At 41.4% G+C, this 280667-nt stretch overlaps 2 protein-coding genes across 3 annotated transcripts; one reads left to right on the top strand and one right to left on the bottom strand.

Annotated features, from left to right (window-relative positions):
* Window positions 1–10225: 10225 nt before the first annotated feature.
* On the bottom strand, window positions 10226–22424 carry MFSD9 (major facilitator superfamily domain containing 9). The gene is made up of 6 exons (XM_047781331.1): window positions 22224–22424; window positions 20414–20501; window positions 18977–19020; window positions 14195–14324; window positions 12876–13085; window positions 10226–11681 (listed from the first exon to the last, which is right to left on the bottom strand). Exons 1-6 carry the CDS (start codon window positions 22386–22388, stop codon window positions 10900–10902), a joined length of 1419 nt encoding a protein of 472 aa, XP_047637287.1. The 5' UTR covers window positions 22389–22424; the 3' UTR covers window positions 10226–10899.
* An 18193-nt stretch (window positions 22425–40617) lies between these two features.
* On the top strand, window positions 40618–227444 carry TMEM182 (transmembrane protein 182). Of its 2 annotated transcripts, none has more exons than XM_047781326.1 (5): window positions 40618–40961; window positions 41200–41299; window positions 42981–43079; window positions 74466–74603; window positions 94678–97149. In XM_047781326.1, the coding sequence occupies exons 1-5, from the start codon at window positions 40830–40832 to the stop codon at window positions 94896–94898; spliced, it is 690 nt and encodes a 229-aa protein (XP_047637282.1). In that variant the 5' UTR covers window positions 40618–40829; the 3' UTR covers window positions 94899–97149. The 2 variants fall into 2 exon arrangements, with proteins under 2 accessions (XP_047637282.1, XP_047637283.1); XM_047781327.1 differs by lacking the exon at window positions 94678–97149 and adding an exon at window positions 227254–227444 and having other exon boundaries at window positions 40682–40961.
* The last annotated feature ends 53223 nt before the right edge of the window (window positions 227445–280667 follow it).

Here is a 280667-nt window from a genome sequence, read left to right as displayed (position 1 = left end):
TTAGAATTTTTATTATAAGACTATGATTCATCAAGAGAGGTGATGTTTATTTTTGAGAATTTGAAAAGTTGCAGTTTATGAAATCTGAAAAGGAAAATTAAAATTGTTTCCTTATTTTTTTCATATTAATAAATATTATAAGGAGCCTAATTTTCTGGAACCGAAGGTGAAAACATGAAAATGTTTATTATGATACGTCTTGTTAAGCATGTAGACCAAATTCAGATTTCACTAATGAAAAGTCAGATAAAAATTTGGAAGACATGTAAATTTCTAAAGTGGAGCACTTATGTCATTGTATCTTTATTATCAGTTTAAAATTTTTCCTTATTTGTGGAATGATAAAATCGATGAAAAATAAATTTGACTTTATTTAGCTTTTTCTCTGTGCTTTCTTCTTTTTAATGAAATTATTAACTTCTAGACACTACAGGAGAGGGTATGGCATTCAAACCCTTTAAATATCATAACGATCTAAATTTCTGTAGTACAGAAACATCCCTGTACTTGGAAATGATTTCCTGTTTCAAACAAAACTTGATCCAACCAGACTTCCAATGTAACCATGGAATTTTGAAAGGTCTTTGGTGTTTGTTGAAACAAATTTGATTTGGACTATTTACAAATGAAGGTCAGGGCTTATTATTATTATTATTATTTATTTTATTTATTTTTTGGCTGTAGCTGCAGGATGCTGAAGTTTTGGGGCCAGGGCTTGAACCTGCACCACAGCAATGACCTGAGCCACAGCAGTGACAATTCTGGATTGTTAACCTGCTGGGTCACCAGGGAACTCCCAGGGCTTATTTCTTTATCTGTGATGCTAAGATCAACTGCTGTGAGCAGTTGTATCAGTTAGCAAACAACTAGACATGGGCCTCAAAGTCTGACACTTTTTAGTAACGTGTATTTGCTGTATATGCTCTCAAAGATCCGGGGTGAAATTCTCTTCAGCTTTTGCTAAGCTTTGTGTGTGTGTGGGGGGGGGATGTACTGTTTTACTTGGGGCAGGGGCATGTTTGTTTATATGAAGATGAGAAGCAGAGTTATGTATTACATGTCCCAGCATTTTTGCATGTGTTGCTTTGCCCAAATCATGTTTATGTTAAAACTGGCATGTTATAAACAAATATGAGGAGTTCCCTGTGGTGCAGCAGAAACGAATCCGACTAGGAACCATGAGGTTGCAGGTTCAATCCCTGGCCTTGCTCAGTGGGTTAAGGATCCGGCGTTGCCCTGAGCTGTGGTGTAGGTCGCAGATTCGGCTCGGATCTGGCATTGCTGTGGCTGTGACCAGCATCTGTAGCTCTGATAAGACCCCTAGCCTGGGAATCTCCATATGCTGCTCCATGGGTGCAGCCCTAAAAAGACAAAAACAAACAAACAGGTATGAGAACTGTAATGTTTTATTAGTTCCGAGTTCATACTCGACTTTACTCTTTCACGGGTGATTAAAGGGTTGCTTTGTGCAGTGGTAGCTGTGACATTATCTGCTGAGGCCTGAACACTGAATACTGATTTTCTTCATCAACTTGAAAAGGATGGTTCATGACTCAGAACTGTCTGATGATCTGGGGTTTTCTGGTTCATTTTTGTTTGTTTTCTTTTTCTTTTCTTTTTTTTTTTTTATTTCCACTTTTAGAGCAAAACATGTAGCTTGCTGGTACTTTGTATCCCATATTTTAACCAGGCCCTTTATTCAACCCCCTGTAAGGCAAGCGAGAGCCCAGGGTGGTAACGGCTGCCTGGCAGTGACCATCACTCTCATCCATGAAAGGCAACACCTCCCTATGGAATTCTTCCCAAGGCCATTTGCTCCCCAAGTCAGCAGACCTGTGGCCAGACACCCATATGGTTAATGAGTTGTTGGGCATCTTCTGTGTCTGCTGGCACATCATTTTCTGATACCTTTTATATTTCTAATTTTCTACAATTTTTTTCGAGTAAAATCCCCTTTCCTAACTCAAAGAATAGTCAATAAATTGCAGGTCAATTCTGTACCTGTCCGGTCAGGAAATGAATTTGTCTGTGTGTAGAGTTAACACATCTACTGGAAAAGGATGATCACATTTCAACCAGCAGGACTTAGCAGTTCTTTTGGGTGACTTAGGACCTTTCAATCTGTCATGGAGTTTCCATGGGGACCCTCCTATTGTGGGGTGCAGAAAATCCCTCCACAAAATGCCCCATGGACAAAATGCCCCACCTCCTGGTGGTGATTTCTCTGATTTTCATTTATCTAACAAAGTACCTTCAATTATATATTCAAACGTTTTGCTCCTTTTTTTTTTTTTCCAGTTCATTGGGTCCTGTTGAGTCTTAAGTATAAGAACTAACTAAATTATAATTTAAATGAGTTTCTTTCTGCCTTTCCAGTTATAGTAACTCTGTTTGCCAAACAGAAGTTTTAGACATGTACATGGACAAAGGAGCATTTTCCTAGTTTCTGCGAAATGTCGTACAGAAGTTTAAATATTAAATTACATGGAGACGTTTAACTAACCACTACAGAGAAAAATAATACATCACATGAAACCAGGAAATGCCAATTTTTATATTTATACATCAAAACTATTCTGATTTGTACCAAATGGTGTCATGGTTGCTGGAATTTGTGAAAGATGATTTTAAGAGTAATGAATTAGTTTCAGATACCTATAATATGTCAACTAGGCTAACATTGTTCCTTCACTAGAGAACCCTGTTAGAAGAATAAAGATTATAATTGTCCATTAATTTTCTATGTGTAAACAGACTGTCACCAAGGGCTCAAAGATAACATCTGCTCTGAAATATTCACTGCTGCTTCACAAGCCAACCTGAGAATAAGCTTTAGGTTAATACCGACCATTCTCTTATCCAGTGATTTTTTTTTTTCTTTTTAGGGCTGCACCTGTGGCATATGCAAGTTCCCTGGCTAGGGGTTGAATCAGAGTTGCAGCTGGGGCCTATACCACAGCTGGCAGCAACATGGGATCCTCAGCCCACTGAGCAAGGCCAGGGATTGAACCTGCATCTTCACAGACACTATGTCGGATTCTTAACCCGCTGACTCACAGCGGGATCTCCCCACTCAGTGATTTTTAAAGGTTATGCAGGGTTATGTCAACCCACCAAATTTTGGGTTTTCATTATCACATAGTTTTGGGCACCCAATCAAAACCACTGATTATATTTGCTACCTTAATTACTACCTCTTACCGTCAGTGAGAGGTTATTATCTCTTACCTTTAGCTAGGAAGTCATTATGAAGAGCAGTCACAAGTTGGCATATTTCAGTGTGTCATTCATTCCGAAGAGATGGCTCAGTGAAGGTGATTTGAAGGTGATAGGAGAAAATGCTCAGCTTGTCAGTGACATCACCACCGCCTGGCACTGTCGTAAGCTGGACTTCAGGACACCCAGGCCTGTGCTTCAGCCTGAGCAGAGAGCCTGCCCCCAGCAATGTGCACACGGACCCTCAGGCGCCAGGCCCCACGGTCAGCAGCTGGACTTTATTACATTAGGTACACTTTGGATATTTTACGTGATGTCACTAAGCAAACTCAGTCTCATTTGCAAACTCAGGAGGGGTTTAGGATGTGAAGCAATCACAGGAAGAAGTAGTTCTCATTCTGGATGATAACCTGAAGCCCAGCCATCGAGATGGGACAGAGATTCTTTAAGAAGCCTGAAAGCCAAGCCTGCCCCATCCCACACAGTGAATTGTAGCTATTAATAGCTGTACTGTTTTCCTCCAGTGTGCTTTGGAAAAAGAATTTTTATTTATCAGAATGTTGTATCGTTTAAGTCAAGAGTGATCAAAATACAATTCTTTGTTCTAACTAGATCCTTCCGGTTCACTTTTATGCTGTAGGTTAGTAATAATTAACACTATTTAACACTCTTTAATGTTTATAATTATCTTTTCCCCTTGAGGAACAATGCAAACCAAGAGTATCCATTTTCAAAATAAGAATCAGCACCATTTCTTACGATGTATCGAAACCAGAAAACAATAGAAATTTTGGTTTTCTTATTGTTTTCACAGAGCATTACCTGTAAAATGGTTTAGATGATGTTTGAGAAAAACATCTAAAGTTTGTGCACCTGATTAATCAGGAATGAATTCTACTCTGATGACATGTTATCTTGAAATGATCTTCTCACCAGAAGTATAAAATAAATTTCAGATTATGTATGTATTTGGTATTATATGGTTTAAAAGCTGAAGGCTTAGTGTTTTTACTATTAAAGGTGTGTTTTAGCATATGAAAGGCTGAAATTTTCAAGCACTGATTCAGGAATGGATTAAGAACACATACACACACACACACACACACACAATGAATACTACTCAGCCATAAAAAATGAAATAATGCCATCTGCAGCAACATGGATGCAACTAGACATTCTCGTACTAAGTGAAGTAAGTCAGAAAATGAAGGACAAACACTATATGATATCACTTATATGTGGAATCTAAAATATGGCACAAATGAACTTATTTACAGAACAGAAAGGACTCATAGACCTAGAGAACAGACTTGTGGTTGTCAAGGGGGAGGGGGAAGGAGCAGGATGGATTGGGGATTTGAGGTTGGTAAACACAAACTATTACATTTAGAATTGATAAGCAATGAGGTCCTATTGTACAGCATAGGGAGCTAAATTTCCTGGGATAGGCAATAATGAAAGACAATATAAGAAAAAAATATATATATATGACTGGCTGACTATGCTGTACTGCAGAAATTAGCACAACACTGTAAATCAACTATACTTTTATAAAAAAAAAAGTAAAAAGCAAATAATTTGAGAGGCAAGTGTCAGCAGAAAGGAGTGGTGCTTTAATAATAAAAAAAAGACAGCAACCTGAGGAGAAGGTGGACTTGTGCCCTTAGACCAACTCTGAAGCTTCTGCTGAGCCACGACAGTTTTTAAACAGAAAGAAGGGGGAAGAATCTCAATGAATCATTGAGACAAGAGGTTGGGTCCTGCATCCCTCTCTGTGGCAGACAGACTGGCCGCCTCTCTCTTCAGAGGTGGTCTTACCTGCATGATTTGCCTGCAGGATTGCTAAGGGGGCTGCTGGGTGTAGAGAGCTAGTCCTTTCTTTTTAACTGCTTGAGTCTTAATTCCTTACTTCTCTTTATCTAGGTAAAGGATCAACAGGTTAGACAAGGCATGGTGTCCATCTAGGAGAGGATAAGTCAGCAGTTAGGTTAAATCATTTAGTGACTTCATTCCTATAATTAAGTCATTATTGTTATTATTATTATTGGTCTTTTTTAGGGCTGCATCTGGGGTGTATGGAGGTTCCCAGGCTAGGGGTTGAATCGGAGATTTAGCTGCTGGCCTACACTTCAGCCACAGCAATGCTGGATCCTCAACCCATTGAGCGAGGCCAGGGATCGAACCCACAACTTCATGGTTACTAAGTGGATTCATTTGCGCTAAGTCACAACGGGAGCTCCCCATCTTCTGTAGCTTCCCATGCTGACATAGGACTCTGTTTTCTCAGAGTGGAAGAGTGACATGGTTTGTAGCATTTCTTTGCTGATAATTTTAGCAGCCTGCTTATGGGTAGAATAAGGTACAATTATTTTGGTGCCCACACAGGTATAGGTTATTACGCATAATAATGTTAATCCCATTCTTTTGAGACCAGTCCTTGGGAATTGTGCTGGCCATAGATTCCATACTGCTCAGGACAGAGCAGCTTATGTCATGGCTACAGGCTGGTCATCATGCAGGTAGATTTTTCCCTCTGGTGGCAGTTGTAGTATTTATAAAACAACTCAGGAACGTGCATCAGATGCTAAATCTATGACTCTGTCATCCTAAGGGCTGAGGGTAGGGGGTTGCAAGGGTTCTGCTCAGGCCCAAGGACACAACAACGGCTTGGGAAAATTATAATTTATTAGAATAAACAACATCTTATTACATTTTTAAAGGAATTCTATTATTTTATTTTATTTTATTTGTCTTTTTGCCATTTCTAGGGCCACTCCCGCGGCATATGGAGGTTGCCAGGCTAGGAGTCGAATCAGAGCTGTAGCCACCAGCCTATGCCAGAGCCACAGCAACGCGGGATCCGAGCCGCCTCTGTGACCTACACCACAGCTCACGGCAACGCCGGATCCTTAACCCACTGAGCAAGGGCAGGGACCGAACCCACAACCTCATGGTTCCTAGTCAGATTCGTTAACCACTGCGCCACGACGGGAACTCCCAGGAATTCTATTATTAAAAAACCACTACCACATAACTGGCAAGTTCTTCAGAAATAAATATTTTTTTCAACCTATCACCCTGTTCCACGAAGAGCTGCATTATACATCATCCTAGCTAGATCTGTGCAAATCTTTTCTTTTTTTGTGTCTTTTTGCCATTTCTTGGGCTGCTCCCGCGGCATATGGAGGTTCCCAGGATAGGGGTCCAGTTGGAGCTGTAGCTGCCGGCCTACGCCAGAGCCACAGCAATGCGGGATCCGAGCCGCGTCCGCAACCTACACCAGAGCTCATGGCAACGCCGGATCCTTAACCCAGTGAGCAAGGCCAGGGATAGAACCCGCAACCTCATGGTTTCTAGTCGGATTCATTAACCACTAAGCCACGAAGGGAATTTCTCTTATTTCTTTTTGACAGTTGGTTCCTAGGGGCACAGGGCAGGGAGAGAGTCATATACCAGCTTTTACTGTGCATCATTTTTTGTTGTCATTGTTTTTTTTTTTTTTTTTCTTCTTTTTTCTTTTTAGGGCTGTACCTGCAACATATAGAAGTTCCTGGGAGAGGGGTCAAATCAGAGCTGCAGCTGCCGGCCTACACCACAGCCACAACAACACAGGACCCTTAACACACTGAGCAGGGCCAGGGATCGAAACGAAGTCCTCATGGATATTAGTCGGGTTCATTACCACTGAGCCATAACAGGAACTCCCACCACGCATTTTAAATAAAACACTCTTCTCTCACTACAGTTGCCCAAATACCTCAAAATTTCCCTGAAGTGGGCTGCCTCTCATCCCCAACAGATTTCTAAATATCTTATAGAAATGTCCTCAGGGAAAGATGCCTTTTTAATGTTCTAAATGTTCCACAAAGGGCCCTTAAATGCCCACAGGTGTTCCTGGCCAGGTAATAGCCCGGGCACTGTGCTGGACACTCAGACCAGCCCCTTTAAGCTGACTGAGCTCTGCCAGACCAGACACCAGGGCCTCCCTGACGCCTTTGAGATTTCCCTGACCTGCTCCCTCCAGTCCCACCACCACCTCTTCCTCTGTTCCTCTGGATTACTGCCCCCAAGTCCACACTGCTCCTTTCCTGGCCACCAGTTCATCCTTTTGTTGCAGCCAGAGGGTCTTTCTAAAACGTGAAGGTCCTTGGAGCACTCTCCAGCATGGATGATTAGGGCTCCTTGTCGTCCGTTGGTACCCAAGGTCACCCCTGAGCATGGCAGGTGAGCCCTTCATGATCTAACCCCATGATGCTCCACTCTGGACACGCACTGGGCACCTGGGGCTGCTGAGGTCTAGGGGAGGCTCTGGGCATCAGGTGACTAATGTATAGCCGGGCAGAGACGCACAGGTTCTTGATCCTTCATCTTGCTCCAGGCATAACTTTCTCCAGATCCCAGGCCTGGCGCCTTGTAGGTGTCACTGCCACGTGGGGACTACCCTACTCCTTTGCTGCTCTTTGCTCCACCCTCTGGACACGAGCAGAGGTGCACCTTCCAATCGGAAGAGGCCAAGGCTTTCTGAGACTGGAGAACCCCAAGCTTGGGCTGCTTCACAGCACTTACTGGCTGTGGCTGGCAGGACAGTGGAAAGAGGGCCATTTCCTTTATAAACTTTTCAGGCCAAGTTCAATGCCTCTAAGGAAGATTCCATATAACAGTAAGTTGAACCAGATGTAACTTCAGATATTTTTGACTTACAAAAATAGCAATTTCATGTGGCTCAACCTAACACTTTGGAAAAGATTACAGAAGTTCCTACTCAAGAGAATTTAAAAAAACAAAAACATCACCAACTCTGGGCAGATTTAATTTCCCTGAGGTCATAGTCCATCAACTATACCAATACTGTCCATCAGACTAGTAGTTTTCCAAGTTTAGTGTGCAAACAAAGCAGCAGGGTGTCTTGTGAAGGTACTTCTGCTGGGGTGGGTGAGCCTCTGCCTGTCTGAGGAGCTCCAGATGTGACATTGCTGGGCCCTGGCCCACACTCTGAGTAGCAATGTAGTAGACTATTTTAAGAGAAACTATAAGAAAATATTTATCCAAAAAAAATCACCTGAGCAAAATACTAAAATCAATAGTGGAAAATAAGAAAAATGTGTCTCTCCTCTCTTAGATCAGCCTTTAAGGTTCTCAGTATTTCCAGGTGTCTGGTTCATTATAAAGCCTCATTAAGTTTACAAGCTTTTATCTAACTTCAAATATAAAGTGCTAGGATTTAAAAAATAAAAATGTTGGAGTTCCTGTCAGTGGAAATGAACCTGACATGTATCCATAAGGACATGAGTTTGATCCCTGGTCTGGGTCTGTGGTTTAAAGGATCCGGCATTCCTATGAGCTGTGGTGTAGGTTGCAGATGCGGCTCGGATCTGGCATTGCTGTGGCTGTGGTGTAGGCTAGCAGCTGTATCTCCGATTCAATCCCTGGCCTGGGAATTTCCATATGGTGCGAGTGTGGCCCTAAAAAAAAGCAATAAAAATAAAAAGTCCATATTTATTTTTTCTTTTCCTTTTTCAGCTGCACCCACGGCATGTGGATGTTCTTGGACCAGGGAATGAATCTGAGCCACAGCTGCGGCCTACACCACAGCTGCAGAAACGCCAGGCTGGGGATCAAAGGACACCACCATAGAGATAGGCTGGATCATCCACCCACTTTCGCCACAGCAGGAACTTCTAAAAAGACCTCTACTTAAGAATTTCTAAGGAATCTGTCTCATTTTTTAGAGTAAAGAAAAGACAATCTTTGGAAACATTCCTCTGAAATCCTCCCTCAGTGCACAAACCCTCAATTACATCTGGTCCCTTTGAGTCTAACGTCCATGACAATGCTCTAAGCTCCCTGACAACGAGGCCGTTTTATATCATATTTTGGTTTCCTCAAAAGCTCTTAATACTTGTATAATGGTTCATCATTATGACACTTAATGAGATGTTAATTATTTTTCTTGTAGCTAGATGGGAAAAAAAAAAGGACAATTTTCAAACGTCTACTTAATGCTTGGTCAGGAATAATTGAGTTTACCTGACACACAAATTCTAAAACTGTGGAAAGATTTTTTTTTTCCTGCTCTATGTGTGTTAAGTATTAAGGTTATAATAAGTGGGTGTATTAAAGTATCATTTGCAGTTATACAGAGGTTGACAAAGGAAATACTATCCTAGTGAACTAATTAAGGGGGCTGGAAGGAAGCTGAGTTTCGGCGGGTCTGTGAAGGAAGAGAGGGACCCCCTAAACCATTTTTACCAATAACTGATGTCACCCAAAGTGCCCATGACTTGTGGAGCCTCCTTTGTATCCATGCTAACCCTCCCTAGAGCCCCTGGGCACTGCTTTTGGAACAGCAGGGCAGCCTAGACCTGGGGAAAGACCCGAAACCTTCCCTGTAGGTCCACACAGCTCTTCAGTCCCCAGAAGTGATGTTAAGATGAAAGAAAGGAGATGACTTTCAACATGAGACTCTGTGGAACTGGATGGGGCCTCTGACCCCAGACTCTCTGGTGCTGAATAAGATGCCCACCTGAACAGCCTTGGCTTCTCTGTGGGGTTCTCACCACCTGACAGAGGAAGCCCAGCCGAGCACTGCTTCTGGAAGCAGAAGTGCCAGGGAGATGTGGTCACTGCTGGGCTGGGCCCTTGGCAGGGTGGAGGGCAGGGGGCACTCTGGGGCAAGAGGCACAGGGAAGAGGCCCTGAAGCCCAGCTCTTCTGGTGTAGAGTGTAACTGCTGAGAGCTGGGGCAAGCCTAACAGTGATCACACAATTTTAACAGACAGTCCAAACTGATTAGATACTAATAAAAATAACTGGAGTTCCCAATTGTGGTGCAGTGGAAATGAACCCAACTAGTATCAATGAGGATGAAGTTTCAATCCCTGGCCTGCTGCTGTGGCTGTGGTGTAGGCCAGCAGCTGTAGCTCTAATTTGACCCCTAGCTTGGGAACTTCCATATGCCCCAAGTGCAGCCCTAAAAAAAAATTAAAAATGAAAAAATAAAAACCACGAAGTCTCTGGCTTTTACTTTAATCAAAACTGGGAGGTCTCAGGATGATCCTTTTTCTACTGCCATGAGAAGCTCATTAAAAACACCAGGTTTCTACACCTCACCAAGGCTCACAGGCTCTGTCTCCCAGGATGAGGCCAGGCATCTGGGTTCTCACCAGCTCCCTGGACAGAACCTCGTTATGACTTGAGAAAGTGACAGGCTGGTTTTAATAAAGCATCTTCTTTAATCTCAGGGATTTGGACAGCAGAAGAGGTTCCTTTCAGCAGTGGAACTGAACCTGACACCTATGCCCAGCTGAACAGGGTGTTATTCACGGGTGACCCTGTTTTTACTCAGCAGGGTCATCCCTGCAGTCACCTCCTTCTTTGCATAAACGTTCTGTTAGCCTCCCCATCACCTCTCTGTCTTGCCCTGGGCAGCTTTTTGTCCCCTTGAAAATGCTAACCTCGCTGGGCCAGGAGAAGAGAGTCTTAGGAAAACACTGCACACCTCCCCCTCCGGCAAAGCCCAGCTCGCATCTCCTGTGTACTGTGGATTCTGCTCCTCCCACAGGCCTGATGGACGCCCGGCAGAGCACCGCCTGTTGCAAAGAACTTTCTTTCTGACCCTTTCCACAGCACTTGTGCTGCCGTTCACAGACCGCTGGTCTCGCCCCTTTGTCCTATCCAGATCCAGCTACTCTCTTTTTAACTTAGCGCCCCTGTCGTCACCACCAGACTGAGGTCCATGTAGTGACATGATGACAACAGCCACTAAGGCTAACGCAGCACCCAGACCAGGGGGGCCGCAGGGGCTGAGCTCCTGGGCCACCCCGGACAGAAGGGGGGCGATGATGCGACCCACGGCCGTCACAGACTGCCCCAAGCCCAGGAGGGTGCCGCCAGCCCGCGCACCGCCACCGACGGTCAGCTGGAGGTCGGTGAGGCATGTTCTGCCGATGGAGGTGGAGAAGGCCAGGAGCAAGGAGCAGGCGACAGCCACGCCCACGCTGCGCGCGGTGGAGAAGAGCAGCAGCAGCGCAGACGTGAGCGCGCTGGAGTGCAGCAGGACCCGCTGCGAGGAGTGACTGTACAAGCGCAGGAGCGGCCCCAGGGCACAGCCCGACAGGGCCCCCAGGGCGCTGCTGCAGCTGATGAGGTAGCCTGCTGTCCTGGGCCTCACCCCGAAGCGCTCCTCCAGGGCCAGGACGTAGTTGCTGTGGTAAAGCATGACTGCCACGGCCATCAGCAAGCGCATCAGATACACGTCCCACAGGCCGGGGCGCGTCAGGCTCTTCAGGCCCCGCAGCGTGGCCAGGACCTCTCCCCAGGGCTGCCCGGCTGTCCTGTCACCCGCTGTAGTCCCTGCTGGTACGGCAGAGTCTGACTTTCCCCAAAGTGCTTGATTCTTTCCCTGTCCCAGGCCATCGTTCAGCGCATTGAGCTGTACTTCGGTCCACGGAAACAGCCAAACGAGACCTGTTAAAACCGCAGTAGATCCATGAATGCAGGCGAAGGCACAGAATTCATGCGTTGCCCCTAGGAGTAAGGGGCTGTGTGTGTCTGGTTACCACTCTGTATTTCTGTGTTAGTTCATTTACTGGTCTGCAATTTTTTTTGTGTGTGTGTGCTATTTAGAGCTGCACCGGAAGCATATGGAAGTTCCCAGGTTTAGGGGTCTAATTGGGCCACAGTGGCCGGCCTACACCATAGCCAGAGCAACTCCGGATACAAGTGCATCTGCGACCTACACCACAGTTCACTGCAACGCCAGATTCTTAATCCATTGAGCAAGGCCAGGGATCAAACCTGCATCCTCATGGATACTAGTTGGTTTCGTTGACTGCTGAACCACAAAGGGAATTCCCTGATCTGTAATTTTGATCCTGTTTTTAACCATTCCCACAGCTACTTAAACTCCATTTTGATGTGAGAATTCAGAAGAAAATAATCTCTACCTACAAAATAGTCACTCTTTTGCCTAGCTCAGGGGCCTATGTTGGCTTCCATATCCTGTTACTTCACATCTAAGTTTTCATGCGTTACCTGCAAACCTCTCCCCATGGCACCTTTTAGTTCTCTGTCCACCATTGTCATCATCCTTCATCCCTCCAAACATGGAAGACATGCTCTCCAAATGCTAAATCTTGACCTAAACACTGGGATATATTGACAAACAAGATCTATAAAATCCCTGCCCTCAAGGAATTTCAATCTAAAAGGGGGTATGGACAGGTAAACAGGGAACAAGATGACAGGATGAGGGTGGGGGGCGGGCACAGAATGGGGGGGTTGCAGTTTTACAGTAACCACCTGCAGGGAGGGGAGGCACCTGCCCCATCTGCCCCCACCTCAGAGCTTCCCTGAGCTGAAGCCCTTGTGGCTGGAGCAGGTGGAGGGAAGAGGGTGGGGGGGAAGAAGAGGGTAGAGGCAGTGAGAGACACTCACACTCACACACACACACACACACACACACACACACACGCAGTCACATGAGATTTGGTGCCACGAGAGCTGCTGCAGAATCTGCATCAGCAGATAAAGGGATATGTCATCTGTGAATGACAGGTCTGCCCAGTTCAGAGAACCACGCTGTGAGGAGAGACAGCAGGTTGGTGGGTTGGGGTGAACACACCAACCAAACCATCTTGCAATGATTCAGTGTCAACTTACCCGCATTGAGGACGAAGACAGAAGAGCAGATGAAGGCTGTTAGATAAAATCCACCGTCCAGTTCTGTCAGATACCCTCCAACCACAGGGCCCAGGATGAAGCCCACACTAGATGCCGTGTTGAACTGGCCGAGCACCAGTGGCCGCTCCTTCTCGGTGACCAGATCAGAGAGCAGGGCCCTTGAGATGGAGAGTGTGTGCTTAAAAATACCTGCAAAAGGATGAGAAACAGGTCTGTATGTTTTCTGGATCAAAAGCATCCCTGATGGAGTTCTGACCTCTGACCCCCACCAGGCCGGGAATCCTATGCTTCATCTGCATCCCTGATGGAGTTCTGACCTCCGACCACCCCCCCCACCCCAGGCCTGGGATCCTGTGCTTCATGTGCATCCCTGATGGAGTTCTGACCTATGACCGCCCCCACCCCCCCCCCCCCGCCAAGGCCCAAGAACCCGTGCTTCATGTGCATCCCTGATAGCATTCTGAGCTCTGACCCTCCAAGGCCTGCAGGTCCCACAGTGACTGGATTCTTGGTCCGAGCCCATAATCCTCATTGGTTACCAACATCTGAACCAAGCCCCCTGACCCCTCAGCTTGGTTGAGAAAGGTGAGAAAAAAAAAAAAAAAATCACTGAAACCCCAGGGCTCTGATCACCAAGAAAGAAAACACAGGAATAAAGAACTGCAGTAACTACCTGCGCATTCGCTCAGGTGTTTCAAAGAATGGATGGGATATTTCAATGAATAGACCGGGTAAAAGCCATTTCAATAACGGCTGATACATTCAAGACCAGTCTGGAAACAGAAAACTCACCCATGAGCCACTATATTATAATCCTTGCCCCAGTAGCAGGTGGATTTACAGAAGGCTGCAGGACAGCTACCCAGGATTATTGCAATGTGAAGTCAAGAAGTCCAATTTCAAAAGGGCAAGTTTGCTGAGGGAAAGCATGGGAACCACATTGCTGGCCAAAGACAGCTAAGGAATTCTTCCTGACTAAGGAATTCTTCTGGAGGCAGAGAGAGGTAGACAGGAAGGAGGCAGGTCCTGCTGCTGTGGGCAGGTGTTCAGACAGGTGTGGAGGGCTCCAGGCTCTATCACACACAAGGTCTGTGGCCCTGGACAAGTCAGCAAAGGCTGACAGATGCTAAGTGCCCCATCACAGTGGCTGCTGGTGCTACAGTTGTAATTGCTGTTGTCATTCTATCTTTTTATATAAGGTTTAATCAAAGCGCTGCTGCCAAGCAGGGACAGGCTCTCTCAAAACCTACACTTTGATGGATTTTGAATGAAAACGTAGGCATAGGGCAAGAACTCACCCACAGGGACCCTAGCGAGGGCAAAGAGGAACACGTTGGTTGATGTTCCAAGAATGAGATAACCCAGGGCGCTGCACAGAAGGCACACCAGCAAGGAAGGCCGTCTTCCCACGATGTCACTCCAGCAGCCCTGGGGAAGCAAGGGGCACAGGAAACCTCTGACTCCCTGGAAAGGAGCCACTGCAGACATGCACAGTGGAAAACCTCTAGAAATTGAATTGGGTGCTCAATCCTATTCTGTCATCTGTCAGAGAAGTTATGTTCTCTGGTCTTTCACATGTTGGGTGGGAAAACACAATGGAATATCTCATCCAAAAAAAAGATAAAAAAGCCTAAGATACAAATGAAAGCATCTGTGATGACCTGCTGTGGAGCTGTAAGAGTTCGTATATCTTGGATGTCAACCCCTTGTCAGATATATGAGTTGCAAATATTTTCTTTCACTCCACAGATTGTTCATCTTGTTGATGGTTCCCCTTGCTGTGCAGAAGCTTTTCCGTTTGATGTCATCCCACTTGTTTATTCTATATTCTGCTGCTTGTTCTTTAGGCATCACATCTGAAATAACACAGCCTAGATTCATGGTTTCCGAAAGGTTTTATGGTTTTAGGTCTCAAAGTCTGCCAGTTTGAGTTCCTGCATCCAGAAGCCTGAGCCCTGCCAGGCGTGGGCTCCCTCCTGAACCATCCTTGGTGCAGGTAAGCAGGTTTGGAAAGACCCTGAGGCAGCCCAGGGGGAAGCTGCCCAGTAGGAACGATGCCCTTGATGGTGACCAGCTGAGCCCTGCACACACATCTGTGAGTGTGAACATGAGGCCAGAGAGGAGGGCAGAGCCCGAAGGGAGCAGAAGGTGAAGAGGAAGAGCGGACAGGGAGGCGGGGTGGGGTGGGGGGTGGGGGTGGGGCTGCATGGAGCCCTCAGGGTCCCGGATTCCCCAGGAGACAAAGGGCAGCTAAGTGAGCAGAGCCCAGAGCTGCCCCCATAGTTCACTCTTAAGCACCAGCTGTCCTGGGTGAGGCCTCTGGGACAGACCCTTAGAGGGTGGGGGAGGCTGGTGGAAATTGCATTTTCCTCCTCACCCTTCGTTCCTCTGCTCTGAACATTCCTCCACTGCACCCTGAGCAGCTGTTGGGCTCGGGGTGGCCATGCCAGGGCTCCAGGAGCCCCTCAGACATTGGACGGTGGAGGGAGGTCAGCCCCGTTCCCTTCTGTGCCTCAGAAGCGCTCTTTTCTGAGCAGAGGGACAGAAGCCTGACAAGCCCAGTCCACCTGCATCAACTCCAGACTGACTTGTTTTATGTCCTGAGGTCCTGGGCGAGGTTCTCTCTTTCAAAAAAACATCATCGCCTGAAAACAAAAAAAAATGCTAAAACACCATGACAGTGCGGAGCACTGTTGGAGCAAGTCAAGAACAGGGTGTCCAGAGCCCTGCGACCCACCCTCCAGGTGACCCCTGGCTCCTGCACCTGGCTGTGAAGCGGCAGTACAGCATCCTCACTGATGTTCAGGGCCTGGTTCCCACCCTCTCCCACCAACATGTCACCTGAGCCCACCTCTCTTCCTGGACAAAAGCCAACTATGCCTGTTTGTCCCCTTTCCCCATCGTTATTGATGGGCATATCTTTTTCTTTACTTTTCTTTCTTTTTTTTTTTTTTTTTTTTTTTTTGCTTTTTAGGGCCACACCTGCAACAAATGGAAGTTCCCAGGCTAGGGGTTAGGCATGTCTTTTTTAAAGGACCCCAAAGATCTCTTTCCATAAGGGTATAAACTGTAATAAAATTCCTTTATAAGACACTTGAGAGTATATCCTCCAAAATACTACCATCTTTCTAAAAATGACATCAATCCATTTCCTCAATTTTCATTTTTATGGATTTGAGGAATTCTCCACACCCTTTCGACCTGGGTGAGAGATCTCTGGCCTGTGTGTCCACAGGTCACGATGTAATGTGGTGGCCATGCCCTGGGCGCTGGGCCAGGCTGTCTGGGTTCAGCTTCGAACTCTCATCACTCCACATGCACATGTGCGGTGAATATAATCACACACAGAGGCATAGCCCTGTGCTCTGCTTCTCCACCATAAGATAGAAGCAATCATAATACCTGCCTCAGAGATTCCTCTCCCCCCACTGCCAATACTCTATGTACATTCTATATGCTCTGCGTAACATGAGTCATTAGCAACCCATAACCCATAGCACGGGGAACTCCACCCACTATTCTGCAATAACGTGTATGGGAAAAGCATCTGAAAGAGAATGAATGTGTGTACACGTATAACTGGATCACTTTGCTGTACAGCAGAAATTATCACAACATTGTAAATCAACTATACTCCAATTAAACTTTAAAAAAGAAATACGAAAACCAAAAACAACAAAACAACAAAAACCAAACCCTGATAACCACCAGTCTGGTGTTGAAGACTAGTTTAAGACTAGTTATTATGTGGATTAAATGTAACAAAGAGCTTAGAACAGGGCCTGGCACATAATAACTACTTAATAAATGCTAGTTATTTTTACTAAAAGTCTGATTTGGTAAATCTTTTCTTCACAAAGATTTGTTTTTAAAATTAAAATGTTTTCCCCAATCTTTTAATTAAAATGCGTTTATAAAAGTAGTGGTTGTGGAGTTTCCCTTGTGGCTCAGTGGAAATGAACCTGACTAATATCCATGAGTATGTGGGTTTGATCCCTGGCTTCGCTCAGTGGGTTAAGGATTTAGCATTGCTATGAGCTGTGGTATAGGCACAGATGTGGCTCAGATCCCTGAGTTTCTGTGGCTATGGCGTAGGCCAGCAGGTGCAGCTCTGATTTGACCCCTAGCCTGAGAACTTCCATATGCTGCAGGTGTGGCCGTAAAAAGAAAATAAAAATAAAAACAAAAGTAGTGGTTAAAAAGGACATTTCACGTAGGGATTTCTCTATCTAAAGGGTTTCTAAGGAAGGTTCTCATTCAATTACAGCTATAAGATATATAAAATGTGCTTTGTGAACACAAACATAAGAAAGCACAGGATTAATGTGAAAAAGAGCAATGGGCCATAGCTGGCAATACAAATTCCTCACATGCTGCTATATCCAGGTGCTCTTTTAAGTGCTGCTGATAAACATAAATCAAGCCTGGTCTTAAGTCTCAGGGGGGTCAGAGTCCAGCAGGAGAAAGGCACTTGAAAAATGAAAATACACTGTGACTTAGGTGATTTAATGTATATACAAACCCCACATATTTCGGGAGTGAGTGTCCAAATATGACAGAAAAGATGCTTTTACTAAGATGATCCCCAAAATCTTCTCTCAAAAGAAAAAACATGAACTATGACGTGTTGCCCTACAAGCACGGGCACTAGTTTCTTATACAATCTGATTCTCATTATCTATTTACTTCTTTAGATGATTACGGCAAAGACAGATGACGTATGGGAAAATTATTAATACGTACTTAGAGTTTAGATATGGAGATTAGGTGACTTGGTCCAATTATTTACACTAAGTCTTAATTTCCTCCTGCATAAAAGGGAGACACAGCTACTTTCTTGGGTCATTTAGCAACTAAATGAGAATGAGACTGTTCTTGTTGTGTCAATTTAAAATATGAGACAATTCAAAATAGATAAATCAGGGAGTAGCTCTTAGTTACCTAAGAATTTGTGATGGAATCTGATCAAATTTCTCTTCTGTTTTAAAATGTGTTTCACACGTGAACCACTCTTGGGAAACACAGAGCTAAATATGCATGGTGTTCACTCACTATGAGCCCAAGGTCACAACTCTACACCAAGGTCAGGGCAGATCGATCTGTGACTACACTGACTGTTCTGTTTGAACTGTCTGAACCTCTGGATGCCGAGATCTTGGGACCAGAGGGGCCACAGCGGAGCATACACCAGAAAGAGAAGGAAGGGGTGCACCCAGGAAGGACGCTGAACTTCCAACCACTGCGTGGTCAGAAGTGAGTATGACACTCCGGCCCCTGGGTCTTGCCAGTCCTTGTGGTCCACATACAACCCACCACTCTAGTGGCTCCTCTGTTCGCAAGCTTAAGTTTTATAATTAACAAGCCGTGTAGTTCGAAAGGCACCACTTCAAATAGAACTCCAGGATATGAATGGAGTCAATCATTGTCACTTCATTCAAACAGAAAGAATTGGTAATGACTTTTGTGTACCTTCTTTTCTCCTAGTAAAAGCTGGCAGGGACTCACAGGAAGAACAAGGTACAATTTAAAAAGTGAGGCATTCCCACTGTGGCTCAGTGGTTAATGAATCTGACCAAGAATCATGAGGTTACAGGGTTCCATCCTTGGCCTCGCTCAGTGGGTTAAGGATCTGGCATTGCCGTGAGTTGTGGTGTAGGTTGCAGATGTGGCTCAGATCTAGCGTTGCTGTGGCTGTGGTGTAGGCTGGCGGCTACAGCTCTGATTAGACCCCTAGCCTGGGAACCTCCATATGCCACAGGTGCAGCCCTAGAAAAGACAAAAAGGCAAACAAAAATAAAATAAATAAAAAGGGAGCTCTCACTCTGCCTCAGCGAGGTCCTTTGAGAGCCAGCCCTCCAACCCCTCCAGCCCTCCAACCCCTGTCTCTCCTGAGATGTCAACGAGGGGAATAGATGACTTGGGGCTTCTTCTTGCTCTAGTGACACTACATGTCCGCACCATCTGCACATTTCCTTTCAGGCGAACCGCAAGGCCTGATTTCACTACAGCAGTGATGGGCAGCCCTCGGAGGCATATGGCTTATGCCTCCCAGAGGTGCTGCCAGATGGAAGAGAACTTACCACCAATGTGCTGGAAAAGAGCTGTAAAATGCCATAGGAGGAGCCTGTAAAAAACATAAGTAACATAACTCATGAAAATCAGCTAGACCTATCACAGAAGTGGATTAAACTAACAGAAAAACATCAGGGAAAAAAAATAAGGAAGGACCTTTTTCCTTTCTTTTTTGGGGGGGTTGGGGGGGGTGCCCACACTTGCAACATATGGAAGTTCCCAGGCTAGGTGTCGAATTCGAGCTGTAGCTGCCAGTCTACACCACAGCCACAGCAACTCAGGAATCTGAGCGGAGTCTGCGACCTACACCACAGCTCACGGCAACGTTGGGTCCTTAACCCACAGATCGAGGCCAGGGATGGAACCCGCATCCTCATGGATACTAGTTGGATTTGTTTCCAATGTGCCACAGTAGGAACTCCCCAAAAGGACCATTTTTTAAAAAGGAAATTGCCCCATAATATTTTTTTTCAGATGGAAGAGTAAAGTAATAGATTTTTAATCAAAGGCCTTCAAAATAAAATCAAGAGAGAGCAGAAGAGAGACTAAAGGCACAGGTCACCCTTAGGGGCCTTGAGAAAGTCCCTTTCACCCTGCATGAGGCATGTGTACTCCCAGGAATAGAAATCTGAATCCCCCTACTAAGTTATAAAATGTTAACACCATCTCATGTCTCTAACACTTCAGTTTTATAAAGTATCTATCTTCTAAGAACTGACAAATGTTTACAGAGTGCTTTTAACTTCATCATAATTCCTTCTCTTCACGGAACCCTCCCTGCTGCTCAGTGGGCCAGAATAACTCTTAGTACACTGTTCCAGGGAAATACAAATCATGGCCTGGGACTTACCAAACACATCTGCAGCACATCTGCTCATCCAGTGTGTGAATGACCAAGGGCTGTGAGTTTGAACAATTGCTCATTAAGGGGCAGAGGCCTAAGCCCTGCTCTTGCCTGCCTCTTTGGTAAATCAATGGCTTTTGATGGAGATTTCACACTGCGCAGGAAGAGAAGCCCTCTGAGATGTGTTGATAGGGATGCAGAAAGCCAGAAGCCAAGTGGTCAAGGCTCATCTGGTCCTGTTCCTCATACTCTGATTTCTATATATTAAATCTCTCTGGTCTCACATTAGGTCACCATGCTTAGCCCCTAACACGCATGGCCAGCTCCGTGGAGAGGCTCACTAAGGACCTGTAATGTCACTGGAGGTTGGGGACACAAGGATGATATTATTCCTGGAAACCTCTAAATACAGGCAGTCTAGTAAAAGATGAAATACATTTGCTCCAGGGGCCTATCCTGAAATATTCTGAAAATCCATTTTATCCCCATTTTCAGTTTACCTTTGGGTATCATTTAGCTAAAAGAGGCGTTTGTTTTCAGGTTCTCAGTTCTGGGGTTTTAAAATTCAGTGCTCTACAAACATGCAGAATCAATCACTCACCTACTATCCCAGCCACGGTTGGACTTGCTCCCAGAGACTTGACGTGAAGGCTTAGTAAAGGGACGACCATGCTGACACCCAACAAATCCTAAACAACAAAGTGCTGATTAACTCAAACTGGAAACTGAGGCCTGGGTGTTTTTAAAGTAGGGATCCTAATGATAAATGGATTTAGAAAACAAAACCAATCTCTAAAATTTTGATGATGAGTTCCCTGGTGGCTCAGTGGGTTAAGGATCTGGTGTTGTCACTGCAGTGGCACGAGCCACCGTTCTAGTGCAGGTTCCATTCCCGGCCCAGGAGTTTTTAAATGACGCGGGTGCACTCAAAAACAAATAATAAATTAAAAATAAATAAATAAGATTTGTGGAAACAAGAACTCACTATTATATTCTATGGTAAGCCATACTCATCACGTTAAAGTGATCAAGGGATCCAAATACAAAGTGTAATAGCAGTGGCCACTTATAAATGCCTGGATCACCCTGACCTAGAATTCATTTTAACTTTAGCTTCTCTGTCATTGCAAGGAAGATGTGCTATAGACATTTCACAAATTAAAAAAAAAAAGGGGGGGGAGGTAATTAAATGGGAAAGGACACAAGGATAATGCATCTTTCTTAGCAAGGCATCACTTGTTCAAAAATATGAAATTCCTCCTGGAGTCAGGAAGGCAACCCATGTACCCTCTACAGTCTTACAAGCTCAGACCTAAACCAAAAGTCTCAGTAAAGCAGGAAGGAGGGAGGAGGCTGGTGGCCCATCTTCTGGCCTTAGAAGGCAGGCTTCTCCCCTTGACACTTAACCTGATCAGCTCCTTTTGGCCTCAAGATAAACTAATAGGCCCAACAAAGCTGAAACCCTACTGGGTCCTTGTCTCAAGTCTATCCTAAGGTGGATTAGGTCAACTGGACCAGGCCTCTATTTGGGATGAGAAAAGGGAAGAGGCAGATGTAGGGTTCCTGCAGATAATGGCACAGAAACCACCAGAACAACTACAGGTTCCTTCCCGAAGGCAGGGACTGTGTATTACAGCGACTGGAGCTCCACAGCCTTTACCCTATAATGGATTTCAGAAATTCCATAAATAAACGGAGGGATGGCCTCGACTGGATGGCTTGTCCTACCATACACTTAGTTTTCTAATCTTTCCATTCTAGTCGGGAAATTAATAATTGTCCTTATTAAACCAGGACACACACAAGTCCTAACAAAACCAAAACTGCGTTGTGCACGAATTAACAGTTTGTCGAAAGGCAGATGTGTGTCATTCACTGCGATTTGCATTTTTAAACATGCCAGTCTACCAGGAACCCTAAGGAAAATGCCTAATTCTGTCCAAGTGGGGTCAGCAACCGACCTAGCCTGGTAAAAGGAGCCTCTGTGTTCCTAGGGCACCCGCAGCCTCTGCACAGCTGGGCTTCCCCAGGCTTGCCGGTGAATCCCTGCTCTCCAAGCCATGCGATGCACCTGCTACAGCATCAAACACCAGGGCTCACCCCTCGTGCGAGGCTCAGCCACCGAGTCACATCTGCGGCAGGTGCTGCACCGTCTTAAACCGCGAGCTGGGGATGGGGAGGAGGAGAGAGTCGCGAACTGGGCTCAGTGCCCACGCGAGGGGCAAGCCTCCCTTCGGCCAGGTGCAGAATGAAGGGGTTTACGAAGCAGAAAGCATCACCAGGCAGATCGCAGATTCCCAGCCCTGGCTGAGCCTTACGAACACCCAGGGAGCTGCAAAGAAAAGCACCCTTCATCGGGTTCCAGGTCAGGATGGAGCCAGCACTTCGCGCCCAGCCCTGCACGTACTCACCAGGAAGCCCACCAGGTAGAGACACAGCAGGAAGCGGCGGGCTCGGACGGGACCGAGGCCAGGATCCCCCACCTGAGTCCCTGTCCCAGGATCCTGCCATGGCCTCTGTCTCGCTGAGACCAGACCCCGATCTGGGGCCATGCCCCGGCTGTCCCTGCTTTCCATGCGCACGCGCACAGGGAACTGAGCACAGGGGACCCGCCCGACGCGCGCCGGCCCCGCCTCCGGCGGAAGCGAGCGGTTGCGCCTGCGCAAAACCGGGCGCTGAGGGCGGCTGTGTCGGGGATATGGTTCCGTCTCCGCTGTCAGCCTGTGACCGCGGGTTCGCGCCCAGGGCGGGGAGGGAGACGTGTGTGACCGACGCTGTCAGTTTTGTGATGGTGATGGTGACGTTCTGCGTTTCCAGGGGGTAAAGAACCCGCTGTCGTTGCCATTGGAGAGCTGGAGGGAATTGTGATAAGCTTCACCGCTGAAGTGGTAGGGGGTGGGCCGAGGTGCTCCCTGGCTTCAGCTGGAAGACACGCAGACTGAGGGCCCTAGACGGCTGCGACTGACCAGGAGAATTCTTTGGGCCCTTTGCTTGTTCGAAACACAGGAGGAAGTAGTGTAGACGAGCCTCCTGGAGCTGTGAGGATTCTGTAGATGCTACCTGAGCACTTTCCTTGGGGCTGCGACGTGAGCTCAATTCTAGAACACTCCTTGCCCATCTTGGCACCTTTGAACTGCCTGGTCTTGATGGCTTTTGATCCCAAGAAGTGGAACTTCTGCCAGTGAGCCCAACAAAGTTTCTCTTGAATTAGGACATGAGACTATCACCTGCACCTTTGGGCTTCCCTGTGCCCCCGAAACCATCAGGAAGCAAAAGGGGTCCCTCTCCTGGCTGGCCTGACTGACGGATCCTGATTAGTGAGGAGAAACTGGGCGGTGGTTGTACATTGGGGTGAGGAAGGACTCTGTGTGGAAGATTCCAGAAACAGAGAGACAAAAGAAGATAGGACTATGGAAAACTAGTTCCTGAATGATTCTTCATGAAATCATGAAGATTTTCATCCTCACATGAGGTAAAGAACCTTGACCAGCTGATGTTTAGGCTGAGGGCAGGTGAAGGAAGAAGTAGGTTCCCCCCCCAACCCAAAAAAGAAAAAAAATTAACTTCTGGCATCAGTCTCTTATTATTCCTATAATAGCTATTTCCAGCATTAAGTTAATTAAGGGATATGTAGTTTCAAGCTTCATTTAAAGACTTATGAAGTTTATATGTTAATTCTCATGCCTTCATCAATTTGCATTAGGTCATTAACATTACTGTTTCTGAAATTTCTAGAAAAGTTTTCTTTTTGGTAAAGAACCTTAGCCTTAAGAAGAGAGAGAGAGAGCAAAAGAAGGAAGCCTTAGTGACCAGCTATGACCTTGGACCCAGTTACTAGAAGTTAGGACTAGAAACTCTGCATGTTTTTCTTTTGTTACACCTGTGGGTATTTGCGTATGCTAACTGTTTTCTTCTGTCATCTTCCAAGTCTAAATACAGGTAATTGGAGCTTAACTCTGCAATTTAGTCTTTGGGTAACAGAAAATTTAGTAAGATATTGTATACGAGTCATCTCTACAGCCAAAGTTAGTGCAACGACTGTTGAGACTTTTTCCATTTGTTAGGTGGAAAAATGGAATTGTTTTATGGAAATTGAAATGTGACTAGAAAGATGCACAGCCAAAGAATGAAAACCGAGTAGCCAAAGAATGGTCTGTGTCAGTTAACAGTTTATTGCTGTCAGCTCCAAATACACACCATATTGCCCTACTGTGTGATCCTGGAGCTGAACCCTTTTAACACATCTCTTTTGCTAGTTGGCATGATGTTAAACTGTCTGTAGACGGTGATGAGAGACACTGCATGAGGAAGTGTCCTCCAGTCTAGTGTGTGTTGCTCTCTTTTGCTTCTCTGATGTGTGGCAGCCATAAGAGTGTGAGACATCTAATGGTTCTTAACCCTCAGCAAGTTTCTTTGGAACCCATTCAGGTGACTAGTTCCACTGGGCATCCCATCTGGCTTCCAGGTGAACCTCCCAAGGGCTTTAGTGAGTAATTTCCCAGCCATTTGCTCAGGCACCTCATTGGTGGCTTCCCAGTGAATTTCATCCGTGTCTTGGATGAATGGGATAGGCAAGAAGCATGTATAAAGATATCCATATTTTCTAGGAAGATATAAAGCTGTTTTTATCCATAAACTACATGGTCATGTATGTAGAAAATACTAAAGAATTTACAAAAAAATCTAAAACTAATTAAGTTCAGTGGGACTGCAGAATACAAGATCAATATACAAATTATAATTTACTTAACATATATTACAATAAACAATTAGACATTGGAGTTTAAAACTCATTTTGCTAACTTAAAGATGAAATAGGGCTACATTTGACCAACAAATGTGCAAAGAGGCAATCCTCTTTGGATCTATTAATGTTTCTTGAGGGTATGTCAAGACGGAGCCTCTAACCATTCTTTTATTTGTGCCATTTTCTCTAGGGCTGATTACACAAGCGGTAACTTTGAAAGATGTAACATATCCTCACTGGTTTACTTATAGCTTAAAAAAGTGATAGATATTGCAAGCTCAGTGTTCCTCACTTGACAGGAAAAACCACTATAGGTACTGAATCCATGTAGGGCAACAGCATCACTCCAATGGGGTGTGGAGGCAAGAGAAACAGATGCAAACATGCTGATATTTGTGCCGCTTCTTATGTTATGAGTAATAAAGCCTTTAGTTTCTGACACAGGCCTCTCATGTCCTCTGCTGGCATCTATGAAACTGTGGTAAGCTAACTTAATTTTTAAATGTGGTAAGATCAAATTAAAGCCTCAATAAAGACCTGACCATCGAAACTTACGGTGTTGCTGAGAGATTTGAAAATACCTAAATAAATAGAGAGAGAGACGTACTATGATCATGAACTGGAAGACAGTATGTTATTGAGATAAGCATTCTCATTTAGGGTATACCGCATTGAGATACAACTACTCATTATTTGAATGGCTACAGATGAAAAGAATATACCAAGAATTGGTGGGATATGGAACAGTGATTCTAGTGGGATTGTATAATGCCACTGTCCCTTTGAAAAGATGTTGGAAATTTCTTAGAAAGTTAAACAGTTAAACATACACCTACCATATGACCAGCGGTTATACTCTGAGATATTTACCCAAGAGATATGAGAGCATACGTGCAGACAAGGTTTTGTACAAAAATATTCATATAAGCTTTGTTTTCAGTAGCCCTAAACTGGAGACAGTCTATCAACAGGTGAATTGGAAAACAAATAGTTTTCTACTACTTAGCGATGAAAATAAAGGACTGTAAGAATTCGTATAATTCTACGTGGGTGAATCTCCAAATAATTGTGTTGTCTGAGGAAGCCAGATGAAGAGGAATAAATATTGTATCATTCCACTGGTATAAAGATTTTAGAGAACTCTGATTTCAGTTGCAATATGGAGAGAGCTTCGAAGTTGCAACTCTCCCACTTAAAATAAGGAAAAAAGACAGAAAATTGAAAACCAGTAACTTTTCACAGATCCATCAGATGATGGACGTCGCAGGGCAACCTGTCACTTGGAAATCTGGAAAGAGTAATACAGGAAATTACAGTCAAATCTGCTTAATGGCCATAGAATTTCCTGGAACCAGTAACCAGTAGGAACACTTCCATGGTAATTTGATAATTTCTAGAGGCTGAGTGTGGACTAGCATGAGATTTAAACATTTTGGGGGAGTATTAGGCACACCTCTACTTTCATAGTAATTACCACCAGAAACCATCAGATTCTTATGGTCAATATTCAGGTAAAGTCTCCAAATGTTTCCAGCAGGGAGAGGAGAAAAATAAGGCTTTCAAAATACATCCAGGGGAAATTAGCTATTTTGAAATACACTCAGGATATTCTCCATAAAAGAGGTCTGTCCTCCAGGGAAACTTCTTTACCAGAGTCTTAATGTGACCTGGGAAAAGGATAATTAGATCACTTCAGAATCCTGTAACATTTTTGTCTTGCACAACAGGAGTGGGAAAACACCAACAAGTGCTTCTGGAAGTCACAATCCAAGGACTCAAACCCATAAAACACTGAAATTTAATCATAAGGTTATAAAAATTTTCCCTTTCCCCGTTCTTTATAAAAATATTAACAGGGCTCTTATAATACAGTAAATTATAGCTGAGAAGATGTAAGACAGACCCTATTTAGGAATGAGTTTCTAGGAAAGTCCAAAACAGCAGGGAGGGAAAGAAGGGGGAACAAGAGGAAACTGGGACCTCTGGCACTGACAGCTATGAAAATATTAAAGGCAGTTAAAGACAGTACAGCTCCAACCACACTAATGTAAATCCTCACTCTAAAAGCCCAAGCACCTGATACATACGTGTAAATACATGTCTGGTTTTCAGAAAAAAATTATAATCTTTTTTTATAAGAAAAACAGTTTAAGAGATAAAATAGGCGTCAGAATCAGACTCAGATATGACACATCTTGGAATGATCAAATAAGGAATTCAAACTATGATTAATATGTTAAGAGCTCTAATGGAAAGTAGACAACATGTAAGAACAGAGTAATGCAAGCAGAAATGATATATCTGAGAAAGAATCAAAAAGAAAAGATAGAAATCAAGATCGCTGTAATAGAAATGAAGATTGCCTCAGATAAGCTCATCAGTGTATTGGATTCAGCCAAGGAAAAAATCATTGAGATTGAAGATAAGTCAATAGAAAAATCCCAAACTGAAAAGGAAAGAAAAAATAATGAAAAAAAATCATAATATTGAAGAACCATGGGATAATTTTAATAGGTATAAGCTATGCATAATTGGAATACCAGAAGGAGAAGGAAGGGAGAACAATTATTTGAAGTAAAAATGGCCTCAGATTTTCCAAAATTAATGGCAGACACCATACCCACAGGTATAGGAAGCTCGGAGAACAATAAGTAGCATAACCACAATTCCTAGATGAGACGTTATAGTCAAAATGCAGAAAGTAAAAGAACAATCAGCATTCAACTGTATCTAACTGACAATTTTGAAATACTTCATCTATCATCGGCAGAGTGCCCATTCCTGTCAAGATTACATTAATCACATACTGGGTCATAAAACAGACATTAACAAATTTTAATAAAATGAAACAATATAAAGTATTTTCTCAGAGTTCCCGTTGTGGTGCAGCAGAAACAAATCTGACAAGGAACCATGAGGTTGTGGGTTCTATCTCTGGCCTCGCTCAATGGGTTAAGGATCTGGAGTTGCTGTGACTGTGGCATAGGCCAGCAGCTGTAACTCTGAATAGACCCTTAGCCTGGGAACCTGCATATGCCATGGGCACGGCCCTAAAAAGAAAAAAAGTAAAAAAGTATTCTCTCAGACCCCAATGGAATTACACTAAAATTTGGAAACAGAAGGTAGCTAGAATACTCAGAAATACCTGGAGATTAATAACACAGTTCTAAAGAGTCAAAGATGAACTCACCAGATAAATTTTAAAATATTATCAACTGAATGAAAATACAACTTATCAAAATTCTCAGATGCAACAGATGTGGCTCTTGGAAGTTTATAGCATTGAATGCATGTATCAGAGATAAGAAGGATCTAAATCAATAATCTATGCTTCCATTTCAGGAAACTTGAGAACAATTTTATTTATTTATTTTTTGTTTGAAACAAGTTTCTGATCTATATCACACTCTTTCTTCCTGAAGAACTTCCTTTAACATTTTTTTATCATGTTTGCTGGCAATGAATTGCCCCTGTTTTTACTGTGTGACTAGGCTAGTGTATAGAATTCTGGAATGATATGTGTGTTTTTTCTTCATTCAATTCTTAAATGATTTTACCCTGTTGTCTTCATCCTTGTATATTATCTAATGATAAGTCTGCTGTATTCTGCAGGAAATTTGTCTTTTTTTCCCCTCTGGTTGCCCCTAATATTTTAACTTTTTTTTTTTTGATATTCAACAGTTTGAATATGATAGGCCTACTTTTTTTTTTCTATTTTGGTATTAATCCAGGTTTATATTTTCTGAGTTTTTTTTTAACCTGTTATTTGTTGTGTCTCTAATATTTCTTCAAATATTTCTTTTGCCCCATTTTCTGTCTTGTACTTCTGGAACTTCAGTGATACAACAGTTATGATCTAATGCTGTTACCCGTTAGATCTTGAATGATGTGTTAGGTTTATTTTTTTTCTTTCACTTTTTTTTTCTCTTTGCATTTAAGTTTGGATACTTTCTACTGATCTGTCTTCAGGCTTACTGATTCTTTCCTTGCCTATGTCTATTCTGCTGATGTAATTGTCAATGAGAATCTCCATCTCTGTTGTTGTGGTTTGATATCTAAAATTTGCATTTGATTTTTTTCTTATAGATTACATCTCTCTGCTGAAGATGCCTATCACGTCTTAAAAGTTGTCTACCTTTTCCAATGTAATCTTAGATGTATATATCATAATTAATTCTGTTGTTTGTTACTTTCAACATCTGTGTCATATCTGGGGTTTGGCTGTGATGATTGCTTTGTCTCTTCAAACTGTGTTTTTTTTTAAACATTATTGAGATATATTTCACATGCTACACAATTGACTTATTTAGCATGTACAATTCAGTAGCTTTAAAAATATTCACAGAGTTGTGCAACCATCACCAAAAATAAATTTTAGAGTATTTTAATCACTCCAGAAAGAAAACCTGCACATCCTAGGCATTTCTTTCCAAACCCCTAGCCCTCCTCTGCTTTAGTCAACTACTGATGTACTATCAACCTCTATATATTTGTTTATTCTGGGTATTTCAGAACACATGGAATTATACAATATGTGTTCCTCTGTAACTGGCTTTTTTCTCTAGCATAAAGCATTCTGTGGTTTACTCATATTGCAGCATGGATGCCAAATAACCTTCATTATGTGGGTATGCCGCTTATTATTTATTCCTTCATCAGTTGATGGACATTTGGGTTGTTTCCAGTTTGGGGATATTATGATTAATGCCACTATGAACATTTGTGTACAAGTTGTTGTGTAAATATGCTTTCATTTCTCTCAAAGTGGTGCTTCTGGGTTATATGGTAACTCTGCGTTTAAACATTGAAGTTAGAAAACATCCAACTGTTTTCTAAAGTGGCTCTACTATTTTATATTCCTGCTGGCAATGTAGGAGGGCTCTGATTTCTACACATCGTCATCAATGCTTATTATCTAACGAGTGTGTGGGTAGGATATTTCCCAAAGACTAATGATACTGAGCATCTTTTCATGTACTTAGGGGTCATTTGTATATCTTCTTTGGAGAAATGTCTATTTAAATACTTTGCCCATTTCTAAACTGATTATTTTTTTATTATTGAGTTGTAAGAGTTCTTTATATATTCTAGATACAAGTCCTTTATCAGAGATATAATTTGCAAATATTTCTCCCATTCTGAAACTTATCCTTTCACTTTCTTGATAGTATCCATTAATGAGCAAAAGTTAATTTTGGTATTGATCAGTTTATCTAAATTTTTATTGCTTGTGCTTCTGCTGTGATATCTAAGAACTCATTACCTAATTCATGATCATGGATAGTTTTACCCATGTTTTCTTCTAAGAGTTTTATAGTTTCAGCTCTTACATTTAGGCCTGTGATCTATTATAAATTATTATTATTTTTGTATATTTTGTGAGATATGGAGGGAGTGGGCTATGGCTAAAATGTCAAGGACTCTTGCTGTACATATCAAAATTTAAGTATATTTTTTAAATTAATAATTCTTCATTTGCTATTTGTCTCTAGGACAATTTCCTTAGACTTAAAATGGTCAGTTTTTGTTGTTGTTTGTTTGTTTGTTTGTTTGGGGATGCACTCACAGCATAGGGAGTTTCCCAAGCTAGGGGTCAAATCGGAGCTGTAGCCACTGGCCTACACTACAGTCACGACACCACCAGATCAGAGGCAGTAGGTGTGTGACCTACACCACAGCTCACGGCAATGCCAGATCCTTAACCCACTGTGTGAGGCCAGGGATTTAACCTGCATCCTCATGGAAGCTAGTTAGATTTGTTTCTGTTGAGCCATGATGGGAACTCCCGAATGTTCAGATATTTAAAATAGGTTTCACAAGTTATACTTGTTTCACTGGGGAATGGATCCATGGAACCATCCAGGCTACCGTTCTGGAAGTAGAACTCAAACTGGTTTTTCTTGCTTTTCACATGTCCTGTCATATTTTGTTGAAGGCTCGGCATGTTTTATAGGAAGGTGGATAGTGAGATCATACTATTACATATATGTACACACACTCTCCTGCTGCTGGTCCTTCAGTGGGAGGATGTCTGGTCAGGAGTGGTCTGAAATTGGAGGTTGTCGTTGCCATTGCTATCCTCGGTGCCCCATAGGCTTGATGTTGCTCTAGTGCAGTGTTTCTCAGCTGAGGGTGATTTTGCCTCCTGGGGTATGTGTGACACTGCCTGGGGTGTATGTGACACTGCCTGGGATGTTTTTGGATTTGGGGTCCTACTACCAGCATCTAGTGAGTAGAGACTAGAGATGCTGCTGAATATCCGACAACTCACGGGGCAGCACCCCGCCCTCCGCGACAGAATTATCCATTACCTAATGTCCATAGTGCTGAAGCTAGGAAGCACTGCTCTAACACTGCCTTATGTTTAAGGTGTGAGCTAGCTTGCTAGAGCATTTTTCATTGTATCTGCTCCCAACTTTGCTTTGGGTCTTCCCTCTGCACTGTACCTCAGAGACACTCTTTCTCTTGCAGTTCTTGGTATTTTCCACTGTTATTTGCACTTGACCCCTGTGAGCATGTTGGTGGTTGGCCCCGGGGGCATGTTCTCTGAGAGCTATGTCTCAACCAGGCACTGTCCTAGATAGGCACTGTGAGTCTGTGAACCCGAGTCTTTGGGATGCGGCCTTAACAAGTGCTTGCACCATCCCACCACTTTCAGCTGTTGTGCCGGGCCTGGCATTATTCCAGCTCTTCTCTTAGGGACAGAGCTGCTCTTTTTTTTTTTTTTTTTTAGACTTTATTATTTAGAACATTTAGGTTCATAGAAATATTGAGCATAAAGTACAGAGAGTTCTCATATATCCTCTGCCTCCACACACACAGCCTCCCTGATTATCAGCATCCTGCCACACAGTGGAATAGTCAGTTATCTTACACTGATCCGTCATGTCATTATCCCCCAAATCCATAGTTAGCTCTAGGGTTCACTTCTGGTATTTCACATTCTGTGAGTTTGGACAAATGTGTAATGGCATGTATCCATCATTATGGATTCATCCAGAGTAGTTTCACTGCTCTAAAAATTCTGTGTGTTCTGTCCATATTCCTGTTTCCCCCTCAGGGAAGGAAGTTCCTCCTTCCTTCCTTCCTTTCTTCATCCCTTTCTTTGTGGTTTTATTAACTTGTCTTGCTCAGTTACAAAGGATTTCCATCAGTGCCCTAAGGTGGCGGTTTTGTGGCCCTTCCCTGTGCAGTGCAGACGAAGGCATTTGTTTCATAGGGGAGATGGGTGCGGAGTTTGGCAGTGGCTGCTTTTCTGCTCCCCCAGCCAATACCAAGATGGAAAACCATTCTCCCCAGTCTTCTCTGTAAGCCCCTGGTATGGTTTGTGGAGAAAAAGTAACTTGATGCCAATCTCCTTTTACTGGTAACGGCAATCTCTGCTAACCATACTTGGCCCATATTGATTCATTAGAATTTTTAGCTGAATATTCTTAGGAATTTATATACCGGCCATTTCGCATTTTCCACTGTTAAGTTAGCAAATGCTTGGGTCCTTTTTCTTCCTACAACACAGTTGTTTTTCTTCAGAAAGATGGTTGATTGTTTACCTGAAACCTCAATTCTCCCATGGAATCAAGAAATGTCATAAATTTGGAGTTTGTGTAACCTTTTACTTGCCGAAGAGGTGACAGACAAAGTGCTTTCTCCAGCTCTCTCAACTCCAAGATGAAAATGGAAGCCCTATTACTTTGTTCACATTGTCATACTGCTTTGACAACTGAAGCTGAACTGAGATCTGCCTAGAGCATCTAACTCCTGACTTTGTTTCCATGTTCTGGGGTGACACGTTAGGGCCCCACCCTGTGCCCTTGTTTCATCTTAATTACCTCCTAATGCTCCGAACTCCAAATACAGTCACATATGGATTTGGGCAGCACACAAATCAGACCATAGGAAGAAGCTCTGCCGTGGACAGATTTCTTGTTGATGAAATGGGGGAAACCACAGCAGAGGCTATTGCAGTGACTTACTCTGGAGGTTAAATGAGTTAATAAGCCCAAAGCACTTAGAAAGGTGCTCAGGAAAGTGGGTACTCTGTAAGTGCTAGGTGTTGTAATTTTGTTGCTGTTGTCATTTTTGTTACTTAACTTTTTTGCTTTGAGTACCCTGATGGGTTCTAATTTTCAAGTGATTCTAATTTTCGCATCACCACATGTGTGATGAAGTTAATCGGAATTTAAGGGACTTGGCTGAGCAGTGCGTGAAGAGAAGGTACAGCACCTGCTGTAATCCGGATTCTTCTGACTGTATTTTTCACACCAACACTACACCAGCTATTTTCCCTCCACAGAGACCTGGGGACACTAAGGTCACACAGATGTGTCTCCCCACCCCCATTTTCTCATGAATTGATTGTCTTTTCTTGGGTGGAGGGGCACCTGAACTGGCTCACAGACTCTGGGCTCATTGGAGCCTTTTACAAGTCCCTCCTCGGAAAAGTCATTGGGATGGAGATTAAAAAGCCCATCTTCATCTTTACAGATAAAGGAGCCAGTGGCAAAGGTATTGGAGGGGAACAACATATCCCAAGCATAAGGGTAAATAAAAATATCTTTTTCTAAATTAAGTCATGCACACCAGATTCATGCAATGTGCTTGCATGAAAAGGGGAACCTTTTCATTCACAAGGCTTCTGGTATATGGAGTATAATGTGTACACTCAGAAAAAAATACAACAGAGGGATGAGTAAATTACATCTAAATTACAGTCATTAATTGTGTATTTATTTATATAATAGGTACAGTCCTATAAATTACTTAATTTTCATTTCTGCTCTCATGTATCAAAAAATTTCCCAGGAGTTCCCATCTGGCTCAGTGGAGATTAATCTGATTAGTATCCATGAGGACACAGGTTTGATCCCTGGCCTCTCTCATTGTGTTAAGGACCCAGCGTTGCTGTGGCTGTGGTGTAGGCTGGCAGCTGCAACTCCAATTCAACTCCTAGCCTGGGAACCTACACATGCCGCTGGTGTGGACCTAAAAAAAAAAAAAAAAAAAAAAAAGGAAGAAAAAATAATTTCCCCTTTAGTCCCCAGTTTTGATTCTGAAATGTTTTATTGTGTGTTGACTGCAATTGAAGGTAGGATTTAAAAAAATAAGTTCAAAGTTTTTTTGCCCCTTTCAAGAGTTAATGAACTTACATGTACCAAAATAGTTCTGTATGGAATTGAACTTGGAACAGGCATTGGACTGCTTTTCAAAGTGAAGGATATTTTTGTAATATAACTCCCTTTCTGTGAGTCACTTGTATAAGTAGGTCTCAGTTGAATTGGGTGTAAACTGCCTACATTAATGAGGTGAATGAGCCAGTGGACCCTGATACGGTTGTGTTCAATGTAAGCTGTTCATCAGGACCTTGGTACTTTGATGGCATCATTGTAGTTGAGGCTTTTCAGCATGAGCTCCTGTGAAAATTGCAAATGCTTATGCCTACAATATTTGTGTGATATAAAGATCCCAACAAAGGACCATAGCTTACCATGGGATGCAGATTTTACCTATGACCAGCAGATGGCAGTGTTCAACCCAATTTAATTCAGCTCAGTAAGATTGCTATTTGGTAAGCTAAGTATTTACTGAGCACCTATGTAAAGCATTATACTAGATGTTAGGGATGTAGCAGTAAACAGAAACAGAAACTCTTAGAACTCATCCCCTTAGAGTTTATTTGTTGTTCCTGTACTATGTGTGAGATGAGAAGGCCTGTGAATAATCTCTTGAAATCTCACAGATTGTGGTCCTGTTGGCATATTGTTAGATGGGGGAGGTAGCAGGGAGAATGATAAACAAGAACCTAGACCCATAATACACAATGGAGATTAAAAAGGTTGTTAGAGTCACAAAGACATATAGTAATGGTTCATGGGCAGTAAAAATGTGTTTCAATAATGATCATAGGGAAACAGTTGATTGTAGGATCATCGCTTGGACTATTATCTTGCATCTAGGACTATAGGACCACAATCCCTTATTTGTAACGGGCCAGGTGTATTCAGAACTCAGAATTTTGGGAGTTTTGGAAAAGTAGAAATATGCATATATTGCATATTACCTAACTCCCCTAGTGGAACCTGGTGGGCCTTGTCCTCAAATACATGCACGCATGTGCAGTCAGCTGTGTGAGAATTAACACTAGAGTTCATATGGATCCTCGTGCCAGTCAGGTTTGCTTTGCCAGAAGCTTTTCAGAGATTCTGAGTATTGGAATCGCAGATAAGTATTATAGATTTATAATATACTCTTATAAGACAAAAAAGAATCTACCCTAAAATCTCCACACCCAAAAAATTCAAGTTTTCTGAAAGTTTGATTTCTATATTCGTTTACCCAGCTATTCAGCACTTTTGTGTGCCCAGTATTGCCGTTTTTGTATTTTTTTTAAATCTAAAGTAAACCAGAATTCATTTTGTTTTGAGAATGAGTGGATAGTTTCATTAGATATTTTGAGATAATTAAGCCTATTGCAGTATCAGGACTGGGAATTATGACCTCTTGCAAAAAAAATGATATGTTCCTTATCACTCACAAGTTAAATATGACCAGGGATTTCTGCTAAGTTTCAGTATATTTACCAAGAGAAAACACCGTTAACTAAAAAAAAAAAAAAAAAAAAAAAAAAAAAAAAAAAAAAAAAATCAGCCAAAATAGGCAAAGCCTTCCATTGTTTATGGTCATCTAGGCTTTTGTTGTCAAGTTTTATTGAGGGAGAAATTTGCCACACTACCTTGGAATGCTAATGATCTTTGTATCCTCCAGATTTCAAAAGATTGAATTTTTTTTTTAGTTTGAAAATTTAAATTAAAAACATTTTTACCACAATTTCTCTCAATGCTAAGGCACACTAAAAGGGGTACTATTTCCAGAAAGTCAGGATGATCACCAAATGAAATTATGACGGAAATAACCAGGATGAGGGGGAAGAAGTCAGGGGTGATCAGAAAATTCAAGAATCTTTCAGGACAGAAAAATAGAATCAAACCAGATACATTGTGCCTTCTAATAACTGATTTCACAAAATGTCTGTGTTTGTTTGCTTTATCGTGGAATCTTTATTGTTGTTCTCAAAAGTATTTGAAACTGCTTCCATAAACATGGAAAATAATAGGTTAAAAAGTGTGTGAGCAAGAAAGTCAGGGGCACACAGAAAAGAAACTAAGGAAACTAAGTTTGGGAGGGAAGCAGGAAGCTGGGACATCACCTTTTTTACAATTGCCTCCAAGCCTTCTATGTACAAAATGAAGAGAGAAATACCTTCAGGGCCATGAGAATATACATTCACTGAGGTCACAAAGCATGTTTTATTCATTGTCGCAGTTCTAGGACACAGCACTCTGTCTTAGAACAGGCAAGTGATATGTATTTGGTAAATGAAATAAGAAGTGTAGTGTCTCTAAGATTAAAAATAACAGTCTTGCTTTGTGGAAACAGCATTTTTTAGCATCCAGAAATTTCCTCCTGATCTTCATAATGGGACACCGTAGGTGTAGGGACCCATATCCCCAGGAACGCGAAGGATAATGGGGCAAATTTTCCATAGGACTTTCGTTTGTCCATTCATTTTTAAATTAATGTATTCATTGAACAGAATTTCTTGACCCATTTTTGCAAGACACAGGAATTCACAACTGTCTAGAAGAGCTGGAGTGTAATTAAATAAATATGAGAACGTGGTCTAGGTTGTCTAACACAGTCTCCTGGGAGAGCGCTGATGGCACCGCAACACCCAGAAGAACATACCCCTCACAGTAGGTAACGGTGAATGTTTGCCAAATAGGTTAACCAAGAGGTCGTTAGATGGGTGGAAGAGAAGGGCCTCCTAATTGGAGAGAAGCAGAACAGACCAAGATCTGGGGAGCTCACTGGGAGGGAGGATGGTGTGTTCGGGTGTGAAGAGGGCTGGGGACACTTGGTGTCCCAGCCAGTCTGTTGAAATAAAGCTGAGTCAGAAGATGCTCATGAATATTCATTACTATTATTCACTTCTTTCTGACCATTAAGGTCTTCCACAGGTTTGAACCTGAGACACCACTAATGCTTGTGTCCTTGCAGATTCATTTTAACAGTCATGCTAACACAAAATAGATTCGGTATTCACAAAGGAATGAACACAGACAGCAGTAATGGACTTATTCTGTAGACTTAGTGGGAGTTGATGTTGGTGCTTCAGTATGTCTGTCTCCCCTTATTTCTTGGTCTTTCGCTAGAAAAGAGTCTGGAGAGGGAGAAGATCCAATGTCTGAATTTGTAAAGGGATCACAAGAACACAGCAGCTGGTTAACTATCGCCCAGAGTAGAGACAGTGTTTCAAGCTGCTGAGAGAACTTGGGGAAGAGATACTGGATGACTATTGGGAATATTTTAGGGATCATGGAAAGTTAAGTGTCTCCAATGATAGGGAAGTGTGGGTCTGATTTTCTAAGGAAGCAAGATATTTTTTAACCCCTAGATGGTAATTTCTGTTTCATTTCTCAGAGTCTACTAAGGCTTTTTAAAAAAGATGGTTCGTGAGCATCTGCAGAGGAAGCAAAGACTTGCTAAGATCCTTTTCTCCAAGTTTCACCAAGAACAGGTCAGATCAGGGCGCTTCTGGGATGGATTGCCACTTGGATTGCTCAGGAGGCCATGTATTTGCATCATGGCCAAGAATCCTAATACAAATGGATTTTTATTTTAGTGCCTCTTGTGTGTCAAGCACTATGATAATCATCGGGGATAATTGAGCTAAAAGAGATCAGTTCTATGATGACAGAAGTAGTTGGTGGTGTTTTTCTCAAATCGATGCCCATGAGTGAATGGTTGGAAGCATTTAGATTGGTTACATTAATAGCTGCTTTGATAAATGTACATTTCTATAGTGATGCTTATACATTTTTGGATAAACCAAAAATGGTGAAAAAAAAACATTATTAGTTGATGGACCTTGTCCAGAAAGACGTGTGCATGTGTGTGCGCGTGTGTGCACGTGCAAGACTAAGACCAAAATGGGTCTGAGTTGTAGCAATAACAAAATCCTACACTCTTTTCTACTTATTTTAAAAATCTAGTTGTTTCTCAATGTGTGTTAAAGATTTAGTATTAATGCATAGATTCCTACTATATGTAATTAAGATGTAAATTAAAATAAATAAAACCTTCCTAAAAAGATTTTTCAGTTCCCGTCATGGCTCAGTGGAAACAAATCTGACTAGCATCCATAAGGATGCAGGTTCAATCCCTGGCCTTGCTCAGTGGGCTAAGGATCCGGCGTTGCCATGAGCTGTGGTGTAGGTTGCAGACGTGGCTCTGATCTGGCATTGCTATGGCTGTGCTGTAGGCCAGCAGCTACAGTACCGATTGATTCGACCTCTGTCTAGCCTGGGAACCTCCTTATGGTGCGAGTGTGGCCCCAAAAAGGCAAAAAAAAAAAAAAGATTTCTCTTCTCCAAACAACAGCTTTGTCACCTACGATAAAACTGCACAACCACACCCACAGTGATCTTGGAAGGGGGTTTGTGGATAAGCAGGAGAATGTGTCTGGAGTGGCCAGATGCTCATTATTACAACCTCTATGCACCCATTCTAATGAATCCTACTAGCGCACGAGCTTCTTGAGGTCAGAGCCCATGTATCTGATAAACGGCCTGGACCCTCAGAAGTCGTTAATAAGTCCTTCTTGAAGATGGATTCCCCCCCCAAAAAACCCTTAATTTGATCTTATGTAAATTATTCCAAATAATCATCCCAAAGGTGGACTTGTTTGGAAGTCCACCTAAAAGATGTTTTATAGCATCTTTATTAGTTTCCTATTGCTGCTGTAACAATGTAACAAATTAACACAAAGCTAGTGGCTTAAAACAATACAAATTCACTATCCTGCTGTTCCAGAGGTCAGAAATCCCCAAGCCAAGGTGTTGGTAGAGCTGCATTCCCACCTCACGGCTCCTGGCTATTTTCTTTCATCTTCCATTCTCTAGAAGCTGCCTACATTCCTTGGCTTGTGGCTTCTTTCCTTCATCTTTAAACTGGCAACTCTCTGAACCTTTTTCTGTAGTCACAGTTCTTTCTCTGACTACTGTCACAAAAGATTCTCTACTTTTCTTTGAAGGATCTAATCACACAATCTAATCTGTATAATCCAGGCAATTACTATGTAAGTGAACAAATTCACAGAGTATGTGGTGAAGTTTAGGATTAGGGTGTGGACATCTCTGGGGGCCCATTATTCTGCTTATCACAGCATCCAAATAAGAAAGGTGGTGGCATTAACTTCGTTAGACTATACCCAGAATATTTTACTATTCCTCACTTTGATCAAGTATTTAAAAATTGTAGAACTGCAAGGGGATTTGGAGTTGTTTAAAGGAATGGGATGTTTAGCTCAGAAAAATTAAGACCTATATTAAGGGGTGGAGTGGAGGTTGCAGTTTGAGGAGGCACAAGATGATTGCTTCTTCAAAATATCAGAAGGTTCCATTGTATGATAGAAAGTTTAAGTGTGCTGTACGATCTCAGAGAACAGAATATCACTAGTACAGGAACTTTTAGGAAAGCAACTAGGGGCAGAAATTAAGGCAGACCTGTGGCTAATGCTGATATCCTTAATGCCACAGGCAGAAAATGGCATAGCTTGTTGATATGTGGTGTCTTTTTTTTTTTTTTTTGGTCTTTTTTTTTTGCCATTTCCTGGGCCGCTCCAGCGGCATATGGAGGTTCCCAGGCTATGGGTCGAATTGGAGCTGTAGCTACCAGCCTACGCCAGAGCCACAGCAACGCGGGATCTGCCACGTCTGTGACCTACACCACAGCTCAGGGCAACGCTGGACCATTAACCCACTGAGCAAGGGCAGGGATCGAACCCGCAACCTCATGGTTCCTAGTTGGATTCGTTAACCACTGGGCCACGATGGGAACTCCCCGATATGTGGTGTCTTATCAAGGAGATTTGAGCATTAGATGAGAAATCGGCTCAGATGTTCTCATTTAACCCTCACAGTTATTGATTTTGTGACTTAGAATTCCCTTCATGACCCTTGGGCACCTCTGATTGCATGTAGCTGGAGCTGGCCAAGGCCCTACATCCTTACTAAGGAAGGAGCCATCTTCTTGCCGTCACTAAATTTTGTGTCTAGGGATCCATCCCATGTCAAACAAAAGTGGTGAAAGAAGCTGGTAGGGTTCAGATGCTCTTCAGAAGATGCAGTGACCCACGCTATACTAAGAATATTAAAAAAATATAGCCATGGGAATAGTGCATGTTTTTAAATATTACACAAGTACTTAAAATTATTCTTTGGGATATTTAGACATGGAGAGAAAACAAAGAAATGAGCTATAGAAATGAAGCATGAAAAAAGTGTAGATTCACTGCTATTCAGACCCACATTGTGAGGAAGTTAAATATTTTAAATGAAGGAAACAAAAGAAAAGTAGACCATATTATTTCACCCTAATCCAGAAAATAATATATTTATGAGACTTTTTTCCCCACAAGTCCACCTTTGGAATGATTATTTGGAATAACTTGTACAAGATACGGGAGCTGCTATATAAAGTTCTGTTTTTATGACAATAGTTTATGCTACATAAAGGTACTTTTTCTACTTTAAATAGTTTCTGTTACCATATTTTGATCTGTTAAATACACTTATGAATATCTACGTTATAAACCTGAACTATACTCACTGTTTCGTTAGATCCTTTGACCCACTAATTGTTTTATATCCCCAAAATATCTAAAAGGAATTAAGAAATTAATTATGACCTCAATTGTATTCAGGAAAGGTCTTTGTGGTTCTCTGTCTTCAAAGAGAGTCTTAAGTGTGTTTGGGGTTGAAATGGTCTTTCTGGATGAAGAGGAACTTATTTAGACACTTAAGACTTTGGGCCAATACTGTCAGTGACTTCATACCATTCCGTTTTCTTTCCACTTCTATGGATTACCCAGCAGCAGGAATGATCATTCCGGCCAGTTCCCAGTACTCCCCTCCACAGTCAGGGGAAGGTCAGCTAATTTTGGATCCCCCTGGGAGAGAGACAGCTCCTCAATCAGTATCCTAAAATAGCCAGCCATTCTCAGCTGCTGGGCTGGAGGCCCTCCAGGAGAGAGCAGAGGGAGCTCAGATCCCCCAGCAGGTGCGAGTGAGAAGCCACCGAAACTTGAGCTAGGAGAGGCTGCTCAAGAAGATTCTGCCTACTCCGAAATCTTTATGCTTTTTTGTTGAGGAGCTAGGTGTCTGCTGTTTTTTTGTTTCCTTAATTGATTTCAAGGGAAACTCGTGAATTGAAAATGAGACTAAATATCGCCATCTTCTTTGGGGCTCTCTTTGGTGCTTTGGGGGTTTTACTCTTTTTGGTGTCTTTTGGATCAGATTATTGGCTTCTTGTGACTGAAGTGGGGAAGTGCTCAGGTGAACAGAATGTGCGTTTCTTTTTCAAAATATTGCCGTACTTGCTAGTGATGAGGACAGCCTTATGTATCCTCTTGAAATCCAAAAATAGTAGTGGAATGTCTATTTCTTCATGGAAGAGATATGTAGAAAGCTGTGGATCATTATTACTTGGGAAAAATGCAATGCTTTAAAATCTTCCTGGATGGAATTAACTTAGATTATGTTCCTTGTGTTGATGGCAAGTTGCTTCATTTGTGTTCTGTGCAGATAGAAAATGTCACTTTCCACCATGAAGGATTCTTCTGGAGATGTTGGTTTAATGGAATTGTAGAAGAGAATGATTCCAATATCTGGCAGTTCTGGTACAGTAAGTGCATTTCAGCTTTATTTCCCTGTTTGGCTTTAAAATAAAAATGACAAAAATAAAATAAAATAAAAAAATAAAAATGAATAGCTTGAATAGTTTCTTATTTGGTGCATGTCACTTACAAAGTAGGATTAGATTCTTTCAGAACCTCAATAGGATCTCTTCCAAAGATTCATGAAATGATTCCTTTTCAGGAGGTAGAGATGGCTATAGGAATAAATATTTTATTTTCTGACATAAAATAGGAGTCTGAATATTTTTGGCAAAATTGAATAACCTGCCGTTTATTTGCTCATGTTTAAAATACACCAACCTTAAACAAAACAGATATTATCTGTATTTTATCAAGGGTCAATTATTGCTGTATTGCAAATAGAAGTTTTAATTTTTTTTGTCCACAAACCCTTGAAATCCCAAATTCAAAAATCCAGAATTAGAAGATGTATTATTTTATGTGAATAGCTTCAAAGTAAAAAAAAAAAAAAATTTATAGTGAAACAATTATCAGCAGTGGCAGATGAAAGCTTGCTCTCTTTGGGCTTAAATCAAGTTTGTGGGCAGGAAATAAATGCTTTGCTTTTGATGTTTCCATTCTCTCATAGAAACTTTAAGTTTCTTTTTTGAAGTAGAATAGCTCCTTAAAAATATGATGCATTCTTTCAACTGTATTTCCTATATTGTGTTAGTCTTTGAAAATCAATTCATTGAAAATAGCTAGGCTTTATCTAATTGCATCCAACAATGAAAGGACTGTTTATTATCTTCATGCTTATTGTGGGTTGAAATTGTTAGTCTTGCTATCAAAGTACTCCTGTGATAAATCAAAATATGGTATTTATACAATAGTTAAGATTATGGAATATATCATAAAAATATGAGATCGCAGAAGACAAGCCAACGGTAAATGGGCATATGTAAGAGGAACATAGTAATGATGAAATGGCATTTTGAGAGAACTATTTCATAGACTATCTGATTGTCATTTGGGAGGTGAGAATAAGCATGCCACCTGCCAATGAAAATTAATTTAGACTTTGGTAAAGTAGAGTAAGTCAAATTCTGAAAGAGGGAGATTTTTGCCAAGACGTAGAAAAGGAAAGAATATTTTATTCCTTAAGGGGTATATAATGCAATCTTCAAGTTTTCAAAAAACATTAAAGTTCTTTTTCGTGCTTTCTTCAAATGCTAAAAAATGTACTCAAATTATTAACTTGTATGTGCTATCATCTGCATCTTTTCCCTAAAATACAATATAGAAAAACATTTTATATAAATGAGAGTCAATCAAGCTTAAATCTAAGTTTATTAGACCTTTAAACAATTATTTTTGGAACACCTGCCATGTGCTAGGCATTATATTAGGAACTGAAAGATGTGGTTGTGAAAAATAAATGAAATCTGGTGCTTTCAATTTTACAGTGATTTTAAGGGCATTCTCTCTACTGAATTAGGTCATGAGCTACATGTTTTAGATGAATCCACTTTAGGTCTCCTGTGCTTTTCCATATAAGGTTTTTAAGGAAATCATCCTCCCTTACCCAGTAATTCTCTGAATTTATTGATATAACCAGTAGTTTTATTATGCTTGTGTACCCCCAGGTCCAGTATTTCTCATCTATTAGGAACAAGTCTTCACTCAGCTTCTTGATAACCAATACGTTTGCTTTGCTTTCCTTCCTAGCCAATCAGCCACCATCCAAGAACTGCACCCACGCTTACCTGTCACCATATCCCTTCATGAGAGGTGAGCACAACGCCACCTCCTACGACTCTGCAGTGAGTAAGTACCTCTGTCCTCAGATGCCTTTGATGGGGCCCTGTCTTTCTGGAAGTTGCTGCCAGGACAGTTAAACAAGGCATTAAACATCTATCATTTCAACAAGTTTTTGATACCAATATGCTATATTTAAAATAATAAGTCACTTTTAATTTTTTTAAATTTTATTTTTTGCTTTTTAGGGCCTCACCCATGGCATATGGAGGTTCCCAGGCTAGGGGTTGAATCAGAGCTGTAGCTGCTGGCCTACAACCAGAGCCACAGCAACAGGGGATCTGAGCCGTGTCTGTGATCTACACCACAGCTCACGGCAATGCTGGACCCTTAACCCACTGAGCGAGGCCAGGGATTGAACCCTTATCCTCTTGGGCACTCCCAAGATGTTCCTTTTAAAACACCATTTATAATTCTAATAAAGTACGTTGCCTTTAAAGTAAAACATTGCAACTTGATGGGTATTTATAAAGATAAAATTTTAAAAGTGTGTTTTCTGATATGAAAATAGTGGTGTTCATCAGAAAGAATTGCTCCCAAAGGGTTTAGTTGATATAAAGCTAGTCTTACAATGGAAAATATTATAATACACACCCTAATTTTAAAATATTTTTTGCAACTATTGCACGTAAGAATATAATTATGCTACTGTACTTCTGCAGAACCACTGACCTTCATTTTGTGTGATACACCACAGAGGAGAGAGAGTCAGGTATCCCTCACTAGAGTCATGATTACCTTGCTTCTTTCATGTTTTCATTCTATTATTCTATAGAAAGTACAAAAACTTAGTTTCTGTAGAAAGTACACAATATATAATACACAAATCTAATGTATAGAAAATGCATAAGTGCAATATGTCAACTATATTCCCAGCTGGCTTCATAAGGTTTTTATAAATAGTGTTTATCCTAACCCTAGAAAATAAGAGTTAGTATAGCATTTACCAATGTCATGAATAGAATCCCCAAATACCCGTTTTTCAGAGAATGCCTGATATACTGAATGTTCTTAATAAATGTGTATTATTCAAGATCATTCTCCAGAGAATCAGTAATCAGTAAGAGTTTGTGTGTGTGTGCGCGCGCATGCATGCAGAGAGTGGGAGACTGAGCGTGACTGGGGGAGAGGAGAGGTTCTAAGGAACTGGCTCTTCCTGTTGTGGAGGCTGGCGAGTCTGGAATCTGTGGGGCAAGCCTGCAGATGGAAACTTGCATAAGAGACGAGGTTGCAGTCCTGACCCTGAAGGCTGGAAACTCCGGGTCTAGGGTGCAGTCTTGGGGAGAGTTCCTTCTTCAGGAAACCTGTCTTTGCTCTTAACCCTTTACTTCGTCTTTATTCCCCTCTCCACTATGGAGGGTAATTGACTGTATAGTCTGCTGATTGTAAGTGCTAATCTCATCTAAAAAATGTCTTTTCATCTAGACCATGGTTTGATCAAACGACTGGGCACCATAGTCTAACCAGGCTGACAACTGAAATTAATCACAGAACTTAGTGAATTTGTACATCATTCATCCATTTTTTCGTCTTTCTTTAAAATATATATTTCCAGACATTATCAGGTTGTTTCGAGTTTGTCAAAGGATGCAGCATCTGCTTTTATCACATCATTAACATGATCTTTTGTGGAGCAGGTGTGGAGTCTGGATAGATGAAGAGGTGAGCTGACCTGCAGCTCTCCTTGTCCACCAAGCACCTTGCTTGTGTTCAGAGGGACTGTGGCTTTTGGCCTCAAAAATGTGTGCAGTGCAGATGCTCTTTGCCTTCAGAAAAATCGTGTGAGGCATCTCATTCACGTTTCCCAGACCCTCTTCCATCATGTGTGACGTGGCCCCCTGATAGAGGAGAGACAGCATAGGAGGAGTGGGATAAACCATTTATATTACAGAAAGTTACCAAAAGTTATATCACAAAATGTTGTGAAAACGGTGCCCCTTCCTGGTCATTCTTTCCAGAGCATTCGGTATTGTTGTAGTTGGTATTCATATGTTGATGCCCTGTGATCAGATGTATACCATAGGTGCCATATATTTAAAAATGACCCTACAGGGCTGAAAGGTTTGCACCTCAAGGAGAACCTGAAAAACAAGGTAACATTATCTGTACCTAATAATTATGATGGAGATAAATAGTAAATTCATGTCAGAAAAATTACACTGCAATTACATTTAGGATTATTATGTGGCATTACATATAATTACTGTGTCATTTTCTGGATCTAGTGACAAAACCGTATTCTATTTTTTAAAATTGTCAAACTCCCCTGTGGCACATATATTGTAATACACTTATTTACTCCCAGCAACTTTATCAAAGACTTTCAGTAAAAATGACTGACATGGGAAGAGGTATGTCCTACAACAGAAATAGTGTATGCAAGTGTCCCTTATTTTCACACTATGGTACAGTGATGTCTGACATATTTGAGTGATTATTTTATTGGTCTCTTTATTTAGTAAAAGGACATAGATTTCGTTAAAAAATATTCCACCTGATGGAAAGTGTGTGTTTCCTAGTTAATGAGGCCACGTAGACTTCACTAGACTCGGAGCTTTGGTTTCATAGCTTCATGATTATCAGATGCTATACATGTGCCAACTTATCTTGGGTCAATTCAAAATGTTGTTTGTAAAATTGGATGTATTGTGGCCTGGGAAATTATTGGTAAAATGGCTTTGTATTCTCCTGAGTTTTTACAGTTAGTCAATATTGAAATCACTGAAAATGATGCAGTGGTGAGTGATTTTTCTGGAAACAATATTTTGGAATTATTGGACTTTACTGATGAAATTATTCTTTTTCATGATAAGGAGACTGAGACTCAGAGAAACCATGTGGTCCTGTCTTCAAACAGCTGATCCCTGGCAGAAGAAATGCAAATGCAGGTCTCCGGGTTTTGTTTATTAATAATCATGTAAACTACAGTGAACAAAAAGGCTGATTTTAGTTCTTACTATTAAATCTTTTTAAGTACAGGTCTTTTAGTTGGATCTCAATGAAAGGGTGAATTAAGCTTTTGTTGGCGTTTTCTGCCTTTCTATCTGATCCTGACTGGTGTATACAGTCTGGTTTAATTCCTTGTTCCCTTTATTTTTGTTTTAATCTCAAAACACATATTCTCAAATCCATTTATGCTCAAATCTGATTATTTGGATGGTTGCCCAGGTCTGGAGACAGTGATCTAATTCTCAGCATTGTTTTCTGAGGTAGGATCGTGTACTTTGAAGTCCATTAAACAGGTTCATTACTTTTGATATCTGTCAGCATTTATATTTTCTGGTTTGTTTCATGCTTAAATTCCATCACAGTTCATTAATTTCATAAGTTTGGTGATAATGTACTGAACATAGATTAATTTTCAAGGTAACTCAGCCCTCAAGTGAATCGGTCATTTCTTTCTGCCGCCTCCATAGTTTTGACCACACCCGTCAGAGAGCTCCTTGAACTTAACTGTGATTGTGTGTTTATTCAGTCTCTTCATTATTTATTTATTTACTTACTTATTGCTTTTTAGGGCTGCACCCGAGGCATATGGAATTTCCCAGGCTAGGGGTCGAATTGAAGCCACAGCTGCCAGCCTACACCACGGCCACAGCAACACAAGATCCAAGCTGTGTCTGTGACCTACACCACAGCTCATGGCAACGCTGGACCCTTAACCCACTGAGCAAGACCAGGGATCAAACCCGCAACCTCATGGATCCTAGTCATATTCATTAACCGATGAGCCACGAAGGGAACTCTAGTTTCTTCATTATTTATTGCAACTCCCACAGGCACAGAATATAATTTCATATTTATATCACCAGGATTTCAATATTTGTATGGAATGGCAATGCAAAAATTACAGTTTGTGTTTTCATCCATAAATTATTTTAACTTTATTTTTTCCAAGTGGAAAATTTTCAGAACTAAATTTCACAGTTGGCTTTCTTCTGAAGCAGAATACATAGATGCTGAGTTGAAATAAACATACATACACAGGCCTGTGAGTTTCTTCAAGTTCCTCAGAATCAGTATTTTTCCTCTTGACTCAGGGCCCTTGTATGTGCCATCCTACCTCCCCAAATGCTGGAGCCCTCTTCCCTGACCCCTCCTCCCTGCATTTCCTTAACAAAGCAGGTTTATTCAGGAGCTAGTTTAAACTTCAGTTTCCTAAGGAAGCCCTTCTTGCTGGCCCCATACCCCACTAATGCTTGGAGGAGACCAGGTTCTTCTTTATAACACCCATGAACTGTGAGCTAGTACAACTAGGAACACTTGGTAGGGAGGACAGAAATATGAGAATCAGGAGGTGGGGGCATGTTTTGTAGTGGATTTAGTTTGGACTTAGACATTACATTTGGGTTGCTGGTGGAGTACCAGTTTGAAATAATTCAGCAAGTAGCCTCGATGTGTAGAACTGACAATTAAATCCAAACACGTTAATTAGCACAATGGGAAATTGCGGAGATGGTTTTTGATATTGGATATAATCTTTAAGAAAAAATGTCATAGGGAAAAAGGTGGTAAAACGTCAGTTATACTTAAGAGAAGGAAAGAAGCAAGGAGCGTCCAGTTAGGAGAGAGAGAAGCATTGAGGAGCAAGCCAACAGGCAGGCTGATGTGTTGTCAGAGGAGCTGGGGTAGAGTCTTGAGAGAGGCACGGTGGTTGGTCCTCGATGCCGTGCAGAGTGAATGAGAATGAGAAGGGAACAAAGAGCAGCTGGATAATACCCTGATGATGCCAAAGTTCTGGGGGTCCCTGGTAGCTCCCTTCCCACCAAGGGCCATAAAGAGGCCCTTAACGGCAGCTCTTCTGTGATATAAACCCACAGGCCCTGCTGGGTTGGTCTGAGACTTCCAGACCTTCTGCTCTGTGTCCCACTTCTGCCCATGACCTATCTCCTTGGGTCGAACCTGAGGGCCCTGCCCCTTTTGGTGGCAATGCCTTTCCTCTCCAGGGAGGGAGTCATTCCATTTTCCTGACATTCTGTCACCTGATCCTCCTAAAAGCCAAGTCCTACCCCAGGTTTCCTCTTCCTCTTTGCCTGAGAGAGCTCAGAAAGCAGCCTCCTCCTAAAGGGGCTGATGGGAATGAAACCTCCCTCCAGGTGTCTGGCTCTTGGCGAGGGTCCTATGGGCGTTACGAGCTGGGCTTCAGCCAGAGTCTGCATTCACTCTCTGGGGCCAGGACTTCCTACCTCTGCTCTCCCCCCAAATTCACTGCACTCATTTGTGAAAGGAAGAGAAGTGTAGTATCAACCTCATACAGTTGTTAAAATGAAGACAGAATAATACAAATGCTTAGCATAGTGGTTGCCATGTAGCCGGTATTCAATAAATGTCAGTTATTCTTAGGATGCTATGCCAATTTAGAACACTAAAAATAAGTCATGCCTAAGGCACGTCAGTTCATCCTAGATTCTCCCTAGTAGAATGCTTCTTGCTCTCTGAGTGTGTGTGGGGGTGTGTGTGTATGGGGGGCGGTGTGTGGGTATGTGTGTGGGTGTGGATGTATGGCCATATAAGCATTTGGCAGTTTCTGGCAAAGAGTAAGGGCTTCATAAATAATGCTCATTATCATGATCTGCATCATCTTAGTACATGATAGTTAATATTACCATCCACACTGGCCAAGATTTGCTACTATTTATACGATAATATTGATTACAATGTGCTCAACAGGAGTTTCCTTCATGGCTCAGTGGTTAACTAACCCGACTAGGATCCCTGAGGATGTGGGTTCGATCCCCAGCCTTGCTCAATAGGTCAGGGATCTGGCGTTGCCATGAGCTATGGTGTAGATCTCAGATGTGGCTCAGATCCTGTTTTGCTGTGGCTGTGGTGAAGGCCGGCAGCTATAGCTTTGATTCGACCCCTAGCCTGGGAATTTCCATATGCCGAGAGTACAGTCCTAAAAAGCAGAAAAATAACATTAAAAAAATTACTCAACAAATACTGTGTGCCATTCACTGTTCTAGGTTCTGGGGAATAGCAGTGAACAAACTAGATGGAAACCCCTGCCCTGGGGGGTGCCAATCTAGTGAGGGGGACAGACACAGCAACATAAATAAGCCAGTTTTATAGTAGGTTGGAAGGTGACTAGTGTCCAGTGAAACAGAAGACATAGGAAGCGGCTGGAGACTAAGGGGCCTGGGGTGGTGAAGGTTGGGGAGAGATGAGCTCTATTACATGACCAGGAAGCATGCCTTGGAAAAAGTGGCCTGGAGGGGAGAATTGTAGGAAGTGAGGGCATGGACTTGGTGATATCCAGAGGAAGAGTGTTCTAGATAGTGTGGGGACCAGAGATTGCATACTCTGAGATGAGGGAGGGCAAATGGAGGAGGAGTTAGACCTGATTTATAGTATAGGGAATCTGCAGATGCTGCATTATTAACAGATGTACACACTGGGAAGGAATTAGGGAGCCCAGTTGGGAGGTTTGCTATGTTCCAGATACCAGGATATCCAGATACCAGGATATTAGAAGGTGAAAATGGGCTTGATTCTAGTATAGTCCTATAAAGTTATTTAACAATCAGCAAGGAAATCTATCAAATGGATACCACCTGTAAACAAACCAAAGCAGACTAAACCAAAGTGAGACAAAAAAGTGAATGACCAGGCTGCTACATAACTTAAGACATCAGACCTGAATTTCATTTTTTTCCTTTTTTAATCTTTTTAAATTATTTTATTTTATATTTTATTTTATTTTTTATTTTATTTTAATCTTTTTAGGGCTGCATCCATGGCATATGGAAGTTCCCAGGCTGTGAGTCCAGTTGGAGCTGTAGCTACTGGCCTACGCCACAGCAACGTGGGATCCGAGCCACATCTGCAACCACAGCTCACGGCAGTGCTAGATCCTTAACCCACTGAGCAAGGCCAGGGATAGAACCCGCAGCCTCATGGATACCAGTTGGGTTTGCTACCACTGAGCCATGACAGGAACTTCCCCTATTTTAATCTTTAAAAACTATTATAAAAAATTTTAGGTCTTCATGGAAATGAATAAAAGAGTAAAATAAACCCATGCATCGCTATTCCCCAGCTTCAATCATTATCAACATATTTTCTAACTGAAGTATTATTATTACTATGAGTTTTGCAAGTTCATCATATACTCTAGAGGAGTGCTTTATTTGAAATGTGTTTTCCAAATATTTTCTAATCTTCCACTTATCTTTTCATCACCTTAACAAGGTCTTTCACAGAGTAGAAGGTGTGAATTTTGATGAAGTTCCCTTATGGAGTTTTCTTTTATGGATTGTAGTTTTGGTGTCATACAGCTTCTGAAGACTTTCTCCTGTTTTCTTCCAAAAGTTTTGTAGTTTTATGTTTTACATTTAAATCTATGATCTATTTTGAGTTAACTTTTCTTAATGGGATGTAAGGGTTGTTATTTTTGCAAACGTATGTTCCATTGTCCCAACACTATTTGTTAAAAAAGCCTGTCTTCCTTCATTGAATTGCTTTTTCATCTATGTGAAAATATAGTTGGTTGTACTTGTGTGGAACTGTTTCTAGATCATGAATTCTGTTCTGTTGACCTGTGTGTCTGTCCCTCTGCCAGAGTCATTCCATCTTGATGGCTTTACCTATTTGTCTTAAAAGTGGGTTGAATGACTCCACTCCCATTAGGTCCTCCTTTTTCAAAATTATTTTAGCTAGTCTAGATCCTTTGCCATTCAGTATAAATTATAGGATAGTCATGTCTGTATTTATTTAAAAAATCTTTCTTGGGTGATAGAATTACCTGTATATCGATTTGAGGAGATTTAATATCTCTATTATGTTGAGTCTTCCAATCTGTGAACACAAGATATCTCTTCATTTATGTAGGTTTTTAATTTCTTTGAGTAGCATTTTGTAGTTTTCAGCCTACAAGTTCTGAATGTGTTTTGTTAGTTTTATCTCTAGGTATTTCCTTTTTGAGTAATTATAGCTGCTATTGTATTTTTAATTGTGGTGTTCATGTATTTATTGATAGTATAGATATGATTGTTTTTTTTGTAATTGACTTTTATTTTATTTATTATTATTATTTTTAATAATGTTTTTTATTTTTTCCATTATAGCTGATTTACAGTGTTCTGCCGATTTTCTACCACACAGCAAGGTGACCCAGTCACACATACATGTATACATTCTTTTTTCTCACATTATCATACTCCATCGCAAGTGAGCAGACATAGCCCCAGTGCTGTACAGCAGGATCTCATTGCTTATCAATTCCAGAGGCAATAGTTTGCATCTATTAACCCCAAATTCCCAGTCCCTCTCGCTCCCTCCACCTCCCTCTTGGAAACCCCAAGTCTATTCTCTATGTCCATGATTTTCTTTTCTGTGGAAAGTTTCATTTGTGCCATATACTAGATTCCAGATATAAGTGATATCATATGGCATTTGTCTTTCTCATTCTGATTTACTTCACTTAGTATGAGAGTCTCTAGTTCCATCCATGTTGCTGCAAATGGCATTATTTTGTTCTTTTTTATGGCTGAGTAGTATTCCATTGTATATATATACACCACATCTTCTTAATCCAATCATATGTCAATGATTGATTTTTAATATTTAACCTTGTATCTTGAAACCTTGCTGGAATCACTTAGTAGTTCTAGGAGGTTTCTTTGTGGATTGCTTGGGATTTCTTCAGAGGCAGTAATACCATTGGCAAAAAAGAACAATTTTATTTCTTATTTGCTCATTTATATGCTTTTTATTTCCTTTTATTGCCTTATTTCATTAGCTATAAAAACCCGTATCTTGTTGGATAGCAGCAGTGAGGCAGACATCCTTGCCTTGTTCCCAGTCTTAAGGAGAAACCATTCAATCTTTCCTCTTAAGTATGGTGTTAGCAGTAGATTTTTGCAGGTATTCTTTTTTTTTTAATTTATTTATTTTTTTAATTTTCCCACTGTACAGCAAGGGGGTCAGGTTATCCTTACATGTATACATTACAATTACATTTTTCCCACAGCCTTTCTCCTGTTGCAACATGAGTATCTAGACAAAGTTCTCAATGCTATTCAGCAGGATCTCCTTGTAAATCTATTCTAAGTTGTGTCTGATAAGCCCAAGCTCCCCATCCCTCCCACTCCCTCCCCCTCCCATCAGGCAGCCACAAGTCTCTTCTCCAAGTCCATGATTTTCTTTTCTAAGGAGATGTTCATTTGTGCTGGATATTAGATTCCAGTTATAAGTGATATCATATGGTATTTGTCTTTGTCTTTCTGGCTCATTTCACTCAGGATGAGAGTCTCTAGTTCCATCCATGTTGCTGCAAATGGCATTATGTCATTCTTTTTTTATGGCTGAGTAGTATTCCATTGTGTATATATACCACCTCTTCCGAATCCAATCATCTGTTGATGGACATTTGGGCTGTTTCCATGTCTTGGCTATTGTGAATAGTGCTGCAATGAACATGCGGGTGCACGTGTCTCTTTTCAGTAGAGTTTTGTCCGGATAGATGCCCAAGAGTGGGATTGTGGGGTCATATGGAAGGTCTATGTATAGATTTCTAAGGTATCTCCAAACTGTTCTCCAGGGTGGCTGTACCAGTTTACATTCCCACCAACAGTGCAGGAGGGTTCCCTTTTCTCCACAGCCCCTCCAGCACTTGTTATTTGTGGACTTATTAATGATGGCCATTCTGACTGGTGTGAGGTGATATCTCATGGTAGTTTGGATTTGCATTTCTCTTATAACCAGCGATGTTGAGCATTTTTTCATGTGTTTGCTGGCCATCTGTATATCTTCTTTGGAGAAATGTCTATTCAGGTCTTTTGCCCATTTTTCCATTGATTGATTGGCTTTTTTGCTGCTGGGTTGTATAAGTTGTTTATATATTCTAGAGATTAAGCCCTTGTCGGTTGCATCATTTGAAACTATTTTCTCCCATTCTGAAAGTTGTCTTTTTGGTTTCTTTTTGGTTTCCTTTGCTGTGCAAAAGCTTTTCAGTTGGATGAGGTCCCATGGGTTTATTTTTGCTCTAATTTCTATTGCTTTGGGAGACTGACCTGAGAAAACATTCATGATGTTGATGTCAGAGAGTGTTTTGCCTATGTTTTCTTCTAGGAGTTTGATGGTGTCCTGTCGTATATTTAAGTCTTTCAGCCATTTTGAGTGTATTTTTGTGCATGGTGTGAGGGTGTGTTCTAGTTTCATTGCTTTGCATGCAGCTGTCCAGGTTTCCCAGCAATGCTTGCTGAATAGACTTTCTTTTTCCCATTTGATGTTCTTGCCTCCCTTGTCAAAGATTAATTGACCATAGGTGTCAGGGTTTATTTCCGGGTTCTCTATTCTGTTCCATTGGTCTGTCTGTCTGTTTTGATACCAGTACCACACTGTGTTGATGACTGTGGCTTTGTAATATTTCTTGAGGTCTGGGAGAGTTATGCCTCCTGCTTGGTTTTTGTTTCTCAGGATTGCTTTGGCAATTTTGGGTCTTTTGTGGTTCCATGTAAATGTTTGGATTTTTTGTTCTACTTCTGTGAAAACTGTCATGGGTAATTTGATAGGGATTGCATTGAATCTGTAGATTGCTTTGGGTAGTATGGCCATTTTTACAATATTGATTTTCCCAATCCAGGAACATGGAATATCTTTCCATTTCTTTACATCTTCTTTGATTTCTTTGATTAAAGTTTTATAGTTCTCGGCATATAGGTCCTTTACCTCCTTGGTCAGGTGTATTCCGATGTATTTGATTTTGTGAGGTGCAATTTTAAAAGGTATCATATTTTTGTATTCCTTTTCTAATAGTTCATTGCTGGTATACAGAAATGCAACTAACTTCTGAATGTTAATCTTATATCCTGCTACTTTGCTGAATTTATGAATCAGTTCAAGTAGTTTTGGGGTTGAGTCCTTAGGGTTTTCTATGTATAATATCATGTCATCTTTTGCAGGTATTCTTAATTAAATTGAGTATGTTCCCCTCTATTTCAAGTTTTCAGGAAGTTTTTGTCATGAGTGGATGTTGGATTTTGTTAGTGTTTTTTATGCATTAATTGCTATGATCATGAGATTATTCTTATTTAGCATATTAATATCATTATTATATTTATTGATTTTCAACTCTTGAACCATCCCTTTATCCATGGAATAAACCCCACTTGGTCATGGTGTATAAGTTTTTCATATATTTCTAAATTCTATTTGTTAATTTTGTTGTATTAAGGATTTTTGCATCTGTATTCATGACAAATAGTGGTCTGCGGTTTGTCTTTTTTATGTTAGTTCTGGCTAGGTTTATTATCAGGGTAATATTGGTTTTCTAAAGAAAATTGGGAAGTGTCCTCTCTTCCTCTGTTTTCAGCAAGAGATTGTGGAGAATTGGTAGTAATTTTTTTTTATTTGTAATGTTGGTTGAATTCACCAATAAAGCCATCTAGAGCAGGAAATTTAATTTTCAAAGAATTTAAAATTATGTATACAGTTTTCTCCATGGTTGTAGGACTATTCAAGTTATATATTTATTATAAAGTGAGTTGTGATAGTTTGTGGTATTTACTGATTTTATGTGTGTGTGTCTGTGGTGGGATACCTCATGTTGGTCTTTTTTGTTTGTTTTTGTCTTTTTAGGGCCATACCTGTGGCATATGGCGGTTCCCAGGCTAGGGTTTGAATTGCAGAAGTAGCTGCCGGCCTACACCACAGCAACGTGGGATCTGAGCTGCGTCTGTGACACCCACCACAACTCCTGGCAATGTCAGAGCCTTAACCCACTGATCAAGGTCAGGGATCAAACTGCATCCTCATTGATGCTAGTCAGGTTCGTTAACCACTGAGCCACGATGGAAACTCCTTGGTCTTATTTTTTCTTTGTAAATATTGTTAGAGTCTTATTATTTTATTGAACTTTTCAAAGATCGCATTTTTTTCATATGTCCTTTTAGTTTTCTGTTTTCACTTTCATCAATTTCTGCTATTATCTCCATTATGTCCTTTCTGCTTGCTTTATGTTTGTTTTACTCTTCTTTTTGTAGTTTCTTGAGGTGAAAGATTAGATTATTGATTTTTTAAAATATTTTCTAATGTAAGCATTTACTAATATAGATTTTGCTTTCAGGACTCCTTTCACTTCTTCCTACATTTTGGATATATTTTGTTTTCATTTTCATTCAATTCATTGTGTGTGTGTTTTTTTGTTTGGTTTTTTTTTGGGGGGGGGGGCTTTTTAGTGCTGCACCCATGGCATATGGAGGTTCCCAGACTAAGGGTCAAATCACAGCTGTAGCTGCCAGTCTGTGCCACAGCCACAGCAATTCCAGATCCAAGCCTGTCTATGACCTACACCACAGCTCATGCCAACGCCAGATCCTTAACTCACTGAGCAAAACTAGAGATCAAACCTATGTCCTCATGGGTACTAGTCAGATTTGTTTCTGCTGAGCCATGATGGGAACTCCAGCTCACTGTGTTTTTTTAATTTTCTTTGAGATTTCTTATTTGATTCATGGGTTATTTAGAGGGTTTTTGTTTGTTTGTTTGTTTCTAAGAGTTTGGAGATTTTCTTTTAATCTTTCTGCCACTGATTTTTAGTTTGATTCTATTGTGATAAGAAATCATACTTTGTATGACTTAAATACTTTGAAATTTGATAAGGTTTGTTTTGTGGCCCAGGGCATGATTTCTTTTGCTAAATTTTCCAAGTCACTTGAAAAGAATGTGTATACTTCTGTTGTTGAATGGAATGTTTTATGAGATGTCAGTTAGAAGCTCTTGGCTGATGGCGTTGTTGAGTTCTTCACTATACAGGCTGATTTTCTGCCTGATTGTTCTATTAATTATTGAGAGCATGTATAGAAGTCTCCAACTATAATTATAGATTTATCTATTTCTCTTTTCAGTTCGTCAGTTTTGCATCACATGTTTTGCAGCTCTCTTGTCAGATGTATCCACATTTAGTATTGCTATGCCTTCTTTTCAGAGTGATACTTGTATTAATATGTATTATTGCCAGTAACTTGCTTTATCATAAAATAAAGTTTATTTGATATTAGTACAACCACTCCTAACTTGGATTGATGTTTAATGGGCTACCTTTTTTTTTTTCAAGTCTGTAGAGCTATCTCTTTCTCCCCCTTTTACTTAAAGACTTTTTTTTTTTTAAGTTTTATGTTCATAGAAAAAAATGGGAGGAAGGTAGAGAGAGTTCTTATATAGCTCCTGCCCTCATACATGAAGGCCTTCTTCATTATCAATATCTGGTTTTGGGCCATTTTGATAGATGTAGAGTGGTATCTCATTGTTGCTTTATTTGCATTTCCCTCATGACATTTAAAGTGGAACATCTTTTTCTATGCTTATTTGCATTTTCCTTTGGGGGGAGCATGAATGTAAGCATATTTAATTTCAAGTTCCACTTCTTGATATTGCTGATATAGAGGAAATCAGTTGACTTTTGTATCTTAACCTTGTATCCTGCAACTTTGCTGTAATCATTCATTAGTTCCAGGAGGTTTTTGTTTGTTTGTTTGTTTAGTATTCTTTCAGATTTTCTTCAGAGAAGAGCATGTCATCTACAAAGATAGTTTTATTTCTTCTTTCTCAATATATATAACTTTTATTTCCTTTTCTTATCATATTGCATATTTAGGATTTCCTATATTTGAAAAGGAGTGGTGAGAGGGGACATCCTTGTCTTGTTTCTGATGTTAGTGGGAAAGCTTCAAGTTTCTCACCATTAAGATATTAGCTATAGGGTTTTTATAAATATGCATTATCAACTTGAGGAATTTCCCTTTTATTCCTAGTTTACTGAGAGTTTTATCAAGTAAATATGTTGGATTTTGTCAGATGTTTTTTTTCTGCATCTGCTGATATGATCATGTGATTTTTCTCTTTTAGCCTGTTGATAATGATGGATTACATTGACTGATTTTTGGATGTTGAAGCAGCCTTGGGATAAATTCAACTTGATTATGGTGTATAATTATTTTTATGCATTGTTATATTCAATTAGCCAATATTTTGTTGATTATTTCTGTATCTGTGTTCATGAGAGTTTTTTGTTTGTTTGTTTGTTTTTAGGGCCACACGTGTGGCATATAGAAGCTCCTAGGCTAGCAGTTAAATCAGAGCTATGGGTGCTGGTCTACACCATAGCCATAGCAACAGGGGATCCAAGCCATGTCTGCAACCTATATCACAGCTCATGGCAATGCTGGCTGGATCCTTAAACCACTAAGCAAGGCCAGGGGTCAAACCTACATCCTCATGGTCACTAGTCAGATTCATTTCCACTGAGCCATGATGGGAACTCCCTCATGAGAGATATTGATTATAGTTTATAATTTCCTTGCAATATCTGATTTGGGTATTAGGATGACACTGGCCTCATAGAATGAGTTAGAAAGCATGACCTCTGCTTCTTTCCTCTGGGATATTGTAGAGAGATGGTATAACTTCTTCCATAAGTATTTTGTAGGGATTAACAGTAAACCCATCTGGGCCTGGTGCCTTCTGATTAGAAAGTTTATTGATTACTGATTCAGTTTCTTTAAAATACATATTTTTGTTCAGATTCCCTGTTCTTGTTTTAGTTTTGTCAGATTGTGTCTTTCAAGTAGTTGGTCCACTTCAACTGCTTTATTAAATTTGTGGGCATAGAGTTGTTCATAGTATCCCTTTATTATCTCTTTAATGTCCACAGGCTCTGTAGTGATGTTACCTTTTTCATTTTTGATATTAGCAGTTTGTCCTCTCTTTTTCTTAGGTAGCATGGCTAGAGACATTCATTTTGCTGATCTTTTCAAATAAGCTTTTTTTTTTTTTTTTTTTGGTCTTATGTTTTGATTTCTGTTTTCAAATTGTAGATTTCTGCACTAATTTATATCATTTCTCTGCTCTTGCTTATTTTGGATGTAATTTGATCTGCTTTTTAATTTGATCTAAGTAGAAACTTAGATTATTGATTTTAGAGCTTTTTCTCTTCTGTTATAGGAATTCAAAACTAAACTTCCCTCTAAAGCATATCTGCATCCTACACATTTTGATAAATTTTGTTTTAATTTTCATTTAATTAAAACTATTTTTGGAGTTCCCATCATGGCTCAGTGGTAATGAACCCAACTAGTATCCAGGAGAACATGGGTTTGATCCCTGGCCTTGTGCAGTGGATTAAGGATCTGGCGTTGCTGTGAGCTGTGGTGTAGGTTGTAGTTACAGGTCTGACCCATTGTTGCTATGACTGTACCATAGGCTGGCAGCTGCAGCTCTGATTTAACCCCTAGCCTGGGAACTTCCATATATCTCAGTTACAGCCCTAAAAAGACCAAAAAACCCACTATTTTTAAATTTTTCTCTTTGATCCATGTATTATTTAGAAAGTGTGTTTTGTAATCTCCACATGTATTAGGATTTTTCTGTTATTTGTTTATAACCTCTCTGTTATTTATTTAATTCCATTGTGGCCTGACCTCTATTCTTTTAAATCTGTTGAGATGTATTTTATGGCCCAGAATGTGGTCTGTTTTAATGAATGTTTCATATGAGCTTGAAAAGAATGCATATTCTGCTGTTGTTGGGTGAGTAACTATAGGTATTTATTACAATTGTCTCTGGGGATCTGCTGGGGATTGGTTCTAGGATCTGCCAGGTATACCAAAATCCATGAATGCTCAAGTACCATAGGCAGCCCTCTCTACCTGTGCAATACATATCTGAAGATTTAGCCAGCTGTGGACTGCATAATTAATACATGATCTGAGCTTAATTGAACTGTGTATTTATTGGAAAAATTCTAAGTATCAGTGGACCCATGCAGTTCAAACCCACATTATTCCAGGATCAACTGTATATCCAATTCATTAATAGTGTTGTTGAGTCCAGCTCTATCCTTACTGATAGAGTTTTCTGCCTGATGGATCTGTCCATTCTGATAGAGGGGTGTTCAGTCTCCTGCTGCTATAGTGGATTCATCCTTTTCTCTTACCAGTCCTATCAGTTTTTGCCTCACATACTTTGATATTCTATTGTTAGATAAATATGCATTTATGCTCTTTAAGTAGTGTATTTATACTGTTTTTATACTTAATGCCATTATTGATCTGTAAGGCCTTAACTCTGCCATTTTAATTTATGTTTTATATTTGTTGTCTGTTTTTCCTTTCTGTTTTCCTTATCCTACCTTTCTATAGATTACTTGAATTTTTAAAAATTCCATTCCATTTGACTTATTTACAGTGTTTTAGAGTATATATCTACTCTCTCTACACCATTCCACTGTCCAAACCATCCACTAAGTGTTTTTTTTTTTTGGGGGGGGCTTCTATATTTTTTATTTCTAAATTTTCCTTTTGGTTTTTCTTTATATCTTTTTTTTTTTTTTACCAATAACTTTTGTTTTCAATTTGAATAAAAAAATATGTTCATACTCACTCCCTTGAGATATTTTTATCCTGATTCACTTGAAATCCTTGTTAGATAATTCTAACACCTCTGCTTCATCTTTTGGCATCTATTGAGTGATCTTTTTCATCAAAGTTCAGATTTTTTATTTTCTTTTTTTTTTTTAATCTTTTGTCTTTTTAGGGCCATACCTGCAGCATATGGAGGTTCCCAGGCTAGGGGTCTAATCGGAGCTGTTGCTGCCAGCTTATGCCAGAGCCACAGCAACACCAGATCTGAGCCGCATCTTCCACCTGCACCACAACTCATGGCAATGCCGGATCCTTAACCCACTGAGCAAGGCCAAGGATCGAACCCGCAACCTCTTGGTTCCCAGTAGGATTCTTTTTCCCTGCACCATTATGGGAACTCCATTTTTTTTTTTTTTAACTTGCAGATTTTTCTGATTCTTGGTGTGACTCATTTTAAAAAATTAAAACCAGGAATTTGGATGCATTATGTTATGAGACTCTGGATCATCTGTTTCAGTTGGGTGTTTAGATACTGCTCCTATAGGAGAAGGAGGGCATTTCCTTAATAAAATCAGGTGGGGTGGAATTCCAGGTTCCCCATTTAGTCTATATGACGTAAGAAGGAGCCCTCGTTGGTACTGCTGGGCGGTAGTGAGAGTTCTGGCTTTCCACTATGCTTCAGTCAATACTGTCCTGACCAGGAGGGGTTACAGCTTTAACCATGATTTCCACTGACATGGTGGGTATGCAAGGTGTCCTCGTTGCTACTGGGTGGTGGTGAAAGTCCTAAATCTCCAGTAGGCCTCCTCTGATACTACCCCAGGGGGGCAGGGATGTCCAATTTCCACCTCGTAGGGGTGGAAGTCCTGGCTTCCTACATGGTCTCTATTGTCATTGTGAATGATGGCCTCGTTATCCCTGCAGAGATGAAAGTTCTGCCTCCTTATTCATTTTTCTCTGATACATCCTTTGTGTGTGTGTGTGTGTGTGTGTGTGTGTGTGTGTGTGTGTGTAGTGGGGAAAGGCCACCCACTAGAGCCTATCAAGAGTCAAAAACTAGGCTCCCCTTTCAGTCTTTGCTGATCAGAGTGGGAATGGGGCCAAAATTTTATTCTGTGGTGTTGGACTAGTATAAAGTGGTTATTTTCTAAGTTTCTTGCTTTGCTAGGTAGCCCCTTACCTGGTTCTTTGGATAAACAGTTTTTGTTGGGACTTTCTTTGACTGTGATTGTTGGCATTTCTGGGTTGCTGGCTTTTCCATTCCCACTGACCCCATAGGATGAAGGCTGAACATTCCTGCCTGGTGGTGATAAAAGAAGTATCTCCTCCCTTCCTTCTTTGACACTGTCCAGTGGGGAAGGCAGTTGGGTGTTGTGCCTGCTGTTGTCTATGTCTATTGCCTTTTCCTGGTTATTGGGTCCTCTAGCTCCAAGTACAGGATGAATGAGCAAAACGAAAACCCAGGGAACTCACCATTACATCATTCCTTGGGTTCCAAGTTTCCTTGTTGGTCTTCCTCTTCTTATTTACCTTTCTGAATCTTCTTCTGTTTGTTTCATAGAATCTCCAGGGATTTTAGATGTGATTAAAAGAAGCAATAGGGAAAATTATGCCTGCATCATCTTGGAGATGCAGAAGTTCATGCTATCTAGCTATGTTCTGAATTCAGGAACAGCTGACTGGATTTGCTAATGGTCAGTGAGAGGTGTGAGAGAAAGGGCAGAGTTAATAATGACACATTTTGTCCTCAGCAACTGGAGGGATGAAGTTGTTATTTTTGGAGGTGGAGATGACTTTTAGGAGGAAGCTTTGGTAGTTTCTGGACATAGTAAGTTGAGGACACTTAGTGGAGGCTTTGGGATCACAGAGTCTGGAATTAAAGGTGCAGATTTGGGCAGAAATTGTGCATTTGGGAGTCCTTGAATGGGGATATATTTAAAACCATAGGGCAAGAGAAGACTATCTGGGGAGTGAGTATGGGGGGTTGGAGGGCAGTGCAAGAACAGAGCCCTAGGACGCTCTGTTGTTCAGCCGTCAGGAAGAAGAGAAGGGACCCACCAAGGAGACCCAGGTAGGACAGCAGCTAGGGAAGCAGGAAGAAAACCAGAAGCAGGTGATATTCTGGGAACTAAAGAGAGAAAGTTTTTCTCAGAGAAGGGAGTGATAAGCTTGGCCAGATACTACCCAGATGTAGAGGAAGGCATGGCCTGAGAGCTGACCCTTGAGTTTAGTAGGCTGCCCACAGCAATTGGACGTTGGGTTTTGCAACCTGGATTTCTTTCTTCTTGGGCCCACTTACTGCTGTTTCCCTTTTAACAAATCTTATCTTGTGTAATCTCTTTTTTCTTTTTACTTTTAAGTGATAATATATAAGTGATAAACATAAGTACTGCTTGATAAATTTCAGTGCTGGCATTAGGGATTAAATCTAGTCAATTTATCAATAATCGAAGCTATAAATTACTCAGAAGCCCCATCAAAATTTCTTCAGAGCTATTCATTATATCCTTATTTCTTGTTTCTGTGTGTTGAAACCTACTAATCTGTTGGCAAATATATAAAAAAGAAAAATTTATTTTATAAAAATCATTAATATCACAACAGAATGACATTTTGTTTCTTCCGAAAAGCCCCTATTATGTGCAATCATTTTGGTAGCCCGCCTATTCTGGATAACATAGCTTCCTTAGAGCTTGATGACAGCGCTGTGAGGTCCAATTCGTTGCTGCCATTTCAAAGCCAAGGAAACTGATAGCAGTTAGGTTTTTCAACTCAAAGTTCATGTTCTATAGTGAGCTGCCTCCATTTCCATAATCACCTCCTTGATAACATTGTGCAGGAAATTATGGTTCCTTTTTCTAACAGGCAATAGATACTTTAAAATACAATCTATTTGTTAATTAGGGGAGGACTGTTGAGTTCTATTATATTACTTTTTCATTTTGTCATGACGACTCAATATGAGTTTTTCTATTACTTTTTATTACTCTTTACAAACACATCTGGGGGTAGAGAAAGAAAATTAAAGTGATTTTTAAATATGGTTATTTTAAAATATGATTGATTTTTCTAAAGTGCTTTTTCTACTACTCACATTCATTGCTTCAGGACTGTATGTGGCTATGGCAATTATTCACATCAATAGAGCATTGATTTGGTATTGTTAAGAGAAGCGACACATTTTATGGAAAGCAAAGTGTTAACCTGTTTCCAGAGCAACAGCTGTTTTATACAATAGGAGGGGTATTTGCCCTCACAGCTTTCCGGGTTGAGTAGCTAGAGAGGGAAATCTTCCAAAGATATATCTTATCACTGCAGATAAATAAAACCAAATCCCCACTAGACCATGTTCAGAGTGGCTGTGGGAACGCATGTTTGATCTTTTCAATGATCTGCTTAAAATGGGCAGTTTTAGAGGGCTGGTCTTTTCGAGTGGAGACTTCCAGGTTCAATCTCTGCAGTTCCTTATCAAAGGGAAGTACTGACTGCCTGCTGGTTGGGGCTCTAACCAGAAGTGTTGGCAGACTTCTGAGACTGCTGGCTCTACCTTGTTATCAGGAAACAAACAAAATCTAAGGAGGCTGGATTAGTGACTCACTTCTTAAGAACACAGAGCAAATAGCAGGCAGGTCATTGAAGACGCAAGGCTGCCAGTAGGAATTTTTACCCTATCTCCTCAGACTGCAGAGGCCTAGAAGGAGCCAAGTCAGCCAGAGGCGCCTGTGAGGGGTGTAGGTCCTCAGTGAACGCTGACTTTGAACAGCAAAGACCATGTGTTCTATTTAGGGGCGAAGATGTGACACTCAGTTTGTTGCTGAATAAGCGGAGTGTGAATGTTTGCTCTGTAGTAAACCAAGCATGCTGGACCCACCAGGGAGGCCAGCTCTGTCCCAGCTGTCTGGTCTGTGCCCCGGAGACAGTCACCTCACACCCACCGTGCTAGCACTCCTTGCATGCGTGGTTCACATCCCGAACAATGCAGGTCCAGATTCTGAGCTGGCTAAGTATTTTTCCAAGGCATTTGCTGGCTGGATCAGGCCACTATTTGCCTGCACAATACTCTCATCCCAGCAGACAATGTTTGGTCTCATCTCTATACCTTTACTTTCTTCCTAGAAGCTTTTTAACTTACTTTTTTTCCCCCAAATTATTACAATTCCTTGATAAGGTCTGTTGCCCATTTTATTTTACTCACAATACAGACTAGTGTCTATGAAGTATTGTTAGTTTTTTGTGTGTGTATCTTTATGTCTAAGTATTTTGCCCTTTAAGAAAAAATATCAAAATATAAATTTGTATAATAAAGAAACGGGAGTATATGTTTTACTCTCCTTTTTTCTTTTTCTCGCTGAAAACTTCCCCACCCACAAAACCTTTAGCCAATCGTTTGATTATTCATAGATTGAAGCTTCATGTAGACAAAACACCTATTTTAAAAGTTAAGGAATGATTTTTCCTATTACTTGTATGGAAATTTTTATGTAACGTGGGGCCAGTTGTTCCACTGAGAAGCAACTAAATTCTACAAGGACCATAGAAATCTGCCATCTGCTCTCTCTCTCTCTCTCTCTCTCACCACTTCCCCAACACCAAAGCCTTTCACTCTCTGCTCCTTCGCACTAAGCTACTCGCACACACACCTGCTTTTCTTCTTCTTTTTTTTTTTTTTGTCTTTTTAGGGCCACACTCTCAGTGTTTGGAGATTCCCAGACTAGGGGTCCAATCAGAGCTGTAGCTGCTGGCCTATACCACAGCCACAGCAACTTGGGATCTGAGCCATATCTGCCACCTACACCACACAGCTCATGGCAATGCAGGATCCTTAACCCACTGAGTGAGGTCAGGGATCGAAACTGCGTCCTCGTGGATGCTAGTCAGATTTGTTTCTGCTGAGCCACAATGGGAACTCCGCTTCTTGTTTTTCTGTTCATGCCTTCTGCTCTTTGCCTCCATTTCCTGCCTTACTGGTCTCCCATATAAGAATCGTCAGCTCATCCAAGAAGCCTTCTGCAATACCCCGAGACTGGGTCCAGTACCCTTCCTCTACTTTTGTGTGTAGATACACTAGAGTTTTCCCCTTGTGCTTGGCATAGCTGATAGTCATCTGATTGTGTGTTTCTCTCCTGTTAGACTGCTTGATAGCACGTATTGTACTTTTTCATGGCATATCTCTGGTATGTGCTTATCCAGCCAGTGCCCGATGTAAGGTAGATTTTTCTACCAATGTTTGAGCATGGGTGAATGAGAGTGTACTTCAGTTCAGATGTTAATCTCTCTCTCTCTCTTTTTTTTTTTCTTTGGTTGGTGTTTTATGATAAAAACAGGAACTATCAAGTCATTTTAGTGCTGTGCAATTCTTAAACTAACTTTTCTGATAAAGAAATATAGAAACTACTTTTGAGTCACATGCCTTAGAAAGATTCCTGGATGTGAGGTTGCAATAAAAGACATAAAATTCCTCAGAGAAATGTTTTCTCTAAGGTGTTAGAGACTTGTGGAGGCAAATCATCTGAAAGATATGAAAATGAAAACTCAGGGGGCCTAGAATACTTACAATAGAATACTTAAAACTAACTAAGCAAGGCTTTGCTGTAATTATTTTCAATTGTCTACCAAAAGCTTTGGGTAAACAGGCCCACATTGAATGTTTAAAAAAAAAGTATATGAATAATAAAGAGATCCAAAACTATTCCTTTTATGGCCTGATTAAAGGAGAGCAAGTCTTCTCAGGAAAGGATCTGATGATGTGTGCATATAGAGGCTTTCAAAGGAGAGTGAAAGCCCAATGCAGCAGATCAGCCCGGGAAAGTCTTTGCCTTTTAGCAAAGAATGAAACTGGTGGAGATGTGACAAGACAAAGGAAGGTGACCATTGGGTGGTTAATGGTGGGGAAGTGATTAGGAGAAATATATGCCAGGAACAGATGGAAGATATGGATTATTTTAGTAGGTTTATGGGAAGACCCATCGTGGTGCTGACCTCCTGTCTTCTCTGTGGCCAAAAAAACTCTTTTGGAAGTCCTTGTTTCTCCGAAGTTTCTCTGTAGAGTCAGATGAGGAAAACACCTAGGTTTCTTGCTGCATGCATCGAGTCTCATCTGCTCCCAGCTCAAAATAATCCTTATACCAGACTGGCAGGTGTGGGATGATCTGTCCCCTTCCCCTCCCTGTTGGGAGCCTCGCTTTCGTCTCTACTGTGACCTTGAGAATGCCAGCCCCTCTTCTACCTCCATTCCTGCAATGCCACTCTGCCCGGCACCCAGCAAGCCTCTTCCTGGTCCCGTCCCTCCCCGGTGCTGTTAGGAGGAGCAAACTGGAAATGACTAATGGCAGTGGGTACGCTCTCAAACCTGGAGCGCCCTCAACCCTGTGACCAAACCCATTCTCCTGCTTCAGGGCCTTCCCAAAGTCACAGCCAGCATGGACAGCTAGAGCCCTGCCTCTGCTTCCCAAGGGACTCATTGCCTCTCAGCTACTCCTTCCCCATCAGGCATACCCTAGGGAAGTGAATAAACTCTGTGTCGGGTCTCTCAGTGTTCTTTTTGTCCTGAAAGAATCAATGGACAGAGCAGAGCACGTGACTTGGCTTGGCTCCTCCACGGCTGTGGAGCTCAGACATGGAGCTCTGTGCAGCCTGGCCTTCTGCTCGGCTGCAGGCATCACTGTATTTTTAGACCTGCCCGACATCGCCAAGACAAGCAGTGTATGGAGATGCGGGGCAGGCTTGCTGGCCTGTGTAGCAGAAGCGTCTTGCCTAAAGCTAAGGCAGCATATGCTGGAGGCCCTCATTTGCTGCCGAGGATGGTGGAGGGGGTGGTGTGTTTTGTTTTGGCTTCATTTAGAACGTTTTGTAGCACTTCACACTGTGTGTGCTTGAGGATGTGTCGAAACAGAGGATTAGCTTTCTGAACTAGCTTTGTGAGGTGTCTGAGGCAAGATAGCAAGTTTTAAAAAATGAATAACACTTAAGTTTATCTTTAAACTGCAAATACAATATTTACGTTCTTATATGCACAACAAAATAATTTATCAAAACACTACGAATTTGGAATTGTGATCATTTGGATTGACTTTCCTCTCTATACTGTGTGTGAAAGAGGGTTTGTTGTATCAATTAAAATATTACGAAATCAAGATGAGCTTTGTTAGTATCATCACAGACCAAACTGGGCATAAAATGAAACCCATGAGGACAGCCATCATTCTTGCTGGTTTCTCACTACCTGTATCAAGAGAATTACTAAAGCTGATATCACCTGTCTCTCAACTGCCAAGCCTTAGCCCCTACAAGGGTTGCTGTAGTAACTACCTAACTAGTTGTCCTTGTTCTACACTTTCGCTGCCAGTTTGTTCTCTATCTAGTTATAGGAGTGATGTTCTGATACAAACGTAGCTACAAGGTCTGATCGTTGACCTTCCGAGGATCCCCAGGACAGTCCAGTAAAGCACCAGCTCTGTTGAGTGGGTCACAAAGCCACTTCCTTCCTAGGTTCATCATCAGCTTGGGCAGCAGCTGAAGGGAGCTGCCTTCCCTCCGCCATCCCTCTCCCCCTTCTTCCCCATCCCTTTCCCTCTCCTTCCCATTCCCCTTCCCCCTCCTCCCCATCCTCCTCCTCCTCTCCCAAACACCTTCCTCCTGCCTTCTGCCTACTGAAATCCCAGGCAAACATCAAGACCCAGTTCAACTCTACCCAGTACGGTAGGCCTTCCCTCACTGCCTTTCAGCCCTGAATAGTGACTCGCTGCAGGAGTCATTTGGCTTAGTGATATTCTGTGTACCCCTCCAATAGGGCATTCAGAACACACTTTTAAATTATTTGCTTTTCTCTCACTGGATTGAACTTGCGAGGGCAAGGCTTCTTACTCTAGCAGTGTTTGGGGTCTGGCACCTAGAGAGCTGTTGAAATATGTTTGCTAAATTAAGTGGCTTCTGGTTGTCACCAACATGCCCATTCACCAGACAAGCTTGGCAGGGCTCTGTGTAGAGGTCTCTTGGGAGACATCAGTTTGAGTTATTGGATGGAATGGACTTGGAATGGACTTATTCTAAAATAATCCACAGTTAAAACTTCAAGCTGCTTTTGCCCATCGCCTAAACTAGTAAGGTTTCAATGCATTTTCGTACATTCTTAGTGGAAAAGAAATTCTGTAGGGTTTTATTTTTCTAACCTTTATGACAAATTTGGAAAAGATGCCAATTCTGCCATTGGTTTCCTATCTGTGGTAATCTGAGCACTCACATGTGCGTGTGCACACATGCACATGCACACGTATCGATGTGCATAATTAGTAGTCCACTTTATCTCAGGACTTTCACTCTCCTCTCGTTTTGGGTGATTTGTATGTTTCCTACCTGAGGCATTCTTAATAAATATCTTCCTATACTTCCTATGTGTGTTGCTTGAAATTTGAACTTTGGGGTACACCCTGAAACATGAGATCCTTTGATATCTGTTTGAATCTGAAATTTGAATTTGCAGTGCAGTTAAGATTCTTTATGTTGTCCACTTTTTATGAATGAACTGAGACCTCATGAACATATTTTTACATCCCATATACACTCTTATTTAACAAACCTGACAATCTCTAATGCCTTGATGTCTCTTTTCTCTATTAAAAAACAACAGGATGGTCCTCAAGTGAAAACTAGAAAGTGCTATATATATATATATATAGAAATACTGTTAAAATAGGAAATAATACACTTCCACAAAATATATTGCTATGACAATTCAGTATATTCTGGGCTAATGATTTTCAATCAAGTTCTACTAGAATGAAGTTACTAAGTAAATTGGTAGTGAAAGTCATACTGTAAAAGTAAAAATTTAATCAATTTAGGAAAATAAGCTGAGTACTCCAAGGGGAACAGATTTCCATAAAATCTGTTTTTAGACTAATTACTCATCCTCCTCCTCATTACAACATGTGACCAAGGACCACTTTGTCAGGTGTTTAGATATGTTTAGAATTACATAACTTCATTTCTTTGAAAACAGTAGTTACCCCTGGCCTTTTGCAGATTCAGATAAAGCTTTCCTTTAATTAATCCAAATTGCAGTGATGTAGATTACACGTAAATCTGTTTACATTGTAAATCTTGCTTGATGTTCTAAGGAATTAATAGAAATTCAGTATTGTTTAAGTTAAGCTTTGAATTGTATTTAATGATAGAAATCGATTTTTAGAGACGTTTTCACTTGGCACAGCCCAGAGCTTTCAAAGACAAATCTTTGCAGTTTTTATGGGCCCCTATTAAGAACAAGAAAACAGGAGTTCCCGTCGTGGCGCAGTGGTTAACGAATCCGACTAGGAACCATGAGGTTGCGGGTTTGGTCCCTGCCCTTGCTCAGTGGGTTAACAATCCGGCATTGCTGTGAGCTGTGGTGTAGGTTGCAGACGCGGCTCGGATCCCGCGTTGCTGTGGCTCTGGCGTAGGCTGGTGGCTACAGCTCCGATTCAACCCCTAGCCTGGGAACCTCCATATGCCGCAGGAGCAGCAGAAGAAATAGCAACAACAACAACAATAACAACAACAACAAAAAAGACAAAAAAAAAGAACAAGAAAACAAATTAAGTATTCTCAGAGATACATTCAAAATCTAAGCGTCTTAAACAATATTATAAGAACTAACCAAACAAGAACGTCCTTTAAAATTTTAAAAGTGTCTACCTACTAGAACTAAAAGCTTCTCTGCATCCTAGATCCATGAGATTAATAGATATGTTTTGTCAACTATATTACTGACAAGAGCATTTTATTACAAAGTGTGTAAAAATAACACTAATAGCAACTATATTTGAGTCCTTGGTACACGTATTACTTTTCATGTATGTTCTCTATCTTTCCTATAACCTTACATAAAGGATAGTGTTTTCTCTATTAGAAAACTGGTCTATCAGAGTCACACAGTAAGTGGAGGGGCCCCAGAATCATGTTTGACTCTCAACGCATGTGCTCTTAGTTCATTTTGTGCTGAAAAATCTGATTGTCTTGGTTTCACTTCAGACAGTGAAACAACTACCCAGTTCCAGGAAACGAGCCTTCATTACAACTGAACATTTCAATTCTGGAATCAAAGTGTGCCACATATGCAAACTAGGTAATATAATTAGCTAGGAAACAGGAAGTTCCAAGAAATTTTGAAATAGGCTTGAAGTTGTGTACTTTTTAAACGTTGAAGCACAGGCAGAAAATAAAGCATGTGGTGGCTACAGTAAGGAATTGCACTTGGAAGCCATGTCTGTGTGGTCACAACGTTCAGATGGCCAGGTTTCCCGTCCCTTCAATACACATCTGTTGCTCCTGCCTTTTACCTGGGATTCAGAATGAAAAGTTGGGCTGCTTAGCTGAAGCAAACCAAGGGCGGGAAATGGCAGGTCCGAGGATTTAAGTTCCGGGGAAACTTTATCCCCCATTTCTGTCTGGCTCTCTATTCTCACTCCCCCTCACTTGGTTTTTCTCTTTCTTGCCGTCCCTCTGCTTCTCTCTGTGCAGAGAGCCTCCTCTGCTTTTTCTGCCCTCTATGTGGCCTGAGTCCTAATTCCCACCTCTGATTGTGCACTGTCCAGGTTCTTCTGGATCAGCTACCATTGCTTCCTTGTGGCTTCAGCTCTACCCAACATCCCCTCACTTCCCCAGTGTTCCTGTTCTCAGGGGGTGGCACTGATTAGCTCAGTGAGTCTTTGCCCCACTTCAGAGGCTACCGTGTTCTGGTTCTTTGTGTCAGGTCTCTGACCCCGTTTGTTTGGAATTTGGGTATTTGGGAGGCAGGTGGTGTAAAACATAGCCAGTGCCTTCTTAGTAGATGGGGAGACTTCCCGTGGAAGGCAGCATGAGTGCTCTATGGGACTTTATGGATTGTCAAACACAACTTTTGTACTGTAAACCATAATCTAAAGGGATTTCCTAATGTCAGCGGCACATAAACAGTATGTGAGGCTCTCTGGGGAAAGGAATTCACTTTCCTCTTACTAAATATAGTACCACTTGCTGTGTCGTGTTAATGCAATTTTAACAACAACAGTAAAAGTCACCACAAAATAAATGTCATTCATCGGTCTTTTGTGATGTGCTACACATTTCACATTCATTATTAGTATTTCTTCCAAGAGCTCTAAAGGATGGACACATACTTTCCTATTTTAGAGAAGTGAAGGTTCAGAAATATCCATAGTTTATAGGTTCATAAGTTTAAGTAACTGGATACTCAGATAAGCCTGAATCCAAAACCTACATTTCTTTACTGTATTATACTGAAATTATATATATGTGTGTGTGTGTGTGTGTGTGTCTGTGGTGTATATTTCAACAAGTATATTTTAAATAAATTAAGATAAGAAAAATAATCTACCGTATTTACACAGATATCCTCCTTTTCTGTTTCTCTTTCTTCATTTCTGAAATTTCAAGGAAACTCTGGTGTCATTTCCCTTCAGCCTAAATAAATGTCTTTAGCATTTCTTTGTAGAGCAGGTCTACTGGTGACAGATTCTATGTTTTCCACTTGGGAAATGCCTTTCTTTTACCTTCATCCCTCAAAGATAATTTCGCTAGAGGCAGAATTTTAGGTTGATAGGTCTTTTTCTTGGGAAACTTTAAAAATACTGTTTAACTGCCTTCTGGTCTCAATTGTTTGTTTGTTTCTTTGCTATAATTTTGTTGTGGCATACTCACTGTTGTGTACTTGCAGGGTTCCAAACCTGCAGGTGGAAACTCCCAGACCTCCTCTGCCCTCTGCTCACAGAGGGTGATTCAGTCCCTGTTGTCCCCAACATGCCCTCAGCCCTTGAGCACCCCCTCTTCTGAAGCAAAGGCACCCCCTGTGATCATGAAAGGGAGCAGCCCAATTCATTACCACCAATGCTTTTCCTTTGCTTTGTGGTGATTGTGACTACATGCCCCCAGATCACAATATTTACTCTAACATAGGCAATGGCCTCAATCATTTCCTGATGAGAAACTTACAGTTCTTGAAAATGATGTTCTGGTATCTCTAATATGTCATTCTCACCCCAATAGCCCTGCGTGCATGCTTTCAAAACTTAGTCTATAGTTTTCAGGAATTTTATTATTACATACCTCCTCTTTAGAGTTTGCTGAGTTGTTTGTATCTATAAACTTGTCTTTCACCAAACTTAAGACATTTAAAGGCATTATTTCTATAACTGTCCTTTTCACACGAATAGCTTTGCCTCTGCTTTAGGGACTTTGGTGACACAGATATGAGACCTTTTCATGTTGTCCCACAAGTTCCTGAGACTAATCATGTTTGGTTTTGGTCGCTTTTTCTTTGGCTCTTCAGTTTGGATAACTCCTATTGCTCTTGCTTCACATCCATTTGCTCTTTCCTCTCTCATCCCTGTTCTGCTTTTGAGCTCATCTAATGAGTTTTTACTTCACTTATTGTATTTTTCAATGCTAAGATTTCAATTTAATTTTTTTTTTTTGGTCTTTTTGCCTTTTCTAGGGCCGCACCTGCAGCATATGGAGACTCCTAGGTTAGGGGTGGAATCAGAGCTATAGCCGCTGGCCTATGTCAGGGCCACAGCAATGCAGGATCCAAGCCGTGTCTGCGACCTACACCACAGCTCATGCCAACACTGGATCCTTAACCCACTGAGCAAGGCCAGGGATCGAACCGGCAACCTCATGGTTCCTAGTTGGATTCGTTAACCACTGGGCCACGACGGGAACTCCAATTTAATCATTTTTTAATAGACTATATTTCTCTTCTGAGAATTTCTACCTTTCTATAACTTCAAGACTGTTCAGCTTAGTTCACAGAAGATGGTTCTAAAGCCTACTTTAGAGCTGGTCTGATAATTCACACAGCTGGATCATGTTTGAAGAGACATCTACTGATTGCTTGTTCCTTCGAGAATTGGTCGGATTTTCATGGTTGTTGGTATATCAAGCAATTTTGGATTATATCCTGGACATTTAAAATATTATGTTGTGGAGTTCCTGTCGTGGCGCAGTGGTTAATGAATCCAACTAGGAACCATGGGGTTGCGGGTTCGGTCCCTGCCCTTGCTCAGTGGGTTAACGATCCGGCATTGCTGTGAGCTGTGGTGTAGGTTGCAGATGCGGCTCGGATCCTGCGTTGCTGTAGCTCTGGCATAGGCCTGTGGCTACAGCTCCAATTCAACCCCTAGCCTGGGAACCTCCATATGCCGTGGGAGCAGCCCAAGAAATAGCAAAAAAAGACAAAAAAATAAAAATAAAAATAAAAATAATTATTATGTTCTTAGACTCTGCATACTTTTAAAAATTCCCTGGAGAATACTGATTGTTTGTTTGACGAGGTAACCAGCTGGCATGGTTCTGTCCTTTTCTTCTGTAATAGTAGTTTCAATGTCAGTTCAGTCCTCACAGTCTTTACTGCACCGTTTGGGCCTGCCCTGGGGTATCACCACTTTGACTTGCTCTGGTACTTGGGTGGTTTTTATACTGTATCTTGATTCTCAAAGCCTTCTCAAGATAGTTGTTTGCTATTTGGTCCAGTTTTAGCTGTGATCAGAGGGACCTTTTCCCCTGGACCACATCTTACTAAAGTTTGTACTCCTAGCACTTGCTACAGCACCACCGTGCGATAAGACACTGAAGTAAAAGAGGTGAATGACAATGTAAGATGTGAGGTTCCCCAGTTATCTGTCAAATTCTGGTAGGACAGGGATGGCAAATATTTGGCTCAAAGCCCTTCATTCTTGCTTCCTGCACTCAGAGCATTTCTGTATTTTACTGCTCTGTGCCCTGCAGAGCCTGGATACAACCATAGCATACTTCCTGACACAGCAAGCCTGGCAGCCACTGCCAAATGAATGGTGTTGGCAATGCCTTTGGGTCCTGTCTTCAAGACCGAGTTATTCAGGTGAAAATATGTCTTCTTTTCCCATTTAACTGCAGTGATTCCTCACCTTAATTTTCCATCTTCCCATCTTCCTTACTCTTAAAGATTCCAGTGGACTGACATATTTTTTTTTCTCTTTACCAGGTGGGCTTGTTGAGAAAAATCATTCTTTACTTTTTTATAAAGTTTCTGTATTTTCATAAAAAAATTGAAATTTGATGAATATAATTCACTCTGCTTTCCTTCATTTATACATATAGGAATTTATTTTAGTGTTTTGCCTTTGGGAAATGATGGATTTGTTTAACAGATTGGTAATTATTCCACTCAAAAATGATCACTAGAATTCCTCTTTATTTGATTACTAAATGTCACCAAATCCACAATTTATTTATCACCAGCTGCATCCATTAAACCAGACTTGCTGGCCCTTGCTAAGAGACTGCTATAACTTCTCTATTTTAAATCTTTCTGAGAACGAATATTAGTAGAAAATAGTAAGCCTTAAATATATCTGATTTTAAATCTCAGTCTGTACAACCTTTTTTTTTTTTTTTTGCTTTGCTTACCATTTTTATTACCTGAAGACTATTTTCCAGTAGAATCTCAATCTAAATAGAAGTGTGCGTGTGTGTGTTTGTGTGTGTGTGTGTGTGTATAGGTGTGTGTGTGTATATATATATAGTTGTTGTTAGGAGATTGGGGTGAATATTACTGGCTTCTAAAGGATCAGTGTGGCATAAGCATTAGCTTGGCAAGAAGTAAGAGGCAGTGTTAGCGAATATGAATCCCTTTTTATGTCTTTGTCCATTTGGTGTGAACACTTAAGTGTGACCCATATTGGAAGTTTCTCCAGTAGAGTCTTTCTAGAACTTCAGCTGTTCGCACTGTGAAACAGATAGTCTGGTCAGAAAAATGAGCTCCCAGAGTATATTCAGCCCGTGTGTAGGGTGAATACTGTGCTTGCGTTGATACAGGTTCAGCATCATTGCATCCAAAAGTTGTCTGGTGAGGCTTCTTTTTAAAGATAACTCGGGACCATAGGCTGGGATTCACAGGCAGTGCTAGGGCTGAAATGAACCAAATGAAGAGTAGGGAAACTTAAACAACGACGACGACGGTCTGCTGTGTTCACAATCTAAGTGTGCTTTTCTTTTCTCCTTTTCTCCTGGGGGTCTGCAGTTTACCGTGGCTTCTGGGCGGTTCTGATGCTCCTGGGGGTAGTCGCCGTGGTGACTGCGAGCTTTCTGATCATCTGTGCAGCCCCCTTTGCCAGCCACTTTCTCTACAAAGTCGGGGGAGGCTCCTATATTGCAGCAGGTATGTTCAATATGAAGGGTATGTCTTCCAGCAGCGGTTTTCCTCCATATCTTCATCTTTTCTATTTCTAGTTTTGGGGGTGGGGCTTCTAGTAGTAGTTAATATTCACATACAGTATTTATTGAGTGCTAATAACTATATGTCACACACTTTTCCATGGACTTTCTATTTTTCATTTGCTCATTGTATCTACGTTATGTGAATGAAGACACTAAACAGGAAAGCTCTGCTTTTCACAAGCCTTTTAATCTCTCTTATCCTGTTAATTTTTCACCTGTAAAATGGTGGTTATAACACATTTGTCTGTAATATCTGGATGTAGGTGTAGCTTTTTTGTGTGTGCTTACGAAGACAATCCCTTATGCTATTACAAACCTTCATGATTTGTTTATTATAGGTAAAAAGCACATTTTTCTACATCATTCTGTTTTCTTAATTGTGGTTTATGGGCATTATCTAAACACTCTGATGTGTAAAACCTGCATTTATTTTAGTCAGCTTTCCAACCGGTCTTTCTAATTCCTGCTGAAGTGATCATAGTATAAATAGAAAAATGATTGAATAGGTAAGTCTTGTCAATTTGGGGAGTTTTTCAGTTAATTAGGAAGTAAAAGCCAGAGCACTAACTTGAAAACGTATGCACAGGTTTTTTTTTTTTTTTTTGTAAACCTAAGGATTCTAGGAATTTAGACAAACTTCTGTCTGAGTAAGATCCAACTGCACCTGAGTTTGCTGTATTGTGGCATCAGATGAGAAGGACCAGGTGTCTTGCCTTGGATTGCAGTGACCGAAGGAAGGGGCCAGAGTGGGCGGCTCTATTGTCTCTCTACTCATTGCAGAGCTGGCTCATGACATGGCTCAGCATCATCTAAAATGGTCAGTTAACAAGACAGTTCCTTTAAGCACTATTTCTGCATAATACTTAATTTTTCAGGGGGAATAAAAAGAATAATCCAGTGTAGATCCTCTGCTCAAAGAGCTTAAAAAATTCCCCCACAGAACAGCCAAAACCAAAACCAGAACCAAACCAAAACCCACCATGGGGAGAAGGGTCTTATTTAACCTATTCTGTCTTTCTTTCATCTTTTATTTCAACTCTCTCTTCATTTAGTTTCAAGGGCCTTTAACAAGGACTGGTTTACCTATTTGAACTCATAATCTTTAAAATAACATTGGAATTCCCCATCGTGGCTCAGTGGTTAACAAATCCAACTAGTAACCATGAGGTTTTGGGTTCAATCCCTGGCCTCACTCACTGGGTTAAGGATTTGGCATTGCCATGAGCTGTCGTGTAGGTTGCAGATGCGGCTCGGATCCTGCATTGCTGTGGCCCTGACGTAGGCCAGCGGCTACAGCTCTGATTAGACCCCTAGCCTGGGAACCTCCATATGCCACAGGTGCGGCCCTAGAAAAAGACAAAAAAATAAAAAATAAAATAAAATAACATTAAACCACTGAGATATAATTCACATACCACAACCTACTCACCATGTTAAAGTGTATAATGCAATGTTTTTTTTTGTTTTGTTTCTTACATTTCCAGAGTTGGGCAAAGATCACCACTATCTGATTCCAGAATATTTTTGTCACACCACAAAAAAAACCTCCTCATCTCCTATCTCCCTGCACCCCCCCCCACCCCACTCCTGGCCCTGAGAACCAGTGCTATACCTTCTGTTACTGTGGTTTCACTGTTCTGGACACTTCATATGTGTGGAATTACACAATATGTGACCTTTTTGTCTGGCTTCCTTCTCTTGGATCTCATAATTGATCTCTCTTCTTTACTTCATAATTTCATAAGCCCAAACCCCTCATCTGCCTTCTTCACCAAATACCTTTTCCTCCTCCAAACCACATTTTACTCTCACTTCATTCAAAGGTCTAGATAAGGTGCATGTTTTTCCATGGTTTTCACAGAAGTAATAGCGCTCTACTAAAATGTGTAAATATTTGTTTCTTCTTCTTCTTTGCTTTTTAATCTTCTAAAACTTTGCCAATAAAAAGAATATGTATTAGCTATAATTTAGTGTTAACATTGTGTGCAAAATAATTGTTTTAAATTCAGAAATGCTCTGATCTTGGATTTGATCTTTACTAGAGAAATGTGTGTGTGTAGTGCTTTTGAGAAAATTGTTGGTAATTTTTCCATTTTATTCTTTGGGGAAATAGCATATCTAATGAACTTTTGGCTTCAGTGGATGGGAGAGCTGAGGTCCTCTTGGCTCAGGTCTTTATGCAAAAACCCCTTGTGTTGAGAGGCATCTATGGTGTTCTGGGAGCCCATCCTGAAAGCCACTCAACCAGATGATTATGAGGATACTGCTTTTCAAGTCTGACTTTGAATTTCCTTCATGGCACAATTCTTTATTTTTTGTGTAGGACCATTTATTTCCAAGAACAGAGAGAGAGATCCTGTTGAATGAGATAAAAAAAAAAATTACTGTTTACTTTTATCTGTTTGGACAGAGAAAGCGATGTTCTCAGGAATAATTAAAATTTACTGGCTAGGAGTTCCCGTCACGGCTCTGTGGTTAACGAATCTGACTAGGAACCATGAGGTTGTGGGTTTGATCCCTGGCCTTGCTCAATGGGTTAAGGATCATGTGTTGCTATGGCTGTGGCTGTGGTGTGGCATAGGCCAGCAGCTGCAGCTCCAATTCAACTCCTAGCCTGGGAACCTCCCCTCCATATGCCGCAGGTGCAGCCCTAAAAAGCAAAATAAATAAATAAATAAATAAATAAAAGATTTAACTGGCTAGTAGCAGTTTCCACCATGACAATCTTTTACAGCAGTTGTGGAACCAATAACTCACCCTTCAACCTGAATGCTATTGACAGAATTTTTAAAATCTTCACTTCTCCATTATTAACATCCTGAGATAATGCTAATAGGCAACTAGTCCTTTCAGAGTTGGTGTGGAAACTTACATGCTATTCTATCTTAACACTAAGGAATTATGTGCGAGATGCTAGGGTTTTTGGGTGCCCAACATTTTTCTGGACTACATTTAATATAGAACATTTACTGAGTTAAATTGGATTGAATTTATCATGCTTTCTTTAGTTAGATATTATGTTTTGAAAACAAAGAGCTCTCCTCCCATGGGCCGAGTATTCCAGAATCTCTTCTTTGTAGGCCTTGCCTTGTCCTTCCTGCCTCACCATCTTCTTGTTGCCAACATGCTGTACTCAGCGGGAACAGGTGTGGCCTGGGCCCACAGTTGCTGTGGTTACTTTGTCAGTGCCACAAACAAGATTGGACACTGTCTCTTTATTTGGACAGATGGCCTTAGGACAGGGCAGAACTAGATTCCAAGTGGCCATTGCTGGGTGTGTGCACATAGAAAGACTCTTTGGCATCAGCAAGAAGATTATTTTTGGGCATTCCATTCATGGCCATGGCATGCTGATGTCACAGCTGTCACTGTGAGCAAGGGTGGGGTCCCTGGTCTTCCTCTGGCCCTGTCAGCAGCTCAGAGCAAGGTCTGGAGGCCATATGTTGTCACTTGTTGCACTTAGGCAGACGGTGCCTCAGGCTGGGCCCTGTGTTCCTCAAGGAAGTTCAGCTCTGGACCAAGTACATGGATGTTGGGGACATGGCTCGGATCGTCAGTGTCGGAAAATGAGACACATGAACACGGGGAGATCTCGACAAGGCTCTTTACTTAAGCAGAAGGGCGCAGGTGCTCAAAAAGCACGCTCAAAGAAGAAAAGACCCTCCCTGTTTATCCCTAACGCAGGTGATGTACCTGTCCCCTCTCTATTGGTCAGGTCAGGATGCACATTCTTCTTGGTTAGCTAATTTGAAACAAAGAAGAGGGAAAGAGGAGGGGGTTTGCAGGAAGGCGTTTCAGCCAAAACCAGAGCAAAATGGAGTAACCAAGATTTTCTTTGACAGAAGAGACATTATGTTACTTTCCACACAGCCATTGTCATGTTATGACACCCAAGTCTGTTTCAGTGTGTCTCACTCCATACCTGTGCCTAAACAATTGCTGAAATTTTAAATGTGGATTCCATGAGGACTCAGATACAAAGGGCTGACCTGAGTCTTCTCCTAACCCTGTGATGTTGGATGTGATAGGAAAGGTGCAAGAAGGCATAGGGCATTATAGAGCATTTGAAATATGTGCAGAAAGTTATTGTACGGCTGAATATTCCTACTGCCTTGGCAAAATGACTTTAATACAGGAATGACTATGCATGAGTAAGACCTCTGAATGTACAAGGAAGAATAATGATGGGGTCTGGATGTTCCAGGAAACTGATATTGGCTGATAAGCCATAAAACCTCCAAGTTCGTATTTTACCAGCATATCAGGTTAGGAAGATTTTTCTTCTGTAATTGAAATCACCTTTTCCTGAATGACAAACTGGGATTGCATTTTTTTTTTCTGCAGAGTGTAGAGCTAGACAAAGTCTCCCTTGGGTAGAGGGGCCTGGAAAGCTTCTGAATCTGGTTAAAAGCCTTGTTAGAGTCTCATGTTGGATGAGACAATACGTGCATCTCATATTGTAAATCCGAGGATCATAGAAGCCCACTCCCCAGGCTCAGGGTGTGTTAACTGAAGGAGAGGTCGTCTTTGCAAGGGAATTTAGTCCCTTGGAAGGTGATGGAGGCAAAGCCGTGGTCTGACCCCTGCCCTGTTCTGTGGCCACAGGCTATACTGCTCTCCCAGACAGCTGTTTCACAAGCCGTCGCTGGTCACCAGGGACATAAGCAGAGTGAGTTGGGGTGAGTTGTGTAAACCCTCTGCCACGTGGTCACACAGCCTGAACACATCCTCCTCTGGCTCAGCCCCGCTCTCTGGTCTGGAGGGCAGGGCCTTCTAAGAGCATAGGCATATGAACCCCTAAACATGTAGCTTAGGGAGATAACATTTTTACCTCCAGACAGTAAAACTGACTCAGAATTTTTGTTTGTTTTCTTTAAAAGATCAGTGGAATTTGTAGTAGCTCATGGTAAACCACATCCATTTCTACATAAGATCAATGTGATGGACGCATAATACCAGACTTTTTGCCTTAATCCTAGAAAAAATAGCTCATAGAAGCCCAGGGACATATTTCAGAAGTTCATTTTCCTTCAGCTGAGACTGAACACAGGGCTCACGGGAGGCACCGGAGTCATGCCTGGCTCATCATGTTTTCCTCCAGAGAAAGCAGAATGCATAGTGGTTGGAGTGGAAGAGTATATGGAGGAAACAGAGCAAGAGCAGGAAGGGATTCGGGAAGAATTGCTGACAGCCTAGACGCAAGCATTCTAAACTTATAGGCAACTGAATCTGCCCCTCACACCTGCTGTCTCCATGTCTATACAGTGAAAGATCCAGACTATAAACAACCACGGACCCAGGAGGGGTGAAGGAGGCTTCCATGTGAGGGGAATGGGCCTGGGGTGCCAGTGAGTGCTTGTTAGGCAGGCTTCCCTAAAGCTTGTGTCTTTCACCAAAGTCTAGGACTTTGTTGGAGGTGGGTTATGGGAAGAAAAAGTGATTAATAAAAACTATGTGTGACTGACACATCAGCCAGCCAGAGGTACTTTTATAGTAGAATTAGCATCCTTGATTTTTGTGAAATGCAGAATGGCTGCTTGGATTTCCCTTGGGCTCAGTCTAAAGGCTCAGGTATACTGCTCTGCTTTCCAGGTAGGAACTGAAGAGCTGATCCCTCTTATGTTTCCAAAACTACTTGCTTTATGCACTTGCTTTGTGCCTTCAGGTATCATATTTGGGAGTTTGTCTAGGAAAATTATTTGCTAGATATTGAAACTATTATGATGTGAAATTTTAACATCTTCAATCTGATACTGTTTTATAGATGTCAAATCTAGAATAAGTCAGCCTCGGTTAATATTAAATAGGAAAGAGCTGAGACGAGTTTTTGTTTGTTTGTTTATTTTTCCTTTTGGGGCACATCAACGACATATGGAAGTTCCTAGGCCAGGGATTGAATCAGGGCTGCAGCTGCAACCTATGCTGCAACCGTGGCAACATGGGATCAGGAACCCACTGCACCATAGCAGGAACTCCAAGATAGTTTTTATTTACAAAAACATTTTAAAGTCTTATTACTCTCAGATATTTCTTTGGAAGTTTATTTTTCTCTATATTGTTTATCAGTTGAAATATGTGTAGCAGGCTTTTAGAATCAGACTTGTCCTGACTTGGTTTTGTATGGGAACCGATATGCTAAACACGGACACACCTCAGAGGTATTGTGGGTTTGCTTCCAGACTCGTGATACTGCAGCCTATTAGTGTGCAGTATGATGTCCAAAAAATGTACATCCTTTGATTAAAAAGACTTTATTGCTTAAAAAAATGCTAATCATCATCTGAGCCTTCAGCACATTGTAATCTTTTTGTAATAGTAACATCAAAGATTGCTGATCCTGTATCACCTAATACAGACAATAATAATTAAAAAGGTAAAAGTATTGTGAGGATTACTAAAGTGTGGCACAGAAACCTGAATGAACAAATGCTGTTGGAAGAATGGCACCAGCTGACTTGCTTAGTGCAGGGGTTGCCACAGACCTTCAATATGTTAAAAATGCAGTATCCGAGAAGGGCAGTAAAGCAAAGTGCAGTGAAACCAGCCCTCCTGCCTATGACACTAACGTGAGGAGACAAGTCCCAGAGGGAGATTTCAAAAGGGACTCCCCACCCCGCCCCAGTTCCTGAGTGTCCACCATCTCAGCCAGGTGATGACAGCAGCTGTGGACTGTGATGGAGGGAAGGTGTGAAGGGGAGAGGGGACAGAGCTGTTTCTCTGGAGGGAGCTGTCCCCTGCCCTGCATCTCTGTGGCAGCCCCACCTGTCAGACCATCCCTGCCCAGACAGCCTGGGTTGAGGGGATCCTGCCCAGCGAGCCTAGAGTGTGAGGGACCCCCTCAGTGGTAGCTTTGGAGGAGCTTGTCTGAAAAAAACTGGAACTTCAGAACGAAAAACTTTAACGAAAAACTCCCCATCCTCCTTAAAAATGTATCTGAGCAGTTTTTCTTAGAACAAGAGTAATGGGCTTGACAAATGAATGATTTCACTCACCATGGGGTACCCTTACTCTTCACCCTTGAAAGGGAGTCTTCAGATGTGTGAGGTGACTGGACTCTCCCTAGCCTATAAATAGGACCCCTGGTTTGGAGTTAATTTTGCCATGTGAAAAGGCAGAATGAGTTCCCCTCTGCTTCATCCTCCTTTTCTGGTATACACACATCATAAACACTTTCTGTTTACTAGGTGCTGGAAGAGATTGAATTTTTTGGCAAATATTGTTTCATTCCACACCCTTCCCACAAACTATCACTTTGCTCAAAAATAACTATTAGTGAGTAGGTTCCACATTTTGATACCTTTTTTTCTTCTTTTTACAGCCACATGTGCAGCATTGGGAATTTCCTGGGCTAGGGGCCTAACTGGAGTTGCAGCTGTCAGCCTACACCACAGCCACAACCACACTGATCTGAGCCGCCTCTGTGACCTAAACCTCAGCTCACAGCAACACCAGATTCTTAACCCCCTGAGGGAGGCCATGGGTCGAACCCGCGTCCTCACGGACACTATGTCGGGTTCTTAACCCACGGAGCCACAGTGGGAACTCCAGAGGCCTTTTTTTTTAATACGTGTACTTTCTTATGTAGAAAGAGAAACACATCAGGGATAGATTCACCTGAAGGATCAGATCAACACAGGCTGAGTTTTTCCTAGGAAGAACTTTTACTCCCTGTAGCTAAGGGGCTATTGAGGAGAGGCAGGAGGTTCGCCTGACTGGACAGAAGAAACAGAAAATGTCCTTAGTGTGAATAAGCCCTGGTCTGGATTCACCTGCTGTTCTTTCCTAAGTGTTCCCTGGTGGGGCTGTGAGGTGACGGATGCCACTTGGTGGAGAAGGCCCATAAGACGTAGACAGGCACATTCCAAGCAGTCCTTCCCTCACTGCTCTCATGCAACCTCAGAAGTGCAAGGCCCTGTGGCACGTTGATTCCCTTGTCTCTTGGCCAGTCCTGAAATAGCCCCATCACATGAGAAGCTCTGACACTTTAGAAGATTTCAGAGAATAATATTTCTATCTATTAGCAAGAGCTCATGCCAGAGCTTAATAATAAAAGGAGCCAGCACTTGTTGTGCTAGCCTCTTCCGGGCCTCTCGCTAAGTGCTTTGCCCTGCTCATTCCTCCTGGCTGCTCTCTGTGGTCAGCACTTGTACTATCTCCATGTTACCAGGGACAGACAGAGACACAGAGAAGCCAAAAACTTGCTCAGGGTTACTCAGCTAGTAAAGTTTACATTGCACTGTTTTTGTATTTTTTGTTATTAAAGTATGGTTGATTTACAATGTTGTGCCAATTTCTGCACTACAGCATAGTGATCCAGTTTTAATGTGTGTGTGTGTCTGTATGTATATATAATATGTGTGTGTACACACACACACTCCCTTTTATTGTATTATCATTCATCATGGTCTATCCCAAGAGACCGAATGGATATAGTTCCCTGTGCTGTACAGTAGGACCTCACTGCCCATCTATCTAAATGTAATAGTTTGTATCTACTAACCCCAAACTCCCTGTCCTTCCCACTCTTTCCCCTCCCCCTTGGCAACCACAAGTCTGTTCTCTAGGTCTGTGAGTCTGTTTCTGCTCTGTAGAAAGGTTCATTTGTGCCATGTTTTAGATTCCATATATTAGTGATGTCATTTGGTATTTGTCTGTCTCTTTCTGACTTACTTCACTTAATATGAGAATCTCTGTTTGCATCCATGTTGCTGCAAATGGCATTATTTCATTCTTTTTATATGGCTGAGTCGTATTCCATTGTGTGTATATACCACATCTTCTTAAGCCATTCATCTGTTGATGGACATTTAGGGTTGCTTCCATGTCTTGGCTATTGTGAATAGTGCTGCTATGAACATACAGGTGCATGTATTTTTTTTTTTTTTTACTTATAGTTTTGTCTGGATACACGCCTAGGAGTGGGATGGCTGGATCATATGGTAGTTCTATGTTTAGTTTTCTTAGGAACCTCCATACTGTTTTCCATAGTGGTTGTACCAATATACCTTCTCACCAACAGTGCAGGAGGGCTCCCTTTTCTCTACACCCTCTCCAGCATTCATGTGTAGACTCATTAATGATGGTCATTCTGACCAGTGTGAGGTGGTACCTTATTGTAGTTTTGATCTGCAATTCTTTAATAATTTCAGCTTGTAAAGTTTAAATCTTTTTAGACTAGGGCAGACAGATTCCAAGCCAGTGCTCTTCAACCAGCACATACTTCCTAGAACTCAGTTACCATCAGAAAAACTTTCCTTGACATTAAATGAAACTGCTTTTCAAATTAAACTCCTACTTTCTTGTAGAGTTGATTTAACCTCATGATTATTCTCTATCAGTTATTTTTCAAGAGAATACAGAGTATTGAATGTACAGGGTGTTTAATGCCTAAAATTGTTATGTCAATCTACGAAAGTAATAAATATTTGAAAAATCTGATAGATGATAGACATTATATAGATTTGGTCCATTAAATAAAAACATGAGGCCAGAGAATGAAAGGGAAGAGACAATTCATGCATTTGGAAAATAGTATGATAAAGTGAAGGAATCAAGGAATATTTGGAAATCAGGTAGGTGTGATGAAAATATATAGTCATGAAATTATAATTTATAAGTTATTCAGGCTGTCTCAGAAAATTGGAATCAGTGGAAAATGAGTCTGAGAAAATGAAGACTGGAGATAAACCCAAGAATATTTATGGTTGATCATATGGTTGACCATTATATGTTAGTAGTTTTACATTTTCTGAAATATGGCATGTGAAGAGAAACATAATTTAATTATGAGAGAGCAATGCATGTTAAAGAAGAACAAGCAATTACAAATACATAATTTTAGATTATTTTTAAGGACTTCTAGTTAATGTTCTCAGAAAATGAATTTTTAATCATATATATTGTGTTTTTATTGACCCAACACCTTTCACTGAAAAAATATTGATGCCTGCCATATATAGGTACTATCCTAGATTCTCTTTTTTAACCATTCTTAAAAAATTGAGGTATAGTTAATTTACAGTATTGTGTTAGTTTCAGGTGTACAGCAAAGTGATTCAGTTATACATATATAAATGTACAAATAGATTCTTTTTCAGATAATTTTCCACTATAGGACATTACAAGACAGTGAGTAGAGTTCCCTGTGCTATACAATAGGTCCTTATTTATTTTATGTGCAGTAGTGTGTATACAGAAAAACTAATTTTTTAATGAGTGAAATATGTAATATACATGAGACTACTTTGAAAGTCTATTACAATATCATGACAATCATTACTTTCAGAAAATGTAGAATTGGCAAAATTTCCTTCCCCCATTATGTAATGTTTAGAAAAAATAAGTAGACATTTCAACTCTGGATGGACCTGTGAGCATAAGTTCAGTAGATTCAGCCTGCAGTCATGCTTGTGTTTCCTCCTAAAGGAATGACATGACACAGAGGGCTTCTGAGAAGTTGAGAAGGGCATCAAACATTTTTTTTTCTTTTTTTTTTAGAGCCACACCTGTGGCATATGGAAGTTCCCAGGCTTGAGGTCGAAATCGAAGTTGCAGCTGCCGGCCTACACCACAGCCACAGTGATGTGGAATCCAAGCTGTGTCTACAACCTACACCACAGCTCATTGTAATGATGTATCCTTAACCCACTGATCGAGGCCAGAGATGGAACGTGTGTCCTCTTGGATCCTAGTCGGATTCGTTGCCACTGAGCCACAATGGGGATTCCAAACATTGCTATTTTTAAGATTCCTAATGTATTAAAAGTTAATGTATGTCAAAACTAGTTTGCATTCATTGTGGAGTTTTTAAGTGTTTACATTTGATAAGTCAGTGTTCCATACTTTTAAAATACATACATAAAGGTAGTGACCCTACACATAACTTATTTTTCAGTCATCGTCCAAAGTCTTATATAAATCCTGGGCTTAAATCAGATAATCCTAATAGACCCCACTGTCAACCTTATCATGAGGGGGCACTGTGATTCCATGAGGTTCTCAAGGGAGGCCACTAACTTTTATCTTCTGCTTAAAGCTTAGTGATTCTTCCTAAATATCTGAGAGGCAACAAACACTCTTTCCAAAGGAGTCCCCGAAATAAGTAGTTCAGGGGTGGTAGTCTGGTTCCTAGGTTGGGGACCACTTCCCAGGGGCTCATTTTATAATGAAATTTCATGGCATTCATTTTTATGTCAGATTTTGTATGTTTTGAATAACACGTAGTTAAAGATTTGTTTAAAAAAAACAAAAACAAAAAAAACCCCAGGGAATTAGAGTTCCTGTTGTGGCTCAGTGATAATGAACCTGACAAGTATCCATGAGGATGAGGGTTCGATCTTGGCCTCGTTCAGTGGATTAAAGATCCTGCATTGCTGTGGCTATGCCTCCGATTCAACCCCTAGCCTGGGAGCTTTCATATGATGTGGGTATGGCCCTAAAAAAGACGAATAATAATAATAATAATAATTGGGGAATTGAAAACAACTGGTCACAAAAAAATCCCTGTGCTAAAATCCCTGTGAGCACTAGTGAATGACTGTCAGAAGTTTTGTTGGCAAAATTGAGGTTTGAGGAAGAGAATGTAAGAAAAAACAACTGTATTCTCAGAAGAGCATAGTAGGTCTGCTAGGGTGTAGTAGGTCTGCTAGGGTGGATAGGGGTTAAGACCGAACAGCTGTGCTCCAGGTCACTGCTGTAACATCAGTAAGCCCAGGGCCATTTATTCTCTTTTTGGAATAAGATCATGTTTTGTAAAATTTTTTTTACCAATTTTTTTTCAAAACCATTTGCCTAAGGATATGCTCTCCATCATTTCAATGCTCAATGTTTGAGTTAGAAGATCATATATCAGTGTTTTCATAGGCACTTAATCCATGATAGCCAAAACCTAGAAAGAACCCAAGTGTTCCTCAGTAGCTGAATGGATAACAAATAGTGATAGATTCATACAGTGGGGATCCTGCTTGGCTGTCAGGAGTGAACTGCTCACACGAGCAACAACAGGGACGGATTCTTGCTCTTTATGTTGAGTAAAACCCACCAGAGACAAAAGGCAGCACCCTGTTGGGGTGTCATTTCTATCAGGTTCTCAGAGCAGCCCTATTCTGTGGTGATAGATGCTTGGGTGGGGCAGTGGAGGGGGCCGTGAGCAAGCTCTCTGGAGGGGCAGTGATGGGTATGTTCTATTTTTAATGATGTTTAGATTTATCAAAACTCGTCAAACTGTACACTTCAAATCCATACATTTGGCTCTATTTAACTTACACCTCAATTAAAAGAATGAAAACATGATGAGAAACAACAATAAATGCAGTGCTTTTCACCCATTAGAAAAAAGCCTTCCAACCACTGGAGCTTGATATAATACCTTCAGATATTACTAGTGGCTAATGTAAGAAATGTTTGTATGAAGACGATTTATGTCTCTTTCTCACAAGCCCTTAGTAAGGATGTTGTTGGGTATGCACTTTAATATTCCTATGCAGATCTGCAGAAGGCATTTTTCATATATTTCTCCATGACTTGCTATGCTTCCTTTTAGAATGGTAGTAAATACACAGCTTGTCAAGTTTCCTTGTTTTCTTTCTTCTGAGCATGTCAGATTGAGGCTTACCATTCCATGAATGCTGCTGTCCTTGCATTTGTACCCATGCTCCAGATTTTTTTCTTTTTGTCTGTACTTAGCATGAACTCTTCCCCAGCCTTCCAGGCAGCTCCACCTGGAGAAGTCAGCTAGTCTCCTGCTGCCTCCTTGGAATATTTTACCTAGTTAGGTTATTTTGGAAGGTCTTCAGCCTAAAGTGTCACATCAGCTATCGGAGCGTCAGTTTGAGTTATGCCACAGACTAAACTTTTGATCTCGGTAGACAATTGACTGTTGCCAACTATTTTTGTCTTTTGAAAATAAGCATGATAATACGTTGGTGTTATCAGCCCTAAAATTTTCAAGAAGCTTACTTTCTAGTTCTACGTAGATGCCTTTGTTGAAAACTGCCCCGTCTCTCTAGACTGTCTGTGTCCTCCAAATAGAGAAAAGATTTGACTCTAATTTATTGGGCACTTTAACCTCCTTCATGACACATTTTTTTGACTGTGGAAATCTATGGCATTTTCTGCGTCCATTGAAAGCTAAAATGTGTTGCCACTGAATTTGTGTGGAAGGAAAGAGGCCAGTGCATCATCCTAATTTATGATTCTTCCCGAGGTAACCAATAACTGTCTATGATTCAAGCTGTTCAAGGGCAATTCAGTTACATCGGAGCAGCTAAAGATCAAGTTTAATGTTTCTCAGTATTTCCAAAGGCTTTTGTTTTTTAAGTGCAGGTCTACGTACTTCTAGGCAAAAATGCTGAGATTTGGCATTTGCCTATCTTTTAAAGAAGAAAATTTTCATTTCTGTGGCTAACTTTTCCTTAGGATTTTTTTTTTAAATCTGGCTTTTGTAATACTGTATAAAAGATCTTCGTAGTATGTCTTATTTTCCATTCTTGTATCTGAAATATTGAAGACACACAGTTTTATTTCTCAGTCTGTGATTTGGCATTGGGGAAATCATTTTGTTTTTATTTCCATACTGTGAATGTTTCCATGTTTTTTTGCAATCATTAGCAATTGTGTTCCTAATGGCCATTTGTGACTAATTTTTATGTGAACTTTGTGTTTAAAAATGCTTTCCAAAATGAATCTGTGACATTTGTAAGAGAAGCTATGCAAAATCATAAGCCAAGTTGTTCTTCCTTACACTGCCAATAAAAGAGCTCCAATATGGGAGTTCCCTGGTGGCCTAGGGGTTAGAGACTCAATGCTGTCATTGCTATGGCTCAAGAGACCCAACATATTCCTCCTGAGGCTTAATTATTTGTCTGTGGCTTTGTTGTGATCACAAATCTTCATTGGCTTTAGGGCCATATTTTAACTATGCCTCCAGTGAGCTCCTGTATGAGTTTTTGTTGGACTTCAAAAAATAGGAATTATAAAATTCAATTGGAATAAATTATGCTTTCAAAATATGTGATCTAATTTAAATCAAATTATATCTGAGTATTAGTGATATTTTCTATTCCTGCTAAAATCACTGTGGTGAGTGGGTTTGAAATGTAACTTACTTGTTACTCAAGATGGTTATTATTTATAATTATATTATTATATTATTTTGTCAATGAGGGGCTTAGGATAGCAAGGAATAACAATTACAGTTTTTCCATAGTATTGCCCCAGAAGAGACTCTTCACTAGATAGGTAGATCAAATCAATAATACTGCTACTGTTCATTAATAGTAACAATATCCCAAATGCCAGAGGCCTGGGAGCGTGCACTTGCTGATCAGAGAGGGACACGCGTCGGCGAATGTACAACACGGAGACAGCCTCTTTGTCCCTTCTTTCAGGGTGCTGGACTGCTCAAATTTTTATTGGCATAAGTGGTTGATTATATAGATTATATAGACAGCTTTTTGCTGCAGATTACATCACAGTGTTAAAAGTACATTGGTTAACTATTACATGGTATAGCAGCTATACATCATGTTTTAAGATCTTTGTTTTAACTAAACTTAGTGGGTACAATTTGGGGGCAGTTAGGTACAATACATCATGTTTTAAGATCTCTATCTTAACTAAACTTAGTGAGTACAATTTAAGGGCAATTAGGTACAATACATCGTGTGGAAAGGAGGAGACAGTACAAATCATCCCATGGCCAGCCAGTCTTTACAATTTGAAGAGTTCACAGACACAAGAATTTGGCATTCACAAATCTTGTTTTTAGACTGGTGCTTATCTTTAAAGCATTATGGCAGGGAGACAGTGTAAGAAAATATAAACCAACTTGACTAGATATCACTTAAAAGCTTCGATAACTCATAGCTAGGTGTCTTTTGGTCAAGAATAATATATGCCTAACTTCTATGAACCTCATTAAAATCCTAACTCTAAAGTTTACTGTATAACTAATTAATAGATAAACACTATGTTTTAACTAAGTTGGATTTAAATAGAGGAAAGTCCTTCAGGATGAAATTCTTATTATATTATTATTGTACTTTTGTTAAATCACAAATCACCACAGGAAAATAAGAATTTGGGAAATAAGAATAATAAGTAAATAATCAGGAAAGACTGAGGAAAACTGAATACCAAGTGTATTACAGAAAGGACTAAGTTATCCATGGAACAATCCCCACTCAGCAACACAAAATGGAAATTATTTCCTGGAAAACTTAGTTTTCCACCTATGTCAGCAGGCGAGTCTTATTGTCTTCTGGGGCCTGTCCTTGGAATTGTGCCGTGCAGGCAGGCATCCCCTTGTTTAGGAACCTGCCCTTGGAATTGTACCGTTCAGACAGGCCCCTTTCCTGGTTAGGAGCTTGTCCTCGGAACTGCACCATTCAGGCAGGCCTCTTTTTTTGATTAGGAGACTGCCCTCGAAATTGTACCGTTCAGGCAAGCTCCCTTCCTTGGCTTGTATTTTCTCAGTTCCCTGCACCCATCAAAAGAAAATGTGTCTTTATGGGTGTGTGAATATGCTCCCCTCCCCCGCTCCCCCCTACACTCTCCACTGTAAGTACTTTCCAACACACATAGCCATAGACTTCTGCCACACTTTTTTTGAGTTGTTAATTTTGGTTTTTGTTTTGAAATATTTTCAGGCATAGATAGAAATTGCAAATTCTTTCACCCAGAGACTCCATTCAAATTTTGCTAATTTTCCCCAACATGTCTCTAATAGCAAGTGAATTCAGTCCTGGCACATGCTCTGCATTTAGTTATATCACTTGCGTCTCCATCAAGGGAGAATAAATCATTTTTTGACCTTCGTGACCTTGGCTCTTTTGAAGAGAACTGGCCTGTGATCTTACAGAATGTCCCTGAATCGGTTTGTCTGATGTTTCCTCATAATTGGATTTAGGCTCTTCGTTTTTGGCTGCAGTATCATAGCAGTGATGCTGTGTTCTTCTCCTTGCATCTCATGAGGTGGTGACACCAATTTATCATGTTCTTGGTGATATTAACTTTGATCACGTGAGTAGGGTGGGATTTGCGAGGATCCTTTAATATAAAGTTACCGTTTTTTTTCTTTACAACTAATAATTGTTCTATGGGAAGAGACTTTGAACCTGTGTAAATATTTAGTTCTCATCTAAATTTTATCCTTGAGTTTTTGTACCTATTTGTGTTTCTTGCCTGAATTATTACTTAAATGATTGCCAAATGGTATTTTCTAATTCAGCCATTTCTTCTATGTTCTTCTGTTAGCATTCTGTAATAAAAAGCATTCCTTTCTGCCCACTTATCCACTCACTTATTTGTATCTCTGTGCGCTCATGGATTCCTGTTTTATTCAATGAGATATAGTGGGTCTCTATCATTATTTGTTTTATAATCAAATGTTCTCAGAATTGGATGGGGGAAAGCCCTATTAATCTGGCTTATGAGAAGCCCACATTATTCTTTGAGCACATCATACTTTTTTGATGTAACATGATGTTCCAAACTCATCTTGCTCTTTCTGTCCCAGCCTGTATTCAACTATTTCTTAGAGAGGACCAGGTTCCTGGTATTTATTTATTTATTTATTTACTTATTTATTTTTGTCTTTTGTTGTTGTTGCTATTTCTTGGGCCGCTCCCGCGGCATATGGACGTTCCCAGGCTAGGGGTTGAATCGGAGCTGTAGCCACCGGCCTACGCCAGAGCCACAGCAACGCGGGATCCGAGCCGCGTCTGCAACCTACACCACAGCTCACGGCAACGCCGGATCGTTAACCCACTGAGCAAGGGCAGGGACCGAACCCGCAACTTCATGGTTCCTAGTCGGTTTCGTTAACCACTGCGCCACGACGGGAACTCCAGGTTCCTGGTATTTAGAAGCCAAGATCTTGACACTTGGTGTGCTCCATGCTTCTGGGGTATAGTTGCTCCCAGATGCTCTCAGGGAATAGAACCAGGAAATATATCTAGATATACACACACAAAGGTATATTTTAAAGCCACTCAGAAGTTCGCTTGTGGTTCAGGGGGTTAAAGATCCAGGGTTGTCACTGCAGCGTCCTGGATTTCTGCTGTGCCATGGGCTTGATCCCTGGCCTGGGAACTTCCGCATGCTGCAGGCACAACCAGAAAAAACCCCACACATGCTTTTCACTCACATATCTATCTATCTGTCTCTCCACCTATAAATCTATCTCTCTATCTAAAGCCATAAATTCATACATTCAGTTCTAAATAATCACCATAGAATTCGTTCTAGCTTCCCCCTTTTCAAATTTGTAATACCCTTTTCAGGCAGTGAAGAACTTGATTCCAATCAGCCTCAATACACGTATTTGTGTGTTTGGTCTGGCTATACGTAATAGTCTCTGGAGTCCTCTTTTGGCCATTTACTTCATACAGGCCCCATTATAAATTCTGGCTGCCATATCAGCTAAGCCATTGGCCTTTGATATAAATATTTCACCATGTCTGTTAGGTCATTTTCCTTCTGTCTGTTTCTCTCTCAGTGTTGTTTTGTGCACTGGTGTGTGCACACACACGTGTATGTATGAAATGCTGGCAGTTTAATGAATGGGCGGGGCTGCTAGGGAAGCATCCTTTTATTCCGTGGCTGTAATCAGAAGTTAAGTGGACTACTTCTCCAACTAGTGAACAAGTTAAAGACTTGGAGTGATAGAAATAACTACAACTCATTGCTTTCAGGCTGTAATTGCTCTTCAGGTAACGGCAGTATTTAAGTATAAGTTAATTCTTCCTTATTAGGAATCATCTACATGATGACCTGCAATACTTTTTAAAAATACTCTGAATTTGGGAGTTCCTGTCGTGGCTCAGGAACCCAACTAGTATCCATGAGGACGTGGGTTCAATCCCTGGCCTTGAACAGCAGGTCCTAAGGATCTGGTGTTGCTGTGAACTGCCATGTAGTTCTCAGATGCAGCTTGGATCCTGAGTTGCTGTGGCTGTGGTATAGGCCAGCAGCTGTAGCTCTGATTCCACCCCTAGCCTGGGAATTTCCATATGCCGTGGGGGCAGCCCTAAAAAGCAAAAAATAAAACAAAAACAAAAAATAAGCTCTGAATTCCGTAATGGGTTTTACAAGTTTTGAAAAAAAAAAAAAAGTGTGCAAGACTACTGATGTTCCAGAAATAAGAAATTTTAAATAAAAATACCTGAAAGCATAAGACATTCACGTTATGCGAGGAAAATGAAAAAACGTATCAACAAATAATAAGGAAGATTTGCAATGTGTTTGGATAAAGCAAATGGTATGCAAATCACCAAGCCAAACCTTTGCATTAGCAGAGCACACTCTGTATATTTGCTGGAAAAAAAAAAAAGTATGGAAATGCTCAAAGTTGCTAGACAGCACATGGCCTTGCCATATTGCTGTCAAATCTGAGGTACAGCTCTGAGAGGCATTTGCTCGCCGGCTATGACTTGACTATTTCTCTGTGATGTAGTTGTCCTTCAGTGGTTAAATTGCTCTATTTCGTGCTCCAGTATTTGCATTATAGACCACAGGGTAAAAGACGGTCTTATTCGTGAAGCAGCTACATTGCTTCTTCACAGCTCTGTAGCTTGTGTTCTGATTAGGAGCAAGTTTTAGCTCTGATGCTGTCATACCTGGACATACATATGAGCCCTTCTTTCTTTCTGTGTTCCCTTCTCAAGATTCTTTATGAAATTGATGACCCCAGAGAGAAGGGACATCCTAAATTCCATAGGAGCCCCATTAACTCTGCAAGGGTGACTGATGGCTGGGCTTGTAAAATAACTCTTCCCTGCCCATGTTCCTAGGCCTCTGCTCCAGATCACAGTGAGATGCTTTTCCTTCTGGGCAGAACAGCAGTTAGAATATGGAGATTTTATACCTGATGCTTCAGTCGATTAATTTGAAAAGTGTAATTGATCCTTTACAAGTTTGTATTGAACTTTTGAACAAACCAAAAGTGACCTCAAATATATTTTGATCTGGGGAAAATTTGTATATGGGGACCTGTCACTCACTTGCTAGTGAACCAGCTTAGCAGACTCTGCTGGCTCTGCAGCTCAGTGCCACAGTGTCACCTCCCTCTGCTGGTAAATAACAATCACGTGGAAAAGCGTATACTTAATTGTGTTACCAAATTTTAGCTTCATAAAGCTCTACTGTCACATTGCTTGTGAAAATCAAGAGCCCAACACCACGATATGATTCCTTTTCTACTCTTAAAATTCCAACAGTATTTTTTAAATAGGTGGATTGCAGTTACATTGAAATGGTTGATAAATTGTGATGTTGCTTTCCAGTTAGTGGTTAAGCATTTTCCTTCCCTCCCTCCCTCCCTCTTTCCCTCCTTCCTCCCTTCCTTATTTCCTTCTTTCTTGCTTTCTTTTGTTTAAAAAGGCTCTTGATCTCAAACCTAAAGTTTTATATTCCATAGAATCTCTTTGAAAGGATGGTGTATATTCCCCTACATGGATTCAGTCATTCCATCTTTGTTCTTGTCTGGTACTTACCTTGGCTTCTAGTTTCACTGCCACATTTAATTGCAGCACTGGTTAGCTATGTTAATGATAACATACTAGTCAGAAGGACCTAAGCTGAAAATCAGCTAAGAAAAACTGGCAGTTAGTAGTAACTATATCACAAGTTTATTGTATATTTTGAAAGAAATAATGTATTGCAGTATTTGTCGCAAACCAGACATACAGTAAAGATGGATAAATGTTAGAAAATAAACTCCACCAGGCAGGGATCTTTGACTCTTATGTTTACAAGTCCCCAATCCAGAGCCTGGCATACAGTAAGTACTCAATAAATACATGTCAGCTGTTGCCATTGTTCTTCTGCAGTTAGAGCACAGTGCTTTGACAATTAAAAGACAAATGATGTCCACATAATAAACGACACACAGTAGGTGATTTTTCTAGAATCGTATTTTGAGAGATAGAGCAACCAGACATATGATTGGTCTGATGTAGCATTCTTGGGCAAACATCTTCAGAATGGCTAAAGGTCTTTTGTTTTGTCCTTCTCAGGCATCCTGTTTTCCCTGGTGGTGATGCTGTATGTCATCTGGGTCCAGGCAGTGGCTGACATGGAAAGCTACAAAAACATGAGAATGAAAGACTGCTTGGATTTCACCCCTTCTGTGCTGTATGGCTGGTCTTTTTTTCTGGCCCCAGCGGGGATATTTTTTTCTTTGCTAGCTGGATTACTATTTCTAGTTGTTGGACGGCATATTCAGATACATCACTAATCAAGCTGTTGCCGCCAGTATTTTCTGGAGAGATTTTAAAATGGAGCATTTTTTTTTTCATTTTGCTTCCATGATCCTAGCATAGCATGAGTTGATGTAACTTTTTAGATGCTATTTGAATCAACCATTTTACTTATGCTTTTCTCTAATAAGAAAGTTCTGGGATCTCTCCAGACTCCAGAATACTTCCATCTTAATCTGTGTGCTCTCGAGAACCTAGTTTTTTTTTAGGGAGCAGGTAACAGGGCCTCCCCTTCACTGCACTTGTTAGAGTTTTCAGGTAACAAAGGCCTTTATAGTAGCATAATACCATCACCAGGGGCAAGACATGATTTGATTTAAACTTCCTTCTTGGAATTCACTGCTGCTGCTATTTAAAAAAAAAAAAAAATCTTTGGAGAATAATTAAGAACAGAAAACAAATGTCCATTTCTTCTCTACACATAAACATATCCATGTATGTATGTACTTACTCCTGTGAGCAGATTATTCATTATTTAAAAATAGACAGCAGTTGTTCTTGCAGCAGGAACCACGTGAACTCATCAGTTAAAATGGGCCACAACAAAACTAACGTGCACTTATTCCACTTTCTTACCAGAATTAGGTTGGTTACCTGAAATTATTCACTTAATCGTGCATGCTTACATAAATCTTAGAACTAGATTTACAAGAAACAAATCCTTACACCAAATCACATATAATGCAGATTGGATTTCTATGAACTTAAAGTAGTTTATGTAATATCGTTGATAATACATAAAATACATAAAAAATGAACATCTTTGCTTTGTACATAATTCTATTTGATATTTTTAAATTTCCATTTAAAAATTATATTGCTAATATGTTCAGCATGTGAACATTTATTGATGAAATGTGCTTTTAATATGCACTTGCTATAAACTTTCAAAATACTTCCAGATGAGGATGATGATAGCCTTGCTTTATTAAAGACTGAAATATTAACTTTCCCCCAAATCTATGGGTTGCAATTCTGATCATCTGATTCCCTTAACTATTGTCTCTCCAAGTCTTCATCTTCACAACAGATTCATTAACATTTAGAGATCAGCTATTTCCTTTCACCTTTTGGAAGAAAACTTTCGGGGATGGAAATGATTCTTTATTATTTCCTAGAGTAGACATTTTGCATATCAAAGATGTTTGGCTCTAATTTTGATTGAAATCAAATCCATCTGAAAAGCCTCCTTGATGGGGGAGTCGTGTTAGGGAACAGAGACCCCAGTGGTGTGCAGACTGTTCCACACACAGTGGTTTTACTCCGCAGCTGTGGTGAACACCTAAGGCCTGGCTCAGAGGCACATTAAAGGGTGAGCACCCAGAAGCCTCTGTGGGTGGAGGTTCTGCTGCTTTCATCCCCAGGTCCTGTGATGGGGAGCTTGGCTGACTCTTTTCTGCACACCTTGTATTTCTCCTTAACCCTTGTCTCAGTGGGAGGGCACCCTGGAGGGAAAGCGGAAATCTGAGGAATCTGCATATCACCAGGGCATTTTAGGGGTCAGTGACTAGACGCGTCTTTTTTTTTTTTTTTTTTTTTAAGAGCTTCAGGGGCTTAAGTAGTTTCTCAAGCATTTCAATTTTATCATAAATGTTTTCATCATATTTTCCTTTGTCTTTTTCTGTTTCATTTTTATATTGCTTGATCTGTGTCTTGGCTTTTGGCTTGATTATTAGAAAAATAATTTTGTGTTCTGTTATGCATATTGACTGTGATATTAAGTTGTGCATGCCATGATGTTTTCCAGACAATGCTTGATGTATTTGATTAGTTCATGTCATCTGTAAATACAATTCCTTTTTTGTAGAACTTTGGAATGGAGCCTTCTTCTAGTGTATTATGTGTCATTTAAATCTCACAGGCAAGCTGCTTTTAGTAAAAGTTTGAATATTTGTAGTTTTCAGATGGTTAATCTTCCTTTTTAATACTGATGTGACTACCATATATTTATCTGAAGGCAATTGATGGAATATCTGATGTACAAGACACTGTTACACAGATCCACACTTGGGAAGTATTTCATGTTAATTCAAAACACACTTCCTATCTGTTAGACCAGTAATCCATGGAAGAAAGGAAGGTGAGTTGTGTTTCTATGTCAGTGAGTAAAGCAGACTTCAACAACAGCAGAGATATATTCCTGTAACTGCCTTCTATCTGGTTTGGGATAGCATGTTCCCTTTTATTTCTCTATTTGGTGTATTAATTTATTTTCAGAAGTTTGGGATAGCATGTTCTCTTTTATTTCTCATTTGGTATATTAATTTATTTTCAAAAGTTTCCAAGGTGTTAAAATATTTGTGAGAGGATTTAAGTGCAACAGATATCTTTTGGGCGACACACTTGTGGAAAGAGTGAGATAAAAGGTCAGTGAGTTAAGCCCTTGGATTTGGGTGAACGCTGTGATCTCTCCATATTGTATTTACCCACTAATTTTAGTGCAGTCCTGTAGCAAGGGGGTGCAGGAAACTGGCTGGAACTACTCTACAAAGACACTGAATGAAGCAGTTCGGTTTGGGGTTGAGAGTAGGACTTTAAATAATACTATTAGGGGAGTTCCCATCATGGCTCAGTGGTAACGAACCCGACTAGTGTCCATGAGGATGTGGGTTTGATCCCTGGCCTTGCTCAGTGGGTTAAGGATCCACTGTTGCCATGAGCTGTGGTGTAGGTCGAAGACATGGCTCAGATCCAGCATTGCTGTGGCTATGGTGTAGGCCAGCAGTTGTAGCTCTGATTGGACCCTAGCCTGGAAACATCCATGTGCTGTGGGTGTGGCCCTAAAAAACAAAAACTGGGTCACCTTGCTGTACAGTAGAAAATTGACAGAACACTGTAAACCAGCTATAATGGAAAAAATAAAAATCATTATAAATGAAAACAAAAACAAAAACACAACAAAACAAAAACACTATTAGGTATGCTCTTACTGGTCCCTGGCTGCTTTTATGGCTAATCTGTAAAATATATTTATTGAATTTGAAGATTAAATCCATTTATAAGAGTGTGTGTGTGTGTATATATATATGTTTATACTCATGTATACCCTTATATATGTATACGATGAAAAAAAGTCAGTATTTAGTAATTGTCTACCTATCTACCCATCCATCTAGCATCAACATCTGTGTGTGTGTGTTTATATGTTTGGGTAGAAAGATATCACATGAATAGTGGAAATCAGTATATTTGAGAAGCAAATTTTAACAAATTCAGTTTCTCAGGGACAGTAAAATAGTTGTATTTCCCTGGTGGGCTCTGCCATGGATGGGAGCTCATTTAAAAGAGATGAAATAGAAACGAAATTTGTATTGATTGTCTGACAGTGTTAAATATATGGAGACATGTCTTCAGGGATGATCAAGTGAAGGCAGAGAAATTCCAACCAACTGAGGAACAGGGTATATTGGATTTGTTAAAAACCAAGGAGGGTGGGGAAATAGTTAACATCATGCGCATTATAGTAAGCATAAACTAAACAAAGGAACATTTAATCTGACTAGCAGGAAAGGAGGAAAAACCATCCAGTTAGAGCTGAAGAGTTTCTGAACCAGCTAACCAAGGCAGATGCTAGGAGCTCCATGTTCAGGACCACTGAGACCAGCCTGGGCTAGTCTGTGGGGCTGGAGAGTATGGGAGAGAACAAGTCCCAAATGACAGTGGAGATATAAGAAGCCACCTCTGGCTTTGTTTGTTTTGGGGTTTTTTTTTTGGAGGGTTGGATGTTTGTTTGTTTTGTTTTGCTTTGCTTTTTAGGGCCACACCTGCAGCATATGGAACTTCCCAGGCTAGGGGTGGAAAGAGAGCTACAGCTGCTGGCCTATGCCACAGCCACAGCAATGTGGGTTCCAAGCCACATCTGTGACCTACATCACAGCTCCAGGCAATGCCAGATCCTTGACGCACTGAGCCAGGTCAGGGATCAAACCTGTATCCTCATAGATCCTAGTCGGGTTTGTTAACCACTGAGCCATGATGGGAACTCCACCTCTGGCTTTAAAGGCTCATTTTCCCCTCACAGGCACTTATGACCATGGAAAATTGAAGGGACAATTGGACAGTTGAACTTTGTGACGTGATCCACCTCTAGATGTAAAGAATCATATGGTATAGCTAATAATTCTACTTCATATGCATGTGGGGGAATGTGTGTATATATATGTAAAGAGAGTTGGGAAGAGACAGTCATCCCTAAGACCCTCCATATCTGTGGGGGGTTTGCTCCAGGACCCCTGCAGATACCAAAATCCATAGGTGCTCAGTCCCTTACATAAAGTGGTGTAGGATTTACATGTAACCTACTCATATCCTCCTATACTTAAATCATCTCTAGATTAATTTTAATACCTAAAACCATATAGATGTTACGTAAAGAGTTGGCAGCATGGCAAATTTGTTTTATTTTCTCAAACTTCCTGAAAAATGTTTCAAATATTTTAAATCCTTGGTTCAATTTGTGGTGTGGAACTGTCAGATATGGGTAGGGGTATGATTACATAGAAGGTATCTATAAATAAGTAACTTAGGATGATTTTTAATTCGTCAAGTGATGATATTTCTGGTTCTCACCTATGGCAGCTATAATCTAAGTTGGCTTTATCAAACAAGTTGGAGTAATTGGCAGCCTGAGTGGCTCCTGGGTATTCTGTAATTTTGGGGAGGGGGTTTCCTTGGAATAAAATAAAAACTCAACATTCCATTTTTCCAGGAATCCAGGAATTAATACTTCTTCTTTTGTTATGACAACTCTTATTTTTCTTCTCTTAGCATTTCTTTTTCCATTAATTGTAAGAAAAGACTGCTACTGTTAAAAAAAAAACCTCACCAATGCTTGCAGATAGCACTGGCGTTGCAAACTATCTAAACAAATGGATATTTAAACAATATTGCTTAAACAAGAGTGATATGTAAAGAATAATGCTTGTTGCTTCAGATTTTGGTGTGGCACATATAAAGACATTATAAAAAATATTGCTGGAGTTCCCGTCGTGGTGCAGTGGTTAACGAATCCGACTAGGAACCATGAGGTTGCGGGTTCGGTCCCTGCCCTTGCTCAGTGGGTTAATGATCCAGCGTTGCCATGAGCTGTGGTGTAGGTTGCAGACGCGGCTTGGATCCCGCGTTGCTGTGGCTGTGGCGTAGGCTGGTGGCTACAGCTCCAATTCAGCCCCTAGCCTGGGAACCTCCATATGCCACATGTGCAGCCCAAGAAATAGCAAAAAGACAAAAAAATAAAAATAAAAAATAAAAAATATTGCTGTGTTGTCTTCACCTCCCAAAAATGCAAGAGGCATTTTTTTCTCAAGATTTTTATGGGTATATGTAAATATCTAGAGAGATGTCAAGCAGAAAGTTGGATTAATCTGTGTATGTGTGTTTGTGTTTATATGTGTGTACACATGTGCTGTGTATGCATCTGTATTTGGATACAGATTTGGATAAAATTGTATATATGTATTTGTCAATAGGTATATATCTGAATATATATGCACATATATTATGCATATATGTATTTTACTTATTATATATACATTTATAAAATATTTTATATCTACAATGTATATATGTATGTATATAAGAAATGCCCACATTTATATCATATGGACATATCCACAGATCTGTCTGTCTCTTCTCAGGCTCTTAAGGCGTGCTGAACAGGTGGACGTATTTCATTCTCAAACTATTGCATGCCTCTTCCCACGACAAGGGAGGGTCCAGGAGAGATTCAGTGAGGGTCATGGTCTCTCTCCCTTGGATCCAAGGCATTCGTGGTGATGCATGTGCAGTGGACTATTCATGTCTTTCCCTAATTGCAACGACTCTGTCTTGGACATCTTCTAGCAATTGGTACCTAGCAATTGCTAGCTGTTGGTGAATATTTAACAGTTAACTTTATTGGATAAAAGCATTCCTTTCCAAAACAGCATGCCTTGACTGACACATTCATTCAGTCCACCTGAAGAACATTAAGCTGAATGGATTCCCCATAAATTCCTTGTTTGGTTCACCCGTAGGGAGAATCTACAGGTGATGGTATGGTGGGGAAAGTGATAAATCTGTGTCTAAAGATCTGCCTGTCAATTCAGTATTTCAAACTTTTGGTTTGAAAAGTTATTACACCTCATTTTGGTGAGTTCTTCATCTAAAATATTTTCTAGTTTATTCAACAAATAGTAATTGTGTGCATACTCTGTGTCACAGTTTGTGTGTATATTACTAAAAAAAACCCAGACATGGTATTTTCACTCTTTGAACTAGGATTCAAAGAAGAAATATAGACAACAAAGTGAATAAAAAAAACTTTGAGTTTATAAATTGTGATTATAAATTATAAATTTATAATTTATATATTATAAATATAAATGTGATTATAAATTATAACTCCTGTAAAGAAAAATACACAAGATAACAATGATACATAAAATCATGATTATTGGAGAGTCAGGGAAGTTCTTTCTAAGGAGAGAATTCTGAGTATTATGATACATAAAAAATAGGGGTTATCTGAGTGAAAGGTGGCAGTAAGAAGATTTCAGGGAGGGAAACTCAGGGGAGAAAAGAACTGACAGTGGGGAAGAGCTTGATGTGCTCTAGGAACAGCAAGGTGGCTTATGTGGTGGCTGGACATTTAAGAGGGGGAGAGTTTGTGATAAATTTGGAGAAGTAGTAAGAAAGGCCTCACCATTTAGAACCCTTGAGCCACTGTAGTGTATTCTGAAGGGTAGAACTGAAAGAACTTGATGGCTTGGACATAGGGTAGGAGAGGGGCACATAGTCACTTTAGGATTTCTAGATTCAGCGAATGTGTAGATGGAGGAGACTGGAAGAGGGAAGACAGGAAGGGCACAGGCTTGGGGAGAAAGGAATTCATTACTCATTTGATGATGTGATGGGTAAGATTCCTGTAAAAGGTGAAGGTTGAGACAGTGGTAGATGTTGGATGTGGCCGTCGGGAGCTCAGAGGAGCTGAGACTCACACCTGAGAGTCTTCAAATTTCAAACTTGGGAGCGCTAAGGCCACCAGGGAGGATGGCTAGAGAGCGAGTGACTCTCGGGACTGAGGACCCAGTATTCAGAGGATGAGTAGATGATTGAATCTGAAGCGAGACCAGAAATAGACCTAGAGGAATTGGTGGAAGCCGGACGGGGGGCTCTTTTGAGAAGGGACTGCTGGGAAGGTGACTAAGACAAGAAAGGAAGGTGACCTTCCACGTCACTTGGGAGTTGTTGTGACAATGACAGCAGGGGTCTTGGTGTGGTGGTAGGAACAGAGGCCAGGTTTGATTGGTTTGAGGAGTTAATGAGAGGTGAGAGGGTGGATAAAGCTTGTTGTACAACGTCTAAAAGCAGAGCACCTTGAAGGAGAGCCAGGTCCCGGATCTGGGTAGAAGAGGGTATGAGGGCCAGAAAAAGCATTGTTAAGCCTTAGGAGGATGAGAGCAAGTTGACATGTTTCCATAACTATTGTGTTCTAAGAAGTGGACCATGGGGGAAGGGGTCTCAGAGAGCATGCCACTGTGCCTTGAGGCCAGGGCTCACGGTAAACATTAAACGGGGGTCTATACCCCAAATGCCCAGAATATAAGGTACACTCATTACATTAAATTGGACAAAAGTAAAGATCCGATTGTACATTCACCATTCACTGGTTCCCACAGCAGATGCTGGGCTCACAGGGAGTTTGTCACATCCGATTGTTTGGGTTGAATGTAAACTCTTCATTGTTGCCAGCCGAGCACATACCCATAACCCAGGGAGTCTGCAAAAACCACACAGACTCAGAGCCACAGGGTGTCAGGCTCCTACTACCTGTCTAGAAGATTCCATCTTGTAGTGACGCTGTGAAGTTAAGTACTCCCTGACTTGATTCTCTAGAGAAGTGTTTGAGGAGGAGATTTCTGGCTTATATCTGATGGCATTAGTTTGATTCTATTCCAGAAGAATCCTGGTGAGTGTGAGAAAGCCATTCACTGGTGTGAGGGGAATACTTGGCTTCCTGTTTAAGGACAATCCAAAGACATGCCCAATACTGCACTGGAACCCTGGATCTGGACTCTGGCTTCTGGATCTGGAAAAATACACTGAGATGAGAGGAAAATACTGTATGTGAAACAGGGATGATAAAGCGATCGGAAAGAGGGTTTTAAAAATTGGCTCAGTTTGGATTCTAAAAAATTTGTGTATTTCTTAATTCATCAGTATGAAGATGAGAGGAGTTTATTTTATTTTATTTATTTTATTTTATTTTTTGTCTTTTTGTTGTTGTTGCTATTTCTTGGGCCGCTCCCACGGCATATGGAAGTTCCCAGGCTAGGGGCTGAATCGGAGCTGTAGCCACCGGCCTACGCCAGAGCCACAGCAACGCGGGATCCGAGCCGCGTCTGCAACCTACACCACAGCTCACGGCAACGCCGGATCGTTAACCCACTGAGCAAGGGCAGGGACCGAACCCGCAACCTCATGGTTCCTAGTCGGATTCGTTAACCACTGCGCCACGACGGGAACTCCAAGGAGTTTATTTTAAAAAGGGAACAGAAAAGAAGAGTTTTGCTTTTGTCGTTTTTCACTGCTCTCTCCATACTTGGCCTGACAACAGATGGACCAACAAATGGACAATCTCCAGGCTGATGGGAACACAGGCTACATCTTACACTCATAGATACTGTAGTTTTTGATTGATCGATAGCATTATCAATACTATGATTGTAATACTTTTGCCTATCCACATGGTAGCAAGGTGTTTCTAATTAATATGGTTTTGCTTCATAATGTTGTTTCAATCATAAAATGGTGAACCTGAAAGCCTCCAGTTTCACTGCCTACCAAGCTTTCAGGAAAATACAGTTTCCAAGGTCTGTTACTTTCTATTCACAGACACAATAGGACAGAAAAAAAAAAAAAGACATTAAAAAATTATTTAATTTTCCAAGCTTTTTTTCATTTCAAAAGCAATACATCTTCATTAGACAATTCAGAAAGTACAAATGAGCAGAAAGTAAAAAATAAATGTCACCCGTAATTCCACCACTAGAGTCAAGTGGTAGAAACAGAACAGGTGACTAAAAGAGTCCAACTGAAAAATGTTTTGGAATTCCCATGGCGCAGCGGAAATGAATCCAACTAGGAAACATGAGGTTGCGGGTTCGATCCCTGGCCTCACTCAGTGGGTTAAGGATCCACTGTCGGAGTTCCCGTCGTGGCACAGTGGTTAACAATCCGACTAGGAACCATGAGGTTGCGGGTTCAGTCCCTGCCCTTGCTCAGTGGGTTAACGATCCGGCGTTGCCGTGAGCTGTGGTGTAGGTTGCAGACGCGGCTCGGATCCTGCGTTGCTGTGGCTCTGGCGTAGGCCGGTGGCTACAGCTCCGATTCAGCCCCTAGCCTGGGAACCTCCATATGCCGCGGGAGCAGCCCAAGAAATGGCAAAAAGACCAAAAAAAAAAGGATCCACTGTTGCCATGAGCTATGGTGTGGGTTGCAGACTCAGCTCAGATCTGATGTGGAGGTGGCTGTGGCCGGCAGCTGTAGCTCTGATTCGACCCCCAGCCTGGGGACCTCCATATGCCATAGGTTTGGCCCTTAAAAGCAAAAAAAGAAAGAAAAATGTTTTGTAAACTTAGATTTTGACTTAATATGACAGCTGATACTTGTGTGTCATTAAGTATTTCAAAGATCATCTACACTCTTTTAATAGCAACCAAGCCAGCACTCTCAGACACATGCCAGCCTGGTCTCTGTTAGAGTATTTGACTCTGAAGAACTTACTTCTTTTGAGTCACTTTGCTCTTCTCCTTGTGAATGTTTTACAAGGGAGGAATTATAGTGACCAACCACCTCGGTTATTGTGAGTTAAATAATTGTGGAAGCTGCAAATTATGTTAGACAAATATGGAGTACTCCCTAGATTTTCACTGGATGGAAATGCAGACAAGATGAGCAGTGGGCTGACTGATTCCTGGGCACCTCCTGTGCTCCAGTTGCTTTTCATACATTGTTTGGCGGTGCCATTCCTGTGGGGTGTTGAGGGCACTGAAACTGAGAGGGTTTGGAAGTTGCCCAGGGCCACACAAGATGGAAGGGCTTGGAGAGGGTTTGCTAGGTGTTTGAATCACCATGCTCTTTCTCTGATACCACTTGGCTTCTCTCTAATAGTGGAGGGGAAATATTTTGAACATATTTGAGTAAAAACAGAAAGATTTCTGTGAGTGATTAGGGCTAAGCGTTGGATTCGTTGCATGAATGAAAAACCACCAAGTGAGCTACTTTAAATCCTCCACTGACCATGCCTTCTGCTTCAGTCTTTGGGCTTCAAGCATTAAATGAGATGGTGCAAGATGTCAAGGTCCCTGTGACATGCTCAGTGACAACAGTGACTGGACAAAGTCCCCAGGACAATATCCAGGCTTTTGCAGATTTCCCACTCAACACCAACTAGGGTGGGAGGGGTGGAGGCCTTCCAGTTACGAGAGAAGTCTCGGGAGAAAGAGAAAGAGACAGCCAAGCTTGGAATCTGAGTTCCACTATTAGTGGTATGATTTTTGTCTTTAAATGATTTTTATTTTTTCCATTATAGCTGGTTTACAGTGTTCAGTCAATTTCTACTATACAGCAAAGTGACCCAGTCACACATACATATATACATTCTTTTTCTCACATTATCCTCCATCATGCTCCATCATGCGTGACTAGATCCAGTTCCCAGTGCTAGACAGCAGAATCCCATAGCAGTACAACTTTAAGCCATTACATCACTTCCCTTTGCCTCAGTCTCCTAATTCACAAAGGAAAGTGAAAATGTTCGCACAAAGTGTTTAGAACAGTACCTGTCACAGAGTAATTCCCTCTACTATTTCTATTACCATGATTTTGTTATGCTAGTTTTGACTTACATGTTTCTATCATTGCTGATCCAAGACTTCTTGCCTTACGTGTCAGAGATCATGGATATAGTGTTTCCAGGACCATTTCTTTTTCCCTCATTCCTACACTCATCTTGAGAACACCTTCTATCCCACAGCCTCAGCTTGCACAAGATTGCCCAGGAGTGTGTTGAGAGCCAGAAAACCCTGGAGGGAGGAGGACAATGGTAACATAATGTCCCCTTTAGAGAAAATAGACTGCCAAAGAAGACGGGTTATCTGAGAAGTTCCTGGGGTGAGTTTCCATATGTGGTTGGCCAACCAAAAAGGAAAAAAAAAAAAAAATCCAAATTGAATTAGTGCCCTTTTAAAAGGGGGGGGGGGGGTACATTTAAATGTATATAAAAAGGGAAACACAGAAAGATAATGAAAAACGGCTCTCCCACACAGCAGCCCTACTTTCCCCGTTGTTATGTGGCTTCACTTTGAACCAGATGCTCTCATTGCGACAGGAGCATGCTGCCAGCCACCACATGGCTATTTGGCAGCTATTTAAAGCCCAGCTCATATTACGGCACTGCAGGGCTAGGCACCAGTGTTCCAACTGGTACACAAGTGATCTAAACAGGAGTAAGCATCACCTCTTCTTCTCTGAAATTAAATTTGAAGGCACGATCTCTCTGATCCTGCTTTTCCTTTCTTTTGCATTATTTCTTTTTGGAACTGTGTTTGCCTGCACCACAGGGAAACTTCAGTTAGGTTGTCAGTCTGATAAACTGTATTATCAGATACGTTAGCTTTTCTCCCTTCTCCATTTGCTTAAGAGCTTCGAAACACAAAGAATAAAAAGTGCTAAATGGGATGAAATGACCTGTCAAGGGTAGATTCAGCATCTGTGAACAACTTCAAAAAAATCCCCCAGCTTCAAGGCCCTCTAGTCTGAGCTGCTTTTTACCTGGCTTTCCTCTTTCTCCTCTTTTCAAACTGAAGTACTTTGTGCATCATTGATCTTGGAAGATTGTTTCTTGAAAAGCAACCATCCTACCCGCCCCCCCCCCCCCTCCGCCGACCCGCCACCTAAGAAGCCTCAGATAAGATTTGGAAGTGTGGTTGAGTGTTGAGCATTAGAAGAGCAGATTTAAGCCTTACCTTCATTATCACACAGTACTTATATTCCACAGAATATTCCGAAAACACAAGCAACTTGCAGAAAGATCTGGCTAATACATACACTGGGTAACAGTGACCTGGGATTTTAAGATTAGAGGATAGAAATGTTTTGGACTGTGACTTGGTTAGGAGTTACAGCTCTGGGCAGCTGTTAACCAGAGAGGAGAAATCCAATCCTGGCCTCATGAACCATCAAAGGGTGTAACTGTGTCTTGGGTCACACATCATAGAAACTTATCCCATGGAACAAACCCATGGAATTGCTAGTATTTATGGGAGGAAAGTGGGAGTGAGGACACCGCTTCCACTCATGGCTGATATAGGTTGTGATCTTAGCAAAGACCTTCCATATTTTTTCTATGAAACTGAAAGCATCCTTGAGAGAGCTTGGAACACAGGTCACCAGCTTCTGCCCTAGGTTGTCATGTGTTACCTTGGCAAAAAAGCCATCCATCAAGAAAACTGGTCATGATTTTGATATCCCTTTGGGTTCTGGTGCAAGATTACCTGTTGGTCATGGTGTTAAGTCTCCCCAGTGATGGCCAAGCAAAGGGCTGTTGCCAATAGCCCCTGAGTGACTGAGTCTGTACCATAGGTGCTGAGTAGATGTTGTCTGGATGAGTGAAGGACTGAGTGGTACAGGGAAGTGAGCTGGCTGTGGTGAGCTGTGAGCAAGGTCACATTTATGGATGACTTAGAGGAAACAGAAGCAGCATATCAATGTTTTTATTAAACAAATATTCTGTCAAATATTTATGGTCACTTAGGAAAAGGAAAGCTATTTTTTAAAGAGTTGGAACAGAGCAGAAGTTAGCAAATTGCTGTGGTTGAGTATCATTCTTTGGAGGCCCTTAGGGGGTTTCATGGCAGCATTCATTCTCAGGGGATACTAACACTGGGGCTAGGATGTCTGAGCCAACGGTAGACTCACACACAACTCTGTTCAGGTCCAGCACTTCGGCGTAAACCAGGAGAAGTTGGAAGTGAGGCAGACCGCATTTATAATACCACTTAAGGGACAGACAGCTGGGGTCAGTGCTAAATTTTCATTTATCAGATGCAGAGAGGCGACTCTTGCATAACAAGCAGCACCAGCTATCACACTGAATGGAAAATAACCACATTTCCACCTTGGACAATGTATTCTAAACAGGACAGTAATTGTTTCTAGGAAGCTATTCATGATTTCCTTTTTTTGTCCCTCCTGTCATCAAGAATCATCCAGGAATAAGGTGAACTTTTTATCATAATGTATACAACATGGTGATTTTTTGAATAGTTTAGAATTCTTAGAGCTGATGACACATCTGCCAGATTCCACGCAGTCCTCGTGTCCTGGCAGGAAATGGGCTTGGGTGACCTGCTAGCTCTTCCTCGTCTCTCATCCGTGAGTCTTTGAAATGCATCCCAGAGCTTAATTGTGACAGCACTCTTTATTATTCTGAACCCTTCACTGCATTCTTCAGGAGAACAATGCAAGGAAAAGAGAGTTTGTGCCTTTGACACAAAAACTGGAAGAGGCCATGATTTCAGGGGGCAGCTTCCCTTTTTCAGGCAGGTGAGAGGTTGGAGGAGGCCTGGTGGGTTAGGGAATAAGAGGGTTGCTGCCAGGCACTTATCAAACCAATTCTCTGTTATTTGTTCACAGTCTGGCATAAACTGATTATCTGGAGAAATAGTGACTATGTCCATTTTGATCCCCCTGGGGAATTGATCTCAGCAGGTGTCACATCTGTAGGTATGGTCCCCTCCCCCACCACATGCAACCCCGGCTCTTGTATTTCCTTAGAATCCTTGTGCACTGGGACTGGAGCATCAAGCATCCTGCTGTTTCAAAAACTTCTTATTTTTATTTTATTTATTTTTTGTCATTTTAGAGCTGTACTCACCTCATATGGAGGTTCCCAGGCTAGGGATCTAATCGGAGCTGTAGCCGCCGGCCTACACCAGAGCCATAGCAACTCAGGATCCAAGCTGAGTCTGCAACCTGCACCACAGCTCACAGCAATGCCAGATCTTTAACCCACTGAGCAAGGCCAGGGACCGAACCCGCAACCTCATGGTTCCTAGTCGAATTCATTAACCACTGTGCCACAATGGGAACTCCCAAATCTGGATCCTTAACCCACTGAGTGAGGCCAGGGATGGAACCTGTGTCCTCATGGATACTAGTCAGATTCATTTACGCTGAGCCACAATGGGAACTCCAAAAACTTCTTTTTTTAAATGAACTTAAACTTCAGGATAGGTGCAACTATAAAGAGAGAAGCCACAACATAACTTTCAAGACATTAACTGTGCCTCTAACTGAAACTGCACCCTTTTGGGTCTCACCAGTCTTTCCTCCATAGTCTTTCTCTGCTCCAGGCCTGATACCCGAACCCCACGTGGCGTTTCCTTGCAATGTCTTCATAGCATCCTCCAATCTCATCCTCCAATCTGTGTCTTTCCTTGTCATTCAAGACCTTGACACTTTTAAAGAGTACTGGTTGATTACCTTGTCACATGTCTCTCATTTTGGTTTTGTCTGACGTTTTGACAAATTGGATTTGGGGAAAGAATATCACAGAGATGATGTACCCGCCTCTGTTTGTCCCATCACGAGGTTCAGGACAAGAACCCATCCCAGTGCTGGTGGTGTGACCTTGATCAAGGCGGAGGGCCTGCTAAAATCAGTGACATTTCTGTGAATGGGGCCTCAGTTAGCAAAGGAACTTAGCAAACCTTGTGTTAAGTATGAGTTTAGAAGACATGTAGTTTAAACTGCATGTTTATGTGTTGAGGAAGTAGTCAGCGCTTTGAGGCATGTGTTGGGCTTGCCTTTTTTACTTCATTGCTCTGTGATTTTCAACCAGCATGATGTGTGTAGGTTTGGATACATCTCTGGTAATACTGTGGCTGTTTGTAGCCATCAATGAGTCAGTCCCTGCCCCACCCTGCCCTAGTCTTAACTCTGAGGCTGAAGGATTAGCCACCCATGAGCATGATACATAACAGCCCATCTGCAGGAAGAAGCGCTGATCCAGTTACCATCTGAGTTGTCTCCTTTATCTGGCTATGCCACAATTATCCTTTTTTCTCCTTAACCCTGCCAGGTGGAAAAAAATCAGTGTTACTTTCACTGTACAAATCGAAAAACAGCAAAAGCAAAAACCCCAAAACTGATAAACTGCTGCTGAGAGAAGTTCAAGGACTTGCCAAGGTTAGAGGGCTGTGGCAGTACAATGACAGTGATGGGAGCCAGGTTCTCTGATATTTAGACCACTGACCTGCCTGGACACTCAGTAACCTCCAGCCCAAGAGCCAGTCCAGTCCATGAACAGGTGGCTCAAACTCTGAGTTTGTTAGAGTTATTATGAAAGCCAAGGAACGTCAGTTAATCACTCTAGTTTTTCCCATTTGGTGGTTGTTATTTCAGGAATAAAATATTCCTGGGGTTTACTTCTAATTTAATGCCAAGATGCAAATTGCGCCTCACCTGTTTCACCCGAGGTGTTATTTATGCCCAAATAACACCTCCTAGATGAGAGCCCATTGTGTGTGTTTCCTCCTTTGGAAATTAAAGATAATAATAGTAATCAGCTGCGCACAAAGCCGTTGTAGGGGTTGGGGGTAGGAAAAGCTCAGAAATTGTAACAGTTCGGGAAAGACCAACATCGGGGAAAAGTGTTGTGGAAATGCTAAATGCGGAAGTAAGAATTATGACATCTCTGCAGATTCACCACCAGAGGCCAGGGTAACACAAATGCTGGGTAAACATGAACTTCATTCAACAAATATATATTAGCTATTTATACCATGAGAATCTAAAGCTAGAAGGGATTTTAGATAATAACCACAGCTAATTTTTTAATATACTTGATTTTTTTAGAGCAGTTTTAGGTTCAGAAATTTCCCGTTTATACTTCCCCGTCCCCGGATCCCATCAGCCACCCCCATTAGCAACATCCCCCACAACTGATGAACCTTCCCTGACATGTCATTTTCCCCTATGGTTTACTTAGGATTCACTCTTAGCCACAGCATCACAGGGGTTTGAACAGATGTACGAGGATGGGCACCCACCACTGTAGTATCGTATAGAGCAGTTTCACTGCCCTAAACTTCCTTGTTTTGCCTTTTCATCCCACTCTCCCCTTAACTCCTGGCCTTCACTGACTTTCTTACTGTCTCCGTGGCTTTACATTTTCCGTATTGTTGGAATTATACGGTATGCAGCCTTTTCATATTGGCTTCTCTTACTTAGTAATACCCATTTAAGTTTCTCCTACATCTTTTCTTGGCTTGATAGCTGAATTCTCTTTAGCTTTGAATAGTATTCCATTGTATGAATGCACCACCACGTTGCTTTGTTTTGCTTTTCAAAATCTGTTCACCTACTGAAAGACATCGTGGTTACTTCCAAGATTTAGCAAGTGTGAATAAAGCCGCTGGAAATATCTGTGTGGAGGTTTTGCATGGATCTAAGGTTCCAGCTCCTTCGGGTGAATACCAAGGAGTGTGACTGCTGGATCCTATGGTAAAGAGTAAGTTTAGCTTTGTAGAAATAGCTACAGTGGTACACAGGGGCTGTACCACTTTGCATACCTGCTAGCAATAAATAAAAATTCCTGTCCCTCTAATCCTCTCTGGCATTTAGTGTGTCAGTGGTCAGCACTGTCGCTGTTCTAATATGTGTGTGGTGGTATCTCATGACGCTAAAAGCTTTGGAGGGCTCGCTGTGTATCAGACACAAGACCAAGCACTATAAATGAGGATCTCATTTGACCCTTGCAAAGGTCCTAGAAGTAAGTGCTGTGGCTTGGTCTTTCCATCTTACATAGAAGTAAAGGAAAGCTCAGAGAAGCTACCTAAGTTGCCCATAAACAAGTTACCCTAAACAGCGAGCACAGAGCCACGTGCTCCCCAGGACCACCCGGGGAATGTGAAGCAGCCGGATCTTGTGCCAATCCTGGGCTGCTCCTCCACAACTTCCTTTTACAAGGACACGGACTCCAGATCTCTGGATGCTCGGGGAAAGTCTTGCTATTTAGAGAGAGGAAAAGAACTCTTTTTCTGTTGGCCCCGCCCCCTAGACCACTCCCAGCTTCCCAGGCATCAGTCATGTCCCAAGACTGGCCTCCAATACAATGTATGCAGTCCCCAGCTTTATACCGAGGAATCCTGATCTATGCCAGTGATTCCAAGCTTCTCAAACCTCGTGTTTATTTGGAATATATTTAATTTAATTTAAAGCTCAGATTAGAAACGGAAGACGTCTCTTGAGTGCAACACATAACTTAGGATCGCCTTGCTGTCTGCGTGAAATACGTTACCCACCCTGCGCTGAACACCAGGCGCAGACGAGCGCTCTGTATTATTACGGGACCTCCCTCCAACGCTAATTGTTTTCTTAGGTAGTTTGCATTCCCAGCTCTGTGCTATCCTGTGGTGTTTCTAATTTTTTCATACGTAATGGAGAATTCTTAGAACATTAGTTCCAACCCAATTCAATTTTAAAAACAAATGGTAGACTTAAGAAGGTGACATTTGTGGGGATTTTTTCAATTTAGGGGGCTGTAATTCCAAAAATGTCAATTATAAAGTTGCCCATTTAATAAGAAAAATCATTTATTTTTTAACTTGAATTAGAGAATAGAAAAGCATAAACTGTAAAGCACCGACTATCTTCTACAGATTCCTGTAGAATGATGTGCTGTTATTAATAGGAAGGTGATTCTGGTCTTGAGAGTATGAGAACTCATAAAACTGATGGCAGAGTTAGGGTGAAAGAGGCCAGAGCAGGCCTTTGGAGTCTTTTTTTTTTTTTTTCTTTTTTGTGATGATGCTGGGAGCGGGCTCTGTGGGATTCTGGAGCCTGGCAATGCCACCTTGATGGAACCACTGAGAGCCCGCCTATACAGTGTTGTTTACAGAGCCGGGTGGGGCCTGGAGGGGGAAGGCAGTGAGGGGAGCTGAGCTGCCCTCCACCAGGAAGCAGAAGTGGGGCGGATGGGTCCAGGATGGGACCTTAGCACCCCCAGAGGACTTGGTTTCATACTCTCTCCTGCTTCTAGTCACCAGGTGACTAAACCCCCTAGTACACAGTGAAATCAGTATTAGTAAGAAATGCTAGTTAATGTTTTCAGATGACCAGTTACACATTCACAGAATCTTATTCCCTTTCCGTGATTATCCAGTTCTGCCTCCATAAATGGCATTGTGTTCCTGTTTCCCTAGTTTGGGTTAGGTGTCCTGAGTCTTAAATTTCAAAGCAGAAAACCATGAAGCTCCATTCTCACTTTTGACAGAAGCTCTTGTTTGAAGAGAGGGCCTAGGTTTGTTAATTCAGAAAGATATTGCTTTTTCTCTTAGTTCCACCGCCTAGTACATTGGGCCCCCAATGCCCTGGACACGGTCCTCCTCTCAAGGGCTCCTTTGTAACATGTGTGACTGTGTGGTGGGCAGGATATGAAGGTAACAGAGGGCTTCGTTCAGCCGCAGGCGGCCGGGGAAGGCTGTCCTGAGGGGTCCAGGGCCCAGGGCAGAAACTTCCGTGAACTGTCCCGTCTCTCTCCAGCACCTCTCTCGTAATTCACAAGACACCACTGTCATTTCGTAGATGGCCACTCCTTCTCATTTGTCAGTGGTAACATCCCAAGGCATCACAATCCTGACTCCACTTTGCAAAGAGTTGTGGAGGACAAGTGGGTCACGGATGGGGTTGGCATTGGGAATGCCCCGTGGAGTGCATTTTAGAAACGAGCTCTATGGAGAATACAGAATCGGATGAAATGAATGGGAAGACTTGAGCCCACAAGGGGCTCACAGCTGTTTAGGCCCAGAGGCCTTGAGAGCTCAGCCACACCAATGGCACTGGAAGCCTGAGTGTAGACAGATGGCCGATGTAAGAAATGAGGGGGAGAGAAGTCAAGGATGGCTTTTCTCTTCCAAGGGTGTAAACCAAGTCCTGGTCCGTTGGAGGGAACAATAGGCCTGCTAGTTAGGCGTACTCTGTAGAGCTGCAGTTGTGCTTGTGTTTAGTATTTCTGATGGGCTTCGCTTCTCAGTTGATTTTCGAGTTTGTTTTGCTTTCTTCTTCACTTGACCATGAGCAATCTGGTCACTAGGAATTTTCCTTTTGCCTTTGTAATTATGTTTGTTTCACATGGCGGCATAAATGGTGGGTGCTAAATACATGCCATTTTCTGACTGATTGGGATCCTGAAGAGAACATCAAAGCTGTTTAAGAGGCTATGAGGATTTTCTCTGTTGATTTAAATGCTTGGAATAGAAGGAGACTGCAGTTTTCCATAGCCTCAGAGCACATCAGAGTTAGCACCGATTTCTGATTTCTTCGCTTTTAGTGACTTTGCATGAGTCTCACCACCAGATCCTAAAGAGTGAAAGTGTGTCTTTTCAGTTTATTTGGAACACTATAAAAGCAGAAGTGTAGTGTTAGATATGACCAACACAGCAGACGAGGTGACTTTTGGGGTAAATATTGAAACACCTTGAAACTCAAATGCACTCCAGCTGTAGTTCATGGCCAAATTGTTCAGAGAAAGCGTTTGCTCGTCCAGCTGACAGATGGCCAGTGTAGTGTTAGTAATCTCAGCACGTGGCTTGTGAAGTCAGGAGGCTGGCAATTCTACAGCCGAAAAAGACATGGGGAGAGGATCCAGACTGATGGGTGAGATGAGCCCCACAGATTACAATGGACAAGAGAAAGACTCTCAGGGATGCTTAAAACTGGGAAAAGGAGTGCAGGAATTGTCTTGGGGAAGAGAAGTAACAAGGAATAGCGTTCACATCAATGCATGGTGAGAACTAGACCTGGCTGCCTCTTCAGAAGAAAGAAGAAACTGAACCCGCATCCTCAAAAATCTTAAAATAGAGGCTGTAACTTGCAAAATAGCCACTAGGGGGCTCGCTTCATCTATGAAGAAATCTTTCCGTCGGAAACCCTAGGAACTTCCCCAAAGGCTCTCAGGCACGTCTCAAAGGTGGTGGGGGGTGGGCGGGGAGGAAAAGAGTGTGTGACATAGTGTTCTATCCTTGGATAGCCCCGCGTGAAGTCACTGACACTTAGAGGCTGTATTTTCCTGATCGTTGTGGGCTCAGTACCACACATATTCCAGGGACAAATTAAAGACTATTTAATATAACTCTTCTGTGGAGGTGATCCAGATTTGGGCCTGTCTGTCTAAGACTGAGTGGGAGGTGGATGCAGGAGGTTTTCTGGGCCAGGAAAATGCTATTTGGGCACAGAAAACAGGGGCAGTGATTTAGTGTTTGGCCATCTCAACGTCATAGAGAGGAAGAAATAGAGATCTGAAGACTAAAAAAAAAAAAAAATCAAGAAAGATTAAAAAAAGAACATTTGACAGACAGTATATAACTCCAGTTTCTTTCCCAGAAAGCAAAATATTCCCAGAAAGGAAAAAACGCCTAGCGATAGGGGGAGTCAGAAGGCAAATAAGAGCTCTGCTTGTAGCATTCTCTGTTGGTAATCCTTCAATTTTTATAACATTTTCCAGATCTGCCACTGCATGAACTGTGTAACTGACAAATCTTCAACTCACATTATATTTAAGTGGTTTCCCCCATCACTTCTCACAGTTAAAAATACATCACATAAATTACTATCCTGCCTAGTGAAATATGCAACGACTCTGTTGTCTGCCGTTTATTTCTAAAACATTTTGGCACTTTCCGCGGAAGTCATCTTCTCAGTTATGCCAGGGGACTTTTTTTCAATTTCACGTTGTTATTAAGTATCACCGAGACCCACGGATGGTGTCACGGAAGGGGTGTGATGGAGGGAACTGCGGGCGGAGGCAGGAAAGGGGGCTGGACCAGTCACACAGCTACCAGGAGGTGGAAGCTTGTGCCCTTCACGTGCCAGGCCCTGAGGGTCTTGCTGCTTGGGGACCCAACTCAGAGGGCAGGAACCTGGGGTAGGAACTCCGCCCTCACCATAGGCAGGAGCAGCTGCTTGGGGGGCAGGGGAGACCCACCCCCTCGAGAACAGGGCTGAGCCATGCTTTCTTCCCAGCAGGTGTCACTGTGGAATTATTAATATAGGGAGAAGAAAAGGCGCTGCGTGTGAGCGGAGCCGCAAATCAAAGACCTTGAACCACAATTGCACCCAGGCTACGAAGCAATGACACGGAGGAATTGAAACACTCCGTCCACGGACTGCGAGGCAGCAGGTCTGCTGGGACTGCTGTCTTTGATCTCTTTAGTTCACCTGTATTTTCAAGTTTTAAGAAACACAATCATCCAGAGGGACCATAAAAAGATAGATATATCCACTACAGAGTGTCCGCCACGATCTAAATGTTTGTCCTCTTTGCTGGCTGTCTGGATAGGTGTTTTGTTTTTTTAATGGGAGGAAGTAACAAAGTCATGTCTCAAGAATCCAAAACTCTGGGTTCAAATTCTTGCTTCTCCACCCCACTTGTGTGTTACCTCGGATAATTTATGTAATTTAGAGCTCTGAGGCTCAGTTCCATGACAGGGCAATTGTGAAGGTTAAATAAAATAATATTCATGAAAGCACCTCATACGGTTAGTTACATCTGAATCCAGACGCATCGCTGAAATACTGTTTAGACTGCATTATTATCTTAATATTTTAATTTCATTTTGAATAGATTCTGTTCATACATTGTTACCCATGTATAGATTATAACCTCTAGGAAGATCACCTGCTTTTCTCATCTGGGCGCCAGTGCCTACTGATGGCCTCTGCTCACGTGGCCTGCTGGGACACCAATACCAGATCATTATCTATATGGTCCAGCATCCTTTCTGCTCTCGTTATTCCATCTGGCAGTGCTGTCCCCTATCCCTGGCCTTGAATTGTGGGGATCACCTCAGCTTCTCCTCAGTCACTCTGTTCCATTTTGAAGCAGACCTCTGAACTGGCAATGTCATGTTCAAAGGCTGCAGCATCTCCCCATCTGCTGCTCTTTGATATTGCTTGCTGGCAGGATTACTAGTCTGGCGTCCTACCTCAGTAGCCCCTGAGAATGCTGGGGAGCTCCCACCTAGCACCAATTCCAGGCCCCCCCATATCCATGCCATCAGAATCCCCCAGTGGGGGGTCCAGGTGGATGTGGCTTTGACACACACTCCAGATTTTGTTGGGGAAGACGGTCACATAGGCCTCTGACCACCTTTAAATTTAAAATGCACTTTGCTTTCAATCCAAAGTGCACTTCACTCATAGATGCTTCTTGAAGACATTTTAAATTGTGTTCCTTCCCTGCTGCGTGTCTTCCTGATTTCCTGTTTCATAGAGGATGGACTTAAGGTCATAGGAGATGTCATCGCAGAGCCAAGTACCTGGCACTAACTCCGAACTTTCTGTGGACACTTCTCAGTGGGTCACAACAATTGCCCTTCTCCCAGGACGGTCCTAACACCTAGGAAGCCCCCTAGGCACAGCTGTTGATGCGGAGTGCAGGCTTCTGATGCAAGGATGCAGCAGGATGCTATTGTCAAGGAATAGGAAGCCTTACCTGCAGAGACTCGGAGCTCTGAGGTCATGCACGTAAAGTCCCATGAATGGCAGCCCCTCCCTCAAGAACCCTTGATACGGAGGCTGGGTTCTGCTCACCTGAGCCTCCGCTGCTGAGGTTAGCCCCTCGTAGGATATCCTGACATCTCCCAATCTTCCTGACATCCCCCCGACTGGTCTTTTTTCCTTTTTATTCAAGTCACCCAGATTCAGTCTCTCTTGTTAACAAATGACCGAGTATAATCTGATACGGTATTGGAGATTTAATCTGCTCATGATATAGTTCCAATCATGTTATTTCTCACAATTCCCTCAGAAATCTCTTCTCTAAAACCAAGCAGTTCTCCTACTAAATTTAACTCTTTTCTACTTGGAATTTCCTCTGTGTTACTCAAGTCTCTCAAAGCCTTTCCCTCCCATCCCTTTCCAGAAACTTCTTTAGTCCTCAATATTATTGTTACTGGTGGTGGAGTACGCAGCTCACCACTCTAAAGCCAGTGAAGAGGCCAGGCTGGTGGAAGGGAAAGTTTGTTTTATTTCAGAGGCTGGCAACTGGGGTAGGGGGACAGACTTGTGTCCAGAGTCCAAGTCCTTCCACTGACAACCAGGGGGAAAGAGTTTTTAAAGGGGAGTTTTTTTTGGGGGGGGGCAGGCAGAGGGAGGGGGCTGCCTGCAGAAGCAGTGTGGTCAGCTCTGACAGTCATCCTGAAAGAGGTCAGTGGTGGTCTGACCAGCATCTTTTTTTTTTTTTTGCTATTTTTAAGGCCATACCCACAGCATATGGAGGTTCCCAGGCTAGGGGTCGAATCAAAGCTACAGCTGCCGGCCTACACCACAGCCACAGCACCTCGGGATCCGTACCGTGTCTGTGACCTACACCACAGTTCACAGCAACGCCAGATCCTCAACCCACTGAGTAAGGATTGAACCTGCAACCTCATGGTTCCCAGTCGGATTTGTTTCCGCTGCACCACAGTGGGAACTCCAGCATCATCTTGATTAAGTACAACTACCTTCAGTTCCAAGATTGATTTGTTCCCATTTCCTTGAGACCAGTTCTCAGAATAGTGGCAGCTTGTGTCGTGGCTACAGTCTGGTGACCATGCAGTTAACCCTCTTCCACCTGGTGGGGGTTCCAGTATCTACAGGACAGCTCACAGGACACAGCTCAGAATAGGATCTACAGCCCTTGAGAAGAAACTAAAGGTCCTTGGCTTTGCTTAATAACTAAATTATTATTATCTGGTCCTGTTTTACTATTTTCCTTTGCCCCTGCATTTTCCCACTTCTCCGATTCAACTTATTCTTTGGCTAAGCTTTTTCTAAAGACAAAAGGCAGACGGAGCACATGGGGTAGAGGGGGAGACCATAGGGTTCTGCCCTTCGGTACCTCATTCCTCCAAGCTCTTATCCCACTGCTGGTATAAACCATTCACTGAACATTTATCACATCTGAATATAGGTTGCCATTTACCTTTTCCACTTGTAAGTAATACTTCTTCCCTATTAGCTGCAAGCTGCTTGGAAGCAGAGAACAAGTCTTTTTTTTTTTTTTTTTAGAACAAGTCTTAAATTTGTTTTAAAATGTTTCCTCTTAAATGCTTAGATGTTTCGCTACTACTTCTATTCCTAGTGCTTATTGTTTAAGTGTTTCTCCCCTACCATATCATGTCTTATAAATATTTATTGCACGAATGGAGGAAACGAATACCTGCTTATACTTATAATTAAAGGGAGCCGGGGACTATAGTATTTGTTTTTCCAAAAATGCTTCCAATTATCCGTTCCCTCATCAGTTCACATGCAGCAGGGAAATGCAACTTTCCCTTTGCAGCATGTCCGCTTTGTAATTGCTCCTGTCAGGGTGATTAATGGATAGTGGTTTGTGACCAGGAACCTCTGTGGTGACCCGGTGGTCAGCAGAGGCCGCTTGTCTCAGATATTTCTATCCCTGCATGAGGTTTTTTTAAAAACCAAATTATGGCTTTGGAAAAATACTAAGGTTGCATTATGATACATTTGCATACAGATTCCCAGAGCCTGTCTATGGCTAATTGCATCCAGGCGGGAGGCCTGACTTGCTTACCAGGGCCTCCTGACTGGGCAACGGGCAGGTCCCTCCAGCCTGAAGCCAGGCCACTGCCTGGGACCAAATGTCTTTTCTTCCTCCAGGCTGTCTTGTTCATGGGCCCACCTTGCCTTCTGCTGACACCTCGTCAGAACTGAGGTTTTCTGTGCTGGTTGGGCAGGGCGAAGCTGGTGGCAGGGCTGGGAGGCTGCAGAGGGTGATGGCACCAGGGCTCCCCCACTCTCTGGCATTGACCTAGGGTCTAGCCACTAAGACTGAAGGGCTCTTCACCCTGACAGGTACACCCTGCATGCTGCTGCTGGCACTCACCTTGTCCCTCTGAGACCCCAAAGTTGTTCTGGGCTACAACTGTCCTGGTTACCTGATGGAAAGTAACAACTCTTGAGGAGGAAAACAGCAGTGGCTGGGGCTAGGGTGGAAGGCTACGTAGTTCTAGGAGCAGAGAAAGCATGGCTTTGGAGGGTGTGCTCCCTGGAAAAGCCTGAGGGCTGTTATCCAAGGCTGTTCCTGTCTTCCTGTGTCCTGGGTACCTGCTGCCTCTGGAGCACTGGTCCTGGGAAGCAGAATTAGTGTAGCAGGGGGCGGAACCGAGTTCTGCTGGGCTGGGCTGAATGTGATCATGGATGTTCCCACTTAATCCTCACAGCAGCCATGCAAGGCAGGGACTCTTTCCTAATCCCCTTTAGCAGTGGTAGAACCTGAAGCACAGAGAAGTTAAGTAACTTGTCCAAAGTTGCACAGCTCCTATTCTTACAATAAGAATCCTTATAAGAATAACAAGAACACTACAAGAATAATAAGAGTATTCCTGCAAGTACTTTTCATAATCAACATTTTCCTGGTAATCATAGAAATCTTGCAGTTATATTTTAGAAATCAATTTAGCAGTGTATGAGGTAAGAGCTTTCTACCTGATGATTTGACAATTATTTATTCAGTACCTGTTAACATGTAGCCTTTTCCACAAGTTGAAAGAACTACCCAATTAAAAAAAAAAAGAGATAAACACAATATAGTTTAGGAGAACAGAACGTTTTTTCCCCAGCCTGCTTTGTTATTTGTGCCTCGGGCTGCGGGCATGTCTGCAGCTGCAGGTTTCTGAGTGGACATGGGCACCTTTACAGGAACTGGGCAGCGGGGTCCTGGTCAGGAGGGCAGGGCCCAGATTGTCCAGTTAGTCCACCAGTGGCTCTATGGCCCACTAGCCCGGTGACCCTGAACATTCATATAACCACCCTGTATCTCAGTTGTCTTCTCAGTACAGTGGGAACAATCGTAGCTCCTAAGTCCTCAGGACGGCAGTAAGGATGAGGAGAATTAGTATCTGATGATGGCTTAGAATACTGCTGGGCACACTGCAGCTATAAACTACAGCTACTAGCTACGGCTTCCCTCATCTTTCTGCATCTCTTTGTAACTAATTGTGAAGAACCTCCTTCTCCTGGAAGCCCCTCCCAGCACTTCCCCCTTCCCAGGGCTTCCACCCCAGCACCTTCCCCTTCCCAGCCCTTCCCCCTCCCAGCACTTCCCAGTGGGATGGGTTGGCTGTCCCTTGGGTGGATTCCATGAGGTCCTGTGTGTTCTGCATGGGCTGCCCATCCCTGTCCCACAGGGTAATCTGGACTTCTTATGCCAAGGACACAGAAGGAGCAGTGAGCAGACAGCCAATGTCCTTCCCTACTGGAACGTAATCTAGGTGGGGAGGTGTTTAGTTTAATAACAACCTTAAATACTGAAAACCTCAGAATTGCAAGGAGATGGTCAGGGAGACTTCACCTGCTCAGAGGTTAGTTTGAGGTAAAGAAAACCTTCTGGAAGGGCTAATGGTGAAGCTGAGACCCCAAGGAGATGCAGGAGTTGGCTCAGGGGGCAGAGTGGGGAGAGGATTTCTAGGCAGGGCAAGGGAAGTTGCTAGGATGGACTTGGGAGGACCAGCAAGGGGAGGCAGGGGCCCTGTGCCCCGGAGCCTGGGTGAGCTGGGCTCTGCTGTGCAGAATTGTTTCCCCTAGGGTAGAGCTTCCTGGATTCTCACGACGATGGCTGGATGTAAGCCCATTTTAAGACTGGGGAAACAGATGAAATAGTTGCTCTGCTCAGCACCTGGGTAAAGGGCTGAGCTGGGCCCTGGGGCTGGACTGAGGATAGAGCCCTGCCCTCTGGGTGATGCTAGGTCATGTCTGCACTCAAACAAGTGGCCAGCTGACCAGGCAGCTTGCAAGTCTCCCTGGTACGTTTATGATCAGAGAAGGTGACTTTCCCAAAGGCTGTGATGCAAATCTAATCCCTATTGAGGGAAATGGCAATTTGGGGAAACTTGAAGTATATCCAATGACTTTTTGGCATCTTTTAATCACCTGAAGTGATGTTCATGATTCAGAAACTTACAATGCATTATTAACAAAGAGAGTACTATTATACTGGTGCTATTTGGTAAGTTTACTTATATTTCACCCCTGCCACCCTCCAAGCAAAATAAAGCAAAGAAGCAAAACTAAGAACTGTTTTAGGAATGAAATGTTTGTTGTCACTATTTTTAAAGTCAAATTTTAAAAATTCAGAGTAAAAAATATCTGTTATCTTTACCATTTGGACAGTTTTCCTTGTTGTTCATATCTCTAACCTTTGTAAACTAATGATTGCACTATGTTGTGGTTCTCATTCTTATGAAATTCATACCAGAAAATCTAAGCTAACTGGTACCCAATTTCATGAGAATTGCTCAGATTTGTTTTATTTCCTAGATGTGTAAATAAGGCCTTACTGTGACTAACAACAACAACAAAAAAGTTGAATCTGAAATATAATTTGAATCCAAAATGTTATTTGGCCTTGAGTTCATATACTTTGCTATATTGTTATTAAATCTGGTAAGATTTTTATCTGCCCCACCCCCCCACCCAGTCGTGGAGAAATATATTAAGATGTGTTCAAGGAACGAGGTTTTTAAAAAGAGAAATAGCAATCTCATATGCTTGTTTTCTAACCTTCCACATCATAGAATGAACATGTACCTGTCGCGGAAATATCTGCTGCCTCTGTACACCGATGCCAGATCGAAACGTGGAGACAGAGATGGAGGAAACAGAAAAAGTAGCTTTAATTGCCAGGCAAAGAGGGGACACAGCAGGCTAGTGCCTTAAAGATGGGGGTACTGAGGAGTCTTACAGGGTTTGAGAAGCAGGGTGTGATCAGCTCCTGGACCTTTTCCTGATTGGTGGGTGGTGAGGTCACTGGGAGTCAGCATCATCAACCCTCTGGTTCCAACCTGTCTGGGGTCTCCGTGCTTGTGGGCAGCATACAGTTAACTTCTTCCACCCAGTGGGGGTGAATGTGCAGAGAAAGGTGATAAGCTCAAGACAATTTGCCGGAGGATAGATAAAACAAGATAGATAGATAGATAGATAGATAGATAGATAGATAGATAGAGAGATAGAGAGATAGATAGATAGATAGATAGATAGATAGATAGATAGATAGATAGATAGATAGATAGATAGATAGGGATAGATGATATAAAGATAATAGAAGGATGATTGATAGATATGATATAGGTATCTATCTATATATAACTCAGAATTAGCAATAATTTTTCCTATAAATTAGCAGGTTTTTGAAGCCAATGTTTTATTGAAGCTATTTCAAACACATGTGTAAAGAACAGAATAATAACCCCCAGGTTTTCATTTCTGGACCCCACAGATGTCAACATTCCCCAATCTCCTTTCATGTCCTCCCAACCCTGCTTTTTTCTTCTGAACTATGTTAAAAAAAAATCCTCGATACCATAGTATTTCACCCATGGATACTATCTATTTGCTAAAGCTCCCCTCTTTTACACATAAGCCTCAGTGCTGTTATCAAGAAGATTAGTCCTGATTCCTTAATATCTGATATCCAGGCTGAATCGAATTGTCTTCGGATGGCTCAGAGGTTCTTGTTACAGCTGATTTGCTTGGCTCAGGATCCGAATGAGCTGAGCAAACACGTCCAATGCATTTCACCTATGAATCCCTTAAGTGTCCTTTAAAGCAGTTTCCCTCTCCTTCCACCTTCTTACAAGCTCATTTCATTCTTTTTTGTTCTTCCTGCCATTCACGTGTTGAAGAAAGTGGGTTATTTGTCCTGTGGCTTCAGGGTTCTGGATTTGCCTGATTGACTCCTCCAGTGCCACTTGACTCCAAACGGATGGCAGATCTGAGACTTGATTAGATTCTACTCAGAGGTAGTTTTCACATTAATGTCTCTCCCAGGAACGACCACCTGGTGGCAGTGTTAGGCACAACATCCTCTTCTTGGGTGAGTCTCCCGTACTAAGTGACCTTGCTCCACCTCTGCCTTGATTTTCTGCATTTTCCTGGTGCCTGCCAGCCACAGGAGCACATGCACAAGCAAATGAATATCTTCAAGCCAGCTGGCAGCTTATCTTGTCCAAAGCCCCTCTCCTTGGGGGCTGTTCAGTGCCTGTGCCTTAAAGAAGGTGGCTGACAAGGTCTGACCCGCCTGGTTTGCCCGCCTTGTCATCGAAACCACCACCTCTCCCTCAGATTAGTTAGTTTAAAGTATAAGGAAATTTGTTGGTTGGAGACTGAAGGCTTTTAATTTGAGTTAAAATAAGCAATAGGATATTCAGGATGTCTCAGCTAACTTGGCAGAAAATAATGGCAGCCCCTGATGCTTATTTCAGCCATGATCTCCTTACCCAACTCTTGCTTCCCTAAGAAGAGAACAGTCGACTTTGTTGGTTTCACCTTCAGTTCCTAGACAGTTTCAGGGAAACAAGTGCTCATTTTTTCATTCTAACATCAGACACCTCTTGCAGGAATCAAGGACATCTCTCCAAAACTGCTCCATCAGGACCCAGGAACAGTAACAGGCACAGATGGCACAGGGAATACAGCCCTGACCTGGAAAAGCTTCTATGTTAAGGCTCTGGCACCAGGTTACACACTCATACTTACCTTTAGTTTATTCATCTTCAGCATGTGAACCCCTATCCCTAAGTGAGGGGGGGGGGGGTTCTGTGAATTAATTGGCGTACCTGTCAAGTTGTTGATGTCAATTTACATTAACACACAAGCAAGGAAACTCAACTTAATTACACTGGGTCTTCAGAGTCTTTGGGGCCATTCAGAAATTTGAATGATCATGTTGAATGGGAGGCCTGACGTTCCCTGATAGAGCAGGGCAGTGTTTGAACTATTGCAAAATTAATAAATGAGGAGAAAGTAATTCACTAATATGTGTCTAGTGCTCACACTGTCTCTACACCGGATCTCTGCAATTGATGTGTTAGCTGCAATTGGCTAAGAGCTGTTTTACCTGGAGTATTTCCTTCCTTGTAATTTAAAATTAAACCTTCAGCCAAGGCAAGTAACTTTAATTTGAACGAATTTCCGACTCCACTCCTGAGACAGTAATATCTCCCTGTGTCTTTCTGGCCTTAGAGTTATGGTGTATTAGAGCGTCTTTGCTGCCAAGGTCAGCTCGCTCAAGCGATTTATTTTCTTAACAATTTTGAGTATATTATTTAGAGCATTTAAACTGCTTTTAGGGAAATTGCTGACAAGCACATATAAACCCAGACCCAGGTCACTGTAAAGAAGAGAAAGAGGAAGAAGAAAATCATCCTTGTTCGACGTCCAAAAAATATAATTACGATCATAAATAATCATGTGCTCCTCTAATAAAGTATTGGATGTGAAGCCAATATAACTTGTACAAGATTATTTCAAACATTTCCTGAAGTAAAAAAAAAAATAATCATATGTTTCTTTCTGTCACATCTTGGGTTTGAACTGATTTATTTGATGATATACCAAAGATGAGAAGAAAACAGGAATATTTAAGGAATTAATGATAGAGTGCCATGAGAACTCTGCCAACCACTTAAAAAAAGAAGCCAAAATATTAGCGGTATAAAATATGTTTATATACATTCTGAATTTTAATGAGATTCCTTTGATATGCATAAGTTAAATGCCAAATTTATCTGTGCTTAACAGATCATGCAGGTATTAGAAAGAATTTAGATAATATGTATAGGTGGAGATTTTAAAGTTCGTATTTAGAGAATTTTAATAAAAATGCATTCCTCAGCTTGAAATGAGGTAAAATCCTTAGAGATTATTGTTTGTGTCCATTGAAAAACAAAAGTGAAGAGATTTTATGGTTAGTTGAGAAAAGCTGTGTTTTTTCCATAGATTTTTTACCCCCCTATTTAGACTGTTGCTGGATGACTCTCATTTCTACACTGTAATTTCCAGCTTATCCTAAATATAGACGCTGGACTTGAGCCATCCTAATTAAACTGTGAAGTTCTTTTGTAGTGAACGCTGATGCTTCTGGAATCAATTTCAAGGCTTACACAAGCAGTGTATGTCACCTTCCTGGCTTGCTTTCACTTTATGAATTTATCTAGAAGCGATACATTGCAAATAATATTTTGGTAGCAAATTTGCACATCTTTTGTCCAGGCTTTTTATTTTTAATATCATTGTAAACTCTCTTCTGTGCTATAAGATCGAATTCCTTTTTTCAAAAGTTTCCCACCCTAGAGTAACTCCCCTCTTTCCACATGAAGTTTAAGTCTTTATATAATAAGTGAAGAAAGTGAACTAAAATCGTTTTGCCTAAGGCTACCTAGAAAAACAAGTCTGGTATCCTTCTGTTGTTACACAAAATTCATGTCTTTTCTTGACACACAGCTGTTAGAGATAATGGGATTTTCACTAAGGGAATAGAAGGTGAGAATCAAACAGAAATTTCAGCACAAACCAACCCGTAGGATAAGGCTGAAGGCTGGGGTGCTGGCTCAGGAGGGTCTGTGTTTTTGAAGCCTACCTGGGAGCTAGCCCCTGGCCCACTGAAGCTGCATCCAGGAGCTCTGTGGAGCTGGATAGTTCTCGTTCTTGACTATCCCGTAGCCTCCTCCCACAGAGCCATCTACCTTGGAGAGATCCAGGCTGCAGTCCTGGTCTGGGATTGTTTGGGACTGGAGTTTGCTCTGAAAACAGCATGGGGCAGGGAATCCAGGAGGCAATGGCTATTCCATAAGAGGATTGCAGACCATTTTTAATGAAACCCCTAAAGCCCAATATCTGTTGGAGGTGCAGTCTGAGTGTAATTTTAAATGAACTCTGACTTGTTCTTTGACTTTAGCTTACAGAATGTGATTTTTCTAGAAAAACTCTCCATGATTATCGTAAGGTCTTGGTGGTGGAGACTGTTCTTTAAATTGCCTTTGGAAGGCAGAAACACGTGAAATAGTGTTTGCCCAGGGCTTAGGGGGTCAAAGAGCAAAAAGCAAGATCTCTATGAGTTAAAGTTGGCCTCAAAGTGTTTCTCCAACCCAGCTATGCATTAAAATACCACCTCAGGGCTTTTGAAATGGACAACCTATTTCCACCCCTAAACTAACTAAATCAGTCGCTTTGAGGCACAGGGGCATCGGTGGGGCTGGGGGAGTCAATGCATGACTATGCCTTAAAAGCGCCCCAGGTGACTGACTTGCACCCAGGGTACTGATCAGGGTGGCTTTCCAAATCCTGATGCTGTCAGTAGTCCAGGGGAGTCCTATAGAGGACTTTTTTGTGAAAGTCTAAAAATTAATTTTAATATGCTTTACTTAAAACATGAGTTATAATTGTAGGAGTTCCCCTGATGGCTCAGTGGTTAACGAATCAGACTAGCATCCATGAGGATGCAGGTTCGATCCCTGGCCTCACGCAGTGGGTTAAGGATCTGGCGTTGTCATGAGCTGTGGTATAGGTCACAGATGTGGCTCGGATCCAGCGTTGCTGTGACTCTGGCATAGGCCGGCAGCTACAGCTCCAGTAGGAGCCCTAGCCTGGGAACCTCCATATGCCGTGGGTGCGGCCCTAAAAAGACAAAAAGACAAAAACAAAAAAACAAAAAAACACAACAATTGTAGATAGCTCTCAGAGGTAGAATAGGCAGGGAGGCTGCAGTAAGATGGAAAATAAATAAATTACCTAAGCAAAGGATGGTCCCATTCTAAAAAGGTGGGAGTGTTGATCCAGAGGGGCTAGTTTTTTTCTGTGCTGGTCTTAATTATGCAAAACCAAAACAAAGGAAAGTGGGGGTTAAAATATAGAAATGACAAATTTGATATGCAGATTTCTGTTTTCAGTTGATCTGGTACTTGGCAGAAATGTTATATTTAGATTATATACCATCATGATATTATCAAATGAGCGTCATGAATATCACAGAAGAAATAATCCATCCTCGAGCTAAGGTCCTAGCATACAGGTACACTTTAAAAAGGAAGAAACTTTTCCAGTTCTAATTGCAAGTTTAAAAAGCAGTGGTTCTCCAACTGGCATGCAAGAAAATCAACTGGAAGGCTTGTTAATACAGATTACTGGGTCCCATCTCCAGTATTTTTGACTTTTTAGCTCTGAGGTGGGATGTAAGAATTTGCATTTCTAGTGATTTCTCAGATGCTGCTGCTCTGGGACCTGTGCCTTGAAAACTACTGGTCTAAATATTAGAAAGAATCTCACAGGTTCATTTTACATAGTATATGTCCTGGCCCAGGTTCTCTAGAAACATACCCTGAAGCAAAAGCTTATATGCTAATACTTATTGGGGTGTATAGCCCTGGGCAGCTGGTATGAGAGACACAAGAAACAGGAAGCAAGGAAGGAGAGGGGACCCATATGAAGGAGGATACTTTTGAGCTGCTGAGCTGGCCCTCACATTGGAACAACTCACTCAGTGCCTGGAGAGAGCAGGGCAGAGGGCTTATTGACCAGCTCTCTCTAGTCTTTCATCTCCAATTTATCAATGGTTTCTCAGGGGGTGTTCCCCCCAGTCATGGATCGTGCCATTTTTCTGACCAGGCAGCCACTGGAGAACCAGCCTCCATGGACATAAGCCTGCCAGAGGGCAGCTGGCACCATGCACAGTCTCCCAGGTCTATAGGCTCTCAGCAGAATGGACCAGTCCAAGATTCAGCCATTGCTCAGGGACTCCAGTCAGAGGAAAGGAAGGGTGCCAACCCAGAGTAGCATATAAATAGACACGACTCAGTGATCAGGGCTTCTCAAATAATTTGCTGTGAAAGACATACTTAAAAAAATCCCATTGGTTCATGGACTCCTGTCCTTCTGAGTCCTGCTGTTCCAGGCTGGCATGTGCCATGTCACATGTGACTCATTGCCCAGGCTCCACAACACATAGATACAGCTGAATCCCGGCCAAGCAGAGGAGACCCTGGCCACACAGCTGGATGTCATGGCAATGGCATAGTTCTGTACCAGTCTCTGGATGCTCACTCTCAACTTACTTTATGTCCTTTTGTGCCCATATACTGGTAACAGCCAGCAGACCAGATTGTCTGGGGGTGACTCTGAGTAGCATGAGTATAGATTATTCTTGATCAAATTCTACAGTTATGACTTTATCTCTCCCTTTATTATGAATGGCATAAGTCACAGAAAGCAGAAATATCAGTTTGTCAGAGGCTCAGCAAAACCAGAACAGTATATAATGTAAAGCTATCGAATAAATATTTTTTTAAGTTGAAAATTTTAGGACATATAGGGTGCATTATTGCTTATTGTGTTCTTTGCATATAAAAATGTTAAAATATTTATCCTTTCTAATTCTAACAGAAGCTTCATGAGAGGGCAGCATAGAGAGAGAATGTAGTAGAAACTGAGTCTTTGAAGTCAGATAAACTTAGTATGTAATTTCTGTTTCTGCCACTTGCTGACCTTAATCCTAGGCAAGTCATTAATCACTATGAATCTCAGTTTTTTTTAATGTAAAATTAGAGACAAAAGAATTACCTTATTTTATTTTATTTTTTAATTTTTTGTCTTTTTGTCTTTTCTAGGGCCGCACCTGCAGTATATGGAGGTTCCTACAGCAACTCAGGATCCGAGCCTCGTCTGCAACCTACACCACAGCTCATGGCAATGCCGGATCCTTAACCCACTGAGCCAGGCCAGGGATCGAACCCACAACCTCATGGTTCCTAGTTGGATTCATTAACCACTGCTCTACAATGGGAACTCCCTTACCATTTTTTTAAGTGATGCAAAATGTGATGTCATATGCTAAACATGTAGCATTTAGAAGTTGCTCACCAATGTTAGTTCCAATCCCCTTGCCTCTTTATGATCCAAGAAGCCTTCTATTAATGTTTTAATAATGACTAGTCATTTATATTACAGTTTGAGATTAAAGGAAGGGCAGAGGTCCCCAAAGTTGACATTAGCTTTTGACCATCTTTTCTCCAAAAGACAACTAATAGTTCATAGGGAAGAAGCTGAAGGAAGGAGAGACTGAGCATTGCTTTTGACAATATCTGGGACTAAGACAGCAAGGACTGGTATCTATGACCTGTTAAAAGAGGGTGTGCTCTGGTGACCCACCTCAGCTTTGGGTTGGAACTTCCAAGGGCTACAACTGGGGAGGAATATCTCTCTGAGGATGGCACCTCAATCACTAAAACTGGAGTCAGCCCCAGAGTATGATCCCCATGTTCTTGGACAAGCAAATATCTAATATCTATGAAGGCCTGGACTTATTTCTGCATGTTATTTTAGGAATATATTACCTAGAAAACAGTAAAAATTTGATTAATTTAGCTGATTGAAACTTATCTGATTGATATATAAGACAACCTGAACATAACATCAAAGAAAAAGACAGACCCGAGGTCAGAATATTGGCGATGTCATGACAGATGGACATTCTGGAATTTAAAAATATATAACTAAAATTGAAAACCTAGTGGATAGGTTTGTGACCAGATTAGACATAGCTAAAGAGAGAAGAAATGAATTGGGTGATAGCTTACAAGAAATCATGAATATTGAAGCACAGAAAACCAAAAGATTAGAAAAAAAAATAGGAAAGAGGGTAAGAGGCATAGAGTTTACACTGTGAAATTTTAATAAATGTTTAATTGGAATGCTACAGGAAAAGGAAGAAGAAATGGGTCAGAAGCAAAATTTGAAAAGATAATGACTGAGAGTTTTCTGCAGATTCAAAAATCATGCAACAACTGCAGGATGTGTGTGTGTGTGTGTGTGTGTTTTAAGCATGCATGTACCATTAACAAAAATTACTGTATTCTAGGCCATAAAGCAATATTTTCAATTAGCTTGAGTTAGCCTAGATGTACTAATTTTCTACTCTTCTGTAATAAATTCCCCAGAACTTGGTGGCTTACAATAACAAATATTTATTACCTTATTGTTTCTGTGGATCAAGAATCATGGAATGGCCTGACTGGGGACCTCTGACTCAGAGACTTACAAGGCTACACTTAAGGCATAGGCCAGGCTGAAATCATCTCAAGACTTGACCATGGGAGGATCCACTCCAGAGCTGTTGGCAAGTCTCTGGCCAGATATATGTTCCTTGCCATGTGCACCTCTTAAGGTGTGGGCCTCAATATCAAGGCAGGAGGTATCCTCAGAGCAGCAACCAAGAGAATGAGAGAGGGTGCCCAAGATAGAAGCTGCCATCTTTTTTGCACCATACTTTCAAAAGTGACGTCCTGCCAACTCTGTTTTATGCTGTAGAAGCAGTCATTAAATCCAGCCCATACTAAGGGGAGGGGATTACAGGAGCATGCAGTTACTGAGAATTGGTGATAAATGAGAGCCATCTTACAGGTTTCCTAACACAATCTTCCCTCTGGCCTCCAATGATTCCTACCCATTTTACCTAGAAAATACACCCACACCCTCTGAAGGCCCACAAAAGCTTCATCCCATTCTGCACTCAGCTCCAAGTTCAGAATGCCATTATATATAATCAAGTCCAGTCATGAATGAGATGCCTCAGTATGATTCTTAAGTACAGTCCTGATGAGGAGCGCATTTCTATCTGTAAATCTGTGAAATAAGGAGGGAAATTCTGCATCCCCAGCATATCCAGCATGTAATATTGAAGCAGACATTTTTGAAAAATGAGAAAAATGGGGGCAAAAAAAAAAACCTCAGTGGTTCATAGCAATTTTGAAATCTAGTTGGGAAAAATATTGGAAGTTCCTTGATTAGGTCTGAAGGCCTGTAAAGAAGACTCCATGACTCTTGATTCCATCCTAAAAATCATCCTTCTTTTTCACAAAATGTAGCACTTTTCTGCAGCTGTGTAGTTTTATCGACCTGCATCTTGCCAGTAAAATTTTGTGGGTCCATAGGCTTCTTTTCATTTTGTACTGATTCTGATTCTTTCATCCTATGCTGACCATGTCTCTTCTAACCAAATTGTCTCAAAAACTTTGGGGGCCTCCTCAGACTCTCTTTGTGGTTCACTCCATTGAACAGAAGCCACACTTCCAAATCCCTTTATAATAAGACCTTAAGCTTTTTAGAAGTCCTATTGTTCAACTGAGAGGCTCTGTGATGTGCCCCCTTACTATTTTAAAGGGCCTTTTGTGCAGTTGAATAGTACTCTGGGACATCAACTTTGGTCTTTCTGAAGGTTTAATGGAAGATTTTATGCTCCCACCCTCAGCTTCATCTCTAGACTATATTTTGCTGATAGTGCCCTGGATTCAACCTTGTGTGTGTGTGTGTGTGTGTGTGTGTGTGTTAATATTAGAAATAACCATTTGTCATCTTGAGGATCTGAGAACTTTCAAATCCAGCAAGTCCTGACTCTTTTGTAATTAACAGTCCTTCTCACAATTTATGACTCTCTCTCTTTTTTTTTTTATTTTCTTTTCTTTTTACTTTTTAGGGCTGCACCCACCACATATGGAAGTTCTCAGGCTAGGGGTTGAATCGGAGCTACAGTTCCTGGCCTACACCACAGCCACAGCAACTGCGGGGTCTGAGCCACATCTGCAACTCACACCACAGCTCAAAGCAATGCTGGATTCTCAACCCACTGTGCAAGGGCAGGGATTGAACCCGCATCCTCGTGGATTCTAGTCAGATTCATTTCCCTAGTGCCATGAAGGGAACTCCTATGACTTTCCTTTTAAGTGTACTATAAGCAGCAAAAAGAAACTATTTGATACCTTCAGCAATTTGCTTGGAAATCTCCTTCATTTATTTGACATATGTTCTACTTTCCATGTTAGTGCAGGTGATAATGTTGCAGACCTTTCCACCACTATATAAACAAGATCTCCCTTCCTCTAGTTTCCAAAAATATGTTTGTCATTTCCTTATATCTTCATTTTCTGTGTCCTCAAAATCTAGAGCTACTAACAGTCTGTTCAAGGAAATTTATGCTTCTCTAATGTTTCCTAAAAATCCTTCCAACTCCCACCAAATGTCTTTTTCCAAAGCTACTCCCACATTTTATACTTTTTTTAATGGTAACACCCCACTTACAGGTACCAAAATATATATTATTTAGCTATTGCTACACAATAAGTTACCCCAAAACTTAGAGTCTTACATCAAAAAACGTTTATTTATTTATTTTTTAAATTTTTTCAGGGCCACAACCACAGCATATGGAGTTTCCCAGTCCAGGGGTCGAATTGGAGCTGTAGCCACTGGCCTATACCACACCCACAGCAATGTCAAATCCAAGCCACATCTGTGACCCACACCACAGCTCACAGCAACACTGGATCCTTGAACCACTGAATGAGGCCAGTGATCAAACCAGTGTCCTCATGGATGCTGGTCGGGTTCATTAACCACTGAGTCATTATGGGAACTCCCCCCAAAAACATTTCTTATACCTTAGTTTCTGTGGGTCCAGAGTCTAGGAGTGGCTATGCAGGGAATCTAATGAGGCATCAGTCAAGATATTTTCTGGAGTTTCAGTCATCTCAAGCCTCAACTGGAGCTATAGAATCCACTTCCCAGCTCACTTATGTGCTAGAATAGAAGATCTGCTTCCAAGCTCACTTATGTAGCTGCTGGCCAGCCTCAGGTCTTTGCTATATGGGTCTTTGCATAAGCTGCCTGGGTTTTGTCATGATGTGGTGACTGCTGATGAGAAAGATTAAGAGAGAGAGAGACAGAAAGAATAGAAAGAGAGAGATCCAGAGGATAGAAGAAGGTGGCCACCATGGAAGCCATGGTCTTTTTGTAACCTAATCTCAGAAGTGATGGCCCACCACGTTTGCTGCATTCTATTTCCAGGAAACATGTCCTTCAGTTCTCAAGGTGAGGGATTACATAAGGGCATGGATTCCAGGAGGTAGAGGTCCTAGAGGGCCATCCCTACATCTACCTACAACACTAGATTATGCTGCGGTTTCCAACGACTCCAGATAGACTTAAGAATGCTTCTGCTTCTTCTCTGTGTCTTCATCCTGTGACTCAGGATAGCACACCTTCCTCTATCTGCAACCCTGACTATATTTTGGTAGAGGGAAAAGATCTCAGAAGTATCTCATGTCACTTATATTTTGTTGGACAAAGCAGGTTTCATGGCTTAAGATTAACATCAGTGGTGTAGGAGTATCATTCCACTATGGAGAGGAGCATCAGAAGAAAGGGCAGTCAATGCTTTGAGCACCACTGCAATCTTCCACAGCAAGCATCAGGGATTTCAAGAGTTTGATACCATGCAGCATGTATTTTTTGACCACAGTGCAATTAGGTGAGAAAATAACAACAAACTCTGAATAATTTATGTATCCAAGCAAAAGAATCGTAATTAAATTTTTAAGGTAAATAACAAACTTACTGTATAGATATGTAATTTTTGGAATACAGCAAAACAGATGAAACTAAATCATAGTATTTAGGAGTATGCATGCTAATATTTTATAAATACAAAGGAAAAAAAGACGTGATTTCCATGAGCGTCAAGACAGTGGTCACTTTTGATGAGGGCAGGGAGGGGGCTTCTGAGGAGATGCAATATTCTGTTTATTCATCAGGTTGTATCGCATTTATTTATTTCAATTTATTAAGCTCTTTAGTTCACTGAACCCTAGAGCACGGACAGGACATCACAATTATTTCTTCTGAAACTTTCATATCCTACATTAGAGAAATGGAAACCAGAGGGAAAGAGGCTGTTACAACACCAACATTAGAAGCTGGTTTTAATTCTCCTGTAGGGCCCACTCTTCTTTGATGGCAGTGTGGACCTTTGAGCTTTCCTACGGCTGATGTTGCCATATCCTTGTCCTTACCATAGTCGCCATCACCAACAGTATTACCCCACAGTATTCTCCAAATACCCTGTTACTTGGAAGAGCTGATACTTCCTAGTCTTTCATCACCAATTTAGAGCATGGTTGGGATATAAGAAAGTTAAGATTTTGTGTTCGGCCACCTAGTAGTAAGATGTTGCTATAAACTGAAGTCTTCAAATTCCAGAGGGATAACTTCACATCCCATTTTTATATTTGAAGGCCTATTTTTTTTTCTACTTTTTTTTAGGTCCACGCCTGTGGCATTTGAATGTTCGCAGGCTTGGGGTTGAATCAGAGCTGCAGCCGCTAGCCTACACCACAGCCACAGCAATGTGGGATCAGAGCCATGCCTTCAACCTACACCAGAGCTCACAGCAATGCTGGATCCTTAATCCACTGAGTGAGGCAGAGATTGAACCTGTATCCTCACAGATACTAGATGGGTTTGTTACCCCTGGGTCACAATGGGAACTCCTGAAGGCCTAATCTTAAATTCCTAAACTAGGGTCTGCTCATATCCTTGTGAATCAGGACATATGAGCTCAGAGGAATGTGACTAAATAATTTGTCCCTTGCTGAATAACTCTTTTATGTTGACTGGTTCCCTCATTGGTTAAAAACTAAGTTTTCACTAAATCTTCAAGCAGTCGACACTGTGCTTTTGGTCTGATGAAAGGCTGATGCAGGGGTCACTGTTGGAGAGGAACAGGTCGAGATGATTCATACTTGTTCAGGGAGTCAAGGAAACATAGGAAACTCAGAAGCAGCTAGTTTAGAGAGTAGGCTGGGATTCTTCAAAGCCCTATTTGGAAAAAATCAAAGTACTACAGATAGTCACTCAGAGGGTTGGAGAAGCTTAGCAAGCCCTGTGGACAAGGTGACTGGTGAGCTTAACACTGAAACACGAGGGGATGGCCAGCCGTCTAGCAGCAGAATGCCGTAGCACGGTCTCTCACGGTCGCTATGCTCCTCTCCATGCTAGAATTTTTGATTCTATAACTCCTTGAGGGGACATTTTCTATAATGATAGCCTGCACGCGACACCTTCATTTACATAGTGCAAATAAATGAACTTAGTCTACGGGGACAAGTTCCCACCACTAATGTCACATGACACAAGTTTAATCCAATATTTCAAATAAGTATTTGCAACACTCTGACAGGTGCTGTCATGCTCTAACACCTCTTTTTTTGTCACGGCTCTCTAATAGACTAAAATGATATCACACTAATGTGATACGAGATGACAGAGAGTTGAGAATGTAATTCGCTGGTCCCTCAATCTGTGTGATAAAAACTGAGTGCTGAGAGGAAGTGCCTCATGGTAAACATAAGTACTGAACTGTGGAAAGCAGGCCTGTGCAGTTGTTACAGGGTCCTTGAGCCTGAGGTAACTGGAGAATATGAACCCCAATTAAAAGAGTCAGAATTCATTTTAAACACTATGTTGGTTTTAGCCAATGGACCTCTACTTTGTAAATCCCTTCATTAAATAAACAGAAAGTGTCTTCCCACTTTCTAGTATAAACTCAAATTTTTCCTAAGACATTTGCGATGTCTCTGCTTCACTCCAGCTATGCAAATCTGGTATATTGATTGGGATTACATTGGGCTGCAAGTAGAAAAGAAACCTGTAAGAATAATGACTTAAATAGAATTTATTTCTCACCTCCATAAAAGTCAGTGCCCAGGCAGCCCAGAGTAATCTGGCAGCTCTGCTCCCCAATGCACCTGGCACTCAGGGTCCTTCTATTCGTCCCCGAGGTGTGACCTTCGTCTCTGCAGTCTTTGTGCCAGGCTTCAAGATGGAGGAAGGGCTGAGGAGGCAGGAACAAGGGCTGCTTCTTGAAGTGGGTTCCTTGAAACCGTCTCTTGACTCTTCCTTTCCCATTTCATTGATGAGAACTTACTGACCTGGTTTCAAAGGAGGCTGGGAAATGTAGTCTCTTTTCTTTCTAATTTTTTAAAGTTTTATTGAAGTAGTGTTTATTGAAAAGGTTGTGATATTCTGCTCTACAACAAAGTAATTCAGTACATGTACATGCATCCATTCTTTTTTCAGATTCTTTTCTCATATAGATGATCACAGAATATTGGGTAGAGTTCTCTGTGCTATCCAGCAGGTCCCTGTTGGCCAATCGTTCCATATACCTCAGTGTGCATATCCCAATTCCAAACCTTAGTCCATCCCTTTTCTTCCTACTTGTCCCCTTTGGCAACCATAAGTTTGTTTTCAAAGTCTGCGAGTCTGGGTTTCCCATTGTGGCTCAGCAGTCATGAACCCAGCTGGGATCTGTGAGGATGTGGGTTCAATCACTGGCCTCACTCAGTAGATTAAGGATCCAACACTGCTGTGGCTCTGGTGTAGGCCAGCAGCTGTAGCTCCATTTCGAGCCTGGGAACTTCAGTGTGCCTCAGGTGTGGCCCTAAAAAGCAAAAAAAAAAAAAAAAAAATGTCTGTGAGTCTGCTTCTGCTCTGCCAATATGTTCCCTTGTATCCCTTTTTTAGATTTCACATATAAGTGATACCATATGATGTTTGTCTGACCTACTTGGGAAGTGTGGTTTTGACACTAAGCAATCATGTCTTGTTAAGAACTGAATTATGCCCTTCCCCACTCCCATATTCATGTATTGAAGCCCTAACCCTCAAAGCGATGGTATGTGAAGCCTTTAGGAAGGTAATTCAACTTCAGTGAGGTCATAAGGCTGAGGCCCTAATCCAGTATGATTGGTGCCCTTATCTGAAAAAGAAGACCACATGCACAGAGGAAAGGCCATGTAAGGACAGAGTGAGAAGGCAGCCATCTGCAGGCCAGGAGGGGCGTCCTCAACAGAAGCAGAATTTATTGGCACTTGGATCATGAACTTTCAGCCTCCAGAACTATGCAAAAACAAATGTCTATTGCTTAAGCCACAAAATTTGTGGTATTTTGTTATAGCAGCCTAAGCAGACTAGTACACGGATCTCACATTGTTATTAAGCTGGAAAAAAAAAAGATGAGCTGTTTGTTAGTCAGGGTTTGCCAGAGAAATAGCACCAATAGGAGAAATATCTGTTTCTGTATCATCTGTATCTATCTATCTATATTCTGTCCATAATGTAGATAGTAAATATATACATAATGGCTCATGCAATTTTGGATGCTGAGAGGTTCCATGAGCTGCCTTCTGCAAGTTGGAAACCCACAGAAGCCTGTGGTGTAGTTCTAGTCCATGTTCAAGGGCCAGAGGACCAGGGGAGCTGATGGTGTAAATCCCAGTCCAAGGGCAGGAAAAGACCTGTGTCTTAGCCTTCCACCCTGGAGACAATTAAAAGCAGTAATGCCATGTATCATTGCCTTGAAGACCAGTGATGGGGCAAAAAGTGTTATTGGAATTCAGAGAAGGAAAGTTCAGTGGAACAAGAGTAATACAGGGAACATCAAGGCGTGTTTTGAATGGTTGGTTGGATTTAGATGCCAAGCAGGATGTGTCATGAAGGCAAACTCTGTTCCAGCCCTGAGAACTTTCCTGACACATGCTCAGGATGACTGTAATGCTCTATTTCAGTCGACTTTACCAACCATGACATTGTGTGGTCTCATGTGCTTCATGTAGTACTGAGCATTCAGTATAATATCCCGATAGGTTTTATGAAGACTGGACATGTGTATACTGAAAACTGAAGCTGTAATCTCATTAATGGGTCAAACACAAATCTTCAAAGCAATATGAAATGGGTTTTATTCCATTATCCTCACTGTGATATTAATGCCTAATGAAGAACTTGCATTGTACATTGTCAAAAAAGTAGTACAAATATTAAGGGTAAAACCATACCAACAAGAATCTCAACAACTTCTTTTTATCATTAACCTAATAGAATCACCTAGAATGTTGTCATGTAAACATTCTTAAAAACCTTCGTTGAATAGAATTGAAGGAGAGGAGAGGTCATGCTTGTGGAGGTACAGATTTAGAATAAAATAATACCTGATACTAGTGTCAATATAAACTTAAAAATTATGGGGTTGAAGAGTTCCATAAAAAATGGAACCTATTGCAAGATATCATGGACTTGCTTCATTATAATCTCTTATATTTCTCATTTATAATACTACAAAAGCAAACAGATAAATTACTTCTACTGAAATATAATTTTAAAAAATTTAAATGACATTATTATTGAAAAAAAAGGAGGATAGATGTTGATGAGTTTATGATATACAAAAACACTTAAAAATTTTTTGGGAGTTCCCGTCATGGCTCAGCAGTAACGAACCTGACTAGTATCCATGAGGACGTGGGTTTGATCCCTGGCCTCACTCAGTGGGTTAAGGATCCAGCATTGCCCTGAGCTATGGTGTAGGTCGCAGACATGGCTCGAATCCTGCGTTGCTGTGGCTGTGGCATAGGCCGGCAGCCTCAGCTCTGATTTGACCCCTAGTTTGGGAAATTCCTTATGCCATGGATGCATCCCTAAAAAGCCACAAAAAAATTTTTTTTTTTTTTGTCCATAAAAACTTTTTCCTTTGAGAAATTTGTGGCAATTCACCGAAACTGAAGTCAGTTTGTAAAACCAAACAGGTTGTTGTGAGTAAGCGAGAAGTAGGCAAATGTGACTTCCAATAATAATGACAGCAAAAAGCAGAGCAGGTGGCATGTATTGAACTCTTAGCCAGGTGCCAAGCAAGAAATGTACCAGTTGGGCTTTTCCCTTCCCCTCTTTATCAACTAGAGAAGCAGCCTAAGATGAGGGCAGATAGGTGGAGTCCTGGGGTTTACCTGGGGATGCTAACGACTCAGTCGGGGGTGTTGGTGAGTCCAGGAAGTGCTGCAGTGAGAAGGGCAGACTCTGGCCTTGGCAGCGACACACTCAGACATTTCCTCCATACCCTAGTCCACTTTCTATTTTTAATAAGACAGTTTGAGTCAAATAGCTTTCCTTATAAACAAGCCCCTTTGTACATCTGACAACACATATGAAAATGTGGGAGGCCAGAACCAATATAATTTCCATTTTAGGATGAGTTTTTATAAAAGCTAAGTAATTTGCCAAAAGTTACAAAGCTACTGGCAGGGCAGGAATTCCCCAGAGTTCTCTGGTCTCCACACTGCCTCCCGCTGATGGTATGTCTGATGGGCTGCCCCATGGTTATTTGGCCCCAGACCACGCTGAGAATGAAGATCAGGGCGGGCATGTACCGGCCCAAGGCCAAGGGCAGATCATGAGGTGGTTTTGAGCACCATGAACCTAGTGAAGAGATGGATTAATTAGAAGCTGGAGAAAGTTCCTCTGTGGGAGTCTTCACTGGAATTTAGAAAGAAGAGAAGCAGATGCCAAGCTCCAGGCCCAGGTGGAGAGGAGGTCCAGAGAGCAGAAGGAGTGGAAACTCTGAAGTTCACATCCCTAAGCTGTTGGCAGGCTCTTAGCTTTTCCTTCCCTGTCTTTTCCCCAGGAACCCATAAGGTTCCTGGTTTTTCTAAGCTTCTAACTACTCTTCTCTCCTTCCTCTGTCTCTTCCAATAGTATTAACCTGTACAATTTTCCACATTTATATATAAGCACATCACACCTAATTTCTCTGGATCTGGAGGCCATGAAAATCCCCAGTGCTAAGCGTTATTGATCAGCCCCCAGCATCCTGAGCTCAGCCCTGCCTTGCTGTAACTGAAAAGCCAGCCAAGGCCCTGGACCTCACTAGACCTCACTCTCTTTTCCTCTAAAAAGACTGCAGATTAGGTCATTAGTAAGACCACTTCCTGACCTAAAATGCTGTGTTCTTTCTGTCACACACAAAACCGTAAATTCCAGTGAGTAAGTGACGATTTGAGACATCATTTCTGGAAGGTTGCTGACCTCTAGTGTCAGCACAGATCTGGAGGGAAAATTCAGACCTCTGTTAATTTTCATTCCATCAGGACTCCCCCCGCTCCCTTTCCTTTTTCCTTATAGAGCAAAAGAAAATGTAAAGTACTTCAAATGAAAGTTCTATTAACTAAAGCTTCATTTACAGAATAAATATTTCTGCTGACATTTGACTGATGATATCAGTTTTGAACTTCAAATTTTAATAAGGTATTACCAAGCCCAAGAACAAATAAGCTAATCAGGCCCACTTCCCTATTTCCTCCTTTGTATTGAATGATAAATGAATTTAAAGCTATGCTTTGTCTTATTAATATCTGCTAAATATGGATGAATTACTGAATATATATTTATTCTTAAACTCATTTGGAGGCAAATATTTACAAGGCTTTTCTGTTATAATCTGATTTTAATATCTCAACTGAAACTGATTTCTAGCACATGACTTCAAATGTGGTGTTAGTTAAAGAGGCCAATAATTAATTAGCTGATTCTATCAAGGGTTTCTTGAAACTGATTTTGAAAGGGGACAAAAATCTTTTTTTTTTTTTTTTTAGTTTGAGAATCAGTTTAAGTCAAATTTTAATTGTAGGAATATTCATGGCAAATATCAGAGTCCCACATAAAAAAATCTATAATAATTTTTCATGTGAATGTTTGGTTTTATCATGTTGTTAACTAAGTTAGGAATTACTTTATTAGCCTGCATCCAATGAACATAATTTCTAGCCAGCAGGTGGGTGCTGTGTATTCCAGAATTAGCTACTAAGGGAGTTAGTAGATTTTTTTTTTTTTTTGCAGTTCTTTAAAACTTGCTGGATATGAGACAGGGACTAGTGGAGGCCGGTGAAAGCCAACCAGATGTTTCTCCTTTTCTTGTTATTGGCTAAGGAAAGCTGCCCATCTACTGTGTGTACAGAGCTCATGGCTCAGCAGGTTCATGGGAGAGTGTACAGAGCTCTTTGTCTCCCTGGGTTACAGTTACAGTGTAGAGATAGCAAAACACACTCCTTGTAAAGCAGAGAGATTAGTTGGTAAGTTGAGTCACTCAAAAGTGCTTGCTGTGTGTGAGGCAGTAACAAATCTCAGGCAACCTTAATTTCTTCTTCCCAGAATTTTGTTCTGATCAACCATGAATTTAACACATAAGTGTATCTTAAAGTTTGTAACACAAAAGTAAATAAGCACTGATATATAAACTTAAAAAATAAGATATCTAGGAGTTCCTGTCATGGCTCAGCGGTTAACGAACCCAAATAGTATCCATGAGGATGTGAGTTCGATCCCCAGCCTCACTCAGTGGGTTACAGATCCAGTGTTGCCGTGAGCTGTGGTGTAGGTCGCAGATGCAGCTCAGATCCTGCATTGCTGTGCCTGTAGCATAGGCCAGCAGCTGGAGCTCTGATTTGACCCCTAGCCTGAGAACCTCCATATGCCATGAGTGCAGCCCCAAAAAGACCAAAAAAAAAAAAATCTGAATTATTTATAGACCAGCACAGCTATTTTGCAAGAGAAGTATTTTAGATACTGGGTCCATTTGTACCATAAAACCCTCCCCACTGTATTATTCAGGGTCCTCCAGAGAAACAAAACCAATAGGATGTGTGTATGTAGAGAGACAGACAGGCAGAGACAGAGAGAGAGACAGAAAGATTTTAAAAATTTGTTCCTGTGAGTGTTGCTGGTAAGTCAGGCATGCAGGGCAGTGAGCAGGCTGGAGATTTTGCAGAAACTTCAGTATTGCAATCTTGAGTCTTAAGGCAGAATTTTCTTTCTCTAAGGACCTAAGACTCTGCTCTTAAAGCCTTCGACTGATTACATAAGGCCCACCCACATTATGGAGGGTGATCTGCTTTACTCAATGTCTAAGATTAAAATGTTAATCACATCCAAAAGTACCTTAGCAGCATTATCTGGACTGGTGTTTGACCAAACAGTTGAGCACTATAACATAACTAAGTTAACATAAGACTAACAAGCATATCCTGTAACATAATTATACATGGGTTTGATTTATTATCTTATTTAAAATAAAAAAAAAACTTTTGTTTTTGTCATATAGTTACTCACTTGGCCCAATTTGAGAAAAGTTGAAATGATTTTATTATATGAAGAAGTCATTCTTCCCAACCAGCCCCACCCTGACTTCTTTCTCTTCTTTATGTCTGGAATTTGGAGGAGTCCATGTTTATCTGCAGATGTCATCTTTTCTCTGTAAAGGTTGTCATGGCTCTTTGCCCAGGAATTCAGTCACCTGAGTCTTAAGTGACAAGTCCATTTGGAAACTGCGGGGCTTAGTTTTCTGCATCCACTTGGCCAGGCCACATTGGACAGATATTTAGTCCAACATACTGGATGTTTCTGTGAAGGTGGTTTTGGGATGGGATTTGTTAGGAGTGCTAGGGAAAGAAACACAGTTTTGGAGCAGTGAGATCTCAAGCAAGATTTATTGACCAGCAGGGTGGCCAGGAGCACTGAACAAGAGGAACTCAGAGCTCCCCCCCCCCACCCCGCCTTTGGGAGAGAATCAGGTTTTATAGGCAGTAGGTCATGTGCTGAGTTCTAAGGGTCTGGGATAGTGGTTGAGATCATGGTATAAAATTTAACTTTCTCCTTGGGGATGTCATTGCCCTTGGGAAGTCAACCCCTTCATGGGCTTGGTTGTTTCGCCTGTGCAGGTCTGATAAAGTGGAGACTGCAGGTCTAGGTCTGGGTGGGTCAACGAGTCATGCAGACTCATTCTTTTTTAGACCTTCCTTGGAGTTTCCACTTAAGAAGATTAACATCTAAGTGGGTGGGCTCTAAGTAAGGCAGAGGACTCTCACTGATGAACATGGGGTTCTTCCAATCAGGTGATGACCCGAGTAGGACAAAGACTGACCTTCACCCAGTAAGAAAGCATCTGACAGCTGATGGCCCTGGGATGAGAGCTGCAGCTCTTCCCTGGGTCTTCAGCAGACTGTCCTGCAGATTTTGGAGTTGAATCTCCACAATCCCATGAGCTAAGTCCTCAAATCTCCAAATATATATATATATGTGTATATGTATATATGTGTCTATACATATATGTATGTATATGTATTTGTGAATCTATACATGTGCACAGACACACTCATACACATGTTTTGTTGGTTCTGCTTCACAGAGTTCTCTGGAATAACCAACAGAGGAGAAATATTCTTTTTAATTTAGGATTTCTATTGTTCTGAGCTTTTTAAAGGATAGTTTCTGTTTTGCATAAAAATCAGGTTTTATTTTTGAAAACTTCACTAAGTACTAGTAAGATTTAGGAGAGTGCAACAGAGGCCCCAGGGAGTTTTCAGTGATTGAGACAAAAAAAGCTGAATTGTGCAGGGCTGGGTGGCTTTCTCTGTTTCTGGGACTCTCATAGGCAGATGCTGGTGTTCCTGGAGGCCAAGGAGAGAAGCACCCTTTGCAACACAGACCTCCAGGAAGGGTGGTTCTCCCAGGTGGGGACACCAGGAGCCGATGCCTAGTGCCCACAGCATGGCAGCCATGAAGATGATCAGGTCTGCCGCAGGCCATGATGTTGGCTGCCAGGGCCCAACGCTGTGATCTATATACCTTTCACCCCCTCAGGGCAGTCCTGCTTCCTCAGGGCTCTCCCACCAATGACCCAGCGTGTCCAAAATGCTCCTTGCCTCTGGGGTGCTTTTGGGAAGTGGTCATTGCACCATTCAGGACGCAGGATGCAGGAGGCTGAGTCAGGACTGAGGATGCTCACCACGTTCTAACTCTGGTCCAGGGCACCAGATCTCCCCACTGGAGATCACATTTCCCTCATTCTAATCAATCACTATTTGGAGGGTGGATACTGATTCATAATATTTAACATTCTGGGTCACCCTTGGGAAGTGGGTGTAGGGGGGATTTTTCACTGGGTTGGATATCACACTGGTGTCCTATCAATGTAGCCTGACCAAATAAAGTTCTATTTAATGAAATTTGGCATTTTATTTATGGAGGGTTTTTGCAACTATAGCCATAGGACAGTGTTCTAAATTGTGATAAGTAGGAATGAATATAAAACCAAAATGATGAGATACTATTAATAAATACAGCCTATTGACCCAAGAGGGCTAGAGTTGTATTTCAGGGTTTTTGAATGAAATGTAACAAAACCCCAGGGAAACATGTGGAGAAGGATCCAAGCAGGCTCATTCCCGGGTCATGCAGTGCATGGTGGGGCCAGGACTATGCTGGAGCAGGGCTGTGCCTTCAGGGTACAGGTGACCATGACCTTGGCTCCAACTCTGCAGCCAGGCCAACCTTGAGAAGGGGTTCTCTTCCTGAACTGTAAGCTCCAGTAGCTAAGCTTGGAGTCCATTAATGTCCCTTTCATTCTACTATTCTAGGACACATAAAGACTATAAACAGAATTGTGCTGACAATGTGGGTCATTTTTCTAGGACACAAGGACCTCTCTCCATCCTACTGACATGCTAATGTGGCCCTCAAAGAAAGAGGCACCCCACTTTTAGGAAGTCCCCTCGGTTTCCCACCTACCCCGTGTTTCATGAAGGGGAATCCTGGGGTGTTTAGTTGTCTTGTCTAGTCTGTGCTTTCCCTTTCTTTCCTCCTTCTGGCTCCTCTCTATCCAGCCCTCTTCCTTCTTCCTCTTCTTCCTTTTCTGGATGGCCAGCTAGATGCCTATCAGTTTGTCAGCACTGTTTATGCTTTAGATTAATATTCCCCTGCAAGGTGTTCATGGCAGCTCTTGGGAAGTCAGGGCAGAGGGACTGGTTTCCTGTTGCTTCCTTAGCCTCCAGGCTTGCTTTGCTTGAAGTAGTCTATATTCTTTTGCTCTTTGGTGGTATCTATTTCACCATCATAGTCTTTATCACATACTCTCTGGAATCTAAGTAGTTAAATTCAGCAGCCAGGAAAGTTTGCTCCCCAGGAGAAAGCCACTAACCTCCAGAGACGTCTTTGAGGGCATTTTCCCACCAAATTTTATAACTGTAATCTTCCTGGTCTCCAACAGCCTTCTCAAATACATGTATCTCTTTGAAATATTTTGACAAGCAGGTTCAGAAGTTACAGAACAACTCTTGTTTAGGCCGTTGGAAAGGACCGGGCGGATGGTTGGCTGGTCTTGGGGACTTGACTGAGCCCTTTCCAGTCCCTGGGCTGTGAGCCCGGCTGGCGCTGAGCTCAAAGCTCACACCTCCACGGATGTGACGGACTCGATCCATCCCTAATGCTTTGTGTCAGGCGTTCCTGCTGCCCTCGAGCCATTCTTAATAATAAGACAAAAGTGATATTTTAGGGTAACAGTTAATAAATAATGTGACTTATCCAATCACACCTTTCACTAAAATATTATTATCCTTTGGCAGATTCATTACTACAGAGACATCAGGATCTGATGAAACATTCTCTAATTCTACCAGTAGTACATTTTCCAGAGTTGTCTTTCTTTTAATTTAATTCTCCCACTCTGAAAGCATACTGTCCATTGCAATTATCGAATGAGCATTTAATCTTGCATAACTAAGGCATTTTAATCTTTTCTCATGGAGAGACGATTAAAAGGTCCTAATATTGCTATGATATGGATACATTTCATTCCAACCTAGTGAATCAAAGTTCCCTTTGTTCTCATCACTCTAAGTGAAGAGAAATCGTCTCCAGACACTTTGCTGCATGGTGCAGCCGGCTCAGCACAGGGTATGAGAAATAAATATTTGGGCAGACAGTCTATTGCATGGAAAGGTTTCCAGATCTTCCTCGGGCAGAGGTGAGCCTAGAGGTGGAGACTAGGAAGAGAAGATTTCATAGTTGTTATTGTAGCTTGATTTATAGTCTATTATATTTTCCCAAAGCAATAAATTTTGGCACTTTATAAATGCTGTATTACTAAGAGAGATATTGGATCACATTAAAACTGTAAGAGGTGATTTTTTTTAATACCACAACATTTTTACATTGATAGTTTCAATTTTTAGTTAACATGTTGGTATACTAGTATAAAATTAAAAAATAAAAGTTAATGAATTTTTAAACTTTTTCAAAATCAGCACCTTTTCCTGATTTACATTTTTAATGTTCCTTTTCCTTGGCACGCAGCATGTCTGGTTAAAAGGATTTTATACCTTGAATGTTTGCAGTGTACATACACCTCAGCCTATTATCAACTCTGGTGAAAATACATAAGTATAAATCCTCAGTGTGTTATTTTTCTAAGAAAGTAATTTCCCTGTGACTCTTTTGCCTGGCCTTTAACCACCGACATGGGTATATTTATTATAATTGTACTGGGCACTGTTTTATGAGAAAGGACATCACATTGCATTACATATTTTCATAATACCTTGGATGTGGTTGAGAAATGTCATAACCTTTTTCTTCAACGTCTGTTTCTTAGCCACATCCATCCATGACCTAATTCTCCCTTTCAGAATTGTGGTGTATAAACGGGTCACGGATAAACAAGTTTGCATTTGGGAAGCAAGGCAACTACAATTTGATATTTATTATGCATTATTCCTTAAGGATCATTTCGTGTTTATTGACAGTAGGTAAAACAACAATTATTTCCAGACTGAGAGTGATCTGGTATCAATGTGAAATACATTTTGCGAAATAAGTCAGGATTTACCAGTTTCCCTGTGAAAGAAACATTCAGATGGCTGAACCAGTCATTTTAAAGGATATATCTGAACTTTTTAAAAACTCCCTTTTAAAAGAGAACATGTTTTCTTTCATTCTTCTATGCATAATACTTTGTTACATTGTTTCATGAAGATTCTTTTAAAATTAGATAAAATATTTATTAAGTAAATGTTTAGATTATAAGTAAATGGCAAAACTGGCTTAAGAAACTTGATGGATATCTCCTTTTTTGGAGGGGTAGAATGATGACAATCAGAAATTCATAGAATATCTAAGAACTTGGAGCCATACATAGATTCATAAGGGTATAGATACACTTTGTTTGCATATTGTTTCTTTCTTATCCGGGAGCTGCTTTGATTATTTGGGCTGAGGTGTTGACAGCCTGAGGTGTAGTCCTTGATTACATAGGTAAAAGAATATACAGTAAGCTGAATAGAAAGCTGATAGTAGTGTAGGCTAAGTGCATTTAATCAGCTGCTTATTCAAATACCCTATTCATTATTTCTCCAAGAGTGAGATTGGTGTGTGTGTGTATGTGTGTGTGTGAATGCGTGAGCGTGCATATGTAGTGGGCTCGGGAAGGTGATGCTATTGGCACAATTTTTTGGATGGATTCTGGGGAATGAAAGAGATGAAAGCTCCATTTACAAAATGTAAACAGTTAAACATTTCCAAGGGGACCACAGAGGTTGAATTAATAATATGGCATTTCTACATCAATAATGTGAATTTTCTGATTAAAAGTGTTAGTACTACATCAGGGTAAATCGCCAGCCATTATAATATCAACATGTCACTACCAAGCTCTAGTGGTTTAGAAGAGCTTTGCTTGGGTGAAAATGGGTGGGGGTGGGGGTAGCCAATGTCTTCTTTAATTATACAAGATTCCCTTAAGATGAAATAGGATAGACTTGTGGTTGCCAAGGGGGAGGGGGAGGGAGTGGGATGGATTGGGAGCTTGGGGTTAATAGATGCAGACTATTGCCTTTGGAATGGATTAGCAATGAGATCCTGCTGTATAGCACTGGGAACTATGTCTAGTCACTTACAATGGAGCATGATAATGTGAGAAAAAAGAATGTATACATGTATGTGTAACTGGGTCATCATGCTGTACAGTATAAAAAAGTAATGTATTGGAGAAATTAAAAAAAAATTTTTAAAAGATGAATTAGAATTGGGAAAGGAGTCTTTTGAGGTTTTTAATACTGTCTTTTTAAATGAAACTTTTTATTTCATGAGACTCTTAGCAAAAGCAAAGAAAATGACAAGGCAAGAAATATCTAAAATGGTGTTGTTTTAAAAAATCATCCTTTGACTGAAAGGGATAGTCATGGAGGAAATGCAAATCTCCGTTATCTTTCGTTATCTGAGTCAATCCACATAAAAATGCAGTTTGGTTCAAACCCACACAATAATTAAGATAAAGAGATTTGGAGTCAAGACAGACCTGAATTCACATCTCAGCTCAGTGTCTCACTAGTTACAGGACCCCTGCAAAGGTTTTCAAATTTTCTAGCTCACAGTATGTCAAATGAGAATTGTAATGAAATATTTTCTTCGTACGGTTACTGTGAAAACTGAAGATAACATATGTAAAGTTCTTAGCAAAGTACATGATATATAATAATAATTCCACACATGAAACTTAAAAAAAAATCCCAGGATGACAAATGAATGAAATACTTAAGAAAAACAAATATTTTTGGTATTTACTATCTCTTCCAATTGAGCTGTTGCTTTTTCCCTGGAGTTACATAGGTATTTCACTCTCTTAAAAAAAAAAAAAAAAAAAAAGTTTAAGAATAAATGACCTGTTAAAAGTACAGAGAAATCATGCCCTGACCTTGAGGCAGAGTTTATGAATTCTGAAACGGTGAAGAGAAACATAATAAGTAGCTGTACCTACCCATCCACACAGTTACTGTGGAAGTCCTGGTCCAACTGTTTTTATCACAACTTTGCAGGTCTCAACAGGCTCTGCTACATTTAGTCACCAGGTGGCCTTCAGGGACAGGCTCTGAGCAGGGCTCACGTCTGCCATGGACAGCATTTCTCCTCACTCCAGGGATCCAGAGTCTTTGTGTGGGCGAAGGAAGTACAATTGAGCTAAACTGTTGGCTTCTATCTGAATTAGAAGTCCTAAAGGCTGATGGTGCAGGACAGCTCCTCCCACCCTATTCTTGGCTCCATGTTTGGTTTGAGGTATTTTAAGATTAAATCCATGCCAGATACCAACTCATAAAGTCTGAATCCAACATTACTTTTGTTTGACTGAATTTGCTGACTTGCTATGTGTTTATGTCAATGTCCAAGATGCAGAAATAATGGAATCTGCTTTGCCAGTATTTTAATTTTTCTTGTGTAGACATTGTCAAATTAGGAAATGTTTAATAGAAATTTCCCTGGGCTCTATCCAATTTCAGTAGGCAACTCCCATCATACCTTTTGCATTTAGAATATCAATGTGTAGTTTACACTCCTCATAAAAGTACAGGGGGCCAGACTCGCCTCAGATCGGAGGCCCATTCACAGCTTGCTGACTTGCATTGTACTGATTTAATCTAAAGGTTTCCTAAATTTATACTGGGAAGCCCACCACTAGATTGTAGGGTAACTGGGGATCTCCCGTATGTCGATGTAGGGCAATTTGGTCTATGTTTGATTATGAAAATGCTTTCCTCTCGTCTCTCATTCAGAGGAAAAATCTGTGAAGATTTTCCTGCAATATGAGTTTAGAATGTTTACAGGTGATTTGAGATAGGCTTTATTTATTTTTTTTAATTTATCTTGTTTCTGAAATATATCTTCTTTATAAAAATGTATATTTTGTTTATTAAAATCTGTTTATAACTTTGTATAGGAGTTGCCATCGTGGCGCAGTGGTTAACGAATCCAACTAGGAACTACGAGGTTGTGGGTTCGATACCTGGCCTCGCTCAGTGGGTTAAGGATCCAGCGTTGCCATAAGCTGTGGTGTAGGTTGCAGACTCGGCTCGGATCCTGCGTTGCTGTGGCTGTGGCGTAGGTTGCAGACGAGGCTCGGATCCTGTGTTGCTGTGGCTCTGGTGTAGGCCAGCAGCTACAGCTCCGATTCAACCCCTAGCTGGGAACCTCCATATGCCACAGGAGCGGCCCAAGAAATGGCAAAAAGACAAAAAATATATATATATAAATTTATTTTGTTTATACATTTTTATTAAATTATTTATAAACAAACATTTATAAATTTATAAACAACATATGTGTCTTTTCTAGGTATCCAGGCTTTTGTCTTTGATTTTAAATGACTAGAAAGAGAACCCAATAGTTTTAAGTGATAATAGGGATGCACTTATTTTTAACAATATCTATTCAGAAGATCCTTCTTTTCATTTGATACTTTTTTTCCTTACAGGACACTCATAGTGGTAGAGAAATGATTTGGAAAGGATACTAACATATAGACTATATGAGGTCACTTCACTCAGAAGGAGAATTTTTTTCATCTCTCCCTTTTCCTCTTTCTTTCTCTTTCTCTCCCCTTCCTCTCTCTTAGCACACACACACACACCCATACAAACATGATACTGAAAACATACATAGCACTTAAAACTTCCCAATAAGTTAACATTGTACAACTATCATTTGTGGTTTTAAAATACTCCCTGTTATTTACACAACTTCTCAATATCAGACACTGAATTTAAAAGATATTAAATACTGATGTGAAAGATACAGTCTTTCCTGGCAAAGCAGACAGAATTGAAATTGTATTTATTGCCATAAATTGACAAGTTAGTCTACACAGCTCAATTTTTTTTTTTTTTTTTGGCTTTTTAGGGCTGCACCCATGGCATATAGAGGTTCCCAGGCTAGGGGTTAAATTGGAGCTGTAGCTGCTGACCTACACCACAGCCACAGCAATTCAGGATCCAAGCCATGTCTGCGACCTACACCACAGCTCACGGCAATGCTGGATCCTTAACCCACTGAGCGAGGCCAGGGATCGAACCTGCATCTTCATGGCTGCTAATCGGTTTTGTGAACCTCTGAGCCATGAAGGGAACTCCAGTATACAGCTCAACTGTTTACAATATTAAAACATGCAGGCCTGGGACTCTAGGTAGCAATCTCTCAGTTTTGCAGAAAGGAAGCAGCAGGGTTGCCACCGGTCTGCTGAGCCAAGTCTTGGTCTCTAGGTGGCCTCCCCTGGCTCTGGCTGTGTAGCTGGGGGGGTGGTGTCTGTGGCTCTGACCGGGGGCACTCTGCTTCCAAGTGCTGACCAACTCTTTCTGGGCCTTTCCTTGCTCCCTAGCAGCCCTACTGCTGTCCTGTCCTTCCCAGGGTGGTTCCTGGGAGACGGAGGATTTGGTGTCCAGGGTCCTGCACATCCTCGTGTTCCTCCTCACACCCCCGCCTTCCCTCAGCTTCTCCATTCTCTTGGTCCCTTAGAAAAAGGGAAAAGCAAAATGAAATTCAAGTGGCTTTTCTTTAGCCACTGGCCTTTAAGATGTCTTTATGGAGAGGCCGAAATTCAATCCACTTTTCAGAAAATGAGTATTTCTTTATACAAACACGATCTGGTCGGCTGTAGGTGTTCAGGAAAGAACAGGTACTCAAAATACTCAGAAAATGGCCTATAAAGGATTGAACAATAACCCTCAGGGTTCAGGAGATTTCCTGGGGATTAATGAGTAGCTGGGAAGAATTGGTGGCCTTCAGCTGTACTCTGGGCAGTTAACCTCAGCCAGTCAGTACTTGCTCAGAAACGCCCTGCACTGTGGTGGTGATTGCTATTGTGAGACATAAACATATAAGAACACTTCAGGGTGATTTTATTTCAATGTGCCCTTTCCTTCTGAAAGACTGTGCTATGTCGTGTGGAGCGTTTGGTGGTAATAACACAACTCTCTTTACCCGACCACACTCGCCTCATCACATTAACCAAGCTGATTGGAACAATGTTTAAAAGGGGTAAAAAAAAAATTAATATTTTATGGAAGTTAAAAAAAAACACACCTAGAGAAAGCCCTTTAAACTACTTAATACACAACCAAGATTGTTGTTGAATTTAGAGGATACTAGTTATAATTTTATCACGTGCACGGTTATAAGATTTTTCTAAAGAATGAGTGTTTTTTTTCTTTCATGGTGAGAGGATTACCTCCAAAACTTAAAAAGGTTCCTGTCCCTTTCTGGCTAAATCTTCTGCTGGTCAAATAGTTCATTAGTTAAAAGAATCACAACCCAAGTTCACTTTGGTTTTAATTTCAAGGGGGAAATAGGGAAAACGTAGTTTTAACCTGACATGATCAGATAAATACTTAAATTTTTCCACTTGTCAATGTGATTCTCAGTTCACTTCATCTTTAGAATGCTTATACCAACAGATTAAAACCTGGCTTTGTCATTTATGCTGTTCGCATCTTAAATGAGCCCAGTGTGAGGGCAGGGGTGGGCACTAGTGTCAGTCTGACATTCCAGAGGACCAGGCCATGCCTATAAATGTCTCCATGTTGGTGTCACATTCAGGGCGCTAGTGAGCCAGCTAAGGTTCAGGCCCATTCCTGACACAGCAACAAATTCCTTTCTTTACATGCCTCCAATGGCATTGCCTCAGGAAGCCTAGAAGTGTTCAGGCTGTGCAATAAAGTGATCGGAGTCATGTTCTTTTGTCCTGTTTCCTAAATGAACAATATTTTAAAGTAACTTGTCCTGGAAAATAGATATATCTATATCCAAATCTCTATCTATCTATCTATCTATCTACCTATCTATCATCTATCTACCTATCTTCTATCATCTATTATATATCATCTATCTACCTATCATCTATTATCTACCTATCATCTATTCTCCTATCTATCTATCCATCTCTCTATCTTCTATCTATCTCTCTATCTTCTATCTATCCATCCATCCCAGTGAGGAGATGGGTATTTCCAGTTATTACCCCCACCCCACCCAGAAGGGCCTGTAGCAGGAGGAGGTAGGCTGGAAGTGCAGCTTGTGCCTCAACTGAGACCTAAAAACAGGTGCCTAAGTGAGTGCTCAGAGCCTGGGGTCCTGCACCTTGTCTGGGTGCTCTGGGTCTGCTCTGCGGACACGCTTCACTTCTGAATGGGATAGGGGCCGAATGTTAGAAACAAGACAGTAAATTCTCTCTGCATATCAAGGAGGGCCTCTCCTCCCGCCTCACAGCAGATGGACATGAGATAGGCTTTCCTGGGGCAAAGGTGTTTCTCATGATCTAATTCTGTTGTGTGAAAACTCCTGTGCTCAACGGGAGTAGTGACGGTGATGATAACTTCTGAAATACCTTAAGCTAAAGTGAGAAGTCCAGACTCATTCATTCAACAGATAAATATGTCAATAGGAAGAAAATTGAGAATAAGTGACACTACTAAAGAATACGAATGGCTTAAATTAAGGTGAGTAAAAATCCAGGCTTGGGTTTTAAGCATGACGTTGTGGACTCTGATGTACTGTGTTCCAGCAGTGATTCCTGGTGGTTGAAGGTCACCACAGGTGACAACTCTACACACGGGCAAGGAGGGAGCAGTGAATTGTAATGGTTAACATGTGTGGTCTGGAGTCATACCCTCCATCTAACAGCCACCAGCCACCTGCTGGGCTGTGTGTGACCCTGAGCAGGCCATTTGCCTCTTCACGCCCAGCCCCCTGGCTGCTTCTTGGCTTCCATGCCCTCCTCTTTAACAGCGTTGTTTAATTATTGAAATACTTGGGGGAGTATGAGTTTCAGTTCACGCATTGGTCTTGTTAGTAGGATCCTGGGCTTAGGTATCTGTAAAATGAGGATCAAAATACGTCGCAGGACTGCTCTGCGGGTAAAAGGATGATAATGGTAACCCAGCAGTTAAAAGAGCTTATTCAATTCAATCCTCAAAGAACTAATCTACCTATTTTACGGGTATAAACATGAAGGTATAGAGATACCAAGTGGTGCTCCTCTCACACAGTAAGCACTCAATAAATGTTAGCCTTAGGGACTTTAATTAGGAAAATATTATTTAGGGGGAATTGCCAAAGAAGGATATATTAATTGCAAGGGCTGCCATGGCAATTACCACAGAATGGGGCTTAAACAACAGAAATGTATTTTCTCACAGTCATGGAGGCTGAAAGTCCCAGACCAAGGTGTGGGCAGGGTTGGTGTCTCCCAAGGCCTCTCTCCTTGGTATGCAGATGTCAGTCTTTCTGCTTCTTCACGTGGTCTTACCTCTGTGAGCATCTGCATCCTAACCTCTTCTTATAAGGACCCCGGTCATGCTGGACTAGGGCTCACCCCTAAAGACCTCATTTTAACTTAAGTATCTGTTTAAAGGTGCTGTTTCCAAGTACAGTCACATTCTGGGTTATGAGATAGTATATGAGTTTTGAGGTGACACAATTCAGGCCACCAAAAAGGACAAATGAAAGCCTTATGAGAGTAAACCTAGTCCAGTCTAGGTGGCCTCAGTAATAAAAACCCCACAGTCAGGTATAGAGAGCTGTCTCCAGCCAAACCCTAGGCTCCATGCTTCTAAAAGCACATTGTGTAAATGAACAACTGCTGAAGTTCCTTTCCCTCAAGGGAGGACTTGGATCCCTCGAAACACTTTAACTAATGGCAGCAACAACAAAACTCCCTTTTCCGTGTATCTTTATATTTTAGTAACAAAGAGGTGCACATCATCATGGAATTTTTACAGCAAAGTGGATATGTCATAAAGGATTATTTTTCCTCTACTATCAATCCACCCAAGACAAATTCAATTGCCTCTCCCTGGTGTGGTGTTTTTGTTTTTGTTTTAGGATAAAGAAGAGGTGGCTTGAAAATATCCCACCACTTTGGTATTTAGTGCAGGGCAATGGAGCCATCACAATATTCAGTTTTGAAGGCATTCCTGGTGCCTGAAGCATGTTTACCCAAGAGGAGGGAAAGGATGGTTTGAGCAACAAGACAGGTGGGCAGTCTTGAAAGTTTGTGGTCAGCAGGAAGCAGGCAAAAGGCTTCACCTGATACTATGTTTCCCTCACAGAAGTTCTTGTTTGGGATTTGCTGTTGCTGGTTTGAAATTCATTGTTTACTGTTATTCCTTCTTTGGACATTACTCTTTTTACTTTTTTTGTATGTAAATAAATTTATCTTATTTTACCTTTTTGGGACACTGCAAATCGATAAAGACTCTAGAAGAGAATAGTCAGTTCAAATCACCCTTAATGCAATAAGCAAAGAAACTTCCAGGGAGCACATAGTTCCATTTTATGTTGAAAATTCATAAACATGCTGAATGTTAGTGACGATTTTAAAATGATTGTTAAAAACATGGCTAGTTTTGGAATTATGAAGGAGTAGGTTCTTAATTTTTATTTTTTAGCACAATGATAAACATCCATTTTGTACTTATTATTTTATGGTCATATTCCCTTTTTCTGATAATATTATTCCCTGATTTTATTTGCCATTTTAGGACATAAGCAATAAGTATCTGCTATTTCATTTTATTCCTTTTCTTTGTCAATTCTCTCAATTTATAACCATGAACATGCTGTCTATATAACAACTCAAACTTTCCAAAAAAATATCAAAATAGACTATACAATGCTTTTGTGTGTTTCTTAGTAAAAGTTTGGAAGCTATTTGTAATGGAAAAGAGCCTGGGGTGTTGGAGGCAGGGATTCAATTCTTGCTCCCATTCAAGATTTCTCTTGACTGAGGTAAGATCCCTCACCTCCCTCAGATTTAGTGTCCTCCTCTATAAAAGGAAAAATGAATAAAGCATCTGGAAAGCACACACCAGACACTGCCAGCACTTCTCCAGGGGTCCAAGAATGAATCTACTCTGGCAAAGGGTAAAGTTTGTCTCTACTCTATTCCTTCCATTCCCTGCCTTCTCTTTGAAACACCTTAAGGGATAATTATTAGGAATATCGTGGTAAAACCACTGCAATAATAAAAGCTAGTATTTATTTACTATGTGCCTGGCACCAGGCTAAGTAAGTGCTTTACATGATATTGCTTCTCTCCATGTCACCACTGTTTCCCAGGGGAGCTTTTATTAGCCCCACATTGCTGATAAGAGACCCAAAGGAGTTAAGAAAGGTGATCAAAGCACACTTTGTGCTACTAAGTGACAATCAGCACTTGTTACATTGTTACATATGATGTCATATAGGTACTAGTGGAGATTTTGGATACATAAAGAAATAAATTATTGGAGTTCCCCTTGTGGCTCAGTGGTAACAAATCCAACTAGTATCCATGAGGATGTGGGTTTGACCCCTGGCCTTGCTCAGTGGGTTAAGGATCTGGTATTGCCATGAGCTGTGTGTAGGTCTCAGATGCAGTTTAGATCCCATGTTGCTGTAGCTGCATAGGCCAGCAGGTACAGCTCTGATTCAACTTCTAACCTGGGAACTTCTATATGCTGTGGTGTGTGGTGTGGCCCTCAAAAAAAAAAAAAAAAAAAGACATTATGGTTAATTTCCATTTGAAATTGAAAAAGAACTGCAAGGAAATGTAAATTCTAATTGTAGAATTAAATAAACCCAAAGAATATCCTGTAACCTCTGGCCAACTGATTGGTAATTTTCAAGTAAGTCATCAATTCAAATTGTATGTAGACTAACAATAGTCTATACAGCTTCTTGTGGCCAAACTCTGTGAGTTCCACTACTCTTAGTAGACACACAGTTGTGTTTCCCAAGTCATAGATTTTCTGCTCCCAGCCAGAAGGATAAGTAGTAAAGTACTTCTAAAAGGGAAAAGATACCAACAGAAATATCTTAAGTATTTGTAATTCTTCAAATTGTAGATAAGATATAATATAGGCAATTATGATTTCATAAACTTGATAAAATTTATTTTATACAAATATGATTACAGAGATATCTTCTAGATACATGAATAAACTTCATTTCTTTAAAAAATGCTATTGCAGAAAAAATTAAAAAATAAAAGCTACTCCATTCAAAGATGTATTTAACCTTTTTTGACTCATGGTTGAATGTTTGAATAGGTCAGTGTTACTGCAATAAATTGTGCCCTCAGGACTTGTTGAGTGAGACAAGATTAAAACAATAACAATTCCACTGTATCAGCAATAGATTTTCACCTTAGGGATCATTATCCCTAAGAAAACAGTTGCATATACTTGAGAGAAGACTGCACAGATTTAAGTGAAAGTAATACAGCATCTTTATTCTTTTGGTGATAACTTTTAAGTAATACAAAGGTGTTTTTTGAAATATTGTAGACACAACACTAGGAAGGCCAGTGCGTTGTGCGAAGACTCATAGTATCTGCATTGTGAATTTTTTTGGCCGAGTATAAACATGACAGAATTTGACTGATGATGTCTGGCCTGGCTTGTTGTGACTTGTGGACATTGTCTTTTTTTTTTTTTTTTTCCTAAGGGCCACACCTGTAGCATATGGACATTCCCAGGCTAGGGGTAGAATCGGAGCTGCAGCTGCGGGCCTACACCACAGCCACGGCAACACAGGATCCGAGCCAAATCTTCGGGCAGCTTCAGCAAGGCCGGATTCTTAACCCACTGAGCGGGGCCTGGAATCAAACCCACATCCTCATGGATCCCAGTTAGGTTTGTTACCACGGAGCCACACCAGGAACTCCCAACTTGTGGGCATTGAACTTCTCTATTCTCTCCTCCCTGATTGTCTGGGACAGGTTCATTGGCAGTGCCAACTAGCAGGAGCACTCTGAAGGATATACCTTGAAATTTCTTCTCTGCAGATTATGTTACAAAGTGTGGTCTAATCAGTATTATAAGTCTTTGGTGAGATATATTTTCTGAGAGTCGAGTTTTTCAATTATCACGAGACTGCAAGCTGGCATCAGGTCTCAAGGTCTGTATCAGTCATCTTGGGCCAAGTCATGTGATAGTCACAAACATTCCCAAATCTCAGGGCCCTATAAAAATCAAAATTAATTTTTGGGCCACACTACACAACCATTACATGACAGTTACAACACTTGGACCCAGGATAAAGGAGAAATTCCCTTTTGAAGCTGTCCGTTTCGTGGCAGAGGGAAAAGAGAATATGACAGAGCCACAGGTGCATTTTTAAAGCTTTTGTTCAGAAGTGTCAAGAGCTGCTTCCTCTCATACTTCTCTGGCCAAAGGAGGTCCTATGACCCAGACTGGTGTTAGGAGGGTAGGGTGGGATAACCCTTTTGTAGGGAATGGCATTCTAATTCACTATTTAATCTTCCCATAAGGAAATATAGTGAATATTTTGCACAGTAGTAAAATCCACCCCAGTTACCTAAGAAGCAATTAATAATGTAGCTTCTCCCAGATTGTAGTCAGTATCTTAGCCTGTAATTGATAAGTAACCTAAGGGGACAAAGAATTCACTTCCAATTTCTGTACAATTAGCAAATAGCCCTTTGGGTAAGAGGCACACCATCTAATTCTGTGGAAGACGGAAGGTCAATGACTTCTTTGCTGGTGGAATTCCTTAAATGAAAAACTCTCCTATTTGGCAGCTGGAAGTAAAGGACTTTGCACAAGGAACTAATTATTAACAGGATACATATTAATCATTGGCATCTAAGGGGTAACCTGGAAGTAACTCTTGTGGACCCATGTATTATTTAGACTCAAAGCAAAGGTTGTTCTATATAAACCTCAGCAGAACAATTGCAGCAGTAGGGCAGTAGTACTACAGAACCTGCCAGGACATGTGCCTGAAGAGGCAGCTCCAGACCATCTTCATGGCAGGAACAGTGTTCTCGCTCCTGGAGACTCTAAACAGCCTAAGCAGTCACCCTTTGGGGAAGTAACTGAGTGTTCACTGAGTGATCTGTATAGACGATCATGTTGGCCTGTCTTCTTGAAATTCCTTTAATGGGACCAGTGTATTAAAAGTAGGGATTTGATATCCAAATACAGTCTAATTGGAAGATTCTTCTCTCACTTAGCCAAGAGTCCAAACTTGTAAAATGTGATTTTCTCCACTTCCCACAATGCTAATTAGCCTTCAATCAGTGATGGTCTCTGTCACAGCATCATTGATGGTCATTGGTTCTCCATGTGTCCACCTGGTCCATATTCAAGACTCCATGGAAACCTTGTCTCTGAGATTCCTTTTTTTTTTTTTCTTTTTACTTTTTTACGACCTTTCCAGTGCCCCACAAAGCTTCATCATTCCCATGAGAGTCTGAGTAATTTGTACATTTGTACATGATAACTGTCACACTGCCTTGGATTGCCAGCTTACAATCCAAGCCAATTCCCTAATGAACTAAACAGATATTCTGTGCTTCTTTCTTCAGAATAAATGATCTGTCTCCGGGTCCTGAGATAGAGTCTATATATCCTCAACTTTATACTCATAGCATCCAGATACACAATAAAAGTGTGTTGGAACGAATTATCTTTCAATATGCCCGTCTTGCAACTATAGCAATGAAAGTATCTCCATCTATTTCTCAGCAGAGAATTGTACATGTTAGTAACTGTCATATTTTGAGTACCCACCATTTACTGTGCTCAACCCTTTATAGATGTTATTTTCTTTCATTTAATCCTAACAGCATTTCCTGTAAGCTCAGCATTAATGTCTCTATTTTATTGATTAAAAAATAAAAAGTTGAGGATGCAAGAGATTAGGTACTACTTAGAGAGCTCACAATGCCATAAATATTGATGTCTTTTTTGGCATCTTCAAAAAGAATAAGAAGAAACTAAACTGCAATCACTCCGTGTAGACATAGAGTTACTGCCTTGAACATATCTAAACATTTCTGAATGCTAGATGTAATCCAACGAACATTTTCAAGTGTTCCTTCCTGGAGTCGAGCAAAGACTCTGATGTATTAGCATGTAAGGTACTTAGTGGGGAAAATATTCCAAAATTTCTTTCTCAGAATTTCCAGAGGTCTGTGCATAGAACAAACATGTATCAATTAAGGCTCAAATACAGGACTGAATATATTTATATGCCCTCCCCTAAGGTAGCAAAACACTCCTCTTCCCTATAGATACATGCCAGTCTATAGCTTTTTAAGTAAAGCTTTTTCTCTCTCAGTCCACATCCCATCCCCTTCTCCAGTCAGCTTCTAGTCTTCCTGTATAGAGGCTGATGGATGGCAGTTGGTAGAGGCCACAGAATTGGGGTTACATCATCCCTTAGCTTAGCAAGATATACATGGTGTGATGGACTGAATGTCTGTGTGCACCCCAAATTCATATGATGAAGCCTAATCCCCAATGTGGTGGTATTAGCAGGTGAGACCTTTGGGAGGTAATTAAGTTGTGAGAGTGGAATCCTCATGAATGGAATTAGGGCTAGAAGAGGCCAGAGAGTTACTTCTATCTCTTGCCACTACATGAGAACACAAGAACCTTGAAGAGGCTCTTCGCCGAAGTCTGACCATGCTAACACCCTGATTTCAGCCTCCAAAACTGCAGGAGGTAGATGTGTTGTTTAGAAGCTTATGTTGTTTAGAAGCTGATTGTTATGGTAGCCCAGACCAAGACAGATGGTGCACTCCCTGCAGGATGACCCAGCAAAGATGTCCATGATCTCATTCCTGGGTTCTGTGAAGATGTTACAGCACATGGCTAGAAGGACTTTGCAGGTGGAATTTAGGTTATGACCTTAAGATAGGGACATTATCCAGCATTCTTCCTGTGTGTCCAGTCTAGTCACATGAGACCTTCAAAGGAGAGAACCTTTAGCTAGAGGTAGGAGAGATGAGGTAGAAGATGAGATCTACAGAGATTCAGTGTATGAGAAGAATCCACCCCATTTCTGCTGGTCTTAAGGTCCTATTCCCTCCAGCCAGGGAAGGGAGGGGGTCTTTAGAAGCTGAGAATGGCCCCTGGCTGGCAGCCAGCAAGGAAAGGGGGACTTCCAATCTACAAAGGCAGAGACTGAATTCCACCAACCTGCTGAGTGCACTGGAAGGAGAGTTTCCCCTAGAGCATCCGGATAAGGGCTCAGCCCACTGGCCTCTTCCTTTTATCCTTGTGAGACCCTAAGCAGAGAGAGAACCTGTCAGACTTATGAACAACAGAGCTATGAGATAACACATTGGTGTTGTTTCAAACAGCTAAATTTGTGGTAATATGTTAGAGCAGGAATGGAACACTGATACAAATGGTTTGACTGCTCTTGAAACTAAAGCAGGCAGTGGTCTCCATCCCTTCTTCTCCTTTGGGATCTCAACCAGGACCGTGAGAAATGGCTCATTTGAGATCACGTTGTGGATTTCCTTCTCACCAGTCAGTGCTAAAACCCCTGCAGCTTCTCTGGAGTTGGAAGAGGCCAGCAGACTCAGCATGAGCAACTTCCAGCAAATCCTGGGCCAGAAGCAGGCAAGGGGGCAGGCAGTAGGGTGATATTTTGTATATTTTTGTTACAAGAGAGCTAAACCTTAACTCTAAGACATAATTTCTCCCTATTTTATTGAGCTATATATTGAGTGGAAATGAATGCTTATGCTTATGTTCAGGAATTAGGTTCCTAAAACCCATGGATTTTAAATCCAACCTGCTCTGCTTCACATAGTCTCACTGCCTCCATTTTTTTCCACTCACCTTTCCTCATTTCTCTATGAAATACTAGAAAGGGAGCAGGTAGCATGCACAGTTAACTTCATTGTAGTTTTTTGATTGCTACCACATGCAGAAAGACATGATCACATGAGAACTGCTGCAATATCAACGTCTCATGGTGGGGATGAGGTGGGATTCAGGAGCACCAGCCGGTGTGTTGAAGCAAGGTGTAAGGTGAGCTTTCTCAACTAGAATTCAGAGGGCTCCTAGGTCTGTGCACCCACTCTTTATCTCCCGCCCTCAACAAGCACTGCAGAGGAGGACTAAAGCACATACTGATGACATTGGATGCAGAAACTTCCCCATGTTGGCTTTTAGACCGTGAGGGCATGTGATACTTCTGAGCTGAATCTGTTAAGGGCAGGCTAGGCTGTGCTGTGGTAAGTGGTAGCCCTCACCTGTGCATGACTTAACCCATCAAAGATTCTATCTCACTTATGCTGCTGCGTGCCCACTGGGGACCAGCAAGGAGGCCCTGTCTCTCAGGGACTCAGGATCCCTTTCCACACTTTCTTCCAGATTGCCACGGCAGAGGGCTGGGAAGATGCTGAGTTGTGTACAGGTTCTTAAAACTGCCACCGAGAAGCACATAGTCTGCTTCCAGTTCATTAGCCCAAGCTAGTCAGATGGGCATGGCTTACTTCAGAGAGGGTAGGGAAGTGAAACCGTCTGTGTTCCTGGGAGGCAGAGGGCTGGACAGCACTTAGTGAACAGCATTCATTGCTGCCACAGCAGCTTAGGAGGATCACAGAGCTCTTGAAACTCCCTTTTTCAAGTTTGAACTGAAAGAACTGACTTGTTGTCAGGCACGTGATGTGTTTTTCAACTTTTTTAAAAAAATGAATATCTCATGATGAATTTTATTTTGCTTCTGTGAAGAGAGATCAAGAACATGAATTTAATGAGAATATGGTCAGGATGGGAAGTTTGCTTTTTTGCTGGGAGCCACAAAGTGGCTAAGAAGAATAATCCTGCGTGAGGCCTAACTGTAAGCAAAGCTACAGCAGAGGCTAAAGAAACTGAAGCTGCAAAGCAGTTTCGAAGAATCCCCCAGTTGATCCTGTTTAGTAAAAATTCCTGAAATATGATTTCCTCTTCTATTCTTGCGCTTCTTTCCTGTCTGACGTTTATGTGTGTTGTGAGTCATTCTTGGCTCATAAAATGGGAACCTTCTCAAATTCCTGAGCTTCCACCCAAGTATGGGCCATTACCTACTTATAAACCTAAGCCCTTGTCAAATAGGTTAAAAACAATTGAACTATGCATAAAGAACTTTCCTAAGAATGGGAAGTTTCCCTTCAGTGGAGTAATAGTAAATATTACACAGAACTGCCACGTAAGCCTGGGGATTTTTGTTGGACTTTGGTCCGTCCCCATGGAGACAGATTAGGGTGTGGTTTGGGTATTGCCCATGGCCCAACAATTGTGGCTACTATAAGGTGAGATATTTTTCTACATTAACGCTACCTGTTGGGACCCAGCAGGTGGAAATTGTTATTATAATTGACAAGATTCTTTGATATATAGACTTTATAATTAATAAAGATTTCTATTTAGATAAGGTTTATTTAATACAGTTTATGTTCCCACAACCTGCTAATGGTCTGAGGTCAGCCTGACCTCAAAAGCAAGCCACATGTGAATACCCCATTCCCCATTAATGGCTGTTCATGCCTGCTATAGGAGCACAATAGGTAGACTGAGGCAAGAATATCTATCACCTTATGCCAAATCATTGTTAAAGCAAAAATTAGATACCTATTATTCTGCTTGCTAAACATTTATTTTCTAAGAATAAAAGTACAGTTTGTATGTATTTTCTATGTAATCTTTATTTAAAATCTAAAACTAAAAGAATAGTTTGGAATAATAAATTAGCACATATTGTTGTTTTGTATAATCATGCACAAAAGTAAAATGTATAAAAGCTGATGCTCTCCTTTCAATAAACGGGTCCTCTGCAGCACTTGCTGAGGGAGTTGGCTCCAATTCTTTCCCTGCCTGTTTGTAGCCCCTCCTCCTGTTCATCGTCTCCTGGCTGCTGGGGCTGGACCCCAGCACTTTTTGTCCCATTTTGTGAGAAAATGTTATTGTAATTAAATACTTGTATATTTTGAAACATATAAAGAAAAATTAAACATTACTGTATACAAGATATAGCAATTATCTATCGGTGACATAAAATAAACATGCCCTGTATATTCTGGTGGACTCATTCTATTGTAATAATTTGGCAGGGCCTCTAATAACTGAATTTAGAATCTCTGGACTTCTTAGCCAGGTGAACTTGAATAGTATTCTTTTTCAGTCAACTTCATTATGTTAAAATAAGTATCAGAGCATCAAACATTCAGCAAACTAATTTTCTGAAGAGTCATCAGTAATGAGAATAAGGTAAATGGCATTTTTTTTTTCTTTTTGGTGCTACACCTATAGCATATGGGAATTCCCAGACTAGGGGTTGAATCAGAGCTGCAGTTGCAGCAACACCAGGTCTGAGCTGCATCTGCAACCTACACCTGAGCTTGTGGCAATTCCACATCCTTAACCCACAGAGCAAGGCCAGGGCTTGAACCAGCATCTTCAGTTCTTAACCCACTGAGCCACAATGGGAACTCTGGTAAATTGCATCTTGAACTTTATTTTTGTAAAAATGCTTGGGTTGTGTCTTTCATCTTAATGTGGTTCAGAGGCAGAAGTAGTATGTTTTTCTTTAACCAGATGCATCACCAGGTGTCCTGTGTACCCTTGGGAGGAACCCAGGAGGTGCCCGCATCTCAGTGGTAAACTCCTGTTTGGTGTTGTCAGTACACATGCACTTTCTTCTGGAAAGTCTTGATAGTGTCCCCAGAATGCCTCATGCAGATACTCTTTATCTTAAATCTGTGCGCTCTGAAATCCTTCCCAGTTCTCATTTGACACTGAGTCCTTAGGACTCCATGGACAGCATGTATTTAAAAAGAGTGATTTCCAGACTTTTGAAGTAGGAGCATTATTTTCGGCAGGGATTGTGCAAGAAGCTGTTTGTTGGCAGGTGTGATCTGCCAAAGCTCTGTGGGATGCCCCAGCCTGCCTGCCAATGTGCCTACAACCGCCTTTAAAAGCCATTCTCTTTAACCTAAGCTTCAGGCCTAAAGCTCCCCAGAAGGCTATGGGGAAAGGCAAACAATCCTTCGTTTTGTAATGGATTCAACTCTACTCCTCTCTAAGAGTTAGTGCAATAGATTTGCTCTTTTCTGTTGCTGGTCTTCCCCACTAGAGTGTGAGCTCCAGGCATGTGGGATTTTTGCCAGTTTCTTCTGCTGCCAGATCTGAGGTGCCTGGAAGAGGGTCTGCCAGAGAGGAGGCCTTCAATAAACACGTGTTCAAGGAATTAAGAACACGTTTTCCACAGGAAGATCCCAAGGACGTGGGACGCAGGGAACACAGTATAATAGTCAATATGGCAAGATTTAGGGAAAACTAGACCTGGATTTGAATACCAGTCCTTTCCCTTAGTATGCATGGATCGTTAGACATTGATTTAACATATAGACTTCTTATAAAAGGCAGCTGTTACTAGGAACTCTCCCTTTTGGGGGCGCATTATAGGAGATAGAATCTATAAAACATCCAGTACAGCGCCTGACACATAACAGGTGCTCTTTAGCCTGTAAAGTACTCTTACTGTTACTACCAAGTTGGGGGAAAAAGGGGGCTGTCACTCTTTAGGGCCGAGAGTGGGAGATGCTGGGATAAGCTGATTCATGGAGAAGCTTCTGTACCAGGGCAGGGGAAGTAAAGGAGACCCCAGGACTTTCCCAGGTGGTCCTGGAACTTGGTTTTTATAAAGAACTGAGGTTTGTGACCTCTGTAGGTATATTTTAAAATACATACATGTAGGTAAATGTGCAAAATGAGTATTTATAGTTACACCAACATCTATGTAGGTATACGTGAAAAGTGAATTACAACCATTTGCATGCGGAGTTCCCTGGTTGCCTGGTGGTTAAGGATTCAGCACTGTCACTGCTGTGGAGCAGGTTCCATCTCTGGCCCAGGAACTTCCACATGCCCTGGTGTGGCCAAAACAAAACAAAACAAACAAAAATTTGCATTTGAAGGCATTTAGGAAACTTAAGGAGTTCCCCTTGTGGCTCAGTGGTAACAAATCCAACTAGGAACCATGAGGTTTCAGGTTCGATACCTGGCCTTGCTCAGTGGGTTAAGGATCCGGTGCTGCTCTGAGCTGTGGTGTAGGTCACAGACTCGACTCTCATCTCTCTGTGGTGTAGGCCGGCAGCAACAGCTCTGATGAGACCCCCTAGCCTGGGAACCTCTCTGTGCCTTGAGTGTGCCCTTAAAAGGACAAAAGGCAACAACAACAACAAAAGACATTTAGGAAACTTTAAGAAAGGGCTCAGGTTGTAGGAGAGGGTAGGGGTGTCTCAGGAAAGGGTGGGGAGTGGTGGGATGGTGAGAATCTCAGAACGTCCCCGAACCAGTTATAGGAACCTCAGTGCTCCAGGCGCTTGACATGGTTTCAGGATGTCTAGTTATCTTCATTTGCCTGCCACAGAAGGAGTTGAGTACAACATCTCCTGCTGGGTAACTGTTAATTGGCCTCATGACTAGCTAGTGTAGCTAGTATAGCTAAGTGTAGCTAGTGTAGCTAGTGTAGCTAGTATAGCTGCAACAGGGCACTCATAACCTAGCTGCAATGCAGAAGAATGCACACATTGTGTTGAGGGCAAGGGTGGTGCAAGGTCTCTGAAGATGTTTGGCTGTTCCAGACATTTGCCTGCCGGGATTTGGGGGAAAGAAGTGTTGGCTGTTTTGGGAGCCTTCAAAGATGTAAGCTGCCTTCTTGCTTGTTTTCTGAACATATTAATGACATCCATATGACTGACTAGGCCACTTTGCTGTACAGTAGGAAATTGACAGAACACTGTAAACCAGCTTTAATGCAAAAAAAAATAATAAAAATCATTAAAATAAATAAATAAATATGTTAAGACAAACTCCCTTAAGGAAGCAACCTGAGTAAGATGACTTTATCTCATTCCCTCTAGTGTTTCAGTTTAATACTGTGGGTACTTCTACCCCCGGAATTTTGTGAAGATTGAGTAAGATGATAGAGAAGTACATGGATCAGATGATGTTGGACGTACTACAGAAGTGTTTGTGTTCTTCCTCTTACTTCTTGATCTTCCTGCTCCTTCTGGTCTCTGTCTCCCCTCCCCCTCTTTCTCCTGCCTTCCCTGTTGGAACCCTCCTCCTTCTGGAAGGAGAAGTTGGGGAGTGTTGAAGTCAGAAGCCAGTGACTTCTCACTGGATTGACTGCTCTTTCTGTTCTCAAGACGGACAGGAATTAAGGAAGCCTAGGCATCATCTGTTCAAGTGTTACTTAGCTGGAGAAACTGTTTTTAACCCTAAACAAATCTTTTGCTTTGTAAGGCCACACCCACAGCATATGGAGTCTCCCAGGCTAGGGGCTGAAACGGAGTTACAGCTGCCAGCCTATGCCACAGCCACAGCAATGTGGGATCCAAGCTGCATCTGTGACCTACACCGCAGCTCACACCAACCCTGGATCCTTAACCCAGTGAGCAAGGCCAGGGATTAAACCCACATTCTCATGGACACTAGTTGGGTTCGTTTCAGGTATGCCACAACAGGAGCTCCCAATCTAAAAAAATCGTATTAGAAGCTTGAATATACAATGGATTTTCAGGAAGAGGAGCTCTCTTTTGAGTGGGAATAAAGAATGGAAGTGGGTTTAGAGCCCCCTGCATAGCACTTCCCAAGAACAACCAAGTTCCCCAGAAAATGGCCTGAAAACAAAGGTTTCTTCTCCAATCTCTCCATTTTCTATAAGAGGACCTGAGGTGTGAAAATGGCTTGAGGCCAAATAAAGAAAGAATGGCTGAGTGCAAGCCTGCTCTCATGATTGAGTGACAGAGGAAACTTAACCGCCTGCTGCTTTGGGTGAAGGGAATATATCCCAGACATGTGTAAAGGAATCCGCCAGCCGGGTTGAACACCCAAGCTTGCGAAATCTTCATCCTTTAGCCTACTTTGCTTAGAGCATGTCAACCTCTCTCTCTGGGCCTTGGTTGGTTCCTCATGTGCAAAACGAAGGGGTTGATGAAATGAGCGCTCAGATGCTATAATTCGGTAACTTCAGCATTCTTCTTTTTTAAATGAAGAAAGCCTTATATAGAAGCAATGTGCAACATAGCAAAAGACACTTCAAATTGGGACAGCAGGCTTAGTCACCGACACATTTTTTTTTTTTGAGTGACAATTATGTGCTAGCCAGTGTTTTAGCTTTTTGTTATAGATCAGTGAACAAAGTAGAAAAAATGCACTAGTCTCATGGAGTTGACCTTTTTCCAGGGGGGAGGGGTGTATGTTGGGAGTGGCAGTTTTGACCAGTGAGGTCCTTTGTGCAGACTAGCCACTTATGGGGCATGATGGGGGTTATCTCCAGTAAAAATCATGGTGACTCTAGATGAAGGGTCTTCTTATGGTGGGGGCTTTCCACATGTTACTATAATTTCTACAATAACCCTGTAAGGTAGGTGTTATTATTCCATCTTATAAGTAAGACCACTGGAATGCAGGGCTTTTGCACAAGCTGCTGAAGGCTACTTGAAAAAAGCATAGAGAATGGGAGTTCCCTTGTGGCACAGTGAGTTAAGGATCTGGCATTGTCACTGTAGCAACTTGGGTCACTGCTGTGGCACAGGTTTGACCCCTGGTCCAGGAATGTCCACAAGCCATGGGTGCAGCCAAAATAAAAATTAAAAATAAAAAAGTGTAGAGAAGCCAGGATTTGCCCTCAATCCTCTGGCTCTTCCTCTGAGTCCTCATTCTTTCAAGGGCAAGGCCAGAGAAATTTCTACAGCCCAGTGGGCCACTATGAAGAGCTGTATTTAAGGAAAGCAAGTTTAGTCCTTCATCTAAGCCAATTCCACAAATTCCCTTTGGGGAAGTCTAGGAAACATGCTGTGGCACATATATGTACCCTTTTGCTTTTGGAGCTGGGCTGAATAAAGAATCTTCCTGGGGGTAAAGGAGCCTGAAGACCTGGCATTGCTTGGTATCCCCAGGGCGACAGCCTCCAGTGGAAGCTGATGCTTGGTTGATCCTCAGCAACTGTCATGCCAGCCTAATAGCTGGTGTCCCAAGCCAGGACTCCATTCCCATTGCCGGCCTCTCCTGCCACATGGTCTCCAGCGGAGCAGGTCTGTATGCTTTTGTAGTCCTCTGCATTTCTTGACCAGCCCCTGTCATCTTGGAGATGGCCCTCACATGCTATTGAACCCTGCACCCTCCAGGCCTGCCTCCCCGCCTCTCCATAACCTCAGAACACCCTTTCACCTGGGCTGTCAGAATAATGAAGGCTTGATTTCAATACTTTTCCTCTTTTCTCTGTTCACTGCTCTGCGGGTTAATGCAGATTCCAAACTTCAACAAGCAGCTGTTAAACATGTCATTAACACTGCTTGGGCTGCAAATGAGACTCTGCTACTGGGATTACTCTGTGAGCTATAGTTTTGTGATGAGCTTTGTCAATCACAGCTGACCCGCTGTGTACCGAATGGAACTCAGATTATCTTCTTTCTTCCTCTGACTCTTGTCATTTTTTTTCACAAAGAATTACTATTCTACTCCCCGAAAGATTGATTACTTGCACAAATAAGAGAGTCTGAGACATTAATACAAAATTCACAGGCTTTTCTTTATCTCAAACCTGCAACTCCCTCCACATTTCCTCCTGGTAATTATATTAGAATTGTGTACACTAGGAATTGCCATCTGATTATTATGAAACTAGTTTTGTCATGACAAAAATGAGCTTAAGTCTTGTTTTTTTGGAAAATGATCAGTACAGTGCACTGGATGAGAGAGAAGGAGATTAAATCCAACTTGCTTTCATCCATGAATGCTTTCATCTCTTTTTCAAACACAGGAAATGATTACCACTGCTATAAGCTGCAGTTCATATGAGTGAAAAAGGATAAGGAAATATTGAAAATTCTGTAACCAACAGTAGGACATAATATAGGTCCCTGGCACCCACTGAGCGACATGTACTTGATTTTTCCATACTGCCGATGTCAAGAGTTTCATATTTTAAAGGGAGTCCTACCTTGAGGTGTGACATTACAAACTGAGGAATAAACAAATTGGCTTTCCTTTCATTTGGACCACGTTGTTTTTCAGAGAAAATTAGAAGATAGATAGTATTTATAAAAGCTAAGAACAGTTAGCTCAAGTGCAACATTAGTTCATGTTTATCATTTGCAAAAGAGAGAAGGCAAAACACTCATTTTGTTTTATTTTCCAGTGTCATCAAAATTTTTTCAAAGCCATGACAACAGTCTATTCCATTTACAACCCTGATGTCTAGTATGCGATAGCTACTTGATAGATAACTACTAAGTTTGTGAATGAATGAATGAATGAATGAGTGATCTGTGAGCACATTACCAAGTGTCATGTTGTGATTAAAGAAATAAACATAGTCTATAGTTATTTGGGTAGAGAAATTTCAACTGTGCCCTTTTTCTCTGTTACATCCCAACCCCCGCCTCCACACACACAAACACCCTAAAAATGCTTCAGTGCCAGTTGACTGCTGAAATCAGTCTCTAGAATGGGCCTTATTTTTAGTGAGAGGAGATACTGAACCTCTACAGTATCAGTTATCTGTTGCTCTATTATAACTATTATAACGCTATCCAACAAGAGAACAAAACTTCAATGCACATAGCAAAAAGGATATATTGCTTATATGTCTGAGGTCAAATGTGGGCAGGTGGAGCAGCTCTGCTGATTTTGGATAGGCCTGACCTCCTATCTGGGAAGTGGCTAGTGTGGTCAGGGACAGGTAGGGTGGCTGGGCCCTGCTCTACCTGTCTTCCACCCCCCAGGTGGCTAGCCTGGCTGTGTCCCCCGTCGATGGCAGAGTTGTCAGAGTGAGAAAGTGCAAACCAGAGGCTTCTGAGGTTTTGACCTGGAACTGGCATGCCAACTCCCTTTTGTGGGCCCAATCCAAACAGCAGGGTTGGAGGAATATCTTCTGCCTTTATGAGAAGAACTCCAACGTCACATGACAGAGGGCATGGATAGAGGGAGGGATGAGGAGCATGGCCATTTTTGCCAATTGTACATTTGCTATTAAATGAATCCCTTAGAAATAAAGGGTAGTGGCTACAGTGAACTGAGGGCACTGTAATTCAGCTTACCTCTTTATGACATCTAATCGTATGTGCAGAAAATGGAACTTGAGTGCCTAAATGAGGTAAGAGGAGGAAATTTACATTTTCTTCACATTTGAAATCAAGAGACATGTTCAGTTCTTGGCCAGTGGAAAACACAAGCTTTTTCTATAGCCTGCTGGTATTGTTTCTGCTTTATAGGTGTGAATAAAGGAGCAACAGAGACATGGACAGAACTGCTCAGAGAGAAACACAACAAAAGGTGAAAGGAGGGTGGGGAGGAGGAGACAGAAAGACGCAGAGCGGGGACTCCTGCTCCCAGCTCTTGGCAGCCAGGGGTGGCGGAGAGAGGAAGAGAAGAGACATTGCAGCGGTCAGGGTCAGGGTCAGGGGTTGCCCCGCAAAGCCCAGGATGCAAGGCGACTCGGGAATCTCATATTTTGGCCCATTTACATTTAGTGAGCCCCAAAGAGTACTCCTCAGTAGTCCACTTATTTCTCCCTTGATTTTAAGTGAGTGCACCACAGGCTCACGACCCTGATGAACAGGGAGAGCATTTTCTATCAACCAGCGATTGGCTCCTGAAGCAGGAATTCGGGGGCTGGTCCACACCTCATTCAGAATGTTTCTGCTTCCATCCTGTGGCATGCTTTTTGGATCGGGGCATAAAGACACGTTCAGCTGCTACACCATAAATATTTTCCACTCCGTGACTGTAAAAGTTTCCAAATTATTCCTGATTCAGACACATTGTCTGGAACCTGGGATCCTTGATGTGATAAGTGCTGTGTATCCAGTAGCTTCTGTGCAAGAAATGGGGCTCGGTGCTCTTCATGATGAAACATGTGCTCATGACAGAAGACGCGCTCACAGCGGGGTGCCTGCATACCTCTGTTTAGGTGTCACATCCCGTGGGACCCTCTTACCTTCCATCGTTTCCTCTTCATCCTTGAGGCTCCGTCTCTAAGACATCTGACTAAAGCAGGGAGAAGACGTATTTATTTAGTGTTTAGCCCATTAATTGTGTTACTTGTTGAGAGCTGGCTGCTCTATCTTTAGGAGGAGCCATCCCAAGGCAACAGCTGAGTGCCAGACTCTTCTATTTATTCACCCAAAGATGGTTTCAAGAAGTAGGCTGGGTTTATTGTTAGGGATATGCCAGTCCAAGAGCAGGGTTCCCAGGAGTACGTGGCAACCTCTTGACATAGTCTGAAGTCTATGAAAAAGTACTTTGTGCCGATTTCAGTAAGTATAGATTGGTAAATGACAAAGGTGGGTATGATCAAAATCAGAACCAGAGGACCGGGAGCCTGAATGTAGTGTTGCCAAAGGCCACGTGAGGTTAGGTTAGGTTCCTAGTATTTGGAGTAATCCTACTTAGGCATATTAATCTGGGAAAGAAAAGGGGGAAAGAAAAGGGAGAAGGAAAGGAAAAACCCATGGAAGACGAAAATCAACTGACCATGATTCTTCTTCTGATTTTCAAGTTAACATGTTCCGGGAGTTCCTGTTGTGGCGCAGTGGAAAGAAACCCAGATAGTATCCATGAGGACACAGGTTCGACCCCTGGCCTCACTCAGCAGGTTAAGGATCCAGCATTGCTGTGAGCTGTGCTGTAGGTTGCAGATGTGGCTCAAAACCTGTGTTGCTGTGGCTGTGCTGCAGACCGGCAGCTGCAGCTCTGATTCTACTCCTAGCCTGGGAATTTCCATATGCTGTGAGTGCGGCCCTAAAAAGCAAAATAAATAAATAAAATAAAGGTAACATGTTCCTATATTTTAAATGAGAAAGAAAGCTACATTTTATTGGTTATCTATTGCCACATAACAAATACCCCAACATCTAATGGCTTAAACAATAATGCTTATGATCTGTTTCTGTGGATCAGGATTGGTGGCTGAGAGGAGAATATCTCCCTTGAGTTTGTGGTGAAGCCGACAGCAGGGGCTGTGGTCTCATCTGAAGGCTCTGATGGGGAGTGGGATGGGCACAGGTGCAAATTTGTCTTTCCTGCTCCTCCAAGGGCACCTCGTCTGCTCTCAGACAGCTGTCTCACTACTCTGATGTAACTGCCTTTTACAATACTTCAGTCTTTCTTTTTCCTTTTTATTTATCTGAAAATATGCACATATAAGCATGTTACCTATTGTCATTTGGTTACCCACATTCTTCTATTGCACTCAAATAATCCCGCTCTGTGGCCCCATATTTCCAGTGTGGGAGATCCCATCTCCACAGGTTTATTGTCATTTATTGTCAATATCATGGTTGTCACACACTGACGAGCTCGGTTAAACTGGCATTCTGCATGTCACTATTATATTTTGAGGTGTGCTGTTAAATATACGTGCTCATTAAAGTTAAGGATTACCTTTAAAATACAAACTTATTATTCAAAAAGAAAGTAGTTGTTCAACAAAGCAGATCAGGTGATGTTCTATTATGCTCAAAATAAAAAGAAACAAATTGACAAGTTAAAAGGAAAAACACAAATAGAACGTTTTCTTCCTTCTTTTCTCTTTCTTTCTGGGGCCACAACTACAGCATATAAGATTCCCAGGCTAGTGGTCTAACCAGAGCTGCAGCTCCTGGCCTATGCCACAGCCACAGCAACACTACGTCCAAGCCACATCTGCAACCTACAGCACAGCTCATGGCAATGCTGGATCCTTAACCCACTGAACGAGGCCAGGGAATGAACCTGCCTCCTCGTGGATGCTAGTCAGGGTCTTAACTCGCTGAGCCACAACAGGCAGGAAGTCCCAGAAGTCTTTCTTATTAAATGCGAAATTGGCACTTTTGTTTTTGTAAGATAGCATCATATATCCCATTAAATTAATTGTGTTAAATGAACTTTTATTGGTTTGTGGTTTTGTTTGCATTTGATTTGAGCTTTATAGAAGTATAAGAGCTTGTGAACATAAAGAGTAAACTACTTAAATATTTGTATTATTTAAATAACTTTGTGAGGCAAACGTTTAATGATGGTTGTCTATCTATGAGAAGTTTTCCTTTTAAGGAGGGGGAAATTCACTGCTAATGTGCCCATATTATCAGTAGTGTACCCACATTTTTCACAGCCTCTCTTGCTGAATGTAAGGTCTCTCCACTGTCACTGCCAATAAGGTCTTAATTCACAGTTTTTTTTCTTTATTTTCATCCAAAAAAATCTATCTTCCGTGTTAAGGTTGCATTGGTTAATAACAATATTTACCTCCCCTACTCCCTTCCAACTGATATTTTATATATATATATATATATATCACTTCAATAACAATACAAAATTTTTTAACCATATACTAGGCACTACTATTCCAGAAAAAGTCTTTGATCTAATGAAACATGGACTCTAAAGGGGCAGATAGACTCTGTGTGTGTGTTTTAAATGCTCCTAAAGTATATTAAAATGTTAGATTGTAATAATTTCTACAAAGAAAAATAAAGCAAGTGACACACATAGTGAATCTAATGGGGCTTGACTTTTCATTACTGGAGCCAAAAGCCTGTGAGAGAGCAAGGCGGGTCATTGTGTTAGAGGAAGGAGCCAGGTGGATAGGGCTCAGAATTCCATCCGCTCCAACCTGGCTGCACGCTGAAATCACCTGGAGAGCTTTGAAGATGCTGTGCCTGGATCGTACCCCCTAGCTGCTGTTGTAATTAGCCTGGGGTGCTCTGGCCTGTGCTTTGGGATTTTGAACAGTGCCCTTGCCGATTTCAAGAAGCCAATCTCTGACTCAAAGTAGAAAGCTCCCAGATGAGGCATTTGCAAATTGGTTTTAGCAGAGATTGGGGGTCACCAAGCTCCTGCTTACAGCTCTTCAGTCGCTCACTCTGGCTGCAGGGGTGTTTCTCAGAACTGCCTGATAGCAGAACCCCATGCAGTGTGTGTTCACATCCAGAGCCTCAGGATCCTCTCCTGATCTGCTGAATCAGAATCTTTAAAAAGAGGACTGAGAGGCATCCCCCTAGCTCTTTCTAAGGAGCAAAGTGCTCTTAGAATCTCATGAGAAGAAACATTAGGATAGTCCAGTGTTAACATTTTACAATAAGAAGCAAAGGGTTTTTTTTGGTAAAGGGTCAGAGATTGTTTTGGAAAATGTACTGGGTCGTTTAGAGGTAATTGATGAGGAGAAGGGTTTGGGGTTGTTCCTGGTACTGTGATTTTTCTGTGATATCCCATTATCCTTATGATGGTTTCCTTTGTCCTTGTTTTCACATAGAGTGATGGGAGATTTTGTTACCATCTTTGAATGACCAAGGAGGCTCATTTGTAATGACAGTAAAATAAACTTACATGTAAGATAATTAAAAAAAATTTTTTTAAGCCAGAGCAGTTTATTTGATTTTCTCATTGCCTAAATAGTTCGGACTGCTAAGGATAATTACATCTGATGGAGGATCTGAAGTTAAAAAAAAAAAAAAATAGGGAATTTGGAGGATTTTACCTGATAGACCAGCTAGTCAGCAGCTGAGCAGAGTCCAATTTTCTGTGTTTGTACTCCTGAGTTTTCTCACCTTGGCAAACATGGAATTTCCCCCCTTGTTCTCATTTATAAAGGATCCTGACCATGTACCCAGCTGTCCTTAGCATGTAGCTCATGAATGCTATTTTCCTTTTGCAACTTAACAATATGCTTCTAAGGTCAGAGAGTAATAGGATTCTTTTTAGTAATGAATTCGTCTGGGTATTTTTTACTTCCTCCCACTTGATTAAAAATTGTGAGATAAGTTCTGAAACCTGTGGATTATGAATGACATAAACTATTTTTTAGACAAGTATGTCATGTAGATTTGAGTGGTTAGATGGGCTTTATAGTCCAGCTTTCTGTGGGAGATGGTGAAAGCTTTTCACTTTGAGGCAGCAAGAAAGATCGTTTCTGTAGGGAGGAAGGAAATAGGCTGTAATGTCAAGAGAGAACCATTGCCTTCAAGAGATAAACTTTTACCACTGATTTTCTATTATTAATTTAGCATCAGGTTCAAGCCTTGTCTTTTCTCACTCATCCGTGTAGAAGCAGATGCATGGAAGGGAAATGATACATGCATGGTCACGTGTAGCATGCGGTGGTGAAAGGAAAATAAAACCAGAATTCCACTATGCAGGCTGTTGACATGGCTTCATCCATTTTGGGTCACAGGTCTAGACTCTTTGCCAATCATCAGGATTTAACTGGTATAGGCATCACTGTGACCACTCTTAGCAGAGGTCTTCCCCTCGATCTGTTGTCCTCTCCCCAACCCAGCCTGGTGCGCAATGCTCCTTTCTCAGGTTCATTCCTTAGTCTAGGCTTACTGTCACCTCCTCAGAAAGGCCTGACTTCTCCGAACGGCTGTCCCTACTTTCCTTCCTGCTACTCGGCACTGTCTGTGGCTGTGTAACCATTTAGTGATTTCCTGTCTCCCCAGGAGCTTTCCAGTTCACAAGAGCAGAGACGGCATCCTTTCCCTAGTCCTGTTTTTGGTGCCTAGAGAAATCCTAATTATTACTGAAGGAATGGAAGGCGGCCCAGGGCACGGATGCTGTTTCCTCCACCAGGAAGGCCGCGGCCCCATCCTTCCTCTCGAGATACTGAAAGAAAACTCAGTGCTGTTGTGCAGATGTCATCTTTCCATTGTGAAGAGTTGCTGTGCTTTCCTCTGTTAGTAGAATGGTCATTTCCATTTGTGTTCCTTAAGCCCTCACATATGTTTCTATAATTACAGTGGATGCTGAAAGCACCTTAGTTTTATTTTCTACAGCCCTGCGGCACCCACACGGTGGTCCCCTTCCTGGCAGAATCATGTCCTGTGAACTTTCAGGTCCCTCTCACGTAGTGAGTGGTGGACGCAGGGCAGGTGCATCAGCAGTGTGGATGGTGGATTGAAGGGCAGGGGAAAACAGAGATCTAGGGGTAAGACTAAAGCTGCAGCAGATGCAAAGCAGCAAAATGCCAGACTCTTTACTAAAGCAAGGGACTTCCGGATGTGTACTATTTTGAAAGAAGATGGTTTTAGATTTTCTAAGTCATTTTCACTTCTGAGGCATCATAGAAGCCATGGAAAGTACTGAGGCCAGCCGCAGCCATGCTTCTCCAAGCCAGTTGATTCTGGGCTAGTGTTATTTCCTATTTGAGCCCCGATTCCTCGTAGGTAAATTGCCTGCCTCCTCTGCAAGTGCCTCCTTATCAAGAGAAACGCCCCGTAACTCATGTCATCATGGGCTTATCGAGGTCTCTTTCTGACAGAGTCAGTGAAGTGCTGCTTCTGGCCAGTGATGGGCGGCCCTGTGCTGTTGGTCACGAGTGTGTAATAACTTTATTTGCACTGTACAAGGAAGGCTGATTACACTTTGTCTTACAGCGATTGAAGCGGTCACATTGGCGGGGAGGTCCATCAAGAAACCACATGTACTTTGGCCAGTGGGAAAGAACGTGATGAAGTGACCCACTCAGGAACCTGGGGCAGCTGCTGGCAGTGCCATTAGCCATTTTATTATGAGCAGGTTACTTCTGGAGCTCAGTTAAAAAGACCCTTCATTTGTCAAGTACCAAAAGACTTTCCAATAAAAATGCCACCTGTTTTTTAAAAAATGTAATATTTTTTAAAAGTCAGTATGACCACAAACCTTCTAATTTTTAACCTTTAACCAGACTTGGGCTTTTCTCTTTTTATCCTGCACTGCTTTGAGTTTATTGTCATTATTGTGGCTGCTGCTCTGAGTCCTGTTTATCCCAGTGTATGTATCCCTGAGTATTCACTGGGGTAGGGAGTTCGTGGTAGAAGTTGTGAGATGAGAGGCAGAAAGGGGGAGGACACATGGAGCCACACTTACAGAGGGCAAACCTGAGGTTTCCCATAATCTCTCTAAACAGCAGCCTTTGGGCTGTGATGCAGGCTGTCCAGCACCAGAGCCAGCAGTGATACCAAAACACTGCACCGAAGTTAAAGCATTCTGCTCCTCACCCCCTAGCCCCACGCCCCATGCTAAGGAGGGGGATGAAACAGAAATAAAAATAAAAGGACAGGGCTTCCCCCTGTGGCTCATCGGAAACAAACCCTACTAGTATCAATAAGGATGCAGGTTCAATCCCAGGCCCCGCTCAGTGGGTTAAGGATCTGGCCTTGCTGTGGCTGTGGTGTAGGCTGGCAGCTGCAGCTTGGATTCAACCGCTAGCCTGGGAACCTCCATATGCTTCCAGTGTGGCCCTTAAAAGAATAAAAAAATAAAAAATAATAAAAAATAAATAAAAGGACATTTGGTGTGAACAGACACCAAGAAGGAAAGCGGAAATCCTGTCTGCCCTCTTGGTTGGCCTTTGAGTGCTAATAAAAATCAGTCATCTCTCTGATAAATGAAGGCCCTTCCTCTTGCAACCCTTCAGGAAGAGCACCGTGCCTGCTCCTTTTTTTTTTTTTTTCTCTTCCCTTAATTTTTTTTTTTTTTAAAGCATTTGAACACTCCATTTCTTGCCCCTGCCAGCTTTTGAAAATTGGCCTCTCCCCTCCTTGGGATTTCGCAGCCGAGTCAGCAATGACTCTACGAAGCCCCTTGCACACTGGGGGTTAAGGCCAAGGGGAGGGCTGGATTTTTTCAGGAGTAAGCGGAATCTTAATGCCCTCACCCCAGATGGCAAGAGGAAATGAAAATATACACCTGAGCGTATTCAAGGGCCGTTGGGGCTACTGGGCCAGAGGTGCTTTCAGCCACACAGGGCTTGCGCCCGTGCTAATAACTGTAATCAGACCCAAATTATGCAATGCCAATTTATGCCCCTCCTCCCCTTGCCAGAAAGACAATGCATCCCCAACAAGTCACAGACAATTCTCTGCCTATAAAGGCTGGGGAGCCCGATGTGCATTCCGAGCCACGCGCGGGAGTGTGGAGAAGTCGGCTACCACGGCTATTTAATCAGGAGTGTTTGTTGATTTGAGCAGAGGCCCTATGCTGTGAAATGAAAACAGAAAACCAAATTTTCTTGAGCAATCTTGCTGTTCCTGCTTCAGGTGCTAGGCCATTTCACTAAAGCAGCTCAGACGAGAATGTCATTAGTTCTTAAGCCCCAGGTGAATTTGCCACTGTTCCACATGATTAAGCCAGATAATTGTGTGTTGATAGCGAATGTGGTTGGTGAAATACAATTTCTAGGACCTTCCTAAACAAACACAATGTAGGAGTGAGTCAGAGTGCTGTCATTTCAGTCCTTTGTCACAGGTTTTGCACGGCAGACATCTCTGGCGAGGGCTGGCGGGTAATTCAGTGGCAACTGCCATCCCTGAGCTCTTAAAGGTGACCTGGCTTGAAAAGTGCATCACACATCATTCTGCATTTGTTTAGGGAAGAGAGGGGAAAAAAAAAAATCTCATTAGAGGGCCGGCTCCCACTGGTACCTTGTTTTGGGCCCTGAATGTAAATGATTACTTTAAGTTTGTTTTAAAAAGCGCTCGTGATTTCAGGGATCCTTTCTGAAGTGTGTAAAAATACCGACGTCTCCAATGATAAAAACAACAACAACATCTGCCGATGGCAAAATATAGTCGACTTTCGGGGCCAAGTTTTCGGAAGCAGCCAATGTGTTTGCATGTGTGATTTTCTTTCTCACATATAAGTTTCTGTGGATACGAAAATATGTATTCGTATTTACAAATCAGGTGTCTGTGTCTTAAATGGATATAGTGATGGCTTTTCCTGCACCCACATGTCAAGACTTTTACCATTTGTGCTGTGAAGGTGAAAGTTTCTTCATTTGTTGGTACTGGTGTTCGGCATGGGACCTGGGTGGGTTTTTTATTTGTATTTTAAAAGCAAATCTACTTCCTTTTCAGAGGGATCACTTTTCCTGGCAATGTGTGCATTGTTTTACTTCCCCACTTCCTCTCAAAATTACTAGCCTATATCCTAGTAGTTTTTTTGCCTACAAAGTGATCATTTGAACCTTATGAAGGAAGATGGCCATTGCTGTTTGAAGCCAAAAAAATAGAGGCTAAAAATGGAAGCCAAACCCAAGGGTCAGGAAAACAACAGCCCTTTGGCTGGTGTGAGAAAATACATACCATCTGAAGTGGGCACAGATGTTGTGGTCAGGGGCTGGCTACTACTGTGGGTGGCCTCAAGGTCAACGGCAACCTTTGTGCTGTTGTCATTACTGTGAAAATGCATAGTGAAGCCACAGAGCCCCAGCAGGTATGGAGTATAGGTTTCCACTCACAGCCATGCTTGAACCCTTCCCGCAAACGGGAGGTCCTTGCCTTTGGCACTGAGGTGTCCTAACCACGGTGCTCCAGCAAGGTAAGCACCTGAAGGTGACCAGAATGTTTTGCCCCAGGGCTTCACTCAGATGCCTTCAAGTGTCTCCACCATGGTCTCAGTAGGCTATGGACTCTTCAGGATGGAGCATCCTGATGAGTCCTTCCTTTTAACCATCCCTGGATGGCTTCCAAACTCCTCATAAGATACTTATGTCACTTGTTCCCTTTGTCAAGGGAGGGGAGGAAAAAGTTTGTAGGTTAAACTGGAAGGTAAAAGAAGACAGGTAATCCAGAATAGCATCGTCCCCAAAGGAGACAGCAGGACTGGTGGTTAATTTTTCTGTTGCAGGGGCAATAGTCACAGCAGAAGTGGCTGGCAGCCAGAAGGGGGCGCAGCTGAGAGACCATGCCTGGCTTGGCGTCTGTATCTCCTTCAGTTAGAGCACCAGTTTAGGCATTTGCTGTTGGAAAGCTGACAATCTTTGTCTTAAACACACTGAGGTCTATGGAATGACTGGCCAGCGGGGACCTGCTGTATAGCACAGGGAGCTCTATGCAGTAGTCTGTGACAGTTTGTATGGGAAAAGAATCTGAAAGAGAATGGATGTGTGTACACGTATAACTGAATCCCTTTACTGTACAGCAGAAATTATCACAACATTGTAAATCAACTGTACCTCTACAAAACTTCAAAAAAAAAAAAAGGCAGCAAAGGAATAGGGGAGCATTAGGCTTTGGTAGAGGTAGAATGAGGGTTAGAAAGGTAGTGGACCTCAGGGCAGGGCACATGAGACTTGGGTGTAGGACAAAGGTACAAGAGCTCAAAGTGGGATTGAGGACAAGTGCTTAATGGGGCAGTATATGGGCTGTTTACGGAGGAGAAGATGCTGGAAACAAGGGTGGCTGGAGAGCCCTAGGCTGACTCTGCCAGCAAGATGATGTTTGACCCTATCCAGAGAGTGGAAATGTTTTCCCTGCTTTTGAAGATCAACAAATGCAAGGAGATAAAGCACATTGGGTAGGAGGATATGTTAGTAACAGCCTGAGCCTTGCAGAGGTGTTGAGGTTATTCCTAGAAGGCAGCCTGACTGCCAGGACCACAAGCACAGATGCAATGGGACCAGAATGCAGTCTAGGCGATCAACTGGGACCTTTTCACACTAAAAACTAGTATGATGGAGAGAGAAAACGATCTGTTAGGCACAGGAACTCTGCCTAACATTCTGGCATCATGAAAAGTTCCTCAGCCTATTTGGGGCCATGTCGTGCTAAGAATAAAGCCATTTTTAAAAGTTAATGTAAAATATTCTTGAAACTAGGACAATAGGTTTAAAAAAGTAGAAACCACCAAAGGCTCAGCTCTGGCATTAGACATGTTTGCATAGTTTGTTCAGATTTATGTCCATTGCAAAACACATCTAAAAAATATCGCTGGGCTCTTTAATGTGGCAGGAAATCTTTCTGTTAATGACTGTAGAGAGTGGGTCTCTAGGAACAGATGGAATAAAGCAATCGGCAAAGCTAATCCCACCCGGACCCTTGAGCCCGCCCTTCTGAAAGGGCGGTGATCGGCGTGTCCAGACTCGCTGCCCGCTGCCCGCCGCCCACACATGTCACCTCACCCCGGAGCAGAGGCCGCTCCACCTAGCGGCAAACAGTTGAAGCTGGAGCCGAATCACCGGCCCAAGACCTGGGCCGTTTCTTTCACGAAGTGTAGCCCGTGTTTAACGTGTGCAATTGTTCTCTAATGAGAAGCCGGGGTGCTGTACTTGTCCACTGGGTGAACGGGGCTATAACCGCCTGATTTGCATTAACAGGAATGGCAGGCATGCTGTTAAACGCGTCTGCTCTATACACAAAGCGTCCCGCGTGCCTTTCTCCCTCACCCACTTCGCCCCCTCCTAGTCTCACCTATGTATGTCCATTAATGCAGCTAAAATTAGGGGAATGGTTGCATTCCCCCCCCCCCCCAGGAGTCTAGAGGGCGCTATAAAACAGAGGCTGGGTAAGCAAGACTAAAACCCCATCCCATCAGAATGATTAGTTTCTGTCCTACAAGTACTTCATTGGACATCACTCCTGTGAGCTCTTAGATGCAATTTTTGTGGCTCAGAAATGCTTTTTCTTTGCTAAGTGATTGCAGCAGAAGGGAAGGAAATGTTAGTGGCAGCCAGCATTTTAGAATGAACTGCTGTGGCCCTTAGCATTTTATAAGGAATCATAAATTTCAGCTGACAGCTTATTTCTTGATTCCTTTCTAATTAGAGACTTAATAATATATATTTCTGAAGGAGAAAGTGGCCTGGGCTCTTATGATGCCAGAATCTTTGCTAAAATAAAGCAACTGAGGCCAATGTCAAGCCTATGGAGGACTCCATGCCTCAGAGAGGTCCTGGGCATCATGCTACTAAATGAAAGGAGGATCAGAAATGTGTTTTAATACTTTTAAATAATTGTGTCCAAATAGCCCTGCTCACTCCTTAAGCAGCTCCATCTTTTTAATGCCTCTCAGAAAGGGTTCCAAATGGATTTAAATGGGTTTGATGAATGTGAGATCTCCCTTTCTACTTACAGTATTTCCAGAAATAGGGCAATTAATTTGATTTGCGCATAGGAACAAATCATTAGTAAATTGGGTGCTTGAGTTTGAAAAGATTTCTATCTTATTTAACCCTTTCAAATCAATGAGCTTTGGTCAAAAATAATCATTCTGTGAATTTTGAGTCATCAGTATGGGAGTTTTCTATTTTAATCCTATACATCAGGAAGTTCATCTAACAATCTAATGAGTTTCTGTCGAGGCTTAGCAGAAATGAATCTGACTAGCATCAATGAGGTTGTGGCTTTGATGCCTGGCCTTGCTCAGTGGGTTAAGTATCCGGCATTGCCATGAGCTGTGGTGTGGGTCGCAGATGTGACCTGGATCTGATGTGGCTGTGGCTGAGGTGGAGGCAGAAGTTACAGCTCCGATTCCACCCCTAGCCTGGGAACCTCCATATGCCTTGGGTGAGGCCCTAGAAAGACAAAAAAAAAAAAAAAAAAAAAGTCTAATAAGCAGTCATCCTCTTTGTAATAAGGACTTTTCATGTACACCCATCATTAGAGTGTCTCATGCTATTAACACTTCTTTAGGTCAAAAGTTTTTAGGTTTCTCTTGAATTTTTCTTTTTCTTTTCTTTACTAAAGTCAGCTTGGCAATGAACTTGCTTGAAGAGTTGAATTACTCATCTTTCAGTAGGATGCAAATGTCAGGATTCAGACAGTCCTGAAATAAGCTGTTTATGATTTTGTTCAAATGGAGCTCAGAAACTACTCTCTAGGTTTTTAGGTAGGAATTGAGTTTTGCTAAGGATGAGACAGTGCTCCCCTGGAAGCTTTGGAATCTTTTGGGAAGAAGCCTTGGCCAATGCTCCATGTCAGAGGTCCAATGCACAAAAACAGGTAATGCCTGGAAACACTCACTAGATGGTAATTTTCCGTTACCTTAAATGGGAAAAATGATGGCCTTCCACATGAATACCAAATCCCTAGCTAATGACCTAAACTATTGTGAAAGTACACTAACACTCCACATAGCTGTCATAAGCCACTATATTAAAATGCATAATGGGAACACTACTTTCAGATTGCAGATACATGAACTAGGTTGTTAGCCAATAGCTGGTGTGTGTGTGTGTCTGTGTGTGTGCTGTTCCATGGCCTCTTTTAGCACTAGCATTTGAAGTACACATCCTTTCTGATGCCCTTGGTGTGAATTGTAACATAACCACCCACTATTCTCTGAGATGCATGTGGAACATAACTCAAGACTTTTCTGCATGATGTTTTGTTACATACATTGTATTGAGTTCTGGCCATATAAAAATAATACTTCCATGTAAACCTTTGCCAAAAATATGTATTGGTAGATGAAGATAAGTTATGTAGTTGTAATATTACAAATCAAGAGGAGGATGGCTTCTGGCCACATTGAAATAACCAACCTGCACTCATGCCATAAGCACCTAGAAAATTGACAAAATCTATGAAATTATTTTTTTAATTTTTTTGTCTTTTTAGGGCTGCACCCATGGCATAGGGAGTCACCCAAGCTAGGGGTCGAATAGGAGCTATAGCTGCAGGCCTGCGCCACAGCCACAGCAACTTGAGATCCGAGCTGTGTCTGTAACCTACACCACAGCTCATGGCAATACCAGATCCTTAACCCACTGAACGGGGCCAGGGATCAAACCTGAATCCTCATAGATACTAGTCAAGTTCGTTTCCAATGAGCCATAATGGGAACTCCAGGAAATCATTTTTTTTTTTCAAACATTGAACATCAGGAACCACAGGACTAGAATACTGAAGAAAAGGAAACAAAACGAGTCCTAAGGTGACCTCAGTTTGCTGTCTGAAGGGGTCTCTAGACTGGAGTGTAAGGAGGGAGGATTCAGACAGAAAGGAATGGGCTTATTGAGCTGACTAGGCAGAGACTGTAAAATGGGTAGTTTCATGTGAATGGAATTTCCAGAGTGGAGTCCACTTAGGAAAAAGAAGAGTCAGAGGGAGAAGGGGAGAGAGTCAGGGAGAAAGAGAGAGGAGAGAAATCTTATGGGAGTTTTCTTGAGACTTTGACTATATACTAGACTGCACGTGCATGGAGTGACACTCAATGATCTGGGGCAAAAATAACCACCAGTGCACTGTAAGCTACGTATGTCCAGAGCTCACACAGAGCTGGGAGGCAGTCATGTTGCAACCAGTCTGAATGAAGAAATTCTGCTGCAGGGTATTCAGGACAGACCCCAGCAGGGTGAGGCTTTGTGAGTACTAAACAATAAAGACTGCTCTAGCCCACCCTAATATTGCTTAAAAACAAGCTTCCAAATGATAAAAATAACCTGCCAAAAAAACTTAACTGTCAGAACAAAGCCCTACACTCTATATAATAAAGGCCACAAAACCAAGCACTCAACCACAATGTGTAGCATTCAATAAAATGTACTAGACATTTGAAGAAGCAGGAAAATATGACTTATACCTGGAGAAAAATCAGTCAATAGAAACAGACACAGGAATGACAGAGATGGTGTAATTAGTAGATGAGAAGTTTGAAATGTTGTTATAAACATATCTAAGAATTTAAAGGAAAATCATGAGCAGAGTGGAGATAGAAATGGAAACAATAAAAAGGAAGAAATTGCAACCATAGAACTGAGAAACACAAATCCAGAATTAGAAATTCTCTGTACGATTAACAGCAGATTAGATGATGCTGAAGAAAAGATCAGTAAATTTGAAGGCAAAATAATAGAAAATATCCAAACAAAGACACAGAGGAAAAAAAGGCTAAAAAAGTGGACAGACCTGAGGGACAATACTAAGTGGCTTACCATATGTGTATTTGGAGAAAAGAGAGAGAAGAAGATACAAAATAATTCAAGAAATAATGGCATTAAAAGTATAACAAAGCTTTTTAACCTATTGATCCAAGAAACTAAAAAATCTCAAGTAGGATAAACAGTAAGGTACATGATAATAAAGTTCCTAAAAACAAAGTCAAAAATCTTGAAATCTGGTGGAAAAAAAAATGTATATCATGTAAAGGGGAATGAAGAAAATGGTGACAATTCTGTTAAACATTGCAAGCCAAAAGTTAAAGAAACATTTTTTTAATGCTGAAAAAACAAAAAAGTCAATGTAGAATTCGATATCCTGTAAAAAAAAAGGGAAAAAATAACCTTAAAATAAGGTTTAACTATAGACATTTTAAGACTAACAAAAACTGGAGTTCCTATTATGACTCAGTTGTTGACTAACCTAACTAGGAATCATGAGGTTGCGGGTTCCATCCCTGGCCTCACTCAGTGGGTTAAGGATCAGGTGTTGGTGTGAGCTGTGGTGTGGGTTGCAGATGTGGCTGGGATCCTGCATTGCTGTGGCTGTGGTGTAGGCTGACCGCTATAGCTCTGATTAGACCCCTAGCCTGGGACCCTCCATATGTTGCAGGTTCGGCCTTAAAAAAGACACAAAGACAAAAAAAAAAAAAAAAAAAAGACAAACAAAAAAGGAGAGAATTTGTCCTCAGCAGACTTGTGCTATAAGAAACATTAAAGGCAGTTCTTTGGATTAAATATAAATAGTACCAGATGTAAACTTGGATTTACACAAAAGAATGAAGAATGTCAAAGATGTTATATATATGGGAAGATGTTAAATTTTTTTTTCATTTTTACAGTTATTTAAAAGATTGACTGTTGGAGTTCCCACTGTGGCTCAGCAGTTCACAAACCTGACTAGCATCCATGAGGACATGGGTTAAATCCCTGGCCCTCCTCAGTGGGTTAAGGATCCGATGTTGCTGTCAGCCATGGTGTAGGTCTCAGACATAGCTTGGATCCTGCGTTGCTGTGGCTGTGGTGTAGGCCGGCAGCTACAGCTCTGATTTGACTCCTAGCCTGGAACTTCCATATGCAGCGGGTGCAGGTGCTGCTCTAGAAAGACAAAAAGACAAAAAAAAAAAAAAAAGGATTGACTGTCTAAAGCTAGTAAACTAGTAACAACATATCATGGGGTTTCTAACATATGAAAGAAAATAGGTAACAACAATGGTGCAGAAGTTGGGAAGGGGGAAATTGTACTTTTGTCAGATGCCTATATGTCATGATATAGTGTTATTTTAAGGTAAATAAATTCTTAAGTTAAAGATGCATATTTTAGATGCTAGCGCAGTCTCTCAAGGGGAAAAAAAAAAGAGACATACCTAAAAACAAAACAGACAAGCAACAAACCAAAAACAAAAACAAAAAGTAGGCTAGTGAGAGGTATCCTATGGGAAGATATTTAGCAGGGAGAAATTTTGCTGAGTGTAACTGTATATGGATTTATTTGAAGTCTTTGTTGTACAGACTCAAGTTATCTGTTTATTCTTAAAATCATTTCTCAAAAACATATGAGTGTTACTACATGCCTGCTCATTGCTGTATCAGGCAAAGAAGAGAGACGGCAGAGCTCCCACTAAGCCTGGGCTGATCATCTGAGTGTTCCCCCAAAAAGAGTCCAAATGTCATGTTTGTGTTGAAATACAGCCTGGGGAAATAAGGAGTCTTCTGGACAAGCAGGGCGTAGCAGGATCTTGCTGTTTGCAGGGGCTACTGCAGGGCCCACCTCTGAGCATACGCTCCCATAGGGCAGAGGGGGGCCAGCAGCCCTGTAAGCCCATGGGCCGTGCTTCCTTCTCCTCCTGGTCACATGCCCAGCACAGGGCAGGTGCTAAGTCATGTCCAGGTAAGCAGCCTTGAGCCTTGGCGTGTATGTTGTAGCTAAGCTCACCCGCCCAGGCCCTTTCCCAGTCGTCTGTCACTGTTTTATGGTGGTGTCTCAGGCAGTTGGGACAATCAGGCTGTGATCATCTCACCTGAGCCATTTGTTTTAGTAAAATTCCCTTGTTGTGGACTGAATGGGTGTGCCCCCAGAAAAATCATATTTTAAAGTGCTACCCCGCTAGTGTGGCTGCTTTTGGTAGCAGGACCTCTCAGGAAGTACTTCAGGTTAAGTGAGAGGGCAAGGGAGGCCCGTGATCCATGGGATGGGTGTCCCTGTAAGAGACACCCGAGGTGTGTGTGTGTGTGTGTTTGTGTGTGTGAGGACATTGAGAAAAGCCAGGGGAAGGTACTCAAGGAGGCAGCTGCCTGTCCCCCAAGGAGAGAGGTCTCCAGACCTCACCCCCACTGGCTCCTTGACCATGAACTTCTAGCCTCCAGGCTGTGGCACTATTTCTAGCTGCCCTAGAGACTAATCCAACCCTGGACAACCCAAGCTGTGCATTTAGAAGCCAGGAGCATCTCTTGTCCGTGACCTTGTCATCTGAAGTTCGGGGAAGGTTTGCTGCTTTCTGGCATCACTGTCAGGGTTAGAACCATGCTCCCCGCTACCTGGACCAGGCTTGCAGTCGCCTTCTCTCTGCAGTCAGGCTGGGCCAAGGGGACTTCACACCAGCCCATGGAACCCAGAGAAAGTGCAGTCCCAGTGGCCTCCTGCTCTCTCTTTTTTAAACCCACATTTTGCTTTTTCATCTTAAGTGGGTGTTGCTCTGATACTGCTGTTTCTGCTTCCGTCTCCTGTGGGCAGTGCTCAGGTGGAGGTGAGTTGGTTGTGTTTCTTGCCTATAAACTGAAGGGGCTGTGGCTGCCATTGTCCCACCCCTCCTTTGGTTGGTCCCCACAGGTGGCACCAGCTGAGGACAGAGCCTCAGTTCCAGGCCCCCAGGCCGGATGGGAGTCAGGGTCATTCAAAAGGAAATGTTTCTCTGCTAAGGAAGCTGGTCTTTTTCCCTGAGTCTGCTCACTCTGAAATAAAATTAAACATTTCTGACTTTTCTTATTCAAATTAGTAAGTTGAATCAGCATAGATATTTTTATTTTCTGTTATTTTTATTCTTGAAAAGTGCACATTTTACATGTGCTATAGGTTATTTGAGTTTCCCCACCCTGAGCCTCTCTAGGGAATATTTCCTGGTAATGTGAAGCAAGAACTTGTAAAAAGATTTCAGCATTTTCAGTCTTTGCATCTCTTTCTCAAGTTAGTTACTTGTGCAACAGTGACTAAGCGAAAGAGAAGGAAAGAAAGGGTTTTGAATATTCTTTCCATTGATTCTTTTAAAATAGACCCTCCCTCTAACAGCCAGTTGTAGCATCAGTATGTAGCAAGTGTTTATATAATAAGTGCTTGATAAAAATCCAATGCCTAAGAAGTTAACTCAGTCTGAAATGAATGGTCATAACTCTTTGAAGTGCAATTTGAAAATGATAGTTTTTAAATACCTTATTATTTTTTTATTAAAGTATGGTTGATTTACAGTGTCCCTTCAATTTCTGTTGTACAGCAAAGTGATCCAATCACACAGTTCCCTGTGTTGTACAGTAGGGCCCCATTGCCCATCCATTCCAAATATAATAGTTTGCACCCCAAAACCCCGAAACTGCCCATCCATCCCATTCTCTCCCCCTTCTCCCCTGGGAACCACAAGTCTGCTCTCCTTGTCTGTGATCTGTTTTTGTTCTGTAGATAGGATCATCTGTGCCATGTTTTAGATTATACAAATGAGTAATATCATAAGGTATTTGTCTTTTTCTTTCGGACTTACTTCACTTAGTATGAGAATCTCTGGTTCCATCCATGTTGCTGCAAATGGCATTCATTTCTTTTTTTATGGCTGAGTAGTGTTCCTTTGTATATATGTACCACCTCTTCTTAAGCCATTCATCTGTCAATGGACATTTAGGTTGTTTCCATGGCTTGGCTATTGTGAATAGTGCTGTGATGAATATACAGGTACACGTATCTTTTTCAATGAAAGTTTTGTCTGGACATATACCCAGGAATGGAATTGCTGGATCATATGGTAGTTTTATATTTAGTTTCTTGAGGTACCTCCATACTGTTTTACATAGTGATGTTACCAATTTACATCCCCACTGATGGTAGAGAAGGGTACCATTTTCTCCACACCCTCTCCATCACTTGTTATTTGTTGATTTGTTAATGATGGCCATTCTGACTGGTGTGAGCTGCTCCCTCATTTTAGTGAAAGTGACGGTTTTAAACTAAACTGTCCTTTACAAGATTTTAAAATGCACAGGTTAGGAAGCATTTCAATATTTAAATTAACTTTTTCTTACATTGTGAAAGAAAAATCTTTAATGAATCAAGCAATATGATCTCCATAAAATCAGGGAGCAGTTGAGCTTTTCCCAAGTATGTCCACCTAACAGGATAGTGTGGCTGGCCCCACAAGACTGGCCACATATTTCCTTGTTCATCGCTGACCCTAGCTCATCAGCTTCACTCCAGTGAACATATGCCCCGGTCGTCACCATGTGTATGCCTGCTGGCTCTTCCTTACATCTTAGAATTTCAGCTGAAAATAGCAAGAGATCCAACTCCCTCCAGGAGACTATTTTGTCACTAATACCTGAAGAGAGGTATTCAAAACATGCATTTTTTTTTGAACCATCCACTTGTACAATGTGTATTATTCTTTGTCTCTAACTTGGCCCTAACTTACTTCACCTTCCATAATCCATTAGCTTTTGCAATATTGGGAGATATCATTACTGAGAGTAGAACTTACATCTTTGGATATCATTTGGCAGAGCTTACCTGGTCAGGGTTAAAAGTTTATTCTAGACCCTAACATGATGTAGTTCATTGGTGTTTTCAAATGAATCCTGCATAATGGCAGCCCCAGAGCAGAGTGTCTGTGGTGGCGGGGGAGGCGCTGGCTGGATTCCCTGTGAAATGCTCAAACCCGAGTCTTCTGCATATTTGCACATGACATCTCCACCTTCTAAAAAGACTTGTCTTGATGGAGAGATTAATATATACAAGGCAAGAACTCGTTTTTAAGCCCTTTCTTTTGCCAGCGCAGACAGCGAGGGAAGTAAGACAAGGGAGGCTAATTAGTTTGCAGGGTCTCAGTTTTGATCCACTGCTCCCATCCTGGAAGGCCTCTCCTCAGAGGCAGTGAGATATTACGGTTGCCCCAGATCGTAGTTGCTGCTCCAAAGCATCGCTTCCATCAGCAGTCAGGGGTATGAGCACTGTTTACAGAAGATGGCAATGGGGCCGTGGGTGCTGTGAACCTTTCTCACTGGCCATGCCTCCACCGCAAACAGTTGGCCTCTGCCACGCCCTCTCTTGCACTGGAAGACCAAGAAAAGAACAAGTGGTTTCCCTTTCTTTTTTCCCCCGTTCCCATTTCTAATGCCAAAGCTTTGGTCCACATTATATTATTTTGCAGGGGGAACAAAAAAAATAAAAACAAACTTTACAAACCCACCAGGAGATAGGAAGCCTGAAGAATGTTAAGCAAGGGAGAACACTTTTGAGTTGAGCTGGCAAAAGCTACTGTGTTTGCTGCAGGGAGCAGATTAAAGCCATCTGAACACTTCATTTCCCTATGGGGCCTGCCTGTATGAGAGCAATTCAAGGTCCACTGCACAGAGCAATGGAACTTCCCTTCTGCACCATCCTGCCCCCCATGGTCTTTATCAAATTTAAATGACCTGTGCCCACCAGGACAGATACAGTTGTGCGTGCTGGCTAGGTATGCCAGGTCCTGGATACCGGGAGACTTCTTATGCATGCAACTATGGATTGGTGGCTCAGGATACAAATTATATTTTAATATGATCAGCAAGGTCTCTAGGAGACCCCCGGGGTCCCCAGCTTTGGGGCTTTGACATGCTTTTGAGCTCAGAATCCCGAGGACTTCTAAAATCCACCTGCCAGTTACAACTCTGATGGAATAACCCACCTCATAAATCGTGCTGTCAGGGAATCAGTGGGCGGCAGTGCAGTGCTCAGTGCAGCACAGACGGCCGCCTCTGCCACCTCAACAGGACCACAGTCCCATCCTGGGCCTGGCAGAGGCAAACATGGTAACGCGCCCAGTCCAGCAGGAAAGCTCTTGCTGCCTGCACTTCAGGAGTGAAACCTTACCTGTGATCACTCACTCCCAGCGGAAGGTCTCAACCCTTTGCCTCGCTGCCTGTGGGATTTCTCAATGCCCCAGGATTTCTCGACCAGCGAGTATAGTCTTTTTTTTTCTTTCATTTTTTTCTCTCTTTTTTTAATGCATCTCTATAGGGGTCCCCAAGGAAGAACACCACCAGCAAAAGGTCTGTGTCCTGGCTGGAAAGGGTGTTGAGAATGCGTTAGGAGTTTGGGTGAAGGTGAAAGTTGTCAGGCTGTGAAAAATGGCATCAGTGTTGGCTGACCTGAAATAGGGCTGTAAAGTTCTATTCCTCACAAAGGCAAGATATATTATTGCTGTAACGCCATTATTCCGCTCCATCACTTTTAAACCTTGTTCCCATTATCTGCAAGTTAAATATAACCCTATGTAAAAACAGGAAGGACAGCGCCGAGGTGTCCAGCTTAACAGCACACACTTAAAACATAATAGAGCACTTGTTACTGTATTTTATGGGACGGAAACTCCAAATGTAAAGATGTATTAAGGAAATATCTCAAAGTTATTAGGGAAGGATATTTACAATTACAGATTGCTTTATATTATGCTTTTATGAACATCTCAGGAAATGAAATAGCCCTCAGCTGTAGAGAGTGAAGAGGGAGGTAATTTTCCTTAATACGGGTGATAAAATTAATCTGATTGAAATCGCAGGCGATTATTTCTCAGAATACTGAGTGGCAGTACAATCACTTACACTCTTTTATATTTTTTTAGTCAAAGCTCGTGTAGATGAAAGCTAATTACAAAGTAGTGATGTGAAGCGCTAAGGAAATAGTTTGTATAGCACAGAACAGGCACGGCTAATTGGGGTTTGTGATTACACAGATTGTTGTTAAGGAGAATTAACTACCAGCAGTCTCTCCTGCAAAGCTTCTCATCAAGGCAAAGTAAAAATAGACACTGGATCTGTTATTTATCTAATTATGCCTTGAATATTTTCACAAGCACATTACACACTCTCAAATGGTTTGTTGTTCAAAAACTTTCGGTCCCACGCTGCTTGTGATCCAAGGGTGGAGATGAATTTTTTGACACTGGGCTCCCCTCAGATCACTTTCTCTAAATCCTGCTCATAGGGGCTACGCAGTGAGGCTTCGGCACTGGGAGGCTGGGTGGGGATTGCAAAGCCTGAGATGCTGTGTGATGGAGCTTTATGGATACCTGGATGCCACTGGTCCAGTGTGTTGATCAGAGTTTACCTTTAGAGCTGGCAACAGAGAAACTCCAGAAGAGCTCTGAGGCCTTCAGTGAGCAGAAAATGAATTCATTAGAAAGGCACCAGATCCCTTTGACTCATGGCCATAACTTATTGCCTTCTTCTCGTGGTTGGGTTCCCAATTTTTATATGCTCCTCAAAGCCCCTTATTTATTTATTTATTTATTTATTTATTTATTTATTTATTTATTTATTGCAGCTTGTGAAAGTTCCCAGGCCAGGAATGAACTGGATCCTTAACCACGAGGCCACCAGGGAACTCCCCCCAAAGCCCTGATTTGTAGGACGTGTTGAAGCTTATATCAGACAGAGTCCATTAAAGAAACAATTAGTTCTAATGACCACCTACTTAATTAGTATTTCTTGAATCGAGGGCAGAACAGTAAAAACTGCAGGAACCCAGGCAGAAGCCCCATTCCACACACATTATCCTACCTGGACCCGCCTTCCTCCTGCTCTGTGAACCCGGAGCCCTTTCATCACCAGCTCCATTCTTCACCATCCTGCTGCCTTTCCAGCTCTCTTTCTGTCCCCCATTCCTTCGTTTAAGTTTCCCAAGCGCCTCCTCCAAGGGCAGCCCGCAGCTCCTCCCCAGGAGAGGAGAACAGCTCCTTAGCCCACCTTTCTAAGATCACAGGGGTCTCATTTGACTGCTCCTGGCCGTGCTGGTGGTGGCTTTGGGAGGATGCTGTGAGCCGATGACAAATGTGTGGAGGGAGCTTGAGAAGACTTGAAGGCCAAGCTGTGGGAATCTTAAACAGTTGGAAAGGCAGTGCTGTAAGAACACCATTCTGAAAGCACTTCCTGGAAGAATTTTGCAACATATAAAACACAGATGTATTGACAAGGTGATATTTTCTGAAGACAAGGTGTCTTCTGGAAGCCTGATTTGAATGGTGACAAACAGCATCTCTTCAGATGTGAGCAGCATGAGCGTAAGAGCTTAGCATGGGAGCATCCCTGGCTGGCTTGGGCATACTCCTCAGCTGTGCAGGCCAAATGTAATATTTCACAGATTGCTTTAGTAGACCACATCAACCAGCAGTAAATGTTAGCAACACAATTTAGAGGTTTCAACTCTTGCTTATCTGCTTACAGTTTCTTTTCTTCTTACTCATCTGTCTGCTTTTTGTTTCCTCTGCATGATGAAAATGACCAAGTTGCTTTGGGAAAGAATTCCCTGGGTTTCATTTCAAACATGGTGAACAGTAAAACAACAGAAGAGCAAGAGGGAAATACACATTTTCCCCTGGGTTTGCTCCAGTTAATGTCTGAGAAACTTCTCCTTGTGTGGGTAAATATAGCTAGTTCCTAAAATTGAATTTCCCAAATTATTATTACTATTAACAGTTTTGCTACGACCAATATGCTCTGCAGCAGTCTGTGGATGATATCTGCAATTTCACTGCCTTCCTATGTGAAAAGAAGATAAAACTTATATTATATGGGTGCATGCAAATGACAGAGGCCCTGGCCTTGTGCTTCAGTAATTCTTAGATGTGCCTCCTCATTGTCCACTTGGAATGACAGGTACTGAAAATTAAATGGTTTCCAATAAAAATCCTGCAACCTGGAATGAATCCCCACTGAATAATTAGAATATCTCGCCCGTAAAAGGCAATCATGTGTCTTCCATTTCTGAAGAAAGCCCTCTCTCTGATCAGCATCAGTGGAGCTCTGGTCAGATTAGATCTTTAATTCTTATGAAAAAGATGTCATACTCATCAACAGAGCCTTCTGTTGGGGCTGACAGCCCTGAGCTGTCACTGTTCCCCAGGACAGAATGGCACTCAGACCTTCACCTGAGAAAGATGAAATAAAAGGAGGTAAGAACATCTCTGCGTTATTTTAGACACACAAGGAAGAGCATTGTCTTCCCCAGATGCTGAGTGGTACTTCCAACCTCCAACACACTGAGATGGGCATGCTTGAGATCATAACGTCTTGGTGCCACTGTGGGGTGTCAGGGGTCCTGAACTTCCTGTTGTTACTGCCTTCCTGGCTGATCCAACAAAAATGGCAACTTCAGGTGACAAAAGGCTAACCTTACTCTACTTACTACTAATGCACCTTGTCCTCCAATGTGGTGGAGGCAAAGTGCAAGGATTTGGAGATGAGAAACCTGGATTCAGATCCTGGCTGCTCCCCAGGCAGGTTATTTTTGTCTCTGGCCCCCTTTCCCCATCTGAAAAATGCTGCTGGCAAGAGAACCTTAGATGGATCAAATTAGTTAGTCTGCACAACAACTCTAGATCCTCCTGGTTCTGGTTTGCTCAGACCTTGGGGGGTGGTCTGAGCCAGAAGATGGACCCCCCCCCCCCAAAAAAAAAAGCTTTATTATTCTTTAAATGCAGGCAGGGCAGGGCAGACATAGTGGATACACAAAACAAGCCATATGGAAGAGAAAATGCTGTCAACAATGATGGAGATACTGGTATTTCTAACAGAGAGAGAAGGTCTTGAAATTTTGGTAGCAAAGCTCATGAACTGTGAATCCTTTAAACTGTCAGCATAACAATGAGTAACGGTAGTTTGGTTCCAATTTTCTGTAATTTATTTATAATATGAAGATCCCCCTGTCCCTTGTCAAAAAAATCTACAAATCACTCCTAAAACACAAATAATCATCACATTAAGAGGAACAAATTATAATACTGAAATATGTCCTTGGGCTGGAAACAAGGAAACAATGTAAAAGTGGAGTTGCACACTACAAAAATATGGCCTAATGATACATATTAAAATAATTACACATAGTTAGCAATTCTCCTCAGATAATTGATTGAACTTGGTCCCATGACTGTCGAGTTTGCCAGCTCTCTGGATATTTCTGTTTCAGAGGATTTTGACATTGATGTCACTTTTTTTTTTGCCTCTTTACAAAGTGGGGAAAAAAATGGAAAAGTCAGAATTTGATCATAGACTTAGATGAAATAGAAACTTGGCCTGTACATGCAAATAAGCATAGGTTTTTGTAAATGTAAAATAAAGACAGATATTTGTATCTGGAGTAAAGGTTATTTATTGAATCTGTGGACAAATATTATACAATGTGTTATAATCTAGAAGTATTCTAAATTCAGTGATGCCAGATTCACCGTGATAATTATTATAAGAAAAGTCTAAATATATTGCTTCTAAAGTACTCATATAACACCTCAAGTTTAAGAATTTGTTACAATATTTTGAAGTTTTATATTCATTCTAACTTAATATCCCCTGTCTGACTTCTCAGCAATTTTAAAATTTGGAATTTAAAGATAAAAGTGAATAAGTTACAAAGAATAGATGTGTACATCATCCTTTATGTAAACATAAAATATTATTTAAACCCAGAGAGTAAAAGTAACTACAGAATTCTTCTTTTTATAATTACTTATTTCCTTACTATACACACACCAAAGAATCTACTACCATGACTAGACATAAATTATATAATAAACATTTTAATTCATATATTTCTTCCTTTGAAGACCTACAGAAATTGTATCTCAAAAGTAAATATGCTGCAATTAAAGTTCTCTCTTATGTCTTAGATATTTTAAAAAGTGGGTTAGAAATAATATATCCATTAAATATGTTTCTTTCCACCAATTGATTTAGAAATGACTATTTTAAGCTAAGAGATTATACTGTATATAGTAGATAAAACCTGTGACTGACTCCAGTATAGTATGCAGATAATATTTACTTTTCTCTTAAAGTTTGGGTTTAAATAATATTACAAAGTATAATAACCACCTTAGTGGGTAACATGACTAAGAATCAGGATAAAATACCCTGTCTAATTATTTTACACAGAGGCTAACAAAATGTGTGTGTGTGTGTGTCTATGACATAACTTCTACATTTTGAGGATGATATAAACATAAATTTATAGGTGACAATAAAAATCATATAGTAGTGGGTAGTAATATTTATTTTACCCACTACTTCTTATTAAGAATTCTCATTAAGAACATTTAAAATTCTTAATAAGATGTGGAATCTAATAAAAATGATGCAAAATAACTTATTTATAAAACAGAAACAAACTCACAGATTTTGAAATCAAATTATGGTTACCAAAGGGGAAACTATGGAGGGGAGGGATAAATCACGAGGGATGGGATTGGCACATACGCATTCCTATGTATCAAATAGATAGCTGGCAAGGACCTGCTGTATAGCACAGGGAAGTGGACTCCATATTTTGCAGTAAGCTCTATGGGGAAAATAACCTATATGGGAAAATAACCTATAGAGGGGAAAAAAAAAACAAAAACTGACGCATTCATGAGGCAGGCAGTGGGGGCTGGACATCTCAACTACAGGACCTTAGTGGATTCTGTATTGGTGATTCTTTGGGGGCAAATTGAAGAAGATGACGATAGGAGATGCCATTCTCTTGTGCGTGCGCACGCGCGCGTGCACACACACACACACACACACACACACACCCATAGAAAAAGCAAGCAGTAGAATTCCCTGGTGGCCTAGCAGGCTAAGGAAGGATCTGGTGCTGTCACTGCTGTGGCTCTGGTTACAGCTGTGGCTCAGGTTACAGCTGTGGCTCAGGTTAGATCCCTGGCCCAGGACTTTCCCTGTGCTACAGGTACAGCCAAAACAAAAACAAAAACAAAAAGTGCACAGTGATACTGAACGTTTTCTAATCACTGATATAGCATAACCACATTGATTCTATTTTTTAAAACTAGTCTAAACAATGCTGCAATGGATGTCCTAGTAGTTAAACTTTGAACATATGTATGTTAATTTCTTAGGAAAAATTCCTAGGAAGAGAATTGATGATGAAATATTATGAAGATTTTAAGGGTTTTGATACTTTTGTATAATTATGCTCCCAAAAGGTTATATATGCCATTTTATTATGAAAATTATTTAATCATTTGAAATCCAATATTGCAAATACTTTACTTCATTTTTTCTTTCATCATTTACCTTTTTAATAACATACACACATAGATATATATTTTTGCAAAAACATTTAAAATTTCATTTAGTAACACAGCAAGCATTTTGTAAATGTGGCTTGGCCATTTGCTTGAAAAGGCATTCTCAATTCTGATGCATTAAATTTTGTACAGTATTGGATTTATTTTTTATTTCAGAAGTCTTCTTATGGTATTCTTAAAATAGGTTTGTACTTTTTAATTTTTGGTCCTTGATTATTTTTTGTATTGGTTTTGTGAATGGAAACATTTCCATGAAAGATGATGTTATCTGATTAGCCAATTGTCATTACACCATTTTTCAAATTTCTAACTCTTCTATGCATCTGCAGTGCCATCATTTTCATGTGGTAAATGTTTTTATGTATTAGGGCTCATTTCAAGGCAATATTGATTTATCAGCCCATGAATTACATTCACAATTATAATTTTATATTAGAAATTTTGAATTATAGTGATGAATTATGTTACATTATATCATGGGGTAACAACTATAAATATAATTATAAATACCTGGGGGTAATTTGACAGCTTTATAAAATTGTGCTTTTTCATCAAAAAGAATGATATATCAACCCTTTACTGAAGTCTTGTATTCCCAACTTTAAATGTTAAAGTTTTTTGATAGAGATTTTTCACTTTTTAAAATTTGGTCCCAGATAGTTTTTGTTTTACCTTTGTGAATGGAATCGTTTTCAGTGAAGAGTGAAGCTCTCTAATTAGTTATTTCTGGTGTACAAAAAGCTTCTGTGTGTGTGTGTGCATGTGTGTGTGTTATGTGTGTGTATGTTTTAGAGTTGGCCATATATTTTCTTATCCATTTTATTTGTTTTTCAGATGAGTCTACAATTTTCTAGGCACGCAATCTAATCTTCAAAAATAAACTTTTATCTCATTTGTACTATTTATATCTCATTTATTTCTGTAGCTTAATTAAACTGGCTAGAACAAAAAATTTGCAATGATATATATATATTATATATATTTGTATTTCTGACTACAATACCAAATCCTTTTTGTTTTTTGCCATTAGACACAATTTTTGAGGATGTATCATTCTATGAGTAAATTAGGAAGATTGTTATTGTTTTATTTTTATTTACTTATTTTTTCTCATTTACAATGATTTTTATTTTTTCCATTATAGCTGGTTTACAGTGTTCTGTCAATTTTATATTGCACAGCAAGGTGACCCAGTTACACATACATGTATACATTCTTTTTTCCTACATTGTCATGCTCCATTATAAGTGACTAGACATAGTAATTTTATTTATTTAGTTAGTTTTTTTAAGGGCCTTATCTGTGGCATATGGAAGTTCCCAGGCTAGGGTCTAATCAGAGCTTCAGCTTCCTGCCTGCCTACACCACAGCTACAGCAACACAGGATCTGGGCCAAGTCTGCAACCTACACCTCAGCTCATAGCAACACCAGATCCTTAACCCACTGAGCAGTGCCAGGGATCGGACCTGTGTTCTCATGGATATTAGTCAGGTTTATTACTACTGAGCCACAAGGGGAATTCTGCTATTCTTTTAAATATTAAGAATGGAAATCAAATTCTGTTCATTTTCATGGCTCTTGAAAGAAAGCCTTGGACACTGTGTAGTCCATTCTATGTGCATGTATGTGTGGCTGGGGGCGTTTCTGGGCAGGACGGCTGCACTTATCATTCTAAGTGAGATCTCTTCCTCCCAACCCTTACACTGCTTAGATTGGACAGGTTTTCTTACCATCAATGCAGTGTGTCACATATTTGATTTTTCTAATGTGGAAGGTTTTCGCATTCCTGAGCAAAGGTGCTCACATTATCATACTTGTAATACATTGGTGAATTTAATTTGCTAGTACTATATTCAGGAGTTCTGCATTTTATTTCAATCATTACTTTTGTCAGATGTTGATATCATTATTATTTGGGAAATAAAATTCCTTTCATTGCTAATATATTAAATCAGTTTTGATGCATATATGTGTATTAATTTTAGTTATTGATTTCTTAGATTCTGTACTTTCAAGTCAATTTTTAAAATTTTATTTATGTATTTAATTTAATTTAATTTTTTTTTTTTTGGTCTTTCTTGGTCTTTTTTAGGGCTGCACCCACAGCATATGGAAGTTCCCAGGCTAGGGGTCCAACTGGAGCTGTAGCTGCTGGCCTACACCAGAGCCACAGCAACTTGGGGTCTGAGCCACATCTTTGAACTACACCACAGCTCATGGCAATGCCAGATCCAGGCTAGGGGTCTAATCGGAGCTGTAGCCGCCGGCCTATGCCAAAGTCACAGCAACTCGGGATCCGAGCTGTGTCTGCAACCCTACACCACAGCTCATGGCAACGCCGGATTGTTAACCCACTGAGCGAGGCCAGGGATCGAACCTGCAACCTCATTGTTACTAGTAGGGTTCGTTAACCACTGAGCCACGACGGGAATTCCCTCAAGCCAGATTTTAAATTTTATTAGCATAAAATTGTCTGAAGTACATCCTAATACTTGAAAAAGTGTCATTAAAATCTGTGATTATATTTCTATTTTTGTTGGTTGGAATACATATGTACTTTCATTATCTTGCTATTATTTTTGCCAGGTGCACTATAGCCGAGTTAAGTAAATTATCATTTTCAAATTACCAGTTCTTGGATTTATTTATACATTAAATTCTTTTTAATTACTAAGTCACTCTTTTTTATTTCTTAATTCTTTCATCATGCTTTCCTAGAGTTTTTGTTAAAATTTTTATTGATTCTGTGGCTAAATGTTTACATATGAATTTTTATTAGCCTTTTTCCCATTAAAAGCACAGGTATGTTTTTTTTTTCAATACTGCTTTGGCCTTACTTCAGAAGTTTTTATATTTTGTTTTCTTTATGTTGCTATTTTTATACTTGAAAATTATATTTGAGGGTGTTTCAAAATACATATATGTTCTTTGTCAGAAATTTTGAAAAGTGCAAAATTTTGATCAAAAGAAGAAAGTGAAATTACCTTAATGCACCTGTATAATTTTACACATTTTGCAGTTTTTATTTCTTTTTTTACATAAGAATTTTCATATTTCTTTTAAAAAGTTTTTATCTTTTATTTATTACTAGCTTTACTACACTGATGTAGAGACAGTGTCAATGCTTCTTATTGATAGAAACTTATTGGAGTTCACTTTGTGGCTCATAAATAATCAAATTTACAAATGCTCAAAGATGTCAAAAAGTAAGATGAATTTTCTCTGCTGAGCTCAAAACTGAATGTACATAATTAACTCAATATTATTCATTATATCTAGATTATTTTTCATTGACTAGATTATTCAATGATAGCCTATTAATATCATCTTAATTGTTCCTTTCTCTTAGTGTTAAATAATGGTAGTTTATAATGAATATGTTTTGGTAAAAATGTATGTGATACCTACAAGCTTATAGGAATTATATCTCCTTTAACAACTGCACCGTTTAGAAAAAATTACCCCTCGCCTCTTCTAAATTTTTTAAATTTTTTTTTTGTCTTTTTGCCTTTTCTAGGGCTGCTTCTGCGGCATATGGAGATTCCCAGGCTACGGGTCTAATCAGAGCCTTAGCCGCCAGTCTACGCCAGAGCCACAGCAACGAGGGATCCGACCCGTGTCTACAACCTACACCACAGCTCATAGCAACGCCAGATCTTTAGCCCACTAAGCAAGGCCAGGGATCGAACCCGCAACCTCATGGTTCCTAGTCGGATTCGTTAACCACTGTGCCACGACGAGAACTCCTAAATTTTTAAATTTTGAATTCAGTTTTCTTTGATGTTAATACTTCAATTTTTGATTTCCTTTTACTGCACTTGTTAGATCTGTCTTTTCCTATCCTGTCACTTCCTTCCATTTTTAAAATATCTTTCTGTATTTGCTGTATTTTTCCAAAGAAACACAGTCAGTCCTCCATATTAGTAGGTTCCATATCTCAGATTCAACCTGGATCCACAGATCAAAAATATTTGGGAAAAAATTCCAAAAAGCAAAACTTGAATTTGCTGTGTGCAGGCAGCTATTTATATATAGTGCTTACATTGTACTTGATATTGTAAATAATCTGGAGATAATTTAAAGCATACAAGAGATGTGCATAGGCAATATGCATATACCACACCATTTTATATAAGGAACTTGAGCATCTGGCTTTGTTCTCTGCTGGGATCCCAGAACTAATCCCCTGTCGATACCAAAGGGCTGATGAACATTGTTGGAATTCGGTTTTTGCCTAAAAAACCTTTCTGTTCTAGAAAGTTAATTGGTTTGTATTTGTTATTACAATGTTGCATTCAGTGGTACTTGTGTCATTTTTGTGCCTTCCGGTGTGTGTGTGTGTGTGTGTGTGTGTGCGCGTGTATACTCACTTGTGTGCTTTTGCTTCTTTTGGAGCACACATACTGTTTTTGTTGTTTTTATCTTCTTTGCTACTGTGAAGGTATATAATCTGTTGTATGTTTTACTGCTTTTTACTTTCTAAAATGGTCTTCACAATATGAACCCATAACCAGAGTCCTTGGCTTTGTATTCTGCTTCTGATGCATGCTGGCTGTGTGATCTTTGTCAAGCTGCTTTGCCCCTTCTGTGACTTGGTTTCCTTATCTGCAAATCAGAAACAATAACATGAGTAAATGAATGACTAACCATAAGGTGTCTAGAAGCATCACTAGCACAATGTTAAGATATCAATAAATGTAATACTTTTCAATTATGAATATTATCCTTATTGTTCTATTGCTCTAACTTTCGGAGTGAAAGTAAAATGACATATTTTTAATTCTCTCTGTTCCGGAGTACCACCTGTGGAAATATTTTTAATTAATTTTGCCTCCAATAAGGTGAGCAACTGTAAATCTGCCTGGCTAGGGCTCTTTCATCTCTTTGATTATAGCTTCTGATCTATTTGCTTTCATCTCTTCTTCAAGAACAGAAATGATCTCTGTACTAATCAGACTTCCTTTCTTTAAAGTTTTCTTGTGCTTTGGAAAGCTTCTCAGATTTGTCCCATTGCTGATCACATTCCTATCGTAATAGTTCTGTTCTTTATTATATTCAGCCTGGATTTTATTTTAGTTTATATTTTTTAGTTTTCTTGTTAGTCCTCTTTGTATAATCCCACTCCAATTCATGTTCTATTTTATCAATTCTTGTTGCTTATTAGCTTAACCTATTTTCACTGTCTTCTTTCATTCTCTTGAGGATTCATCTTGAAATCTTCCAGTTGCTGTCACATGCCATTTTTTCTGAATGTTCTTCCTCTGGATGCTATTCTGTTGCCCCCGTCCTTTGGGAGGGAGCTTGTTTTTCTGTCTCCCTAGTATTATTTGTTTCCTTATTTAATCATGCTGGAAGGTGGGTTAGTCCACTTAGACATGTTTGTTCACAACGTTGACTTTTCTTGGCTGCTTTCTCCACCCACCATGGAATGACCAGAGCTTGGCAGACCGGTAGTAGGAGGCTCGTTGATTGACTCAAGACACTCCTAGTCCAAGTTCCTGTTTCTGCTGGGGTTCCTTGGACTCAGCTCTGCCCTGCAGTTGAGGTGTCTCTTCCTGCTGTTGGATTACCTAATACACCTGTGTTCTGAGACCAAAATAGCATGAAGTACTTCTTTCGAGACATTCTGTGCTTTCTGCATCTGCCTACCTTGCTCGACCTTCAGAAACTATGCTTCCTGAGCTAAAACGTGGGCCACACGTCTACTGCATCAGTGCCACCTCTGTGATTGACACTTGTTCCCTGGGGGTCACAGTCTCAGAAAGGATCCTGACAAGCGGTCAGGGCAAGACAGTATTCTGTCCTCTTCAGAAACCACCAGGAGGCAAAGCCTGACTATCTTAGGGTTTAACCTTAATAACTGGTGTCAGGGAGGAAGAGACTTCCCCCTACCCTTCTAGGTTCTTCTGGCTGTTCTAAGAGTTAAATTGACATGGGACAGATTAGCAGGAGGAAAGCAAACAAAATTTCCAAGGAGCTAGCCTGACACACATTTTCTCCTGCCAACTTAATTTTAGGGGAGAGAAAACCTCTTACCACTCCTATTTCCCACAGACCCTGCAGGCGAGGCTCCAGGAGGCAGGGGATGGGTAAGACCTCTCCCCTTCTGAATGCTTTTTTCAGTGTTCCCAGGATCTCTTAACTGCATCAGTGTCCAGCCAATAAAGCTACCCCCCATACTCGTTGCCAGTTAACAGGGAGAAAAAATTTCCTCTCTCCGCCTAGGTCCTTCTGGCTGATCTAAGACTTAAATCGATGTGAGAAAAGTTTAATAACGTGTACACATGGGAAACTCAGGAGAAAAGAGTAAATCGCCAAATGGCTGAAACCCTCCGCTTCACACCATCTTCAGCTAAAGGCAAAGGAGGGTGTTGGCTGTGGAAAGAGGGAGGACGGTAGCTGACCTGAGAAAGAACAATGGTGAAGAAATGTTTGCTGGGCCCTGCAGAGACAATGGGGCAGGAGAGGACTTTCATCTCTCAGGGTTCCCCCCTCCACATCCAGCCCACTTTTTTTTTTTTTTTTTTTCCTTTTAGGGCTGCACCCAAGGCATATGGAAGTTCCCAGGCTAGGGGTCAAATCAGAGCTACCAGACCTACAGTTGCCAGAGCTACAGCTGCCAGCCTACAGCACAGCCACAGCAACGCCAGGTCTGAGCCGCGTCTGCAACCTACACCACAGCTCTCAGTAACCCAGGATCCCCGACCAACTGAGCGACGACAGGGATCGATCCCGCTAGTCAGGTTTGTTTCTGCTGTGCCACAAAGGGAACTCCCAGCCTACATTTTTGTGCAGGAGTCACTGGTGACAGTCTATCCAGGAATAGGCCCTCTATCTAAATTCCTAGGCAGCTGGGGGGAGTAAAAGAAATATTTCCTGTGTTCTTTGGGGCTTTGGTTGTTTCAGTAGGCATGAAATAATCCACATGCCAAGGAGATACTTTAGGGTAGCACAGGCATAACCATAAATTCTTGGTCTCCAGCCACAATTGGACCTGCATTTCTGTGGGGAGAGGTTGATGCCGAAAGGATAGTGGAAAGTGGCATCCTGAAGGCCCAGGAGGCCCTTCTGATACTCACATGTTGCTCAAGTTACAACAGACTCCCTTCCCAAATACCCAGCACTGAAATCTCATTCATTCTGCTCATTCAACTCTGCCCATTGTTTTCCTTCTGCTGAATTATCCTAATGTTTTCCTAACTTGATGTGTGATGTTGATCTTGTCCCCACCTTTCTTCCACTTGATGCTAAAGAAATCATTTCAAAATGCACTCCAAATAACCTCCATCACACTTACAAAATCCCCCAATAACCCTCCCTATGCTTAGAATGGTATTATGGCTTAGAATGGTATTCAAGGTCGATGTTCATGTGACCTTTGTCTGATTTTCTCTTCTTATCTCTCCTGAATCCTCCGTAATCACGCAGAGATTCAAAGTAGATGACGTACCAGGAAATTACTAATAAATACATGTAAAATAATATTTTACAATCAACTTTTGGAATTCCCGTTGTGGCTTAGTGGAAACAGACCCAACTAGTATCCATGAGTATGCGGGTTTGATGCCTGGCCCCACTCAGTGGGTGGGGGATCTATCATTGCCGTGAGCTGTGGTATGGGTTGCAGACATCCCTTGGATCCCCCATTGCTGTGGCTGTGGTGTAGACCAGCAGTTGTAGCTCCAATTCGACTCCTAGCCTGGAAGCTTCCATGTGATGCATGTGTGTCCTTAAAAATCAAAGCAAAGCAAAACAAACAAACAAAAAAACTATTTTTTAAATTTTACGTATGGGCATTTCCAAGAATTGTAGGGAAGTTTTCAAAAAATTTAAGCATTTTAAAGTTTTACCTGTCAGACTTTTCATCAACTTTTTTGAGTGTTTTCTATGAATGTGCCCCAGGTCACCTTTTCATTTATTTGTTTCTATGCTGTTGCAACTATTTCTTTGGCTCATATTAAAAAAACCTTGCTGGAATTCCCATTGTGGCTCAGCAGTAATGAACCTGACTAGTGCCCATGAGGACACAGGTGTGATCCCTGGCCTTGCTCAGTGGGTTAAGGATCCAGTGTTGCTGTGAGCTGTGGTGCAGTTTGCATATGCAGCTCAGATCTGGTGTTGCTGTGGCTGTGGTGTAGGCCAGCGGCCACAGCTGCAATTCATCCCCTGGCCTGGGAACTTCCATGTGCCGTACCTGTGGCCCTAAAAAGACAACAACAACAAAAATCTTGCCAATTTGGATTTTTTTTTTATGGGGAGGGGACATTTAACTATGTTTTAAATGTTTTCTCTAACTTCATATAAAATACCTGAAAATAAATAAGCCTAAAATAAATATTTCACATGTTAACTACTATGTTATACTAAGTTATTTATTTTACAACTTTTTGTGTAGGATTTAAGAAATTTTATTTGCTTTCTAAAATATGTTGCCTTGATGTTTTAATTTCTTCATAACAAATGATGTCTGATTTTCCTATTTTATTGTATTTTAACCTTACAAGATAAGCTAGTAGCATTGATAGAGTACTTTACAGGAAGAAAATGTAAACTTCTAAGCCAGACAAAAGCATACCTATTATTTTCTCTTTGCTATTGTTTGAAAAATATTTTGAATAATTTAAAAACACTTGAAAATTAACCAAAGGGTAGAGAATCATCTATTCCTCTGAACTTTTACTTTTCATACACACTTGAATGATAGTTAATAATTACTTATAAAGAGGATATATTTATAACTGGATAAATATGAAGTTTAAACTATGGCAAAATAGTCAAATATGTTAGGATGTTTACACTCCCCTCCAAAAATTGGTGAGTAAAAAACACCCATAGGAGCTTTTGGCAACATGAATTAGTAACATGTGAGACAGCAGGAAACCTTTCGCATATACAATTCTAAAAACAGATACAGACAAGTTCAGGTGTACGTGCTTGTCCATATTGATATTTGTTACACTAAAAGATCAAGAGGTGGAGAAGTAGTGTTTGGCAATATATAGTGTTGGTTCATATGTTGGATGTATTTTCTACCAAATAACTTCAGCTCTTCTCTCTCATTTACAGTTGAATGCAGGGTCCTTTGCCACCTGCTCCTCACACTGCTGCCACTGTCCAGTTTTTCTTTCGAGAGACAAACACACAAAACACCTTCCAGAACCACCTGCCTGACTTTACATGTATAACTATGCCTGGCATGTGTAATTATTTTGTAAGAAGGAATAACACCATATGAGTTATTTGTAGTTCAACTTGTTTTTAACCTCTTTCCATTTCAGATCATATTCTTATTCTTTTTATTCTCTCCATAGAATTGCATAATGCAAATACACCAAAATTTGTTTCCCTAAAGATCGCCATTAAGAATTTTCTCAATCTAGGGGTTCCTGTCGTGTTGCAGAAACCATGAGGTTGCAGGTTTGATCCCTGGCCTCGCTCAGTGGGTTAAGGATCCGGCGTTGCTGTGAGCTGTGCTATAGGTCGCAGATGTGGCTTGGATCTGGAGTTGCTGTGGCTCTGGCGTAGGCCGCAAGCTGTAGCTCCAATTCGACCCGTAGCCTGGGAACTTCCATGTGCTGCAGGTGCAGCCCTGAAAAGACAAAAGACAAAAAAAAAAAAAGAATTTCTCAATTTAAAACATTTTATATAGTGTTGCTTTTTCCCCTCTGACATGCATCCTTAAACATACATTTGTGGGCACTTGTGCATTTCCAAAGGATAGTTTACTAGAAGTGTTATTGCTGATTTGAAGGATATGTCCAGTTCCAATTGTAGTAAGGAGTAATTTTAACCAACTGAACAATTAAATAAACTCATATTCTAACATTAAAGACACTGTGTCTTGGAATTCCCCAACGGCCTGGTGGTTGTCCTTGTCATTGCTGTGGCTCGGGTTCAGTCCTTGCCCTGAGAACTTCTGTATGCCTCAGACATGTCCAAAAAAAATATTTTGTATAATTTTCTCTGTAATTCCAGGAAAAATTACAAAGAGGAGAGATGAGCATCTTCTTTTTCCTTTATGAATTGTTTATTGAGATGCTGATTTTGTGGTAGTTTGGAGGTGTGGGTTTTCTCTGTGTGTACAGGTGCATGCGTGCATGTGTGTATGTGTACAGTCATGTGTGCACATTACTGTGTGTGTGCACAAGTACACATGTGTGTATTACTTGGAGTCTGAGCAAGAAACAAATGACACCCCATACTAGGTCACTCAAGGAGAGTTTAATGAGACACTCTTTACAGAGTTGGGCAGGTTTAGAGGATTAGAAAAGGCAGTGCATGGTCCTGACATGAATGGTTGTGAACTTGGAGAGGATAGTTCTGTGGAGTTGGCCACTTGGGGACATAGCCAGCCCCCAGGATTTTTCAGGGAGACAGAAGGAGAAATAAACATCTAATTTCCACCTCTCCTGCTCTGAAGGCTCCTGAATGGCCTCCTGTTGCCTAAATCTCTGAGAAGCCAGGGAGCAACACACAGAGTAGCTCATGACTTATCACTAAAGATTAGCCCCCTGGAGCCCAGGGCAGGGTGTAGATGGGCAGAGAGGGGACCGGGAGGAACAGGTGGGGGACAACCTCATCACAGATTCATGTTGACCATGCATACATCCATGTACAGTGAATTGTGTGCATGTGTGTGTTTGCAACATTTTTTTGGCGGTAATAATGGAACCACTTTTAAAACAAAATCTCACAAGGAATGTCAACAGATAAAACATAAAAACCAAACTGTTTGGGTTGAGGAAAAAGCTGGGAAGTTTCCTTCCCAAAGCATGTTCCCCTAACACCTTGCAGACATACAGAAACCATGGTGTCCATGGGATCTGCCATTATGGGAGCACAGGGTGAATTGAACCCATCATTCCTCTGCATCATAACCAAGAAGAGTGTAGAAATAAATCTAGTAAACATTTTTGTTCTTGGAGTCTAACAAGAAAAGTGTGGCAGTCTCCTTCCCTAAATATTATAGCCTCATAGAATATGCAAGCTGGAAATGGCCTTAAACTGAAACATCATGTCATGATAAAGCCCTAATCATGTATAAGATGAGAGCTCATGCCTTTGGGATGAACTTGGTAAACTGTTTCATTATTATGGTTACATGTAACAGCAAACTGCTAAGGTATGCCGTTTCCAGAAAACTGTCTCCCGATCCGAAGGCAATAAGTACAGAGGTAATCCACTGATGTATAAACCTATTCATGGTATAAATGAATCGTCACCGAGTACATAGATCTAATACTTTATTCCTTTATAAAACCCATTGAGATAAAAACACCCTGAAAATTTCCCATTACACGCATTAATTTTTAATATACGTATTATTTGCTGTCTCAAATACAATACAGGACCACATTTTATATATCCCTTGGAAAGTAGCTAAAGTAAAAAAAAAAAATGAAAATTTCTAGTAGATAGTAAACTGTTTCATTGTATATAATATGGGGGCAGTTTTGGAAATCTGGAACCAGAGGAAGACAAGCAAGTTACCTTCATATTTTGTTAGGTTAGCACCTATAACCTAAAACATTCCTCGCACTAAATAAGTCTGTCCCTTTATGAGTTATTATTGCAATTGGGAAAGCCTTTGTTACAGCTTTCTGAATTTTATTCCGTATATCAACTCTGACTAGGCTGGACTGCTCAGGGTTCATGTAATGAAATCACATAATAAGTGTCTGTATGATGGACTCAAGGAAGTGGCATAGACTGTCTTTAAGAAATTACACCTCTGTCCTGCTGAATAGCATTGAGAACTTTGTACTCATGTTGCAACAGAAGAAAGGCTGGGGGAAAAATGTAATTGTAATGTATACATGTAAGGATAACCTGACCCCCTTGCTGTACAGTGGGAAAATAAAAAAAAAAAAAAGAAATTACACCTCTGATATTTTAGGATCTGCTTTTAGGAGGTCTGAATTCTTCCTGCCTAATGTGACCTCCTAGGTAGTGTGTTCACCTGTCAATATGTGGTGTGAATGGAATATATACTAGAGGGTAATACTTACAAAGAAAAAGAGCCTATAAATGATGAATCCTGAAGAACACTAAGAATGGGTGTTTACATTTTTTAAAGGATTATTTGTAGTTCTTATCCCACTTTTCCCCCATGTGATGCTGCTGTGCACTCCCTTCTTGTTGTGATACCCGCATGCACTCTCAGTGCTCCCTACATTTTCCCAAGCAAACCCTTGCCTCTGCCATCCCTTTTCCTACCAATGGCACTTAGAAGGCTATTAATGCTTCTTGGCTTGCACTGGCCAATATGGTAGCCATGAGCCACAAGGGGCTTTTAAATTTTAAACCACAATTAATTGAAATAAAATGTAATGAAAAGCTCAGCCTCCCTCAGTGGCATTAGCCATATTTCAAAGGCTCAGTAGCCACAGGTGGGAGTTCCTGCTCTGGTGCAGGAGGTTAAAGATCTGGCATTGTCTCTGTGGTGGCTCAGGTTCTTGCTGAGGCATGGGTTCGATCCCCAGCATGGGAGAGTGGGTTGAGGATCCAGTGTTGCCACAGCCTTGGTATAGGTTGGAGCTGTGGCTTGGATTCAGTCCATGGCCCAGTAACTTCCATAGGATGTAGGTATGGCTAAAAAAGGAAAAAAAAAATAGCCACATGTGTCTAGGGGCTACCATATTGGACAGTGCAGTTCTAATATGATAGCCATATTAGAACTTTCCATCATCACAGAAAGTTCTTTTGGATGGCACTTGGGATGCTTAATGTTATGAGTCAACTTGGTTGGGTAAGAGATGCCCAGATAGCGAGTAAATCATTATTTCTAAGTGTGTATTTCAAGGTATTTTCCAAAGAGACTAGCAAGTCTCTTTGAATTGGTCAAGAGAGTAAAGATGATGGCCCTCTCTAGCACGGGTAGGCTAGTCCGTTGATGGCCTGAATAGAACCAAAAACCCAAGGAAGGGCTAATTCTCCCACCCTCTCAAGTTGAGTCATCTGTCCTATTCTGCCCTTGGATGTCACCACTCCTGGTCGTCAGACTCAGATCCTGTCTTATACCAGCAGCCGCTCAATTCTCAGGTCTTGGGGCTCAGACCGAATTACATTCCCAGCATTCCTAGTTCTCTAGCTTGAAGAGAGTAACTCAGAACTTCTCAGACTCTGTAACAACCCAAGCCAATTTCTGTAATTATTCTCCTCTTACGTATTGCCCCAAATACAGTCCTATAAGAATTAAGTCATTAGCTACTATGGTAGCTGACCTTCAACACAGCCTGAAAGGAATTCAGGGCAGAGAGCAGGAATGAGGCACTCTGCTCTGAGAACAGGCAGAATCCTTGCAGAACAGGAAACCAGATAGTTAGATATTTTTAGGAGCAATTTTTTATAAACCTGGATTCTCCTATCTCCCAATACGTAGAAAAGCACTAAAATGCTTTTCTACTGAGACGTGTGTCTGGCTGCATGTGCCCCTTCACCAAAATCACATGCATACTGACCTCCCCTTAACTCCTTGGAAAGAATAGTTTCTCAGCGTTATCCGAAAGTTTGTCTCCTAGGTTATAGTCCTCAGAAAGACAGTGAATAAATTCAACTCTCCGCTCTTAGCATTGTTCATTTTCTTCCAAGGATATATATATATATATATATATATATATATACATACCCTGTTTATAGTCATATATATATATACACGCACCCTGTTTATAGTCATATATATATCCTATTTATAGTCATATATATATATATATCCTATTTACAGTCATATACATATATATACACCCTATTTATAGTCACATATATATATACCCTATTTATAGTTATATATACATATCCTATTTATAGTCATATATATATATATATATATATATATGATATCCTATATATATTTTGTCTCCTATTGGTTCTATTTCTCTGGAGAACCCTGATTAGTACAGAGAATTGGAATCAAGAAGTAAGGATGCTGCACACCTGTTGCCAAAATCCAGTTTCTGTGTGCCAACGTTCAATCTTGGAGACAGACTTTTGGGTGAGGAGGAAAACAAACAAACAAACAAACAAACAAACAACTTTATTGCTTTGCCAGACCAAAGGCGACCCAGTGGGCTCAAGCCTTCAAAAATTGTGTGCCCTCCCCACCCACACCAGAGGATTTGGTGGGGATTTTTATAGCAATAGTGCAAGGGTGGGATTGCTGATAAGCTGTGTGCAGGGCTTGTATTCCTTTAATCTGGCCTCATGGGTCTCCTGATAAGCTTCTGTGGTTCTGGATGTTATCAAACTGTGACTTTCTCTCTAGAATGAAGAATCCTTCAACAAGTCATTAGCATTTTCCATTTGTTGGGGGTTTTAGTTCTGTAGAAGAGCTCAAAGATACTGTAATGTATATTTTTTGGGAATTAACCAGGACCTGCCCCAAGGCTGTACTGTTGTCTCCTGACTGTTCCTCTCTGGTCTCTGTATCCCCTCCCTTCCCTGATTAGCAACTGTTTGAACCTGCCCTTTGGAACTCAGGGAAGGTCATGGAGGCGGAAGTCTATTCCCCATAAGCAAGAAACAGGGGACACAGAAAGGCTTGTGTGCCCAGGAGCCCCACAGGATCCTGCTCAGTTTTACACCTAAAAATGTAGAAGCAGCTTTGGAATTGGGTAATAGATAAGCCTAGAAGGGATTGGAGCTGGAAGAAAATACATTCTATTCTTAGAATACTTAAGCAGTCGTGAACAGAATGCTGGTAGAAATTTGGTCGTACAGGCCATTCAGACAAGGTCTTAGAAATAAGGAATACGTTATTAGAAACTGAAGGAAACGTGATCTTTATTTTAAAGTGGAAAAGCTGAATTGCACTCATGTCTTAGTGCTTTGTGCAAAGTAGAACTTGTGAGCAATAAGGTTTAATATTTAAGCAAATCACCAGCCTCTCTTGCATGCTTATAGTAAAATGTGAGAAGAGAGAAAAAAGACAAAATTCTTAAACGAAAAGAAAGCATAACTTGAATTTGGAAAATTCTCAGCCTGTTCATATGGAAAGAAATGAAAAAGCTCCTTTGGGAGAGAATAGAGAAGGTTTGGCCAAATTTAGTAAGGATATGACCATGCTTGGCCATCTCAACAGAAACCAAGAGCTATTCATCTAGATTTTGAGAAGATTGGTCATCCATCTAAATGAAAGCCAGAACCTATTGTACAGACAATTTGGAGATCCTTGGGCTGTCCCTTCCATCACAGGCTCTGAATGCAAGGGTCTGGGAGTCAGAACAATTGCAGAGGAAAAACTGCTGCATGGGGCACCTCCTCACATTGCAGGCTGTACTCCCAAGGTTCTGATGCTGCGTTCCTCTGCTGTGCCAGGAGAGGCTCCAGCAGCCCCTTGTGTGGCATATGCAGAGTCCAGCAAAGCATGTGGGCAGGGCTCGTCCAGACAGATTTCAAAGGACGGAACAGCCTGGAGCCACCCAGGATTGATCCAATTGGCAGGGTTGCTGCTTGGTATGCAACCCAAGCAGGGTTGCTGCTTGGTATGCAACCCAGGCAGGGTGCTGCTGTGGGGTGGAGTCATCTCAGAGAGCCTGCCCTAAGGCAGTGCCCAGCAGAGCCATGGGGGCAGGGCCAACCCCACCCCCCAGCCCCCAACACACAGCCTGTAGAGTCCCTGGCATGCGATTCTAGTCTAGGAGAGCTGCAGATACTGGAATGCATGCATGCAGTGGTGGAGGGTGCACCCAGCAGTATGAGGTCAGGATTGCCTTGAGCCTCCGAGGTCCAACTCCTGTCCTAGTGGGTCTGGAAGTCAAGCTCTAGAGACTTAGACTTATTGTCTGTTCCGTTAGGTTTTGGACCCACCTTGGACCTGTTACTGATGTTTCTTTTCTCTTTCTCCCCTTTGGAACAGGAAAGTCTCCCCACACCTGTCCCATTACTATATTTTGGAAATGTTATGGAACTCAGGTTTAGCTTCTACCACTGGAGAGCCAGTCCTCCAGAGACAAATGCTGGTTGGAAGGGAAAGCTTGCTTTATTCGGGAAACCAGCAACCTGAGGAGAAGGCAGACTCATGTTCAAGGACCAACTCCAAAATTCTGATTGACCATGAAAGTTTTTAAAGGGAGAAAGGGGAACTTAATTGCAGTTAATCAATTACTTGCAGTTAATTTGCAGAGGAGGTCAGAATCTTGCTTATGTTACACTGTGTGCAGACTTTCTTCTGACTGGTTGGTGGTGAGGTAACAGGGTGGTGGGTTCCAGGACTCCTGTGCTCAGCCTAAAGTTACCATCCTCCATCTGGGTGGGAGCCTTAGTTCCTGCACAAGAACCCAAAGGTATTGTTATGTATGTTCTCCAAGGAGGGCAGAGGACCCTGCCCCATGGCTGCGCTGTTGTTTCTTGACTGTTCTTCCTATGTTTCACTATCCCCTCCCTTCTCTGACCAGCACCTGGTTGCATCTGCCTTTTGGAACTCAGGGAAGGTCAGGGAGGCTGAATGAAGCCGATTTCTTACAGATAAGAAATGGGGGACACGGAAAAAATTTGTACCTGAGAGGGTCACTCGGTTTCAGAAGCACATGATCTATTTGATTTCATAGGTTCATAGCTAGAGTCTCACCCATATCTTATTTAGATGATATTTTATTTTATTTTATTTTATTTTATTTTATTTTATTTTATTATTTTATTTTATTTTTGTCTTTTTGCCATTTTCTTGGGCCGCTCTCGTGGCATATGGAGGTTCCCAGACCAGGGGTCGAATCGGAGCTGTAGCCACCAGCCTACGCCAGAGCCACAGCAACACTGGATCCGAGCCGCGTCTGCAACCTACGCCACAGCTCACGGCAACGCCGGATCGTTAACCCACTGAGCAAGGGCAGGGATCGAACCCGCAACCTCATGGTTCCTAGTCGGATTCGTTAACCACTGCGCCACGACGGGAACTCCAGGTGATATTTTAGATCAGACTTTGGATTCAGACTTTTGAGTTTATGACATATGAGAAGAACATGAGTTGAGAGGAGGCCCTGGAGTGGAAGGTTATGATCTCAGTGTGTTTACTCCTCCAAATTTCATATGTTGAAACCTAGTGCCCAACGTGATGGTATTAGGAGGTGAGGCCTTTCGCAGAGGATTAGGTCATAAGGGCCCAGCCCTATTAGAAAACAAAATTCAACTGAGCACATTTGAAGATCTGGGGATTCCCATGTGACTTAGCGGGTTAAGGATCTGGTGTTGTCACTGCTGTGGCTCAGGTAGCCTCTGTGGAGTGCATTTGATTTCAATCCTTGGCCCAGGAAATTTTGCATGCTGTGGCACAGCCAAAGAAAAAAGAAAAGAAAAGGAAGAAAATAATCAAAGATCTAATTTGCTTTATTAGGCAGTTTATGAATTGAACCAAGCCACATCCCATCTAGCAAGTAGAAGGGTGCATTGATGGAAGATAAGAAGGGAGGACAAAAATCTACTGGCAAAAGGAAAAAAAAAAAAAGATTATTTTTAGGCCAGAACACCTTCTGCTTGGGGGGAAGGGAATATCAGAAGTCTTTACCACACAGATGCTTAACTTAACTAGAGATGTGATTTAAAAATATATATATTGGAGTTCCCACTGTGGAGCAATGAAATCAGCAGTGGTTCTGCAGTGCCAGGACACAGGTTCAATCCCTGGCCCAAGCATAGTGTGTTAAACGAGCCTGTGTTGCCACAGCTGTGGTGTAGGTTGCAAGTGCATCTCAGATATGATCCCTGGCCCAGGAACTCCACATGCTGCAGAATGGGGGAAAAAAAAGAGTATTAGCAGCATCACTCTCAGCTACTACTCTGCAGTTTTGTTGATCCTTGGTGTGACATGTGGCATGACATTTTTGCTTAGTCTCTGTGCTATTCACAGATCACGGTCTTGGGTTCACAGATTTTAAGTCAGTCATTCTCTTCATTGCTTTTCTAATGTTCTCCTCTTAGAGATGCCATTTGCTTGGTGGTTAGTGTGCTGTGAACATGCATTTAGTTAAACTTTTTGAGAGAATACAATGCACCAGGGGGAATAGTATGATTATAACTAACAGAAAAATTCCTAACATTTGAAGTGCTCTTTGGAGCCATGGTCTGCAAGACCCACCCAAACCAATCAAAGGAAGACCCCATTGAAGGAATCACCCTTTTAAACTAAGTGGCTTTCTCAGGGATCTTACGTAACTGACTTTCGGCTTCCCCAGAAGTGTCAATCCAGGTACAGCAGGGGATGTTGGTCACCCCACACACACACACACACACACATCTCCTTGCTCAGCTAAAAGATAATCAAAGGCTATCCTATTTTCAAGAACAATCTTGGCCAGAAAGTTGAATGATTTTATTTATGCGGCGAGGGTCTTAGCACTTAGTGCAGTGTCTCCTAGAGTCAAGGAGAGGCTTCTGACCATTTTCCCACTCCTAACCAGGGAATAGATTTACTCATGAGGATGGCTACATTTACTCATATAAGACAGGGATCAGTCAGGGTTTTAGCACATGTGAGAAGAGAATGTTCTAGCCTAAAATAAAGAATTATCCTAAAGGCCTCACAAAGATGGGTATTGCTGGTGAGATTTCTCAGTGAGTGGGGACAAGTCTGATCTAGTTAGCCATGGGAATGTGGGGTGAAGACAGGGTGTTACATGTCACAATAAAGGAGAGACAAGAAGAAAGGGTTTCATGTTTAGTTGGAGTATGAAGTCTTAATTTGTCATCTTGGTTAGATGCCGTCTACCTCAATGTTGGCTACTTCTTTTCTTTCTGTCTATCTGTCTGTCTGTCTGTCTTCCTTCCTTCCTTCCTCTCTCTCTCTCTTTCTTTTCTTTCTTTCTCCTTCCTTCTTTCTTTTTTTCTTTATTTTAATGGCCCATGCCATATGAAAGTTCCTGGGCCAGGGATTGAATCCAAGCAGGATCTGTTAACCCACTGCAGCAATCCAACCCATACCTCCACAGTGACCCAAGCTACTGCATTCAGATTCTTAACCCACTGCACCACAGTGGGAACTCCAGTTTATTTACATTTCTAGTCAAGGTGATTCTTAGACCTCTAGCATTTGTATGGGACTAGATGTCAGGTGGGGTTCTCCTTTGCTGTGAGACAGGTACCCAAGTCTGAATCCCTTCTGGTTTTTTGACAGCATCAATGGTCAGGAACACTTAGTAAAGTCCCTTCCAAGAGGGCACAAGGGCTGCCTTCATACCTAGTGACTCCAAATCAGTAGGGTAGGAGAAAACTGGAAATGTTAATTTGGTGAGTCCTAACCAGATATTTGAGGAAACTATAGAAGAATACATGATTTTGTTCAGTTTACAAGTATAACAAAACCTCAGAGACAGTTGGATAATGACTGACCATGTAAGTCCTTTTTTAAGGTTGCTTTGCTGGAACCTTATAGGCAAGGTACTGGGTCTATTTTTTCAGTCAGTTCCTTGAAGCCGTCAGGTCATATCTGCATCTATGCATATTTAGAATATGATATTTCAGTGAATTCCTTGGTAATACAGCCAGGGTTTCTAATTGTGTTCTGTTATAAGGCAAATTCTCATTGAACTTATGCAATAGATACACTGTCACAAAAATAAGAATACCTGCTGAGAGTTTCTGAATTCTGGAGGATCAGGTAGGAAGAAAAAGTGAATGTGTTATCTTTTATTTACAAACATATATCTCACCAGATTGTTGATGGCTTAAGAGGAAATATTTCTTTAAGTTTTGGGGAAAAAAAATACAGAACCAGCAATATTTCAAACACAATGTTGTAACACTGTATCACCCTCCTCAGTTCATTCAGTCCCATGTTACTAATTCTTGTTCTGCCTGAGTCCAGTTTTTCCATCAGTTCTCTCAAACCTGCCTGGTGATCAAGGGTGACAGGGACAGTGATAGTTCCCAGAAATTTGTAAGGTTTTCGCCAAGGCTCATATGATTTGCTCAGTGAAGCGGGTGATTCTATCACTGGAGATTGTGGAAGGTATACCCCAAATGAGAAACACATTTTATTTTTTTTCTTTCAGCCATGCCTGCAGCATGCAGAAGTTCCTGGGCCAGGGATCAAACCTGTGCCACCGCAGTCAGGTTTTTACATCACATCCAGATCTAACTCTGGCTGGTAACCATCAACAATTCCATGATCCATTCGGCTGGAGGAAAGTGTTGAACCAGTAGACCTCAAAGAATGTGGATTTCAGACTGATGTCAAACAATTGGAAAACTGCAGACTAAACTGTCCACAGTTTCCAACATGGAATCCAGGAATAGAGTGAGGTTTCCCACTCAAAAACCTGAGAATTGTGGTCTGAAAAGACAATTAAATGGAGACCTTGGGAGTTCCCATTGTATCTCAGTAGGTTAAGGACCTGACATTGTCTCTGTGAGGATGTGGGTTTGATCCCAGTGGGTTAAGGATCTGGCATTGCCACAAGCTGTGTTGTAGGTCCTAGATGCGGCTCGGATCCTGAGTTGCTGTGGCTGTGGTGTAGGCTGGCAGCTGCAGCTCCAATTCACCCCTAGCCTGGAAACCTCCATATGGCTACAGGTGTGGCCATAAAAAGAAAAAAAAAAGTTGGAGAGCTTGGATGCAAGGAGAACATAGGTCAACCAACAGAAACTTACCGAACGCCCTTGGAAATAGCTAGAAAGACTGAACTCTAAATAGGGTTTGCTGGTGCCATGTTTATGTGTCCTGTTGTCCCCAAAGGCCATTGACCATTCACTTCAGATCTCATTGCCACCATCAATCTGTTAAAAACCAAACTTCAACTGAGTAAATGTGAAGGATCTAGTTGAGTTTATCAAGCAGTTCATGAATCAAGCATCACTGCATTTAGCTAGTACAGGGGTTCTCTGAGGGGTTGTACAAAATGAGTGGTTTTTATAGGAAGAAGTGGGGAGAGGGCCCATGTGACCCTTGCTGACTAGAAAATCCCAGACAGATGATTTAGATTATATTACTGGGGAAAGTCAAAACTGCAGTTAAGTCAGATATGAAGTCTGGGTTTGGTATCCTCAGATTTAGCACAAGCGAAGCCATTCTGGGCCTGTGGTTTTCCTTCCATGAATGGTATTAATACCATTATATAAGAGACCCTCCAGAGCTCTAGGGCCCCTTCTGCCTTCTGAGGACACAGCAAGAAGTCCTCGTGTATGAACCAAGAAGCCCTCACTAAACACCCAATCGGCTGGTGCCGCAATCTTGGACTTCTCCGTGTCCAAGAACTGGGAGACATAGATGAGCCCCCAGCCCAAGTTCTTGGACTTCTCCGTGTCCAGAACTGGGAGACATAGATGAGCCCCCAGTCTGACGCTTTGTTGTTCTAGCCAGAATGGACTGGGTGCTCTTCCTTATCTTCCTACTGGCCGTTTCTTTAGAGCCAAAGGACCCTTTCTTGTTTGTGCAGTCAGCTACACGACCTGACTATTCTTTCATGACATTTCTTTTTCTTCAGTCTTCACATTTCCACCATCACCATCAAAGTCTAGCCCTCATGACCTGTTACGAGAACTTTTGCATCAGTTCTGACTATCGATTCGAGTCCTAACCGAGGTGATCTATTCACCTCAACCTTCTCTTAGTTTCAGTTCAGCCCGTCCAATGCCTCTAGACTAAAATTCAAAAACAGGGAGTTCCCACTGGGGCACAGTGGGTTAAGGGATCTGGCATTGCCGCTGCTTTGATGTAGGTTGAAGCTGCAGCTTGGTTTCCACCTTTGACTCTACTGTCTGTAGAAATCTGCCCTTAACTTGCAATTCACAAAGAAAGAGAAAAAGCAGTAAAGGATCCTTCAAAGTCTTTTCATCTAGTTTTGAATTGAAGAAAATGATGTAGCTTACCTGCATCGCTCTTATTTTGTCATTTTTATTATTAGTTAAATTCTAAAATATATCTCTTAGTATACATAACATATGCTGTGCAATAAATTAATTCATGATTAAATCCTCAACTTTTACATTTATTGCCTTGTATATAAAATAACCTTTGAAGCATTAATGTAGTACTAATTATGTTTTTCATTTGATGTAAAGTGCTTATAAACTGTCTCACATAACTACAAATTAAACTACATAGTAATACGTTGTATTCTGTATTCTTCTTTCCAAAAAGCTCAGGGACCTTTACAGAAATCATTTTATTAATCTTCACACATCTCTGAGATGAGATGTTTGGTTTTAATTATCCTTCCTTCTGCATTTGGGAAAGCTGCACGAATGCCATTTACCACTGAAGTATACAGACACAGTGCCAAGTGTGCCATGCTAATACAGAGCAGCATAAAGGCCGAAAAACCGTCTCTTTCATCAAACGTACATCATTGTTGAAAATTTCAGAAGTTGCATGCCAGTAGGAAATGAGTTGCCTTCTGTTCTGTTCAGGAGTACCAAACGCCTTACCTTGTCTGTTCAATATTATGATATGGTGATCAGATATCCAGGGATGTGAGTCAGAAAATTTACTATAGGACTTTAAAAAAAAAAAAATCTCCTCTCTGTACCTCTTCTCCTGAATCCTTAGATCTGTCTCATTTCTATTGTTAAAAAGCAAAATTCAGCTGAGTTAGTCTGAAGATCTAATTGCCTTCAAAGGCATTGGCTGGGGCTGCAGGGGTCTCAAGGCTTAGATGGTGGAGGGGCTGCTGCCACACTTGCTCATGGGGCATCTGGAAGGCTTGTGTGGATGTTTGCACAAAGCCACTTCACAGGATGTCTGTTTTCCCCCAGAGCAAGTGACCCAAGAGGGAACAAGACAGAAGCCATTGTCTTTCTATAACAATTCTTAAAGTGACGTCCCATCTCTCTGGTTGTATTCTAATCTTTAGACATGAATTAATATCCCACCCACCCTCAAAGGTTGGAGGGGGCTATGCAAGGATCCCAGTATTGGGAAATGCAGATCATCTGGTCACTTTCCATGGTGCCTGCTGCAAGCACACCATTTTCACTTTTGTAGACATTGGTAGCTCAAAATTTCCCAGGAACTTAAGACACATTTTCTTCTTTTATGTTGTTGTTGTTATTATTATTATTATTATTATTATTATTATTATTATTATTATTATTAAAGTATTGTTGATTTACAATGTTTCATCAAGTTCTGTGCTGTACATTAGGATCCCATTGCCCATCCATTCCATATATAACAGTTTGTGTCCCCCAAACCCCCAAAATGCCCATCTCTCCCACTTTCTCCCCTTCCCCCTCCTGAATCCCAAGTCTCTTCTTCTTGGCCATGCTCTGTTTCTGTTTTTTGTTTGTTATTTTTAGATAGGATCATCTGTTCCATATTTTAGATTTCACAAATAAGTGATATCATATGATATTTGTCTTTTTCTTTCTGACATTTCACTTTAGTATGAGAATCTCTAGTTCCATCCATGTTGCTGCAAATGGCATCAGTTTATCTTTTTATGGCTGAGTAATATTCCATTGTATATATGTACTGAATCTTCTTAATTCATTCATCTGTCAATGGACATTTAGGTTGTTTCCATGTCTTGGCTATTGTGACTAGTGCTGCTATGAACATAGAGGTGCATGTATCTTTTTTGATGAAAGTTTTGTCTGGATAGATGCCTAGGAGTGGGATTACTAGATCATATGGTAGCTCTATATTTAGTTTCCTGAGTTACCTCCATACTGTTTTCTGTAGTCGTGGTACCAGTTTATATCCCCACTGATGGTGGAGGAGTGTACCTTTTTCTCACACCCTCTCCAGCATTTATTACTGGTTGTCTTGTTAACGATGGCCATTCTGACTGGTGTGAGGTGGTCCTTCATTGTAGTTTTGATTTGCATTTCTCTAATAATTAGTGATATTGAGTATTTTTTCATATGCCTGTTTGCCATCCATATGTCTTCTTTGGAGAAATGTCTATTTAAGTCTTCTGCCCATTTTTGAAAGCCAGACACTATAAAATTCCTAGAGGAAAACATAGGCAGAATGCTCCTTGACATAAATCACAGCAACATCTTGTTTGATCCACCTCCTAGAATAATGACAAAAAAGACACAAATAAACCAATGGGACCTAATCAAACTCTAAAGCTTTTGTACAGCAAAGGAAACCATTTAAAAAAAGAAAGAAAGAAAGAAAAGAAAAGACAACCCACGGAATGGGAGAAAATCTTTGCCAATGATGCAACAGACAAGGGCCTAATCTCCAAAATATACAATAGCAACTCATGCCAGTTAACAGCAAAAAAACACATTTTCTTATTTGAAGAGTTCCTTTACAGCAACCATTTGAGATCATCAGAGTGGTTCTTGGGAGCTGGGCTTTTGTTTGTTTGTTTGTTTGTCTTTTGAGGACCACTCCCGAGGCATATGGAAGTTCCCAGGCTAGGGATGGAATCAAGAGCTGTAGTTGCTGGCCTATACCACAGCCACAGCAATGCCAGATCCGAGCCACGTCTGTGACCTACACCACGCCAGATCCATGACCACGCCAGGCCAGGGTTCAAACCTGCGTCCTCATGGATACTAGCTGGGTGTGTTTCCACTGAGCCACAAGGGGAACTCCCAGGCTAGACGTTCTTCACTGTGAGGGGCTGTCCTGTGCATGATAGGTTGTTTAGTGGCATTTTTTGTTTTTATTCATTGGATGCAACATACACACAAGACAAAGAAAATGCTTTTAGACCTTGCCAAATGCCCCTGGGAGAAGAAAGGGCAAAAATCATGTCCATCTGAGAACCATGGGTTAGGTAAACATAAAGCCAGACAAAAACTGTCTGCTATGTTCTATACTCATAAAACAATCAGATAAATTGAGACTGCTGTGTTAAGAGTATATTTCTGAATAGTAGAATTGTGAGAGATTTTAATTTTCTTTCTTATGCTATTTATTTTCTAAATTTCTTACAATAAGTATGTTCTTGTTGTAAAATCAGAAAAATCTAAAAAGTTGCCAAATTATTAGAATTAAAGTAATAATGAACTAAGTAAAGTTTTATTAATTTGAAGTGTTAAATCTTGACTGTTTAAATGATGACTTATAGTAACATATCCTTTCATCTTTATTAAAGCTCATCTGATCTTTAGAATAAGCTAGACGTTTTCTCCATTTTAATTAAATGTCTTAAAGTAGGGAGTAACTTTAATAAGATCTCTCAGGTGGGAAGGATGAGCCCAGATCTGAATTCTGGCTTTCTGCTGTTAGGTTTTCTACTGAACTCCAGAATATTTAGCCATCTGGGTCAACAGTCCCAGGAAACTTGATGCCTTTTATCATTATTGTTTCATTATTGTGGCTTTGCCAAATGTTATTCTGTGCTGAGAGCCCTGTGCTTTTTATTTGCCTTAACTTCATTCACACCCTGAGCAGTAAGGGGAGGGACATAGGTTAGATGTTGGGAAGTATTGTAAAAATTGGGACCATTTGTAACCTCAAATGACTCTAGATGCATCCTTTGGGTCCAGACTTAGGGTTTGCTGGTCAACTGGGCAGTAAAGAAGTGAGAAGTGAAAAGACCAGCAGGTCACTAGTGAGATGTGCCTGTTTTGGATTTGGGCAGCATTTTATGAGGGAGAAGGCATTCATGGGGCCCATGATTATTAGATTTCCTTTCTCGTTGCTAAAGTTGATTTTGGAGAACAGGGCTTGGGTGTGCAGCAAAGTGGGCTGTCCACCGTTGAGCCCTGGTGGTCACAGGCAGTGTGGGCCCCTGCTGGGTCTGCACCTATAAGACAGAGCAGAGGAGAACCAAGGAGGAAGGTTGGCTTCTGGTGGGGGCTTGCCCCAGGGAGGAAGGAGGGAGGGAGGGCTGGCCTCACCTTCTTGCTCATCTGATCCTGAGTTAGGTTATTCACTTCACCTGCAGGAGGAGGGGCCATGGCTGAGGCAGAAGGTCAGGGTCTTTAGGGTCAACGCCCTCTCGTGGAAACTATGGATTCACTTTGCTGTGCTGGGAAACGAATACAGCATTGTAAGTCAACTAGAGTCCAATAAGATCAAATTAAAAAGAAGAAAAAAGGGAACTAGCAGAATGGGGAGGAAGCATTTGCTTTCATGCTTATCAACATTCTTACTCTCCATGGAGATTTAGCCAATCAACGTTAATTTCTCAGATAAATTATATTTCCTTTTGGGGAGGTCCTAGAATCAATCTCATGAGAGTCTCCTAAATAGTACAAGAGAAGTAATGACTTTGGATAGTGGTTTTCAGAATAAATCCGACTCCTGGAGACCTTTGGTGAGAAATCAGGTGACTGGATCATTAAACACGCCTTGATCCTAAATAGGATTAATATCCCAATGCCATAGGATTTTAGATCATTTTAAGTGAAATCTGTACTTCTAAGATATGCTCCTAAAGACATCAGACATAATAATGTTAAAACATTGGGAAAACACAGTTTTGAAGATTAGATAATTTACCTCTATTTCTGCCCCAGGGCGGGGGAATGCTGAGGAGATCCTTATAAATAAAAATATGACGTCTGCTTTGTGGAGCTGGGAGGACACAGCTAAAGGAAGAACTTGCGACTTGGGTCACAGAAAATCCCTTTGAACAAAAGAGAACCTTGGTGAGCATACATGCCCCAAACTCAGAGCGGACTGAATTATTAAAACCACGGGCAGATGTAGACCAGATAAAACACACCAGGCTCCAACGTCGAAGCAACAGGAACTCTGCTCCATAGCAGATGATACATCAAACTCGAAGCCACTTTTTCAACCTAGTACATTCCAAATGTTGAAAGAGAAGGATTAGGAATGAAATTTGCCCTTTAACACAAGGGGTCCTCATTAATCCTGGCCAATTTAGGGGAGCACATCTTTTCCCAAATCCAGTGAGTTGGAATCTAGGTCGTGAAATTTTCTTTCTTTCTTTTTTTTTTTTTTCTTTTAAATTTCCTTCTTTGTCCTCCCTGGAGTTTTTTGAGGAGATACAGTGAAATGACAGAATAATGGATAAACCAAACAGAAGGAAACATCCCATCTAGGAAATGATATCCCCTGAGTGTGATTAAATTGTTCAATATCCTAAATGTTATCATGAATGTTCAACAGTCTCCTGAAGGGTCAGAGTGTGGGACCCACTGCCCTCAGAAGCTGCTCTTTATTGCAGACTAGAAGGAACAGTATAGAGAGATGCAATCTCCTCTAAATATTTTTAAAACTGTTAAAAGCGGAGTTCCCCTTGTGGCTCAGCAGAAATGAATCTAACTAGTATCCATGAAGATGCGGGTTCAATTCCTGGCCTCGCTCAGTGAGTTAAAGCTCCCGCATTGCTGTGAGCTGTGATGTAGATCACAGATGTGGCTTGGAGCCTGCATTGTGGTGGCTTTGGTGTAGGCCAGCACCTGTAGCTCCAATTGGACTCCTAGCCCCGGAACTTCCATATGCAGCAGGTGCTGCCCTAAAAAGGGGGAAAAAAAAAACTGTTAAAAAAAACCTAATGGGTGCAAAAAGAAAAAGTAAAAGCACAAAGAATTGGAAAGGGTTGAAATCCTAAGCGGGATCAAGGGACTTGTTTTATAGGCTAAAATACAGAGGTCATCTGGATGAGGAGGGTAGTGATGCGGTTGAAAGCTCACGATGCTGGGTGTCTGACCAACGCCAGCTCTCAAGACTTTGGTAGATCCGAAATTTTGTCTGCACAGTGGGGAAGCGGAGGGTGAAGGGTGGGGAGACAAGGATAGGACTTCCCTGTTAGCTTGGGCTCTAGGACATGGACGCTTTCACTTTTAGCTTAGAGATGGTAAGTTGCTGTATCCACCCAGTTTACTGCACAATTTTATGGGGAAAAAAAAATGAAATTCCTTTAATTTCTATAGCACGTAACTCATAGGTTTGTGACTTATCAGATTTACTCTCTGGTAAATAGAGGTTGGCAGTTACTTTGAAATAAGGTGAAGAGTCATGCCTCTGCCTTGCCTTCTGGACTGCTTCTTTTTCTTTTTCTTTTTGGCTCTACCCATGGCATGTGGAAGTTCCTGGGCCAGGAACTGAACCTGAGCCTCAGCAGTGACTTGAGCTGCAGCAGTGACAGCCTTAACCCACTGCACCATAAGAGAACTCTCTGGCTGTGCCTTCTGGACTTTTTTTTTTTTTTCTTTTTACGGTTCTACCTGCGGCATAGGGAGTTTCCCAGGCCAGGAGTCTAATAGGAGCCGCAACTGTGGGCCCGTGCCACAGCCATAGCAACATCTGATCCTTAACCCCCTGAGAGAGGCTGGGGATCAAACCTGCATCGTCATGGGTACTAGTCAGATTCGTAACCTGCTAAGCCACAATGGGAACTCCCTGAGTTTTTTTATATGAGTCGGAACTGCATTCTGCCCCCACTCTCAACTTCTTCCTCCCTTGGGCAGCTGGCTGCACTATTACACATGTTGAGTAGGCAGGCATTGCTGATGGAGTGTGCCAATTCCTAAACCCCACCATGGGCCACCCACAAGGTTGGGGTGCTCCTTGAACATTATCTCATGAAAGCTTCACAACCACCTTAACTCGTATGTGTTTTACCCCCAATTTACAGAGGAAGAAATTGAGACTCAGGTTGGGTGACTTGGTTGGTATGTTTTAGGTCATTGCTGTTCCTGATGATCACTAACTTGAGAAAGCAATTCTTCTGGCCCCTGGTCTGGGGGTGTTAGTGAGTGATAATTCACCCACAGAGGTTGGCATGCAAGATTTCAACCTGTACAAGTGTGTAAAAATGTGTGCACACGTGTGTGCATGTGTGCAGATGTCAACTTTTATGCAAATAGCCTCTTACTGTGGCTTGATTCACAGCATCATTTCCTCTATTCAATATCGCTTTACGTGGCTCACATACTTACTTTGTTTGGAATTAGCACTTAAAGATATTTTATGTGCCAGAGATGTACATTTTTGTAACCAGATCTACCAAATTCTGTTCCCAGATTAGTCTCCTAGGAAAAAGCTCTTAGACATCATGGAGAAATGAGACAAAGACTGGGTTGTGCTGAATCCCAGACCTTTGTAGACACTCTGAATCCAGACCAGCTTAATTATCAGCCAATTTGTTATTTTAGCATTGCTACAGAACATTTCTTTCCTATTCACCAAGAGAACATAATTTTTCTCCTAGCTGCTCTATACAATCCAGCCACAAATAACTAGATGGCAGTACCACTCAAATTAACTTATAGGCAGAGTGATTTCTGCCAAATCAGAAGGTATTGCAAAAACTTCTGGTTTTGCTCCAAAATCTACCCTAATGATTTACAGATGAGATCTAAGTTTGGAATAGCTAAAGTTAATTCAGAATTTGCTAAAGACTTCAGATTAAATCAAAGTTGTTTAAAAAAAAAAAACAGGTTTACTTCCCATATTTCTTATTTTTGTGCATGCCACCATGAATTATGGAGGCCCCTCTAGTAAACATCTGGGAGAATAGGAGGAAATATGGGCTCGAGAACACCTGAGTTTAATTGCTGGATATGTGCCTTTGTTATGCCTTCTCAAGCTCATTTGGTTTAATGCTTTAGTGCAGGACTTGAAAACTACAGAAGAGGTGAGAAGCAATAGATATCTTTCTCGGCATCAGTTGAAACCTGCAAGAAAGCTTGGCTTCGGCTGATATTTGTGTGGATTGGATTTTTTAAGAACCAGAAAGAACAGAAGAGACCAGTGCACCCACATTTTCCTGCCGTGAGTGATGAAGAGGAGGAAGAAGAAGGTGAGTGTGTCAAGGATAATAACCTGTGATGCCAAAGTGTGCTGCACTATTAATTCATGACTTGTCATTTGCATTATAATGAATTGCCTGGTGTGGATTGGCAGGAGGCTGTCTTAAAAAGACGATTCCTTGGGAATTTCAGAATCCTTTCTTTTTTCTTTTTTCTTTTTTTTTGTCTTTTTGCCTTTTCTAGGGCTGCTCCCGCGGCATATGGAGGTTCCGAGGCTAGGGGTCGAATTGGAGCTGCAGCCACCGGCCTACACCAGAGCCACAGCAACGCGGAATCTGAGCCGCATCTGCAACCTACACCACAGCTCACGGCAATGCCAGATCCTTAACCCACTGAGCAAGGCCAGGTATCGAACCCACAACCTCGTAGTTCCTAGTCGGATTCGTTAACCACTGCGCCATGATGGGAACTCCCAGAATCCTTTCTTATGAACAGTTCTAAAACACCTATTGCTTAGTCTCCTTGTGGTTCCTTCGGAATGTGCGTGAGATCAAAGAGTGCAGCTTACCGACATTCAGTAAGACTGGGGACAGAATTGGCTAATCAAAATCACACTGGCAAACCTGGGTTGTTTTCCTCCAGAAAGCCCATGACCCCATCCCTTGATTTCTCACTTGGAAAGAATTCCTGTGAAAGATGATCAGGAGGTATTTTCACATATGCTGCATTTGACTCCCAGAGATGAGATGGTCTCCATATACCTATAGGAAAGGGATGAAAGAAAACTGAAGCATGGACTAAATTCATACTTAGAATCTCTTTTCTGTTCCAACAACAAAAGCAGTATCTGTCTGTCTGAGTGTGTTGCATTTCTACAGCACATTGGATTTTCGACATCGTGGGCAAGTCTGATAACCTATTACATTCATAATTACCTTATAATTACTTTTTTAAAGCTCTTCACATAAACTTTCTTCTCTTTTTACACACATACATGTGTGTGTGTATATATATCCCATGAGGCTTTTTTTTGGTTTTTTTGTTTGTTTTGTTTTTTGTTTGGTCTTTTTGGGGCTGCACCCACTGCATATGGAGATTTCCAGGCTAGGGGTTGAATCAGAGCTACAGCTGCCAGACTATACCACAGCCACAGCAATGCTAGATTCTGAGCCGCATCTGGGACCTATGCCATAGCTCACAGCAGTGCCGGATCCTTAACCCACGGGAGCGAGGCTAGGGAATGAACCCAAGTCATCATAGATACAAGTTGGGTTCATTAACTGCTGAGCCACGACAGGAACTCCCCTGTGAGGCTTGTTTTCATATCATTTCCATTGTGGAGATGACACTGTCTTGGAGAGTTGGAGGGGCTTGTCTGGGGCACAGCTGGTAAGGGTGATGGCAAGCTCAGAGGAGAATTTTCTGATTCTGAGTGCTTTCTCTACCCACCAAACCTTACTTGTTGTTTTCTAATACCTCATTATTGCCTGGAATTGTCCCCTAGACATGGGGGAAATTTCTAGAACAAAATATAATATTGAGGAGTTCCCTTCGTGGCACAGTGGTTAATGAATTCTACTAGGAACCATGAGGTTGCAGGTTTGATCCCTGCCCTTGCTCAGTGGGTTAACGATCCGGCGTTGCCGTGAGCTGTGGTGTAGGTCGCAGATGCAGCTTGGATCCTGCATTGCTGTGGCTCTGGTGTAGGCTGGCAGCTACAGCTCTGATTAGACACCTAGCCTGGGAGCCTCCATATGCCGTAGGAGTGGCCCAAGAAATGGCAAAAAGACAAAAAATAAAAATAAAAAAAAAATATATATATATAATATTGAAAAACACAAGACATGAGCCTGAAATTCATGAGCTGGGGAAGCACCTAAGCTTCTGAGTCAATTTGCCTCCCTTCTCAGCTTTATGTGTTTTAAAGAGTTCTTAGGAAGCATTTACTTAGGATTATTCAACTAATGTTGACCTCTCAATCAAGAGGTCAAAGGTGCCCAACAAGATCACACTTCAGTGATTGTATGGAGAAAATGTGAGAGAAAAACATAGAGTTGGAATTCATTCTCAGCCTGAAATGCACTGAATGCATCCTGTCTGAATTTAAAGATACATAGGGTATAACGGTACAAAATGCAATCCACTGGACATGACCTCTAATGAACTTGAGAGATTTGGGGGAGCATTCCAAGGACTATAAGGACGACTGGGGTCTACTTTTATTAAAGCATTAGGTTGCTTTTATGTTTCCACTTCTCTCTGTTTTCTTGTGCAATGCAGTGTGAGTTATTGCATGTCCCATGGGAAAAAAAGCCACTTTATTAATCATTTCCTTATAAAGCCCAAGAATAGTAGTCAAAGAAATACTGAAAGAAAGGAAAAATTGGATTAGTTTTATCACACAGCCAATGAGAATTGACAAAGTGGGCGATACTGGATGAACACTTTCCTTGAAAAACTGTTAATTTTCATAGCTCCTCTAAGTTCTGTTAGCAGGAAAGATTGTATTTAGGGGGAAACAACAGTAAAATTTAATATAACAATGTATAAAATCCTTTATCAGAATGATGCTCCCACAAATTGATTACTATTAAAGTAATCAAAGTTGCGGAATAGGGAGGAAAAAAATCTGTGAACTGGTTGAAAGAGGCACCTAAAATGGAAGATGCTAAGATTAATAGACCTGGCTTCCACAGGGCATTCTTATAAAGATCTTTAACTGTTTCAAACGTCTTTGAGTTCAACTTACTAAGTGCTTGAGACTTGGTGAATAGGTCACATCTCTGGCGGATGCAGTGTAACTCCCCCCACCCCACCGCCCCGCCCCATTTCCCAGACTAAAGTGGCACCAAGTCACCACTTCCTGAAGCAGCCGTGAGAACTGGCGGATGTCTGGTGGATCCTCATGGCACAGCGGGGAGGTCATGCCAAGACTGCATCCTGGAGCATCAGTCCTGCTAGAATTTTCATCCTCACTCAGACGAGGGAAGGAAGCTTGGAGCACCTGGCTCTTGCCGCCAACAGAGCACTGGGACTGAGTGAGGCACAGAGCAGAGGAAGATGTGGGCTGACACAAGGATCAGAGAAAGGCATGTTAAGAGAGAAGGAGGGACCTTCTCCTTGCTTCTACCTGGGAAGACGACGTGCAGTCCTCTCTCTTCTACAGCCCAACTTTCTCCTCATCACCTCTAAGCGCATATCAGCGGCCCTCAAAATGTGGTCCCTTGTTAGAAACTCAAGTTCGTGGGCCCACTCAAGACCCATAGAATAGGATATTCAAGAGTCAGCTGCAACCTGAGTCCTAACAAGACCTCCTGGTGATTCTGGTGCATGCCAAAGCCTGAGACCCTCTGCCTGACTGAGTCATACTGTCAGTGGGGAGTTCTGTCCACCGCCCCATCCCCATGCTGTTCTGTGTCCCCATCACCATCCCTCCTGCATCACACCTCCTTCTCTTATTCACCTAGATGGCTCTCAGCTCATAAGCCATCCATGTAAAACAAATTAGGACTGATGGACCTTCTCTGTGCTTCAGTGTCACCTGCAAATACAGAGCAGTCCAAATCTTATCTAGGAATCTTCTGGGCAAGTTGTGTGTCTAACTACTGACCCCATAGCAGTGACCAGGCTTTGCTCAGATAGGCCGGGGGGCTCGAATCCCCATTCATTAGCTATGTGATCCTAAGTCTGCTGTTGGTAGTCTCCAGGCCATTTTCTTGTCTCTTACCCCACAGTCTGGCTCATGTGCCAGGATTTCTGAGTCCAGCAGAAGCTTGTTCTACTAAACTCAAAAAAAGTAAAACCAAACAGAAAAGTTTTGACTAGTAGAGATGAGATGTAAGAATAAAATGGAGCCCTGAGCTGCTAAGTAGCCATGACTATGGGGGTGGGCAGAAGATTGGAGCATGAGCTAACCCTGCATGCCAGGCCTGAGCAGGGCAGGGCAGCACACGGTTTGGGGAAAAGAGCAGTAAATGGAGACTGCGAGACCGGTTCTCATGCTTCCTCCAGCATCACTGCTGCATTTTCACAGCTATAGAGGGAAGGCTGGAGAATCCTGGTCTCCGTGACCCCACGGGGTTGAGGTCTGATTGCAAAAGGGCTGTGGATACAGGGATGATCAAAATGTATAAAAATATAAGCCGGAGATAACTGGGTACCACATAGGTGCCAGACACTTTGCATGTTATATCATTTAATCCCATCACACATGAGGTTGGGGCTATTCCCCATCTGACTACAGAAGAGACGAGGGTTTTTGAAAGGACACTTGAAGAAGGTCCCATGCCTGGTAAAGGGCAGTGACAGGCTTGGAACCCAGAGGTGTTCCCACCAAAGCAAAGGCAAGCAAGATGCTTTCCTGACCTGGGCCCTTGGGAGGCATGATGGCACTGGTTTCTGTGTGTGCCAGAAGCACTGGGGCTGAGTGAGGCATAGAGCAGAGGAAGATGCGGACTGACCCCAGGACTTTCAGCTCAGGGGCTTGATGACCCAGGAAGGGGAGCACAGTCAAGTGCACAAAGGAACCCAGGCCTACACACCTGCACGTGGGGCGTGGGCCAGCCTGTCCCAGCATCAAAGAGCCCCCTCCCTGCCTGGTGCCCATTATGTCAGCCCAGTGGAAGGAACGAGGCCTCCTAATACTATGGGCAGGCAGGCCGGTCAAAATGCACCGCAACGGTGTTGCCAGGATGAGATCGCAGCAGTGGAAAGGGAAGAAAAGTTAAGATGGAGTTTCTGTTTGGAAATTGCATCTTAGACCAGGAGGCACCTGTAGGTTAAATGATTTGTCCAGGGTCATAGAGAAAGTCAGTGGTAAGAACAGGTTCAACTCAGAATCTTGAAAGTCATTCTTCTTTAAACACAGCCTACGGTGGCTCAATTTCCTGGGCAATTCTTGCCATGAATGCAGCGGCTCACGTGCCTGGGAAGGCTGATCCTCACTTCCTGTGCACCCGTGAACTCAGCACAGGAGATGCTGCCTATCAGGTGCAAGGTGTCTTTGAACTGCCATGGCTAAAGATTTTCTCCAAACTCCACTTGGGTAAGATGATCAGATCTTTAAAATATGCTGTTTCCCCATCTCTCAGAATTTGCTCTTACTTGGGCCATATGTCAGAGAAGCCAGAGGTTAAAATAGCACCCCCCATCCTGAATTTTCTGCACCCCCTACTTGGCTTATCAGGGCCTCTTTGGCCTATAAGAGGGTCCATCGTGCAAGCCCGATGAGCAGAGCTGATAAAAAAAGTAAAAGTATTCTAGCTCAGGCCCAGAAATTGGGTCACTGTCCTCCTGAAACTGGAATGAGCTGTGAGGTGGCTGCGTTCAGCAGGCAGGTCTCCCTAGGGACGGCAGGCTTTTGATAAAATGGTTCCTTAACTGTCCAAAAGTCTGTGTTGTGGCAGAGGGTCCTGGGTGGAATTCAAAAGGAATACTTTATTCAGGATGGCTCTTTCAGCGTTGGTGTCTTTGCAGCTTCAGCCTGCTCTGTCTCTCCATAAATGATTATTCCAGTGACGCTCGGACTGACCCACAGCCCTTGGTCTTGGCCCTGGGCACATGTATAAATCTAGCAGGTGTTGGTGCAGCTTTAATCATCCTATTACTTTTAGACCATAGCATCTCTAAGTGGCTTCATTTTACATTATCCCTAATGTTTTGTCAAAGAAGCAAGGGAATGAAACAGCCTCTGTGAACACGAGCTCTCTGTGGTCCAGGTGTTATTTCTGAATCCACAGGGTCACTTAATGGTTAGGTGGACTTGATCTTTGAGTATGATTGTGCATTGTGCATGCGTTGTTTTGTTTTGTATCACGGAGGCAATTATTTAAATAGATTTATATCAGAACACGTTTTTGGCATGTCTAGCTTGCTTAGCAGCATTCAGAATGATATGGACTATAAAAATATTTAAATCTAATGATTAGTTGTTCCCCAAAGTCAATGTTATTTGACCAAGAATATCTCCTGAAGCAAATAACAGTACCAGATGAAGCATGGTGCTTTCTCTGTCCTCCCCCCTGCCCCCTGCTGTTTAAGGCTAAATTTTAGTTTGAATTGGTGACAATTTTCTAAATAGATTTCAAATCCTGTTGCCTCTTTCCCACCACTGACATAAATTTCAAGTCTGTTGTCCTATAGCCATTATGGACAGTGGCCATATTTAATGATGGACTGTTTTCAATTCTCTAAACCCTCCTCTTAAAAACAACAAACAAAAAAACAAACAAAACTGCCTTGGAAATCTTTATCACCCAAAATATACAATATGTTTAAGACTTAAAGGCTAACAAATATTATAGAAACAGGTGATCAGTGAAATTAATATGGAAACTTTGCCTCCTTTAAAGTGAATCTGGAGGCCTAAAGATCTTCTCCCAGCAAAAAAAGTAAATGCTGCTCAGATTCTTCCAGGGCGTTTTATTGCTGTGTTTTTAAACACGGGGGAAGTGCCGCCTGGCCGCATAATGAGAGATGTGGAATTCAACCTCCAGGAAAGTCAAGTTCTTCCTGGGAGGGCTGGATCAGGCTCCTTCGCTCCCTCTTTTCCTTTGCATTATTCAGTGGAAAAATACAAAGTGGCATAATGATGGGAATACGTTATCTTTTATCAAATCTGACTTTAAAATTTGGGTTATGTAAAACACAGAAACGCACAGGAAATTCAATCAAAAGCTCCAGTCACATCATGTACTCTCTGTTCTTGGGCGACGGAACACTCCGCGGAGCCGCCTCGCTCCGGGAGCGAGGCCCAGATTCACCCTCCTCGGCTAAGACACCTTTTGCCAGCAACTTCCACCAGGGGAAGCTCTGAGCACGTCAAGTGCTTTGCGGGCAAACTGCGAGACTCAGGCAAGACAGGGCAGAGAAGAGCCGGGAGCTCCCCGAATCCCGCAGTCACTTTCACACAGATTAATGAGACTGCGTTTCTCTGGGATCCTTACACAGAGCCTTAACTACAGCTTGAGACTGTAGAGCCCAGTAAATATGCAAACAATCTTTGGAACTAAAACCTTCTAGAACCTAACTTGGTGAAGGGAGAAAACCCACTTGCTGTTTGAGAACTCGGGTCTTTCCACGCGCTGAAATCCTCGAGGTGCTTTTTCATTCCTCATCTGGAGGTTATTCCCATTCGTTTTCTAACTCACCTTGGCTCTGAGCACACGCACACAGACACCCACAATCCTGTACATGATAAATTCGACGTCTGTAGAAAGACAGTCACCTAATTGCACAGTGAAGCAGAAGAAAACCTTGCAAATGGTATACAATTTTCAAAGTGTTCCAAGCCTTAGGCAAAAGCCTTTCAACTGTGTCTAAAACTGAATGATAAAATATGTTGTACAAATTATCTGTGAACAGGAAACATGTGGTAGTGGCAAGGGACTGAAATGTAACACTTGTAAAGAAATGGGAACTGCCAGTCATTCAGATCCTTTCTCTTTCTTTCCTTTTTTTGTAAGTTGAAAGTCTCATCTTTTTTTTTTTTTTCTTCCAACCACCCCTGAATGTTCAAGTTTATAATAAGACACTTAGCAGATCGCACCAGGCCAATTGCAACTTTATGTAAAAAACCACAGCAAAAAAAGAAACACTTGAGGCTGAAGTTTGGTTTTGTTGCCCTCACCACCCCCAAGCCCTAATCCCCACCACCACCTCCTCCCAAGATGTGAAACTTCTGAAATAGGAAAGATACCAAGCCCAGGTTAAGCAAAAGTTGAATGAATGTTTCTGTATTCTTCATTTTCACAAACATAAAAGGGCCACTCCATCATTGCTAAACAAGAGGCAGAAAGCCTTCCACAGGGAGGTGGTTTTTTTCTCTTTCCTCACTCTCCACATTGCTCTTGGAATGACTCGGTAAAATTTTTCTCTTCCAAAGAAGCAGCCATTCCTCTTCACAGAGGCCAATCACAATTGCCGGTGATCCTTACTGATGGAACTGCAGTTAAGCCCTGCGGTCTATCACCCAGTCTCACAGCCGCAATGTATGTATGTCAAGCCTTCTGCAGCTATCTGAGGCAAGTCGAAGTGTTAGTACATTTCATATTTACAGAGAAAGGAAAAGAGGGGAAGTCCATTCTGCTACATTTGTTTTCCATGTGAGGTTACTCAGCTTTCATCTCATTGCTCAGTTGCACTCTTATTTTTAGCTTGTCTTTAGCACATCACTGGTTGATGACGTTAAAAATAGCTGACTTAATATTCTGCCTGGTGCACAGACCTGCCTCCTTAGGACTGGGACTCATCCTGGAGGGAATGCCTTGGAACAGTCCCCAAAAGGGAAACAGGAGCAGATAGTCTAATTTGCAACCCAAACTCAATCAGCGGCAAAAAGAGTGAGTTACACCGTCGACTCTCAGTGAAAACTCATGGGTATCCTTGAAGGGGGTGGGCTGCCTGAGGGATCTGTGGAGCAGGACCTTCTGTCTGTCTGCCCCGACAAGGAAAGTTGTCCTTCTCTTTCCTTCCGTCCTTCCCTCTCTTTTTTTCCTTTTCCCCTCTCATCTCCCCTTCATTTCTCGGAATTCTACAGATTATTGAATTTTTCCTCCATGTCAGCATCAGCAAGGCGCTGTGGTTTTGATGAAATACAGGGTACGGTCTTCTCAGGAGTTCATGGTGTGGTGGGAGATGGGAGGAAGTTCACAGGAGGAATCACAGCACCACACTTCCTTCCCAGTACACCAGAGAGGGGGTCTTGTGCTCACCAAGACGGAGCTACGACATTTCTGTGTTCCTGCATATTGCTTTGGGATGCCAGCCCTTCCCTCCAGTTTCCCTGGATTCCAGCAGGTGGCTTGGAGCTCATCTGGTTCTTGGTCTTTCCCTCTGTCTGAGACAATCATTCCTATCTGACAACATCCTGGTCTCTTTATTTAAAATCCTTTCCCTGCAATGTCCCTTTTTTCCTTCTTACTTAGCTAAGACCTTCCAGTGCTTGTGAGTTCATATCACATGGGAAATCTCTGCTAACACCCATTCTTTCCCATTCAGCATATTACATGCTTCAGCATACATTACACCTGTTTTTGTCACTTATCCTCTTTTTTTGTCCTCTTTTCTCTCCAAATGAGACTGAGGGCAAGAGTTATATAATACACTTTTTTTTATTGAGATGTATTTGATTTACAATAATGTGTTAGTTTTGGGTGCACAGCAAAGTGAATCAAAGTGAATACAAATACATATTTTCAGATTATTTTCCATGATAGATTATTACAAGGTTTTAAATATAGTTTCCTGTGCTATACAGTAAATCCTTATTGCTTATCTGTTTTATGTGTAGTAGTTTGTGTCTGTTGATCCCGTACTCCTAATTTAACCCCCTTCCTTTTGCCTTTGGTAACTGTAAGTCTATTTTCCATGTCTGTGAGTCTCTTTCTGTTTTGATTCATTTGTATTATTTTTTTCTTCCACTTATAAGTGATATCATCTATTATTTGTCTTTCTCTGTCTGACTTATTTCACTTAGTATGCTTATCTCTAGGTCCATCCATGTGGCTGCAAATGGCAGCATTCCATTCTTTTTTATGGCTGAGTCATATCCCATTGTATGTATGTACCACATCTTCTTAAACCAATTGTTTATCGATGGGCACTTGGGTTGTTTCCATTTCTTGGCTCTTGTAAACAGTGCTGTGAACACTGGGGAGCATATTCATAAAATACACTTTGTAAACTCTTGATAGCATCGATGGCAGTAGCATGCATTGATTGGCTTTTTACTGTCAACCAAGCAATGTGCTAACCTCTCTCCACATAGCATATCATTCAATGCTTGCAACAATCTTTCATGTCGTGGTACTGTTTTTCATGTGAGAAAACTGAAAAAAAAGTTTTTAAAGTTAACTTGTCAAACTGGCCTCAATTGAACCCACATATCTTGGCTCCAGAGCCTATGTTCTTTAATGCTGAATATCTAGGAAGTTTTCAGGAAAACCTGCTTAAGGGAATGGAGTGGGAGATGCTATGCAAATCTGAGAACCACCGAGAAGCCTTTTACAGGAATGCCTTGGGTGAGTGAGGCGGGCTTGTGGTGAATGCTTTTTATTGATTAATTGATTTCCCACATAAATAGTTTTGGAGATGTGGGTACTTTTAACCTTCAGACTTCACAGGCACATTTTGCCGAGTGCAGAAGAGTCTGGAAAATGTAGGGAAGACCAATTAGGAAAATGGGCTTGACTAGGGTTCTCTGGCTCAAAAAAAGAGCAAAGAAATACACTGAAATCTCACATTATTGTTGCAGTGGATTTTCAAATTTATTTTATAGTTTCGTTGCTTCATAAATTCTGCTTTTTGCTTGGCTATTTCCCTCTATGTCCCTCCACCCATCTTTCTTCGTTCTCCCCATCCTTCCTCACTGGGACTGAAGGGAAGCCGTGCAGTCCTGGGGACTATACCAAAATCAGAAATAGGACTCAGCCCCACTGTCATGGTCACCTCACACAGGATCATCTATTGGTGCAGACGTGAAGCACCACGATTGGTTTCCTGGCCAGAGGGAGAGCAGGCTGTCATCCAGAGTGTGCAACTCCAGGGGCTTGGTAACTGGGATGTTATACAGCCTTACACAGACTTTCCTGCAGCTGCAGACTGGTCCCTACTCTGGAAACTAAACATTAAAACTGTGGCCTTTGGGAATTCCCGTTGTGGTGCAGCAGAAATGAATCTGAGTAGTATCCATGAGGAGGAGGGTTCAATCCCTGACCTCACTCAGCCAGCTGGGGATCTGGATCGCCATGAGTTGTGGTGTGGGTTGCAGACACAGCTCAAATCCTGTGTTGCTGTGGCTGTGGTGTAGGCTAGCAGTGTAGCTCCAAATCTACCCCTAACCTGGAAACTTCTATATGCTATAGGTGCAGCTGTCGAGAGCCATAACAGGGCAAGCAAACAAAAAAAAAGTAACTATGCCCTTTGCGAGCTGGTAATCTCAAAGATGAAGTCAATACCAGCACTTTGCCCAGGTCACTCTGCAGCCATTCCTGTGAAATTCCCATACAGTCTGCATTTTCATCTCAGAAACAGCTGTTGAGATCCTGAAGAGCAAGGTCACAGATGTGGCATGATTAATTCTTAAAGTATATAGCATGATCACGTTGCAGACCACCACCCTAAAGGGCCCAGATCCTGCATGAGACCGTAACACATAAAACCATCTGGTACCAACACGGTGGAGGAGAATAGTGAGCCTGTTTCTTGCTGACTCAGAACCACCGCTGTCTCCCCTCCAGCTCCGGTTGGTGTGATCAACAACTGTCCATGCCGCTCTCAACCTCTTAAAATACAAATACAAAACCCTGTACTTTGCCACTTTCGGTAGGGTTTGCTTCTACTCTATTTAAGCATTCGTTGCCCTGAACCTTTTATTACCCATAATTACTTCGCTCTCATTCCTTTACTTTCTCCCCCGGGGTTTATGTTCCCCCAGGTACCTTCGATCTGAGGCTGTTTTATTTTGATCCCAGTCTGCCAGACCTCTCTTAGCTTTTCGACTTCTCCATCCAGCCTGGATCCCATGCAGACACTTAATCTGCATCTCCCAAAGCCTTAATGTCCCCGCTCCTCCCCTTTCCAACACAGTGAAGCCTCCCCTCAGACCAGATCCCTCCAGAGCTGGTGAACAGCCCAGAGTGAAGACACCATTGCAGCCCACCTGTCCATGGTCACTTTCTTGCCCATTTCAAGCTTTCTGGTTCTTCTTAGATTTCTTTCCACCATCTCCCCTCTCATGCTCAGCAGATGCTGACCTCGTCCCGGAGGGCACAGAGACCACTCAGGCTCCAGTTTTCTCAACGCAGGCTGTCCTTGACCCCTCCCTCCCTCATCCCTTACCCTTCCCTCCCTTCTTATTCTCTGTACTTCTTTTTTCTCCAAAGGTACAGAGAAATATCTTCTATACTTTTGCAAGGCTAACTGCATCTCTTCTCTAGAGCCAGCTTTTTCTTTTGGTCTCCTTTCACACCTTTCTTCATCAATTAGCTCCTCTCTTTTCAAGGTTTTAATGTCCTCTTTTCTGCTATCTAAGTCCCAGCACTACACAAACACACTCAAGTATCTCCCACCATTAAAAGGTTATCCATCTCGTAGCTTTTGTAGCCATTATTTCCCCATCTCTGTCCTTCACTGTCTGGCCAGGCCTCCTGAAAGTCTACACTGGCAGTTGTCACAGGTTCACTCCTTCTTCTTCTTTTTTGAAATTAATACATTTTTAAAAATACATTTTACTGGAGTATAGTTGACTTAGAAAGTTGTGTTCATTTCAGGTGTATAGCAAAGTAAATCAGCTATGCATATACATATATCTGTTCCTTTTCAGATTCTTTTCCCGTGTATGTTATTACACAGTATTGAATAGATTTCCCTGTGCTATACAGTAGGTCCTTGTTTGTTATCTATTTTTTATATAGTAGTGTGTATATGTTAATCCCAACCCCCTAATTTATCCCTCCTGCCCCACAGGTCCCCTTTGGTAACCATGGATTTCATTTCATAATCTTTGAGTCTGTTTCTGCTTTTTAAGTTCTTTTGTGGCATTTTTTTATTAGATTCCACATATTAGGGATGATATTATCTTTCTCTGGCTGACTTACTTCACTTAGTATGAAAATAATTTCTAGGTCCATCCGTGTCACTGCAAATAGCATTATTTCATTCTTTTTTATGGCCGCATAATATTCCATTGTATATGTGTACCACATCTTCTTTATCTGACTCTCTTTTGATGGACACTTAGGTTGCTTCCATGTCTTGGCTCACCTCTTTAAATCACTGAAATCTGTTTTTTATCCCTGTGCCCCATCCAGGATGGTCCTTTCTCATGCTAATAGTAATTCCTGATTCAGAAGCCAAAGGAGCAACATTTAGCATCTTTCACCATGCTCTTTTCTTCTTGAATATCACTGCTCTTCTTTCCTCTCTGCAACCACTTCTCATTTCTTTTACTGGCAACAATTCTTATGCCATCACTAAACACAGGGGGTCACAGATATTCTGCTGAAATGTCCTTTCATCCAGCACTCTCTCTGGAGGCCATTTCACCCACTGGCCACCTTTAAATTCAAGGCCTTCCACATTCGTATTTTCAGACCAGATTTCTCTTGAATATTAAAACCATGACTTTGCTTATTTTCTATATTTTCACCGAGGTAAACAAAGCTACCTCAAACACAATGCATCAAAATATGATTTATTTTCTTCCCACACAAACATGGAATCCCTCTTCAATTCCTTCCTCCTTGGGTGGTCCTGCCACCCACCCAGTTGCCTATCTAGACACAGAGGAGATATCCTAGATTCTTATTTTCCCCAGATTTCTTGAATGAACCTTCTCCACCGCTTTTGCCTTTGCCTTCTTCTTTTTTTTTTTGGATCATTTTAGCCACATCCACAGCATATGGAAGTTCCAAGGCTAGGGACTGAATTAGAGCTATAGCCACCAGCCTACATCACAGCCACACAATGCCAGATCTGAGCCACATCGGCGACCTATACCACAGCTCAAGGCAATGCCAGATCGTTAACCTATTGAACAAGGCCAGGGATTGAACCCATGTACTCATGGATACTAGTTGGGTAAATTATTACTGAGCCATAATGGGAACTCCCTGCCTTTATTTAAGGGATGGTTTCTCCCCTCGTGAGAATGATGACACACCCCTTCTCTAGACACACGAATGCCAGCAGACTGGGCATTTGTGGTGACTTCCTTCCCTCTGCCCATCTGTCCTCTGCTGCAGCCACTGTCCTTCTTTTTCTCCGCCGTTTTGCCCCTGCTCAGCATTTCCTTCTTGTCCCAGCTTACTCAAGTAGGCACCCCCTCAGTGTTTCGTTGATATTTCTCCCTCTTCCAGGGGAGCATTTTTTATATCTTGCATTATAAGCACTGATTTACTTCCTCCAAAACTAGATGGTGAGCTCCCTAAAGGCAAGATTTGTGTGTTTTATTGTTATTTATGATTTATGAGTATTCTTAGCACTTTATACAAGGCCAAGTGCATGTTGTTTGAATGAAAACAAGAACGAATAGCTTAACATTTCCAAGGAGACTAGCTAGCTGCCCATCCTACCCAGGAAAACACTGAGGAATGAAATCTGGCAATCTTGCTGACGGTTCTCCAGTCCTGATCGTTTTCTCCCTTTCTTTCCCCTAAGTATTTATGCTTAAAAGCATCTTGGTATTTGAACTGTATTTTGCAACATGCACCTCATAGTCTATATTTCTTAGAGCTGCATGCCTGACATTCCGATCCCTAAGTTACCACTGCTTTTCTGCACAAGAATCTAACTGTTCAGTCTCTGCTCATGTGCCTCCTTAAGATTCTGTTGGAACCTGCCCAATTAATGCCTGGGCAGGACCCCTTTGTGTGGATTCGTGCACGTTTATATGCACAGCCAATCTGCCAGTCCGGACCGACAGCCTCACACCAAAGCCTCCATTTCTCAGCAGGAATCCAGCAAACCAGATGTCAAGTGCATATTTCCTGAGTATTTTATGGGATCCACAGAGAGGTTCTCACAGTGTGGTTCAGGCCTCAGTTTAGTGCAACTTGTCAAAATGAATTGTTTCATTTCTGTACCACAAATGCCAGGTTGAGAGAAAAAAATTTTTTTAAAGAAATTCTGCATGAGAATTTAGGCTTTCATGTCCTTAATGAAAATCCCATGAACTTTCCATAGTTGGCGTAAGGTCCTGGAGCTGGAGGCAGGGAGTGTGGGAGTCTACTTGTTCAGCCAGGTGGAAGAAGGAGCTTGTCCTCCATCACAAGTTATCAGCTCAAAGGAGAAGAGATGAGAAAGCCCTGTCTCCATGAGGTCCAGGACATCCCAGGAGGTGCAGACTCATGATATCAGGGCACAAGACAGAGTTTCAAGGAGGACTTCTTTTTTCTTCACCTGGAGAAATGCAAGCAGTAGCCACAGGTTATTCAACAAGTCCCACATTCTCATTTGCTCTCTGGGGGTTTTCCGACCTGGTGTTCCCACCGGACCACAAATTTCCTAAATGCAGAATGGAATTCTTCCCTTGATATTTACAAGTTAATCTTTAGTGAAAAATTACCTTTCCCACATAATGGTTAAGAATGTGGTCTCTGTATCAGCCACAGTGGGGTAGGAACATTGATTCTAGCCCTCCTTAGATAAGAGTCTTTGGATGTGCAGGATGGAGACAGACGCTGTGTGTTCAGTTGTTCTATACTTAATTGATATACTGTGTATACTGTGCTCAGCCCAGGGCTTGCACTCTGTAAATATGATCACTCTACAAACATGATCTATAAGTATGCTCTATTGTGTGCACTATAAATAACACTATTAATATGATCTATTGTGAGTCAACACAATACATAGATACAATCTACTGTGCCTTGTGAATAATACTGTTGATATTACAGTAATAATAATAATAGGTTCCAATTCACTGTACCTCCTTCAACTATCTTACAAGATAGTGACCTTCTGATGACATGGAAATTCTCTTTTCTGAATGAGTGGTGCCATATTGTAGATGCACGGGTCCCTCTCAGCTGAGTTATGTGTAAGTGCTGTTATGTTTCATAATCACTGACTTTTTTTGTCTCTAGTTTTCTCAGTTATCCATCAGTCAGCCACAGCCTGCATTTCCCTCCCTGCTCAGCTGCTGGCACTCAGTGACATCCCATCTAACCTGCTGTTTTGAGCCAAGCTTGAGCAAGTGCACTATTTCAGGAAGTCAAGAGCCAGTGCCCACTGGTGGGTGTGGACCATGTGTGGCTGCTGTAGACTGGGCACCTGTGCTTCAATTTTTCTAAGTGTCCACAAGACACTGTTTTCCTTTAACTCCATTGGTTCAGCACCTTGGCTTTTCCTGTTTTAGCCCCTGGGAATCTTGCCGTTACTATTGTCTTGTCTCAAATCCCAGATTGTGTGTATCTGGCACTTTACTTCCTAGTCTCCATCCAGGACTCAATTCCCACTACTCTGTGGGCTGGTGTCCTGGAACTATATAAAATCGTAAGAGTATGCTTGACTGCAGGTGAAATCTATTGCCTTCTCTACATATTCAGTCTCTCCTTCCCTTGGAGCTTTTCAGCAAATTCCTTATCAAGTCCAACCTATTTCTTCAGCCTTCCCTAACTGTTGCAATCCTCATGGATCTTTTGCTTCTTGGTATTTCACTTTATAATTGATTATGTTTTCCTTTGCGTGTAACTTGTCTCACTTGAAGATAGAAGACATTTCTGAGTTTTCTTAGAATCTTCCACTTGTCAGCCTTATGAACAATGTCTGTTAATGGAGAGACTGATGGAATTACAGAATGAGGAAAGAATTTTCTATATGCCTATAACTAAATTGTCAGAAGTCAACATTTTAGGAGTTCCACTGTGGCACAATGGGTTAAAGATCTGCTGTTGCTGCAGCCGTGGTGTAGGTTGAAGCTGTGGCTCATCTCTAATCCCTGGCCTGGAAACTTCCACATGCTGTGAGTATAGGGAAAGAAAGAAAGAGAAAGAAAGGAAGGAAGGAAGGAAGAAGAAAGAAGAAAAGAAGAAGAAAGAAAGAAGGAAAGAAAGGAAGAAAGGAAGGAAGAGAAGGAAGTAAAGAAGGAAGGAAGAGAGTTAATATTTTAGAGAATGTATATATTTTAGCTGAAGGAACGCTAACCTTAGAGTCCTAAGTCTTAGTTCAAATTTTGTCTTCTGCCTACTTATCTGCTGTGGAAACGTAAACCTCCTGAGACTATTTGCTCATAATTTAAACAGAGTTAATACATCAGCCTAATTTCTTGCTTGAAGTTTAAATTCAATGATGAATGTGAAAATACTTTGAAAAGCACAACGTTATTATCACTGGGAATCCTGTATTTTATAAGAAGTAGTCATGATGGATTTCTGGTTTACTTTTATTATGATTTTATTACCAACACCCTTATGTTATCACCAGGTAATGTTTAGTTTTGAACAAATGTCTGTGCTTCCAGCCTCGGTGTACCTTTTCAGTCTTCATTTGCAGGTGCATCATTAACTCAATGAATCACTGGTGACCTGTCCATTGAGAAAATGATCAGTCTGCCTTCCTTATATGGCCAGATTCAGATCCCATATAGGATGAGAAGATAACTTATAGAAATGTCTCACCTCAAGCACTGGGGTGGCAAAAGGGAAAATTCTTTAAAACAACAACAAAAGACAAGTATGATTCATTGGTTCTACTCAGATCACCCCTCCACCTCTTTGGTGCCCCCCATGGGGGGCCCCAGGATGCACAGGAGGACACTGGCGATTTAGAAGCCCCTCCATAGAGCTGTAAACAAAAATGAAAGAGGCTGGCTCTGACTTTGATTTTTCCCTTGAATCACTTACTTTTTAAAAGCCAATTACGTCTGGTGAATATTTGTCTTTCCTGTTCAGCAAATTATTTATTTAAATAGTTCTTAAGAAGCGGCTCTTTGGGATTCTGTTTGGGAGGATGCTTTGAACATCTGAGGTACGGAATTCCTTTATTAGTCATAGGCTGTACATCCCTCATCAGGTCCCTTTCCACAGAGTCCTGCAGGCTCTCTGCTCAGGCAGCTCTCAGAAGAAATGATGAGCTGCTCCCTTGGCAGCCGTGGCAGGGTTAGAAGCATCCTGTGCTGCTTAACCGGCTTCTCTTAAACCGGCTTGAGCAAAGCCTTCAGTTAACATCACTGCTCAAGTAAAAACGTTATTAAACTCGCAGACTTCGTGAAGAAGAGGAATGATGCCGGTGAGCAGAGCTGGTGGGATTTACCTGTTGACATAGACAGTGAGCGGTTAGAAGACACAATGATGTCGGACGCATCCTATGGCAGCGTCTGGTGGAAGGTGCACAGTCCGTGTTTGCTAAATTAATGATGACGTGGACGGAGTCCAGCCCAACACATGGTATTGAAATCCTGTCTGGGGCATTCTTGCCAGCCCATTCTAGAACACTTCCACTGACAGGGAACTCTGAAACTCTGGATGTTGCAAACAGGGGAGCTGACTCAAAATTCACGTGCTGGCTTGTCTTCCCCTTCTGCCTCCTGCCTCATGATTGTAAGCATCTTTCTCCCCCTTCTTAAACCCATACCCTCTTTTGGTACCCCCTCGCAGTCAAGTTGACTCAAAGGGAAGATTTTGACAAATCCTTCACTCTGAGGTATAAACAAGCAGTACTTCCCGGAATATTGCATTCTCTTGGGGTCATTTGCATTTTAGCAGAGCATGGATATTTAAATTTTAAAAATTGATCTCTATCTAAGAGTAAAATTTCCAGCTCCCATTAATGGCTGGAAGAGAATTCCTCCCTCCTTCCCTTGTCAGCTGCAAGGCCTTCCCGGACCCTGAAATCCTGTCTAGGGGGACAGCTATCCTGCATCCTGTGTAGAATCTAAGAGGAGGCAAAAACAAGCATCCCTGGGTGTTATGACCTCGACGTTAGCAAACTCCCCCTTATTTCTTCTTGGGAACTTTGCATTATCCCCTCTATTTTACCAATGATGAAGTATTTTATGATTTTCCTAGTAAGTTATTTTTTTATTTTGGAAATAAAAGAAATTTTTGAACTCTTCCATTTGCTAATATATTCCATCTGATTGGTAATGCTTTTATTATCCTAAGAAAATAGAACTATTTTGCATTATGGGAACTATTTTGTGGACACTCTAATCAATTCTAAAGAGAGCCTCTCAGAATGAGGGGGCCGCTAGCACATTTAACTGAAAGCAGGTCTTAGAGCCAACACCAGACCCAGAGATGGCAATTAGCAGAAGCTCTGAGCCTGAGCAAACCGGGTTCTACTGGCTCCCCAGTCCTCCTGAGACCTGCTGCAGCCTGGGAAGGGTTTGAATTGATTTCTGCCTGTGCTCAAAGATCTGTAGACTATGCCAACAGAGCAAGAGAATGCTAGAATTAAAGGAAGAGCGTGCTTATTCCCCTCCCCACCAGATTGGTCCTGGTAGGCGTGCCTTTCCCTTTGGAACCCAGGGAGGCCTTTGTCAATGGAGGTCTTGCATGAGACTGGAGGGGGCCCTGCTATTGTTTCCATGGGGGGAAAATGATGAACAAATATACTCTATTTCCTGCTAGTTGCTCCCAATCACGGATACAAATACAGCTAGCACAGTAGCAGTGGGAACTGCAAAATGAAAGCATGGGGTTGGCAGCTTGGGTAGAAAGAACAGAGATTGTTCCAAAGGAGAAAAGACAGGCTGCAGATGATCAGGGCACTAATGTAGATGTGATAATAGCACGAACAGAGTCACACACAGGAAGAGAGGACGAGGACGATCGTGATGCATCCAAGTAGAGCATACTCAGCTGGAAAGCCCTTTCCTACTTGCCAGGGTGAATATTTCAAGGGGAGAGAGGCAGGGCACAGTTCTCCCTCCCTTGCAGAGTGAGTGTCTAGGATCATTAGGACCCGGAGTAGAAAAATGGAAATAATTTGACAAAATGCCCAGAGGCACCACATGATATAAAGCATGACATTTTTCACATATGTGTAGGCTTGTTGCAAAATGGGCAATGCTTCTAAGAAGGGGAGCTTTAAAAATGTAGATATGGAGTCAACTTTTAGTTATCTGAGCTTGTGCAGTTGTGGAGGATAAGCAAGGAAATGAACATTTTTTTTTTTTTTAAGGCAGATAATCAAAAGCATGTATGTGCGGTTCGAGAGGGCAGCCTGTGAATGTGTGTGCAGATCTGGCACTCTGTGCGTTGCTTGATATTAAAATGTATTTGTCTTCCATGAATACACATTAGGGCGACTGGAGAAAACAATAGGAGACCTGATTTCTAGTTTTCATACTGCTGCTGCCTTGCTGTGTAACCCCGGAGAAGTCAGAAAACCTCTCTGACTGTCAACTGGCAATGTGAAGGAACTGGTCTTGCTCTGCCTTCCAGGTGCACCTCAGCTATAGAGCGTAATGATGTGATTGGTTGGAATATGCAAGTACATTCCAATATCCCCTCTGATGACAAAGCTCTGTATTGCCTTGGACCTGGTCATCAGATGGACAGGATAAAAAAGAGGGAGAGAAGGGAAATAGCCCAGTTAGGAAAGGGAAAATAAGGGTCTGGGGCAAAACAAAGTAGATCATTTGAACTCGGAAGCCGATGCTGAGGGTAAGTTTAAAGACCCCTGAAAGTATCCGTTCTGTGTGCCCGGAGCCTAGGATCCTACATGAAACAGGGCTCTGCCTCTGCCCCCAGGAGCCCGATCCCCAGTCAGCAGGTGGTCCCTGCACTTGTGGCCTGAATTGCAGAGTGAGACCAACTCTTTAACCCTACTGGGCAAGCCAGTACCTCAACCACGGGCCCCACCTGAGCCCCCTGTGCTGCTGTGACAGGGGAAAAAGAAGAGATAGAGGTTTCTAGCCATGTGAGAAAATGACCAGGTGGGCAGACGGTAAAGCTTCATTTTGATAAAAGGAAGTTTTAAAAAATTATAATCCACCCAATATTTTGCACATAGACTATCTTTTAATTCTCCTCTTTACATCATGTTTCCCTATAAGCTTCTGGAGCCAAGGCCAAGAGCTGAGGCTCAGGGTACAGGGGAGGAGCCAAGAGGAAAAGACCAGGGCTGCTGAAAAGTCTCAAAGCTCATTTTCTTTTTTCAGGAAAGCTGTGTCTTTAAGCGTCAAGTTTTGTGGGGAAAGGAAGGGGTTTCTAAAGGACAAAAACCCACACAAAGATGGAGAAGTGGTGGATCTCACCCTTGGGTTCTCCTATAGGTGATGGAGAGAGGTGACTCAGAACAGGAAGTAGAGGGGAGCTCTTCCGGGACTGGGAAAGTCAAGGGGACGGGATCTGGGCTCCCTCTCGGAGTCAGCTGGAAGACACTGGAGAAGGTCCAGAGTTTTCCACCTGCACCCAAGGGAGAAGAGAGCATTTACTTGTGACTTTGGCAAGTAGGTCAGAGGAGTGTCACAAGGATCGGACTCGCTTGGGATAGAAAGCTGGGGGCTGGGACGACTGAGTCTCTAAATTCTTCAGTGACATGAGTCCTGCTGAGCCACATGGCATTGGGTTGTAAGGATGTACCACATTTTATTGGATAAATGATCTATTCTCATGCCTTTGGGTATTTCCAACTTCTTTACAAAATGATCCTTTTAAAGAGGAACTCCAAGGCAATACTGGGAAACATTTACTGGTCTATCTTTGCTCTCAGTGAAGCAGAGTTCCTCCATCTCAGTGAAGCAGAGTTCCTCCATAGCTCTGTGGTCTAGACACGTGGTACTTCGAAACAACACAAAACAATGCAGACCACCTGCACTGGAACCTCCAGAGGTGGGGGTTGTGTGTTTAAAAGGCTCTGCAGGAAATTCTGGTGGGCACCCAGGTCTAAGGTTTTTACTAACGAGGCCACTGAGATGTTTCTGTGTATAGATTTAAAAATCGGTTTGATTCTCAGCCTTTTGCCCTTGAAGTATAATCTTAGGTAAGGTTCTGAATTTTTCTTAGAAAAACACACAAAGCAAAAACCAAGCCTGGTGGTGTTTGCTGAGGGGCAGTTTTCTCCGAGCCCCCTCACCTGGATTTATGCTCCAATGAGGAGGATACTAGCTGGGTTTGTGAAGCGTCTGTGGGGAGGGGCTGTGTTCTTGTTATTTTCTGTGTTCGGTGAATATCCAGAGAAGCATGTAGGTGGAAAATAGGTAGAATTTCCCAAACGGTGCTCCATGGATCAGTCATGAGAGAGAGAAAGGGGTTTGAGAGGAAGTGGCAAAATAAATTTGTAAAGTGAAGCAAATATTCTCTGGAAGGTCAAAATTGGTATCAGAAGTATTTAAAGTGGTGAGAAGTCCTACATGAAGAATTATTATTTTTTAATTTTTTTAACCAAATGAGGCCCTTTATCTTTTTTAATTTAATTTAATTTTATTTTATTTTTTTGCTTTTTAGGGCCGCACCTGCAGCATATGGAAATTCCCAGGCTAGGGGTCAAATAGGAGCTGTAGCTGCCAGCCTCAGTAACACGGGATCCAAGCCACATCTGCAACCTATACCGCAGCTCGTGGCAATGCTAGATCCTTAACCCACTGAGTGAGACCAGGGATCAAACCCATGTCCTTATGGATAGTAGTCGGGTTTGTTACCCGCTGAGCCACAGTGGGAACTCCTGCATTTACACAAATGTTTATGATCCGTTTTTAGTTAGTTTTTGTGAAAGACGTAAAGTCAGTGTCTATATCATTTTTTGCATGTGGATTTCCAGTTGTTGCAGTGTTTTTTTTTTTTTTTTTTCTTTTTGGCTACACTCACAGCATGAGCCTGAGCCAGGGACAGAACCTGAGCCACAGCAGTAACAACACCAGATACTTAACTCCTCTAAGCCACCAGGGAACTCCCAGTATTGTTTTTATGAAAATGCTCTATTTGTGCCATTCTATTTCCTTTGCCACTTTTTGTAAGATTAACTCATTATATTTATGTGGGTCAATTTTGGGCCTCTATATTATGTTCTGTTGACCTATTGTCTGATATTTCTCCAATACCATACTTTATAACTGTAGCTTTATAGTACGCCTTGAAGCCAGGTAGCCTCAGTCCCCCAGCTTTGTTCTACAGTATTGTGTGGGCTATTCTGGGTCTTTTACCTCTCCATACAAACTTTTGAGTCAACTTTTGACAAGATTCACATAATAAATTGATGGGATTTTGATTGGATTTGCATTGAATCTATAGATCAAGTTAGGAAATACCAAGATCTTGGTGATAAAAATTGAGTCTTCCTATATAGGAATATGGAATATCACTCCACTTTATTTTTTTTTTAATTTTTCTTTGTTATCTTTATCAGTTTTGTAGTTTCCTTCCTGTATATCTTGTTCTTATTTTGTTAGGTTTACACCCAAATATTTCAGTTTTGGGGTGCTAATGTAAATGATAATATAGGCACGCCTCATTTTATTGCACTTTGCTTTACTGTGCTTAACAGACATGCTTTTTTTTTTTTTTAACAAATGAAGGAGTGTGGCAAGCAAATCTATAGGCACCATCTTTCCAACAGAATTTGCTCACTTTGTGCCTCTGTGTCATGTTTTGGTAACTCTTAATATTTCAAGCTTTTTATTATTTGTTATGGTGACCGGTGGTTTGTGGTCCTCGATATCACTGCTATGACTTGCTGAAGGCTCGGATGACAGTTAGCAATTTTTAGCAAGAGCATTTTTATTTTTTGCATTTATTTATTTTATTTATTTTTATTTTTATTTTCATTTTTTTGTTTATCATTTAGCTTGGAAGTGGCAGAGTTTATTTTTTAATTTTTTTTTATTTTCCCAACACATTATTTTTTTCTACTGTACAGCAGGTGACTGAGTATTTTTAAATTAAGGTGTGTATATTGTCTTTTTAGACATAATGCTGTTGCACACTTAGATTACAGTATAGTGTAAACAAAATTTTCATGTACACTGGGAAACCAAACAATTTTGTGACTCACTTTATTGCAATATTTGCTTTATTGTGGTGCTCTGGAACTGAACCCAGGGTATGTTTTATGCATTTATTTGAACTTGCACTTGTCCATTGCTAGTATACAGGAAAGCGATTGGATTTTTATACTAACTTTGTATGCTGCAGCTTTGCTATAATTACTTATTAGTTTCAGCGTTTTTCTTGCCTTCAGATTTTCCACATAGGTGATCATGTTGTCTGCAGCAAAAGACAGCTCTATTGGTTCCTTCTCAATATATAGTCTTTATATTTCCTTTGAATGTTTTCTTGCATTAACTTTGGTCTTCCAGTACAAGATGGGACATCCTGCAATTGTTCCTGATATTGGCAGAAAAGCTTTGAATTTATTGCTGAGAGTTTTTAATCATGAATTGGTGTTGGAGTTTGTAAAACTCTTTTTCTGCATCTTTGGATATGTCATGTGATTTTTCTCCTTTAGCCTGTTAATACAATGGACTAAATGCATTGATTTTTGGACAACTGTGTAACTTAGAAGAATTCCACTTGGTCATGCTGTATACTTACTTTTTATTTATTGTTGGATTTGATTTGCTAATATTTTGTTAGAACTTTTATGTCGCTCATGAGAGAAATTGATCTCTGAGAGAAACTTTCTTGTCTTTTTCCATTTTGATGTTAGGTTTTTGATATTAGTGTAATGCTGATCTCATAGAGTGTGTTAGGAAGTATTCTCTCTGCTTGTATCTTCTGTAAGAGATTGTAGAGAATTGGTATAATTTCTATTTTAAATGCCTGGTAGAATTCACCAGTGAACTCATCTGGGCCGGTGCTTTCTATTTTGGAAAGTTATTAATTGTTGATTGAATTTATTTAATAGTTATAGGTCTATTCAGGTTGACTATTTATTCTTGTGTGAGTTTTGAAAGATTATGTCTTTCAAGAAATAGGCCCACTTCATTAGGTTATCACATTTGTGGGCATAGAATTATTCAAAATATTTCTTCATTATATTTTTCATGTCCATAGAAAATGTAGTGATGTCCTCTCTTTCATTTCTAATATTAGTAATTTGTGCCTTCTTTCTTTTTTCCTAGTTAGCTAACTAGAAGTATTGGTTTTATTGATCTTTTCAAAGAACCAGCTTTTGGTTTTGTTGATTTTCTCTATTGATATCCAGTTTTCACTTTCTTTGATTCTACCCTAGTTTTTATTATTTATTTTCTTCTGCTACTTTGAATTTAATTTATATTTTTCTAGTTTCCTAAGGTGGAAACTTAAATTACTGATTTTAGATCTTTCTCCTTTTCTCATATACGTATTCAATAGTATAAATTTTCCTTGAAACTGAATTTTTTGCATCCCACACATTTGAGAATTTGTATTTTTGTTTTGATTTAGTGCAATGTAATTTTAAAATTCTTTGCAGATTTCTTATTTGACCAATATGTTATTTAGAAGTATATTATTTAACCTCCCAGTGTTTGGGGATTTTCTAGACATCTTTCTGTTATTGATACATAGTTTATTTCCACTAGGGTCTGAGATTTGACATTGTATGATTTCTGGTCTTTTAAGATGTGTTTTAGGGCCCAGAATATGGTTTATCTTGGTGAATGTTCCATGTAAACTTATGAAGAATATGTATTCTGCTGTTGTTGGATCACATATGATGTAATCTAAGTGTCAATTTTATTCAGTTGATTGATGATGCTGTTGAGTTCAATTATACCTCACTGATTTTCTGCCTGCTGGATCTGTCAATTTCTGATAGGGGGATAATAAAGTCTCCCAGTGTAATAGTTGATTTATGCAATGATCTCTGAAGTTTTGTCATTTTGGCCTCATGTATTTCAGTCTTCTATTAGTTGAATACACATTAAAGATTGTAGTATCTTCTGGAATATTGACCACTTTATCATTATGTTGTGGTTCTGTTTATCCCTGATGGCTTTCCTTGCTCTGAAATCAGCTATGTACAAAATTAATATAGCTACTCCTCCTTTCTGTTGATCAGTATTAGCATGGTATTTCTTTCTCTTCCCTTTACTTTTTTTTTTTGTCTCTTTCTAGGGCCGCACCCACAGCATATGGATGTTCCCAGGTTAGGGTTCTAATCAGAGCTGTAGCTGCTGACCTATGCCAGAGCCACAGCAACTCAGTATCTGAGCTGTGTCTGTGACCTACACCACAGCTCACAGCAATGCCAGATCCTTAACCCACTGAGGGAGGCCAGGGATTTAACCCGCAACCTCATGGTTCCTTGTGGAATTTGTTAACCACTGAGCCACGACAGGAACTCCATCTCTTCCCTTTACTTTTAATTTATATGCTTCTTTATATTTAAAGCGGGTTTCCTGAAGATAATATATAGTTGGATCTTATTTTTTTGATCCACTTAAACAATCTCTGTCTTTCGATTAGTGTATTTACTATAAGTGATTACTGATATATTTGGATTAGTATCTATTATATTTGTTACTATATTTGTTGTTGTTGCCTGTTGCCCTTCTTCTTTGTTTCTATTTTTCTCTTACACACTTTTCCTTTTTATTTTTTTTCTTTTTGGCCACACCACTGCATGTGAAAGTTCCTGGGCCAGGGATCGAACTGCCTTTTGTAGTTTTAATTGAGCATTGTATATGATTCCATATTCTCTTCTTTCTTATCATATCAATTATAATTCATTTTCAACTTTTTTTAGTGGTTGCCCTAGAATTTGCAGCATACATTTATGACTAATCCAAGTCCACTTTTGAAGAACAGTATTCTACTTCATACAGTGCAGGTGCATTATAATAATAAAATAGTCCTAGTTCTTCTACCCTTGTATGATTGCTGTCATTCATTTCACTTATACATAATCATAATCATATATGTATACTTTTGTATATATAGATATATATTCATATATATGTAAAGATAATTTAAAACATTGTTGCTGTTTTATTATTTTAAATAAACTGTTACCTTCATATAAATTAAGAATAAGAAAAATAAAAGTTTATATTTTGTCTTCGTTTGTTTATTATCTGATACTCTTTCTTTTTTCATGAAGATCCAAGTTTCTTTTCTTAATCATTTTCCTTCTTTCTGAAGATTTTCTTTTCTTTCTTTTTTTTTTGGCCTTTTCTAGGGTTGCACCCATGGCATATGGAGGTTCCCAGGCTAGGGGTCTAATAGGAGCTGTAGCCGCTGGCCTACGCCAGAGCCATAGCAACACCTAATCCAAGCTGCATCTGCCACTACACCACAGCTCACAGCAATGCTGGATCCTTAACCCACTGAGCAAGGCCAGGGATCCAACCCGCAACCTCATGGTTCCTAGTCAGATTCGTTAACCACTGAGCCATGACGGGAACTCCTGAAGATTTTCCTTTAACATTTTTTTTGCAAGACAGATATACTGGGAACAAATTCAATTTTTATTTGTCAGTAAAGTCCTTTATTTCTCTTTCTCTTTGAAGGATAATTTCTTGGGTACATAATTATTGGTCAGTGGTTTTCTTCTTTCAATTGTTTAAATATTTTACTCCACTCTCCTTTTATTTGAATGATTTCTGAGCAGAAATTTAGTGTAATTATTACCTTTGCTCCTTTATGGGCAAACGATTTTTCTTTTCTTTTTCCATTTCTGTCCTCTGCCAAATATTTTCTTTATCTTTAACTTTTTGAAATGTGAATATAGTATGCCTAGATGAAAATTTTTAGCATTTATTCTTCTTGGTGTTCTCTGAACTTCCTGGATCTGTGGTTTGGTTTCCAACATTAATTTGGAGGAAATACTCAGTCATTATTTCTTCAAATATTGCTTCTGTTCCTTTCTGTCTTTTCCTTTTGGAGTTCATATTATGCACATGGTATACCTTTTCATAGTTGTCCTAGAGTTCTTGGATATTTTGTTCTTTTCTTAATTTCAGTCTTTTATTCTCTTTCCTCTTCAGTTTTGGAAGTGCCTATTGTCATTCTCAGGCCCAGAGATTCTTTTCTCAGCTGTGTCCAGTCTACTTATGAGCCTATCAAAGATTGTCTTTATTCTATTACAAGTTTTTTTTTGTCTCTAGAATTTCTTTTGATTCTTTATTAGAATTTCCATCTCTTTGCTTACATTATCCATCTGTTCTTGCATGTTTTCTACTTTTTTAATTAAATCTCTTAGCATAGTAATCATAGTTTTCAAAAATCCCTCGTTTGATAGTTCCAACATCCCTGCCATATCTGACTCTAGTTTTATTTTCTTTTTCTTTCCTTCTTTATTTTCTTTTTTTTTTTTTTTTTTTTAGGGCCTTACCTGGCGAAAGTTCCCAGGCTAGGGCCTGAATCAGAGCTGCAGATGCTGACCTTCACCACAGAGGCGGCAACACCAGATCCAAGCTGCCTCTGTGACCTCTACCACAGCTGGATCCCTGACCCACAGAGTGAGGCCAGGCATCAAACCCATATCCTCATGGACCCTAGTCAGATTCGTTTCTGCTGAGCCATGACAGGAATTCCTGACTCTAGTTTTGATGCTTGTTCAGGGTCTTCAAACTGCAGTTTTTGACCTTTGATATGCCTTATAATTTTTTGTTATTGAAGATAGATATGATCTGCTAGGTAAAGAGAACTGTAATAAATAGGTCTTATTAATGTAGTGGCGTGGTGTGGGGTCAGGGGAAGTGTTTTACAGTCCTTGATTAGGTCTCAGTCTTTTAATAAGTCCATTCATCTGGACTCTAATCTTCACAAGAGCTCTTAATCCTGCCAGCCTCCACCTCTGTTAAATGTAACAAGATGGCTAGAGAAGGCGGGAGTTGGGTATTTCCCTTCTTCCAGATCATTTAGATGCCTATAAAATCTCATCAGATACAGCTTCTCCTGAGGCAGGCCTTATTAGGAAGACGAGAGCTCTGTTATATTTCAAGATGTTTCCTTTTCCCTCCCCCTCCCCACCCTCCTAAGAAGCAGGAGGGCCTTTTTCTGATTTGCTATGAGACAGTTACAGAATTCCTGGAGAGAAAACTCACAAAAACACAGGGGCCATGTATCACTAAGTCCCCCCTAGAGTTTTTCACTCTCAGATCTGTACACACTAAGCCTCCAGCAATTTGTCCAGTATGTTTCATTTCATGTTTCCCTACCTGGTTCTGTTTCCTGTGGAGGTTTCAACTCATTGGTTCCTGCTCTAGTAAGTTATAATTCTTTGTCTTTGCCTATAGGTCTCCCCAGTTTTAGGACAGTGGTTTTTCCCGTAGCCTCACTTATTTCTCTGTTCCTAAAAGAGTTGGTGATTTTTCTGTTTGTTCTGCTTTTTACTTCTTAGGATGGAGTGGCAGCTTCTAAGGTTCTTACCTGCCAAACCCCGAAATCTGAACCATCCTGTGTTAGTGCTGAAGTACTGTGCTCTTGGAAGGTCTTCCGTCTTGGGCAAATTGGGATAGTAGGTGGCTCTTTGAGTGTTTCATAATTCTTTATTCATTTGCATAATCATAGACAATCATTAGCTTATTTGTTTTTCCATTTTTTGGGATTATTGTGAATAATACAGCTGTGAGCATTTGTTTATTTTTTAATTTTTTATTACAGTTGATTTACAATGTTCTGTCAATTTCTGCTGTACAGCAAAGTGACCCAGTTATACATACATATACATTCTTTTTCTCACATTATCCTCCATCATGTTCCATCACAAGTGATTAGATATAGTTCCCTGTGCTATACAGGAAGATCTCATTGCTTATCCACTGGGGTTTGCATCTACTAACCCCAAACTCCCAGTTCATCATATTCCCTCCCCGTCCCCCTTGGCAACCACAAGTCTGTTATCCATGTCCATGAGTTTGTTGCTTTTCTATAGATAGGTTCATTTACACCGTATATTAGATTCCAGATATAAGTCATGTCATATGGTATTTGTCTTTCTTTTTCTGACTTACTTCATTTTAGCATGAGAATCTCTAGTTCCATCGATGTTGCTGCAAATGGCATTATCTTGTTCTTTCTTATGGCTGAGTAGTATTCTATCCGGTATAAGTAGCACATCTTCTTAATCCATTCATATGTCAGTGGTCATTTAGGTTGTTTCCTTGTCTTGGCTATTGCGAATAGTGCTGCAGTAAACATATAGGTACATGTGTCTCTTTCAATGAAAGTTTTGTTTGGATAGATTCCCAGGAGTGGGATTGCTGGGTCATATGATAGTTCTATATTTAGTTTTCTGAGGTACCTCATAGTGTTTTCCATAGCAATTGTACCAATTTACAAACCCATTGACCATGTAGGAGGGTACCCATTTCTCCACACCCTTTCCAGCATTTGTTATTTGTACACTTATTAATGATAGCTGTACTGACTGGTGTGAGGTGGTACCTCATTGCAGTTTTGGTTTGCATTTCTCTAATAATTAGTGATGTTGAGCATTTTTTTCATGTGTTTGTTAGCCATTTTCATGTCTTTGGAGAAATGTCTATTTAGGTCTTCTGCCCATTTTTCAATTGCGTTGTTTGTTTTTTCGGTTTTGAGTTGTATGGGTTGTTTGTATATTTTAGAGATTAAGCCCTTGTTAGTTGCATCGTTTGAAACTATTTTCTCCCATTCCATAGGTTATCCTTTTTTTATGGGTTTTTTTGTTTGCTTCGGGTTTTTTTGTTTTGTTTTGTTTTGTTTTTCTGTGCAAAGCTTGCCAGTTTGATTAGGTCCCATTGGTTTATTTTTGTTTTTATTTCTATTGCCTTGGGTGACTGACCTAAGAAAATATTTGCATGGTTGATGTCAGACAATGTTTTGCCTATGTTCTCTTCCAGGAGTTTGATAGTGTCTTGTCTTATGTTTAGGTCTTTAAGCCATTTTAAGTTTATTTTTGTTCAAGGTGTGAGGGTGTGTTTTAATTTCATTGAATCTGTCCAGTTTTCCCAACACCACTTGCTGAACAGACTGTCTTTTTGCCATTTTATATTCTTGCCTCCTTTGTCAAAGATTAATTGACCATTGGGTTTCTGGTTGTCTATTCTGTTCCATTGGTCTGTGTGTCATTTTTTTTTTTTTTTGGACCAGTACCACACTGTCTTAAAGATTCTAGCTTTGTAGTATTGCCTGAAGTCTGGAAGAGTTATGCCTCCTGCTTGGTTTTCATTCCTTGGGATTTCTTTGGCAATTTTGGGTCTTTTATGGTTCCATATAAATTTTTGGATTGTTTGTTCTAGTTCTGTGAAAGCTATCATGGGTAATTTGACAGGGATTGCATTGAATCTGTAGATTGCTTTGGGCAGTTGGCCATTTTAACAATATTAATTCTTCCAATTCAGGAGCATGGACTATCTTTCCATTTCTTTGAATCCACTTTAGTTTCTTTGATTAATGTTTTATAGTTCTCAGCATATAAGAGTTTCACCTCTTTGGTAAGGTTTATTCCTAGGTATTTAATTTTTGAGGGTGCAATTTTTGAAAATATTATATTTTTAGGAGTGCCCTTCATGGCACAGAGGAAGCGAATCCGACTAGGAACCATGAGGCTGTGGGTTTGATCCCTGGCCTTGCTCGTGGGTTAAGGATCTGGCGTTGCCGTGAGCTGTGGTGTAGGTCACAGATGCAACTCTGATCTGGCACTGCTGTGGCTCTGGTGTAGGCCGGCAGCTACAGCTCCAATTAGACCCCTAGCCTGGGAACCTCCATATGCCATGGGTGCAGCCCTAAAAAGACAAAAGGGCCAAAAAAAATTATATTTTTATATCCCTTTCTAATATTTCATTGTTAGTGTACAGAAATGCAACTGATTCTTTTCATGTTAATCCTGTATCCCTCTACTTTGCTGAATTTGTCGATCAATTTGAGTAGTTTTTGTGTGTAGTCCTTAGGGTTTTCTGCATATAGTATCATGTCATCTGCATATAGTGACAATTTTACCTCTTCTCTTCCAATTTGGATACCTTTTATTTCTTTCATTTGTCTGGTTGCTGTGGCTAAGCATTTGTATACCTCTTTCTTAATGGATATGCTTGGGGATTTCCATTGGTTATGCACACAAAGTGAAACTGCAGGGTTACAGGATATGGATACTTTGAGCCTCAGTGGATTCACCTCAGACAGTTTTCCAAAGTTGTAGTACCAATTTACACTTCCACATGTGTATATGAGAGTTTTAATTGCTCCCCATTCTCACTATCACTTGGTATTGTCACGTTTAGTTTTAACAGCACTAGTTGATATGTAGCGACATCTCATTGTAATTACAATTTATCCTGGGACCCATTTTAATACTGTGTCCCACGATGCTGTGAGAATCCATGCAGACTTGGGTTGTGGTTACCCTGCAAGTCTTTTTTTTAAGCAGCCTGAACTCAAACATCCATTGTTCTGGGGATGTCAGAGCTGTTACTGTGCATAAGGGTGCCATAGTTCCCTTAGACTGACTTTCAAGGGCAAGGACCACTATTGACTGAATGTGAACAAGCAGGTGGACTCTTGGCAAAAGGTGATGTCTCCAAGTCCAAAAGCATCACTAGCTTGAGCCACCCCATCCCTGTCCTCCATCCTGGCTCTCACCACCACAGTCATCAAGGATGTTGTGAGGTTACATACATTGTCAGTCTCTGCTGTTTTTCTCTATAACCTTAGCAAGAGCATGGGAGCAAATCCAGCCAATTTTTGCCTCTCCTGAGGTTCTCCCAGGCACTGGCTGGGCCCTGAACTACCCCTCCAAGGGTGGTAAGAAATTCACTGGCCACCCTGATAGAAATTAAAGTTCTATCTAAACTGGCTAAGCTTCTGATTAAACCAGAATCTATTGTTTGGATATTTCTTCTCCTGATGGTATTAACAACCAGAGGGGGCATGCCATCTCCTGCAGTGTCCCTGATCAAAAGAGAGACTGCAGGATTTAGAGAGAAGCAATACAGATAGTAGCTAAATTGCCCTTTCATGGTCTCTGAGAGTCTCTGCCCTCTGGGATGCTGTGATGACTTTCCCCTCGTCCAAGAAGTAGAAATTTCCCCTCCGTTTTGATCCTTATTTGCCTTATCAAGCAAATAAGCAGACCAACTTTTGTTTCTGTTAGTTTTTGCCATTTCTAACTGACTTGACCAACTATACCACCTCTGGCTCTTGCGTGGACACACCTGCTTTCCTCAGCCCCTTTACTTCGGATTCCTGGCTGGAATTGAGGACTGTTTAACCTCAGTGAGTCAATGTAGTTGGTTCTTTGTGACAATTTACCAAATTCTCAGCCCTGCCTTGGTGGTTAAGGAAAGGATTATGCCTCTTACCCTTCCCAAAAGATAAACTGCAGACAAAGGCAGAGATCTGCACTGAGGGGCTGAGTCACCGGGAGGTCCACGTGGCTTCTTAATACTCTGTATAGACCTAGATTGGGATTGAAACACATTCACAAACCATGTTTTTGGAAGAACTGGAGGGTAAGCAGAATCTCAGGACTTCTGGGGAGAGAACCATCTCTCTCCACTCTTCCCACGTATCCAAATTCAAATGCTGTTTATGATTTTTAAATGGTATATACAATCATACAACAGAATAGTGCCAAAAAGGCCTTCTGGCTAAGATAGACACTCAGAAAGTCAGGCATTTGTTCGAAAAACTTCAGGCTCTTCCCCCCCAAATCCTTTCCTATACTTAATATCCAGAAAGATGAGAGAAAAACGCATTTGTATAAACTGCTCAAGAGCTTTGGCTATCCTGCTGAGGCTGCCTTCAGCAGCATCAGCCTGAGACGGTGACACCAACCCAGGCACCGCTTTCTTCCCTTATGATGGCTTTTGCTCGCTGCTCCAAAGATGCGACTTCAGGGTCATCCCAGGCCACTCTTCCACTTGGAGCTGAGGTCTACACACAGCGGATTTGGCTGCCTTGCTGTAGCACCAGCTGGTTGTCTCTGGTAGGAAAGAATTGAAAGAGTATTTTACACCATGGAAATTGTCTTCCAGGCCCAGATGGACCGTCGCTGTTCTAGCTTTGACAGGCCAGGATAGATATATTCAGAAAGCCTTCCAGCTATTTAGTGACTCTTCCAAAACACTGTCAGCACCCATGCTAGGAAGCTGGGAGTGGGAAGGAAGTCTAAGTAGGGAACTAAGCCGAGTGAGTATATATTTGCATAATTATCTTGCAGTGAATGGATGTGTGGCTGGCTGCAGGCGGAGGGCGCTGGTGGACACTGGAAGCCAGGAAGGACTTGAGCCATCCTGGGTCAACCTTTCAGACCCCTTCATGCAAACTCTGTGCCTTCTAAGTGATGGGTTCAAAAAAACAGAATTCCTCCAAATCGGCTGACTGGGAAGCCAAAGAGATAAGGTTGGATCCCAGACCCCTGGGTGTGCTTCCTATTCTGTCAAGGGCAAGGGCCACCTGTGGCCACATCCACCTGCAGCCTCTCAAGGAAGGTGGGAAAGAAGGAGAGGTGACAGCAAGACCCCTGCAGTCCCCAGAGATCAAAGATGATGGGCATAAGCAAATGTTTTTTAAAAAAAGCTTATTAAAGATACTGTAGAATTCATGGCAGCAACACCCTGAATTTAAATATAGCTCTGTGACTGTTAGCAAAATGATGTGGTTATGAGGTGACTATTAATATAGCTGTTTGCCTGAAATCGACTGTAAGGGGGGTTGAAGGGGGGAAGAAAGAGAAAGAGGGAGAGAGGATTTCATCTGAGTTATGAAGGGTCATTTATTTTTAGGCTAAATACATCCCTCTTGGGACTAACCTTTACTTTTTTTTTTTTTGCTTTGAAACTTCTCAAAGTACAACTTTTTTTAAAAAAATTATCAGCCAAGGGGAGTATAAAAAGTCAAGATAGAAAATGGCCCCAGTCTTGTTTACTGACAACGCTTGTCCCCCACAACAGGTGTCTTAAGATGCAGAAATTCCAAAAATGTCTAATACCACCTTCATTCATGGCATGATCACTTTTAAATAGGATTTCTTCAAGTTCTTAGACCTGTAGAATTTAGTCTTCATGTTTTTCGTAAGAAAACCTTGAGTGTGTCTCTTTTAATCCTTTTATTTTTTTGGTTTGCTGTGCATCAGTATCTGAAACATAGAATTAAACTCTGGTTACAGGATAATCTATGTTTTAAAACTTGCCTGTAAAGTATTTTTACTGCTTCAACATTTTTCATTCAGCACATTAAACAAGCCATTGCTCTTTTTAGGGGGTGGATTACTAATAGTGTTTTGATGGACTGGTAATTAATCACTGGGCTGCTCCTTGCCTCACATAACTATACTAATGACCCTGTGAAGCTGATGACGAATATGCTTGAAATAAACCTCCTTCCAAGTAGAGCTCTGGAAGGCGCAGGGTTCTCTCAGGTAAGGCGCTGGCTTATGCTCTGTGCAGTAAATGACTCTGTGTTTTAAGTGAAACACCAGACTGTCTGGCTATTAGCCAGTTTCATGTAAATAGGGGGAAAAAATACCCTTCTGTGGTAATATTTCCATCACTTTCCTCATTTAATGGCCCAACATGCTCTAGATCTTGCCCAAGATATTCATTAGAGGGAAGAGGAAAATACGAATATTCCAGTTCCCATTGGAGCCAAAATAGGCAACCCAACTGGGCTGGCTTTGAAGAATGGCAAGTGTCTAAAATGCTCTAAGTCGACGTTGCTCTGACTAATACAGATGAAGTCAGATGGTTTGTAAAGAAAGGTAGGCCTTTCCTCTAAAGAATCAATCCAGAATGTCTTCCCCCATCAATATAGTTATGAATTGTTAGGGTTAGCTTTCCACTAGCGGTTTGAGTCCATTGAGATCTTTTCCCTTCTTCCTAATCAGTGTGCAGGTATTGAGCACTCATTGTATGCAGTGGGGGGGAGGGGGGATGGGACAGTGGGTAGAGGAAGACAGAAGATATCTTGGATCTAGCATGGCCCCAAGGAGTGTGTGAACACTCAGGTATTCAAGGTGCCTAATAGAGAGCCACTGCTTGCTGGATTTTATATTGCTAAAGACTTTTCCTTGGGAAAAGCCATTTCCTCTCACATCACTCTGCTGAATTAAACATATGACCTGGAATGACATTTCTGAACATAGAAATTTCTAAAAGAGCTAAATTCCCTGAGACTCCTGAATGTGTAAATGTCCAGGAGCCTCTGCCTGTTGTAGTACTGAAACTCCTTGTGCTAAACGTCTTATTGATTTTCTCTGCCTGTGTGCAGTTTCATAGGAATCACATTACATGCCATAGTGAGAAAAGGGCAAAAGACTCCCATCAATCCTATAAAACACACATGCAAAGTATATGTATCTGTGTGTGAATAACATAGATTTATGTTTCTGTTAGGTCCCATTGGTCACTTGTTGGAATTCTCTATGGAACACACCATAACTTATGGTTAAAAAAAATACTACCCTTTGAAAAAGAAGTTCCATATATGAAGACACTTCTCTCCTCTCCCACACAGGAGATGTGTGGGAGTTTTATTTCTGCATTTTATGTCCCTTTTCCTCTTTCACATCATCACGGATGTTTTGACTTGAGGTTCATCGAAATTCTTGGACATGTTCTTCACGATGGCCGTGTTTCCTACAAAGCATTTTGCAGATAAAAATGTCAAACATATATGGTTGAGCAAAGACCTCCCTGTATTTGGTTTTGACTTAAGTTCCAGTTACGCTAATTACCAAAGCAGAACTGGGATTTCCTTTTCTCATTATTAAAGCATACAACTCCAGTCATAAAGGGCTACATTATCCTGCTACAAAGGCCCTGGTTCTCAATTGCTTAATGCCTCCTGCAGGAGATTCCTGGGCAGTGGCTGCAGAGAGAGAGAGAGAGGTTATGGAAATGCCTGCCAGGGGCTTGACCAGCATCCCCAAAGGAGGGAATGAATGATGTCATGCCCAGCATTAAAAGAGAGAGAGAGAGAGAAAACAGCAACAGAAGAATAATCACATTATTATTGCTATGTTCCCAAACACCAGAGTCTCATTATGATAATGCAGTTTTTCTCAATCTGCATGTAGAATTTCACCTGAAAAACCCATTATGCTTTCTTCCATTTCAAGTTTAAGTTAAAACAGAATCTGGCCAATGTCCATCAACCAGAAAGAGGCAAGCTGGGAAAATGAAATTCTCCCCAAGAAAGAGGTGCTGCTGCCTTGCTTGGTAGGAGGAACACAGAGGCAGCAGAATCGCAGAAGTTTTCAGAAAGCTGGTCTTTAGGACTCCCGGAAGGCAGGTCCCCGGATAGTGATGGAGCTGCTAGTATGTGTCACATCCTGTGCTAGACCCTGGGAAGTAACCAGAGCTTCTGTAACAGACGTCCCCGGTCTCTGGAGCGACCTAGACTACTGCCCACACTTCCTCCCTCGACTGTGTCCAGCCAGGCTGCATGTTCAAGATCAGCCACGGGTGGGTGGGTTTATCCCTCAGAAGTCACGGACGCAATGAGTCATGTTGTTTTCCTTCCATTCAGAGAGCTGGTTGTTAAGCATCTACAGCACGCTGCTCTTTATATCCTCCTGAAGGAGGGAGAGACATAACAGACAATTAATGTGTGATAGGTCAGGTGGTGGATCTGCTAAGGAGATGAGTCGAACATGGCAGGGGAGTGAGGGATTGAAATGCCCGAAATGCACTCTTTGTCAGTTCCTCGTTTTAGTAGCAAATGCTTGGGCAAGGCAATTTGACTAAGAAGGTCCTGGAATCAGAGAGAGAGGGGCCTGGGGGCTCGCCCTTGCAGTGCTGTGATTTTTTGGCAAGTCACTTGGACTTTCTGAACCTCAGTTTTCACATTTCTGACAACTGCATTGGACCAGGCGTTCCTAGATGACTCTCTGCTCTCTGATGCTTTCCTCATTTTTAGACTAGAGGGTGAAGTGGAATTTCTCTCACTAGGCTAAAAGAAAAAGTTATAGAGGAGCAGAAACAAATGTTTGGAAAAATATAATAATCATGACCAGATTCCCTCCAGGCCTCCATCTGAAGATATTTATGAAAGAACAGGGTCTTGGGATCAAGAGGAATCACATGCAATTGTTATCTGACCCAGAAGGTCACAGAGAAAAAGGTGCACAGACCTAGAAAGAAAGAATGACCTAGAAATCTTTTACAGAAGAAAGGCCCATAGGTGAAATGAATTCACTTGAAAAATATTTTTTAACATGATCAGTGCCCTCCTGATGAATCACGCAAGACCCCAGGATGCTCCACAGTTTTCATGGGACCCAATTGCCCTTCTGCTCCTGCTCCCTGCCTGCTTTCCCAGGGCAGCCAGAGGAGGGGACAACAGGGACGGTGGGACGTGTCCTCCAACCCAAGGACCAGCTCACTCATGCAGGGCCTGAAGTGCATCTCTCTCCTGCTCCAGGTGAGAGATGCCCAGCACAGGAGGCAGCGCTCCCACCCTGAGGGACCAGCCTGTGGGAAGGGATATGCTGGACAGAGCTCAGAGCCTCAAGTCAAAGGGACAAGTTCAAGTCCACCTTCTGGTGCTGACTAGCGGTGATCTACTAGGCAAGTCATTTACATCTTCAGAGCCCTGGGCTTTTTTTCACCCATCCATAAAATGGGAAGCAGCCCCACTGTCTCCTAGACTGCTCTCTGGATTCTGTGGTATGCCCGTGAGTACTTTGGAAACTGTGTAATCATTATGAAATACTCATACAATGGCCGTTTGCCCTAGTTAGGAGACTATCCTTCCTTTGTAGGGGTTTCCTATTCTGGCTACTATTATATTTGATGCCACTCCAATCAAGTTCTAAAAGGAAGCCCTATTGCCTGTTTTCTGTGAGAGAGACAAATGGTAATATCTGTCCTATAGGGAGTTGCAGAGTGAGGAGGAAGTGAACTCAGATGAGCTGGGCTCAACTCTGAACAGATAATGCAGAGCTTGGAATAATTCTAGTTGAGAGGCTGAGCCACAAACAAACACATTTGCAAGGATGACAATCAGCCCTGTGGATGTCTGCATGCAATAATGCTTTTCTTTACAACTATGGAGAGCTCTGCTCCCTGAACAAAATAAAAGGGCAATAAAAGGAAACATGAATATGAAAACCGCCTTCATTCCCATCTTGATTTTTTTTTTTTTTGGTCTAGCCGCTTTCTGTAGCTGTATACTATCCTCTTCAGCATTACTAAAGCTCTTAGATGACTTTAAATTTCAAAGCTACAGGTGGCCCACAAGTGCCGTACTTCAAAGACAGTTTCGATGAAATGAAACAATATTTGTGTAATACGGACCCTGGATCTTTGAACTTTTCCTGTTCAATTCATCCTACCAAGGTCCAATTAGGAGAGATCAGAAGGAACAGCGCCCTGGGCCATTTCCATCTGTCACTCAAGTTTGTCTTTTCAAATATCTCTTATATCAACCCGGGAACAACCATTTATTTGGAGGATGTAATAATCATAATTCAAAAGCCACTTTCAAAGAGGCAGTGTCCTTTGCTAGCGAGTGTGGTGTGGGCCCACGTAAGCGCCATTTGAAGTGAAATTCGAAGCCTTGGCAGCCTTGCAATTCCTCGTCATGTTACAACTTGTCTTACTATTGATAACTTGTACTTCCTGCCAACAAAAAAAATCTAGCCCAAGAGGCCCAGCTTTTGGTGAGCCTTTGTATCAGTGACTGGAGCATATTTCACTTCTGAATCTTGTGGTTTTGCCTTCAGTGAAAGAAAAACTGATCCTAACAGTTTTAAACTTGTTAATTCAAGCCATATGTCAGAAACCCAGTCTCCATATGGTGCTATACCACCTTCTATTTACAGGGGGCTGCTTTCAAAACATTATTCGAAAAGCTATATTTGCCCCAAAGTTAATACGTGCCATCCCTGTGCTATGGAGCACCGTTTTTAAGTATCACAGGCTTGGAGACTGCATGCTGAGAGAGCAAAAATATACTGATTATTAAAAACTAATGATAGCCCGTTTTCTTGGCAAAAAACATGCTCATCGGTTCCTTGACAGGAGAAGGACACCGAAAAGAGAACACCTTGACAATCCTCTCTTGCCAAATATGGCAAAGAGGAAACAGAGAGAGGAAAACCATAACCTCGTGGATCATGAATAAGCCTCAAATGTTTCAGGGCAATGTGTCCAAAGAGAAGTGCCCTTACAACTGAGACAGAAAAGCACTTTCTGATCTCAGCTTGGAGGAAAAGGCAGGAAAGAGGCGAAGCTCAAAGGTCCTAAAAGTGCAGAGACTAGCACGTCTCACGGCTCGGTGTTCCCCAATCCCCGGTCTCTAGCTGGCACCCCTGGTCACCCAAAGAGTCAGGGAATTCTCCTACTGAATGTTGAGTTTACTTTCCCAAACACCTCCAAGGAGACCACAGATGGATTAGAGCGTAATTATCTTCAAACAGCTTTGTTTGATCTGCAGAGTCCAAGCAAGCATGGTTTTGATTTGAGAGATGAGCTTTTGAACGCAGTTGGCACCATATAGACGGTCGGTGCGTGTTAAATATATCATTTCTTTCTTTTTCTGGATTTTTTTTTAAAGTGTTTTCCTTGTGTCTGGTTCCTGGTGGGCGTTTATATCCCTGTTCTTACTTTAGAGACTCTTGCAAAGTTCACTGGCAAGATTCTTACATGTTGAGGACGGCCTGCTCCACCTCAGACTCTTGCTGGGGCTTTAATTCAATTCGTTCTTCAGTGAATCAATTCTGGTCTTTTTTGTTTGTATTCACACATTTTTCCCCCTGTTCCTCCATATCCTTTCTCCTACATAACTCCTTCCATGCCTAGATTCTCTTTCTTCTCCTCCTCTTCTTTTATTTATTTATTTATTTTTGCTGGACCAAAAAAAAAAAAAAAAGTGGCGTGAGGTTTGCTTTGAAACTTATGGAATGATTCCAAAAGATTTTCCAAACCATAGACAAAACATTGGTTATAAGTATTGCAATGCCTTTAAAACTTTTTTCCCCCAGTGATAAAAATGTTGCTATATGCTGACGTTCCAAATCATGAGCAATTGAATCGAGAAAGACACAATACCACCTTTTTCCTGAAGCCTCTGCAAATATGCAGACCAGTGTCTCTACTTTATAAGCAGGACAGGTGTGTGGTGGAAAGAGAAATGATGGAAGCATTAGACAGAGTGACGGCTTACGTGACTTAGTAACTATTCATGGTTTCTGTGACACCCTTGCTTCTAAGAACAAACCTGAGCAGTTTTCTAAAATTAAAAACACGTACATGTAAATGAACTGGCTCAAGGATTAAGGAGGAAAAATCCATTCAGGCTTTTCCCAGTTAGTTTATGCTCCAACCAGTCAAGCCATCAGAGTGCACAATCCCCTGTGCTGCTGCAGTTTGGGAGAGATGGGACTCAAAAGGATGCTCTGCATCTTACCCTGCAGACTTGCCAGAGAGAAGGAACTCAGCCCAGCCTCGCCCTTCAGGACTGAAGGGAAGGATTAATGCTTTCTTCAGACTATTAGGTAAAAATCCAGCCCAAATAACCCCCTGCGTGATAGGGTGCTCTGTTATTTGCCGCCAATGTTCAGTTAAGGCTGCGAAATAATAACAAGCTGTGATTTCTGATGACAGACTAGCCAGATCCTTATCTTCGTCTAGGAAAGATGTCCTTTCTGATAACTGCTTTCTCAAATTTCTTGTTCTATCCGATGAAAGTAATGTGTTTCCAAATTAGACTAGCTTCCTTCGTAGTAAAATTGCTTAATGGTTAACTCATTATCAAGGTTGAAAACTAATTATCTTACAAATGGACTTTTTTTTTTTTTTTAAAGATCTCAACCTATTTGCCTATTTTGGTTTTGGTTTTGTTTTTTCCTCTTTCTCAGCTTCCTGGCTGATATCTGTCACACCTCAAAGGCTACTGGTAAAAGTTGGAGCCTCCTCCCCCTGCCTTTTTAGTCTTGTATGAGAAAATTCTGGTTCTGATATACATGCAAGTTCTAAATTGAAAGAGACACTTTCTGATTGATGCCTAGAATAAATACCACATGAAATTCTATGAAGCACAGGGTTCTCAAGTTATAAAAACAAGTCAGCTTTGGTCTTGAAAGCAGGAGATGTTTTTGCATAGTTTAAGAATAAAAACATATTACCCTAATAGAGCCCGTAATTGTGCATTCTTGGTATGTGGCTATAAGGAAACATCTGGCACTGCCATTGTGTATTTATGTAAGAGCTACCTGTGTACGAGCTAGTATTTAATCTAAGCCCCCACTGCTTCCAGCATGACTGTCTTGGAACTTTAAGGGGAGGATGGCAGATGATGGAATTTCTAAGGGAGCCTACTGCTGGACGGTTACTAAATTATCTTCTAACAAGCTGAGTCACTCAGGACTTATTAGGTTAACTGACCATCAGCAGCGATTCCACAAGATAAATTACATGTATTGAACTGCCCCCCAGGCTGCAGCTTCTGATAAATTATTAATGTCACAGAATTGAAATGATTAAGCTGTAAATAGCAGATTTTTTTTTTAACTCGGGCTATTTGAAATATTCTCCCCTTTTTCTAAACATTTGTTCTCTGACGTTACCACTTTGGTGTTTCTAATAAGGATAATAAAACATTCATCAACTCCTTAAACCATTAAATAAGTAATGGTGTCTTATTGAAGTATATCACAAGTAAATGCAATCTAACAGTACAATTTCTCCCTCCTCCATTTAATTATGGTTGCCTTTTAGGAATAACATTTCATTATATATAATGAGCACATTTACACATTGGGATTGCCATCTAGGGTTTTGTTTTCAAAAATGTATTGTTATAGTTCATGGCCTTTTGAAATAATGGTGCACATTGGTGACACTAAAGAAAACTGACGTTTTATTAGAAATAGGAAGCAGCATGTATAGTAGTTATATTAATCATTCCATTTTCTTAGTCTCAGGGACACTTGGTATATTTCAAAACTGCAGATTAAAATGTATTGGTCTGGGAGTTCCCTTGTGGCATGGCAGGTTAAGGATCTGGTGCTGCCCCTGCAAAGGCTTGAGTCACTGCTGTGGCAAGGGTTTGATCCCTGGTCAGGGATCTTTCCCACACTGTGGGCATAGCCAAAAAATAAAATGTATTGGTCTGAAATAATACGTCATTTAATTTTAAAGGAAAGAGAATCACAAATCCTAAATTACTTTTTTTTTTTTTTTGCTTTATTTTTAGAGCTGCACCCAAGGCATATGGAAGTTCCAAGCTAGGGGTTGCATCGGAGCTACAGCTGCCGGTCTACAGCTCACGGCAATGCCAGATACTTAACCCACTGAGAGAGGCCAGGGATCAAACCCACAGTCTCATGGATCCTGCTGAGCCATGAAGGGAACTCCCTAAATTACACTTTTATCTCAACTACCTTCAAGATGTGTTGTCCCAGTGTGTGTTTCATTTGTAAAGGTAAATATAGATGTTTTAAAATGAATTTTTGTCAGATTCTCTTTAGATAAAGAAATTTGCATCAATTTCAATCAAACCACTGTCCCTTGTGGACTGAAAATTCTGCAGTTGATATGCAGATGCTTAGTGGTTGCTAAGTAGTCATTTACCCCTATGCACCAATCCCTGCCCACAGAGCATCCTTGTAAGTGGCGCTTTGTATTGAGAGCACTTGAAGTTGGGGTGAGCAGAATTTCCAGGCCAGCCCAGAGGTGAACACTGATGAATGTCAATCAGTTCCCTCATTGTCCCTCCCATGGGCCAATGACTGGTTAAAGAGTGAGCAGTGCAGTCAATGAGACATACAAGGGATTCTACTAGGGGGTGAGGAGCTAAAGGAGATGAGACAGGGGATGGGTTGGAGGAGAGGAATTTCTTTCCTGGTTGGAAAGACAAAATTGCTTGAGACAAAAATCCTCTTGTCTTCCTGTCTCCTCCTTTTGACCTTGAATATGCATGTGATGCTCAAGATGCAACCGCCTCTATGCATCTGGTTCCCAATGGCATCATGAAGCCAAGAGACCATTGCATTCCCTTTCTTCCACTGGCTTCTTGTCCTGGAGAGAAATAAGCTCTAGGCTGATTAGTTTACTCCTTTTGTGTTTCTTGTTACTTGCAGCCTGTGTCAAACTTTCATCAACTTTTCTTAGCTCATTTGTTAAACCTAGATGTCTGGATGTTCCCAAGTCTTCCTGCCTGTTGAGGTAATCCTTTCTTTTAAGCATTAAGTAAAAATGTTCTAGACTTGTGGTTGCCAAGGGGGGAGCGGAAGGGAGTAGGATGGACTGGAAACTTGGGGTTAATAGATGCAAACTACTGCCTTTGGAGTGGATAAGCAGTGAGATCCTGCTGTCTAGCACTGGGAACTACATCTAGTCATTTGTGATGGAGCATGATGGGGGATAATGTGAGAAAAAGAATGTATATGTGTGTGGGGGGGAGTGTATGACTACTTTGCTGTACAGTAGAAAATTGACAGAACACCGTAAACCAGCTATAATGGAAAAAATAAAAATCATAAAAAAGAATAAGCAAAAATGTTCTAACGTGTATCCCATATATAGTAGAAATGACATTCTCCTGGGCCGTGGGTGTTGATGCTGCATTTAGCCCAGTGACCTTGGGTTTGACCTCTGGCTTCTGCTTTTTGTGGCTGGTTCCTTCTGTCCTCCCAGCACTGGCCCAGGCATAAAATGCAGTTACTTTTCCATGCCTACATTTGTTCTTTCAACATATACTTTTAAACTTCCAACCACATGGACAAAGATTAATGTCGAAGGTCAAATCAGACACGATAGGTGCGGAAAGTTTGTGAAGTGCACAAGTGAGCAGAGAGCATCTTTCTTTCTTCATGAAATCCTGTTTGCCTGCATAAGCTATGGCTTGATGGACCTGGATTTCCATCCCTGCTCCATGCTGGCTTGACCCTGGACAATATATTTTGTTTCTATGACCCTTAATAAAATGAGGTCCATAGTAATACCTAACGCTTATCATAGTTGGAAGGACTAAGTGTAGCACTGTAAAAAATAACTTTGATAATACATTCTCTACTATTATGTGGTTTTGACATTTTTTTCCCCCTAGCTTCCCTTTACAGGTGGGTACATGGTACCACTCCATCCTTTCTTCTTTACTCCATTAGCTTATGGATATCAAAATCACAGTTAAAATACAAATTTTAAATGCACTTACCCCACATTTGTGTAATTCACAGTGGTGTGTATGGTTTATTTCATTAAAACAGAACCTCACTAGGTATGGAGGATTTTATTTGATTTTTGTTTTGTTTTGATGTGTGGACCAGACATCGCTTTTGATGTCCTTAGTGCTTTTAGGGCTAGTTTGAGGGGGGTTTGTAATTGATCTGGGGCTTTCACTTTTCTGAATCTCAAATGTGTTTGCACAGAGAGAAACCTTTATGCTCTTTGCCAATCCTCTGTCATAACAACCGAATTCAGTGGGATACACCAAAGTGGCCTGTTTGGGGTTCCAAATTAGCTGATCTTCTCAGTCCCTTTAGAAACTGGAAGATTTGATGGCCTTCAATAAACTCCAGTTTTTGTCCCTTAGCTAAAAAGAGGAAGTTCTACATATAATGAGTTCCTTCTGGGAGGGTTTTATTCAAGCGGCTATGTTTGAGTCAAAAACAACCACCCTAAAGATTTTGATGGTCCGACATATTTCTGCTCATTTGGGAAGGCCAACGAGCCCACTTGAAGATCAATTAGTTTCTACCAGTGTGGAACACACAGATTCCTAGGCGCCTTCAGAGAGAATATTTTAATACAAATGCTTTATTTTTGTTTCTTTTTTTTTAAGAAAACAAAATGCCATTCTCTACATAGGAAAGGTGACATTTTTGAAAATCATTGACATTTTTCTATATCCTAGGCTATTTCAAGCAGTGACATTATTAAATTAATTCAACAGAAGTAGAAAAATTGCCCACCATGTATGCAGCCAAATAGAAAGTCCAAATGTGTAAATATGATCAACTGCTGGAGAGTTCCCATATTCAGAATTATCCTTAATTATGTGACCTTGAGCTTCCTCTTTATCAGGTTGACAAGACTAAGCAATGAAGATCATATGTGAATTTATACATCATGTTTTAGTTCCTGTTTATATGAACAGAGTTTTTGCACATCAAAGTATCAGGAGATATATTTAGAGCAGCTATATTTCTAAAAAAGATTGTCCATAAAGTGGAATTTTGTGTATGAAACACTCAAAATGTAATTTGGATTTTGAAGAATTTCATTTGTGGGTTATAAAATCTCAGAAGATTTTATTGTATAATCTCAAAGAAATCTTAGATATTCTGAAGTCCAAAGCTCTTAAAGTGAGCTTCAGGGAGGGAGCTTAATAATTAATTCCTGTCTATTTATTTTACTTGAATAAAAGGGAATTTGAGCTTCAGTCATATTTAAAATAGAAACTCTTTCACGCTCTCACCTGGTTTGAATGTCAGAGATCCAGGGATGTAGTCTCAAAATGTGCATTGGCCAGTCAGACCCATCTGGATGAATGCTGGCCTCAGAGCTGCAGATCTTAACCCTTTTTTTCAGCATCTTGGGGAGATATGAAGGCCTGGGGGAAAGTTATTTTGGGAGGCTCAGGACATTGGCTCTTTACATCTGGATGAAAGTGGTTCAGTTCTGTATTTTAACAAACCAGTATGGCAGCACCATTGCCTGCCACCTGAGTACCCGTCTGCCTAAGTCCCAGATGGCGTCCAAGGTGAGCTGAGCAGAGCCTGCGACAGGGTGCTTTACCTCACCCAGCTATCCAAAGTATTGTTCCCTAGTGCAGGAAGTCTGGATTCCAGGGAGAGATTTGTTTTCTCTGTTAAAGATTGAACATTGTGATAAATACATGGCAGATCGGTGTATATGCCCATGCAAGATATTAATAAGGCACCAAACTGGAAGAGCTTTCCTCATAACTTACTTTCAAAGAGGGAAAATTAAATTGTAGGTGGCCTAGAGGGAAAAGGTTCTGCCGTGGACCTGAGAGCATCCCAGACACATCGTCGCTGCAGAATCAGTCCCCCAGCTGTGGGAGAAGGCTGCATGTCTGCATGGCCCTTCCGAGGCGCCATCACAGATCATGGGAACACTCAGGAGACTAGGATTGTTGAATAAGAGAAAGGTCTTGGAGACCAAGCTTTTGGAAGTTCAGAACTACATACAAGATATATATACCCCCCAAGAGAATTTTGTCAACATGGCAAAAATTTCCCATTTCCTTCATTGATCCCTTCACTTGTATCAAGCATGTAGTATGTGCTGTTTGTTTTGCTAATTACTGAAGATAAATGGTAAGTAAAATAGACATAGTACCTTCCCTCCTTAATATGTTTCATTATATTGAAGTATGTCTTATGATATGCATGAATGAGTGCACACACGTACCTCTACACACACACACACTAAAACTATATAGATGGCTTGATTTTGTTTTTTGGGTTGTTGGGTTTTTTTTGCTTTTTGTTTTTGTTTTTTGTCTTTTTGCCTTTTCTAGGGCTGCACCCGCAGCATATGGAGGTTCCCAGGCTAGGGGTCTAATCGGAGCTGTTGCTGCCAGTCTATGCCAGAGCCACAGCAACACGGGATCCAAGCCACATCTGTGACCTATACCACAGCTCACGGCAATGCCAGATCCTTAACCCACTGAGCGAGGCCCGGGATCAAACCCGCAACCTCATGGTTCCTAGTCGGATTCATTAACCACTGAGCCACGAAGGGAACTCCTAGATGGCTTTATTTCAGATGAAGATTCTGTAACAGCCAATATGTCCTAGAATTTGAAATGTGTGCATTTGCTTTAAATGCATAGATCTAGGGCTAATTACCCCCTTCGTCCTGCCTGGCCAGTCTGTCTTAACTTCTGATCTCATTTTCTTCCTCCTCGATGAATCCTCAATATGTTGAGCAGTTATACTTTGTGGTCCAGGTAACTTCAGTTAGTTCCATGAGGGAACATTTTTTTCTGAATATTGGTAACTTCTAAACTTAAAATTCCATACTTCAATTCTTTAAGTCTCCAGAGTCATAGGGCCGACTACCAACTACTGAAGTATGGACTCTGATGGCTACTTTACATCTCAAACTTTGTCTATTCAATGGAAAGATATCCAGATGCCTCACTCCCCACACTCCCAACAACTCAGCCTCCTCCAGAGCAGTTAGCTGCACTACCTAGCAAGCAAGATCTCAAGCTAAAGCCCCAGATCATTCATGAGAGCCTCCCTACCTCATTTCTCCACATTCGACTCCTCACCAGTGCTTCCTAAAGTAGCTACAGGATGTACCCTGAATCGATGCTTGTTAACTTATGTCTACTACCTCCATCTAAGTCACCATTTTCCTTGCCTCAATTGTACATACGCAGCAGCCTTGTAACTGACTCTCTCCCTTTTTTGTTCCTGTATAAGTCATCTTTCCCTGTAAAGTCAGAAGGATTTTAAAATTCATGACACATTCTCTTACTTAATACTTCCTGCGGCTCACCATCACACTAGAATTAAAGCCACCTCTTCGGCAGAGCTTACAGGTTCCACCGACCTGGATTCTGATTCATTCCTTGATTTTATCTCCTACCATGTTTCCTTCCCCCATCCTCACCCAAGTACAACCTTCACTCCACACATTTTTCTTGATACCTTTGAACACACCAACAGTTTTGCCCCCAGTCTTTGGGCCTTCATACCAGCTATTTCCTTCCTTGGAAGAACCTTTGTCTAGATATTTCACTGGCTTATTCATTTTTGTCATTCAAGATTGAGCTTAAATGGCATCTCTTCTGTCACCTTGTCCAAAGGTCAGCCCCACAATTGGGCCTGATCATACCCACACTAGAAAAACAAATAAGCAAACAAATAAGACTTGACATTATTGCTTTACTTTTTGCTTATTTGTCTCTCCCAACTGGGACATTAGTGTCTGGCTCAGGGGATGCATTCAATGACTATTAGCTAAATAAATGGCTGGAAAAAAGGAGGAGAGTACAAGTTCCATCCAGGCAGTTTTATATATATACCTTTTTAAAAAAAAAATTGGAAGAATTATTTTGAGGCACAATAGATACGCAGTATCAAGGCTGATGTAATTCTTTGATATTTTGAACAAGGAGCCTAGCTGGCTTCCCTGGGTGCCTCTAGATTGTTCTCTGATAACTCCTCTCAGGCCCGATCTGACAGCATAATTCACTAGAATCAGCAAATATGTATAAAAATTCACTGACTTTTTTTATATATGGAAATTCCTATTCAGGAAAATCAGCTGCAGCTTTTGGCAACACCATGACCATGCCCAAGTTTCATTTTTCTTAGCCATCCAGTTAAGGGATTTTGCAGAGTAAACAAGCATGAAATGAATTTTCCATAGTAATGTAGTCATTTCAAGAAAACTCAAGTTCTGAGGACACTTTGAGAAGTGGTGCCAAGCTCTTTGCTTCCTCTTTTTATATTGTTTTTAGTTGAATGAAAATACCAAAAGCAACTATTTTGTTGCTAAAACAATTGTGATAGAACTAGGGTGCTTCCTTGGTGACTCCAGGCAGTTTAAGATGGTTTGTAGGGGCTGAGGATCCTTCGATGAAATTTTCTCAGCTTGCTGAAGGATGCTGGTTCATCCTCTGAGCCAGGCGTGGCTTCATGACTAGCCCTGGCCCACTGCTTTTTCTAACAGAGAAAATTAGAACTTGGACATTTTACAAGAATTATTCATATTAAATCATCTGTGAAAAACTAGAGGATGGGTCTCATCAAACAAAATTAGAATTCAAATGCTATTTAAAAGCAGCAATCTTTTGACTATGTGGATCTGGCACTAACCGAACCCCATAACATCTGGGCCCTGCATCTTCTGTTTCTGTAATAAAACATTTATATTTAGTGCTATTCCTTTCCTCAAGTTCTTTAAATGTATTGCCATGTTCCTGTCTTAGCAAAATAGAAAAATGGTCCAGCTTTCACTGTCTTCAAGTGCTTCAATGCTACTAGAAAATTAAAAGGTGAGAGAGATTCTGATGAGCAAAAACATTTCCTTTAAAGGCAGAAAGAAGGAGACAAGTCAAAACCTGAATAGTATTAATAAATTATTTGAAAATGTGTGTATTAAAAGAGATACTTAATTAATTATATAAATATGAAAAGGGACAAGTGTAGCCAGCAGGTTAATAATGAATATTTTAGAAGCTTGTGCTTAAAAAAATATGTTTAATTATCTTCATTTACAGATTTTTGAAAGAAAGGGTGTTAATGGGATAAAAGAAATTCAATACATAACATGAAGATGAATCAAAATGAATTGTGAACAAAAAAAATGAGAGTAGATGACATGCAAATAGGTTGTAAACAGTCTCTTTTTCTCCTATATAGTATTGATGTAAGATATTCCTTTTGTTACCTTAGATTTTAGAGGTAGAAGTTTGATTTTAATCTTTTTGCTAAACCTCAGCCTCTGTACACTTGCAATGAATTGAATCATGGAGACAGAACTTGGAGTGAAGCAGAAAAAAATACCTTTATTGCTTTGCCAGGCAAAGGGGACCACAACAGGCTAGTGACTCAAAAAACCATGTCCACCTCCTGGAGAGGGTAGTGAGGAGTATTAATAGTGTTCAAGGAGCAGGGCGTGGTCAGCTCCTGGACATTTTCCTGATTGGTGGGTGGTGAGTTCATTGGGAGTCAGCGTCATCAACCTTCTGGTTCCAACCTGTCTAGGGTCTATGTGCTTGCGGGCAGCATAGAGTTAAATTCTTCCACCTGGTGGGGGCTTTGATGCCTGCGAAAGAGCTCCAAGGACATGGCTCAGAATATTATCTATAGTTCTTGAGGAAGAACGAAAGGTCCTTGACTTTGATGGCTAAATTATTTTTATTTTGTCTTGGTTGACTATTTGCCTTACTCTCTGTATTTTTGCACTTCTCTGATTAAGTTTATTTTTTGACTTAGAGTTTTTCTACAGACAAAAGGCAGGCAGAAGACATGGGTGGGGCTCTATTCTGGGAAGGCCCCCTAGGGTCCTTCTCAGTCACAGTCTTAAACAAGGAAAGCTAAACTTTAGAGGCTTCCAATTGTTTGTATGTTTACCTCTAAAACCTAGGTTTCTTACCAGAGAATACTTTGTAGCCAAAAATAAGGTCAGATTTTGTAGATAACAAACCAACAAATAAGTTTTTAACATTTGAGGCAAGAAGAGTCTAAGAAATCCATCCTGGGTTGGAATTGATTAATTGCAAAGTGTAGTTTACAGAAACCTTGACTTTTCTTCCTATGTTTGCCCAAAAGCAAGAGTCAGACTGTTACTCGGTGATCACCTAATGGTTTTGAGGTTGGGTTGGGCACCGTGATTTGCTTCCATTTGATCTTTCGGGACATTTTATTTATTTTAATTCAGATGACAGTAACAGAGCCATAGAGCTGAATTTTTTTTCAGAAATCACGGAGAACCATTCTCATCCACCCCTGCCTTGGGCATAAGAGCTCCAAGTTCCACTTTGTATAAGGTCTTGTTCACAGAGTGAGTCAGAGAATGATCCTGTACAGACTAGGGTTTCCAAACTGCAAGCCTTTCATTCCAAACTCTGCGGCCAACATTTTACTTCCTTAGAGAGTGAGGCCAGTTCAAACTTTCTGCAAATTTTTTTTTTTTTAAATCAGAATTTTGTTCGAGTCACCATGCTGACTTAGGATTGGATGTGGGGGCTAGGGTGTCAGTGTCTTCAGCCGCAGGGAAGGTCAGGTGCTTCACCTGCCAAAATAAGCCCCAGTTCTGATTGTCTCATCAATACCCTTCATCTCACTTTACTGTCTTTATATTTCATAGAAGATGTTCCAAAAGCATCATATTCTATAAATAGAAAAAGAATTGCAGATTAGAGTTTAGTGATTTGAAAACACTCTTACCACCTTTTAGCAAAGACGAAAACCAACTCCACAGGTCTTTTATTTTCGGTAAGATGATCTCTAAGAAATAGAAATTGTAGCCCTGGAAAGGTCAATTTTATCAAATACCCTTGGTTGAACTGCCTTGGATTTCAATTAACTATTTTTCTGATGGCCTTTGGGGTTAATTTCATTTATTTACTCCATGTGAAAGAATTTACCTAGCAGGTTTTTGTGGGTCTGAGTCAATTTTCTTAATATAAAGGCACATAAGAGTTAGCAAATCTTGTTGTTTTCAAGGCTCTCCATTTAGCTCCTCCTTCTGGCTTCCTGTCTCAGAGAGCACTATTCTGATTCAGGGTCCCTATCTTTCTCCTACAGCCACAAACTTCACTAGGCCAGTCACAGAAATCTCATTTTCCTTATATATGCTCTGTCTTGAAACCAGCATGTGACAACTCAAAAGGAGCTGGGAGGGAGTATCTGCTGAATTATTTCTGAGAAAGGAGTTCTTCTTATAAAGGAGATAGTCAGGAAGAGATTGTTTATCTGTTTCCACTGGACACTGTCACATGTGGATGTCATGTCAAGGTTGACTTAACCATTTTGCCACCATCAAGGCAGCTGACTGGAGAGCAGAGGTGAAATGCCTGGAGGATCCAGTGCAAAGACAGAAAGAATGCTAATTCCCAACGACATCATGGAGCCTCTGACTAACCAACCCTTGCACTGTGATGCCCGAGACGTCTCGGTCTCCTTATTCAAGATGATACTGTTTTCCTCATTGTTTTAGACAGCTAATTGCAGATTTTCTGTTGCTTTCTGCAGGGAGTCCTAAAGGACATACAAAGAATGTGGAAGTAGCCCATTCCCTGAAATGTTTTAAATGTGGTGACCCCCATCGAGGACTCCTCCTTCAGCAATCTACTTCCATCACCGAAGATGCTGCTAAGAATATAGAGTTGGCTAGATTACTGTCGCCAGTGATGGAATATTCAAAATCTAATCAGTTTTCAGTTCAAGGAAATAACCGCTAATAAAAAAAATGCTTTTGGATCATTTCATGAGGCAGAATGCTGTATTCCATATGGCATATCCTGCACGTCCATATGGCTTCAGGAATTAGAGAGGTATATTTGTCAAAATATTCAATCATTTGCAGCCCTTAAAGTTGATAATGTTATGTGTTTGGAGCATACACCATCTCGTGAATATGGGGGAAAGTCAAAGGAGCAAATGCCAGCCAAAGGAAAATCATGGTGAGTTTAGATTCAGGAGAGAGAGGAAAGAAAGAAAGGAGCCCCACACTACTGTAATTTAATCTAAATCATGTGAATGCTGTTGACTCCATGCCACCATCACCTAGTCGTGGGGAGAAACAGTATGTAATAAGGTTTATTCAAATAAGAATGGGGCAGGAAGTTCTGATTATTTTACATTTCAATTGGCATAATTTCAGAATTTCAACCATATATAAAGCAGTTACCTTGAAGAAAAAGACATGTCATAAGCAAACTTAAACACCTTCAAAATATTTCAGTTTTTTAAAAAATCCTTTTCTCTATCCAATCTCACTTCAAAGATTGTTCTTAACCCCTCCTGGCTGTGGCTGCCTGTACACTGTTGAAATGGTGATTGATCTGAGAATTCTTCTGCAAATTAAGCTTTCCAGATAAAGGGCTTAAATAGACCAGCAGCCCACGTGGAATACTCTACCACCGCCACTTTCCATCTTTAAGTCCTGGAGTCTGGGTCTGGCAGCTCTCAGAGTGACTGGGGAAGGATGCTCAGGAGAGCAGGAAAGCCTTCCTGGGCAACAGGTTTTTTTGCAAGGTTAAAAAGAAAAAAAAAAAAGCAAAGAAAAAAATGAGCATGATCTAGAATTGTGATCAATAAAATTCTCCCAAGGGAGTGAAGGCAGAAGACGTAGGATTTCTATGCTGCGTGGAAAAGAGAGTTAATGACCAAAGAAACAATGTCTGTTCCCCCTGGAAAAAAATAGCAATGAATATACCAGAGATAGGCATCAAAATCTGCGGGGGCCACAAGGCACGAGGAGACCCATTTTCTGAAATGCATTTTACTGTAAATTACTCTCAGATCAGAAGGCAGACTACATTCAG

Source organism: Phacochoerus africanus, chromosome 5 (assembly GCF_016906955.1).
Source record: "Phacochoerus africanus isolate WHEZ1 chromosome 5, ROS_Pafr_v1, whole genome shotgun sequence".
NCBI classification, from domain to species: Eukaryota; Metazoa; Chordata; class Mammalia; order Artiodactyla; family Suidae; genus Phacochoerus; species Phacochoerus africanus.
This window is presented reverse-complemented; position numbering and strand designations above follow the sequence as displayed.

Excerpts from the sequence above, each read along its gene's own strand:
- TMEM182 (XM_047781326.1), top strand. The coding sequence starts at position 40,830 with ATGAGACTAAATATCGCCATCTTCTTTGGGGCTCTCTTTGGTGCTTTG. Across the intron at positions 43,080-74,465 it reads CTCCTACGACTCTGCAGTGA|TTTACCGTGGCTTCTGGGCG; the intron begins GTAAGTACCTCT and ends GGGGGTCTGCAG. Across the intron at positions 74,604-94,677 it reads AGGCTCCTATATTGCAGCAG|GCATCCTGTTTTCCCTGGTG; the intron begins GTATGTTCAATA and ends TGTCCTTCTCAG.
- MFSD9 (XM_047781331.1), bottom strand. The coding sequence starts at position 22,388 with ATGGAAAGCAGGGACAGCCGGGGCATGGCCCCAGATCGGGGTCTGGTC. Across the intron at positions 20,502-22,223 it reads TCTACCTGGTGGGCTTCCTG|GATTTGTTGGGTGTCAGCAT; the intron begins GTGAGTACGTGC and ends TTTGTTGTTTAG. Across the intron at positions 19,021-20,413 it reads AACCGTGGCTGGGATAGTAG|GCTCCTCCTATGGCATTTTA; the intron begins GTGAGTGATTGA and ends TGTTTTTTACAG.